Below are 255,593 nucleotides of genomic sequence, written 5' to 3' on the forward strand. Positions count from 1 at the left end.
TTCTCAGCACAACTACAAATACATTAAAAATGCACAATTCTATTCATAGAACATACAGACATTTCTGTAATGATGTTAATTGAAGACAAGCCAAGTATCTTATTTTGTACATCTTACTTGACTTTTTCAGTACTTGGGCAGGAAGAACGATACATTTTTTCATATGTCATTCTCTTTTCTCAATGTTCTTTTATTGCTATCGTTCCTCAATTATTATCTGCAGGTTTTAATTGGGGAGCAGGTGCTGGGCATAAAATAAATTAAAAATAGAAGTAAATGAACTCCAAGTAACAAGAATATCCAATTCACCAGTGCTTGAACAGCCTTTTATACGTACTATCTTACAACATATAGAATGCTGGTGTGTTAAAAAATTGATATGGGCTCTGCCTTAGGTCTCACTATAACTGAGAGAAACTTGAAACTCATTTCACAAGTAATGGCAGAAAAAATTGCAGAAACATCGGCTAAATGGTGATATGGAACAGCAGAAGAGCAGGCGGACTTAGTTTCTATTCTTTACTTTGCTGGCAAGTGTTTGTCTCAACAAAACTTCCTTTTGCTATTGCCCCAAGATTTTGCCTTCCCATAACTAACATTGTCATTTCAAGTTATATTCAAATACATGAAATCCATCTTCTTGATAAAAAATTACTATGACAAACTGAACATAGGTAAACATACAGCTGTGCTTCTTGAAATTTTATCACTTTAGTAGTGTTACTTACCACTCCAGAGGACTGATGTGTCTCCCTACAGAATGATACTTGCATACAAACCCCATAAAACAGGAGGAGAGCACAATTATGCTGCAAATTTGTTATTTTATTTGCATGCGGAGAACCCTCCCAAGGTATGGAATATGACTTCAAAATAGGACAGCGTACACAGTAGATACGTGAGAGGAAGTACCGGAGCAGACACAAATATAGAAGCTCCAAGCATTGCTGGCCTACTTTGGAGAAGTGTAAATCCCTTGGTAAATTCAAATGAAGCTATGTGGTTCCAGAGACCTTTTCAGGTGTCGAAACAGCTATGATGTATACAAGCAGACTGAAGTAATGAATGAAAATGTGTAACAAGCCAGATATTCAAAAATGGGTCTCCTGCTCCCTAGGCAGATGTGCCAATAGTACACCATCCTGGCTCAGTGGCTTTGCACAACTGCACGGACTACCCTAGCACACCTTCCTCCTCAATCCAAATTCTCAACGATGCCTCAACCCACTTGGTATTCTCCGAAAACTCAAACAGTGTTGCAGGGGCTCTCTAAGTGTATTGGAATAGGACCTCAGCATAAAAAAAGGGATACTGCTGGAAACACAGTCACTGGTGCTTTAGTCAAATGAAACTATATGGTTCCAGAAACCTATTCAAGTCTCAAATATATGCAGACTGAAGCGACGTATAAAATTTGTACCAAGGCTGGGATTTGAAACCTGGTCTCATGCTTACTAGACGCATGCAATAACCACTACACTGTCCTCACACAGTGGCACTGCACAATTGTGCCAGTGTAGCTTAGTGGTTAGTGCATCTGCCTAGTGATCAGAATACCTGGGTTTGAATCCCAGACTTGGCAGAAATATTCATGCATCACTTCAGTTTGCATATACAGGGTGGTCCATTGATTGTGACCGGGCCAAATATCTCATGAAATAAGCATCAAACGAAATAACTACAAAGAACGAAACTCGTCTAGCTTGAAGGGGGAAACCAGATGGCGCTATGGTTGTCCTGCTAGATGGCGCTGCCATAAGTCATGTGGATATCAACTCAATTTTTTTACATAGGAACCCCCATTTTTTATTACATATTCGTGAAGTACGTAAAGAAAAATGAATGTTTTATTTGGACAATTTTTTTTTTGCTTTGTAATAGATGGCGCTGTAATAGTCACAAATGTATAAGTACAATGGTATCACGTAACATTCCCCCAGTGCGGACGGTATTTGCTTTGTGATACAATGTTGTTGTTGTTGTTGTTGTGGTCTTCAGTCCTGAGACTGGTTTGATGCAGCTCTCCATGCTACTCTATCCTGTGCAAGCTTCTTCATCTCCCAGTACCTACTGCAGCCTACATCCTTCTGAATCTGCTTAGTGTATTAATCTCTTGGTCTCCCTCTATGATTTTTACCCTCCACGCTGCCCTCCAATACTAAATTGGTGATCCCTTGATGCCTCAGAACATGTCCTACCAACCGATCCCTTCTTCTTGTCAAGTTGTGCCACAAACTCCTCTTCTCCCCAATTCTATTCAATACCTCATCATTAGTTATGTGATCTACCCATCTAATGGTTCAAATGGCTCTGAGCACTATTGGACTTAATATCCGCGGTCATCAGTCCCCGAGAACTTAGAACTACTTAAACCTAACTAACCTAAGGACATCACACACATCCATGCCCGAGGCAGGATTCGAACCTGCGACCGTAGCGGTCGCGCGGTTGCAGACTGTAGCGCCTAGAACCGCTCGGCCACCTCGGCCGGCTACCCATCTAATCTTCAGCATTCTTCTGTAGCACCACATTTCGAAAGCTTCTATTCTCTTCTCGTCCAAACTATTTATCGTCCACGTTTCACTTCCATACATGGCTACACTCCATACAAATACTTTCAGAAACGACTTCCTGACATTTAAATCTATACTCGATGTTAACAAATTTCTCTTCTTCAGAAATGCTTTCCTTGCCATTGCTAGTTTACATTTGATGTCCTCTCTACTTTGACCATCACCAGTTATTTTGCTCCCCAAATAGCAAAACTCCTTTACTACTTTAAGTGTGTCATTTTCTAATCTAATTCCCTCAGCATCACCCGACTTAATTCGACTACATTCCATTATCCTCGTTTTGCTTTTGTTGATGTTCATCTTATATCCTCCTTTCAAGACACTGTCCATTCCATTCAACTGCTCTTCCAGGTCCTTCGCTGTGTCTGATAGAATTACAATGTCATCGGCGAACCTCAAAGTTTTTATTTCTTCTCCATGGATTTTAATACCTACTCCGAACTTTTCTTTTGTTTCCTTTATCGCTTGCTCAATATACAGATTGAATAACATTGGGGATAGGCTAAAACCCTGTCTCACTCCCTTCCCAACCACTGCTTCCCTTTCATACCCCTCGACTCTTATAACTGCCATCTGCTTTTTGTACAAATTGTAAATAGCCTTTCGCTCCATGTATTTTACCCCTGCCACCTTCAGAATTTGAAAGTGAGTATTCCAATCAACATTGTCAAAAGCTTTCTCTAAGTCTACAAATGCTAGAAACGTAGGTTTGCCTTTCCTTAACCTGTTTTCTAAGATTAGTCGTAGGGTCAGTATTGCCTCACGTGTTCCAATATTTCTACGGAATCCAAACTGATCTTCCACGAGGTCCGCTTCTATCAGTTTTTCCATTCGTCTGTAAAGAATTCGTGTTAGTATTTTGCAGCAGTGGCTTATTAAATTGATAGTTCGGTAATTTTCACATCTGTCAACACCTGCTTTCTTTGGGATTGGAATTATTATATTCTTCTTGAAGTCTGAGGGTATTTCGCCTGTCTCATAGATCTTGCTCACCAGATGGTAGAGTTTTGTCAGGACTGGCTCTCCCAAGGCTGTCAGTAGCTCTAATGGAATGTTGTCTACTCCGGGGGCCTTGTTTCGACTCAGGTCTTTCAGTGCTCTGTCAAACTCTTCACGCAGTATCATATCTCCCATTTCATCTTCATCTACATCCTCTTTCAATTCCATAATATTCTCCTCAAGGGATCTGACATTTCACATACCATACAATACCCATGTTAAAATGGACCATTTACCAATTGCGGAAAAGGTCGATATTGTGTTGATGTATAGCTGTTGTGAGCAAAATGCCCAACGGGCGTGTGCTATATATGCTACTCGGTATCCTGGATGACATCATCCAAGTGTCCGGACCGTTCGCCGGATAGTTACGTTATTTGAGGAAACAGGAAGTGTTAAGCCACATGTGAAACATCAATCACGACCTACAACAAATGATGATGCCCAAGTAGCCCATTAAGCTGCTGTTGCGGCTAATCCGCACATCAGTGGCAGACAAATTGCGCGAGAAACGGGAATCTCAAAAACATCGGTGCTGAGAATGCTACATCAACATCGATTGCACCCGTACCGTATTTCTATGCACCAGGAATTGCATGGCGACGACTTTGAATGTCATGTACAGTTCTGCCACTGGGCACAAGAGAAATTATGGGACGATGACAGATTTTTTGCACGCGTTCTATTTAGCGATGAAGCGTCATTCACCAACAGCGGTAACGTAAACCGGCATAATATACACTATTGGGCAATGGAAAATCCATGATGGCTGCAACAAGTGGAACATCAGCGACCTTGACGGGTTAATGTATGGTGCGGCATTATGGGAGGAAGAATTATTGGCCCCCATTTTATCAATGGCAATCTAAATGGTGCAATTTATGCTGATTTCCTACGTAATGTTCTACCGATGTTACTACAAGACGTTTCACTGCATGACAGAATGGTGATGTACTTCCAACATGATGGATATCCTGCACATAGCTTGCATGCGGTTGAAGCGGTACTGAATAGCATATTTCACGATAGTTGTATTAGTCGTCGAAGCACCATACCATGGCCCGCACGTTCACCAGATCTGACGTCCCCAGATTTCTTTCTGTGGGGAAAGTTGAAGGATATTTGCTATCGTGATCCACCGACAACGCCTGACAACATGCGTCAGCGCATTGTCAATGCATGTGCGAACATTACGGAAGGCGAACTACTCGCTGTTGAGAGGAATGTCGTTACACGTATTGCCAAATGCATTGAGGTTGATGGACATCATTTTGAGCATTTATTGCATTAATGTGGTATTTACAGGTAATCACGCTGTAACAGCATGCTTTCTCAGAAATGATAAGTTCACAAAGGTACATGTATCACATTGGAACAACCGAAATAAAATGTTCAAACGAACTTACGTTCTGTATTTTAATTTAAAAAAACCTACCTGTTACCAACTGTTTGTCTAAAATTGTGAGCCATATGTTTGTGACTATTACAGCGCCATCTATCACAAAGCGAAAAAAGTGGTCCAACTAAAACATTCATATTTCTTTAAGTACTACATGAATATGTAATAAAAAATGGGGGTCCCTATTTAAAAAACCGCAGTTGATATCCATTTGACCTATGGCAGTGCCATCTAGCGGGCCAACCATAGCGCCATCTGGTTCCCCCTTCAAGCTGGACAAGTTTCGTTCTTTGTAGTTTTTTCGTTTGACGCTTATTTCGTGAGATATTTGGCCTGGTCACGATCAATGGACCACCCTGTATATGTCATACATGCTTGAGACATGAAATGATCTCTGGAACCATATAGTAGTTTAGTTTGATTAAAGTACCTTTGCACGAGTTTCAGGCACAATCCCCCAATTCACTCTGTGCTGAGATGCTACTCCAATACAGTTGGAGAGCCTCTGCAGTGCTGTTTGTGTTTCAAGGGTATATCAAGTTGGTTGAGGTGTGAATGGGAATTTCAACTGAGGAGGGAGAATGCTAGGGTAGCTCATGCAGTTGTGCAAAGCGACTGTGCAGGTAGTTTAGTGGTCAGTTCTTCTGACTAGCAAGCAGGGGACCCGGTTTTCAATCTCATCCTTGGTACAAATTTTCATCCAGACCTTCAGTCTACATATATAGGAGAATTAATACAATCTTGACAATAGTTGTGATGTTTACTTGAACAAATAAAATGTTCAGATTCCTCCATTCATTGGATTGACTTGTAAGTAGAAGTTTCATGTTGGAGTTTCTGGTTTGACAGAAGTTTGAATTTTATGTTGATACACTACATGGATTATATACATGAACAGTGCTCGTACATTATTCAAGAAAAGTATAAATAAATTTACTGTATAGTAACAGCAATAATCAAAAGCAAAGAGGAGATGAAGTCTTTTATTGCCATATTCAAAGAAATTGTCAAGCAACTAAGAGAGAATGAAGAACAAAGTCATATCTTCATTGAATAAGTCAAAGGCCAACACAACTGAAATCCTATATTGTGAAGCAGTAACTTACAAGCAATAAATTTGACTAAAAACAGCTAATTTATTGATTCATGAATTTAGCATGCTGTGCAAAAGGAGCCTAGTTGGTTCATTGTGTTGCAACCATCACACAAAGTCATGAGATAAAATATGTGAATAAGGATGTTCTTCATATTCCTGTGTATTGGAATGATCAGAAACTGAAACTTCCTGGCAGATTAAAACTGTGTGCCGGAACGAGACTTGAACCCGGGACCTTTGCCTTTCGCGGGAAAGTGCTTTACCATCTAAGCTACCCAAGCACGACACACACCCCGTCCTCACAGCTTTATTTCCACCAGTACCTTGTCTCCTACTTTCCAAACTTCACAGAAGCTCTCCTGCGAACTTTGCAGAACTAGCAATCCTGGAAGAAAGGATATGGCAGAGACATGGCTTAACCACAGCCTGGGGGGATGTTTCCAGAATGAGGTTTTTCACTCTGCAGCGGAGTGTGCGCTGATATGAAACTTCCCGGCAGATTAAAACTGTGTGCTGGACTGAGACTCGAACTCGGGACCTTTGCCTTTCGCGGGCAAGTGCTCCACCATCTGAGCTACGCAAGCACAACTCGTCCTCACAGCTTTACTTCTGCCAGTACCTCATTTCCTACTTTCCAAACTTCACAAAAGCTCTCCTGGAAACCTTGTAGAACTAGCACTCCTGGAAGAAAGGATATTGCGGAGACATGGCTTAGCCACAGCCTTGGGGATGTTTCCAGAGTGAGATATCTCTGCAATATCCTTTCTTCCAGGAGTGCTAGTTCTACAAGGTTCGCAGGAGAGCTTCTGTAAAGTTTGGAAGGCAGGAGATGAGGTACTGGCAGAAGTAAACTGTGAGGACAGGGCGTGAGTCAAGCTTGGGTAGCTCAGATGGTAGAGCACTTGCCCGCGAAAGGCAAAGGTCCCGAGTTCGAGTCTTGGGCCAGCACACAGTTTTAATCTGCCACGAAGTTTCACATCAGCACACACTCCGCTGCAAAGTGAAAATCTCATTCTGATCAGAAACTGTTCACCCACAGACCAACTGTTAAACTGCCAATATGAGATACATTGTTGAAAACACTCAGGTTTTAAAACGTAAAACTTGACTGTACGTGAATAATACAACCAATTTGTAGCTGGTTGCATTATTTGCCAACAATCCTTAATGGACATGAAGTTCACGAGAGGATAAAATGACGAACTATAAACATGATGCTTTTAATATTAATCAAGTTACTTAGTACATCCTCTTGAGCCCCCACTATCATTGCTTAGTTTTGTGGCTGGGAAATGACTGTCCAAAATATATATAATAATTCTTAACATTCCTCTGGAAATATGCTTGTATTTATGCTTATACTTTACCTTGTGTTATTGTAGCATTACAGTAGTAGTCTGCTGAGATGTAACAAAGTTATTAAATATGGCGAATGGCCAATTGTTACTGTTGCTGTAAATTTTTTCGACTCTTCATCCAACATATATATAAAACCACAGAGTTTTCTTGTTTGTCTCTTAATGTATTATCAAAAATTAATATGTACCCAATGAAAGAAGTAATTTACAACAAGTAACAGGATCTCCACTCAATCATTAACATCAATGGTGTTTCACAATATCTTTAAACATGAGTAACAACTTTACTAGCATACATCACATGTACAAACACACTGATTTATGGGAGAATATAAAAATACGACTACACACAACCATAGCTCATCAGTGCATACGTCGGAACCAAAAGCGAGCACGGAAGTCATCAGAACAAGTGAGAAATGCTGGTGCTGTAGGGGAATGTGCTATTAACCGCACTGGCCCATTGTGACCTGTAACAAAGAATGACACTACAGGAGAAAAGCAATACATAAGAAACGCCAATTCACAGTTCACCACACAAAGCTGCATCAAAAATTACCTGCTCAAAATTACCATTCTGCCTCCTTTACATCCCACAAAACATCTCATTAAATCCAGAATAGTTTGAAAAGAACACTGAACATTTAATATGTGATGGCTTAAAACAGTAACCAATAAGCTTCAGTTTTTTAATTATTTATTTATTTTACTGTTCATATGGGGATTTCAAACTGATCAAGCTCATTTTCAGACCATGTGAGTCTTAGTAAACAAGATGCAGAGAACAAGATAAATGCTTTCAATAGTGTTGACAGATATACCTACAGTATATTTTTTACTATTCTTACCACTTTTTCCTGAAGGAGGTAAAATAATTGTATTTGTTGCCAATTACTGAGGTGCATTATTAAGATTATTTACCCACTGTTATGAGCTCTGTATCTCTTTATTCATAAAAAAAATAATAATTAGATAGCATGCCAGTAAAAATAGCATTTTTGGAATATGAAAAAGAGTTTATCATCATGTGAGATACTACTATAACAATGACTTGGGCTGCTCCGCTGGCATTTGCAAGATGGATCTATCTTGGCTCGATTTCGCATGACTATAAAAAGATGTTCAGTTATTTCGTGTTCCATAGATCATTTGCACAATAAAACATAATTATGTGAAACGATTCATTTTACACTCACACTCCAAATCAATTTGTAAATATTGCTACATGCTGAACATTTTTAAGTTTTTTTTTCTTTTCTTTTTCCTTTTTGTTTTTTAAATGTACACGAGTTATTGATTCCTACCCCAACCATGTTTTACGCATTATGATAACAGAAATTCTTCTATGGAATAAAAGAAGTAGTCAAGGAGAAACTTTCTCAGTTTGTTTTTCAAATTTTACTTTTGTGTCTGTCAGACATTTTACATCACTTGCCAAGTTACCTAGAATTTTAGTTGCAGCATTGTGCCCCCTCTTTTGTACTGAAGACAGCTTTAATATGGAGTAATGAATGTCATTTTTATACCATATTGAAATTATGTGCATCACTGTTCCTTTTGAACTGCAATGAATTATTTACAACAAACCACATGAGGGAATAAGTATGTTGTGAAGCAGTAGTTAGGAAGCCCAACGCCTTAAACAGACATTTACAAGATTATCGCGGGTGAGCACCACACATTTTTCTTACAGCTCATTTCCGAGCCATCAAGACTTTCTTTCTTAAGAATAATTTCCCAGAACATTATTCCATACAACATCACTGAATCAAAATATGCAAAATACGTCAACTTACTGTCTGCCTCTCCCCAAGATTTATAACGATTCTAACTGCAAATGTGGATGAACTAAGTTGTTTTAGGAGTTCCAAAATGTATGTTTTCTAGTTCAAATTATCATTAATATGGACACCTAAAAATTTTGTTGCCATTCTATTTATTATTTCCTCACCACGTTTTACACTTAGCAATGGTGTAGTATCCCTAGATGTCTAGATCTTAATGTAGAAAAGAGCCACTGCCCTTTTGAGTGTTTTTGAAGAAAGAAATTGGTTTATAGTCCCAAGAACAGCAAGGCTGCATCCTGATGACAATATAAGTACTTAATGTCTTGTACAAGAAAACATTAAGGATGTCAAGGAAAAATTTTGCAAACAAACCTGCATGTAACAACTGCAGAGATGGCAATGATGCTAACTACTGGAACAACAACAACCATGCACAAACATTCAGTGATTATCTGCATTCACTGACTGAGCTGCAAGAACTCACATTCAATGCAGGGCACTAATGGAACATACAAAAGGTGGCGACAAGACTTGAAACCAAAACAAATAAGAGTTATCTGTTGGATGTTACTGCAAACAAGGGTGAAAAAGACTTATAGCTGTGAGAAGGAAACAATCACTCATCTCAATGAGGACCAAACAACTGACTACCTTTCTTCTAAATACATTACATAACATGACTGCTGAATGGTATATAATATGCTGTGTACCTCAATGAAGAATGGAAAATTAGGTTTTGAAATTCCGACTGGCAAGAAGAAATTGGACAGGGATAAGCAAGGAAATTGGTTATATACTTTTCAAATAAACCATTCTGACATTTTGGGGAAAACACACAAAAATTGCCAAACAGGAATTCTAACACCACTCACACCAAATACAATTTCAGTGAAATAAAAAAAGGCTATAACATTCTAAATTATGATTCTCAAGCACAGCGGACAGAGCTTTTAACCTTTTTCAAGTATGTTCCAAAGAATAAAAAAGTGTGTGTGTGTGTGTGGGGGGGGGGGGGGGGTGCACATGCTTGTGCTTAGGTAATAGTTTTGGGGAAAAAGTGGCTCCAAACTGTTGAACATATTGACTGACTTTAAAGGATTCGTCATATTCTCTTATTTTTTTGTACCTCTGATAATACAGCATGCTCTCGTGCACTATGAATCAAGATAAATCCCAGCAGCTGAGTACATGGATGTGTGCGTTATATTTATTTACAACAATGAAAATCTCTAAGGACGCAAAAAATACCTACTTGAAGTCAACTGACACTGTGATTACAATTACAGTACAATGCACAACGTCTAAAATTTACATAGTCATGGAATGCTCACAATATTAACATTGTAACCAATCCTCGATTGTTTGATTTCACATTTCATACATACAGTTCTTTTACATCTAAGATATTTTCAGCTATTATGACAGATTCCAACCGATGCCACTAATATGAAAAGCTTTGTTGTATTTTAAATGAAGAAATGTACTGGAACTGAACTTTTCTGCAGATTACAAAAATGATCATCAAAATTTATGGTTGCCACTCACAGGAGATTAGTAAAAGACTTTTTAAAATGGGAAATGAGAGTTAAACAACTTAGGTGATACGTGAGGCTTTTAAACAAATGAGTTGTCAAAAAATAACTGTTAAGATGGAGGCTTGTGAAATGTAATTCTTTTTAGAAAAATCATATAAACATAGAGTACAGAGCATGAGACCATAAAGGAAGGTGCGTAATCTAGCAAGTCCTCTTGCATTGATGCATGCCTGCATTCGCCATGACACAGTATCCACAAGTCCATCAAAGCACTGTTGGTCCAGATTGTCCAAATCCTCAAAAGCAATTTGGCATAGATCCCACAAGACATGTTCAATAGTGTTCATGCCTGGCGAACATGCTCGCCACTCTAGCTGAACAATGCGTTATCCTGAAGGAAGTCATTCACAAGATGTGCACGATGGGGACGCGAATTGTCATCCATGAAGACAATATGCTGCCGATATGGTTGCAATATCGGTCGGAGGATGGCATTCACGTATTGTACAGCTGTTAGGCACCTTCCATGACTATCAGCAGCGTAATTCAGCCCAACATAATGCCACCCCAAAACGTAAGGGAACCTCCACCTTACTGCACTCGCTGGACAGTGTGCCTAAGGTGTTCAGCCTGACTGGGTTGCCTCCAAACACATCTCTGACAATTGTCTGGTTGAAGGCATATGCGACACTCATCAGTGAAGAGAATGTGATGCCGTTTCTGATTGGTCCATTTGGCATGTTGTTGGGTTCATTTGTACTGCGCTGCTTGGTGTTATGGTTGCAAAGATGGACCCGACCTTGGAAGTCTGGAGTGAAGTTGCACATCATGCACCCTATTGTGCACAGTTTGAGTCATAACATGACGTCCTGTAGCTATACGAAAAGCATTATTCAAGACGGTGGCGTTGCTGTCAGGGTTCCTCCAAGCCATAATCTGTAGGTAGTGGTCATCCACTGCAGTAGTATTCCTTGTGCGGCCTGAGCGAGGCATGTCATCGACAGTTCATGTCTCTCTGTATCTCCTCCTTGTCCAAACAACATAGCTTTGGTTCATTCCGAAACACCTGGACACTTCCTGGCACAAAGTAACAATGCGGACGCAATCGAACTGCGGCATTGAGTGTATAGGCACGGTTGAACTACAAACAACACGAGCCATGTACCTCCTTCTTGGTGCAATGACTGGAACTGGTCGGCTGTCGGACCCCCTGCGTCTAATAGGCACTGCTCATGCATGGTGCTTACATCTTTTGGCAGACTTAGTGACATCTCTGAACAGTCAAAGGGACTGTGTCTGTGATAAAATATTCACTGTCAATGTCTATCTTCAGGATTTCTGGGAACCGTGGTGATGCAAAACTTTTTTTGATGTATGTAGACAAAAAAGCAATGAGCAAGCGAGATGGCAAGAGGAGATACTGGTATTCTGTACAGTAATTGTTTATCTGTCTATATGTGATTGGTTGATGCAGAGAGGAATTATCATTACTAATAAGAGTGAGCAATAAAGTGGTCACATTGAAACCACAGAGTTGCAGATCACAGGTACCACACGTGATTTAGAAAATAAATTTTGTAAACTTTTCAATTTTTGTTTCCCTCACTGACAGATATAAGGTCATGAATTTTCAAAAGTGTAGCTTCTTCATACATCCACCTTTGCAGCAAAGTGGTCAGTATGTCTAACTGCTGTGTGGAGGACCCTGCTTTGATTCACAGGACTGTCAGTAAGTTTACCTTGGTGGGAGGACTGAAACAGGGTGCATTCAGCCCCAGGATGCTAAACAAGGAGCTACTCATTTCAGAAGTAGCAGCTCCAAAGGTCTGAGAAAATGACAATGGTAGGGAGGGCAGTGTGGTGACTGCCTCTCAAACCGCATCTGAATGACACCAATGGCAGAGGACGACAGGGCGGCCAGTCAGTAGTGAATAGCCTGACAGGGCCAGCAGACAAGGCTTTTGCTTTAACTTCTTCATATACAGAGTGGGAAAAAATATAACTCGCATGGAAAATATTTACAAGACTGATGCATAATTAATCCTTGTTAATGAACAGTGAGTTGCTCAACACAGAAAATGTTGGAAACCATGATTTCGACACTCCAAGTGGTTGCTGTCTCGTGTCTCTCCAAGTGGTTGCTGTCTTGTGTCTACATATGTGCATTTCCCACATGCTATGCCACAAATACTTCGCAATGTTATTACATTTGAGTGAGTGAGAGAAGTAGATGTGTTTAGTGAACAGTTGAACCAACTACAAAATTTTACTCACAATAAAACATGGTAAACAACCTGCAGACCTGTGTGTACATGAGTTTAAGACTGGAAGTGTCTTGGCAAAACCTCCAGAAAATTCTGCAACATAAAACTTAGCGGCAAAATAGTGCAAAATGGGCTCTGCAGTGAATAAAAATCATAACTACCTGAAAAGAATTCAAACACCAGAAAACATTGTTCGAGTGAAGGAAAGCCTGGAAAAAAGATTGACAAAATTTCAATGCTGTTTATCTGTACAAATGAGAATTAACAGAGTATCATAATGAAATGTTATCAAAACGGAAGTGGAATCAGGACTTTTGGACTCTTTTATTGATACGGATGAGGCCAGGTTCCGCATATCAGGGTACGTGAATTCACAGAACATGCACCATTACGCATAAGAAAAGCTCATCAATACTTTGAAGAGCTGTTGCATAATCCTAAGATTGGTGTTTGGTGCATGGTGACTGGTGTCTGCATCATAACATGATTCTTTAACCATACTAGTAATGCTACCTCATACATCCATAAGTTGCTTACTTCATATGTGGATCAACTCACAGAAGACGATCAACTGTATGGGTATTTTCAGCAAGATCAAGCAACATTGCTTTGACAACCTTGTCACGAGTGCATGAGGTGTTTGGTGAGGCAGTCAGCAGAGGCAGAGCAATATTCTGGGCACCTAAACTGCCTGGTCTCTCTCTCTCTCTCTCTCTCTGATTTTTGCCTGTGAGGCAAATTGAAGTGTCCGTTGTACTCACACACTGGATGAGCTACAGCAGAACACTTGAAATGAGATTGCAGCTAACCCCTCAGGCAAACCTGCTATGCCTGGCTCACAGTTTAACAAACCAAGCACAGTGCTGCATCGACATAAACAGTGACCATTTCCAGTGTCTTCTGTGATGTTCATTAACAAGGGTCAATCCAGCACCAGTCTTATTGTAAATATTTCCATGGCCAGTTTTATTTTTTCCACACTGTATTATCAACAGTCTGCAGCCTGCTTAACTGTTTAGACTTGTGGTTTAGCAATTTTCTGGAGAATATTGTTTTTTGCCCCTGCAGCTGCCTAGAAAAAGAGAATGCAGAACTCCACATCCATACTATAAAGAATTTGACAGACTACCCAAAGGCTTAAATCAAGAAACAGTTTCCTCAAAGAGCCTGTTCCTCCTGGAGAAGGAAACTTATTTCTCCTTAAAAGTAAGAGACTAAATGAACATTTCCTCTGTGTGTGTATGTGAGTCAGCTTTGCTGTAGTTGCTATTGCAATCCTGTCACAGCAACTTGTAGAAAGACTCAATACTTTTGTCTTTATCCTGAGAAACATTTGTGTTGTCACTCCTTGAAGGGTTGGAGTACTTATGCAATTGTTGACTGCATATTTACGGAAATCAAATGCTCCACTTGTCAATTGTGTAATAGTTTTATTGATATAACTAGATTCAAATCAATAATGTGTCATTCTGAAGTGTGTTAAGTGTTTATGTGCTGAGGAATGCTTGTTCGTATAACAAAGTGTATAAGTTTAGACAGTGTTTGTCATCATCAGCTGTAGCAAAAAACACTTAATACACTTGAGATTGACTCATAACTAAGTCAAAACCGGTTGTGTGAATAAAACTATAGCATAATTGGCAATTGGAGGCATTTGATTTCAATATACTTTTGCTTTTATCTCGTTGCTGTCAAAAAGAACTATGGTGAGTAGCAATCTATCCCTTTCATAATATTGTCATTACTCCATCCTGTATTTTCCATTGTTAGAATACCTTTCTCTGTCAATTTCATGTTCATGGCATCTGAGCATTCTCAAATCTATGTCACTGTGCCAAAGGACATCATGAAGTACAGGATCTTTTCATTTATTCGATGACCACATGCACGGCACAGTAGAAGATGGGCAGTAAGCATCAGTTGTAAAGTGAAGCAGATGCTGTGTCTCCTATCTACTACCACAGTAGTAGTGATAGTAGTGATGTAAAATGCCTGGGCATTTGTAAGTTGGGACAAATGTTCAATATAAATGCCTGGGCAAATGACCAAAATTCATAAATGCCTGGGCATTTATGCATTTCAAAGAGTAATTGACAAGCAGCACATACTACCACTTCTTGTGGTAGTATGTATTAAAAAAAGAAAACAAAACTGAAGTTTAAAAGTAATTCTTGAAATAAAGCATAGTTTATATTAAACACGGTGTATGGTTCACACAGATTTACATGTTTCCACGTCCAGCTACTTTGAACGAATCACGCAAATTTACATTTTTCGTTCCATGTGTGTTTTTTGAGACCCATTGCTCATGCCACTATTTCAATTTATCAAAAGGTTGTATATGAACTGGATGGTTAAGAGCAGTAAACAACAGTATGAACTTACTTTTATCTTTCATTTTACCGCCAACAATCAGTATTGTAAAATAGTCAGTACTGTAGTTGTTGCCTTGTGTGGTACGGCACGAAAATAGTTGACGGAAAGCAAGATTCTTGCTGAGCTGTTTACAGAGAATCATTTTCATGTTCCAAGTGATTCAAATGATGTAACTGATAGTAGTAGTGGAAGTGAAGAAGAAAACACCATGGCTATAATCAACTAAAGTGAGATAATAGTGAACAATTTAGATGACGAAGCTTCTGATAGTGAAAGTTGGCTGAAGGACAAGATCATTATTGTAGGAACATTTACAAGAATCCCAGGTGTAAAAATCCTTCCCAGTGAGATGAGCAGCATTATAAGCAATGTGGAATTATTTTTAGGGAACGAATTGTTCGATCAGATGTCGACACAATCAAACCTGTATTAGAAACAGAACAAAAACCATTACAAAGAATCTCCCAAGACTCCCAAATTTATGAATATCACTGCTGTTGAATTGAAGAAATTTCTAGGCATGATGATCTTGATAGGGTACATAAAAAAAGATTATTTGAAGGACTATTGGTCAACAGATTCTCTAACAGATACTCTGATTTTTGGCAAGCTAATGAGCAATATCTGATTTGAGCAGATATGGACCTCACGCCACATCAATGGCAATTCCTTACAGAGTGGTCAGAAAACAGATCTACAAAATTGAACTTGAGCTAAAGCACCTCCTACATAAATTTCAGACCATATACGAACCTGAACAGGAGCTTTCTCTTGATAAAGCAACGATACCATGGAGAAAGTGGCTTCATTTCCAGACATATAATCCTGGAAACTTATCAGATATGGTTTGCTTGTCTATATGGTTTGCAAAAGTGTAAGTGGATATATCTTCAATCTAGAAATATACACTGGGGAAGGAAAAGGCTTCAAGAAACTATTCTCTCTATACTTTCATCCCACCTTGGCATTTGGCGTCATGTTCATCAAGACATTTATTACAATAGTACAGCTATTGCCATATTTTAGAAAGGAAAACAAGGTTTCTGTGGTACAATAGGAATCGAAAGAGGTATCTCTCAGTGTCTACAAGGAAGCCAAATATCGAAGACAAAGTGACTTTTTGCTGCAGGTGTGGAAAGATAATTGCGACAGAAAAACAAAAAAACACAACAAGGGGAAACCAAACAGAAACCAAAAGGTATTGTGATGTACAATAAATTTATGAATCGCATAGAAAGAGCTGATTAATATCTTTCATATTCGGGGATAATGCCGGAAAACCAATAAATGGACAAAGAAAGTAGTTTTGTGTCTAATAAACTGTGCTTTTTTAATACATACAAATCCAGATATACAAAAAATACAAAATGTTCCTAAATGAAGTTGCAAGAGCCTGGAAAAGTACTCAACAAGTTGGCACAGCAACTGAGGGGGAAACTGAAGCAACCCAACCCACAAAAAGAGTACCTGCTAAGGATCCACCTGGCTGATTCTCAGGTAACATATTAAAGCGCATCATAAAAGAAGTGAAACAAGATACTACTGCCAGTTTTGTGAAGTTCTGTTCATAAAGACTTGTGTTTCCAGAGGTATCACAACCTTCAAGAATATTAGAACATCATACAAACATGTCTGCCAAGTTTCATCAGCACCAGACACTGATGCGTGGGCTGGGCGGTTTTTTAGGTTAGATGGCCTTGGGCAAGTACAGAAAGGGCTACAGCCTCAACGGGTGCGGGGCAAAGTCAGGACATGCGGGGACCAAGCAGCAATCGGTATTGTAATTGTAAACTGTCGAAGCTGCGTTGGTAAAGTACCGGAACTTCAAGCGTTGATAGAAAGCACCGAAGCTGAAATCGTTATAGGTACAGAAAGCTGGTTGAAGCCAGAGATAAATTCTGCTGAAATTTTTACAAAGGTACAGACGGTGTTTAGAAAGGATAGATTGCATGCAACCGGTGGTGGAGTGTTCGTCGCTGTTAGTAGTAGTTTATCCTGTAGTGAAGTAGAAGTGGATAGTTCCTGTGAATTATTATGGGTGGAGGTTACACTCAACAACCGAGCTAGGTTAATAATTGGCTCCTTTTACCGACCTCCCGACTCAGCAGCATTAGTGGCAGAACAACTGAGAGAAAATTTGGAATACATTTCACATAAATTTTCTCAGCATGTTATAGTCTTAGGTGGAGATTTCAATTTACCAGATATAGACTGGGACACTCCGATGTTTAGGACGGGTGGTAGGGACAGAGCATCGAGTGACATTATACTGAGTGCACTATCCGAAAATTACCTCGAGCAATTAAACAGAGAACCGACTCGTGGAGATAACATCTTGGACCTACTGATAACAAACAGACCCAAACTTTTCGACTCTGTATGTGCAGAACAGGGAATCAGTGATCATAAGGCCGTTGCAGCATCCCTGAATATGGAAGTTAATAGGAATATAAAAAAAGGGAGGAAGGTTTATCTGTTTAGCAAGAGTAATAGAAGGCAGATTTCAGACTACCTAACAGACCAAAACAAAAATTTCTGTTCCGACACTGACAATGTTGAGTGTTTATGGAAAAAGTTCAAGGCAATCGTAAAATGCATTTTAGACGGGTACGTGCCGAGTAAAACTGTGAGGGACGGGAAAAACCCACCGTGGTACAACAACAAAGTTAGGAAACTACTGCGAAATCAAAGAGAGCTTCACTCCAAGTTTAAACGCAGCCAAAACCTCTCAGACAAACAGAAGCTAAACGATGACAAAGTTAGCATAAGGAGGGCTATGCGTGAAACGTTCAGTGAATTCGAAAGTAAAATTCTATGTACCGACTAGACAGAAAATCCTAGGAAGTTCTGGTCTTACATTAAATCAGTAAGTGGCTCGAAACAGCATATCCAGACACTCCGGGATGATGATGGCATTGAAACAGAGGATGACACGTGTAAAGCTGAAATACTAAACACCTTTTTCCAAAGCTGTTTCACAGAGAAAGACCGCACTGCAGTTCCTTCTCTAAATCCTCACACAAACGAAAAAATGGCTGACATCGAAATAAGTGTCCAAGGAATAGAAAAGCAACTGGAATCACTCAACAGAGGAAAGTCCACTGGACCTGACGGGATACCAATTCGATTCTACACAGAGTACGCGAAAGAACTTGCCCCCCTTCTAACAGCCGTGTACCGCAAGTCTCTAGAGGAACGGAAGGTTCCAAATGATTGGAAAAGAGCACAGGTAGTCCCAGTCTTCAAGAAGGGTCGTCGAACATATGCGCAAAACTATAGACCTATATCTCTGACGTTGATGTTGTAGAATTTTAGAACACATTTTTTGCTCGAGTATCATGTCGTTTTTGGAAACCCAGAATCTACTATGTAGGAATCAACATGGATTCCGGAAACAGCGATCGTGTGAGACCCAACTCGCTTTATTTGTTCATGAGACCCAGAAAATATTAGATACAGGCTCCCAGGTAGATGCTATTTTTCTTGACTTCCGGAAGGCGTTCGATACAGTTCCGCACTGTCGCCTGATAAACAAAGTAAGAGCCTACGGAATATCAGACCAGCTGTGTGGCTGGATTGAAGAGTTTTTAGCAAACAGAACACAGCATGTTGTTATCAATGGAGAGACGTCTACAGACGTTAAAGTAACCTCTGGCATGCCACAGGGGAGTGTTATGGGACCATTGCTTTTCACAATATATATAAATGACCTAGTAGATAGTGTCGGAAGTTCCATGCGGCTTTTCGCGGATGATGCTGTAGTATACAGAGAAGTTGCAGCATTAGAAAATTGTAGCGAAATGCAGGAAGATCTGCAGCGGATAGGCACTTGATGCAGGGAGTGGCAACTGACCCTTAACATAGACAAATGTAATGTATTGCGAATACATAGAAAGAAGGATCCTTTATTGTATGATTATACGATAGCGGAACAAACACTGGTAGCAGTTACTTCTGTAATATATCGGGGAGTATGTGTGCGGAACGATTTGAAGTGGAATGATCATATAAAATTAATTGTTGGTAAGGCGGGTACCAGGTTGAGATTCATTGGGAGAGTGCTTAGAAAATGTAGTCCATCAACAAAGGAGGTGGCTTACAAAACACTCGTTCGACCTATACTTGAGTATTGCTCATCAGTGTGGGATCTGTACCAGATCGGGTTGATGGAGGAGATAGAGAAGATCCAAAGAAGAGCGGCGCGTTTCGTCACAGGGTTATTTGGTAACCGTGATAGCGTTACGGAGATGTTTAACAAACTCAAGTGGCAGACTCTGCAAGAGAGGCGCTCTGCATCGCGGTGTAGCTTGCTCGCCAGGTTTCGAGAGGGTGCGTTTCTGGATGAGGTATCGAATATATTGCTTCCCCCTACTTATACCTCCCGAGGAGATCACGAATGTAAAATTAGAGAGATTAGAGCGCGCACGAAGGCTTTCAGACAGTCGTTCTTCCCGCGAACCATATGCGACTGGAACAGGAAAGGGAGGTAATGACAGTGGCACGTAAAGTGCCCTCCGCCACACACCGTTGGGTGGCTTGCGGAGTATAAATGTAGATGTAGATGTAGATAAGTGCAGCTACATTCAAATAAGGAAGGAGCGCTCATTTTGCACACGTCTTACAAAAATCGGCAGGAACTGCAACAATAATCATGGCACAGCAGCAGGTATGCAACATGTTAAGTAGGTAGCCAGTAGGTAGTATTTTTACTTATACTATACTACTGCAAAAATATTAGAGTTAACAAAGTTTATTCATAATGGTTTTAATTAGGAATGAATCACATTCCAGTTCGATTTCCATGAGCCCAAGAATTGCTGATCCTCTAGGAATTGACTAGTGACTAGTATCAGAACTGAATGATTTCAGTGTCTTTGGCATTGATTCTTTCGTTTTAAATCTTTTTGATGTTAATGTTCTCATTTTATCTTGACAGTAGTTCAGTCATATGAAAGCAGATAAAGAAAGAAGCAGAACAGAAAACTATAGTCTATCTCAAATATCACTACAACTGATAATAAAGTCTCCCCCCCCCCCGCGCACTGAAAACCGTTTAACATTGAATAATATATTTATTATCTAGACATATTTGCTAGCTGTTTACGAAATTCAGTAGTAATTTTGCTATCAATAACCATCCTTCAGTAATATTAAGAGATTTGACATGGATTATTAATTATATTACATTAGTGTGTGTATGTGTGTGTGTGTGTGTGTGTGTGTGTGTGTGTGTGTGTGAGAGAGAGAGAGAGAGAGAGAGAGAGGATGAGGATGATGATGATGATGATGATGATTGGTTTGTGGGGTGCTCAACTGCGCAGTCATCAGTCGCAATTTTTACACAGTTCAATTGTTTTCACACAGTCCAACCGAGCCACAGTCACGAATGATGATGATGATGATGATGATGAGGACAACACAAACACCCAGTCCGCGGGCAGAGAAAATCCCCAATCAAACCCGGGACCCCGTGATCCAGAGGCAGCAACACTAGCCACTAGACCACAAGCTGTGGACACACACACACACACACACACACACACACACACACACACACACACACAGAGAGAGAGAGAGAGAGAGAGAGAGAGAAGTGATAAAAAGGACATTGTAAATGACAAGCAGCTGTCAGTAACATGCGCTCTTCCTTGGTACAGGAATTTTGAACTAGTAAAAAAGAAACATGCTTTGCTCTTCTTTCCTATCTTTCTTAGTAATAATGGCAACGAATGAAATATGCAAGTTTAAATCTAAACATTTACTAACTTCTAATATCGGGAGTATCATCCCATTATATCTTATTTTAATTGATAAATTATACACTGTAGCAGTAAAAACTTTAAGAAGTACTTTTTTTTTTTTTATAAATGACCAGATTTTGGAAATTTAAAACTAGTTTGCACTGGACACTTGCTCGGTCTGTATCACTACACAGCAGTAAACTTACAATATACGCAAATAAATTGTGTATTCACACATGTCATGCAAGGAGATTCTGGAACAGAATGCCATTGTTTTCCACACATTTCTGACATCTACTCAAGAAATAATTCATGATGTGATATTATCCCCTTTGAGAAATTTGTTTAACTGACTTGTGGATATTACTCTTGAGATCCTATAACATGTGCAAATTTGCTGTGTACACTCCATCTTTTAGTGCTCCTCATAAATAGAAATCTCATGAGGTTAAATTGAGACTCCAATGGGGCCAGATATTGTTGCTAATGATTCTGTCATGGAATACACAGAGAATTGTGTACAAAGTAAGAATGGCTGTAAGAGCTCTTGCTGAACCCTGTTAAAAATATGCAAAGCTTCATTCTCTTTCACTCAATTCATTACAAAACAGTTGAAAATGTTGTGGATATATCTTTCACTGTTAAGTGTTTCTTTAAAAAAAATTGGGCCTATTGAACTGTTACCACTAACTGCACACCACACTCCTATTTTCTGATCATCAAGGGGTTCATCATGAAGCAGAATATGCCTGTCAGCACACCAATGTTGACAGTTTTCAGATTAACATACCCGTCTAAATGGGATCAAGGTCTGTCTGAAAACAGAATAGGTAAGGATCCATTTCACAATCCTGCACATGTTTAAAAACCCATTCACAAAACCAAAATCTGTGCATGGGATCACCATGTTTAAGTTCTTGCACTACTGTTTACAGAGCCTTAGCCCAAGTAATGTATCAGCTCTTTGTACACAAGTGCAAGAAATTGTTGCATTTGCTATGAGCGACATGTTCAGGGACTTTTAGGAGAATTTTCCAGGTGGTAAGAAATGTCCTCAGATGAGCTTCTGTGAGCACTGTATGTTGTCGTTGACACTTCTTGTCATGAACACTTCATGTTTCACGAAATTTATTCACCAATTTAACTGCATCACAAATTGGCAATGAAACTCCTGGAAATTTCTGTTCAAACAATCTCTAAACAATACGAGAGGACTCTGTATGCATGTATGGATCATTGTTGTATGGAATAATTTAGTCTTGCCATTGTTGCCTTCGCAGACTTCACTGTTACATTCGAGATGTTTGTTTCACTATTTGAATGACACTGGCCAAAAAGGTGCAAAGTGGGCGCAGCTCTGGTCATTAGATAAATAGAACACCCAGAATACGAATAAGCACATGCTTTGTGGGTCTATAAATCCAACCCTATTAATGCAAAAAATAAAAAATAAATAAATTAATAAATAAAATAAAATAAAAGAGAAAGAAACAGGGAAACTGACCTAATGAAAGTAGCTGCTTGCGAGAAGCATTACGAGAGTTCCATGCACATAATGATGTTGTGGCCTCATCAGGAAAGAGCACATAGTCTTCCGTGTGGTTGAAAACAGCCTGTGCACGATGTTCTTGCTTTCCTATAAAACAGATGAGAGGCAAATTAATTATCCTTGACAAGAATGTACAGAAACAAGAAGCAATATGTGAATAGGATAATTAATACCAACAATTTAAAAAAATATCAAGTCTATAATCTTATTAACATGTAAGAGAAAAACAAAAATGCTTGAAGCAACATTTCCAAATGAAAGAAATTATATTTACATAATATACAGTCTGCACACTATATAATTGTAATATACCTATGTACAGATTTATTTTGGACAACAATATCTGTACCTTGCATACAGTAACCCAATGTCACTTCTATCTTGGCCAAATCCCCATGTGACTGCCTCATTACTGACATTCATATTATTAATCAAATGGTGATTATATTTAATTTTGAAAGAGATTATTTAAATGGCAGACCCACAGTAAAATTTAAATTGAGGAGATGTATTTTAGTGTATTAACTGACCAACTTCCATTGTCCAACATGACAGGGCAGACCAAGTGAACAAAAGACCAAGACAGTGATTTGAAAGCAAATTTAGCATCCTGAAGTCTTTCCTGGAAACCCAAGTTATACAATCTGGAGAGGAAGACACTGCATAATTTCTCTGCCAGGACACAACCTGGGAACGACAAAGGCATCCTGTGTCGAGAAACATTTTTACTGCTGCATAATTCACTGTTGGCATCCTAGGTCTCCACCATCAGATGGGGCAAACATTGCACACAGGCTGATTCATTGTTTTAGAAATAGAGTCCATTGTTGTACTACATTTTTGTCTTATTTATTTATTTATTTATTTTTTCCTCTGCGACCAGTTTGGGGTCACAACCCCTTTCTCAAACAATCACTCCTACCACTACGCAAGCCTGAGTTTATCAAAGTCTGTTTCCAAAATTTATATTTTATCAGCTATGGGTTCACATCGTGACAGCTAGAGCATATCACAGTTACTGACTTCACTGTTACTGGGATAAAAAGCTACTTTCATGCTCGTATTCCCTACAGACCAAGCTTTCCACACTAGCTAGAAAGTCAACTGGCTAAAACTAAGGGCCTCAGCTGTCTGTGTAATTGGATACACAATGGCCAAAGCTAATACTTGTTATGTTTATTCTAACACAGCTTCCATCTAAATCTGTGTGGCAGAACCACACTGACATAAGCACTCTTCTCAGTAATCTTTGTATCATAAACTGACAGCTTACAGCTCACTTTTATGGTCATTGATCATACGAAATTTACTTAGTCACAACAAATAAAAGAGTGTTGACATAGTATAACAACTTCTACATTATTTAGCCTCTCTCTGTACTATTTATTTTGTCTGCTTTAAGAACTAGTAGACATGACTAATATTACAATCTTCTACAGTTGCCAGGTACGCCAAGAAGATTTAATTGACAGGGTCATCACCATGTAGCATATGTAACATTGCATCTCTTCCAGCTACTCGGTGATGCAGTATTGTCCTTACAGTGGCCAAGGCTTATCAGATATCAATAAACAGGTGAGTATGTTGCTACCCATTCTTGCAACTGATTAATGGATAGTGCCAGTAATGCAGTAGCAGCCTGTATCACACAAACTTAATGGACACAAGTTAAATTATTGTATTGTTTGCAGGAGGTGGTGAACATCTTTGAGAATGAACTGATAATGTGAGCATTAGAGAACAGTTAACATCAAACTGGAAGAGCAAATCCCCTGACACTGTAGGAATGGCAGCAAAATGAGCTGGATGATGTTTTGGATGTATGCCGCATTGTGATCTTGATGTGCACTGCAATATTTAGTGTTCGCACTAGAGGTGTGTCCTCATAGTTGACCATAATCCTCCCAGTGTGATGACTAAAGCCACTACTCTACCTTGGTACCTGAAATGATGCCTTGATTGACGTCACACTCACAAACGACTGACTCCTTGTCAAAGGAAATTGAACCTTCATCACTCAAAATCCATGGAGAAGAAACAAAAACTTTAAGGTTTGCTGACAACACTGTAATTCTGTCCGAAACAGCAAAGGGCTTGGAAGAGCAGTTGAACGGAATGGACAGAGTCTTGAAAGGAGGATATAAGATGAACATCAACAAAAGCAAAATGAGTATAATGGAATGTAGGCTAATTAAATCAGGTGATGCTGAGGGAATTAGATTAGGAGATTAGACACTTAAAGTAGTAGATGACTTTTGCTATGTGGGGAGCAAAATAACTGATGATGGTTGAAGTAGAGAAGACATAAAACATAGACTGGCAATGGCAAGGAAAGCATTTCTGAAGAAGAGAAATTTGTTAACATTGAGTATAGATTTAAGTGTCAGGAAGTCTTTTCTGAAAGAATTTGTATGGAGTGTAGCCCTGTATGGATGTGAAACATGCATGATAAATAGTTTACACAAGAAGAGACTGGAAGCTTTTGAAATGTGGTGCTACAGAAGAATGCTGAAGATTAGATGGGTAGACCACGTAACTAATGAGGAGGTACTAAATAAAACTGGGGAGAATAGGAATTTGTGGCACAACTTGACTAGAAGAAGGGATCGATTGGTAGGACATTTTCTGAGGCACCAAGGGATCACCAATTTAGTATTGGAGGAAAGTGCGGAGGGTAAAAATCGCAGACGGAGACCAAGGGATGAATACACTAAGCACATTCATAAGGATATATGTTGCAGTAGTTACTGGGAGATGAAGAAGGTTGCACAGGATGGAGTAGCACACACAGCTGCATAAAACCAGTCTCTGGACTGAAGACCACAACAACAACAACAACAACAACAACACATAAAACAATTTTGCTTCCACTTCACATCTGGAGGCAGGTGCATTCTGGCATGATGTGTCAAAATCCTGACAAATGTCACCCTTCTCATTGCCCAGCTTTCAGAAAAAGTCTTTCCTCATTGTCACACTTGGCATTCTGTGTGTTAAATTGGCCCAAATTTTTGTTGTTGACACACACAATCGAAAATGGCTACTCCTCTGATGCAGTGGACAACATATCACTCTTTATGTCTGTGTTGTCTAGAACCACGAAAATGAGCATGTGCACCCCCCAGGGCCAATGGCACAAACAATGATACACTTGAAATGGGATTGCAGCTAACCCCTCAGGCAAAACTGCTATGCCTGCCTCACAGTTTAACAAACCAAGCACAGTGCTGCATTGACATAAACAGTGACCATTTCCAGTGTCTTCTGTGATGTTCATTAACAAGGGTCAATCCAGCACCAGTCTTATTGTAAATATTTCCATGGCCAGTTTTATTTTTTCCACACTGTATTATCAACAGTCTGCAGCCTGCTTAACTGTTTAGACTTGTGGTTTAGCAATTTTCTGGAGAATATTGTTTTTTGCCACTGCAGTTGCCTAGAAAAAGAGCTCCACATCCATACTATAAAGAATTTGACAGACTACCCAAAGGCTTAAATCAAGAAACAGTTTCCTCAAAGAGCCTGTTCCTCCTGGAGAAGGAAACTTATTTCTCCTTAAAAGTAAGAGACTAAATGAACATTTCCTCTGTGTGTGTATGTGAGTCAGCTTTGCTGTAGTTGCTATTGCAATCCTGTCACAGCAACTTGTAGAAAGACTCAATACTTTTGTCTTTATCCTGAGAAACATTTGTGTTGTCACTCCTTGAAGGGTTGGAGTACTTATGCAATTGTTGACTGCATACTTACGGAAATCAAATACTCCACTTGTCAATTGTGTAATAGTTTTATTGATATAATTAGCTTCAAATCAATAATGTGTCATTCTGAAGTGTGTTAAGTGTTTATGTGCTGAGGAATGCTTGTTCGTATAACAAAGTGTATAAGTTTAGACAGTGTTTGTCATCATCAGCTGTAGCAAAAAACACTTAATACACTTGAGATTGACTCATAACTAAGTCAAAACCGGTTGTGTGAATAAAACTATAGCATAATTGGCAATTGGAGGCATTTGATTTCAATATACTTTTGCTTTTATCTCATTGCTGTCAAAAAGAACTATGGTGAGTAGCAATCTATCCCTTTCATAATATTGTCATTACTCCATCCTGTATTTTCCATTGTTAGAATAACTTTATCTGCACGTAGTGCCAAAAGGTGGGCTACTTCGCTCTTGGCCATAATTTGGCATTGATCATTTATACTGGTGGACAGCTGGTTGGTAGTCATATCAATATAAAAGCTGTGCAATGATTGTAGCAGAGCTTGTCATTTCTCCCACACCAAAAAACCCCTCCCACACAGTCTCGTCATTCGGGATGGTGTACCTGAAGTGACAAGAGCTGCCCTGTCCAGTATGCTGAGGATCTCACCAACACCTGCACAGGCAGGCACTATCACTCAGACCTAGTCTGCAAACAGATCATACCATTTCACCACACACACCCAGTCCTCACACCACTCCTAAGAAACAGTTACAAAGGAGTGCCCCTTTGCCAGCCAATAACACCCCAGACTGGATGAACTGAACCACATCCTTCATCAGAGTTTTGATTACCTACCATCATGCTCAGAAATGAAGGGCAGCCTACCCTAAATACTTCCCACCTCTCATAAAGTAGTGGTGTGTTGCCCACCCAACCTCCATAACATCCTATTCCATCCCTATGCCACTCCCAATCCTAACCCCTTGCCACAAGAATCGCATCCCTGTTGAAGTCCCAGGTGCAAGACCTGTCCAATCCACTTACCCAGCACTTCCTATTGCAGTTATGTCACAGGCTTACCCTACCCCATCAGGGGCTGGGCCACCTGTGAAAGCAGCCATGTCGTATAGCAACTCTGCTGCAATCATTTTACAGCTTTTTATATTGGTATGACTGCTATCCAGTTGTCTACCAGGATGAATGGCCACCGCCGAACTTTGGCCAAGAGCAAAGTAGACCACCCCGTGGCACTACATGAAGCTGAATATAACATGTTTGATTTCAATGGCTGCTTCACAATCTGGCCATCTGGATTCTCCCTCCACCATCAGCTTTTCTATGTGGAGATGGGAGCTATCCTTACAACACATTCTGTGCTCCCAAATTATCCTGGCCTCAACCTACAGTAACCCAACGTCACCATTTCCTTCACCCAACAGCTTCCATCCCCACTATCCTATCACCTACTTCTTATTCATGTCCCCTTAACCTCTTAATGTGCCACTCTCTGCCAATACACCTGTCTTTCCCCTTCCTTGTTCCTCTCCTTTTCCACTTCCCACTCCCCCTCTCCTCTGCACACCACAGCTACCAATGCTGCACCTGTTGGCAGTCTTGTCGGGCCTCCATCTAGACCTTCTAGTCCCTGCACACTCCACCTGAAGGCACTTTCATTTTCCCCCACCTGTGTTCTGCTATCGCTTTCCTTCTCTGCCCCCTCCAGACAGCTGCTTCTGTTCAACGTGAAAGTTGCATTCCGGTCTGAGCTACCAGAGATGACTGTCACGCATGCATAAGGTGTGCTTGCCAGTGTGAGTGAACGTTTGTGTGTTTCCTTTTACGAAGAAGGTTTTCGCCAAAAGCTAAATGTGTAACTGTCCTTTCATTGTGCCTGACTGCAACTTAACATGTCATCTTTACAGTGAGTAGCAATCTTTCATTCTTGTTATGAAAATGAAGAAATGGACAAGGATTGGCATGAATTTATAGAAAATGATTTCACCACAATATTTCCTATGAAAAAAAGGTTCAGGTTTTTGATTGGTAAAATTTAAAGCATCTCTAATGACACCTATGAAATGACATTTCTGAGGAAGAAACTTCTTGATGGTAATGTTTATTTTGTCTTTCCAGAACCTGATGATGCAACTGATGTAGAAATAGCCAAATCATTTAAAAAGTTATTCCAGAATGTAGAAGATGAGGTAAATTTATTTTTGAAGGGATAGATGAGTATGACGTTGAGTAAATACTTTTCACATTGATAATGACACATAATAACTAAAAATTAACATTTGTTTGTCAAATTTTGTGAATGCAAGTGTTTTTATAGCAAAAATCTCAAGATTAGTGTGCTTATAAAATTTGTTTAGTCTAGAAATTTGGAAAAAATTGTATTTTTTAAAAATCAAAATAGTGATCGGATTCACTTCACTAGAAGTCTGATACCATTCCTGCATACAAAATACAATGGTGATCAGATTCACCCCAAATGAGGAGATGAAACCGATCAACAGTTAACTGCAATTATAAACTGAAAATAACATAACACATGAAGATATCATTATCAAGGTTGTGAAACTACCATATTGAATTTTTATTCCGATATCCCAACAGTAAATGGACGAAAAAAAAAAAGCACCACCACACTGTCATTTTGGATCGGATTCACCTCATTTTACAGTATCTTGTGTGAATAATTTTGTAATTTGTTTTGATCTTCTGATAACCTCATGACCTCGCTACATGGTAAACAACGGCATCACCTGATAACATCGTTCGACAGGTGCTCAGATTATCTCCTAAATCAATGACAGCTCAAGAACATCAAAAGGTCTATTGATTTCTTGATGACTGCCTTATACATCATCTGTTTTTCTAAATGAGTTCCCATCAGTTACTGCCTACTGTGATCATTCTCACAGGAAATCACAAATCCAGTCTCAATGCTGAAATGGTATTCCATACACGTGAAACTGCTTTTGCGGAAAGGTGTCAATAGGGTCCTGGAAATCGGGAGTACGAAATCTACCTGAGATGCCCTATCGATGACACTCCTTACTGCATGTTATTAAAGGGCCAATTGTTTCACTAGAAAGATATTTTCTGAATACATGACGGTTATGTGTCAACCCTTTGCTACAGCCAGGCCACTTAAGTCACTAAATAAAGGAAACTCTTGTAGTGCAATCTGTATACCAGTTAGGTTCACTTCAGAATATGCTGACAAATCTGTATGCCTAACAGAAGGATCTTGTTATGAAGGAATGGTCCAATTCAACATTCGAAACCCATCTGATTTTTTTTATACAGGAAGAATATATTGAAAGAAATGCCAGTTCAAAATTTTAGCTGTCAAATCACACTACACATATTTTTAAAAAAATGTTCAAGTTCCTCATTTTTGCTGCACAAAGAACCGCTTATGACAGTGGTTTGTATAGCACTCCCTCCCTGATGCACAAATCAGTGAATACGCAAATGCAGCCATGACAAGACAATGTGGCGCCACTTACTCAAAGTCCAAAGAGCACACACGCGAATTTTAAGCACTTAAAATCATGCTAAAAATGTCTCAAATTATTAATGTTTTTAATAACTTACAGTTCATGTCCAGTTAAGCTGTTGCAGATGTAATTGCTATACAAGTGGTTAGCAGAGGAAAGAAAATCATGGCAGTATATGATGATATATTACCGATGACTTCCATCACTCAGGACTTTAATGTGTTGACATGAAATATTTTATAGCAATTTCTGTGGTACAGGTCTTATGATAATTTTTGAATAAGGTATATTGTACTAACAATGAAACAGTTCCTTGATTATTTCCAGTAGTCATCACAAAAATACAAATTATATTTTGGATCATGAAAACAAACATTTTCTTTACACCATGAACACATGAGGAAAGAAAAATCAATGCATTTAGGTATGCCACAGTAATTACTAGTTTTACTTAGACAGATGGAATAAGAAATGGCTGTGGCCATTGTTCTGCATATTGTGCTGCATACCAGGCATTCTTGATCAAATTTGTAAAACCTGATGACACAAACAGATAATTCACACGGTGCAGACAATGCAGACTGAATTTTAACAATACTAGTTGACCAATAAACCTGAAATGACAAAGAGCTATCAGAAATTATTATGTCCGACAATTTTCTAATAATGCTTTATAGTGTCGAAAAATTTCTTATCTATAGGCTGAAATCTTTTCATACTTCCTAAAGACAGATGAGATGTTATGTCCAAATCAAGAGTCCAACAAAAGCAATGAATTATTTGCTGCAAGTTGTATGAAGAAGTTTCAGATGTAATATTGAAAATTATTCTCTTCCATTTTTCCAGATTTTGCTACTACTAGAAACCAATTTTTTTAAAAATTTTTGGTCTTAATTTGCCTTTAAGTTCCTGAAGGCAGGTATAATGATGTGGGAAGATAATCCACTGCTACTTATTCACTGGCATTGTTGTATACAACTGCAAAAGAGACTTTGTCTTTATTTTGCTTGAAATATGGTTTGCACATAGTTCTTGCACAAAACCTGAATGACTGGCTTTATACACAGCATTTTAGGGGATAACAAGACGCTTCATCTTGACGTCAACTATGAATTTCTCTACAGTATTACAAAACAGAACTGGCTTTGTATACTGTTTAACTTAAAGTGTTTTCTCCATCCTTCATTAAACAAAAATTTGTAGACTTTTCTTTGACACTAGAAGTTATTACCAACAAGTTCTCTTTAGGGCAAGGATGATACTGTGTTTTCGTTCTCGACTTCGATCAGCAGAACAATCATTGTACGAACCACAATTCACAGAATCGTCAGTTATTTTGTTTCTTCTTCTGTTTCCATTAATTTTTCACGAAATGTCGATACCATTCAAATGAACAAACAACAAATTAACTAATAAGAAATAGGTCTTCAAGAGAAGTAGATTATTTCAACTGCATACCATGTCCTTCATATTTTATCTTTGCAATGTTGAAAACAACTGGATTTTACATTACTGCGAATATCTGGAAACTGCTCAAAGACAAATGCCATTATCTAGCATATATTAAGAAAAAACAAAGAAAATTAATTCAGCCATATCTCCACAGTTGACACACAACCACAAAGGCAAATGCTAATTGATTTGGATGTTAAACGAGTTGCAAATTCAAGTCAACAGTAACTGCGAACAATTGTGTCAGAGAAACTGTCAAGGGAAACTGAAATTCACTTTACAAATCATGATCACATTGTGCTGTGTTTATCATTGTGCCATCAAACAAGGCTTTGCACCTGCCATCTTGTGCATGCGATGTCTGCCAAGTTATGGCAGGGGTGTACATTCCTTCAGCCACCTGGCGAAACAAGAGTTTGACAGTTTTCAACTTCTTCTTCTTCTTCTTCTTCTTCTTCTTTAATACTGCAGTGAGTCTTAGAGGATAAAACTTTGATATTGTGTTTCTTTCAGTGTGTTCTTCCTGTAATAAAAATATCACGACAGTTTTCAATGCGTCTAATTGGACAGTTCCTTTGCTACATTACAGGGTCAAAGTAAGAATACAACACACTTTCTCCTGCTTAAGTAAATGGAGTAAGTCAGTTGGTTCTTTTTGCATTTGATGTGGTTTATGTTGGACCTTAGTGGGTTTATGGAGGCACTGTTAGTTAATGAGTTGTTCCCCAGAAAACCTGAGAAAAGTGTTTTTTATTATTTTTTCATGCCACAAGTTGGACCTTGCCGTTGGTGGGGAGGCTTGCGTGCCTCAGCGATACAGATGGCCGTACCGTAGGTGCAACCACAATGGAGGGGTATCAGTTGAGAGGCCAGACAAACATGTGGTTCCTGAAGAGGGGCAGCAGCCTTTTCAGTAGTTGCAGGGGCAACAGACTGGATAATTGACTGATCTGGCCCTGTAACAATAACCAAAACGGCCTTGCTGTTGTGGTACTGCGAACGGCTGAAAGCAAGGGGAAACTACAGCCGTATTTTTTCCCGAGGACATGCAGCTTTACTGTATGATTAAATGATGATGGCGTCCTCTTGGGTAAAATATTCCGGAGGTAAAATAGTCCCCCATTCGGATCTCCAGGCGGGGACTACTCAGGAGGACGTCGTTATCAGGAGAAAGAAAACTGGCGTTCGTTCTACGGATCGGAGCGTGGAATGTCAGATCCCTTAATCGGGCAGGTAGGTTAGAAAATTTAAAAAGGGAAATGGATAGGTTAAAGTTAGATATAGTGGGAATTAGTGAAGTTTGGTGGCAGGAGGAACAAGACTTTTGGTCAGGTGAATACAGGGTTATAAATACAAAATCAAATAGGGGTAATGCAGGAGTAGGTTTAATAATGAATAAAAAAATAGGAGTCCGGGTTAGCTACTACAAACAGCACAGTGAACGCATTATTGTGGCCAAGATAGACACAAAGCCGACGCCCACTACAGTAGTACAAGTTTATATGCCAACTAGCTCTGCAGATGATGAAGAAATAGATGAAATATATGACGAGATAAAAGAAATTATTCAGGTAGTGAAGGGAGACGAAAAATTAATAGTCATGGGTGACTGGAATTCGTCAGTAGGAAAAGGGAGAGAAGGAAACATAGTAGGTGAATATGGATTGCGGGGGAAGAAATGAAAGAGGAAGCCGCCTTGTAGAATTTTGCACAGAGCATAACTTAATCATAACTAACACTTGGTTCAAGAGTCATAAAAGAAGGTTGTATACCTGGAAGAATCCTGGAGGTACTAAAAGGTATCAGATAGATTATATAATGGTAAGACAGATATTTAGGAACCAGGTTTTAAATTGTAAGACATTTCCTGGGGCAGATGTGGATTCTGACCACAATCTATTGGTTATGAACTGCAGATTGAAACTGAAGAAACTGCAAAAAGGTGGGAATTTAAGGAGATGGGACCTGGATAAACTGAAAGTACCAGAGGTTGTAGAGAGTTTCAGGGAGAGCATAAGGGAACAATTGACAGGAATGGGGGAAAGAAATACAGTAGAAGAAGAATGGGTAGCTCTGAGGGATGAAGTAGTGAAGGCAGCAGACGATCAAGTAGGTAAAAAGACGAGGGCTAATAGAAATCCTTGGGTAACAGAAGAAATATTGAATTTAATTGATGAAAGGAGAAAATATAAAAATGCAGTAAATGAAGCAAACAAAAAGGAATACAAACGTCTCAAAAATGAGATCGACAGGAAGTGCAAAATGGCTAAGCAGGGATGGCTAGAGGACAAATGTAAGGATGTAGAGGCTTGTCTCACTAGGGGTAAGATAGATACTGCCTACAGGAAAATTAAAGAGACCTTTGGAGAGAAGAGAACCACTTGTATGAATATCAAGAGCTCAGATGGCAACCCAATTCTAAGCTAAGAAGGGAAGGCAGAAAGGTGGAAGGAGTATATAGAGGGTTTATACAAGGGCAATGTACTTGAGGACAATATTATGGAAATGGAAGAGGATGTAGATGAAGACAAAATGGGAGATAAGATACCGCGTGAAGAGTTTGACAGAGCACTGAAAGACCTGAGTCGAAACAAGGCCCCGGGAGTAGACAACATTCCATTAGAACTACTGATGGCCTTGGGAGAGCCAGTCATGACAAAACTCTACCATCTGGTGAGCAAGATGTATGAGACAGGCGAAATACCCTCAGACTTCAAGAAGAATATAATAATTCCAATCCCAAAGAAAGCAGGTGTTGACAGATGTGAAAATTACCAAACTATCAGTTTAATAAGTCACAGCTGCAAAATACTAACGCGAATTCTTTACAGACGAATGCAAAAACTGGTAGAAGTGGACCTCGGGGAAGATCAGTTTGGATTCCGTAGAAATATTGGAACACGTGAGGCAATACTAACCTTACGACTTATCTTAGAAGAAAGATTAAGAAAAGGCAAACCTACGTTTCTAGCATTTGTAGACTTAGAGAAAGCTTTTGACAATGTTAACTGGAATACTCTCTTTCAAATTCTGAAGGTGGCAGGGGTAAAATACAGGGAGCGAAAGGTTATTTACAATTTGTACAGAAACCAGATGGCAGTTATAAGAGTCGAGGGACATGAAAGGGAAGCAGTGGTTGGGAAAGGAGTGAGACAGGGTTGTAGCCTCTCCCCGATGTTATTCAATCTGTATATTGAGCAAGCAGTAAAGGAAACAAAAGAAAAATTCGAAGTAGGTATTAAAATTCATGGAGAAGAAGTAAAAACTTTGAGGTTCGCCAATGACATTGTAATTCTGTCAGAGACAGCAAAGGACTTGGAAGAGCTGTTGAACGGAATGGACAGTGTCTTGAAAGGAGGATATAAGATGAATATCAACAAAAGCAAAATGAGGATAATGGAATGTAGTCAAATTAAATCGGGTGATGCTGAGGGAATTAGATTAGGAAATGAGACACTTAAAGTAGTAAAGGAGTTTTGCTATTTAGGGAGTAAAATAACTGATGATGGTCGAAGTAGAGAGGATACAAAATGTAGACTGGCAATGGCAAGGAAATCGTTTCTGAAGAAGAAAAATTTGATAACATCGAGTATGGATTTAAGTGCCAGGAAGTCTTTTCAGAAAGTATTTGTATGGAGTGTAGCCATGTATGGAAGTGAAACATGGACGATAACTAGTTTGGACAAGAAGAGAATATAAGCTTTCGAAATGTGGTGCTACAGAAGAATGCTGAAGATAAGGTGGGTAGATCACGTAACTAATGAGGAGGTATTGAATAGGATTGGGGAGAAGAGAAGTTTGTGGCACAACTTGACTAGAAGAAGGGATCGGTTGGTAGGACATGTTTTGAGGCATCAAGGAATCACAAATTTAGCATTGGAGGGCAGCGTGGAGGGTAAAAATCGTAGAGGGAGACCAGAGATGAATACACTAAGCAGATTCAGAAGGATGTAGGTTGCAGTAAGTACTGGGAGATGAAGAAGCTTGCACAGGATAGAGTAGCATGGAGAGCTGCATCAAACCAGTCTCAGGACTGAAGACCACAACAACAAGTTGGTCACAGATTCCAAGACAGCTATGCATAGGAAATGGCTAAAATGTTTGTGATGTATTCCAAAGATCCTGATCTCGAGCAGTCTTGAAAATTTTCTTGATACCTTTATCTGCTTCCAAGATACAGAACTTAATAGTTACCTTACTATTAAACATAAAATACACATGTAAAATCTGGTGGGAGGTGAAAATACAGTTTATGAAGTGGTGTTTGGAATGTGCTGTAACATGTGTCTGTTACCGTCATTATGGTTCTGGGAACCCCATGTTGTAGTACTGAAGCACATGCAAAAATTTTTTACACGTAGGATCTGGTCTGGGGTGTAAAATTAGTGTTGCATTATTTTAAGTTCTGTATAAGTAATCTATCAAAATTTTGCTCACCAACACACTTCTTTTCATGTGATTGACATGCCCTGTTGCAGCAGGGAAAAGGGGGGAACCAGTGGAAAAATGCTTGTATTGGATCACAAAAAATGTGAATATGTTCCTATTTATTTAAAAGACTCTGACTGAAAAGTGGGGTAGCACCTTTAAAAATTTTCCCAATAATTTTGACATGGAAACATATTCACACTTCTTTATGCTTTGAGAGACAGAGACAGTGGCAGTGGGAAGGAGATGGAAAAGCAGTAAATACAGGACGATAGTAGACTGTGGTTGGTATAAAAAGAGCAAATGAGACAATGGCAGTGTGAGAGAAAGAGAGGGTCACAGTGGCAAGGGGACATAGTTAACAATGACAGAACAGTGCTACGGAAAGAGTGAAGGAGACTGCCAGTGAAAGAGCGACAAAGAGGAGGCGAAATTGATGTGACTGAGAGGCAGTGATAATGAGAGACAGAGTCTATGACAATGACAGTGAGAAAGAGAGAGATACTGACACTGAGAGTAGACAGAAGCACTGGGAAGGAATAAATAAGATAGTAGCACTAAGAGAGAGCAAGAGGGAGACAGTGACAGTGAGAGGAGGTTGTAGTGGTATGACAGAACAAAGGAGACTATGGCTGTGACACAGGAGGCAGTTACAGCTAGACACAAAGAGATAATGACAATGAGTTGGTCTGAATGAGTGAATGAGAATGAGCAGATGGGAGTGGATGGGGGTGAACAATTTAGAGTGATGAACTAATGGCTGTGAGAGAGTTATTGTTAGGGGAGCTCATGGAAGTTAGAGGTGAGCTGCATGTTAAAATCAGCATGTATTAGTTTGCTTAAAAATTTTTTGGGAATATTTTTAAAGATGATGAGGAAGGTAGCGTGAGGCAGCTGGTACCCTACTTTTCAGTCACAGTCTTTTAAATAAACAAGAACATTTTCACATTTTTGTGTGGCAATAGGAGCATTTTCCCACTAGTATTGGTGATTGCTGTAATTTATATGATGAAGACTACCAAGTATTTTAAGATTACTTTTATGAAGGAATATCAAGTAGTGACGAATCAAGTAATGACAAACTGGAACCTCAGGGTGGGGAGATGGTTAACCTCTCCAATATTTCTCTCATGCAAGACATACCAAAGTTTGATGAAGCCTTAGACAATAATGAGAATATTACAGATAATGTTATTATTGAAACAGAATGAAGTGGTAATAACAAGCAAATAGCAGAAGAGAATGACAGTGTAGAAGAATTTGGCCTGTTCATAATTGATATGACTGCATTGATTTAAATGACTCTTTTGATGCTAAAGGTTTATAATTTATAAAAAACAGCTACCAGCCACATGTATGGTTTAAAAAGGTTTATTATCTTCAGACCATGACCGGTTTCGGATTTTTCTTTACAAATCCATCTTCAGATGGCAGTTACAAGCATTCTAAGTTGGACCTAGTTTTGTTTTTGTTATTCGTTTGCTGCACTGGGAAAGGAAAGAAATATTTTTGTTGTCATATCGGTAATGGTATTTTTACAAAAGATTTACTTCTTTTACAAAATCTAATTGCTCATGACATAGTTTTTTGTTTTAAACTTAGTAAACGTGCAGGTTAGTGTACTTACGAGCTATGTAGTTCTGCCTGACAAAATATTCGTGCGTTTATGTTTTCGAACGCAAGCTTAATACACTTTTCAATATGCACTATGTGAGTGCTATTCCAGTCAATGGACGTCACTTTCAACCTCATCATCTTAATTACACACGCAGCACACACGAATAACGTTTACAAAACGTGGCCCAGCTTCATATTACAAACGAGAACAATATTTGCAAAGAGCTTACAGTCATAACGATGTTAACTTACAGATGCTGTATAGTCGATATGGGTACAGTAAAATATCTCTTTGCTATTGTATGAAATTAATCTAAAATGGAATAAATAAAATTACATACAAATAAGATTACAAACATTATATGTAGTACAGAAATACTGTGTGTTACTAATTAGTTGTTACAATTTTAGGAGATAAATTCTAATATATGACATGATAAGCAATGCACATGTTTTCCTTATGCAATGTTTCAATGGCATATAAGCAGTTTTTGGGGGCCTGTATATTGAATGTTTTAATGGAATATTAGGCTTAAGTTATTTTAAAAAAGTGAAAGCTTCTTCAAAGTTATTTAGGAAGGGGGTGTTAACTGACTCTGTCTGTTCATTCAGAATGAGATCAGGGAACCTGTTTTTATGTGTATGAATCTCAATCTCCTCTAAGAGATTCAATGTGAAACCCTTGTCTTTGAGGTGTAATATCTGCAGGTTGTTTTCTATATTCTCAACTGTATGATTGTTTTCTGCAAGATGGGTGGCAAAAGCAGATTTGCTTAGGTTTTTCAGACATAGGGCATCAAGGTGTTCCTTGAATCTTGTTTCAAAAGCTCTACCTGTTTGGCCAATGTAGAATTTAGGACAGTTGTTACACTTGAGTTTATAAATTCCAGATCTTTTATGGGGTATGCTATTGTGTGGGAGTGAGTGTATGACTCTTTGTTGGAGTTTGTAATTGGTAGAGAAACTGATTTTGACATTCTTCTTCTTGAATAGGTTGGAAATTTTGTATGAAAGTGGGCCTATATATGGTAGGGCTACATATTTTACTGATTTTTTGTCTTTCATAGTAATTGTGGCTGTTGCTTGTTGCAAAGACTTATTGCTAGCAATTTTTTCTTTTGTTTTTTGAGAGAGTGTGTCTATGATTGAAGCATCATAGCCATTATTTTGGGCAATTGATTTGATTATGCTGATTTCTTTGTTCTGTTCAGTGGGGGTGAGGGGGACTTTATGCATACGATGTAGCATTGACCGGAAATTAGCCATCTTATGTTGGTTCGGGTGGCAGGATGTGTTATTGATGGTAACATCTGTGGTTGTTGGCTTTCGAAAGATACCAAAATGGTGTTTGTTATTTATGTTTGATATTTTGAGATCCAGAAAATTGATGCTATTATTGATTTCATGCTCCACTGTGAATTTGATGTTGTTGTGTAATTTGCTCAGATCTTCAGCTAAGGTATCAATTTCGCTGCTGTTACCATCAAAAAGTAATAGAGTGTCATCTACGTATCTCTTGTAGTAAATTATTTTACTGTTCATTTGGTTATTGGATGAGAAGAACTTTTGTACAAGATGGTTAATGTAAATATCAGCTAATAATCCAGCAAGACTGCTACCCATTGCAAGGCCATCATTTTGTTTATAGACTTTATTATTGAAGGTGAAGTAATTATTAGACAAGACAAATGTGATGATCTCTATTAACTCATATATTTCTGGTAGATTGATCTTTTTGTGTTTTAAGAGGTTACTTTTTATTATGTTAATTGTTTCATCTACTGGGATGTTAGTGTATAGGTTTACAATATCTAGTGAGGCAAATCTAGCTGTTGTTGGTATGTGGATGTCTTTGATATGTTCTACAAGGTCCACTGTGTTTTTAACTGTATAACTATGTTCGAACATGTAGTAGGTGGTAAGGAGATCCTTCAATTTTCTGCTTATGTAGTATGCTGGGCTGTTTCTTGAGTTCACAACAGGGCGTATGGGGGAATTTTCTTTGTGGATCTTAGGCTGTGACCGAAGTTTCGGTGCAGTTGGATTCATGGTAATGCAGTCCCGAATTTCATATTTATTTAAGAGGGATTCAAAACTGTTGAGTAATTTACGAAGTTTAGCTTGAAATTTTGCTGTGGGGTCTGATTCTAGTTCTGTGAAATTATTGGACTGAAAAAATTCTAGAGTTTTTTCAATGTATTCTGATTCATACAAAACAACAACTGAATTTCCTTTATCAGCCTTTACCATGAGAGCTTTGTTAGCAGTAAGTTTATCATTGATATCTTCAAGAATTTTTTGTTCATTATTAATTATATTATTTTTTGAAAGCATGTGTTTAGTGATGAGTAAGATGATGTAAGATTGATGTAATGAAAACAATTAACATCATAAAATTCAACAAAAGATGTCTGTTAGAAAAAGTGACCCCAAATTATGTTAAAGTTAAGGTCAATAGTCAAACAAAAGCTGCTAAGCTTGCTAAAGCAAAATGTGAAACTACTTGGATAAAAACAGAAATCAAATTACAATATAAGAAGAATGATAAGCTGAATAAATCTGTGTACAAGTTGCATTTACAATTAGGAAACAGTCTCTCACCTCTACAGTTCACATATGTAATACACCTTTCAAAAAATAATATAATTAATAATGAACAAAAAATTCTTAAAGATATCAATGATAAACTTACTGCTAACAAAGCTCTCATGGTAAAGGCTGATAAAGGAAATTCAGTTGTTGTTTTGTATGAATCAGAATACATTGAAAAAACTCTAAAATTTTTTCAGTCCAATAATTTCACAGAACTAGAATCAGACCCCACAGCAAAATTTCAAGCTAAACTTCGTAAATTACTCAACAGTTTTGAATCCCTCTTAAATAAATATGAAATTCGGGACTGCATTACCATGAATCCAACTGCACCGAAACTTCGGTCACAGCCTAAGATCCACAAAGAAAATTCCCCCATACGCCCTGTTGTGAACTCAAGAAACAGCCCAGCATACTACATAAGCAGAAAATTGAAGGATCTCCTTACCACCTACTACATGTTCGAACATAGTTATACAGTTAAAAACACAGTGGACCTTGTAGATCATATCAAAGACATCCACATACCAACAACAGCTAGATTTGCCTCACTAGATATTGTAAACCTATACACTAACATCCCAGTAGATGAAACAATTAACATAATAAAAAGTAACCTCTTAAAACACAAAAAGATCAATCTACCAGAAATATATGAGTTAATAGAGATCATCACATTTGTCTTGTCTAATAATTACTTCACCTTCAATAATAAAGTCTATAAACAAAATGATGGCCTTGCAATGGGTAGCAGTCTTGCTGGATTATTAGCTGATATTTACATTAACCATCTTGTACAAAAGTTCTTCTCATCCAATAACCAAATGAACAGTAAAATAATTTACTACAAGAGATACGTAGATGACACTCTATTACTTTTTGATGGTAACAGCAGCGAAATTGATACCTTAGCTGAAGATCTGAGCAAATTACACAACAACATCAAATTCACAGTGGAGCATGAAATCAATAATAGCATCAATTTTCTGGATCTCAAAATATCAAACATAAATAACAAACACCATTTTGGTATCTTTCGAAAGCCAACAACCACAGATGTTACCATCAATAACACATCCTGCCACCCGAACCAACATAAGATGGCTAATTTCCGGTCAATGCTACATCGTATGCATAAAGTCCCCCTCACCCCCACTGAACAGAACAAAGAAATCAGCATAATCAAATCAATTGCCCAAAATAATGGCTATGATGCTTCAATCATAGACACACTCTCTCAAAAAACAAAAGAAAAAATTGCTAGCAATAAGTCTTTGCAACAAGCAACAGCCACAATTACTATGAAAGACAAAAAATCAGTAAAATATGTAGCCCTACCATATATAGGCCCACTTTCATACAAAATTTCCAACCTATTCAAGAAGAAGAATGTCAAAATCAGTTTCTCTACCAATTACAAACTCCAACAAAGAGTCATACACTCACTCCCACACAATAGCATACCCCATAAAAGATCTGGAATTTATAAACTCAAGTGTAACAACTGTCCTAAATTCTACATTGGCCAAACAGGTAGAGCTTTTGAAACAAGATTCAAGGAACACCTTGATGCCCTATGTCTGAAAAACCTAAGCAAATCTGCTTTTGCCACCCATCTTGCAGAAAACAATCATACAGTTGAGAATATAGAAAACAACCTGCAGATATTACACCTCAAAGACAAGGGTTTCACATTGAATCTCTTAGAGGAGATTGAGATTCATACACATAAAAACAGGTTCCCTGATCTCATTCTGAATGAACAGACAGAGTCAGTTAACACCCCCTTCCTAAATAACTTTGAAGAAGCTTTCACTTTTTTAAAATAACTTAAGCCTAATATTCCATTAAAACATTCAATATACAGGCCCCCAAAAACTGCTTATATGTCATTGAAACATTGCATAAGGAAAACATGTGCATTGCTTATCATGTCATATATTAGAATTTATCTCCTAAAATTGTAACAACTAATTAGCAACACACAGTATTTCTGTACTACATATAATGTTTGTAATCTTATTTGTATGTAATTTTATTTATTCCGTTTTAGAATAATTTCATACAATAGCAAAGAGATATTTTACTGTACCCATATCGACTATACAGCATCTGTAAGTTAACATCGTTATGACTGTAAGCTCTTTGCAAATATTGTTCTCGTTTGTAATATGAAGCTGGGCCACGTTTTGTAAACGTTATTCATGTGTGCTGCGTGTGTAATTAAGATGATGAGGTTGAAAGTGACGTCCATTGACTGGAATAGCACTCACATAGTGCATATTGAAAAGTGTATTAAGCTTGCGTTCGAAAACATAAACGCACGAATATTTTGTCAGGCAGAACTACATAGCTCGTAAGTACACTAACCTGCACGTTTACTAAGTTTAAAACAAAAAACTATGTCATGAGCAATTAGATTTTGTAAAAGAAGAAAATCTTTTGTAAAAATACCATTACCGATATGACAACAAAAATATTTCTTTTCTTCCCCAGTGCAGCAAACGAATAACAAAAACAAAACTAGGTCCAACTTAGAATGCTTGTAACTGCCATCTGAAGATGGATTTGTAAAGAAAAATCCGAAACCGGTCATGGTCTGAAGATAATAAACATTTTTAAACCATACATGTGGCTGGTAGCTGTTTTTTATAAATTATAAACCTTTAGTACAACAGCCACGTTTCTCAACATGTCGACTTTCGACAAAATAGCGTGTTTTGATGCTGACAGAGACCATGAATTCATTTCAGAATTGTTAAAAATGGGCTTCAGATGCAGTGAAGAATGTTGCAATAACTTTTCAGTTGGTGAATATTTAGAAAAGTGCTGCGAATGTGATGACACTGATCAGTAAGAAAACAACGTCAACACATTAGGTCAAGTAATTGTTGGCCAAATGCAGTGTGTACCTTCATATTCTTCTTTGCAGCTCATAAACATAAAGGTCAGACTAAGAGGAAACACCCGTGAGCTAAATACTTAGTAAAAGGTTGCCATGTTTGTGAAAATGCTTACATGTTTGTCCACAGTATTAAAACTAAAAGATTAAAATGCCTAACAAACTTGAAAATGATACAAGATTGATTTCCAGTGCACACGGTAATGCTGGCTGGTTTGTTGATTTGGGGGAGGGGACCAAACAGCAAGATTACGAGTCCCATAGGATTGGAGAAGGAAGTCAGACGTACTTTTTTCAAAGGAACCAACCCAGCATTTGCCTGAATCGATTGATGAACATGACGGAAGACCTAAATCGTGATGGCCAGACATGGGTTTGAACTATAATCCTCCTGAATGCGAGTCCATGTGCTAATCTCTGTGCCATCTCGCTTGGTCACAGTAATGCAAGGAAACTTTCTCAGAATGTGACTTCTTTTTCTGATTCAGGATTTGCTATTAGATTTTTACACAATTACACAGAATAAATGCCTTAAGTTTACCATGAAGAAATAGCACTGAGTAGTATAATGCCAATTTAAAACTTCTATCTTCAAATGATAGTAGGTCAAAATTTTTGAATCTTACATGGCTTCCTTTACAAATGATATGCCTAATATTTTGAAGGATATCTGCTCAGAAATAGTTGTCAGATCTTTGTGCATTTTTCCAGAGGCATTTCACATCTGCAACTGCAGTGGCTTTAGTGCCTGAAGATACTAAAATGGAAACTACTGAAAAAATGAGATTCCATCTTGTTACAAAAAAAAAGGGAGTTTCATAAGTGAACTGTTAAGAAGACTAAGAAAAATTCTGAAGATGGTGAATAAACTTGTGTACGACACTACAGTTTTGACGTGGCCCAACAGGCTTACATATCCAGGAACCCTTTACAGCCTGGGCCTATTTATTTATTGGTCCCATTAAGAACAGGAATATGCAGGAATATGTGAGAGACTGTAAATAAACAATCTACTGCCAGTAACTGTACGAATAACAAAGGGATACAACATTGTTGTTAGAACTTTCTACAATTATTTGGCGAGCTACAGTCATGGAGAAGACGAAATGTTCATTCATGTTAACAATTGTGTAGGGCAGAACAAGAACAACATCTTATTATGATGTCTCACTTGGAGAATCTGTAATAGAAAAAACAAGAGAATTGCTTTTCTCATTCAGACCAGTAGGCAACTTGAAATATGCATGTGACTGTGCATTTGGACTTTTAAAGAAACAATTTAGCATCAATTATGTGTCATCCATACAACAATTTGCTGATTGCATTGAGAAATCTACACCTGCAACACATGTAAGCTCTGCTGATGCTGTTGGAAACAAAAAAGGTGATGTTATTGTGAATACTTTTTTTTTAAGGGCTAACAGTTTTACCCTCAACATACCCCTTAATACCATGAAATTTATTCTCCGATGTCTTAATAGATGTCCTGTCTTCCTGTCCCTTCTTCTTGTAATTGTTTTCATGTATTCCTTTCCTCGCCAATTCTGTGAAGAACTTTCTCATTTCTTACCTTACCAGCCGAAGTAATTTTCAACATTTATCTGTAGCACCACATCTCAAAGGCTCCAGTTCTCTTCTGTGCCAGTTTTCCCACAGTCCACATTTAACTATGATACTAGCAGACTTCTCTGGGCCAGAAATGCCCTTTTATCAGTGCTAGTCTGCTTTTTAGGTCCTCCTTATTTTGCCCATCATATGTTATTTTGCTGCAAATATAGCAGAATTCCTTAACTTCGTGTAATTTGTGATCCTAAATTCTGATGTTAAGTTTTTTGCTTTTCTCATTTCTGCTACTTCTAATTACTTTCATCTTTCTTCAGTTTACTTTCAATATATATGAATGACTAAATTTCTGGAAGTATAGTAATGCTAACAAAATACCTCACATAACTAAATATAACCACTTTGAGTTCAATTTTAGCTACAAAGGTAGTGTACATAGCAAAATAGACACTGATGGAAATGAATTTGCATACTGCATATTTCATCATTGGGTTTTCTGGTGCAGTAATGCAGTGATAATTAATGGCGTGTGACGAGGGCCTCCCGTCGGGTAGACCGCTCGCCTGGTGCAAGTCTTTCGATTTGACGCCACTTCGGCGACTTGCGCGTCGATGGGGATGAAATGATGATGAAAACACACAACATCCAGTCATCACGAGGCAGAGAAAATCCCTGACCCCGCCGGGAATCGAACCCGGGACCCCGTGCGCGGGAAACGAGAACGCTACCGCAAGACCACGAGCTGCGGACAATGCAGTGATGACACGGCAACAAAGGATTTTCTTTTTAAAAAAATCAGGCAAAGAGGAATAAAAAGACATTCTGAGTCCTGAAGTACAACCATAACCTCAAGTCAACAACAGTGAGGATGCTGAGAAAGAACCTGACCAAATAATGCTGTTTGAAAATGATCTTGAACCACTTCAGGCATAAGTCTTTTAGTAGTAGAAAACCACATACTTAGGTCACTACAAGGTATGAAATTCCAGCAATCTATTTCGAAGGTTTTGTGAACTCAAATTTTTGGTGGTTCTGGGCCCATTAATGGCTCCAAAATTGAAATTTGGTCCAAAAGATGCCATAACATTGATTTTTTTCGATTTGGAGCCAATTTATTTAGTTTTAAATTTATGTTCACTGTAATGTTCAACAGGTCTGAAGGATTTAACCACTTAATGTGTAATGTTAAGTTAAAAAACTGTACAAAGAACATTTCAAATACACATACAGAATTTGTCTCTTAAGTATATAACTTTAAAATTCATTATCTCTAAACACCTCGTATCCATCACAATTAATTGACTTGTTATAACTCACTCAAAAAATAAATATATATAACAAAGATGCTGTAACTTACCAAACGAGAAAGTGTTGGTCTGTTGATAGACCCAATAAAAAACACACAAACACACACACAAATTTCAAGCTTTCGCAACCCAAGGTTGCTTCATTAAGAAAGAGGAAAGGAGAGGGAAAGACGAAAGGATGTGGGTAAGGAGTCATTCCAATCCCGGGAGCGGAAAGACTTACCTCAGGGGGAAAAAAGGACAGGTATACACTCGCACACAAACGCATATCCATCCGCACATATACAGACACAAGCAGACATATGTAAATGCAGAGAGGTTGGGCAGAGATGTCAGTCAAGGCGGAAGTATTGAGGTAAAGATGTTGTTGAATGACAGCTGAGGTATGAGGGGCGGCAACTTGAAATTAGTGGAGGTTGAGGCCTGGTGGGTAACAGAAAGAGAGAATATATTGAAGGGCAAGTTCCCATCTCTGGACTTCTGATAGGTTGGTGTCAGTGGGAAGTATCCAGATAACCCGGACAGTGTAACACTATGCCAAGATGTGCTGGCCGTGCACCAAGGCATGTTTAGCCACAGGGTGATCATCATTATCAACAAACACTGTCTGCCTGTGTCTGTTCATGCGAATGGACAGATTGTTGTTGATCATTCCCACATAGAAGGCTTCACAGTGTAGGCATGTCAGTTGGTAAATCATGTGGGTGCTTTCACACGGGGCTCTGCCTTTGATCGTGTACACCTTCCGGGTTACAGGACTGGAGTAGGTGGTGGTGGGAGGGTGCATGGGACAGGTTTTACACCGGGGCCAGTTACACGGGTACGAGCCAGACGGTAGGAACAGTGGTTTGGGGATTTCATAGGGATGAACCAAGAGGTTACGAAGGTTAGGTGCACGGCAGAAAGATAGTCTTGGTGGAGTGGGGAGGATTTCATGAAGGATGGATCTCATTTCAGGGCAGGATTTGAGAAAGTCGTATCCCTGCTGGAGAGCCACATTCAGTCTGATCCGGTCCCGGAAAGTATCCTGTCACAAGTGGGGCACTTTTGGGGTTTTTCTGTGGGAGGTTTTGGGTTTGAGGGGATGAGGAAGTGGCTCTAGCTATTTGTTTCTGTACCAGGTCAGGAGGGTAGTTGCGGGATGCGAAAGCTGTTTTCAGATTATTGGTGTAATGGTTCAGAGACTCAGGACTGGAGCAGATTCGTTTGCCACGAAGACCTAAGCTGTAGGGAAGGGACCGTTTGATATGGAATGGGTGGCAGCTGTCATAATGGAGGTACTGTTACTTGTTGGTGGGTTTGATGTGGATGGATGTGTGAAGCTGGCCATAGGACAGATGGAGGTCAACGTCGAGGAAAGTGGCATGGGATTTGGAGTAGGACCAGGTGAATCTGATGGAACCAAAGGAGTTGAGGTTGGAGAGGAAATTCTGGAGTTCTTCTTCACTGTGAGTCCAGATCATGAAGATGTCATCAATAAATTTGTACCAAACTTTGGGTTGGCAGGCTTGGGTAACCAAGAAGGCTTCCTCTAAGCGACCCATAAATAAGTTGGAGTACAAGGGGGCCATCCTGGTACCCATGGCCCTTTAATTGTTGGTATGTCTGGTCTTCAAAAGTGAAGAAGTTGTGGGTTAGGATGAAGCTGGCTAAGGTAATGAGGAAAGAGGTTTTAGGTAGGGTAGCAGGTGGTCGGCGTGAAAGGAAGTGCTTCATCGCAGCGAGGCCCTGGACGTACGGGATATTTGTGCATAAGGAAGTGGCATTAATGTTTACAAGGATGGCTTCCAGGGGTAACAGATTGGATAGGGATTCCAGGTGTTTGAGAAAGTGGTTGGTGTCTTTGATGAAGGATGGGAGACTGCATGTAATGGGTTGAAGGTTTTGATCTACGTAGGCAGAGATACGTTCTGTGGGGGCTTGGTAACCAGTTACAATGGGGCAGCCGGGATGATTAGGTTTGTGAATTTTAGGAAGTAGGTAGAGGGTAGGGATGCGGGGTGTCAATGGGGTCAGGAGGTTGATGGAGTCAGGTGAAAGGTTTTGTAGGGGGCCTAAGGTTCTGAGGATTCCTTGAAGGTCCTCCTGGACATCAGGAATGGGATTATCTTGGCAAACTTTGTATGCAGTGTTGTCTGAAAGCTGACGCAGTCCCACAGCCACATACTCCCGACAATCAAGTACCACGGTCGTGGAACCCTTGTCAGCTGGAAGAATGACGATGGATCGGTCAGCCTTCAGATCACGAATAGCCTGGGCTTCAGCTGTGGTGATGTTGGGAGTAGGATTAAGGTTTTTCAAGAAAAACTGAGAGGCAAGGCTGGAAGTGAGAAATTCCTGGAAGGTTTTGAGAGGGTGATTTTGAGGAAGAGGGGGTGGGTCTCGGAGGACGGAACTGTTCCAGGCAGGGTTCAATTCGGATAGTCTTTCGGGGAGTTGGATCATTAGGAGTAGGATTAGGATTATTTTACTTCGTGGCAAACTGATATTTCCAGCAGAGACTACATGTGTAGAACAGTAAATCTTTGACGAGGGCTGTTTGGTTGATTCTGGGAGTAGGGTTGAAGGTGAGGCCTTTGGATAGGACACATGTTTTGGATTGGGAGAGAGGTTTGGAGGAAAGGTTAACTACTAAATTGGGGTGTTGTGGTTCCAGATTGTGTTGATTAGAATTTTGAAGTTTTGGGGGGAGTGGAGCTGGAAGTGGGAGATTGAGTAGATGGGACAGACTGGGTCTGTGTGCAATGTCAACATCAAACCCACCAACAAGCAACAGTACCTCCATTATGACAGCTGCCACCCATTCCATATCAAACGGTCCCTTCCCTACATCTTAGGTCTTCTTGGCAAGCGAATCTACTCCAGTCCTGAATCCCTGAATCATTACACCAATAACCTGAAAATAGCTTTCGCATCCCGCAACTACACTCCCGACCTGGTACAGAAACAAATAGCTAGAGCCACTTCCTCATCCCCTCAAAAGAACAGAAGAACCCTAAAAGTGCCACACTTGTTACAGGATACTTTCCGGGACTGGATCAGACTCTGAATGTGGCTCTCCACCAGGGATACGACTTCCTCAAATCCTGCCCTGAAATGAGAGCCATCCTTCATGAAATCCTCCCCACTCCACCAAGAGTGTCTTTCCGCCGTCCACCTAACCTTTGTAACCTCTTGGTTCATCCCTATGAAATCCCCAAAGCACCTTCCCTACCCTCTAGCTCGTACTCATGTAACTGGCCCCGGTGTAAAACCTGTCCCATGCACCCTCCCACCACCACCTACTCCAGTCCTGTAACCCGGAAGGTGTACACGATCAAAGGCAGAGCCACGTGTGAAAGCACCCACGTGATTTACCAACTGACATGCCTATACTGTGAAACCTTCTATGTGGGAATGACCAGCAACAAACTGTCCATTCACATGAACAGACACAGGCAGACAGTGTTTGTTGGTAATGAGGATCACCCTGTGGCTAAACATGCCTTGGTGCACGACCAGCACATCTTGGCATAGTGTTACACTGTCCGGGTTATCTGGATACTTCCCACCGACACCAACCTATCGGAACTCCGGAGATGGGAACTTGCCCTTCAATATATTCTCTCTTCCCGTTACCCACCAGGCCTCAACCTCCGCTAACTTCAAGTTTCCGCCCCTCGTACCTCACCTGTCATTCAACAACATCTTTGCCTCTGTACATCCGCCTCGACTGACATCTCTACCCAACCTCTTTGCATTTACATGTCTGCCTGTGTCTGTATATGTGCGGATGGATGGATGTGTGTGTGTGTGTGTGTGTGTGTGTGTGTGTGTGTGTGTGTGTGTGTGCGCGAGTGTATACCTGTCTTTTTTTCCCCCTAAGGTAAGTCTTTCCGCTCCCGGGATTGGAATGACTCCTTACACTCACCCTTAAAACCCACATCCTTTCGTCTTTCCCTCTCATTCCCTCTTTCCTGATGAAGCAACCTTGGGTTGTGAAAGCTTGAAATTTGTGTGTGTGTTTGTGTGTTTTTTATTGGGTCTATCAGCAGACCAACGCTTTCTCGTTTGGTAAGTTACAGCATCTTTGTTTTTTATATATATTTTTCCCGTGTGGAATGTTTCCCTCTATTATATTCATATTCAAATATACATATTCGAAAGGGCACAGCTGATTTCATTTCTCATCCTTGATACAATCCGAGCTTGTGCTCCATCTCTAATGACCTCGATGTTGGGAGTGTTAAACCCAACCTACTTTCCTTCCTTTTTTCTTTATGTCACCAATAGGGCTAGCAACATGCTTTGCAAATCATTTCAATGGGCCCACTGGGGTAGGGTATACAGAAAACAGATCTGGAATCTAGCAGACGCAATAGCACAAAACGGTTCACATCCACAAAATGCAAAAGGCTACTTTAAAAGCTGACCAATGAAAACAACTGTACTTAATTGCAAATGGTTTGTAGAAGACCCACTGTAGTTGCTGTATAATGATTAAGACATCAGATAACGTAGCATGCAGACTATATTTAGCAAATAGAATCAAATAAGTCTTGACCCAGAATCGAATCTTGACCTCCTGCATGCTAACAAAACCACTACCCACTACACCAACTGCACAACACTACTACTATATGCTGACAGAGGTAGTTACCGTATATGTGATTACAGCGTTGCCAGACTGCCACCCTCTAACGTTCATTTACTGCCCGAAATATGCGCAGGATGGAATTTTGTGAGAGACAATCTTGTAATACTAGTATGTGAGGAATCATGCTGTGAAGTCTGTGTGCGGCAGTCTGTTACACATCTTGACTCCTTGGTAAAACACAAACGTTTGGGTCTTTGCTGTATTCATTCTACCCGGGTACAAGCAAGCACTGTTTGATGATCATGTATGAAGCTGTTTGCTACGGATTGCTCAATGTTTATATACTGTAGTTTGGAACACATATTCACTTGGAACTGTCAGAATAGCCCATTTTTTGAATAACTCAACACATTGGCTCTTTTGTGACTCTTGTTCATTATTCGGATGGCTCATTTTTGCAGTTCGAACACGTTTTCAACATTCTGAGCATTCGCACCCTAGAACAGCCTGTAGTGCCTGCAGTCGGCTCTGTAGTGATCGCAAAACAAAACTGACACATTTTTTGAGAGTGCTGAAATTCTTTCTATAACGTTAAAATAAAGTTACTTTTAGTTCTACTTCCACATGAAGTGGCTCGTTAGTTCTATGTAAGTCACTAAATTCCCAATCAACTCTTTTTTTTTTTTAAAAAAAAAAAAAAAACAGCCAAATTCAAATGGCTCCAAGCACTATGGGACTTAACATCTGAGGTCATCAGTCCCCTACACTCAGAACTACTTAAACCTAACTAACCTCACATACAACCATGCCCGAGGCAGGATTCAAACCTGCGACCTTAGCAGCAGCGTGGTTACGGACTGAAGTGCCTACATCCACTCGGCAACAGTAGCTGGCTTTTAAACAGCCAATTTGTTTGTCTTCACTCATGTACTGTGATAACTTTTTAATTTGTGCATCTAAGCACTAAAAAAGGAGACAGAATGTTGATAAAAATATACTTGACTTTTTCCAAAAATAGATGCTACATTTTCCCGTCCCTATGCATAGCATACAGAACCCAGAACTGGAACTTAATCTGTCCCCTGTGTTGCACTTCTATGAATGCTTGTTGATGTGTGAGCATGTCTGCCTTAGTGTGCCACTCTGTCATCCACAGCATCTCTTTAGATGCCATATGGAGTAGAATTAAACCCCATAATCTGACTAGATGTCAGGAAAAGAGTCAGTTAGTTGTCACATTAGGAAATCTTGATAAATCACAAGTTCTGTGTCACTTACCTGTAGTACCAGCACCTGTGTATGCAATTAGGCATCTACTTGTTGAAAGCTCCCACAACTTTATCAGTGAGTCTTTGCCTGAGGACAGAATATACTGAAAAAAAAAAAAGACACATTTTGTATTTGAGAGCCATTTAACAAGCTACAAAAAAGCTATAATAATTCAATAGAAATACTGTGAATCATCACGCACTTAAATCAGTATGTTCTATCACTAACCACTGTGCTTTCTCTTCCTTCTTTTTCCTTTTTTTAAAGGAAAAGAAGCAGAATAATAAACAAAATTGATCAAGTACTTCTTTTCATCAGAAATAAATGAAATGTAAAAGTTTCATAAATGTTAAAGTTCACTGAAAAAGACAAGATCAATCTATCACTATATAACGCTGAACATAAAACCTGGATGTGTAAGCCAACATTTGTAAATGTGAAGAACAGAGTACCTTCCTACAGCAAAACTGCAGTGAGAAAAGGATACAAAGCATCTATGTCAGGTGAGTTCAAAATGACAATATAAAAATAACACTGTAAATAAAGAGTAGGAATACCCACGAACAAGAATCACCAGTAAACTAAAAAATATTTATAGTATGCTCAACAGACAGCATTACATACAAACATGTAGAAAAATGTTAAATTGCTGTCTTTTGGCATCATGGGCTACTTTTTCGAACAGATGAGAATGATGGGCAGGAAGAAAAGGGGTGGTAAGAATATATGAAAGGCTACTCAGGATCCAGGGAAAGGAAATGTGGGTGGTCAAAAATAAACACCAAGTTTCCATCTATAACTGCTAACAGAAATGGGGTACTGTGAGTTGTCAATATACACTCTCCATCTATGCATATTTGTGCTTACTGATAATTTTGTGAGTGTCATATCAATACCAATGCCTGGATAGTGGTTTCATACAGGGTGGTATTTGATGTGAGTCACTGCTTCTGAAAGTTAGTAACTTTACATACTTCTTGAAAAAATTTTCTTTATCCATCTTAGAAATATTTTCATAAATAAATTTATAGGTTCCATAGGGTAGACAAACTCAGCTCTACATAAAGAGATGTACAATCAAGAAAAGTGTCAGTTCTGAAAGAAAAACAGGGGATATAAAACAGAAAGTATTAGCCAGAAGATGCAAAGTTCAGATAAAGTTTCAAAATGATGGTGGTCTGCAACAGATGACACAAGACAGAAAGCAACTCAGACCAGCACTAGAATTAGTTTTCGCTCCATTTTCCCCACCTCCCTGAATCACAACCTGCTGATACTGCACCTGAACCTCCTGATACTGCACCGGTTGGCAGTTTGGTCCCTGTACACTCTGCCAGACAGTGTTCCTGTCTCCCCTCACCAGGTATGCTATCCCTTTACCCAGTCCAGACTGCTGCTTCCATTCTACGTGACAGCAGCATTCTGGTCAGAGCTGCCAAAGTTGGAGTCATACGTGCATGAGGTGCGCTTGCTCGTGTAAATAAATGGTGTGTGTTTCTCTTTCTTTTTCTGACAAAGGCTGTGGCAAAAGCTCATGTGTAAGTGTCTTTTAATTCTGCCTCTCTGCAACTTAACATGCCATCTTTACAGTGAGTAGTGACCTATCTTTTGCTACATTGTTGATATTCCAACCTGGATTTTCCATTATTTTATTCTGTTAATAATGATGATATTTCTGACATCTTTCTTTTCAGCATTCTTTTTAATGACTAGTTTATAGAAGCCATAAAACACAGTGAACAATGTCGCTGTAATGCCAGTGGTAAAGTGAACTCCAGTAGCCTACCTGCAGTACACATTATAAAAGCCATAAAACACAATGAACAATGTCGCTGCAATGTCTATGGTAAAGCGAACTCCAGCAACCTACCTCCAGCATGCATTCAAGATATTCTGGAGCTGATCAACACCTTACGACATTGCAAGTTTGGATAAAGTCTCTCCATTTTTACTGAAGAAATTCAAATAGAAGTTAGACAAACCACCACTTCACTTAATAAGCAGTATTTAGATGATTTTCCCGGCAAGCTGAAACTGGTTGTAGTCAAAATTTTGTATAAAAGGATGTACAGAACTAGGGCCAATTGCTTTATTTTCAACTTTTAGCAAACTGATTGAAAAAGTAATGCTTAAAATTCTCCTCACACGCTGTCAAAGTGCTCACACATTAAGAGATTTGCACCGGGTTCAGAAATGATTGGGGTACTGTTAGCAGCAATGTATTTTGTTGATTATGCACTTGGTAGGATTAATGACAAGTACCAAATAGCAGGAGTGTTCTTATATTCCTCGAAAGTCACCTTGGTGTATGTTACCTGAACTTGTAAACAATGTTGCCAGTGGAAAAATCATGCTATTAATAAAAGTCACATCAGCAGATAGGAAACAATACTCAGAAATTAGATGTGATGGTTGAGAAGTAATACAATGGATATGATCCAGTATAAGAAACATAAGTTTGGGGGTTTCTCAGGGCTTCTTGATCATTCCATTCTTGGGATCATTCCTATTTACGAGGGCAAGTGAAATGAAAACCTTAAATTTGTAATAACAAATCGAAATTTCGCACCGTTATCCTGTAAGTTGGTAAGCGTGCTATAAACAGCATTTAGAATATCCTGTAGGTAGCAGCACAGTGCAGATGCAAACATACCATCGCAGTATCAGTATAAAGATGATCGCCCTACTTGTGACTTGCACCAGGGAAGAACAGCGTTCTGTTATTCAGTTTTTGTGTAGTGAAGGTGTGAAACCTATTGAAATTCATCGACGAATGAAGTTTCAGTATGCTGATGCATGTTTGTCACAGCAGCAAGTCTACGAATGGAGTAGGAAGTTCGCAAATGGTGTGACTTCAGTGGAAGACGCTCTTCGTCCAGGTCAGGCACAACGAGTTGTGAGTCCACAGAACATTGCAGCAGCTGAAGCCATAATGAAGGAAAACCATCGAGTGACACTTAATGACGTTGCAGCATGTTTACAGATTAGTCATGGGTCAGCACACCACACTGTGCATGATGTGCTCCAGTTTCACAAAGTGTCTGCAAGATGAGTGCCACGGCAGCTGACTCCTGAAATGAGAGTACGACGTGTTGATTCTAGTGAAGAACTTCTTCGGCGCTTTGTACGAGGTGATGGCTTCCTTGCAAGAATCGTTACTGAGAACGAAACCTGGGTTCACTTCCACCAACCGGAAATGAAGAGAGTGAGCAAGGAATTGTGCCATTCCTCATCACCAAAACCAAAGAAGTTTCGAACAGAACCATCAGCAGGAAAGGGACGAAAAAGGTGTCATTTTGGAGCATTACATGTCTAGAGGGACCACTGTCACCAGTGCATCATACACAGATCTCCTAAAAAATCATCTGTGGCCTGCAATCAAATCAAAGCGACGTGGATTGCTGTCAGCAGGTGTCCTTTTGCAACATGACAATGCAAGGCCCCACACTGCCCGTACAAAAGTTGCAACAATCACAGACCTGCATTTTGAGTGTCTTCCTCATCCACCATACTCACCAGACCTTGCCCCAAGTGATTTCCATATGTTTGGACCACTCAAAGACGCAATGGGAGGAAAGAAGTTCCGGTCTGATGAAGAGGTACGCCACGCGGTGCACGAGTGGTTGCGCGGACTACCAAAAGAATTTTTTTCTAAAGGAATTTATGCACTTTGTAAGCACTGGAGGACTTGCATTGAGCGTGGGGGAGATTATGTGGAAAAGTGATACAACTTTGTACCATTATTGCACAATAAATAATATTTAAAAAAATATTTAAGGTTTTCATTTGACTCGCCCTCGTATATGTTATATCAATGATTTCCCAAGTGTTCTAAGCAATTATCTCCTCTTTACACTGCTACCAATGATTCATTTGGTACCTTCTGGGCAGGCAGTATGGTCTAAGTAAAGAGGAGCAGAAACTCATAGAAAACACACAAATTCATTTTGAGGATTCTGGGCAACGCCAATGTCATATACTTTGAACCAGAAACACCAAACAAACAAACAAACTGTTGTGGATGAAGATATTGTTGTACCAATCCATTCAGTATGTAAACTTTGGGGTGCACACAAGGATGAGAGGTTCTCATGGAAAGGAGAAGTTGATCATGTATAAATCAATAAAATAATATGCAATCTACACTTATTAAAAAGATTAGCTTCATATTCAAACACTTGAACATCAACAATTTTGTGAATGTAGGCTAACTCGCCAAATTTCAGGGAGAAAATCTTCTTGGGATATCAGCAGAGTAAACTGGTCAATACATAGTAATGTTCTGGCAAATTTTTCACTTTTCATCCCATCGCAAAGTGTTGGGAGGTGATATTATGCCCATTTGGTACTGTGTTAATTGCAGGATGATGTATGTTTGTCAGAAGAGCTGAAGGTAATGGAGAGTTGATGCGACAGGTAAAGAACAGGACTGGGTTTCTGATCACAAACTTCTGCAGGCACATACAGGCTCAGAAAGCCCAGCTGCTGAGAGCAGGGAGGGTGTAGCATGCAGCCATCACATGATTTCCTTCCACTAACTATTGTGTGCATAGTGCAAAATATTGACTATGATATTAATATACATTTACTTGAACAAACACACACACCCATGTCCGAGGGAGGACTCGAACCTCCGCCAGAACCAGCCGCATAGTCCCGTACAGTTAAACAAGACTTACTGTAAGATGTAAATGGTGATCGGTAGCATAGTTGCAGCAGTCACAGGTAAAAGTCACTTATTTGTATCATGCATTGTTTTACCATGAAAGCCATTTTAATTTATACAGACTGAATTAATCAAGTCATAACACACATATGTAGTGATCAACACATATTATGAAAGCAGATTCGTAATGAGATATGGCTAACTTTATCCTCACACATCCAAATGGTAGTTCTAAGTTGGCTTTATTAATGAAACTGATGATTGATTAAACAGTCAATAGAAAAATTGGCCTTTATTAAAATTGGTGCCACTTAGAACAAATGTGATGGCATGAACAGATGTGGCTCAAAGAGACACACAAGTTGAGATGGCGACATATGTTGTAATAATTTTACTTGCCTTGTTATTTGTATTTTTGCATCTATCATAATGTCAAGAGACTTAGCTTTTTGTGTTCATTTAAATACTGTGTACTATATGTTCATTTGAAACTCGGAGAGCGATCAGCATCAAAAGCTGCAATTTTTGATCTACATTGCTCATAAATTTTGTGTATTATGTTCAAATGGTGTTCAAAAACATGTGCTTGTCAAATGGAGAGAATTTGTGGTCTATAAGGGGATAAAAGCCACAAAACATATGGTGCTTTACTTGGGAGCAGTTAACGGTAATCAGACAGTGAGACACACAAATAATGTACAACACAAGGCCACACGGTCTCAACTGGTGAAAGTTATTTTTGCGTGTTTTGGTCTTTGCCAAATTCTCAAAGGAGTTAGGTGACAGAAAATATGTGGGTGGCTTTTGGACTTAAAGACATAGTTAGAGCCAGTGTAACTGATTGAAATATTTTCAGATGATTAGGAGTATGCCAAATTTACTGCTTGTTTCAGTAATTATAATAATCCAGTGTTTTGGACTCTACTTTAGGACAATTGTTAGAAAGTTTCATAGTCATTTGGACTTAACAATATTTTTAACAGCTGACTGCAAAACTTGTACATATTTAGCAGCATTTCATAACATTTACTTCTTTTACATTATGATTCATCAGGACTTTGTATATGTGTTCCTATCATGTGAACTTAGGAGGATTCTGCATATGTTCAATAATATTAAACACTATCACATACTGATTCATTTCCAGAATTTGAAGCATGATTCCCATCCATACTTGTGATTTTGTAATAGGCATAATTAATTTATGTTGTTTACTGAGAAAACAGTGCATGTTATTCAATTTCAGATTACCTTGCATTAAACAAATCCTTCACATTCTTTATCAAAGGAAAATTAAATTTCACAAACTGGCTCTGAGACATTATCTGTTTTTAAACAATTATAGCAGTGCTAATGGCAAGAATGTCAATGCACCCCTCAGACATTGAATATGATACAGGTTTATTCACTCTTGACACTTTACTTTATTCATTATAAGAATACATCTGATGTAAACAAACATAAACACAATAACTGGTCAGCAGCCATAGCTCTCATACTATGGTGTTGTTGCGATCTTGAAAGTAGGTCAAACTTATGTATTAGACATCTTATTACTATGTCACTGTAAATGAAACTTTAAGACATTCTGATGTACTAACAGCCATCAATATTTTTCTTAATCATACTGGAACTAATGTACGAAGCTTTGCGACACGTCACTGTCAAATGATGGTGAAATGCAGAACAGTATGTTATAAAAGAGGAGAAGGAAATGTGGATTTTTTGGCAGCTTGGGATTCTGTTGCTGACCATGTCGTTATCAACATGGCATTACTGAAACGCTTTCCTCAGAGTCTGAGGTGGAAAGAGTTCAGAGACTGACTGTAATACCATGAGCGGCTTCAATATTTAACTACATGGTAAAACCCCAGCAGTGTGCTTTTACACCACACAAAGCTCACACAGAAAAATTACCCTTGTTAAAGTCAAGAACTTTAATCACTCCTGTTTTTAATTGCAGTAATATGTTAGCTAAGATCGAGATCATGACATGTTTTCTGTCCAGTCACCTCAGAAGCATATCGCCTGAGTTTTACCATATATCATTTCCTTCTGTCTAAAAATTAAATGACATTCAAAGCTATATTGTTCTCTGTTCAACTCTTTTTACATCTTTACTGCACCTGTTCACATCACTGCAAGTTAGCTGGATCACTTGCCTGGCCAGTGCACTACAAGTTAAATGTGCTGGTAAAACTGTTGCCCCGTATTATCGCTGAGTCGATGTACATGTAATGCACAGCATAAAATGTATCCTCATTATCATACTTGATTGTACTCGAGACAGCTTGGCTTCCACTCCACATGAAATGATATCCAATGAGGTTCCAGCAAAAGCGGAAGAATACATAGTGTAATGTTTACATGAGGTTTATTCTTATGATGAATGGAGTATAGTTGGTGTAATATCAGATAGAAATGACTAGTTTTTGTTCTTGTCTTCTGTCTTTTTCCTTCTTTCCTTAGACTTGAGGGTATGGTTATTTCCACTTCTGAATATCCATACCCACAGAATAATTTTCATGGCTGATGTAGCTCAGAAGGCAGGGCTCTCAGTGTCACATGCAGTTTGGGCTCTGTGCATGAGAGTGGTGATGCGCATGAGGCACTGCACTAGATAGTGCAGGCGACAGTTTTCTCACACTTCCACAGACAAACAATCAAGTTGTTGTTGTGGTCTTCAGTCCTGAGACTGGTTTCATGCAGCTCTCCATGCTACTCATCCTGTGCAAGCTTCTTCATCTCCCAGTACTTACTGCAGCCTTCATCCTTCCGAGTCTGCTTAGTATATTCATCTCTTGGTCTCCCTCTACGATTTTTACCCTCCAATGCTAAATTTGTGATCCCTTCATGCCTCAGAACATGTCCTACCAACAGGTCCCCTCTTCTTGTCAAGTTGTGCCACAAACTCCTCTTCTCCCCTATTCTATTCAATATCTCCTCATTAGTTTTGTGATCTACCTGTCTAATCTTCAGCATTCTTCTGTAGCACCACATTTCGAAAGCTTCTATTCTCTTCTTGTCAAAACTATTTATTGTCTATGTTTCGCTTCCATACATGGCTACACTTCATACAAATACTTTCAGAAAAGACTTCCTGACACTTAAATCTATACTTGATGTTAACAAATTTTTCTTCTTCGGAAACGCTTTCCTTTCCATTGCCAGTCTACATTTTATATCCTCTCTACTTTGACCATCATCAGTTATTTTGCTCCCCAAACAGCAAAACTCCTTTACTACTTTAAGTGTCTCATTTCCTAATCTAATTCCCTCAGCATCACCCGACTTAATTCGACAACATTCCATTATCCTCATTTTGCTTTTGTTGATGTTCATCTTATATCCTCCTTTCAAGATACTGTCCATTCCATTCAACTGCTCTTCCAAGTCCTTTGCTGTCTCTGACAATCAAGTATTCATAGAAATTCACAAGATATTCCTTCCTGTGTATCTATACAATAAAACTGCCATTAATGTAATGGTGGATGCACTTGAGCTTTCAGCTGGGCGACACCTAGCACTGTTTCTTCAACATGCTTCATGCAGAAATTGGTGGTTACTGGAGCCAGGGGAGACCCTATAGGTACCCCGTCTTATCTGTTCACTGAACTTGCCACCACACTGAAAGCCCATGGCAGTAAACATGTGTTGGAACAGTTTCACTGACAAAATTCCTTTCCAGCAGTTTCATAAAGTCTTCCATTGGCTCCTGTGTGAATAAAGACTTGACACTGCAGATGACAGCAAATCTTCTCCAATCATAATCATATCCCAGAGCACTGCTACAAACTATACTGACAAGGGGAGGCCGCCAATTGTGAAATTCATATCCGATTCATACTGCGCATAATAAAAGCTCATGGCCAGAGGCGTAATGTGGCAAAGCAACAAGATGCACTTCTCAGCCATTGTCGAGAAAATCGACAGTTAAAAGAAACCGTTGCGGTGAAATACTCTCTATGATTAATAGCTATCTACAGCGTCGTGGCGCAGCAGTAAGTGCTAGGGTTCGTAATCCGAAGGTCGCCGGATCGAATCTCGCACCATGCAATTTTTTTTTTTTTTAGTATTTGTTTTTTGTAATTGAAATGTGTACACACACACACACACACACACACACACACACACACACACACACACACACACACAGGAAAAATATATCTAAAAACAAAGATGATGTGACTTACCAAATGAAAGTGCTGGCAGGTCGACAGAAACACAAACATACACACAAAATTCAAGCTTTCGCAAGAAACTGTTGCCTCATCAGGAAAGAGGGAAGGAGAGGGAAAGACGAAAGGATGTGGGTTTTAAGGGAGAGGGTAAGGAGTCATTCCAATCCCGGGAGCGGAAAGACTTACCTTAGGGGGAAGGAAGGGCGGGTTACACTCGCACACACACACACATATCGATCCACACATATACAGACACAAGCAGACATCTCACAAGCAGACATATTTGAAGACAAAGAGTTTGGGCAGAGATGTCAGTCGAGGCAGAAGTGAAGAGGCAAAGATGATGTTGAATGACAGGTGAGGTATGAGTGGCGGCAACTTGAAATTAGCGGAGATTGAGGCCTGGTGGGTAACGGGAACAGAAGATATATTGAAGAGCAAGTTCCCATCTCCGGAGTTCGGATAGGTTAGTGTTGGTGCGAAGTATCCAGATAACCCGGACGGTGTAACACTGTGCCTAGATGTGCTGGCCGTGCACCAAGGCATGTGTAGCCACAGGGTGATCCTCATTACCAACAAACACTGTCTGCCTGTGTCCATTCATGCCAATGGACAGTTTGTTGCTGGTCATTCCCACATAGAATGCATCACAGTGTAGGCAGGTCAGTTGGTAAATCACGTGGGTGCTTTCACATGTGGCTCTGCCTTTGATCGTGTACACCTTCCGGGTTACAGGACTGGAGTAGGTGGTGGTGGGAGGGTGCATGGGACAGGTTTTACACCGGGGGCGGTTACAAGGATAGGAGCCAGAGGGCAGGGAAGGTGGTTTGGGGATTTCATAGGGATGAACTAACAGATTACGAAGGTTAGGTGGACGGCGGAAAGACATTCTTGGTGGAGTGGGGAGGATTTCATGAAGGATGGATCTCATTTCAGGGCAGGATTTGAGGAAGTCGTATCCCTGCTGGAGAGCCACATTCAGAGTCTGGTCCAGTCCCGGAAAGTATCCTGTCACAAGTGAGGCACTTTTGTGGTTCTACTGTGGGGGATTCTGGGTTCGAGGGGATGAGGAGGTGGCTCTGGTTATTTGCTTCAGTACCAGGTCGGGAGGGTAGTTGCGAGATGCGAAAGCTATTGTCAGGTTGTAGGTGTAATGGTTCAGGGATTCCGGACTGGAGCAAATTCGTTTGCCACGAAGACCTAGGATGTAGGGAAGGGACCGTTTGATGTGGAATGGGTGGCAGCTGTCATAATGGAGGTACTGTTGCTTGTTGGTGGGTTTGATGTGGACGGACATGTGAAGATGGCCATTGGACAGGTGGAGGTCAACGTCAAGGAAAGTGGCATGGGATTTGGAGTAGGACCGGGTGAATCTGATGGAACCAAAGGAGTTGAGGTTGGAGAGGAAATTCTGGAGTTCTTCTTCACTGTGAGTCCAGATCATGAAGATGTCATCAATAAATCTGTACCAAACTTTGGGTTGGCAGGCCTGGGTAACCAAGAAGGCTTCCTCTAAGCGACCCATGAATAGGTTGGCGTACGAAGGGGCCATCCTGGTACCCAGGGCTGTTCCCTTTAATTGTTGGTATGTCTGGCCTTCAAAAGTGAAGAAGTTGTGGGTCAGGATGAAGCTGGCTAAGGTGATGAGGAAAGAGGTTTTAGGTAAGGTGGCAGGTGATCGGCGTGAAAGAAAATGCTCCATCGCAGCGAGGCCCTGGACGTGCGGAATATTTGTGTATAAGGAAGTGGCATCAATGGTTACAAGGATGGTTTCCGGGGGTAACAGATTGGGTAAGGATTCCAGGCGTTTGAGAAAGTGGTTGGTGTCTTTGATGAAGGATGGGAGACTGCATGTAATGGGTTGAAGGTGTTGATCTACGTAGGCAGAGATACGTTCTGTGGGAGCTTGGTAACCAGCTCGGCCGCCCCATTGTAGCTGGTTACCAAGCCCCCACAGAACGTATCTCTGCCTACGTAGATCAAAACCTTCAACCCATTACATGCAGTCTCCCATCCTTCATCAAAGACACCAACCACTTTCTCAAACACCTGGAATCCTTACCCAATCTGTTACCCCTGGAAACCATCCTTGTAAACATTAATGCCACTTCCTTATGCACAAATATCCCGTACGTCCAGGGCCTCGCTGCGATGAAGCACTTCCTTTCACGCTGACTACCTGCTACCCTACCTAAAACCTCTTTCCTCATTACCTTAGCCAGCTTCATCCTAACCCACAACTTCTTCACTTTTGAAGACCAGACATACCAACAATTAAAGGGCCATGGGTACCAGGATGGGCCCCTTGTACTCCAACTTATTTATGGGTCGCTTAGAGGAAGCCTTCTTGGTTACCCAAGCCTGCCAACCCAAAGTTTGGTACAAATTTATTGATGACATCTTCATGATCTGGACTCACAGTGAAGAAGAACTCCAGAATTTCCTCTCCAACCTCAACTCCTTTGGTTCCATCAGATTCACCTGGTCCTACTCCAAATCCCATGCCACTTTCCTCGACGTTGACCTCCATCTGTCCTATGGCCAGCTTCACACATCCGTCCACATCAAACCCACCAACAAGTAACAGTACCTCCATTATGACAGCTGCCACCCATTCCATATCAAACGGTCCCTTCCCTACAGCTTAGGTCTTCGTGGCAAACGAATCTGCTCCAGTCCTGAGTCTCTGAACCATTACACCAATAATCTGAAAACAGCTTTCGCATCCCGCAACTACCCTCCTGACCTGGTACAGAAACAAATAGCTAGAGCCACTTCCTCATCCCCTCAAACCCAAAACCTCCCACAGAAAAACCCCAAAAGTGCCCCACTTGTGACAGCATACTTTCCGGGACCGGATCAGACTGAATGTGGCTCTCCAGCAGGGATACGACTTTCTCAAATCCTGCCCTGAAATGAGATCCATCCTTCATGAAATCCTCCCCACTCCACCAAGACTATCTTTCTGCCGTGCACCTAACCTTCGTAACCTCTTGGTTCATCCCTATGAAATCCCCAAACCACTGTTCCTACCGTCTGGCTCGTACCCGTGTAACTGGCCCCGGTGTAAAACCTGTCCCATGCACCCTCCCACCACCACCTACTCCAGTCCTGTAACCCGGAAGGTGTACACGATCAAAGGCAGAGCCCCGTGTGAAAGCACCCACATGATTTACCAACTGACATGCCTACACTGTGATGCATTCTATGTGGGAATGACCAACAACAAACTGTCCATTCGCATGAATGGACACAGGCAGACAGTGTTTGTTGGTAATGATGATCACCCTGTGGCTAAACATGCCTTGGTGCACGGCCAGCACATCTTGGCACATTGTTACACCGTCCGGGTTATCTGGATACTTCCCACCAACACCAACCTATCCGAACTCCGGAGATGGGAACTTGCTCTTCAATATATCCTCTCTTCCCGTTACCCACCAGGCCTCAATCTCCGTTAATTTCAAGTTGCCGCCACTCATACCTCACCTGTCATTCAACATCATCTTTGCCTCTTCACTTCTGCCTCGACTGACATCTCTGCCCAAACTCTTTGTCTTCAAATTGTGAGATGTCTGCTTGTGTCTGTATATGTGTGGATGGATATGTGTGGGTGTGCGAGTGTAACCCGTCCTTCCTTCCCCCTCAGGTAAGTCTTTCCGCTCCCGGGATTGGAATGACTCCTTACCCTCTCCCTAAAACCCACATCCTTTCGTCTTTCCTTCTTTCCTGATGAGGCAACAGTTTGTTGCGAAAGCTTGAATTTTGTGTGTGCGTTTGTGTTTGTTTGTGTGTCTATCGACCTGCCAGCGCTTTCGTTCGGTAAGTCACATCATCTTTGTTTTTAGATATATTTTTGCCGCGTGGAATGTTTCCCTCTAATATATATATATATATATATATATATATATATATATATATATATATATATATACCCACCAGGCCTCAATCTCCGTTAATTTCAAGTTGCCGCCACTCATACCTCACCTGTCATTCAACATCATCTTTGCCTCTTCACTTCTGCCTCGACTGACATCTCTATATATATATATATATATATATATATATATATATAAAAAATTCCCGGCAATCAGTTGCAACAATTATGCATATAATAAGTTGTTGAAAGTCGTTTGTCTTGGAAAACCTGGCGACTTCGAACATCATTATGTTTTCCGCAAACAAAGTTCTATTTCACAAATGTTATTAAAATGTCTTCATAATGTTAACCATGTATAATTAACGGAAGACGTGTAGAAACGATATTCCGAAACGAATATAAGTATAGCGTAAGTCAAACGTTCGAATTAGAATAGAGACCTCCACGAACACAAATTTGCTGTGGCAGGTATGAAATATAAACTCGGTTACTCGCTCGTTACACTTTAAGGACAGATGCTGAATGGGCCGAAACGAGCCGCCTTATAACAGCGTAGTTGCCTGCTAACTTCGAAAGAAGGTAGATGCGGCCCCTAGCGCAACTTATAACATCGTCGAAAATCAGTGCAGACGTGAGAGCTTTGGTACAACCTGTTAAACAAACGGAAAAATGGAGGCGGTACAATTGGAGAGCGACCCGCCTTCACCAACATGCATAAGCAATTCATTAATAGTTTATATTTGAATTACAAAAAAATAATAATAAAAAAAATTGCTTGGCGCGAGATTAGATCCGGCAACCTTCGGATTATGAACCCGAGCGCTTACCGCTGTGTCACGACGCTGTAGAAAATTTTTAATCGTATTGAGTATTTCACAGCAACGGTTTCTTTTAACTGTCGATTTTCTCGACAACGGCTGAGCATGCATCTTGGTGCTTTGCCACATTACATCTCTGGCCATGGGTTTTTATTAGGCGCAGTATGAATCGGATCTGAATTTCACAATTGGCGGCCTCCCCTTGTGAGTTATTTATGCGGTGGGGAAACTGTCCTACCAACTGTTTCAGCTGCTTGGCCAGATATTTTGTCAGACCATACAAAGGGGAATTTATAGTTTCTGTTATTGGTTGTAGTGGCACTTCCTTTTATGTCTCATGTTTTTTCAGGAAACCGTAAAATGCAGCAGTTCCGGTAATCTTATGCACAGGAAATCTTAACATTCCCTCTTCCAGGCCGAAGTAACTACACAGCAAGCAGGTCATCCATGTCAATAGCAGTGTAGAATCTTTAGCCAGTATTATTTCACTTTTAGCAATAGAGTTGCATTACCATTGTCCACCAGCAAGACAACTGTGTCTTTATCATTTTGGACAGCTTACAATTTTAAACATGGCTGTAAGACAGCAACCATAGAAGAATATGGGTAAATATAAAAAAGCCAAATGGTTGCAACAAAATTTTACTTTTACCAGGTTTCAAAACCAACTGTGGGTGTCTTCATCAGAACATCCACAATTACCTAAAAATATTTTAAACAAACATGAACATGGAGTAAAACTAAGGACTACACAGTTTTTACTCCAAACGGATTTATAAGAAGACTGTACTCACATGTAGTAACTGACAAACAAATTTACAAAGCAATAATGCTCGCGTCACATAAAATACTTCCTTAAGAAGTTAATGTTACAATAACATAAATTTAAAGTCACTGAAACTAACATAAAGCTGGTAACTATAAGTAAAACTATAGCTACATGGTGTAGCACAGTACACACTGCAAGGGTTGCAAGAGGAAACAGTCACTGGATGTGGCATCGACTAAGAGGTTTACATGCCAAAGTTGTCACAAGGTGAACATGAAACAAGCAACACCAGCTAGTAACAGTCAAACAATGGAAAATCCAGGCTGGAATGTAACAATATTATGAAAAGGAAAGTTGCTACTCACCAAATAGCGGAGATGCTGAGTCACAAATAGGCACAACAAAAAGACTTTCACAATTAAAGCTTTTGGCCATTAAGGTCTTCATCAACAACAGACACCGCCCCCCACCACACACACACACACACACACACACACACACACACACACACACACACACACACGTACGTGTGTGTTTTCTGTTGTTGACAAAGGCCTTAATGGACGAAAGCTTTAATTGTGTGTCTTTCTGTGACTCAGCATCTCCACTACATAGTGAGTAGCAACTTTCCTTTTCATAATTTTGTTACATCTAGAACAGTCTTAGATATCAGCTGCTTAATTTGCAAAAAAATATTTTAAATAGCATTTAACGGTTAATCTTACAGTTTTTATTTATTACACTGTAGTTGTTTCATACAAAAATGTACCTAACATTTGCTGTTGCATTGTCTTATATAATTTTTCATTTTGCGTAATACCGTCTACTGATATGTGACGTGAACCCAAGCTATTTGAAGTATTATTTTGTACATTAAGCACTGGTAACTTTGACTCTTACTGGATGGTGCCACTTGTTTTGGGTTCACAATGTGGCAACTTCAGCATTTAAGCCTCTTGGTCTGATGCCTTCTCTTTTTCCTCTTGCAGCCCTTAGCGGCATGTACTGTGCTACACCATATAGCTCTAGTTTTACTGGCAGTTACCAGCTTTATATCAGATTCAATTACTTGAATTTTATGTGGTTCTCTAACATTAACTTCTCAAGGAACTATTTTATATGAGAAGAGCATTTTGCTCTTAAATTTATTCATCAGTTACTCCATGTGAGTACAGTCTTGTTATAAATCTGTTCGGAGTAAAAACTGTTTAGTCCTTAGTTTTTCTCTATGATAAGATTTATTTATAATCTTTTTACATAATTGTGGATTTTATGATGAAGACACCCATACTCAGTGTCTAAAGCTGTTCAAAGTCAAATTTTGTTGCAACCGGTTGGCTGTTTTATAGTTACCATACTTTGAAAGGCTTCTACTGCTCTGCATTTTGTTGTGGGTATGTTTTGCCACACCTGGCCTTCTCGAGCTCATGGCATATTTTGCTTCTGATGTTTTCTGAGGTGACACACTAGAATTTCTGATCGACAGCCCCAATTATTTCCTGTTTAAGCAGCTTTCTTGGAACCGGAATGAAGTTTGACCCTTCGGTGAATGCTGATGCAATCACCTCAACCAATTCTTTATCTACCTGGTTAATGACACTCTTTAAGTTTCGGTTGCTGTCCTCTTCTGGGTATGCCTGTAATAGTCACTGCAACTTGCTGCATTGTTTTTCTGTGGTCTTTTGCTTGCAGAAGTCCCAGATGCAAAAGTATTGCTATTGGTCTACTCTCAGACTTAGGCAAAATAGGCAGAAGCAAGCTGCTGGTGGTATATCATTAGAGCACACATATTTGTGTCAAACTCTTTTCTAGTGTCCTATATGTGCACTTTTACCAGGACTGTGCTGGCCTGTTGCAGGATTGGTCCCATCCTCACTGTGTTGACCGGCTGTTACAGTTCAGAGAAACACAGCTTGATGTCTTTACCCCAACATCTTTGTAAGCCACAGAGATGTGCTTATGCTGGATGAATGTTATTGGGAAGATCTATATTTGTGAATGCTACTTCATCTCTGTGTAAAATTAGTACAGATAATGTAGGAAAAGATAAGATTGCTACTAACTGTAAAGATGACACATTAAGTTTTAGACCGGCATAATTAAAAGACATTTAGCCACAGCCTTCACCATAAAAAGAGAAACACCCCATTCATTCACATAAGCCAGTACACCTCAAGCACACATGACCGCCAGCTACAGCTACTCAGTGGCCTAAGCTGCCAGAGGTGGCGGTCATGTACACACGAAGTGTGCTTGCTTATGTGAATGAATGGTGTATTTTTTCTGTTTTCTGACAAAGGCTGTGGCCAAAAGCTTTGTGTGAGTGTCTTTTAACTATGTCTGTCTGCAACGTAACATGTCATCTTTACAGTAAGTAGCAATCTATCTTTTCCTACATTGTTGATATTCCTGCCTGGGGTTTCCATTGTTAAAATTACTACAGTTATGTTTTGTCATCAATTACAATGCTGAATACCAATTCTCACCAGCAAGAGTTAAATCAATTAAGCATCTGTCTTCCTGTAAATGTTAGCTAGCAAATACAATGGGTGCAACAGCAGTTGTGCGTTTCGAGTGTTTGTGTCATGTTTTTGCAGTATACTCTTAATTAGATTTTGAAATGAGTGAAAAGGTGCATCACAGTGCTTGTCAACTCTACTCAGGGCTACAGGCACGTGCAATTGAGTGGTGTGTGTGTGAATGTGTGTATTTCTAACAGAGAAAGAGCAAGAGCTCAAAAGCTAGCATAAGTATTATTTTCTGCTGTGTTTTTGTATGCACCACACATCAGCGAGCTATAGATGAGTAGTTACCTTTCCTTTATTTTACATATTAAGAATATCAGAAGTAACAGATACACATACTAAGAATAACACTGAATCTCTAGCTTTCAGAAGTATTTTAGAAAATAGTTTCATTAAAAGAAGAGAAGATATGAAGTCATAAAGAGGCAGGTAAAATGTACATATGCTGGTTGGACACAAAAGACACTACAAATATGATTGGAAAACACTCAATATGTGGAAAATGATTCACTGTTACTACGATAATTATCAAAAATTGAAATTCTTGAGAATCAATTTCTTCAAAGAAATCTGTAAGTGTTGAAAAATGTTAAACTGTACTGGATGAACAAAGTTTATCTTGCTGTTGGGAACGTAGGTACAAGTTTGGGAATAAATAAAGGGCAACATCTGCCATAAATAAAATTAAGCAAAGAAAAATCATCATAAAAGTGCAAACAGATGTACATGTGAAGACTTAAGCTTATAATAAAATATTTCTTTAAAAAAGTATAATAAACATGTCACAATAGTGATAATTATACCTTTCCATTGCGAGTGAAGCAAACAGAACAGACCTCAGCCCCGTCATGAGCTTTCATGAAGGTATTTACACAACGATTTGAAACTCCGTCCCATACTTTGATGCTACCATCACGACCTGCAGATGTGTAGATCTTGCCGTCAGGTGAGTACCTACAATAGAGCCATTTATCAACAACAAAGAATTATCTACTAGTACAAGCAAATAACTAACTGAAACACATAAAAAGGTGATTTCTCACAAGAAAATTATCTGGAAGACTGAAGGCTTAATTACATAGCACAATGTGCAGACATAACACAACATGACAGAGTTAAAAGCTTACTTCCTGAATCCATTCCTTCATGAAGACAACATTAAAAAGTGAGAGAGGCTGTAACTATTTCCATTAACACTGCAGATTCTGCTACACGGTTACATGTCATCACTGCATTTGACTGTCAAGTTTGCATCAACCAATGATGCTAATGTGTTTAGTGGTGTAGCGTTGAGTGTGCGGTAACAAGTGAATCGCAGCTGTCAAGCAGCTTCTGCACCAGCCACTGGGGTTGGTTTTCTAATAAGTTTTTACGTTTCTGTATATTGTGAATTTTTATATGTTTCGTATATTCTGTGTTTTATGTTCTGTTCTCAATTCTCTCAATCCATGTTAGAGTAGTAATCGCTTACTAACTTACTCTCAAGTATCTGTACATTCCAGAATGATTTACCTCAGAGTTTACAATCGAATCAATACTTGATGAACAGTAATTATTACTTTGCTCCTTGTTCACCCTGTTCACTAAAATGCAGTTGCCGCAATAAAGTATTTTGTACCAGTAAACCTCCAGTCTCTGTGTGTTCACATTTTGCGAAGGTCAGACAGCCCGAATTGAGGTGTACTTGACAAGTGTTGAACCCAAAGTGATGCGAGTTAAAGAATGTTGAACAACCACCACTGGATTTTACTACTATGAAAGATGACCGACACACCTGCAGTGTCCAGAATAACAGTCCATGTGCCTCTGTTCTGGATGAACAACTCGATTCTATTGTTCGCACAGTTAGAAGGCAACTTTTGCTATGCAGGAATTACAGCCTACGCCAACAGATTTGCTCTCATCATGAGTCAACTGGATCACCACTAACTGCAGAAGTATAAGATGTGTTGACGCAAGAATGCATACGTGATCGCAAGCCATTGCAATATCTACATCATTTGCACAATCTACTATGCACACTGTGGAGCAGCAGACTACTGCCAAAGGTCAAAGCATTTGTGGCACCACAAATGGAAATGTCACTGCAAGCAGTGGTGGAGCTCATTGATCATATTCAAGAGGCCAGCGCACATGCCCAGGTTCGTGCAATGACAGTGGTACAAGGATGGCAGCAACAGTTACGTGCACAGAGTTTGACTCATTGGTGACAAATGCGGAGACATTTTGCATGCAGATTGGCATGCCGCTGTCTCAAGGTGGTGCTTGGAAATGTACAGGACTATGTTCGTACCCAAATTCCAGTGGCAGTTGGGTGCAACTGACTCCCCCCAAAATCATGGCAGCTATTCATTAGTAATAGAATATAAGATCAGAAGACTCTGACAGACACTTACTCAGATTTAAGCATCCTAACAAGAACTTCAAAGCACAGCTGTAGACAGCTGATGGCATCCCGTTAACTGCTGCTAGTAACTCATCCATCTCAATGTATGGAATGCAGCAGATCACGTTGAATTTGGGACTGCAGCATACACTCAAGTGGGACTTCACTATCACCAATGTTACGGAGCTTATCTCTTGGCACATTATTGTCTATTACTGGAAGTAGCCAATGCTTGTCTGGTCAATAGCATTACTGAACTGACGGCAGCAGGCTCTCACTGCAATATATCAGTGTACAGCACTAAGTTGATGCAGACATGTGGTGCAGAGTACGCCTCTCTGCTAAGACAGTTTCCAACTTTGAGCAGAACTCCAAGTGCACCTACCTAAGTGTCACACAATATGGTGCCTCATATGTAAACTACAGATGGTCCTCTGGTTTCTTACAGACCAAGGCATTTGGCACTTGATTGTTTGGCCATCAGTGAAGCAGCATTTGATGCGATGATTAAAGAATGAATACTCTGGTCATCACATAGCCTGTGTTCATCCGCACTACACCTCGTCCCGGAGAAAGGAGGAGCCTGGTATGCATGTGGTGATTATCATGCACTTAACTCCAGAACTGTACCTGACAGCTATCCTGTGCCTTTGCTGCATGACAACAATTAGGTGCTGTAGGCACAACAGTATTCAGCGTTTTGGACTGTGCCAAAGCACACACATGTAGACATATGTGATGGAGAAAGACATTACCAAGACGGCAAAAATTGCCTCATTTGGGCTTTTCGGAAACAGATTCATGGCATTTGAATTACGAAACACTGCCCAAACCTGGCAAAGATTTATCAATTACATTTTGTGAGGTCAGCCATTTTGCTTTGCCAACTTAGATGATGTATTTGTGTTTTTGGCCACCAGGGAGAAACACTGCCAGCACCTTCAAGAGGTATTTAAACATCTGGAGTAGTTTGATGTGGTATTAAATATGGCAAAGTGCATGTTTGGGCAAACTTAGGTCATTCCTAGGTGACCGAATATCACCTGCAGATTCCCTGCCACTAACTGAGAAGGTCAAAGCAGTTGTATAGATATTACAACTGACCACTATCAAAGATTTGTAGGAATGTTAAATTTCTACCACCAATACCCAACCCATGCAGTAGAACTGCAAGACCTGTTGAACGGAGCACTTACCACCCAAAGGTTCAAAGCAAGACTCCAGTGCAGTGGAATGAAGCAATGTGCTCTACTTTTAAGGCCGAAAAACAGAGTATGGCAAATGTAGCACTACTCACACACCCTAAGCTTGACACACTTTAGGCATTAGTGGTGGACCCGAGACACACTGCTGTCGGCGAGGTACAGTAACAATGGTCAAATGATTCTTGGCTTGTGTACTTCTCGCGCAAACTTTCACATATGACCGCAAGCTCCTGGCCATGTACAAGGCAGTTAAATATTTATGACTACAAACAGAAGCAATGGCATTCACAATCTACACAGATCACAAGCCACTAATCTATGCATCAATTACTCTCCCCACCAGTACCACCATCTGGAACTTATAAGCCGATTTAACACAGACAGAAAGCACATTTCCAGCATTGCAATGTGGTGACCAACTACTTCATGTGTCAGCAGTGTGTCACGACCAACAAACCTTTTAGAACTGGCCAAGGTTCCAGACCTTCATCAATAATATCTCTTTGGCAATGAGGTTACAACTAATCAATGTTCCTGGAGTAAGATGCTTAATTGCATTGTGACGTTTGACAGGGAAGATCATGACCATCCTTACTGACTGTATTTTGGTGGCAAGTCTTCGACAGTTTCCACAATCTGTGCCAGTTTCCACAATCTGGAGCCCACTCAACTTTTCACCTTGTGTAATAATGTTTCGTCTGGCCAGGGATGGAGAGAGATTTCTAAGAGTGGACATGGATATGAGTCCAATGTCAACAGTGTAGAGTGCCCCACCACATGCACCCACCAGTTGGTGGTTTTCCAGTTCAAATCGCATTTGTTCGCATAGCTGGTAAAGTTCTTCAGATATGTACATCACACGACTACCATCTACCACTCCACCGGTAGTAAAATATTTGAAAAATGGTACTGTTCCCTGAAGATGGCATTAATGTGCCATGGAATGTCCTGGACTTCTGCTCTTCTGGTAGTCTTCCTGGGCCTATGAACGACATATAAGCAGTACTTGGACACTCTGCTGTGGAACTGGTCTATGGTGAACCACTGCATCTTCCTGGAGAATTTGGCCAGATCTCTACCATCAACAATACAAGATCAACAGGTATTCCATCTGCAATTAAGATACCATGTCATTCAAATATCATCCTCCACAGCCTCCAGATATGGTATACTGACCACTTATGTGCCCCACAACTTAGGAAGCTGCTCACATGCGATGCTACAAACGGACACAACTATAACCTCCATACACTGGCTTATACTGTATTCTATGAAGAACCATGTAGATGCTGGACACTGTGTAAGCAGAAAGCCCACAACCATTGCCATAAACCATGTCGAGCCTGCATATATTTTCCAGGAAGACCTACCATCCACAGCACTACGACTTCGGCATCCTCCAGTATCAGCGCCACAATCTCCACCTCAGGGGCAACAACCTACCAACAACAGGAAATTTGGCATTGCTGGTTTGGGACTAAGTGGAATTTACCACATAGTTCAACAGCTGGAGCTATCAGCTGTGTAACACACTGACGAGCCTACCCCGAAGTGTAAGTATGTCTCCACTGGTTATATTCTTGTTGGGTATGCAGTTGGATCTTGTAATTATCTAGACGACATATTTCTGTGGTCCATCTGTCCACCATCAAGGGGAAACATTGTCAGCAAAAATCTCAAAAAGTTCTTGGACAATTTCCATAAAATTTTTACATGACCTGTAATAAACATCTGGATGCACAATAGCTACATATGTTTTTAATATATATAATATATAAATATACAGGGTGAGTAACATAAGACATAACACATCTTTCATTTTGTTAATAGTTCCAACATCAAACCGAGTTTTTCCGCAGATTATAGTACATACTTTTGTTATTTGATAAAGTATCTTAACTCCTGCACCAATCAAGTATGATTTTTTAGAGTGATATATTTTCTATACACCATCGAAAGTGCTTTAAAAGACAAGTTCAGTGACACAATGTTTATTAATTTTGAGGTTTTGCTTTGCAAAAGAATCTGAAAAACATTCTAAAATTAAAAGGCAAGTCGACCTGCATTGTCTGTTGCACTGAAAACACACTCATGTAAGGCTACATGTCACATAAAGCATTTCAACTGTTTACTTGTCTGCAAGGCAGAAGTAGCATGAACTATGTCATCTACTGGAAGGTCATTTCTGCTTCACCATTCCTTGCATGCAGATATGTACACCAATGAGGAGAAGTTATACATGCTACTTTTACACAGTGAATGTCAAATAAATGCAATTGAAATGGTATGGCAGTACAAGGATATTTATCCTGATCATCACTGTCAAATGCGCCAGGCCCCTGCACACGTTATTAGGTCACTAATGCATACAGATAGTAGCTTCAACATCAAGCAGAGGACAAGGAAGAAGACTGCAACTGACAGCACATGAAGAAGCTGTTCTGGCTACAACACTTATCAGTCTGCACAGTGGCACAAGACCTATTGTCAAGGAATGTGGATCAGCCAGACAAGTGTCATTCGCACCTTGCATCAACATAAATTTCACCCCTTGCCATTTGTCACTATATCAGGCATGCAAATGATGTGATTTCGAAAGTGATACAGAATTTTCTATTTACTCCGCAGCACCTGAGAGATGACACTGTACTTTTCCAATGTGCATTCTTTATGATGAAGCAATGTTTACAAACCACAATAATGTTAAATTTATGTAACATGCACTAATGGGCACCTGGAAATCGATGCTAGCTTCATCAGGTACAACACCAACAACTGTGGAGCATAGATGTATGGTGTGGCCTTATAGGAAACTTCATTGTGGGACCTTACTGCACCCCAGGGGTGTTAAATGGAAATATGTATGCACACTTTTTCATGAACATTCTACCTGTTGTTCTTGAAGAGGTATCACAGGACAAGAGATAGTGTTTGTGGTTCCAACATAACGGCTACCCAGCCAACTCTTCCTGTGTCGCAAAGCAAATACTGACTGAAAAGCTTCCTGAACATTGGATAGGACAAACTGCTGCAGTATACTGGCCAGTCAGGTCCCCTATTTGATTCCTACTGATTTCCTTCTATGGGGAGCACTAAAAGACACAGTCTATCCATGAAGCTCCCACTATGCCAGGCGATACGCGCCATTGAATAGCCACAGCGTACAATTGCATATCACCCAATGTAATTTTATCTGTTCACCTATCTCTCGTATTAAGAAAAGATTTTCTTTTGTTGGTGTCATGTCATCAGTTATTCTGAAGCAAATGTTTAGGTTATGTAAAGCATATTCCTTCTAATTATAGTTCTGAAAAGTATCTATAGATATATTTGTCTGACTGCAGGTGTTTTACTTTCAAGAAGCATTCAGTCATCTCCATGCACAGACAGATCAGTTGCTTATCTAAGAAAGTTAATTCAGTAGTATCACTATTTTTTCTGTGAAAGGGCTGTTTACCATTATGAAGTATGAACAACCAACATTACTGTGCTGCATTTGAAAAATTAGCAGCAACAAGGAGGATTTACATGGAAAACTGCCTGATGAAACTATAGTAGTTTCCACAAAACCATGGAACATACATACATTTGAAATAATTCTCCTAATCTCCATCTGATTGCCAGAAGTTAGCATATGCTGTAGTTCCATACACAAAAATCATACATGACCCCCTATCTATATCATATAGAAGATGAGTTTTTATTGTAGTAGTATAGGACCGTATTGCTGTGTATAACGATGGAGCCTGGCATGAGAGCTCTGCTTGGCAGTGTTTACACTGCAATAGCCGCCTCTGGCAATGTTGCTTTCCAATTTTCATACTTTTCTCTGATGCTTTTGCAAAGGTTTCAACGTCGATATTAACAAGTGCTATATCAGTCTAACTGTCTTCCCAAGAGCTACTGAATCCACTTATGAAAAGTATACGGTTTCATTAAAAAAAACCTACTTGCTTCAATATTTTGGCTGATACCGGAGTCCAGAGCATTATCCCTACAAAACATTATGCGTCTCTCAGCAAACTATCAGTTTCGGAAAACCTCGTTTTGATATCTGGAACCTTTTGTGAAATAAAAGGAGTGTTACATATCTTCACACACACACACAGTTAGTGAATACCTCGAAAAGTTCTTGACCAATTTACTTTAAATTTTTCCACATTATAAACATTCAGACTGACATTATTCATTTTTTAAACAATAATGTATAAGTTTTCTGTTAAAACTGACTCCGAGGAGAATGCTGTGCTGTGAAAATGTGTGCTTTTATTTTCTTTCTCACAGTTAGTTTTACCTATGATAGCAGCACATTTAAACCATTAGACAAATTGTTTCTCTCATATATATTATTTCTCTTTACAGATAATTTTAAATATAAATTGTATGCACAATAATTTGCTGTTTATTTTCTTTCACACAGCCAGTATTAACAGAAAACAGGAAAGATTTAGTTGTGGCTTATCTGATTTTGGTTAGAATACTACTATGGAATTTGAACTCTCTGAAACTTTATAATCCTACCCATTCGCAGATTAAAATTATGTGAAATACTGTCACTCAAGCTACAATCCTCACAGATACATCTGCTAGAGAGATCTCTCTCATACCCCATATATTAATAATCTCACTGGCTTCACCCATTTATTTTACACAACTTCAATTCTCAATCAAGGTTTATAGATATGTTAGACATTTCAGGATTTAAGCTAGCGTCCTACTTCTGCAGAGTAGATATGGATGGAGGAGGAGTTGCCACATTTATCAAAAACTGCCATAAAGTCAAGAACATTGACATTAATAAATTCTGTTTAGAGCAGCATCTAGAAGCATGTGCAACAGAAGTAGTGTTCCATAACAGATCCTATATAATAATAACTATTTACCGAGCACCTGCAGGAAATTATAATCTATTCTTAGATCATCTAGAAGCTCTTTTGGGTTATTTAACAGGAAGAAACAAAGAAATTTTGATTGCTGGTGACTTTAATACAGATTTTCTAATGCAATCTTCCAGTAAACATTCACTGCAGTTAGTAATGTTGTCTTTCAATCTGTAAACTTTCCAACTAGGATCACTAAATCCTCAAGGACAGCCACTGATAACATTTTTATAGACAAATCAAAGGAACAAAATCATATCATAAAACCTGTTATAAATGGACTATCAGATCATGACATGCAGCTCCTTGTTTTAGATGTAAATTCCAAGCAGATTATCAAGACTGCTAAATCTGAGTACAGGAGAGTAGTCAATCAACCAAAAATTGAGTGTTTTAGAAAACTGCTCAAAGATATGGTTGGTTGGTTGGTTGGTTTGGGGAGGAAGACCAGACAGCGAGGTCATCGGTCTCATCGGATTAGGGAAGGATGGGGAAGGAAGTCGGTCATGCCCTTTCAAAGGAACCATCCCGGCATTTGCCTGGAGCGATTTAGGGAAATCACGGAAAACCTAAATCAGGATGGCTGGACGCGGGATTGAACCGTCGTCCTCCCGAATGCGAGTCCAGTATTCAAATATATGAACTGGAAAGATGTTTATAGTGCTCATGACATGAAGGAAAAATATAACACATTCATGAACAATGTCAGTACCATGTTTGAAAACTGTTTTCCTCTAAAAGTTACTCAAATTAAACAGAAGTCTATAATAAAACCATGGATTACACAAGGAATAAAGATTTCCTGTAAGACAAAAAGGAAAATGTATCTGTCGACCAAGAATAGCTCCAATGCTGATGATTTAGCTAAATACAAGGAATACTGTCAAACATTAAAAAAAGTAATTCAGACGTCTAAACAAATGCACTACGAGAAGAAGATAGCAATGTCAGGGAACAAAATAATAACAATATGGGATATAGTGAAAGAGCAGACTGGTAGAACCAGAAAGGAACAGGAGCAAGTAGCACTAAGGGTAGATGACACATTAGTAACTGATGGGCATAGTGTGGCAAATCTATTTAACAAGTACTTTATATCCGTTACTGATAGAATGGGACTTTCAGGATCAGTAAATAATGCCCTTGAATATCTGAAACTAGCCTTCACAAACAGCTTCAAGTACATGAATATATCACTCACTTCACCAAAAGAAATAACTTCCATAATAAAATCTTTAAAAACAAAGCATTCTAGTGGGTACGATGAAATATCAACAAAGTTAATTAAGGCAAGTTCTTGTGAGTTTAGTACAATTCTAAGTTACTTGTCTAACCAGTCAATTATAACTGGGACATTTCCTGACTGGCTAAAATATGCAGATGTTAAGCCTCTATTCAAGAAAGGGGATAAAGAGATACCATCAAACTACAGACTGATTTCACTTTTGCCAGCATTCTAAAAAATTTTAGAAAAAGTAATGTACAGTAATGTAACCATCTGACCACAAATAACATATTATCAAGAACACAGTTTGGATTTCTGAAGGGTTCTGATATCGAGAAGGCTATTTACACCTACAGTGAAAATGTACTTAATTCATTAAATAACAAATTACAAGCAGCAGGTATTTTCTGTGATTTGTCAAAGGCATTTGATTGTGTGAACCACAACATCCTTTTAAGTAAATTAGAATTCTATGGTGTCACGGGCACTGCTGCAAAATGGTTCAAGTCATACCTCACTAACAGGAAACAAAGGGTGTCAGTGCAAGGGACTAATGAATTAAGTCATCAGTCATCATCAGAATGGGAAGAAATTACATGTGGTGTCCCGCAAGGATCCATCTTAGGGCCATTGCTTTTTCTTGTGTACATTAATGATCTCTCATCAGTTACACTGCCAGAAGCAGAGTTTGTTTTGTTTGCAGATGACACAAGTATTGCAATAAATAGTATGTCAAGTGTAGTTCTAGAAAGATCTGCTGATGATATTTTCATGGATATTAATAAATGGTTTAAAGCCAACTCACTGACATTAAACTTCGAAAAGACTCACTATATGCAATTCAGAACCTGTAAGAGGTTTCCACCCAGCATATGCATAAAATATGAAGAAGAGCGGATAGAAGAGGTTGACAGTCTTAAATTCCTGGGATTACAACTTGATAATAAATTCAGTTGGGAAGAGCGCACCACAGAACTGCAGAAACACCTTAACAAATCTGTATTTGCAATTCGAGTGTTAGCAGACATAGGCGACATAAAAATGAAAAAGCTTGCATACTTTGCCTACTTTCATTCCATAATGTCATATGGTATAATATTTTGGGGTAACTCTTCAAGTCAAACAAAAGCTTTCAGAGTCCAAAAGCGTGTAATACGTATTATTTGTGGAGTAAATTCACGGGCGTCCTGTAGAAATCTCTTCAAAGAACTGGGTATACTAACTACTGCCTCTCAGCATATTTACTCATTAATGAAATTTGTCCTAAATAATATATCTTTTTCCAACAAACAGCTCAGTTCATACATACAATACCAGGAACAAAAATGATCTGCACAATGACTTAAAAGCACTTACTTTAGTTCAAAAAGGGGTCCACTACTCAGGAACACTCATCTTCAATAATTTGCCAGTAAACATAAAAAATTTAGTTACAAATAAAGATCAGTTTAAAAGGAGCCTGAAAGACTTACTAGTGGCCAACTCCTTCTACTCCATTGACGAATTTTTTAATAGAAACAAATGATGTATTGTGTACATTCATACTATTAGTATTGTTATTTCAGCTTAAAAAAAATAATAATAATAATAAAAAATTGACATGTTCCACGTCCACGAGGATCTCCTCAGCACGGATCTATGGAACGAAAATCTAATCTAATCTAATCTAATCTTTGCAATAACAATCAACAAGGTTAAAGGTGTGAGAGATGGGGGAAGAGGAGGTGGTGGAGGAGGAAATGGACAGAGAGAGGGGGAAGGAGGCGATGGAAGACAAAATGGAGAGGGTAGGGTGAGAGGAAATTCAGAGCATGGTGGAAGTAGGAAATGGAAGGGGCAGGGGAGGCAGAGATGGACAGGGAGAGGGGGAGAAGGTGATGGACAGAGAGGGGGGGAGAGCGAGGAGTAGGAGATGGACACAGAGATAGGGGAAATGAAATGATCACATGAAATTTTTCGCCAGGAGAACTGGTCTTGGGTCGTTTGGCTGCTAGTGCAAGTCATTTTTATTTTATGCCACTCTGTTGACTTTCACTTCGATGATCATGAAATAATTATTAGGGCAACACAACAACACCCAATCTCTGAGCAGATAAAATCTCCAATCTGGCCGGGGACTGAGCCTGGTTCCTCCCTGCATGACAGTCAGTCGCACTGTTCACTCAGCTACAGAAGCAGACATAGAGGGGGCAGAATGAGATTAGGGTATGTATCAAATTCACATACATATTTAGCAACTGCAAAGCATTACTGGGTTTGCTAGTGTCAGATACACCAAGATTCCCAGTCTTTCCTAATGGATAAGCTTTGTCACTATTTATAATATTGTCTGTCAGTCTAATTTCAATGGATTCGACACATTTGTATCTTATCGTATAATATTCTATGTCCCTCAGAAAGGGAGTGCTCTGCCATTGCAAATTTATCAGACTGCAACCATCGTGCGTGACAACGGTGCCCAATGCATCTCTTGTTAATGGTACATATAGTTTGGCTAATATACATTTTCCCACACTGGCAAGGGATCTGGTAAATGTCAGACTTCCTCAATCCTACATCACTGGTTAGCAAGCCAGGATGCTCTAATCTTGGCTGGTGGATGAAATACATTTTTCATGCTATTTCATTTTAAAATCTGTCCTATTTCTGAAGACACGCCACCTGCATATGGTAGGAAGGTCACTGATCTACATGCATTTTCCGCTGGTTCTGGCTGAGGTCCAACTCAAAGGCATGATGGATATGTTTGTCTGTGTAGTCATTCTGCTTGAACATGAGCACAGGGTGTTCCAGCTCCAGTGTCAAGCTTTCTGTGTCTGAGACGTAATTCCTCTTTTCCAATGTACACAGGACCCCTTACATTGCCACAGTGGATGACAACTCGTACGGCACACGTGCATCATTTTCTGATAAACACTGTGTCCCACAGTCCCACTGGCCTTACATTTAGATACAGAAGTTTTCTACCTCATTTGACCTCCAGTGTGAAACTTAATGCTAGGATGAAGCCCATTAAAATGATTCAGGGTATGGTTTAGTGTCTATTCCATGACGGCACCCACAAAAGACAAGATTAGCAGACAGCGTTCTCACCTGAAGATGGTAACAAGATAGACTGCGGAAATATTGTGTCTAGATGATTCCATTATCCAGCTGCAGACCTGATGTGAATATAATCAGTTAATACACCAGGAAAGCCTAAATATGTCTCTGCTATCAACAGTGGGGATACTTTTCACAGCATGGGGGTGTCAAATGCATCACTCCAGCATCTGCTCTCTCACAATATGAAGAAGATTGGAGGCTTAAACTGGTTCTCTTGATTACAGAAGTAGGCCAGCTAGGTGTTATGGAGCTTCAGATGTTTGAACAGAGGACAAGCAATAAAATATGACAGATTACAGTTCTTGACTTTAACATGGTCAGCCCCATTAGAGCCTATTTACTGACACCTGCCCTGCAAGATATATTGTAGATGTATGGTAAGTGGCTTTACTCAGTGGAGCCCACTCTACAAGTGCCCCATGGTGTGTGGCACAGGCTGTGGTACGTATATGAATGATGCACTGTTACTCAATCTGCATGACCATTATAACAATGACAATTCAACTGAATATTTTTGAAATACACACTCTCAAGATGGAATGTTTATTTATAATAAGTAATGTACATATCTCTGTTAGTTTTAAGTTCAACCGATATTAAACATAATTTTATACCATTAAAACCATATTGTCAATCGTTGGCAATTTTTCCATCCCCTGCATTCTTCAAACAATTAGTCCACGAGAAAAAATGAACTTGATTTATTTTCTAAGAAATTTAATGCGGTTTAATTTTGTATTGGGATTTTTGTTTGCTAGAGGCCATGATTCTTGAGTTATTCCCGGAAAACATGTGAAAGTTATCTTTAATTCTTCCTCACACCCCATGCTCACCTCCACACCAGTCAGGATTTTTATTATGTTATTCATGGCACTCCCTCTTATCGTTGTATAAAAATTTGTAGCTGCGCGAATTATTTCCTCTATTTTTGCTTTGTTGACTGGACTAAAGCTTCATTTATGTAATCATGATTTTTTTAAATGGAATACAGGTCTACTGTTCACAATTCCTGAAAATTTCTTTAATTTTTGGCAAATAATTCCTGAGTTAGGGCACTTTAAATAACATGCTGCATTCCTGTACCAGATAGTCATATAAACTACCAGCTAGAAGGGCAAACATGAAATACCACTATAAAACTCCCTGACTGTTATGTCAACAATTTTTTCATTCAATGTGACACATTTTTCAGGATGGTATTTTTTTTCTTAATTTGAGTAATGTAGCCATGCCATCTAAGTGCACATACACTTAACTTTCAATCTGTCTCCATTTTTCTCTCCTTCACTTCAAGATACTGGCTCACTCTCAGTATAAATTAACATTCACTGAACCAATGGGGCAACATAATATACAAGATCTGTTCAAAAAATTCCAAAACTTTGTCCACAAAATTTTTCTATGCTTACCTTTTACTTATTGTGCATGGTATCCATCAAAATACTCTCCTCCACAATTGATACACCACTCCTAACACCATTTCCACATCCGGAAGCAGTCTTGGTACGCCTCTTGCTGGATGTCTGCAAATTTTCTTTTGTCTCATCTATCATTGCAAATCTTCATCTTTTCAATGGGGCTTTCAATGTTGGAATTTAAAAAAATGTTTGCAGGGACCAGGTCCGGAGAGTATGGAGGATGAGGCAACACAGAGATTTAGTTTTTAGTGCAATAGTCACGCACCAATAGGGATGCATGTGCGGGTGCGTTATTGAGTTGCAAGACCCGCGAGTTGTCTTGCCACATTTCAGGCCATTTCCTTCTCACATTTTCTCGCAGTTGTTACAACACGTCCCAATAGTACCATCGATTAACAGTTTGTCCCTGTGGCATAAATTCATGATGACTAATCCATCAAAGCCAAAGAAAACTACCAGCATGGCTTTGACATTTGACCTGACCTGATGAGCTTTTTATTGTCTTGGATAATGTTTCTGGACCCGTGAACCTTAGTCTCAACATCATAACCATAGAGTCATGTCTCACCACCAGTCATGATTCTCTTAAGGACCATCTCGTTCTCATTTGCATGATCCAAAAACTCTTCACAGACTGTGAGGCGAAGGTCTTTCTGGTCTTAACTCATGAGTCATGGGATGAACTTGACGGCAACACGATGCATTCCAAGATGCTGTGTCAGGATTTCATGACGTAATCCAACTGAAATGTTACATTCCTCCACAATCTCTCGGACAATTAGTCTTCAATTGGCAAGCACTATTTCACTAATGTTCCTGACATGAGCATCATTGGTAGACATGGAAAGGCACCCTGACCAAGGGTCATCTTTAACTTCCATTCAGCCATTTGTAAACCATGTGCAGCATTTGTAACACCGAGTACAGCTTGAACACTCATCGCCATAGAGTTTCTGCATCATTTGGTGCATCTGTGTACAGGTTTTCTCGAACTTCTTCCAAAATTTAACACAGAAATGTTGCTCCTCTAACTCTGAACAGACCTTGTACAAACTCAGTTTTTTCATGCCAGCCAACATGATTTAATTACTCGTTCATTTATTCTTCTGGCTTTTCAGGTTTAATCTATGATAAACCTACTTTTAATATCACCATCTTGTCCCTAGCCTGTCCACTGATCTCCTCCCTGAAGTTTATAATGTAAGGTTTGTACTGCAATTTGATCTTCACTGAGCACTGAGAAAATTCTTTCCATTTGTTTTTATTCTAGGCAACTTTCTATCATATTTCTGATATTTTCAATTTTCCAGGTCTTTCTTTCTCAGAGTACAACATTTTGCTCCATACAACAAGGTGTTAACTGCTACTACTTTATAAGGGACAATTCTCTTACGAAAACTATAGTACATGAGACTTGATTGCTGGCTAGTGCTTATGCCCAAGAGAAAATGTCAGCACTGCCAGCAGACACAAATAAAAGTACATACACTACATGCACTTTGGGAATTAATAGATCTTTTTTCAGGGAGGAGAGAGGTTGGGGTTGTTGGGTTGTTTTGGGAAGGAGACCAGACAGCTAGGTTATCGGTCTCATCGGATTAGGGAAGGACGGGAAAGGAAGTCAGCCGTGCCCTTTCAAAAGAACCATCCCGGTATTTACCTGGAGCGATTTAGGGAAATCACGGAAAACCTAAATCAGGATGGCTGGATGCGAGATTGAACCGTCGTCCACCCAAATACGAGTCCAGGGAGGAGAGAAAGGGAAGGTTAAAATGGTAGTGTGGGTCACTCAAACCCTAGGACGAAATGGATCCATTTGCTCTGAAATAAAAGATAGACAAATATGAAAAAGGAGGGAGGGGAGGTAGAGGTATCAGGGAGAGTAAGAGGTCAAAGTAGTAAATTTATTTTCATGGAAAATGACAAAGAGGGAGGTACTAGCCGGTATCTAATACCTGCAGTGTCATCCTTTTTTGAGAGACTCTTGACATTGGCATTCCTTAATACATCTACAAAATTACACAGAACTGATGCTGAAATAGACATGTGGCTCACTCAATGAGTCATCAAACGCAACAATTTTTACATTTTGTAAATTGCTTCTTCCTGGATTTACCATTAGTTAATCTTTTCATCCGCCTGAAATCTTCTAATCTCTATGCATGATGCAATTCCTCCTATTCACTGCATGTTCTCCAACTCTAAAATGTCCCTTCTCCAAAAGACAAGATGTTACAAACATATTCAATCTCTTTCATATGTACTCAATATCCCCATTACAGGCACATCACTATGTCACAGATGCATCTAAAATTGCAAAATACAGAAGACCAGCCACAAAAATTTAAATAAATGATCAACCCATAACTAACCTGATTGACGTGACGCCAGATCCAGTATGTTGATGTGATGGCACTGAACACACAAAGCACTGTGATGTGTGGACATCATACAGACGAACAACTGGATGGTTCGTTCCAACCAGAATGTAGTCACCTGTTGGGTGAAATGAAAGGCACCGCACCTGCTCAGCATCCTGCAGAAAATATACCAACAATCATGAAATCAAGATTGGGAGAATACTTTGAAAATGTGGTTTCCAATTTATACTGATCTCTCCAACAAAATTAAAATGTCTATTACATTGTTTGGAAGACAATCTAGGGCTTCAAAAATCGGCTGTAAACCACATACCATGCAAATGTGGTATAGTAGTAGCAGTAGAGGGGTTTTGTGGGCGCACGACAGCAAGGTCTTCAGCGCCCGTTCAGTATCCTAGTGAGACGGGTGTCAAGAAAAAAAACGGTCAGAACATTTACATAAAACGGAACAGAAAACACGGGGAACAGTCATTGGAAAATATGTGCTCACCCACACCGAAGCGTGGGATGAAGCAGGGCGTCAGCAGTAAAACATGGACAACACAGGAAGAAAATGAGAGAGGGAGCTAAAACAATGTAGCAGATGGAAGTGGCTGGCTGACCGCAAGGAAAAAAAAGGGAGGAGTCAGCCACTCTGCAATACACTAAAACCTCCAGCCTAAAAGTTTAGGCCAGAGTCCAGACACATCACAAAACTTAAAAACCCTAGACACACACGTCTCATCGTTAGCTAAAACACAAGGCAGATCCCCATCAACTTGTGCTGCTGCCCTTGCATCACGGTATAAAATGCAGTCTCTTAAAATGTGCCGGACAGAGATGTGCACACCACAGGCATCACAAAACGGAGGATCCTCCCGCCGTAATAAATAGCTATGCGTCACAGGACAGTGCCCGATCCGCAGACGTGTGAGGGCCACCTCTTCCCGCCTGAGCAACCGGCAGGAGGAACGCCACGGCCGAGTGGTTGACTTTACCGACCACAGTTTATTGGCCGTCACCGCCAGCCATTCGTCCTCCCACAACTCCATGCACTTCCTGTGGAGTGCAGCGATGACAGACTGCAAGGGGATAGGACACTGGACCACATCCTGCTCTCTGCAGGTCTCCTTGGCAGCCCGATCAGCCTGTTCATTGCCCCATATGCCGACATGACCAGGCACCCAGCAGAAGGATACCTCTTTACCCCGCTGTTGGAGCAAGTACAGTTGGTCATGTATCAGCTGGACCATCTCCTCAGTCGGGTATAGGTTCTGCAGTGATTGTAAGGCACTAAGAGAATCGGAGCAGAGAAGAAATCGATCGCCCCGAACACGATTCATCTGCTCCAGTGCCTTCAGGATCGCGTGGAGCTCCGCTGCGAAAACGGTATATTCAGCAGGGAGGCGAATCCGGGTAACATGATCAGGGAACACCACAGAACAGCCAAGGGAAGTCTCCTGTTTGGAGCCATCAGTATAAACGACAGTGAAACCGTGATTCACATCTAAAATGTTAAAAAACAGTGACTGGAATGTAAAATCTGGCGTGCCATCCTTCTTAAAACGAGTCAAATCTAAAATAAGTTTGGCTCTTCGGAGGAGCCAAGGTGGAGATCTGCTCCAACCGCGACGTAAAACACGAAGACCAGCCATAGACATTGCAGCGAGGCAATCCTGTGCGCGAATCCCATAGGGCTGCGTCGCACGTTGCCGGTTATGAAATAACCGTGCCAGAGGAGGCTGAGCAACGGTATGGTACGCAGGGGTGTATGGTGTGGACAAAGTTTTATACGCCTGGGGGACCGTAAGTAGCTGTCGCCGCATATGAAGTGGCGGTTCACCAGCCTCTGCACAGAGGCTTGGTATGGGGCTAGTTCGGAATGCCCCAGTCGCCAACCGAAGCCCTTCATGGTGCACAACGTCCAAAATCTTTAAGTAAGAAGGCCTCGCGGACCCATACACCGTGCACCCATAATCGAGCCGAGATCGCACAAACGCCCTGTAAAACTGGAGCAGACAAGTCCTGTCAGCTCCCCATGTACTGTGGCTAAGACATTTTAAAATACTTAAAGCCTGAAGCGACCGCCGTTTCAGGTCTTTAAGATGAGGTAACCACGTGAGCCTCGAGTCAAAAATGAGCCCCAGAAATCGCACCGTGTCTTTAAAAGACAGAATAGTGTCCCTCAAGCGCAACTCAGGAAAGGTGAAAATCGAACGAGAACGGTTAAAAAGAACACATACAGACTTCTCGGTGGAAAACTTAAAGCCACTCTTCAGCGCCCCGTCATCCAAACGCCTAATCGTAAGTTGCAACTGACGAGTTGTCGTTGCAAGGCTTGAAGAAGAGCAGAACAAAGAGAAATCATCCACAAACAAAGAACACTGGACAGGACTTTTCACTATGGACGTAATGCTATTAATAGCGATGGCAAAGAGAGTCACACTTAAAACGCTACCCTGAGGGACACCATTCTCCTGCTCAAAGCGATCAGACAGGACGTCACCGATTCGGTATCTAAAATATCGTGGCGAGAGGAAAGACTGAATAAAAAGAGGAAGACAACCACGAAAACCCCATTCGTGAAGCTGCTCCAGGATGAGACGCCGCCAAGTGGTATCGTAGGCCTTCTCGATGTCGAAAAATACACCTATAAGGTGATGACGGCGTAGGAAAGCTTGTTGTATAGCCGCCTCCAGGAGGGCAAGGTTATCGAAGGTGGAACGAAACCTCCTGAACCCACACTGAAAGCGACTAAGTAGTTGCCGGGATTCTAACATCCAGACAAGGCGGCGGTTGACCATCCGCTCCAAGGTCTTCCCTATGCAACTAGTGAGGGCAATACTACGGTAGCTACTTGGGCTCGTGCGGTCTTTCCCAGGTTTTAAAAAAGGGATTAAAACTGCCTCACGCCACGCATCAGGAAAGTGACCCGACGCCCAAATGGCATTAAAAAGTGCGAGGAGGATTTCTTTGTTGCGCATTGTGAGGTGCCATAGCATACTGTAATGGATCCTGTCGTGACCAGGGGAAGTGTCACGAGCTCCAGACAATGCAGAATCCAGTTCCCACATAGAAAAAGGGCAGTTGTAAACTTCATGAGAGGTGGGCTGGAAGTTCAGACTACACCTCTCAGCAACCGCTCTATGGCGCTGGAAACCTGGATCCTGACTGGTTGTGGCAGTAACTGTCGCAAAATATGCTGCCATAGTCTGGGCAATGTCTCGCGGATCTCTGTGGAGAGTGCCGTTATTCATTACAGCAGCACAAATGTGGTATGTCATATGTTAGATAGACTATAAGAATTGCTGAAAGAAGATGCAAAGAACACAAGTATTACACCCAAATGAAACAGCCAACTACATTAGTTGCCATCAAACATTGCTTCATCTGTAAGCATGAAATGAAATTGAAGATACGAGCAATGTGGTGCAGGTGAATCATTTCTGGGACAGTGTAATAATGAAAGCAACTGAGATTAGAGTTGTATAAAATTTAATAAACAAAGACAGACATTTCAGCTTATATTAAGCTTGGGATCCGACACTTAGTTTCTCAAATCACACAGAAATACATTGCAGTGCTCTCTCTCTGCCAGCAGAGAAGTGCATATTAAGACTTTTTTTCGTAAAGAGATTGCCTTATTTACAATTTTTTGTAGTGCTTTGAGAATTGATGTACAATCCATAGAGTTTCAGTGTATGTGTAGAGACGAACACGGTGTGTTTATTTATTATTCTGTGCTTTTAGTGACTGTGATGATTGTTAAGGACAAATGAAGAAATGAGATTAGACTTTTAAGTAATTCATGTGTTGGACTTGCTAGAAGCAAGACATGTTCATAAATTATGTGGTTGTTAAACCAACACTATTTTAAATGTGTTTAATCGAGTCTAGTGCCAGACGAATCGGTTGACTTGTAAATATTCGAATATTTATGTGACAAATGGTGAATTTGTTCTTCGTGGAAGTTGAAATAAACCACGGCTAAACTAAAAGTATTCTGCGAGTATCCACTTATTTCATGAGTAGAGAGAGAGAGAGAGAGAGAGAGAGAGAGAGAGAGAGAGAGAGAGTCTGATAAATTCCCTTAACCAGCAGTATTCTTCAGAGAAGAAGTTTTTGGAGATTGACGTAGCCAGAAATCCAGAGAAGAAAAATGATGTGAGTGTGGTGTGAATTTTGCAATCCAACTTCACATCGATTCTTGTTGCCTAAAGCGTTAGATTCTATTTACATTTTTGGTATAGCCTTTTGCTGGTTTTGAATTTCTGCTGATTGAGGCACAAGGAAGTACATGCAATGGTGGCATACAGTGTGTGCTGCTCACAGTTTGAATACCAATGCAAGTTACCAACTGACAAAGACGAAAAAGGAAGTTGTTGACATTTCCTGTAAAAGTAAAAGGATAATTTGGATACTCACTAAGCAGCAGGAGTGCACAAATACACACACACACACCCACACACACACACACACAATTATATACCAAATTATGCTATGATGAACTCCAGTACATATTACATCCATTCTTACATGTTTTTGCACTATCAAAACTAAGGTCCCACATTCTGTTTCTTGAAACCTGTTTGTCCCTTGGACTTACTCCCAAAGGCCTAACATCGAAAGGCCCTGTTTCTGTATGTAACCCTACTCTACACCAGACTCTTTTACAGTTTCAAATACAGCAATCTCTTGCAATTACCCGGCTTATCTGAGACTTCTATGCCAATTTCCACTCCACCCGACTTCTCTCCTTCCACAAAATCTTGCAGTTACCAACTGGATGGTATTATCTGCCAAGCCAACTTCAAACTGCAACAACGCGCCAGGCTTCACCTCAAAAAACTATCACAGCTTCTCCCTGTCCCTCTGCAGCTCCCTACACAGCCACACCAACAACCATCACTCCTCTCCAACAAACCGAGCTTGGCCAACCACCTTAACATCTCCCAGCCTTAATCATTGCCTTCCAGATCAGTAACAACTCATAATCACATATGAACCAGTCAAACAGTACAGTGTTCTCAACCTCTCATCTAGTGCACTCTCCCCTCCTGAATTATCCGTGAAAGCAAAGGAACTGAGACACTTGACCTTAAGCTGCCTAGTTTGACAAGAGCTGCTACAGATATTAACAGTACTACATAGTACAGATATGGTAGGGGGGAGAGGCACAAAAGGATAAAAAAGTGAGACAAGTTGGAAAGGCAGAAAGTGCAGTTTCATACACAATACAGTATTTGTGAGTTCACAATACAAGTACCATTTTGGGCACAATTGAATATGATAAAACTCTAACAAAATGACTACATAAATATTCCTTTTAGCTTGTAAAATAAAGGAAAGACAACCATTTAGCCATTACCACAAGTGTGAGCTTTTGGGTATCTCTGTAATTGTGTATGTGAAAGTGCATACTTTTGCTAGGGAAAGAACAAGAGCTCTGAAGCTCACCCATGGCCACACGTGGGAACATCTGGGTGTCTGTGTGGTTGCATATGTGAATGTGCATACTTTTGCGAGAGAAAGAGCAAGATCTCCAAAGCTAGTGTAAATAAGGCGTTTCTATAAATCCCACAGTAGTCATCTACAGCCGAGTAGTTGTCTTTCCTTTATTTTACATACTATTCCATCCAGGAATTTCATTCAAACTAACTGTTGTGGTTACTCGTAAATCAGTAAGTACCTTCTTGGACCAAGGTCTGAATTAAGATTAACCCAGTTCTATAACTTTCCTTCACATGGAGAAAAAAAGCTTTTGTCATCTATTTAATATACAGCATTTTCTTATCAGCCATGGTTTTCAATTAAGGTTGTGTGATCTGTCTTTAATCTCAAATATTTAACACTTACTGTGGTACATCCACAATTACCACTACCTTTTACTGTCTGCCATGCTCCAATCGGTACACCGGACCAGCTGAAGAGTAACTCATTCAGTCGGCACACCATACATGTTACTTCACGTGCTGAGCTTAGGTTCCGTAGCTGACGATTTAGGGACCAACACCAGAGGCTCCACTGTTGCCCTCTAGCACGAGATCACGACACCAGCTGAGTGTGCCGACTCAAAACTAATGCCGCCAACACAAGTGACGTCTATGCTTGCCTATATCTGGGCTTACATGAGCTCCTAGGATCAATCTGTACTGTTAACTGTCATTCAGCCTTCTAGATTTGGATATGTTGTTACGCTACAGACTTTGCATCACCTGCAGGTGTAGTTCCATGTTGTTGTAAGTAGTTCCATAACCTGCAGTATAAAATAGACAAATTCAAAAGCTAGTGTTTGTGTTGTGCACCACAAAACAAATGGTGACTGCAGACTAAATTTGCATGTGTTCTATCACTCAAACTGTGACAATAGAGTGCTAAAAATTTGTTCCTATGTAATAAGCCCAATCTTATCTGAAATACGTACTGCATCACTAAGTCAAGGCATTTTTCCAGAGAGAGACTGAAATATCTCATTGTTAGACTCATCTTTAAGAAAAGTGATAAGAGAACAACTACCAATCTGTTTTACTTCTGAGATCATTCTCCAAAATTTTTAAGATAATGATGTATTCCAAAATAGTATCTCACCTTAGCAACAACAGTATCCTTAGCAAATCACAGTTTGGGTTCCAGAAGTGCTGCTCTACTGAAAATGACATTTACAAGCATATTCACCACATTTTACAAACATTAAATAATAATATGGTGTCGGTTGGTATTTTCTGCGATCCCTCTAAGGCATTTGACCTAGTGAATCACAGTATTCTCCTATACAAACTGAGGTTTTATGGGATTAATGGTATAGCCAACCAATGTATAATGTCATATCTAACCCACAGAATGCAGAAAGTTGTACTTACTAAGTCAAGCAATATAGTCAGGGACATAATTCTGACTGAGGAGAAATCACATATGGCGTTTCCCAAGGTTCAATCTTAGGTCCACTACTGTTCCTCATATATGTAAACAATTTTTTGTCTAGTATACAACAAGCAGAATTAGTTCTTTTTTGCAGATTACACAAGTATCGTAATCAATCCAAACTTACATACAGCAACAAAAGATATGGTAAACAAAGTTATTAAAAGTATCATTGACTGGTTTTCTGCAAATGGTCTCACCCACAATTTTAGAAAGACAAAACATTCAGTTCTGCACATCTAGAGGCACCACACCAATGATAATCTAATAATAAGTGTAACCCATGGTGAGGAAACAATAAATAGGGTGGAAACTTCAAAATTCTTGGAGGTCCATACTGATAAGAATTTAAATGGGGGGGGGGGGGGGGGGAATACATTTTGGAACTCCTAAAACAACTTAGTTCAGCCACATTTTCACTTAGAAACATTGCATATCTTAGGAAGAGAGAAATGAGTAAGTTGGCATATTTTGTATACTTTCATTCAATGTCACATGGAATAAAGTTCTGCGGTAGCTTATCTTTTAGAAAGTAAATCTTCACTGTGCAAAAACGTGCTGTAACAGTAATATGTGGTGATCATCCTGTGACATCTGTATATGGAGTTGGGCATGCTGACTACTGCTTCACAGTATATTTATTCCCTCATGAAGTTTGTTATGAATAATCCACAACAGTTCAACAAGAACAGTTAGGCACAAAATTACAATGCCAGAAGGAAAAATGACATTCATTACTCCACATTAAGGTTGTCTTTAGCACAAAATGCACAATGCTTGAACAAAAATTTGATTACTTACCCAGTGATATAAAATCTGGTAACAAATTGAAAAAATTTTTTCCCGACAACTCATTCTATTCTGTATAAGAATTTCTATTATTCTAATGTGTAAAAGGTGGTGCGTAGGAAATACTAACTCAAATCTGTACATATTTTTTCTACATATATAAAAACTTAGAAATGTTCATTTCAGCACTTTGTTCATACTTTAGGATAGTGAAATTTTTGGTGAACTGCGGACTTGTGTGTTGAATGACCATAAGCATTTCCTTCTTTCCAGCCACCATGGCTGAACAATCTCTAGTCACTGTTAAGCAGCAGCTGATGGCTCAACAAGTGGAGAGTCAAAAGCATATGGAGGATCTCTGACTAGGGTACTGCTGCAGCAGACTGTTGATGCTTCTCCATTCCTGCCATACAAGAACAATTCAGAAGACCTGGACCCATATGAAAAACAGCTGAGGCAGCACTTTACAGTATTTAAAGTAAAAGATGATGATACTGTTAAATCTCTTTTCTTATCATGGATTCCACCAAAAACTTACTGGTTACTGTGCAAGCTGGCCCATCTGACAGAAACTGATAAACTGACTTTCAAAGCACTTTGCTCTTTATTAGGTGCTCCCTACCAAAGACATTGCCATTTGATTTCTGCTTGCCCTGAGTTTTATCAATGTCGCAAGCAACTGGGTCAATCACATTGAATTTGGGGCAGGTGAACTCCAGGGGCTAAGACACCGGTGCAAGGTTTTCATGCCAACCACCAAAGAATCTTATGCAGTGATCATGATCAGAAACATGATCATCAGCACCCAACAAAGAGTTTCAGGTGAAGGCTATAAATTTTGATGACCTTACTTTAAACAGTGTCTTGAAAGGAGGATATAAAGATGAACATCAACAAAAGCAAAACGAGGATAATGGAATGTAGTCGAATTAAATTGGGTGATGCTGGGGGAATTAGATTAGGAAATGAGACACTTAAAGTAATAAAGGAGTTTTGCTATTTGGGGAGCAAAATAACTGATGATGGCCAAAGAAGAGAAGATATAAAATGTAGACTGGCAATGGCAAGGAAAGCGATTCTGAAGGAGAGAAATTTGACATAGAGTATAGATTTCAGTGTCAGGAAGTCGTTTCTGAAAGTATTTGTGTGGAGTGTAGCCATGTATGGAAGTGAAACATGGACGATAAATAGTTTGGACAAGAAGAGAATAGAAGCTTTCGAAATGTGGTGCTTCAGGAGAATGCTGAAGATTAGATGGGTAAATCACATAACTAATGAGGAGGTATTGAACAGAATTGGGGAGAAGAGGAGTTTGTGGCACAACTTGATTAGAAAGAAGGGATCAGTTGGTAGGGCATATTCTGAAGCATCAAGGGAATAGCAATTTAGTATTGGAGGTCAGCACGGAGGGTAAAAGTCGTAGAGGGAGACCAAGAGATGAATACACTAAGCAGATTCAGAAGGATGTAGGTTGCAGTAGGTACTGGGAGATGAAGAAGCTTGCACAGGATAGAGTAGCAAGGAGAGCTGAAATCAAACCAGTCTCAGGACTGAAGACCACAAGAACAACAACAACAACAACAACTTTAGACAAGGTGTTGTGTTTATCACAGTCCTATGAAGTCCCACGACCGGTGCGCTGCCACTCACATTCATGGACATACATTGCCACAGTAAACAGTGAGTACAGAAACATCGAAAATCTGACAGCCAGCGATGACACTCGGACAATACACAAACAACAGCATGCACATTCCTCCATGTGTAAACAAAGAGTCTCACATCACTCAATTGTGACAGCTTATCCATCCCACCTGGACTGTTTTTCAGAAGCATGCTAGAGGTGACTGTCCATTCTGGCGGGTGTGTTGCACTAAATGCAATGGCCATTCCCATTTCACAATCACAAGATCAAATAGACATTACTGTTATATGTTCCAGACCATCCATTCATAAAAGATCGTATGATAAACTACTCATTTCACTATGGGTGATTGGCAAAACAGAAAATTTTCAAGTCGATATAGGTCCTGCCACAAATCTCATCAATTTTCAAACATATTTACAATTAGGGACAAGCAGGCTAACTCCATCAGTCTGATGGTTGGTTAGTTATAGCAAGCAAAGTATTCCATTGAAAGGTCAATTTAGCATGGAAGCCATTTACAAAAACGTGACAAGGGAAATAACTTTCTTAGTTGTACATCATGATGATGATACCAAGAATCTTTTCAGTCTGGACGCATTTGCAACTTCTGTATTTTCCATCAATGAACAGTCTCCAAGAATGCTCCTTATCAACAACTGGATGTGCTCTGCACTGAGTTACCCTACATTTTTTCTTTTGGTCTGGGAAAAGAGAAGAATTTTGAAGCTCACATTTTGCCGTAACCTATGGTATTGGCCTCAATTTTTCGATTTTATTGCCTCCAGTCAGTTCCATTGGTATTTCGTGGCCAGGTCAAGGCTGAATTAAGACAGGTTGCAAAGACTGAATGTGATAGAACCTACCTCACTGAGTCAGTGGGCAATTTCTTGAGCTATTGACAGGAAACCATCCAACAAACTCAGACTTTGTGGGGACTCTAAGGTCATGGTGAATGTTAAAGCCGAAGTGGCCTGAGAAACTATACACTAAGTTGGGCAGGTGGACACTTTCTCCAAAATTGACCTTGCCATGATGTACTTACAGTTCCCTTTAATGTATGTTCATAGAAGATTTTAGTGAACACACTACATTGTTATAAAAATATAAGTAAACAGCTCCCCATCAGACTTCACTCCACCACTCAATACCATGGTAAAGAACCAGTGAAACATCACCTGTAGTGACCATGACAGGACCCAGAACAAATACGGCTGTAAATATATAAAATTTACGAAGAGCAACAACAGTGACCAGAAATTTGAAATTTTAGAGAGAATTGGTGAATTTTGAGTATGTAGATTCATGAGAGATGATATCTGTTGCCAATAGTAATGGAGAGCAACAGCTAAAATGCATAAATCAATTGCTAGCACTGTGAAACAAGAATTTTGCAAAGGTTAAGGTAGTTGATAAACAATTATTAAATCTTTTGAGTACAATTATGATGGAGAAGAAATTAACTAGTCCACGAGTTGGAAGATTCAGCTTCAACCAAGGAGGGCTTCGATTGTAATAATCCCAAGTCAAGTAACCCACAGCAGTTGCAAATCACAACTAAGTCATGTCACTCTACAGGGGCAGCAGCATTTATGGCACAGTCACTTTTGATGGCACAGCATGACCTACCACATAGATTCAGCTTCTCATCAGCATCCACTCGCACCAAGATTCTTGCGAGCTGCATAAAATCCAGGTTGATTAGTTTCCAAAAAGTTTTTTTGTGTTGTTATTTGTGTTTTGCAGTAAACTTCAAGTGGTTTCACAATCAAGGGTCACGTGTGTGCTATAGCAGTGTAGATTCCCTTATTGCAATATTATGCTGAGACTAACTAAACGTGTGTTACTGTATATGCTGTATGTCTGTGGTCACAAGAAAAATGACTGCAGACATTTCTCCCTGGCTCAGGACATTTAGTGAGCAACTGACTAATAATATCAAAGTTGTGCCAAAGACTGAAATAAAATACAAGAAATGATTAAATCGTCTGTAGATACAACTTATTCTAATGCTCAAACAGGTAGAACAGAAAGGGAACTACAGGAAATTTGGGACGACTTAAACAAAACTAAGGACGTATATTTTGAGCAAATATTTATGTATCCGTTGGAGTCTACCAAAGTATACCACACTCAGAAATCCAGCTTTGGAAGGTACTTAAACTGTAACAATGCTGATGAGGATTTAACACTTGAGCACAGTCTGTATCAGGGAAGTTGGATCTGGGGGAATATACCAAAGTGTATCATAGTTTTTATTGCTATTGTGAGAAGTACTTGAACATGAATATGTATTTGAATGGAGCACTACTAGATGAAAGTAAACAATTATGCAATTTATTCTGTGTGGAACCAGTAAGATTTAAGATTAGTGTATGCTGCATAATTTTAGACACACTACTTTATGTGGATATTTGGTGCTGAATAGCAATAAAGGTGCTATTCAGTGAATGAGTCAAAAGTCTAGGTTTAAGATGTGTCTATTGCCCAAATCCCAGATTGCCCATACTCTGGAGAAGCTTTGGTTATTTTATGCTGAAGACACCATAGTGCATGTCTGATGTGATGTGCCTTTTGAAAACCGGTATCTGAACTGGAAGCAGTTTTAGTTTATGATGCTGGTTAAGATTTACAAGTTTATTTTCTTATTCTTATTTACTTATCTGAGGCAATGAAAATAACTATACAGTTATTTGTTTATTGATGGAGAAAAATATTAGTGTTAAGATGAATTTAGGGGCAGTGTATAATGCACGTTAATTCATATAATTACTAGACTTGGATTCAATTTTTAATGATAATTTATTATAGAAAATGAAGTTTTTCTAGTTTGTAGGCCACCTTACGTTAAGGATGCTTACATCATTATTGGTTACATAAATGAAAGTACATGTTATTTTGACCTAATTTTAAACTGAATGACATAGTGCTAGTGAAAGTCTTTCATCACAGCTCACAATTAAAGAAAGAAAAGTGCAAGTTTTCCATTATTATGAAATTATATAGATGCCACAACCAAAGACTGTTTCCTTAGTAGACCTAGACCCTTTTAATGGACAAGAAAACAATCTCTATAATATAGGCAAGTATGATCAAAAGATATAAGTTATAATAAACATCCTTACAACTAAACAATGGAAAATCCAGGATGGGGTATGGCCTTGTCAGCCAGAAGTTGTGATAATGAGTGTGTGAGCTGCATTTGCATGAGTATGTGTGTTTATGTTGCCTATTCTGATGAAGGCCTGTTTGGTTGAAAGCTTTGTTCAACGGTCTTTTTATTTTACCTATCTGCAACTCAGCATCTCCACTATATGGTGAGTAGCAATTATCCTTACAACTAACATAGTTTTACATGGGTATAGGGAACACAATAAAAAGTAACAAACATTAGACAGCAAATAGCCTGCAGAACCTAGAGAAGTTCTTGCAAGGAGTTGAAGTGGTGAGAAGAGAGATGAATTCAGGGCACACATCTACCTTTTATACGCTTCCTGAAGTCCATAAACCCAACCACCCGGGACGCCCCACTGTGGCCAGTTACTGTGCCCTCACTGAAAGAATCTCCGCTCTAGTAGATCAACACCTTCAGCCTATTACCCACAACCTACCCTCCTACATAAAAAATACCAACCATTTCCCCCACTGACTCCGCAGTTCTCGTTCCTTTACCACATGGTGCACTGCTCGTCACAATTAATGTCACCTCCCTTTACACTAACATTCCTAATGCCCTTGGCCTTACCGCCATTAAACACTTCCTTTCCCAATGCCTAATTTACACCTCCTTCCTAGTCACCATGACCAACTACCGTATTTACTTGAATCCAAGCCGCACCTGAAAAATGAGACTCGAAATCAAGGAAAAAAAAATTTTCCCGAATCTAAGCCGCACCTGAAATTTGAGACTCGAAATTCAAGGGGAGAGAAAAGTTTTAGGCTGCACCTCCAAATCGAAACACAGTTGGTCCATTGTAAGATGAGGCACAATTTAGGTCGAATGAATGACGATACAGCTACAGTAGTTTGGTTCGAGTCGTAAGCTTAGCAGTTAAGCTTTACCAGGTAGCCATTGCTATGTGTCAGGCGCTCCGTCCGTATTTACATGGGTACCCTTCCTTTTTCACGTGCTTCGTCTGGTTTGAATGGATTGCTTATTTTTCTTTGATCTGATAAGCACCGTTCTCTTTGTTATGGGTGTTTTTTACGTCACTCTGAGCTGAAAATGCATTACTGTACTGTGTCATGCACTGTTCGTCGCATTCTGATAATGAGTGTTTGTGGCCTGTCGCCGCTCGCGGCATGGCTTGCTTTTGTGCGCGCTACTGTGGCTTACAATAAAAAAAATAAATAAATAAATAAAAAGGGAGAGAGAGAGAGAGAGAGAGAGAAATCGTATCATTAGCGAAACAATGGCAAGAGACTGCTATTTGTTGTTACTTACACTGCTGCTTTCTGTGATAATGATCAACAAGAACCAAATAATATACTGTGCATGATAGAAGTTCTGAACGAGAATTTAGCAGAAATTTTTCTCCGTTTGAAAAACCTTGCAGACGCCTCTTTAGTACATGTCATTCTGCACAAAAATTAGAGTCATCTTAGATTTAAAAAGGTAGTCAATTGCCATGCTTCATTTCTGACTGCATCACTATTAGGCATAAGAATAATAAGAAAATAAACATGACATGATATGTATATTCTTCCGCGTTTGCTGTTGTCTCAATCTAGTTTCATAGTTTATTAGGCAGACAGGATTTAAATGAGATAGCAGCAAACACGAAACAATACATGGCTAAATGTTTATATTCATGTTATTCTTATGGTGAAGAGAATACTGAATGTGATTCACAGTTCATAAAAGTTCCTATTAGCAACCATCTCTTCTCACAGGAAGGCAAAAAATTCAGAACATAGAGTTGACCATATTGACAAACATCCCAAACAGTCTTGCCAGTCGGATTTTCGTAGTACATTGAAATGCTGCTACATTCGAAGATGAACAATACGGAATTTGTATTTACTTCGTTGGATAATGTATGAAAATGCAGTGGTCGAAACTCCGGGTGGAGAAAAAAGCTCGTCTTCCACCTTTTTTTTTAATTTATTTACTGACACAGAGGTTTTGGCGCCAGTATTTATCTTTGTGCCTGCAAAGCATGCCTGTGTAGCGCTACACAGTTAGTTGTGGAGGCACCCACCAACGTTTTTCAGAACTTCCGCTTACTTTGTACTCAATTCTAAGCCGCAGGCGGTTTTTTGGATTACAAAAAACCGGAAAAAAGTGCGGCTTAGATTCGAGTAAATACGGTATATTCTCACCCACAATTACCTACAACAAATCCACAGCACAGCAATGAGTATCCGCATGGCACCATCCTATGCTAATCAATTCACGGGCCATATAGAACAATCCTCCCTAACCTCCCAGAAACCCAAACCCCCACCTGATTCAGATTCATTGACATAATTTTTTATCTGGACCGAGGGTGAGGAAGTACTAACCACGCCTCTCCAGAACCTCAACATTTTCTCCTCTGTTCACTTCATCTGGTCTTCCTCAACGCAACAACCTTCCTTGATGTGGACATCCAACTCAAAGATGGCTTACATTACGAGGTGCATTCAAGTTCTAAGGCCTCCGATTTTTTTTCTCCAGACTGGAAAGAGATAGAAACATGCGCATTGTTTTAAAATGAGGCCGTGTTCATTGTCAATACGTCCCAGAGATAGCAGCACCGTACGGCAGATGGAATTTTACCGCCAGCGGCGAGAATGAGAACTGTTTTAAATACTTAAAATGGCGACGTTTTCCTTACTTGAACAGCGTGCAATCATTCGTTTTCTGAATTTGTGTGGTGTGAAACCAATTGAAATTCATCAACAGTTGAAGGAGACATGTGGTGATGGAGTTATGGATGTGTTGAAAGTGTGTTCGTGGGTGTGACAGTTTAATGAAGGCAGAACATCGTGTGACAACAAACCGAAACAACCTCGGGCTCGCACAAGCCGGTCTGACGACATGATCGAGAAAGTGGAGAGAATTGTTATGGGGGATCGCCGAATGACTGTTGAACAGATCGCCTCCAAAGTTGGCATTTCTGTGGGTTCTGTGCACACAATCCTGCATGACGACCTGAAAATGCGAAAAGTGTCATCCAGGTGGGTGCCACGAATGCTGACGGACGACCACGTGGCTGCCCGTGTGGCATGTTGCCAAGCAATGTTGACGCGCAACGACAGCATGACTGGGACTTTCTTTTCATCGGTTGTGACAATGGATGAGACGTGGATGCCATTTTTCAATCCAGAAACAAAGCGCCAGTCAGCTCAATGGAAGCACACAGATTCGCCGCCACCAAAAACATTTTGGGTAACCGCCAGTGCTGAAAAAATGATGGTGTCCATGTTCTGGGACAGCGAGGGCGTAATCCTTACCCATTGCGTTCCAAAGGGCACTAGGGTAACAGGTGCATCCTACGAAAATGTTTTGAAGAACAAATTCCTTCCTGCACTGCAACAAAAACGTCCGGGAAAGGCTGCACGTGTGCTGTTTCACCAAGACAATGCACCCGCACATCGAGCTAACGTTACGCAACAGTTTCTTCGTGATAACAACTTTGAAGTGATTCCTCATGCTTCCTACTCACCTGACCTGGCTCCTAGTGACTTTTGGCTTTTTCCAACAATGAAAGACACTCTCCGTGGCTGCACATTCACCAGCCGTGCTGCTATTGCCTCAGCGATTTTCCAGTGGTCAAAACAGACTCCTAAAGAAGCCTTCGCCACTGCCATGGAATCATGGCGTTAGCGTTGTGAAAAATGTGTACGTCTGCAGGGCGATTACGTCGAGAAGTAACGCCAGTTTCATCGATTTCGGGTGAGTAGTTAATTAGAAAAAAAATCGGAGGCCTTAGAACTTGAATGCACCTCGTAGTACATTCACCCTTATGAAACCTACCAACCACCAACAGTACCTCTCCTTCAACAGCTGCCACCAATTCCTTATCAAGAAGCCTCTTGAATACAGCCTAGCCACCTGGGGTTGACGAGGAGCCCCTCTCCTAACATATCAAGGGTCTCAATGAGGCCTTCACAGACCAAAATTATCCCCCTGACACCATGACTCAGTACCACCCAGGACTGGAGCAACTGAATCACGTTCTCTGACAGGGTTTCAACTAACTCCCATTGTGCCCTGAAACGAGAAATATCCTATCCAATTGCCTTCCCATCACTCCCACAGTGGCATTCTGTTGCCCATTAAACCTCCACAACATCCTTATCCACCCTTAATACATCCCAGTCCCCATTCCCTTGCCTCATGGCTCTCATCCCTGCAGTAGACCAAGATCCAAGGTCTGTCTCATACATCCTTCCACCACCACCCACTCAACAAGTTGTCTGTCTGCACAAATTGCTACCAACAACCTGTCACCAAAAGCTAGATGGACCAACCCGTTGCTCAAGATGCTGCACAACACAATGTGCTTCACTTGAAAGATTGCTTTACAGGTTGGGCCATCTGAATCCTTCCCACCAACATCAACTTCTCTGAACTACGCACGTGGGAGCTTTCCCTGCAGTCTATCCTGCATTCCTGTAACCCCATCTGGCCTCAACCTTTGCTAGTCCTTGTCCTCCACCTACCTATCCCCTTCCTGCTCCCACTCCAGCACGACTCAGCCTTCCATACCATCAATACACCCACTAGTCCTTTTCCTCTTCAATATCTCTCCTCCCCCTCCCCCAAACCTCCTAACTGCATTCAGCAACCCTACCCTGCCCCCACAACATCCCTGTAAGCTCCCACAAGCTTCACACATTCTCATACCTCAGACTACTATACCTCCCCCCTCCTCCCCATGCCACCTTCTTGCCCCCACCACCAGATTGTTGCTCCTACAACACACACAGTAACAATTCAGTCCAGCCACAATGCCCAGACACAGTGGTCGCACGTGTGTGTGTGTGTGTGTGTGTGTGTGTGTGTGTGTGTGTGGGTGGGTGTGTGGGTGGGTGGGTGGGTGGGTGGGTGGGTGGGTGGGTCGGTGGGTGAGTGCGCGCATGCACATGCTTTCTACTTCAGAAGAAGGCCTTTGGGCCGAAAGCTAAAATGTACAGCAGACTTTTTGTTGTGCCAGAATACAACTCAATGTCTCTTCTCTATAGTGAGCGACAAGATATCTTTTCATACTACTGGTGTTATTTCATCCTGGAGCTTCCGTTGTTTGAATTCTGGAATAGACAGACTCAATTACATGAAATATGAACCATTCGGCTAAATGGCTACTGGACTATAGGTCCAAGTAATGAGTAGTGAACATGAGAAAACGACAAATGTCAATAAAAAATGTATAATGATCATTATGGATAATAATATTTGTTATCTGAGATCCTATGTCCATAGTAGAGGTCATTAACTGATAGATGTTACGAAACTTAATCAAAGTGAAATATATATGTATGACTGATGGTTTACAATCTATTGTGGACCATTCCACAGTCAACAAATATGAACACACATATTAATTAAAAGTGGGATACACTTACAACTGTAATTTTACATTAAAGAGTCAAATGATGTTAATGCTTGTATTGAGAAGGTTAGAACAAGTCTGAACTTTAAATACTTGTTGTTTGGTTAGCATTTCACAGTAGTTACGACATGACGACATCATTCACCTAAGGGCAAAAGTCTGTAGTGTTACTGATCACTCTGATGAAGTGACGTGTTGAACAAGCATTTTTCGAACTAACGAATGATGATCTCCACTATAAAGAGTTTATTTTCATAATGTATTATATCATCTACTGTCTAGATGTATGTTTTATTTATGCATATGTATCATGGGATGGATGGCAGTGTATATACAAGTGGAAATAATGATAAAAATTACACCATGTTCGTGGTACCTGTAGGTCAGTTTATTCTGTGCCATCGTTTCCTGCCTTGGTGTGCGCCATAGAGGAAGAGAGGCTGTGACAATGTCTTTGACTTCACAGGGACAAGAGAAAACTTGTTGTATAAATACATTCAAATGAGATCTATTTAATATGACAGAATGTTTTTAGACTTTATCCTTATCAATATTTTTGCGATGTTCTGTACAATGTAACAACTATAATTTAAGGTCATTGTAATCAGAGTACAACAAACAAGTTAGTTAGTTAGTTGGTTCCATGTTCCACTGATCAATCACACGGTACAGTAACCCTTAAATGGCACAAAATGCATATACTATATTTATAGATTTATTTATTCCTATTTCCAAATTTATCTATGGTATAGAAGGAGTTGTCAAGCTATTACTGCTGTCTGTCAGACATTTTATTTTCTCTGGTAATTTGTCGAAAATTTTTATAGCAGCATATTTTACCCCTTTCTGTGCCAAAGATAGTTTGAGTAAAGGATAGTGCAAGTCTTTCTTTTTTCTGGTATTATAATCATGAATGTCATTGTTGTTTTTAAACTGGTCCATGTTGTTGAGAACAAATTTCATTAGTGAGTAAATGTACTGTGAGGCTGTTGTAAGAATTCCCAATCATTTAAAAAGATACCTACAAGATGTGTGGCTATGAACCCCACACATTTTCTAACCACTTTCTTTTGAGCAGTGAATACTTTTTGTCTAAATGTTGAGTTACCCCAAAATATTATTCAGTATGACATCAGAGAGGGAAAGTACGCAAAATATGTTAGCTTACTAATTTCTATATCCTCAAAATTGACAATTATTCTGATTGTAAAAGTTGCTGAACCTAGTCACTTTAGAAGATCCAAAATATGAATTTTCCAATTACGATTCTCATCTATGTGTACACCAAAAAACTTAGTATGCTCTACCCTGTCTACTGACTTCTGCTGATGTGTTATATTTATTGAACGAACTGTACTTTTTGCTGCAGAAAATTGGATGTTTGGTGTTTTTTCAAAGTTTAGCGCAAGCCCATTTGCAGAAACTCAATTAATGACTTTTTCAAAGACCTTATTTGTATCATTTTCAATTGGAGTTTCTTTTACTGGATTAATAATGATGCTTGTATCATCAGCAAACAGTGTCAGTTTAACTTCTGTTTCAGATAGGAAGGGAGGTCGTTCACATATATCAAGAACAGAAGGGGACCCATGATTGAACCCTGTGGAACACCTAATGTAATATCACCCCAGTTAGATGAAGTAGCAAACTTATTTAAATCACTTGACCCAAATAAGGAAACTTTTTGCTTCCTGTTCTGTAGGTACGAATTAAACCACTCATACGCTATTCCATTTATACCATAGAACTGTAATTTCTGTAACATAATGTCATGGTTCACACAATAAAATGCTTTGGAAAAGTCACAGAAAATTCCTATTGGTGACATTTTACTATTTAAAGACTCTATTATGTGGACAGTGAAATTGTATATTGCTGTCTCAGTGGAACAGCATTTTTGAAATCCGAACTGTTATTTACTACGTATCCCATTACTGTTGAGATGGCTCACCGCTCTTGAGTACATTACTTTCTCAAAGATTTTTGAAAATGCTGTAAGCAAGGATACTGGCTAATAATTATTGACATCTGTGGTGTCCCCCTTTTTGTAGAGCGGCCTGACAATGGCATATTTTAACTTCTCTGGGAAAATACCTTGAGTTAATGATGCATTAGATATGTGACTCTAAACATCAGCAATAATTGCTCCACATCGTTTTAATATCTTATTAGATATGTCATCCACTCCAACAGAACATTTATTTTTCAAAGATTTAATAATTTTACTTATTTCACAAGAGGTTGTTAGGTGAAACTTAATCTGACAAAATTTTTTCAAAACAGACTATTCCATGTACTGCCTGGCTTTTTCTTTTGAACTGTTCTCACCAATTTTTTTCCTACACTTAAGAAATGGTTGTTAAATACATTAGCTACTTGTGTACGTACTGTTGGTTAGGATGGTCTCATTCTCCTTAATAGTAATACTACCTACCCCAGAGGTTACTTTTCCTGTCTCCCTTCTAACAACATTCCACATTGATTTGATTTTATTGCTGGAGTTGTTAATTTCTTCTCTAACATACTTATTTCTTGATTTCCTTACAACTTTTCTCAGTATGTTACAATAATTTTTATAGTGTAAAACTACTTCTGGATCTTTACTAGTTCTTGCTGTCTCATAAAGTTTTCTTTTTCTTTCTGAAGACACTTTAATACCTGTAGCAATCCAAGGTTTTTTTGAAAAGTGTGTGGTGTTACATTTCGTAATTTTCTTTGGGAAACAATGTTCAAAACGGGATATAAATTTATCAAGAAATATGTTGCATTTATCATTAGGATCTGGATCATTATATACGAGGGCTATCCACAAAGTACATTACGTTTTGGAATTAAAAATAAATAAGTTATTGGAATTTTTTTTTATTATATACAGATGAAAGCCACACTTAAATACTACTTTTCTACATAGTTGCAATTAAATTAAGGCACTTATCGTAGCGATGGACGAGCTTGGAAATTCCTTCGTCGTAAAATTCGGCCACCTGCACCTTCAACCATGTGGTTACCTCTTCTTGAAGCTGTGCATCGTCATCAAAACGCTGCACAGCCAACCACTTCTTCATTGCTGGGAATAAGTGGATGTCGCTCGGTGCCAGGTCGGGACTGTACGGTGGATGAGGAAACAACTCCCACTTAAAAGATTCGAGAACTTCACAAGTGGCATTTGCCGTGTGGGCCCGGGCGTTGTCGTGAATCAGCAAGATCTTTGAGCCCAACTTTCCCCTGCGCTTGTTTTGTATTGCTCTTCTGAGGTTGTGAAGAGTTTGGCAATACCTTTGAGAGTTTATTGTAGTGCCTCTTTCCAGGAAATCCACAAAAATCACACCTTTTCTGTCCCAAAAGACAGTCGCAACGTGGTTGAAGGCGCAGGCGGCCGAATTTTACGATGAAGGAATTTCCAAGCTCGTCCATCGCTATGATAAGTGCCTTAATTTAAATGGCAACTATGTAGAAAAGTAGTATTCAAGTGTGGCTTTCATCTGTATATAAAAAAAATTTCCAATACTTTATTTATTTTCAATTCCAAAACGTAATGTACTTTGTGGATAGCCCTCGTACATCTCCCCAATTAACATTTCTTAATCTTTCTTTGAAGTGCTCTATAGATACCGGGTTGAGCGACCTTACACTTTTACTTAATGGCTTCCAAACTGTACATCCTGTGGGGTTTTGTAAGTTAATCAGTTGTCCATCATGGTACAACAATCCATTTACCACAGGAAAAGCATGTGTTTGTTTTACATCCTCTTTCTGTACAAATATATTATCTATTAGCGTGCTGCTGCCTTGAGCTATACATGTAGGGAAATTGATCACTGATTCTAAGTTATATGTTGTTAATAACACTTCTAATTCACTTTTCCTATCAGAATTGCTTAGAAATTTTACATTGAAATCACCACAGATTAATAACTTCTTCTTTTTGTCTGACAATGTGAATGAGAAGCTTCGCCTTTATTTTGAGAGTTGAATGCTGGATATGTACTCTTAACTTTCAACAGTAACTCCATAAATTCGAGAAAATAAGTTTGATTTGAAGAAGTTGGCGAATGTGCTAAAATAGTATGGTGAGCAGTCTTAACTCCAGATCATGCTTCACTTTGCCACCCGATACCACCATAAAGAACCAGTGGAGCACCACAGCAACAACCTAATTCTCTTTGGCATTGCTATGGGCTGGGACACCATCTGATTCTTATCGACTGCGTGGTCCTAATAAACACAGAGTACATTGGACCATGTGTAGTGATCCCAACACCAGTCTGACATCAGATTCTACAGTTGCTGCATCAGGGACATTGGGGCACTTCCAGAACCAAAATGCTCGGCCGGCACTATGTTTGCTGGACAGGCATCGAGCTGGAAGTAGAGAGCGTAGTCCGTCAATGTAACAGAGTTGTGGAACAGCAGGTGGCCCCATGTCAGGTTTATTTACCATGGCCAGCACCCACCAAACCATGGGAAAAATGCACCTCGATTTTCCAGGCCTGTTCCTGAATACCACATGACTCATCATCACAGATGCTCTTTCCTGATTCTCATACATTGTTAACTGCCATAAAACCATTGTGAGATATACAGTGAAGTCGCTGTCACAGGTTTTTGCCATTGTAGCCCTGCCACAGACATCAGTGATCAACAATGGTCCACAATTTCAGGCAGAGGTCTTTGAGAATACTGTATCTGTGTTATGAATAGAGCAAAGAACATCTGTTCGCCTCCTTTTCATCCCTAAATCAAATGGAGAGGCAGAGAGATTTGTTCGGTCATTCAAACCACACACGGCGAACTATGTCCAACATGCTCCAACGGAAGACACCCTGAGATTTCTTTTTAGTTTCATATAGAACAACACCGTTTGGCTAGAAGAGCCCATCAGAACTATTACATGGACATCAGCCCTGTTCTCTTCTGCATTTACTGCTGCCCACAGGCAGGAACCCCTCCCCCATCCCTTCTGGTTCCTCCACCCTCTTCGAAGTTCTGGCCTGACACGCAGGAGTGGGCCCAGGGGTTCAGCTGACAAAATCATTGGTTCCCAGCCACCATTTGGCATCAACAGGAACGAAGGGTTTTTGCACTTGATAATGGAGACCGGACTATCACCCAACATCAGAACCATGTCTGGTTATGCAGCTGCGCACCCCCAGTCTTTTTCTCCCCACTCCTTAAACCGATCCTGGTTTTCCCATCCCTTGGCAGATGAGGAGATTGCTCTTGTGTCACTCCCCACATCCTCCTCTACCCCCCCCCCCCCCAATTCCTCTGTTAGCTGTTCCAGAATACCACAGCAACAGGAAGAGAGTCCAGCCTCACCTCTGGCTTCCTCCCCATGGGGCTGGCCACTGCTTTGGGTCTAGGTATCGTAAACAGGGACACCATCACAGAATCCACTCGAGGAGCAGTTGCCATTCTGGAGCCCAGTCATCATCATGACACCACCTCTGGATTCTTCCACTTTCCCGTGTGGCTGCTGCTGCCCAAGTAATGCAGCCACCACCGGCCAGGCCGCTTTCAGCCTCACACTGAAGGGCCCACAGACTGGGAGCTCCTGGGAGCCTGAGCCATCAGCAGAGAGGGATGGGGAGGAAGGGGGGTGGGGGTGGGGAGGGGGAGGGTGGAAGAGGAGAAGGTTGCAAAACTCGCTCTCCATCTCCACTCGGCACAGGGCCAGGCCCAGCATGGCTGTTGTACCCCTCTGGAGGGAAGGCGGTATGCCCAAAGTTACCAATACCTTTCATCATCTGCCTTATCCTGCAATTTAAGCACAAAAAACTGAATTATCATACCACAATATTGAATAACTTTCACTGTTAATGCCTGGCTAGCAGCATTTAGAAGAATAATGGTCCGATGATGCCTCCAGCCCAAAGTCTGCACCAAACAGTGACACATTGTTTCTCAGTGAGCACTGTCGATTTCTCAAACCCCAAATGTGGCAATTTTGTTGATTAGACAAGTCATCAAGATGAAAATGAGCCTCATTGTTGAAGATGAATTTGTTCGCAAAATCTACAACCACTTGTTGTTTTTTCTGAACTCCATTCAATGAACTTTATTTGCTGTGCACAGTCATCTGGCTTCAGTTGTTGAGTCAACTGAACATTTTAAGCAACAATGTAGGAAAAAATAAATTGCTACTTATCGTGAAGTTGACACGTTAAGTTGCAGGCAGGCACAATTAAAGAACACCTACACATAAGCTTTCAGTCACAGATTTCATCTGAAAACGAAAGAGAAACATACACCATTCATTCACACAAGCAAGCACACCTCACCACACACAACTGCCAACACCGGCAGCTTGGACCAGAAGTTGGCATTCTGGTCCAAGCTGCCAGAGTTGGCGGCGGTCATGTGTGCATGAGGAGAGCTAGCTTGTGTTAATGACTGGTGTGTGTTTCTCTTCCTTTTTTTGATGAAAGCTGTGACCGAAAGCTTATGTGTAGGTGTCTTTTAATTGTACTTGTCTTCAACTTAACATGTCAACTTTATGGTAAGTAGCAATCTATGTTTTCCTACATCGTTGATATTCCAACCTGACATTTCCATTGTTTGAACTTCTTTAAGCATTAAGATACAAATCTTTTGTCTGAGTATAATATAAGGAGCTTTTCAAAATGTCCAATTCTTGACCATGGTGCCGAACTGATGCCCCTGAACTCTCCACAACACTCTCATGAACTGTTTCAATGTTTTATGATAAATGATGTGTTGAAAAATTGCCAGTGTGTTTTAATAACAGTAATGGAGCCAGTCTCACTAGATTTTTTTTTAATTAATTAAATGATGCTGAATCACTATTCTGACCAGATTTTGTACGAAAATTGAGTAATGTAGCTTCCAACATATTATTCTCTCATGTAGCGCTCCACTTTTAATAATGCACAAATTCAACACTTGCATGAATTTTGGGACATATTACATAAAAATTAAATAAACAGCGAACTCGGCAATATCCACAGCGGCATTAATTTCTAAAGTATCTTACACATTCCTGGCCTAGAAAGAGTGTAGCTGTATAGTCAATCATCTTTTTCGTGTGCATCCACAATAGTATTATTTATTTCAACACTCTGGCTGATAATGTTACAGCCATTTTCAAGGTAAGTCACTCGTTGAATACTGTTACCTTTATAGTCCTGTCCATAAGAAACATATTGTATGATGGTTCACTCAAGACTGTGGCAGTTGCTACGCAGGTAAAGAGGGTAGAGACTTTTTATTCTAATTTCATATGGCTCTCTACACTGTATATGATGGCCTTATTTCTGTATAAAAAAATTTCTTGCTATGAGAGTTAAAGTCAGAAGTAGATTTAAATGTCCTGTTCCACAAAGAAACCTTGGAGATCAAAGAACGAAAGCAATAGCAATGTTGCACACTGTATACATAAACTAAATGCCAATGTTCACATAAAACAACTCACCGTAATTGTACGAAATGCCTTCTTGACAGAAGTCTTGCTGTAATCAAATAGTTTGACAGTAAAATCTCGGGATCCGGATGCCAGAATTGGTTCACGGGGATGAAATTCAAGGCATGTTACTTCCTGTGTAACAGAAAATGAAAAATCAGTTTTACTCCAAAACATTGAAAATAATTTGCAACTTTATTTACATCAACTGTTTTAAACAAATGAAAGACATTGTGTCTGTATCGGAGAGGAATGTACCAATACTCAAACCTCCTTTCAACTGCTTCTACAGTCGTATAATACCTACAGTCTCCATAATAACAATATTATTTAGTAGCAAAAATAATTAATTTTTGACAATATAATGTAAATACATAGATTTAAAAAAATCTACCTTCTTTTATATGTGTGTTCTGCTACTGCTTGGTGAGAAGATTTTTTTTTAACTTTCCATATGTATTATAATCTGATTTAATAGGATAGATTGCTACTCATCACATGGAGGAGCCATTGAGCAGCAGACAGGTACACTGAGCGGCAGACAGGTACATTTAAAAGTAGACTGTTTGAAACTGCTAAGCTATTGGGTGAAGTCTTTCTCATCAGATAAATAAATACAAACAGATTCATACATGCACAACTCACACATGGCCACTGTCATCTCCAGTCAATGTGGTCCCACTGAAATGCATGGTGATCTTGGTTGGGGTGGGTAGTGGGAGTACAGAGGAGGCATGGGGTGCACAAGGATAGCAAGGAAGGGGTGGGAGAAGATGTTAGTGCTGCCTGTGCGAGTGTGCAGAGATACGGTGGGGACAGGATACTGAGCAGGGTGCATAAGCGGACAAGAAAAAAAAATTCCCCGGATTTTTCTGCTAAAAATACACTTTTTCTTGGGTGAAAATACACTATATCCTAGTGGAAGCACATTTTTTCCATGCTAAATGGCAATATATTTTTCCTTGGAGCTGTAAAACTTATCAATCCTTTAAATCGTAAAGGTTTCGTACACCAGCTTAGAACTTCTTGGCATGTGATCTCACCGGGCAATTACAGCAGATACTCAGGGGACTGGATGTGAAATGTAATCAACCAATAGCAGCATCATTGTTAAGTAGTGTGAACACACAAATAGGAAAAGTTAATGGTTTAAATAGATATAATGCAGCACAGCTACAAGAAAAGCACATATAATATTGCTTACCAAAAGTTTTTTGCTGTTTTTGTCTGAGGATGTGGTTAGTCAGTGTCCTAAGCACACAGCTTCAACTGCAGCAATTGAATATTTCCGACAAGCATGATTATACATTTCCCTGCTGTGCATCATACATTTTGTGTGTTATCTGACTGAATACATGATCTGGCGAGCACTTTGACTTTCTCGTAGAACCAAACATGTGAAATTGCTAAAGGACTCACTTCACACCCTTCTTGAAGGATAATTATACTTTTTGCCATCATTATTGCATAATTTGTTATTTATGAAAGAACTAAAATAATTATGAAAATCTAACCTTGGAACTTAATCTTTTCTACAGTGTGTTACCCTTTAAGATATCAAACATGTATGTGCTAGTAAAATTTTAAATAACATAATAAATAGCTGGTCTTCTCGACCCGAAACTTTTCTAAGTGGCTGGTCCTCAGTATTAACTTTTGAATGAGAGTCTAATGCTCCATGATTTGAGCAATTCATCGCACATTCTCACATGTAATATAATTTACTTTAAAAGTAACACTCCTCAAATCACCATTCACAGTATTTTCTGGGGACCTATTACAAATGTAAAAAGGTAGCAATGTCACACTCATTGAAATGAGGCCCACAAGAAAAATGCAGCAAAAGCAGATTGTTTTACAAAGTATTGCATAGTCTTTGACACATTTTGCTTTCGGCAGACACGTGTGTGCACTGTGTTTTGCTGTTGTAAATAGCACATTTTCTTTGCAACTAAAGTTTTATTTTGGTGTTGTACTCTCATTTATATTTTATTTCTGCAGTAGTGGACTAAAGTAAAATACTTTGTTAGAGTATCAGTTCTTCCCAGTCTATATCACAGATTTTTAACTGAAAACGGAAACAAGGAAAAACTCCTGGAACTCTAAAAAGTTTCCGGGTTTTTCCCAGATTTCTCCTGGATGAAAAAAATTACCACTTTTTCTCTGGGTTTCCCAGTTGTCCTGTGGAGTATACACCCTGATGAGTTACTATGTGTAGCTTCAGCAGTTTGTGCTTGCGTAAGGGAGCAGGCAGGGGGATGAGGAGGGGAGAGGAGTAGAGAGGGTAAAATGACTACAGAGTTGCACTGGTGGGGTAGAAAGCATGTGTAGGTCTGGACTGGGGGCAGGGAAGAGAATAGGCAGTTTGAGCCCGGGGACTAGCAAAGGTTCAGGCCAAGAGGTTTACCTTCATGTAAATCAACTATTCACTGACTTCAGTCAGAAACAGAATGATCAAATCCAAGATTTAGCAACAAGGTTAGAATTTGATATTGAGGAAAAATGTAATAAGATAGAAACTGAAATCAATGAAACATTAGGATCATTTGAAAATGTATGTAATGTTAAGTTCGAAGCTGTAAATCAGAGATTTCATACTGTAAGGGAGAGCGTTGATAAGCAAGAGAAGTTGATACCAATTATCCAATCGCAAATTACAGGCGTGAATACACAAGTAGATACTGTGGAAAGAAATTTCAGAGAGAAACGAGCAAACTCTGACATTATAAATATAAATAGTTTGGAGGAACAGGTGGAAGAACTTATATATTGAAAAGTTTCCGAGAAAGTAAAATCCGGGAACGGATCTACTATTTTATCTTCTGAACTTAGTGATACCAAGAGAGGTATGAATGACCTATGGAGAGAATTCAAATTTATCCAAGATAAAGTAGACAAGAGGATGACTTCTCCTAACATGGTATTGACTAGTGAAGTGATGACTGATCTACAATGGGGGGCCAATTCAGGATTATCCAGGCAATTCCCTATGTTTAAGCCAGACAGGGATGTACATCCAACAATTTTTTCAAAAGATTCAATCAAGCTTTGCCAAAGAACTGGGAAGATTCTAAGAAAATTGAATTTGCTGTGGGGTACCTTTTAGGGGAAGCCTCAGAATGGCGTACTGTAAGTATCGAGAACTTTTCTACTTGGGAAGACTTTCAAAGGAATTTTAAAGAGAAATACTGGTTGGCTAGTGCACAAGACAAGTTAATATCAGATTTGTGGGACCTGAAATATTACAATAATACATAGAGTACTATGAGAAAATATTTCGACTGGCATTTAACACAGGCGAAATATTTAGATAAACCCATGGAGGAAGAAGGATTGATTAGAATTTTAATTAGATGTTTACCCATCTATGCAAGGAAAGACATCTTGTGTAGTGGCTGGAAAATGGTTGAAGAATTGTTATCTTTCGTTGACACTCTAGATGCAATAAATAAAGAGTATAAAGAAACTCTACATCATGGGGAAAATCTGAACTACAAAAGGAATAGTAGTAATAATTTTAGAAAACAAGAGGCTAACCTAGATAGGGTACACCAATGCAACAGCCAAAATGGTAATGACAATTATCAAAAGAAACATCCACCTTCGAATTTAGGTCCCGTAACTTCGCAGGAATTTGTACCAAGTACTAGTAAAACACAGTGGTAATGTAGTATCTCGATTCGGTAATCAACCTGTGATTACTGATAGTGAGGAAAACGTAGTGCGATCTGGACCCAGGGCCAGGGCCCAGGTCGTAGAGATACACTAGGAGGCCTGGTTCATAATAAGTATGTTAATTTTATGCACAAAATACCGACAAAGGAATGGTTGTTGCTGGAAGAACCAAGCTTGACTAACAACAATCCACAACCTATAATAGCAGGGACCATGGAAAATTCCAAGATTAAGGTATTTATAGACTCAGGGAATGAAGTATCACTCATATCCAGTGCATTCTATAACTCATTACAGACTAAACAACACTTACCACTGTTACCAGTAACTGCAGTTTACATAGTCGATATAACAGGAACGAAAAGTAAGGTGGTGAAACACAAAACACAAGTGAATTGCAGCACTGGAAATGAATTATTTCGTCAAACGCTGTTGACAGTAAAAAATACAAACAGAGATGTTTTATTTGGTTTAGATTGGTTATTAGAATTTAAAGTCATCTTAAACTTTGAGGAAAATCTTCTTTGTTTTGGTAACGGGAACAGGAGATGATGAATACCATTCATGACAGATAACCACATTGCAAAACAAACAACTGAGTGTCAATGTTTAAAATTAACTGCTACAGCACAAATGTCACCAGAGATCGATAGTGTCGATCATGTATCAGATTGAGCTGACATACACAACAAAGTAAATGAGTCCGTGATACTGACCGATCAACAGAGACAAGATTTATATAAAATTCTAATGGAATATGAAGTAGTGTTTAATCAAAGATGACACTCCATTTTTCTGTAGGCCGTATCCAATACCTGTGAATTTGAAAGAAGCAGTTAGGGAGGAAATCAACAAGATGACTTATAACAATATTAGAACGTAGTTCTAGCTTAATGAATAAGCCATTGGTAGTGGTGAAAAAAGCGACAGGTGGGGTATGATTAGTGTTAGATGCGCAGACATTGAATAAGCATACAGAGACAGAAAGAGACAGACCATTTAACATCGATGAATTGTTATCCAAATTTGAGAAAACACGGTTTTTTAGCACAATGGACCTGACTGCAGGATATTGGCAAATTTGGTTACATCCAGAATCAAAAAAGTATACAGTGTTTCTGTTTGATGGTAAATCATATCATTTCACTGTATTGCCTTTTGGACTTAATATTTCTCTACCCGTATTTATGCATGCACTGGATGAAGCATTAGGTAGAAATCTATTGAAGGATTTAATAATACATGTAGATGATATCCTGATAATATCAGCTTCTTGGGAAGATAATCGTCTAACATTGCGGAATACCCAAAGAAAATTTAAAGACAAAGGTATTACGGTGAAGCTATCTAAATCATATTTTGCACGTCAAAAGCTTAATTTTTTAGGACATATTGTAGGGGTGCAGGGAATTAGATCGGACCCTGAATGCATCAAACCTATAAAGAATGTCCACGCCCTAGAAATGTAAGACAGCTGAAGGAATTTTTAGGAATGGCCGGATACTATCGATGGTACATACAAGGGCAAGAACTGAATGACTCAAAAATTTTACATTTATTAAGAAAGGGAGTACCGTGGATTTGGGATCAAGAGGTAAATGAAATGTTTGAAAACATCAAAAGAGCACTTGTTGAATCACCCATATTACATCATCCGGTTATGGGTGAACCATTTAAAATTTCAACAGATGCATCTGATTATGGTACTGTGGCAAAACTTTTCCAAGGAGAGTTGGATCTAAATCATGTAGAACACCGAACCATAGCTTTTGTTAGCCATAGTCTGAAAAAACATGAATTAAATTACACAGCTACCGAGAAAGAACTGTTAGCAATTGTACGGAGTATCCAAAAATTTCAAACACTAGTATGGGGGTCAGAAATCCATGTTTATACAGACCATAAAGCTTTATCTTTTCTAATGAATAGTTTATTACATAGTAGGTTAATGCGCTGGATGCTTTTCCTACAAGAATATGATATTAGGATACAATATGTAAAAGGTTCCGAGAATACTGTACCTGATGCTTTGTCTAGATTACCCATAGGCAAGGAAGATTTAAAACATACGGAAGGACCCGGTGTTATATTTGCAATTAATTTTATGTCATTACAATATACGAACATCAGAGTACAAGAGATTGCTCACGGAATAACAGAGAATATCCATCATGATTCCTATTTTACAAAAATGTTTTCTTTGTGTATCTAAAATTCTTTACCTCGTAATCAAGTGAGAAAATGGAAAATTATGGACCATAATTTGTTTTGGAGAGACAGTATAACATTGCAACGTCGGTGTTTATCATTCCAAAGGTAATGGAAGACACAGTAGTGTGGTATGTTCACGCAGGATATGGACACTTCGGAATTAAAAAAGTGTACAGCTTATGTGAATAAGTTTTACTATTTTAAGAAGGTAGGGCATAAAGCAGCATCTTTAATTAGAACCTAAAAGATCTGTCAGAAGGTGAAAGAGAGTGATACTCATGCGAAATACAAAATGTATCCAATTATTCCTAAGTCGTTACATGATCTCACTGCAGCAGATTTTTTTGGACCAGTTCCAAAAGGAAAAGGGAGGAGTGTCATACATTTTGGTCATCATTGAGTGCTGGTCAAAGTATGTTAAGCTATATTTCATCAAAAAAGGAAATACGCCAACAGTTATACACTGTTTACAACAATACTTTCTGGAGGTAGGTAAACCAAAACAGTTTCTCACCGATAATGGTCCACAGTTTGTGAGCAGCAAACTTAAAGAATTTCTAGCATGGGAAGGTATTCGTCAAGTGTTAATATCGAACTATAACCCGTCCTCAAATCCGTGTGAAAGAGTTATGAAAGAAATTGGGAAATTATGCCGTACTTACTGTTATGAAAAACATACTTCATGGGCAAGAAAAGTTAAGGACTTTGAACTTATTCTAAATGAATTACCAATTTGTCAACAGGGTTAACACCATTAGAAGTAATAGGCAAACCTTTTCTAGGAGAACGCCTCGTTAAATGTTTTAGTTGGCCTGAACAACCAAGTGTCAATTATGAAATGAACCAGGAAATAGTTTCGAAGAATGTAGTTGAAAAGGCCCAACAAAGGGTGAGTAAGCATAATTAGAAAGCTGTAGAAGCTCAGTACAAGGTCGATGACCTAGTTCTCGTAAAACAGCATCTTCAGAGCTCTGCCAGGATGAAAGAAACAATAAGTTTTTCCAAACGTATGAAGGACCATACCGAGTTCAAATGGTAATCCATCCCAAGATATTATTTTTAGTCGACCCTACAACTGGGTCAGAAAAAGGAAAGTCCAATGTAAAAGACATAAAGTTGTATATCTCCCAGGGACGTTAACGTTCTGTGCTAATGGGGGAAGTGACGACCATCGGAACCCGAGTTGTTTTTGGTGTTTCTTCCATAATAAAATTTTCCTGCACCATATTCCCCAAACTGATTACACTATTCTATCATCCCCCATTTAGAGGTTATTAGAGACATACCAGTGAAAAATTGTGATTATGTCACCCAAAATTGCTCCTGGCATGTGACTGTGTCATCCTCGGTTGTTAGAGAGTTGTGCACACTAGGAATCTTGATTGCGTCTTCCTCGGTTATCCCAGGGGTGCTCCTACCTGTACTCATGACTCGTCCCAGCTAGCCTCAACTTATCCTAACTTTAGTAGGCGGCGACATGAGGTGGGAATCGGTACACATATTATCCTTCAAATAAGATAGATTAAAACTTCCTGGTAGATTAAAACTGTGTGCCTGACCGAGACTCGATCTCGGGACCTTTGCCTTTCGCGGGCAAGTACTCTATCATCTGAGCTACCGAAGCATGACTCACGTCCGGTACTCACAGCTTTACTTCTGCCAGTATCTCGTCTCCTACATTCCAAAGTTTACAGAAGCTCTCCTGTGAACCATGCAGAACTAGCACTCCTGAAAGAAAGGATATTGCGGAGACATGGCTTAGCCACAGCCTGGGGGATGTTTCCAGAATGAGATTTTCACTCTGCAGCGGAGTGTACGCTGACATGAAACGTCTCGGTCGGGCACACAGTTTTAATCTGCCAGGAAGTTTCATATCAGCGCACACTCCGCTGCAGAGTGAAAATCTCATTCTGGAAACATCCCCCAGGCTGTGGCTAAGCCATGTCTCCGCAATATCCTTTCTTTCAGGAGTGCTAGTTCTGCATGGTTCACAGGAGAGCTTCTGTAAAGTTTGGAATGTAGGAGACGAGATACTGGCAGAAGTAAAGCTGCGAGTACCGGGCGTGAGTCGTGCTTCGGTAGCTCAGATGGTAGAGCACTTGCCCGCGAAAGGCAAAGGTCCCGAGTTCGAGTCTCCGTCGGGCACACAGTTTTAATCAGCCAGGAGGTTTCATATCAGCGCACACTCCGCTGCAGAGTGAAAATCTCATTCTGGAAACATCCCCCAGGCTGTGGCTAAGCCATGTCTCCGCAATATCCTTGCTTTCAGGAGTGCTAGTTCTGCATGGTTCGCAGGAGAGCTTCTGTAAAGTTTGGAATGTAGGAGACGAGATACTGGCAGAAGTAAAGCTGTGAGTACCGGGCGTGAGTCGTGCTTCGGTAGCTCAGATGGTAGAGCACTTGCCCGCGAAAGGCAAAGGTCCTGAGTTCGAGTCTCGGTCGGGCACACAGTTTTAATCTGCCAGTACGTTTCATATCAGCGCAGCCTAGCCAGCCATTCTCTCCTGTGGTTTCGATTGTAATGTCGACAGCAGCCAACGCGGTCTCCATGTATAGTTAGGTTTTATTTTTGCCTGAATTAGTCCTTGTAAGTTATCTCTTCACCAGTTTTCTGTGCAAATCTGGGGGCAGAAGTCTGGGTGAAATCAATTCCATTAAATTTGTATTTTCTATTAATATGAATCATAATAACAATGATTCCAAAAATGGTTTTCTTGAAAGCTGCCTGGTAATCCTTTTTTTGCCACATAGTTCTAAGTAAGTAGGGAAAACCATAACTGGCACATAACTTTCAAAATAATTTCTGAAATCGTGAGAACACCATTCTCACACTGAATAAAAGATAATCGATATAAAGTCATTGAAGCATATGTTTCTTAGTAAACTGAATGGAATATTAGATGTGCGGAAAACATAATACTGTGTGACTAATTAAATGATTGTGATAATGGAATATATAGTTTTATACTTGGTATAGAATATTTTACACCTTTTATGAAGTGTGACGTAGGCAGGAGGGTTTGTATCGATGTCGAAAGGGGTTGGGTAGTGTAGGTAAAAGCATAATTTACACTAACAGATAAATCATGACTAACACAAAACACACATCACACCTTTCAAACGACCCTCACAAACAAGTGTGCCTGATTCTTCACCATTTGCCATTTCCATAGCATTGCTAAGATTTTCTTCGGGGTCCTCAAGGGTGAAGGTGGGAATGTCCGCTCTGTAGGAGATAATTTAACACCATACCTCCTCCAACTTCTCACTCAAGTACCGGCGAGGTAGGGATCCTGGGGAAGGGGGGTGGGAAGGGTTTCCAGTCTTTAGGGCTGTCTTCTTTCTCTTCTTCTATCTTAGCAACCACATCTACCTTTTCTCCTTTCTTACTTCTCGTCTGGGGACCTATCTATTTTTCCCTCTTTCCATATTCATCTTCTTCTATCACAGAAGTCCTTCCTAGTTTCCGTGGTTTCCAATAACCTACAACTTATCTTCAGATAAGAAGGCCGAAGAATCAGACTACTCGAAAACACATCCACATACACACAAAGAAATGTGTGCTTGTGTCCGTAAATGTGCGGATGGATGTGTGTGTGTGCGCGAGAGTATACCTGTACTTTTTTCCCCTAAGGTAAGTCTTTCCGCTCCCGGGATTGGAAGGACTCCTTACCCTCTCCCTTAAAACCCACATCCCTTCGTCTTTCCCTCTCCTTCCCTCTTTCCTGATCAAGCAACCGCGGGTTGCGAAAGCTTAAAGATGATGTGACTTACCGAATGAAAGTGCTGGCAGGTCGATAGATACACAAACAAACACAAACATACACACGAAATTCAAGCTTTCGCAACAAACGGTTGCTTCATCAGGAAAGAGGGAAGGAGAGAGAAAGACGAAAGGATGTGGGTTTTAAGGGAGAGGGTAAGGAGTCATTCCAATCCCGGGAGCAGAAAGACTTACCTTAGGGGGAAAAAAGGACAGGTATACACTCACACACACACACATATCCATCCGCACATACACAGACACACGCAGACATTTGTAAAGGCAAAGAGTTTGGGCAGAGATGTCAGTCGAGGCGGAAGTACGGGGGCAAAGACAGGTGGGGTATGAGCAGCGGCAAATTGAAATTAGCGGATGCCATGAAGGGTACAGGGTGCACCCATCTGCAGGTGGTCGCTCATGTCGGCACCAATGATGTGTGTCGCTATGGATCGGAGGAAATCCTCTCTGGCTTCCGGCGGCTATCTGATTTGGTGAAGACTGCCAGTCTCACTAGCGGGATGAAAGCAGAGCTCACCATCTGCAGCATCGTCGACAGGACTGACTGCGGACCTTTGGTACAGAGCCGAGTGGAGGGTCTGAATCAGAGGCTGAGACGGTTCTGCGACCATGTGGGCTGCAGATTCCTCGACTTGCGCCATAGGGTGGTGGGGTTTCGGGTTCCGCTGGATAGGTCAGGAGTCCACTACACACAGCAAGCAGCTACACGGGTAGCAGGGGTTGTGTGGCGTGGACTGGGCGGTTTTTTAGGTTAGATGGCCTCGGGCAAGTACAGAAAGGGCAACAGCCTCAAAGGGTGCGGAGCAAAGTCAGGACATGCGGGGACCAAGCAGCAATCGGTATTGTAATTGTAAACTGTCGAAGCTGCGTTGGTAAAGTACCGGAACTTCAATCGCTGATAGAAAGCACCGAAGCTGAAATCGTTATAGGTACAGAGAGCTGGCTTAAGCCAGAGATAAATTCTGCCGAAATTTTAACAAAGGTACAGACGGTGTTTAGGAAGGATAGATTGCATGCAACCGGTGGTGGAGTGTTCGTCGCTGTTAGTAGTAGTTTATCCTGTAGTGAAGTAGAAGTGGATAGTTCCTGTGAATTATTATGGGTGGAGGTTACACTCAACAACCGAGCTGGGTTAATAATTGGCTCCTTTTACCGACCTCCCGACTCAGCAGCGTTAGTGGCAGAACAACTGAGAGAAAATTTGGAATACATTTCACATAAATTTCCTCAGCATGTTATAGTCTTAGGTGGAGATTTCAATTTACCAGATATAGACTGGGACACTCAGATGTTTAGGGCGGGTGGTAGGGACAGAGCATCGAGTGACATTTTACTGAGTGCACTATCCGAAAATTACCTCGAGCAATTAAACAGAGAACCGACTCGTGGAGATAACATCTTGGACCTACTGATAACAAATAGACCCGAACTTTTCGACTCCGTAAGTGCAGAACAGGGAATCAGTGATCATAAGGCCGTTGTAGCATCCCTGAATATGGAAGTTAATAGGAATATAAAAAAAGGGAGGAAGGTTTATCTGTTTAGCAAGAGTAATAGAAGGCAGATTTCAGACTACCTAACAGATCAAAACGAAAATTTCTGTTCCGACACTGACAATGTTGAGTGTTTATGGAAAAAGTTCAAGGCAATCGTAAAATGTGTTTTAGACAGGTACGTGCCGAGTAAAACTGTGAGGGACGGGAAAAACCCACCGTGGTACAACAACAAAGTTAGGAAACTACTGCGAAAGCAAAGAGAGCTTCACTCCAAGTTTAAACGCAGCCAAAACCTCTCAGACAAACAGAAGCTAAGCGATGTCAAAGTTAGCGTAAGGAGGGCTATGCGAGAAGCGTTCAGTGAATTTGAAAGTAAAATTCTATGTACAGACTTGACAGAAAATCCTAGGAAGTTCTGGTCTTACGTTAAATCAGTAAGTGGCTCGAAACAGCATATCCAGACACTCCGGGATGATGATGGCATTGAAACAGAGGACGACACGCGTAAAGCTGAAATACTAAACACCTTTTTCCAAAGCTGTTTCACAGAGGAAGACCGCACTGCAGTTCCTTCTCTAAATCCTCGCACAAACGAAAAAATGGCTGACATCGAAATAAGTGTCCAAGGAATAGAAAAGCAACTGAAATCACTCAACAGAGGAAAGTCCACTGGACCTGATGGGATACCAATTCGATTCTACACAGAGTACGCGAAAGAACTTGCCCCCCTTCTAACAGCCGTGTACCGCAAGTCTCTAGAGGAACGGAGGGTTCCAAATGATTGGAAAAGAGCACAGGTAGTCCCAGTCTTCAAGAAGGGTCGTCGAGCAGATGCGCAAAACTATAGACCTATATCTCTGACGTCGATCTGTTGTAGAATTTTAGAACATGTTTTTTGCTCGAGTATCATGTCGTTTTTGGAAACCCAGAATCTACTATGTAGGAATCAACATGGATTCCGGAAACAGCGATCGTGTGAGACCCAACTCGCGTTATTTGTTCATGAGACCCAGAAAATATTAGATACAGGCTCCCAGGTAGATGCTATTTTTCTTGACTTCCGGAAGGCGTTCGATACAGTTCCACACTGTCGCCTGATAAACAAAGTAAGAGCCTACGGAATATCAGACCAGCTGTGTGGCTGGATTGAAGAGTTTTTAGCAAACAGAACACAGCATGTTGTTATCAATGGAGAGACATCTACAGACGTTAAGGTAACCTCTGGCGTGCCACAGGGGAGTGTTATGGGACCATTGCTTTTCACAATATATATAAATGACCTAGTAGATAGTGTCGGAAGTTCCATGCGGCTTTTCGCGGATGATGCTGTAGTATACAGAGAAGTTGCAGCATTAGAAAATTGTAGCGAAATGCAGGAAGATCTGCAGCGGATAGGCACTTGGTGCAGGGAGTGGGAACTGTCCCTTAACATAGACAAATGTAATGTATTGCGAATACATAGAAAGAAGGATCCTTTACTGTATGATTATATGATAGCGGAACAAACACTGGTAGCAGTTACTTCTGTAAAATATCTGGGAGTATGCGTGCGGAACGATTTGAAGTGGAATGATCATATAAAATTAATTGTTGGCAAGGCAGGTGCCAGGTTGAGATTCATTGGGAGAGTGCTTAGAAAATGTAGTCCATCAACAAAGGAGGTGGCTTACAAAACACTCGTTCGACCTATACTTGAGTATTGCTCATCAGCGTGGGATCCATACCAGATCGGGTTGACGGAGGAGATAGAGAAGATCCAAAGAAGAGCGGCGCGTTTCGTCACAGGGTTATTTGGTAACCGTGATAGCGTTACGGAGATGTTTAGCAAACTCAAGTGGCAGACTCTGCAAGAGAGGCGCTCTGCATCGCGGTGTAGCTTGCTCGCCAGGTTTCGAGAGGGTGCGTTTCTGGATGAGGTATCGAGTATATTGCTTCCCCCTACTTATACCTCCCGAGGAGATCACGAATGTAAAATTAGAGAGATTAGAGCGCGCACGGAGGCTTTCAGACAGTCGTTCTTCCCGCGAACCATACGCGACTGGAACAGGAAAGGGAGGTAATGACAGTGGCACGTAAAGTGCCCTCCGCCACACACCGTTGGGTGGCTTGCGGAGTATGAATGTAGATGTAGATGTAGATTGAGGCCTGGCGGATAACGAGAAGAGAGGATATACTGAAGGGCAAGTTCCCATCTCCGGAGTTCTGACAGGTTGGTGTTAGTGGGAAGTATCCAGATAACCCGGACGGTGTAACACTGTGCCAAGATGTGCTGGCCGTGCACCAAGGCATGTTTAGCCACAGGGTGATCCTCATTACCAACAAACACTGTCTGCCTGTGTCCATTCATGCGAATGGACAGTTTGTTGCTGGTCATTCCCACATAGAATGCGTCACAGTGTAGGCAGGTCAGTTGGTAGATCACGTGGGTGCTTTCACACGTGGCTCTGCCTTTGATCGTGTACACCTTCCGGGTTACAGGACTGGAGTAGGTGGTGGTGGGAGGGTGCATGGGACAGGTTTTACACCGGGGGCGGTTACAAGGGTAGGAGCCAGAGGGTAGGGAAGGTGGTTTGGGGATTTCATAGGGATGAACTAAGAGGTTACGAAGGTTAGGTGGACGGCGGAAAGACACTCTTGGTGGAGTGGGGAGGATTTCATGAAGGATGGATCTCATTTCAGGGCAGGATTTGAGGAAGTTGTATCCCTGCTGGAGAGCCACATTCAGAATCTGATCCAGTCCCGGAAAGTATCCTGTCACAAGTGGGGCACTTTTGTGGTTCTTCTGTGGGAGGTTCTGGGTTTGAGAGGATGAGGAAGTGGCTCTGGTTATTTGCTTCTGTACCAGGTTGGGAGGGTAGTTGCGGGATGCGAAAGCTGTTGTCAGGTTGTTGGTGTAATGCTTCAGGGATTCCGGACTGGAGCAGATTCGTTTGCCACGAAGACCTAGGCTGTAGGGAAGGGACCGTTTGATGTGGAATGGGTGGCAGCTGTCGTAATGGAGGTACTGTTGCTTGTTGGTGGGTTTGATGTGGACGGACGTGTGAAGCTGGCCATTGGACAGGTGGAGGTCAACATCAAGGAAAGTGGCATGGGATTTGGAGTAGGACCAGGTGAATTATATATATATAATGGTGGGAAACACAGTGTTACACCGTCCGGGTTATCTGGACACTTCCCACTGACACCAACCCATCAGAAGTCCGGAGATGGGAACTTGCTCTTCAATATATCCTCTCTTCCCGTTACCCACCAGGCCTCAATCTCCGCTAATTTCAAGTTGCCGCCACTGAAACCTCACCTGTCACTGCTTGCTCAATATACCGACTATCAGGGATAGGCTATAACTCTGTCCACTCCCTTGTCAACCACTGCTTCCCTTTCATGGCATTTCCCACGTGGAATGTTTCCCTCTATATATATATATATATATATATATATATATATATATATATATATATATATATATATATATATATATATAGTGGGAAACATTCCATGTGGGAAAAATATATATAAAAACAAAGATGATGTGACTTACCAATCGAAAGCGCTGGCAGGTCGATAGACACACAAACAAACACAAACATACACACGAAATTCAAGCTTTCGCAACAAACTGTTGCCTCATCAGGAAAGAGGGAAGGAGAGGGAAAGAGGAAAGGATGTGGGTTTTAAGGGAGAGGGTAAGGAGTCATTCCAATCCCGGGAGCGGAAAGATTTACCTTAGGGGGAAAAAAGGACGGGTATACACTCGCACACACACACACACATATCCATCCACACATACACAGACACAAGCAGACATTTGTATACAAATACTTTCAGAAAACACTTCCCCGACACTTAAATCTAAACTTGATATTAATAAATTTCTCCTCTTCAGAAACACTTTTCTTGCCATTGCCAGTCTACATTTTATATCCTCTATACATCAACCATCATCAGTTGTTTTGCTGCACAAATAGCAAAACTCTTCTACTACCTTAAGTGTCTCATATCCCAATCTAATTCCTTCTGCATCACCTGATTTAATTACAGTAAATTCCATTATCCTCATTTTGCTCTGTCAATGTTCATCTTACATCCTCCTATGAAGACACTGTCCATTCTGTTCAACTGCTCTTCCAAGTCCTTTGTTGTCTCTGACCGAATTACAATGTCATCGGCAACCCTCCAGGTTTTTATTTCTTCTCCTTGGATTTTAATTCCTTGCCCAGATTTTTCTTTTGTTTCCTTTACTGCTTGCTCAAAATATCGACTATCAGGGATAGGCTACAACTCTGTCCACTCCCTTGTCAACCACTGCTTCCCTTTCATGCTCCTCGACTCTTATAACTGCCTTCTGATTATTGTACAATCTGCAAATAGTCTTTTGTTCCCTGTATTTTACTCCTGCCACCTTCAGAATTTGAAAGAGAGTATCCCAGTAAATATTGTCAAAATCTTTTTCTATGTCTACAAATACTATAAATGTAGGTTTGCATTTCCTTAACGTACCTTCTAAGATAAGTTGTAGGGTCCGTATTGCCTTAAGTGTTCTTACATTTCTATGGAATCCAAACTGGTTTTCTCCTAGGTTGGCTTCTACCAGTTTTTCCATCCATCTGTAAAGAATTCGTATTAGTATTTTGCAACCATGACTTATTAAACTGATAGTTCAGTAATTTTCACACCTCTCAGCGCCTTCTTTCTTTGGAATTGGAATTATTGTATTATTCTTGAAGTCTGATGGTATATCACCTGTCTCATACATCTTGCTCACCAGTTGGAAGAGTTTTGTCATGTCTGGCTCTCCCAAGGCTATCAGTAGTTATAATGGAATGTTGTCCACTTCCGGAGACTTGTTTCGATTTGAAACTTTCAGTGCTCTGTCAAATTCTTCACCCAGTAGCATATCCCACTTCTCATGTTCATCTACGCACTCTTCCATTTCCATAATATTGCCCTCAGGTACACTGCCCTTGTATAGACCCTCTATATACTCCTTCCACTTTTCTCTTTCCCTTCTTTGTTTAGGACTGCTTTTCCATCTGAGCTCTTTATATTCATATAGGTCGTCTTCTTTTCTCCAATGGTCCCTTTAATTTTCCTGTAGTCAATATCTATCATACCCCTAGTGATATATGTCTCTACATTCTCACATTTATCTCTAATCATCCCTCCTTAGCCATTTTGCACTTCCTGTCGATCTCATTTTTGAGATGTTTGTACTCCTTTTTGCCTGCTTCATTTACTCCATTTTTATATTTTCTCCTTCATCAATTATATTCAATACCTCAAACAATGGAAAATCCAGGATGGAATGTAACAATACAAGAGAAGGAAAGTTGCTACTCACCATATAGCAGAGATGCTGAGTCATGATAGGCACAATAAAAAGATTCACACAATCATAGCTTTCGGCCATTAAGGCCTTTGTCAGCAGTAGACACACACACGCACACGCACACACACACACACACACACACACACACACACACACACACACACACACACACAAGCACAACTTGCACACACGTCTGCAGTCTCGGAGAGCTGAAACTACACTGCGAGCAGCAACACCAGAACATGATGGGAGTGGCGACTGAGTGGGGGTAAGGAGGCGGCTGGGGCGGGGAGGGGGAGGGATAGTATGGTGGGAGTGGCGGACAGTGATGTATTGCAGTTTAGACGGAGGGTAGGAGAGAAGGCGTGGAGGGGCGAGGGGGTAAGTAGCGGAAAGGAGAGAAATAAAAATAAAAATAAATTAAAAGACTGGGTGTGGCGGTGAAATGATGGCTGTGTAGTGCTGGAATGGGAACAGGGAGGGGGCTGGATGGGTGAGGACAGTGACTAACGAAGGTTGAGGCCTGGGAAGGTTACAGGAATGTAGGATGTATTGCAGGGAAAGTTCCCACCTGCGCAATTCAGAAAAGCTGGTGTTGGTGAGAAGGATCCATATGGCACAGGCTGTGAAGCAGTCACTGAGATGAGGGGTATCATGTTTGGCAGAATGTTCAGCTACAGGGTGGTCCACTTGTTTTTTGGCCAAAGTTTGTCGGTGGCCGTTCATGCGGACAGACAGCTTGTTGGTTGTCAGCACAGTGGTTGAAGCTTAGCTTGTAAATCACATGACTGGTTTCACAGGTAGCCCTGCCTTTTATGGGATAGGTGATGTTAGTGACCAAACTGGAGTAGGTGGTGGTAGGAGAATTTATGGGACAGGTCTTGCATCTAGGTCTATTACAGGGGTATGAGCCATGAGGTAAGGGATTGGGAGCAGGTGTTGTGTAAGAATGGACAAGTATATTGTGTAGGTTCGGTGGACGGCGGAATACCACGGTAGGAGTGGTGGTAAGGATAGTGGGTAGAACATTTCTCATTTCAGGGCACGATGAGAACTAATCGAAACCCTGGCAGAGAATGTAATTCAATTGCTCCAGTCCCGGATGGTACTGAGTTACAAGGGGAATGCTCCTCTGTGGCTGGACTGTGGGACTTTGGGAGGTGGTGGGGGACTGGAAAGATAAGGCAAGGGAGATTTGTTTTTGTACGAGGATGGCAGGATAATTACAGTTAGTGAAGTCTTCAGTGAGACCCTCGGTATATTTAGAGAGGGACTGCTCGTCACTGCAGATGCGACGACCACGGGTGGCTAGGCTGTACGGATGGGACTTCTTGGTATGAAACAGGTGGCAGCTGTCGAAGTGGAGGTAGTGCTGGTGGTTAGTAGGTTTGATATGGACAGAGGTACTGATGTAGCCATCTCTGAGACGGAGGTCAACATCTAGGAAGGTGGCTTGTTGGGTTGAGTAGGACCAGGTGAAGAAAATGGGGGAGAAGTTGTTGAGGTTCTGGAGGAATGTGAATAAGGTGTCCTCACCTTCAATCCAGATACCTCTTGTGTTATACAAGGATTTCTTCTACCATTGCATTAGTTGGGTTGGGTTGTTTGGGGAAGGAGACCAGAGAGCGAGGTCATCAGTCTCATCGGATGGGGAAGGAAGGCGACCGTGCCCTTTCAGAGGAACCATCCCGGCATTTTGCCTGGAGTGATTTAGGGAAATCACAGAAAACCTAAATCAGGATGGCCGGACGCGGGATTGAACCGTCGCCCTCCCGAATGCGAGTCCAATGTCTAATCACTGCGCCACCTCGCTCGGTTTTCTTCTAGCTCTCATCCTTTTACCTACTTGATCCTCTGCTACCTTCACTATTTCAGCTCTTAACGCTACCCATTCTTCTTCTACTGTATTTCCCTTCCCAGTTCTTGTCAATTGTTCCCTAATGCTCTCTCTGAAACCCTCTACAACTCTGGTTCTTTCAGTTTATCGAGGTCCCATCTCCTTAAATTCCCACATTTCTGCAGTTTCTTCAGGTTTAATCTACAGTTCATAGCCAATAACTTGTGGTCAGAGTTCACATCTGCACCTGGAAATGTCTTACAATTTAAAACCTGGTTCCTAAATCTCTGTCTTACCATTATATAATCTATTTGAAACCTTCCAGTGTCTGCAGGACTCTTCCATGTATACAACCTTCATTCATGATTCTTAAACCAAGTGTTGGCTATGATTAAATTAGGCTCTGTGCAAAATTCTACCAGGCGACTTCCTCTTCCATTTCTTAGCCCCACTCCATATTCACCTACTTCTTTTCCTTCTCTTCCTTCTCCTACTATCAAATTCCAGTCTCCCGTGACTTAAATTTTCAGCTCCCTTAACTATCTGAATAATTTCTTTTATCTCATCATACATTTCTTCTATCTCTTCGTCATCTGAGAAACTAGTTGGCATATAAATTTGTACTACTGTGGTAGGTGTGGGCTTCATGTATATTTTCGCAACAATAATGCGTTCACTATGCTATTCGTAATAGTGTATCCATGTTCCTATTTTTTTTTAATCCAGTATTAAAGCTACTCCCACCTTACCCAAATTTGATTTTGCATCTGTAACCCTGTATTCACCTGACCAGAAGTCTTGTTCCTCCTGCCACGAAACTTCACTAATTCCACTTTATCTCACTTTAACCTATCCATTTCCCTTTCTGAATTTTCTAACCTACCTGCCCGATAAAGTGATCTGACATTCCACGCTCCAATCCACAGAATGCCAGTTTTCTTTCTCCTGATAACGATATCCTCCTGAGTAGTCCCTGCCCAGAGATCCTAATGGGGAACTATTTTACCTCCGGAATATGCCATGATCATTTAACCATACAGTAAAGCTGCATACCCTCAGGAAAAATTACAGCTGTAGTTTCCTCTTGCTTTCAGCCGTTCGCAGTACCAGCACAGCAATGTTATTTTGGTTGATGATGCAAGGCCAGTTCAATCAGTCACCCAGACTGTCACCCCTGCAACTACTGAAAAGGCTGCTGCCCCTCTTCAGGTACCACACATTTGTCTGGGCTCTCAACAGATGCCTCTCCCTTGTGTTTGCACCTATGGTACAGCTATCTGTATTGCTGAGGCATGCAAGCCCCCCTACCAATGGCAAGGTCCATGGTTAATTGATGGGGGAGGGGGCGACCTGTATAATGTACGCTATGTGATCAAAGTATCCGGACACCTCCAAAAACATACATTTTTCATATTAGGTGTATAGTGCTGCCACCTACTGCCAGGTACTGTATATCAGCAACCTCAGCAGTCATTAGACATAGTGAGAGAGCAGAATGGGACACTCCACGGAACTCACGGACTTCGAAGGTGGTCAGGTGATTGGGTGTCATTTGTGTCATACATTTTTATGCGAGATTTTCACACTACTAAACATCCCTAAGGCCACTGTTTCCAATGTGACAGTGAAGTGGAAACATGAAGAGACACGTACAGCACAAAAGTGTACAGGCCGACCTCGTCTGTTGATTGACAGAGACTGCCAGCAGTTGAAGAGGGTCATAATGTGTAATAAGTAGACATCTATCCAGACCATCACACAAGAATTTCAAACTGCATCATGATCCACTGCCAGTACTATGACAGTAGGGGTGGGGGGTGGGGGGGGTGAGAAAACTCAAATTTCATGATCGAGCAGCTTCTCATAAGCTGCACATCATGCCAGTAAATTCCAAACGACGCCTCGCTTGTTGTAAGGAGCACAAACATTGGACGATTGAACAGTGAAAACGTGTGGAGTGACGAATCACGGAACACAAAGTGGCGATCCGATGGCAGCATATGGATATGGCGAATGCCCGGTGAACGTCATCTGGCCAGCGTGTGTAGTAACAACAGTAAAATTTGGAGATGATGGTATTATGGCGTGGTCATGTTTTTCATAGAGGGAGCTTGCACCCCTTGTTGTTTTGCATGATACTATCACAGCACAAGCCTACATTGATGTTTTAAGCACCCTCTTACTTCCCACTGTTGAAGAGCAATTCGGGGATAGTGATTGCATCTTTCAACACGATCGAGCACCTGTTCATAATGCACGGCCTGTGGCGCAGTGGTTACATGACAATAACATCCCTGTATTGAACTGGCCTTCACAGAGTCCTGACCTGAATCCTATATAACACCCTCGGGATGTTTTGGAACGCTAACTTCATGCCAGGCCTCACAGACCGAGAGCGATACCTCTCCACAATGCAGCATTCCATGAAGAATGGGCGGCCATTCCCCGAGAAGCCTTCCAGCACCTGAATGAATGTATGCCTGTGAGAGTGGAAGCTGTCATCAAGGCTAAGGGTGGGCCAAACCATATTGAATTCTAGCACTACTGAAAGAGGATGCCACAAACTTGTAAGTTATTTTCAGCCAAGTGTCGAAATATTTTTGATCACATTGTGTATGATAGAGAAAATCTGGAAAAATTCAACATGAGATATGATGTGCATGTATACAATGCCAGAAATAGTCACTTGCTGGGCTTTCCTTCCTCACAACTTGCTACAGTCCGTAATAACTAAACATACATGAGTGTAAAATTTTTCAACAAGCATTCATACTCACTTCACACATACTACTTAATAAATATATGAGCATATTACAAACTTTGGTAAAATATAGTGAATTTCTAGAACCCAATCTTTATAATACATGTTTTTCCTGATTCTTAAATAAGCTATTTATTTTCTGTATGAAAAATACTGAAAGACGAATAAAATATTCTATTCTACAGCTCGTAAGGCAATTTTCGAAGAAAGAGGAACTGTGAGTGTGCTCATTAACATACTCTCAAAAAAGTTCATAAAGTATCTTTTTGTAAGAGCATTATGAACAAGCTCGTAAGCTACAGATACGCTTAGACTGCTAACTGAAACATTGATTTTAGTTACAATTTTAGAAATGACAATATTATCAGCTGTTGTCTAAATCATTCTTTAATGTGCAATTGATTTCAGTCAAAGACCATTATCCAGCAATTGTAAGAATGTCATGAACATAGAAAAAACTCAGGTGAAAAGGGCGTTCCAAAACTGTAGTAAAAATTAAACAATACTTACAGTTCAAGTTAGCAGTAAAATTTACATACATACATAAATTTTAAAAAATTTTTAAAAAAAATACACACACACACACACACACACACACACACACACACACACACACAACAGAATATCAAAATATACCATCCACAAAATAGTTTTTTTTAAATATGTGTAGGAATCATACCCAGGTACAAATCATAAAACTTACTAAACTTCCACACCAATGCTGTCCTACAACTACTTCAGTTTTAATGTAAAAATCTTCAAGCAAAATACAGGCTTAGCTATATGCTGGGGCCCAGAGGAAACAGCTTATTTTTCTTGATCATATAGAACACATGCTTTTTATAGAAAAACTCAATGCTAATTGACAAGACGGTGTGTAATCAGTAAAACGACACACCTGATTCTTCAAAGAATCAAACTCCTTTGTATAAAAACAGCTTGAAATGTCTGATTACCTCAGAAATGAGTTAATGTGTTGAACACCTCATGTAAAGAACTTATTATTTTAGAAAACATTTGAAATTATGTTTAAAGTTTGCTGGAAATCTTTAAGAGCTCCCATTATCAACCACTGGACGAGTACAACCTAGGTGTAATTTGCGCTTCACGCGTCTCAATGTTTACGACATCATAACTCTCAAACCATGTGTCAAATAATGATATAATTTTGCAGGTACACTGAGGGGTAAATGTGGATACTGTCTGCAAAATGTGTTGTGAATAGATTTAGTAGTAAAGCAGTAACAAATTAAAACACCATGCCAGATGCTGAATTTTGCTGCACAGACAGCGAAAGTGTTGCAAGCAATAAACTTTTATCCTTTCAACATTTTAAGGAATGTTTTAGTGAGAAAAAATTTGATAAAGGTTTTAAATTATGTGCAAAGTTTGTTGGAAGTCACTAACTGCTCTCAATCTCAAATAATGGATGAATGTAGTCTCTTGGTATGTTGGTCAGCCCTTTAAAATCTTCTTCACAACCCAGATTGTATGAGTGCCGTACAGCCATGGCCTATACATACGTTAATTTTTTTAACATCTGCACTGTCATATTTGGTTTATATCTGACTATGAAAACCTCACCCTACATTAGGTTTTACCATATGTGATTGACAGTTACCCACGCAGTATAACATATATGTTATACATTTTGATGCTAGCATATTTTACATATGACTAAACTCACTCAACCTTGCTCTAGGTTTTATAATCTGTTCGTGCATCCATCACATGCTTGTTAACAGAGCTAGCTTCTGATTTTGCCACTTGGTTTTTCAATAGATTTTTATCACACTTTTTCCTCCTAATATGCACTACAGACAGCTGTGCTATGTACAGCATGATTTCATCACTCCCTCACCCATTTTTATTGCCTACATATCACCTTTCTAATTTAAGTAAAAAGTTTTACTTGTACTACCACCATAATGTTTTGCATTACATCTACAGCTTGGCCTCATTTCTGTTGTCTGGGTTCTACATTAATGTGAGTTGACAGTCCTGTTAGTAGTGGACTTTTATAATTTCTACAGTTTTACTTTCCATCACAATCTGCAGAAATTCGTGTACCCGACATCCATAGAGCCACACCCCTAGCTGTTCAACAAAACAGACCTGCCATTTTGTTTCCTGTGTACCAGCAAGACAGCTGTTCCTCTGGCAGTCCTGACATATCACTGTGCACGTCCACATTTTTTCCTCAAAATCTGAATCATCTCCCTCCCTACAGTGTAGTGCTTTCTGCTGAAGACCTTAAAGTCACATATGCATAAGTTAAATGTGTTGCAATTACTGGCCGGTCCATCCCACACTCATGACTTGTAAACCGTATGAGTAAGTAGCTGATAACAAGGCTGTAACTGTCTTGTAACAGTAGCACTGCATTATATCACACCCTCCCATCCCTGTTACAGTATGTAGCACCCAATTATGGAGTCACCAAAACCAGTCATGCTAATACAATATCATTGATAACAGATGTGGATTTCTCAATCTTATCAACACTCCTCTCCCCACTGAGAAATGAGCTAACAGTTTGGAAAGCTAGGATGGTGTCATCACTTTTACTTTGATATGTGTTTATTGGCACTACTACACATATCATTTCCTGAAGGTAAGCATTGACCACCAATTCTGCCTCATATTTACACTGCTTGACATTGCTAAGGAACAGAGGCATTGTTGGACAGGAATAATCACAGGCAATGATGGACGACGTGAAACACAGTACATATGTAACAGAGGTGGAATGATATAATGGAAAAAACCACGACATAGGAGAGCAAGTTAACTGATGTAAGGAACAGTCATGCTTGACACGTCACACTCCCAACATAAATATTGTTATTGGACTCTCAGCAAGGAATATGCCCTCTTCAGGCACTAATACACATTTTGCAACTGTACCAAACTCTTTAAGGTATCATAGGGGGATACTGTCCTGTCCCCTCCTCTCTCAAGGCAGTTTTCAGTTCTTGCACGGTTTTGGGAGGAGTTGTTCACTGAGAAACACTTCTGCCAAAAGCATTCCAGATATACACTATACGATTTACGTCCATGGATTAAGACGTCCATTTCACCCATTCAAATATCTTCACTTTGCAGCGTGTCTGACACCTCAGCAGTCCTGTGTGGGTGGGAATTACCTTCCATAAACAGAAAGTCAGGACCTGCCGCACCCCAGAATAATCTCCATGCAATACAGCACAAAGATATGCAGCAGTGTTCAGCGTACCTAAGTCATACCGATGAAGTTTATGACATTCTGTGCTCTGTAACAAGTTCCCCCCCCCCTCCCCCCCCCCCCCCACACACACACTATCTGGTGGCCAGAATCAGTTGCCACAATATAGCAAGATTCGTCAGAGAACATGACTCTGGACCACTGTCACTGACCTAATTCTATATGCTCCCTACATGAATGACCTCTTCGTTGATCATGGCATGGCTGAAGTGGGATGTATTTAATAGGCTTTTGAGAATACAAACCAGCCTGATATAACTGCTGTGGAATGGTTCTGACAGACATACGTGTACCGCGTGTATCGATAGCAGTTGCAAGGTCTGCAGTCATCTGCCTAGGTGTGAGGTGTGTGTCCATTTTCACCACTAGGGCTATGTATCAATCCTCTCGTGGCATTTCCATCTTCAGAGGCCTTTTTTTAACCATGAGATGATACTTTTGGACACACTCATTACTGTGGTCACAGTCATGACACTTTGACCAACTTCGAGCTGTACAATTGCTCATCCACAATCGCAAGCACTCAAATGATATCTTGCAGACATGTTGCCATACCACACAGAATGTTGCACTAATCAGTTCCACAATAATCTTTGTCAAACACTGTAATGCACAAACTGTTGAATACTCACAGTGTGTTCATGCACAGGCTTCACTGCAGTTAACATGTCCTACCCTCTACAATTCCTTCCACAAATCCCTCTACTACCAAAACTGAGTATTCCTTGATTCCTCAGGGTGTGTCCTATCAGTTGATCCTTTCTTTTAGTCACGTTGTGGCATAAATTCCTTTTTCTTCCCTACTTGATTCAGTGCCTTCTCGATTGTTATTCAGTCTACCCGTCAAAGGTTCAGCATTCTTCTATAGCCTCACATTTGAAAAGCTTTTATTCTCTTCTTGTCTGATCCATTTACTGCCCACACTTCACTTGTGTACAAGGCTACACTCCACACAAATACCTTGAGAAAAGAACTTCCTAATAGTTAAATTTATATTAGATGTTAACAAATTTCCCTTTGTCACAAATGCTATTGCCAGACTGCATTTTATATCATCTCTACTTCGGCCATCATCAGTTGTTTTAGTGCACAAACAGCAAAACTCACTGACTACTTTCAGTTTCTCAGTTCCAAATCCAAGTCCCACAGCATCACCTGACTTAATCAGACAACGTTCCATTACCTTTGTTTTACTTTTGTTGATGTTCATCATATTATCTCTTTTCAAGACACTATCCATTCAACTCTACTGATCTTCGAAGGTCATTGCTGTCTCTGACAGAATTACAATGTCATCGGCAGTTTTGATTTCTTCTCCTTAAACTTTAATTTAATTCTGCTGACAAATGATCATGGTAGTTGGTATTTCATTCAAATGTTTTATTTTTTTTATGTTATACTTTCTAATATGTTCCGCACCCACGAGAATCATCTCATTTTTTGGGTCAATGGAATGAAAACTGAATCAAATCTAATCTAATCTTACCAAAAACTTTAGAGAAAACCTCAGTTCACTTGTACATATGTTCACCAATCATACTGTAATCATCAATGGATGACTTTAATTATCCAACAACCAATGCAGAAAATTATAGTTTTGTTAATGGTGGGCATGATAATACATTCTGTAAAACATTATTAAATACCTTCTCTGAAGACTGTCTAGAACAGAACTTCACTCATGATGGAAATATGTCAGATATAATGCAACAAACAGACCTGTCCTCTTTAGTGATTTCAGTGACCATGGCAAGGTTCTGGCAACAACGATTACCAACATACAAAGAACAACTAAAACAATCAGAAAGATGTGTGTTCAGTAAACTTGATAAGAAATGATTAGTGTCATATATCTCAATGAGAAACTTGAAACTTTCAGCACAGCACAGACCGGAAGTATGTAGAGGACCTACAGCTACAGTTTAGAACAACAGTTGACCATGCACTGCATAGATATTAACCAGTAGAGCAGTTCATAATGGGAGGGACTCTCCATGATACACAGTCACTGTTAAGAAACTTCTAAAAAAAACAGACACTGCATAATAGGTGTAAAAGAAAGCATGGGATTACACACAGAGAGATGATGAGTGCAACATATTTGGCTGTAATGAGGGAAATGCGTGAAACCTCCACTAATTACTGTAGCAAAATATTGTCAAATGATCTTTCACAAAACCCAAAGAAATTCTGGTCATATGTAAAGCCTGTTAGTGGCACCAAGGTTAGAGCAGTTTCAGCAACTGAGGTCTACTGACTGTTCTGGACACTTTCAACTTCAGCTGATGGTGCTATTCTGAAGATGGCCTAAGACTAGGTCAAAAACAATCATTGAAAAACAAATAACCATTGCGATCTGGATTGTTTTTCACTAATTTTATATACCAAAGTTAGTGTCCAGTCCGTAGCGAACGAGACTGGGACTGAAATGGACGGTAGCAAAGCAAAAGCTGGTTTTCAAATGTCCCTTTACAAAGGAAAACCGAGGATAATCGCCCCAATTTAATCCTCATTCCACTGAAAACATGAGTGAAATAAGTGCTAGTGTCAGTAGTGACAGCTGGAAACATTAAAACTAAACAAAGATGCAGGGGCTGATGAAATCCCTTATCAGATTCTATACTGAATTTAGGGCTGAGTTAGCCCATCTTGTAACTATGATCTATAGTAGATCCCTTGAAAAAAAAACCGTGCCTAGTAGTTGGAAGAAAGCACAAGTCACTCCCATCTACAAGAAGGATAGTAGAAGTGATCCACAAAACTACCATCCAATATCCTTGGACATCGATTTGTCCTAGAATCTGAGAACGTATTCTGAGCTCTAACATAATGAGGTAGCTTAAAAAAAGACCTTCTCTATGTCAAATAGCATGGATTCTGAAAACATCAATCATGTGGAATCCAACTCACAGATTTCTCACATGACGTACTGAATGTTTTGGATCAAGGAAGTCAGGCAAATGCAGTATTTCCTGATTTCTGAAAAGCATTTGACTCAATACCACACCTAAGTTTATCGTAAAAAGTATGAATAGTGGTATTAAGTGAAATTTGTGAGTGGATTGAGGACTTTTTGGCATGACGCAGCATCTCAAATGGAGAGTCAGTGTCAGACATAGATGTAACTTCAGGCATACCCCAGGAGAATGTTTGGAAAGTCTAAGTGTTAATGTTTTATATTAATGGCTTTGCGGAAAATATTAACAGCAATCTCAGACTTTTTGCAGATGATGGAGTTATCTATAATGAAGTACTATCTGAAAGAAGCTGCATAAATATTTAGTTAGATCTTGAGAAGATTTCAAAGTGGTGCAAAGATTGGCAACTTGCTTTAAATGTGCCAAATGTAAAATTTTACACTTCAAAAAACAAAAAAACTTAGTATCCTACGAGTATAGTATCAATGAGCCACACTTGGAATTGGCCAACTCACAAATAGCTGGGTGTAGCACTTTGTAGGGATATTGAATGGAATATCACATGGGCTCAGTCATGTGTAAAGCAGGTGGTAGATTTCGGTTTATTAGTTTATTAGTAGAACACAGGTGGAGTGCAATCAGTCTACAAAGAAGATTGCTTACAAATCAGTCATACGACCCATTCTGGAATATCGTTCAAGTGGGTGGGACCTGTATCAAATAGGACTAACAGGAAACATTGACAGTATACAGAGATGGGCAGCACAAATGATCACAGGCTTGTTTAACCTTTGGGAGTGTCGAAAGGAATATACTACAACACTCAACATATTGCTGACATAGGATCATGAGGACAAGATTAGAATAATTACAGTGCGCACAGAGGCATTCAAACAATCATTTTCCCTACACTCCATACATGAATGGAATGGTAAAAAACCCCTAAAAACTGGTAAAATTGGACGTACCCTCAGTAATGGACTTCATCATGGTCTGCAGCATGTAGATGTACAGGTAGATGTATTAAAGAGATGGCTTGATAATGTTCACACCTGTCTCTCAGAGCTCTGTCAAATTCTCCTCGCAGTATTATATGTCCTATCTCATCTTCACCTGTTTCTTCTTCTACTTCTCTTTCTATAATATTGTCCTCAAATTTGTTTCCCCTATACAGACCCTCTATATATTTTTTCCATCTTTCTGCCTTCCTTTCTTTGTTTAGATGTGTCTGTCAACTGAGCTCTTTGTATTCATGCAGCCGATTCTCTTTTCTCTCTAATTTTCCTGTATGTGGCATCTATCTTACCCTAGTTGGATGTACTTCTCCAGCCTTACATTTGTCCTCTAGCCATTCCTGCTCAGCCAGTTCGCATTTCCTGGCAATACAATTTTTTAGACGCCTGTATTCCCTTTCATGTGCTTCATTTGCTGTATTTTTATATTTTCTCCTTTCATTGATTAAATTCAATATCTCCAGTTATTTCTACTAGACTCTGTCTTTTTATGTATGTGATCATCTGCTGCCTTCATTATTTTGTCCCTCCAAACTAGCAATTTGTCTTCTGTTGTATGCTGCTTAACAACCTCTGGTTCATTCCGTTTACCCAGATACCACCAGCTTAAAGTCCTACCTGTTTTTTGCAATTACTTCAGTTTTAATCTGCAGTTCAAAACCAACAAATTATGACCAGAGTCCAAATCTGCCCCTGGAAATGCTATGCAGTTTAAAATCTGGTTTTGAAATTTTTGTCTCACCATTACATAGCCTATTTGAAACCTTCTGGTGTCTCTGGGTCTTTCCATGAATGCAACATTCTTTCAAGATTTTCAAGTCAAGTATTAGCAGTAATTAAATTCTGCTCTCTGCAATAGTCTACTAGATGGCTTATCCTTTCATTCCTCTCCCCGATTCCATGTTCTCCTACTATTTTTCCTTCTCATCCTTTTCCTACTATTGAATTCCAGTTTCCCATCACAACTAAATTTTTGTCTCTCTTAACTATTTGTATTTTTATTTCATCATACCTCTGTCAGTCCCTTCTTCATCAGTGGAGTTAGCAGGCATATAAACTTCCACTACTATGGTGGGTGTTGGTTTTGTGTCTATATTGGCTACAATAACACAGGCCAACGATGGAAAAACTTTTTTGCTGAAAATACCTTATTCTTATGTTTTTTAGTGTGGGAAATCCAAATATGATACTTAAAAAACTGTATCACCCTCCATTTCTTCACATTTTACAGGTAAATGTATTAAACTAAGCAATTTTTTAAAGACTTTAAGAGCTTTTATATAGTTAAAATAATTTAAAAAGGAGGTAAAATGAATGTAGACGACGTTGGTAGCACTGCTGAAAAAACATTTGCTGGCAAAAAAAAAGGGTTGATTGTATTTTTGTGTTAACAGGTGGTGTTTTGTTTACTGTCAACATAACCTCACTTTCTAAAAACAAAGATGATGTGACTTACCAAATGAAAGTGCTGGCAGGTCGACAGACACACAAACAAACACAAACATACACACAAAATTCAAGACTTTGGTCTTTAAATATGTCTGCTTGTGTCTGTATATGTGTGGATGGATATGTGTGTGTGTGTGCGAGTGTATACCCGTCCTTTTTTCCCCCTAAGGTAAGTCTTTCCGCTCCCGGGATTGGAATGACTCCTTACCCTCTCCCTTAAAACCCACATCGTTTCGTCTTTCCCTCTCCTTCCCTCTTTCCTGATGAGGCAACAGTTTGTTGCGAAAGCTTGAATTTTGTGTGTATGTTTGTGTTTGTTTGTGTGTGTGTCGACCTGCCAGCACTTTCATTTGGTAAGTCACATCATCTTTGTTTTTGGATGTATTTTTCCTACGTGGAGTGTTTCCCTCTATTATAACCATATCATTAATTTGAACCCAACAATTACGTTTGTTATTGTCGCTGTTGCATTTCGAAATCTTTCCTGTCGTCTTATTTTCTCCTTATTTTCTCTTTCTGTTTTTGCCAGTAGTCTCACTTTGTATTCACCTTCCCTTTTTACCGTAATACAATTTTATCCCGCCTATATATACACTCAATAATACGTAACCCACTTCCAAACCATAACCAAAAAAATTTTTATTTTCCGCTTTCAACACTGCCGCTGCTATAAAATCCACCGTTTCTAGTTCGATAACAGCTGCTTTCACGTATTAAACAACCATTTCGGCTAGTTCTAATAACTTTCACTTTATTTCCACTTCCGTTTTTCGCACATCACTGATCATTTTTAGCCGCTCCCCACAGGTTTTAACGTCATTATTTCTTCGTCAGTCAATTGCTAGCCCCATTTTCGTAATCTTTCACCACAACACCTCTCCTTTTAATACATTTACACGTTTTTTCGAAATTTTCCCAAATTTCTCCGTCCTTTAACGTGTTTTAGCGGCAACACAACCACCTAACCTTTATGCACATCGCTGTCTACCAACCCAAGTTCACCACAGGATCAACTTAACCAACACTTTTTCGCCTTTTGTCACACCAGATCAGTTACTTCCAGTTCACCCTTATCTCTCCCCATATATTTTTATCTTTCATTTTCATTTCAACCTCATGTTACACTTTCCACCTTCTAATACCATGTCACCCTCACAACACCCCCACAATGACCCCATTAAGTTTTATTTACATTCCCTCCGCAAACATGCCTTCACCCTAGCCAGATTACGCTCGCATATTTTATTTTCTCAGGCTTGTCTGACATTTGGCATAACCCCCAAAGGCCTCACACTTAAAGTTCCCATCTCTGGCTGTAATTAAAAAAAAAAAAAAAATTGGTCTTTAAATATGTCTGCTTGTGTCTGTATATGTGTGGATGGATATGTGTGTGTGTGTGCGAGTGTATACCCGTCCTTTTTTCCCCCTAAGGTAAGTCTTTCCGCTCCCGGGATTGGAATGACTCCTTACCCTCTCCCTTAAAACCCACATCGTTTCGTCTTTCCCTCTCCTTCCCTCTTTCCTGATGAGGCAACAGTTTGTTGCGAAAGCTTGAATTTTGTGTGTATGTTTGTGTTTGTTTGTGTGTGTGTCGACCTGCCAGCACTTTCATTTGGTAAGTCACATCATCTTTGTTTTTGGATGTATTTTTCCTACGTGGAGTGTTTCCCTCTATTATAACCATATCATTAATTTGAACCCAACAATTACGTTTGTTATTGTCGCTGTTGCATTTCGAAATCTTTCCTGTCGTCTTATTTTCTCCTTATTTTCTCTTTCTGTTGTTACCAGTAGTCTCACTTTGTATTCACCTTCCCTTTTTACCGTAATACAATTTTATCCCGCCTATATATACTCAATAATACGTAACCCACTTCCAAACCATAACCAAAAAAATTTTTATTTTCCGCTTTCAACACTGCCGCTGCTATAAAATCCACCGTTTCTAGTTCGATAACAGCTGCTTTCACGTATTAAACAACCATTTCGGCTAGTTCTAATAACTTTCACTTTATTTCCACTTCCGTTTTTCGCACATCACTGATCATTTTTAGCCGCTCCCCACAGGTTTTAACGTCATTATTTCTTCGTCAGTCAATTGCTAGCCCCATTTTCGTAATCTTTCACCACAACACCTCTCCTTTTAATACATTTACACGTTTTTTCGAAATTTTCCCAAATTTCTCCGTCCTTTAACGTGTTTTAGCGGCAACACAACCACCTAACCTTTATGCACATCGCTGTCTACCAACCCAAGTTCACCACAGGATCAACTTAACCAACACTTTTTCGCCTTTGTCACACCAGATCTCCAGTTACTTCCAGTTCACCCTTATCTCTCCCCATATATTTTTATCTTTCATTTTCATTTCAACCTCATGTTACACTTTCCACCTTCTAATACCATGTCACCCTCACAACACCCCCACAATGACCCCATTAAGTTTTATTTACATTCCCTCCGCAAACATGCCTTCACCCTAGCCAGATTACGCTCGCATATTTTATTTTCTCAGGCTTGTCTGACATTTGGCATAACCCCCAAAGGCCTCACACTTAAAGTTCCCATCTCTGGCTGTAATTAAAAAAAAAAAAAAAAAAAATTGGTCTTTAAATATGTCTGCTTGTGTCTGTATATGTGTGGATGGATATGTGTGTGTGTGTGCGAGTGTATACCCGTCCTTTTTTCCCCCTAAGGTAAGTCTTTCCGCTCCCGGGATTGGAATGACTCCTTACCCTCTCCCTTAAAACCCACATCGTTTCGTCTTTCCCTCTCCTTCCCTCTTTCCTGATGAGGCAACAGTTTGTTGCGAAAGCTTGAATTTTGTGTGTATGTTTGTGTTTGTTTGTGTGTGTGTCGACCTGCCAGCACTTTCATTTGGTAAGTCACATCATCTTTGTTTTTGGATGTATTTTTCCTACGTGGAGTGTTTCCCTCTATTATAACCATATCATTAATTTGAACCCAACAATTACGTTTGTTATTGTCGCTGTTGCATTTCGAAATCTTTCCTGTCGTCTTATTTTCTCCTTATTTTCTCTTTCTGTTGTTACCAGTAGTCTCACTTTGTATTCACCTTCCCTTTTTACCGTAATACAATTTTATCCCGCCTATATATACTCAATAATACGTAACCCACTTCCAAACCATAACCAAAAAAATTTTTATTTTCCGCTTTCAACACTGCCGCTGCTATAAAATCCACCGTTTCTAGTTCGATAACAGCTGCTTTCACGTATTAAACAACCATTTCGGCTAGTTCTATTAACTTTCACTTTATTTCCACTTCCGTTTTTCGCACATCACTGATCATTTTTAGCCGCTCCCCACAGGTTTTAACGTCATTATTTCTTCGTCAGTCAATTGCTAGCCCCATTTTCGTAATCTTTCACCACAACACCTCTCCTTTTAATACATTTACACGTTTTTTCGAAATTTTCCCAAATTTCTCCGTCCTTTAACGTGTTTTAGCGGCAACACAACCACCTAACCTTTATGCACATCGCTGTCTACCAACCCAAGTTCACCACAGGATCAACTTAACCAACACTTTGTCGCCTTTTGTCACACCAGATCTCCAGTTACTTCCAGTTCACCCTTATCTCTCCCCATATATTTTTATCTTTCATTTTCATTTCAACCTCATGTTACACTTTCCACCTTCTAATACCATGTCACCCTCACAACACCCCCACAACGACCCCATTAAGTTTTATTTACATTCCCTCCGCAAACATGCCTTCACCCTAGCCAGATTACGCTCGCATATTTTATTTTCTCAGGCTTGTCTGACATTTGGCATAACCCCCAAAGGCCTCACACTTAAAGTTCCCATCTCTGGCTGTAATTAAAAAAAAAAAAAAATTGGTCTTTAAATATGTCTGCTTGTGTCTGTATATGTGTGGATGGATATGTGTGTGTGTGTGCGCGAGTGTATACCCGTCCTTTTTTCCCCCTAAGGTAAGTCTTTCCGCTCCCGGGATTGGAATGACTCCTTACCCTCTCCCTTAAAACCCACATCGTTTCGTCTTTCCCTCTCCTTCCCTCTTTCCTGATGAGGCAACAGTTTGTTGCGAAAGCTTGAATTTTGTGTGTATGTTTGTGTTTGTTTGTGTGTGTGTCGACCTGCCAGCACTTTCATTTGGTAAGTCACATCATCTTTGTTTTTGGATGTATTTTTCCTACGTGGAGTGTTTCCCTCTATTATAACCTCACTTTCTCGTACATGTGCTTAGTACAATGTCTAATCATGGTTGTAAAAACTCTGCTGACAGTTTTTGTTATATTTGTGGTGAATTTGTGATTAAAAAACACCAAAGAAACATTACAGGCTTTGTGAAAAAGGTTTATCTATCATATTTTGATCTGAACTTGGTGATCAAGATAAATCTTGGGCACCACATAGGGTATGTTATGTGTGTGTTGAAGATCTGAGAAAATGGTCCAAAAAGGAGGAAAAAGCCCTTATATTTGCTGTTCCTGACACGGAGGAAGCCAAGAAATCATTCTGATGATTGCTACTTTTGCAGTGATGATATTATTGGTCATAATTCGAAAAACAAGAAGGTAATAAGCTACCCTAAGCTTCCGTCCGCCATCTGACCAGTAGGGCATGGTGTAGACTTGCCGGTTCCTGAACCATCATCAGATGATTTAAATTCTATTCCAACAGAAGTATTTTCTTATGTACAATCTGGTTTACATGAACCAGATGATGAATTCCATTGTAATACAGAAAGTCTAGGGCCCAAATTGTTTACTCAGACCGAGCTAAACAATTTGGTTAGGGATCTGGGCTTAATGAAAGAAAAAGCTGAATTGTTGCTTGGCTCTAGATTAAAAGAAAAGAACTTACTGACAGTTGGAACCAGCATATACAAGTACAGAAAGAGAGAGCAGCAATTTTCCAAGTTTTTTCAACAAGAAGGTGATTTAGTGTACTGCTCAGAGATTCCCGGTATGATGAACAAGTTTGGTATTGAATGCAAAAAGGAAGACTGGAGGCTGTTTACTGATTTATCCAAAACTAGTTTAAAGGCAGTTTTATTACACAATGGTAACAAGTATGCATCTATACCTGTTGGACATTCTGTACATACGAAAGAAAGCTAAGAAAACCTAGAAATAGTGCTAAATAAAATAGGCTATTCTGCTCATGACTGGATGATATGTGGCGATGTAAAAGTAACATGCATGCTGCTTGGTCAGCAAGGTGGCTTTACCAAATTTCATGTTTCTTGTGTGAATGGGACAGTAGGGCTAGGGATCAACACTGGTGCAGGAAGAACTGGCCTGTGGGAGAGTCCTTAAAACCTGGTGAGAAGAACGTTTTACGCAAAAACCTTGTTGTTGTTGTTGTTGTGGTCTTCAGTCCTGAGACTGGTTTGATTCAGCTCTCCATGCTACTCTATCCTGTGCAAGCTTCTTCATCTCCCACTACCTACTGCAACCTACATCCTTCTGAATCTGCTTAGTGTATTGATCTCTTGGTCTCCCTCTATGATTTTTACCCTCCACGCTGCCCTCCAATGCTAAATTTGTGATCCCTTGATTCCTCAAAACATGTCCTACCAACCGATCCCTTCTTCTAGTCAAGTTGTGCCACAAACTTCTCTTCTCCCCAATCCTATTCAATACCTCCTCATTAATTATGTGATCTACCCACCTTATCTTCAGCATTCTTCTGTAGCACCACATTTCGAAAGCTTCTATTCTCTTCTTGTCCAAACTGGTTATCGTCCATGTTTCACTTCCATACATGGCTACACTCCATACAAATACTTTCAGAAACGACTTCCTGACACTTAAATCTATACTCGATGTTAACAAATTTCTCTTCTTCAGAAACGATTTCCTTGCCATTGCCAGTCTACATTTTATATCCTCTCTACTTCGACCATCATCAGTTATTTTACTCCCTAAATAGCAAAACTCCTTTACTACTTTAAGTGTCTCATTTCCTAATCTAATCCCCTCAGCATCACCCGATTTAATTTGACTACATTCCATTATCCTCGTTTTGCTTATGTTGATGTTCATCTTATATCCTTCTTTCAAGACACTATCCATTCCGTTCAACTGCTCTTCCAAGTCCTTTGCTGTCTCTGACAGAATTACAATGTCATCGGCGAATCTCAAAGTTTTTACTTCTTCTCCATGGATTTTAATACCTACTCCGAATTTTTCTTTTGTTTCCTTTACTGCTTGCTCAATATACAGATTGAATAACATCGGGGAGAGGCTACAACCCTGTCTCACTCCTTTCCCAACCACTGCTTCCCTTTCATGCCCCTCGACTCTTATAACTGCCATCTGCTTTCTTTACAAATTGTAAATAGCCTTTCGCTCCCTGTATTTTACCCCTGCCATCTTCAGAATTTGAAAGAGAGTATTCCAGTCAACATTGCCAAAAGCTTTCTCTAAGTCTACAAATGCTAGATACGTAGGTTTGCCTTTCCTTAATCTTTCTTCTAAGATAAGTCGTAGGATCAGTATTGCCTCACGTGTTCCAACATTTCTACGGAATCCAAACTGATCTTCCCCGAGGTCGGCTTCTATCAGTTTTTCCATTCGTCTGTAAAGAATTCGCTTTAGTATTTTGCAGCTGTGACTTATTAAACTGATAGTTCGGTAATTTTCACATCTGTCAACACCTGCTTTCTTTGGGATTGGAATTATTATATTCTTCTTGAAGTCTGTGGGTATTTCGCCTGTCTCATACATCTTGCTCACCAGATGGTAGAGTTTTGTCACGACTGGCTCTCCCAAGGCCATCAGTAGTTCTAATGGAATGTTGTCTACTCCCGGGGCCTTGTTTCGACTCAGGTCTTTCAGTGCTCTGTCAAACTCTTCACGCAGTATCTTATCTCCCATTTCGTCTTCATCTACATCCTCTTCCATTTCCATAATATTGTCCTCAAGTACATCGCCCTCGTATAAACCCTCTATATTATACTTCCACCTTTCTGCCTTCCCTTCTTTGCTTAGAACTGGGTTGCCATCTGAGCTCTTGATATTCATACAAGTGGTTCTCTTCTCTCCAAAGGTCTCTTTAATTTTCCTGTAGGCAGTATCTATCTTACCCCTAGTGAGACAAGCCTCTACATCCTTACATTTGTCCTCTAGCCATCCCTGCTTAGCCATTTTGCACTTCCTGTCGATCCCATTTTTGAGACGTTTGTATTCTCTTTTGCCTGCTTCATTTACTGCATTTTTATTTTTTCTCCTTTCATCAATTAAATTCAATATTTCTTCTGTTACCCAAGGATTTCTACTAGCCCTTGTCTTTTTACCTACTTGATCGTCTGCTGCCTTCACTACTTCATCCCTCAGAGCTACCCATTCTTCTTCTACTGTATTTCTTTCCCCCATTCCTGTCAATTGTTCCCTTATGCTCTCCCTGAAACTCTCTACAACCTCTGGTTCTTTCATCTTCAACTTTTGTGGTCCTGTCCTCCTCAGTTGCGCGTATATCAATATACCGTAGTCTGGTTCTTTCAGTTTATCCAGGTCCCATCTCATTACATTCCCACCTTTTTGCAGTTTCTTCAGTTTCAATCTGCAGTTCATAACCAATAGATTGTGGTCAGAATCCACATCTGCCCCTGGAAATGTCTTACAATTTAAAACCTGGTTCCTAAATCTCTGTCTTACCATTATATAATCTATCTGATACCTATTAGTATCTCCAGGATTCTTCCAGGTATACAACCTTCTTTTATGATTCTTGAACCAAGTGTTAGCTATGATTAAGTTATGCTCTGTGCAAAATTCTACAAGGCGGCTTCCTCTTTCATTTCTTCCCCCCCCAATCCATATTCACCTACTATGTTTCCTTCTCTCCCTTTTCCTACTGACGAATTCCAGTCACCCATGACTATTAAATTTTCGTCTCCCTTCACTACCTGAATAATTTCTTTTATCTCGTCATACATTTCATCAATTTCTTCATCATCTGCAGAGCTAGTTGGCATATAAACTTGTACTACTGTAGTAGGCATGGGCTTTGTGTCTATCTTGGCCACAATAATGCGTTCACTATGCTGTTTGTAGTAGCTAACCCGCACTCCTATTTTTTTATTCATTATTAAACCTACTCCTGCATTACCCCTATTTGATTTTGTATTTATAACCCTGTAATCACCTGACCAAAAGTCTTGTTCCTCCTGCCACCGAACTTCACTAATTTCCACTATATCTAACTTTAACCTACCTTCCCGATTAAGGGATCTGACATTCCACGCTCCGATCCGTACAATGCCAGTTTTCTTTCTCCTGATAACAACGTCCTCTTGAGTAGTCCCCGCCCGGAGATCCGAATGGGGGACTATTTTACCTCCGGAATATTTCACCCAAGAGGACGCCATCATCATTTAATCATACAGTAAAGCTGCATGTCCTCGGGAAAAATTACAGCTGTAGTTTCCCCTTGCTTTCAGCCGTTCACAGTACCAGCACAGCAAGGCCGTTTTGGTTAATGTTACAAGGCCGGATCAGTCAATCATCCAGACTGTTGCCCCTGCAACTACTGAAAAGGCTGCTGCCCCTCTTCAGGAACCCCATGTTTGTCTGGCCTCTCAACAGATACCCCTCCATTGTGGTTGCACCTACGGTACGGCCATCTGTATTGCTGAGGCACGCAAGCCTCCCCACCAACAGCAAGGTCCATGGTTCATGGGGGAAGGCAAAAACCTTGTAGATCCAAAAAACGTAATCCTGCAACCTCTACATATAAAGTCAGGCCTAATGAAACAGTTTGTAAAGGCTTTGCCTAACGATGTGCGGCGGCGCGGTTCTTTCCGTCCATATATGACGAACCTGCACCTACCTGTTAAGATTGTCTCAGCATAACATCAGTAGTAAAGCCGAGTGAAACCTACTATACTTCGACATGAACCAGGCAGCAATTAAAGTCACAATCTACGTTTTGGGAGAAAGTTTTCACACGAAATGAAAGGTTGGAAGTTTTGTCCTTAATTAATATATTCTGAAACTTAGGTGAACAAGTATCACTGCCAAGCCCATGCTACTCTTAACACAGTCACTCACAATCCCTTTCACTCAAATTAGCAAGTTTAAGGTGATATATTTCCCGAAAACGCAATAGCTACAAAAATACTGATTGTTTTTTATTAATAAGTCTGTCGGTACCAAATGCAGTCACAGTTTTTAGCTACCGACCTGCTCAATACACCAAGTGGAATATATGCCTTTTCTCGTCCCAAAATTCACTTAAAAATTCCGACATTTCTACACACACATCGGAATAATTATGGCGTCACTTTACCACCCTTTTGATGTGTGAAACACTGCTAGATCGAGCAACTTATCGTTTCCATCGGAACTACTACTACACACGTCCGAACTGTTTCATGGCTAGGCTCCAACTCTTCTCTAGAATACTCTAAGTCTTCTCTACCAGCAGAGAAAAGCGCGCGAAGAATATTGCTTTACCATTGGTCAGTTTACTCAACAGCCAATAGCAAAACAATATTCTCCCACGTCAGTCCACGCTTTTCATCAATAACCAATCGCAAAATAGTAAACCTAACGACTGCACTTTTTACCGATGTAATTATCTAATATGCTGAAGTTTTGTTTATGCATAAAGTTAGTTACTACTGTTATTTATACCTGAATTAACTTTCCCTTTGCCATAAACTTACTTTACAAATATATTCTATAAAAATCCCCTTTGTCCACATCCATACTTCTTCGAAATGTTTCCACACTAAATCCCACTACATAACTCGTTAAATAATTATCTTCATATTAACCTTAAACCACACATACACATCATTCATACTGCTAAAACACATTTATAAGATTTTACATACACAAAAAGACATAGTAACACTTTATGAAAATACTAGAACAGTTTATGAAAAACATTCTATTACTTTAGTGCACTCTAGTGGGCACAATCGAAACTAAAATCACAGTCCCCCTATCCAATATTGTCCTCTATCGGCTGATACATAAACTATGTGCGCGTCCAGTCTCGCGTCACCATCTGTCACTATCCAGCTCTGAGACACATATCCCACTTAACCGCCTCCAAGGCAGGATCGTTATACGGCGCTACGCCTCAGATGGACGATGTTTTAAGTATCTCTGCCAAAATTTTCCACACCTTTCAGAAGCTAAACTAAAAGAAGGCGTCTTTGTTGGACCTGACATTAGAAAATTGATGTTTGATGTTAACTTTGAATCCACAATGATCTTAAATGAGAAATAAGCATGGGTATCATTCAAGCAAGTCATGAAAAAGACCCAGAAGATGTTTCTATTATAGCAACAGTGTTAAAGGAGTTTAAAAAACTCTAGGATGTTTAATGAGCCTGAAAGTTCACTTTTTGAACAGTCATCTTGATTACTTCCCGGACAACATGGGAGATGTTAGTGAGGAACAAGGAGAGCATTTTTACCAGGACATTAAAGTGATAGAAAAACGCTACCAAGGCCGCTGGGCCACCAAAATGATGGGAGACTACTGTTGGTCACTTCACTAAGAAGTTCAGCAAGCGACTCATTGTAGAAAAAGCTACACAAGAAGCTTCAAAGAAATAAGAGAAAGGAAATACAAACCAGCTGACAAGTGAAACCTCTATTAACACATATGATCGTTTTAAGTAGCTTACTGTAAACACAAACAATGCTTATGTTGTAACAAAGTGTTTCATTAATTTTCCTGTTTACCGAATAGCATAGGATTTTTATACTATATAATAAAAAGCATATTGCTTCAAAACTATGGGTGAAACAAAAAAACTAAGGCTAGATTTGGATTCAGCTCACAAAAATCTATAAAGATCCGCTATCAAAGTTTTTTTAAAAAAATTTTCGTTGGCCTGTGTAATCCATTCACTAAGCTGTTCATAGTAGTTTACCCACTTTCCTATTTCCTTATTCGCTATTAGGCTTAGTCCTGTGTTACCCATATTTAATTTTATTTTGATAAATCCTGGACTCATCTAATCAAAAGTCATGTTCTTCCTGCCGAGCACTTCTCTAATTCCCACTGTATCTAAACTGAAACTATCCATTTTCTTTTCTAAATTATCTAGCCCACCTAACCTGATTAATGGATCTGACATTCCACACTCCAGTTCGCAGAATGCCAGTTTTGTTTTTCCTTATTAATCCTGGATAGTTCCTGTATGGAGATCCAAATGGAAGACTGCTTTATCTATTTTATTTGTGGGATATATTATCCAACACAATGCCGTCATCATTAAGCTATATAATGAGCTGCATGTACTTGGAAAATATAATGACTGAAACTTTCCCTTGTTTTCAGCTGTCCACCTCAGCAATGTCTATGGTTCATGGGGAGATTTAGAGTTATAAACTTATATAAATGTATTAGTATTATAAACTTACAAAGTTTAGACCACAGGAAACAACAAAATTTCATAATCCACCCCGTAGGACTATTTCACAAAGAAAACAGTCGCAACATACCAATTGGCTGCATGCAATCTATGTTGGGCTCAATGGCGGAAGCGAGAGATATAATACTGCAACATTCAGTGGGGGAGAATGAAGACACTGGCATATCTAAATAGATTAAAAATTAAAGGATGTGCGAAAACTATACAGAGATGACTTCAAACATTCTACACGAACATATACCGTAATGGCATATTGTGACTGATTTTAAAATTATTGACAGAAATATAAAAAAAGGAACACAAAAACAGCACTAAGTGAGACAGACTATCAGCAACCTTAATTAATGAAAATAAAAAGTTGTCATATCTGGAGAGTTTTCTATTTTTCGGCAAGCTTTGTTAACAATGTAAAGCAAACAACCTATGCCAACAATTTTGTACAGAAGTTTTATAATACGTACAACAGACCTCGCAATGTGTAAATAAAACACTTGTGGCAACTTGTAATAATTATGTAAAATATTCTTTAATACAGGAGAATTAAGATGAACATACATTTCAAATGTACAAAAGGAAAAACAATTTTATGTTAATGATCTATTATTTCTAACAATAATTAAAGTTCCTTGATGGAAATATATCTAAAATAAGAGAAAGGCAATCACTTACCAATAGAGGACTGTGTGTGGTGCAGAGAAACACAACAGAAAACAGCTGACATTAGCTTTTGAGCTATTACTCTTTTTCTAGTAAGAATGTACGCAATCACTCACACAAGCACACAGACACACAAAATCAAGAGCTTGAAAGCTAGAGTTAACTGTTTTCTATTACGTGTTTCTGTGCACCACACACCGTCCTCTATAGGTAAGTGGTTGCCTTTCCCTTATTTTATGGATCTATTATTTCTGGTGCTTTAAAAATACTGAATAATCATTAGCAAATAATCTTAAATGATTTTATTATTTTAAGTTCCAAGACACTAACGGCAGTGTGGCTGTGGGTCCCCTGACAATTTGGGGCCCATAGCACGTGTCACACCGATATTTGTGCTGTGTAGGTAAATCACTTAGAGTATGTTGTATTTAGAATCTTCTGTTAACACTGAGGAGAATCCTTATTAATCTGAGATTTCAGCAGCTTGAAAAATAAGTTTGAATCTGTATTTCTACAGCAACAATTTTCTTTAACGTTTTATGCACACCATTAGGAAATTAAGCTGTGGGGGCAACACCTGTCAGACGTTTTTATGTCCCATCGGGAAAGCCTGTGACAAGTACAACTAATAAATCGTAACATCCAAAAGATTATCTTTCTATTTAGCCGCTTAATGTGAACTGTCAAGCATTCGCGTCACACCAATGCAACACAAATAAATGGAAGTCAACTGTTTTTGATTGCCAGTGCCAAAAGGTGCAGATCTCGCACGAAGCTACCAATGCTTCTGATCTATGCTGCCATTTCCTGAGTACTTCCAGAGCAACATTTTCTTATATTTTTTATTATTTTTTTTTTTTTTTATTTTTTCCTTCCAGGTAGAAATTTATTCAGGTGTTTAGGGGTTAACAGAACAGAGCATTATTATTTTAAAATATTCCATATATGTGTTGAATAACAAAGAGAAATTGCGCAATGTTCCCCACAACACATTTAATGAAACTGATGTGGAATGCGTAGCAGGCTCTTACCTCCAGGTGATCATAGAGTGTGCGAATGACAGGATGACCCTGTGAATCGCTCGCTGAGCCTCCACCCCCACGATCACCTCCTGGACCTGTGTCACCACCAGCAACATCTGGCGCTGATTTTGCTAGCATACGATCCACGTCCAAAATCTGTAGGTGTGCAAGGCAAAAATTTGAAATTATAAGGTATCAAAACTCGTAGTCAACAAATGATGAAGATACATAAGTAAGTCTGCAATCCACATTATTTTGTCTATTGCTGAATTCTTCCTCTCTCATTACTAAGTTCCATTCCATTTATTCTCCACAAATCAATATGTAATATGTAACTGGGCATTCCTAATACAAAAATAATTTTCCTTTTTTCCCTAAAATGGAGCACCAACAAATGAGACTAACAAAACAGGCTCAGATAAATTAGAAGAATTTCAGGAAGACTTGGAGGAGACACTATCAAAGATTCCTACCAAGAATATTATCATAGTTTTGCTCAACTCGGGAAAGTAATAAAATTCATAAAGATCATTGTGGCACTACAGCTCACAACAACACTAACTGGAAACATGAATGACTGGTGAAAATGTGTAAGAAATATGATCCAATAACGAATCTAACAGTATTTAAACAGCGTCAAAGAAAACAAAAAACATAGGTATCACCCGATGTTCTACTAGGAGAGTTTCAAAGTGATCATGCAGCAATCTTGTGATCCATCAACAAGGAGATACAAAACTTCAAAGTCCTCAGAGGTTCAAATTTAGATTCAGATCACTTACTTCCAAAACGGAAGTCAAAATCCTACCAAGAGCCTAACAAATTAGGAATATTACCCTATAACGAATTAGAGACAGAGAAGCTTGTAATTGCCAAAAATTTTACAATGACCTTGAATCAGAAGAATTATCATGGATGGCAACACTTAAAAGAAGCAATGACTGATAGTGCAAAAGAAATGGTTCACATCAAGAAAATTAGGGAACCCTTCTGGTGGTCTGCAGAAAGAGGTAAGACAATCAAAAGGCATCAAAAAGCATGGGCTGAATGGTGTTTTCATGAAACACCAGAAAATCTAAAGAACAAGTACTAAAAAGAAACACAGCTGAAACTATCAGGAATCCGCAGAGGAAATATGAGAAAGAACACATGACTCAGCAGAAGAGGACTTCCGAAAGAACAATATGTGAGACTTTTATAGAATAGTTAAGACTAACTTAAGTAGATACAACTCCCCAAACTTTAGCTTCAAGAATACAGAAGGAAAGGTAATAAATTATGATGCAAAAAAAAAAAAAAAAAAAAAAAAGTCAGAGATTAACCAAATACTTTGAAGAACTACAACTGTGAAGTGCCTGCTCAGAACCAGAAAAAACCAAATCCAAACTCAGAAGCACCAACTGCAGAATAGACTAGGGGCATTGTAAACATCTCTAAGAGCAATAATTCTCCTGAGAAAGATGGGATTATTGCAGAAATTGCAAAATTGTGAGCTTTTATGAATTGTCACAAAATTTTTCTCTGAACACTGAGAATTGTATATAATCAAACTAGCAGATGATTTCCTGCATAAAGAACAGTGGCTATACATTCCCGTAATAGTTTTAGTCACCAATGTGATATATCCCAGCACTTTTGCACACCTTACTGCAGGGACGGCCACGGCGTGCCAAACTGCACGCGTGTACAGATGTGCTGCATGCGTGCCGTCCAGGGCTCGGTCCGCCTCGCCACTACTCAGCTTTCCTCAGTCTTTCGCGGCACTGCTCGGCACGGCACGACATTAAACTAGCTGTGCGATGCGACATCTTTACATCCAGCATAGGGTGCATTAGTTGATTCGTAGTGGCAGCCATGTTTATTCCTCGCTATTTGTTAGCGATTCGTAGGAAGTTTATAAGTAGTGTACAGTGGTTGTTGCAATGGAACACACGCTCACAAAGAGGCGGGGTAGTGACAAAACGTCACGAGCCTTCAGAGCTGAATGGGAATTGCAATATTTGTTTGAAGAGAAGGATGAAAATTCTCAGTGTCTATTATGCAGTCGCATACTCGCCGGGCACCGCAAATTTGCAATAGATATTAATGATTTAGTTGGGTTGATAGATCAAACAAGTTGGCGGAATTAAGAAGACATAGTGTTATGCAGCGAGACGGACCGAATGCGAGTACCACTTACAAATCTTTGTGATTCTGATGTTTGTATTTGTATATATTTGTCGTTAGAATTCGAATTTAGAGTTCACTCAATTTTTGTTTCCTTTTTTTAGCCTGCAACCGAACGTAGCGACCTGTCTTTAAGAGCAAGCTACAAAATAGCGCTCAAAGTTGCAAGAGCGAATAAGCCTTTCAGTGATGGGGATTTCAAGGAGTGTACTGTTGAGGTGGCGGAACTCTTGACGCCACTGGATGTAAAGAAATTTAGTGAAATTAGTCTTTCCAGACATACAATAGCTCGCCGCATAGCTGGTACCTTTCCAGACATACAATAGCTCGCCGCATAGCTGGTATGACAGTGGATGTCTACAGGCAGTTAATAGATAGTGCCTGCAAGTTTATTGCATTCTCGATTGCTTTGGACCAGTCGACCGACATTTCGGACACAGCACAACTAGCGATTTATGTTGGTGGAGTCGACACAAATTTGCACGTGACTGAAGAACTGTTGGATTTAGTACCAATGAAACACACAACGAGGGGTACTGACTTGCTAAAAGCAGTTGAAGAGGCAGTTGAAGCTGTTGGCCTGAATTGAAAAATGTTAGTTTCAGTCAACACGGATGGAGCGCCAGCAATTCGAGGTGCTCAAAATGGGCTTGTAGCATTGTTGCGTAAAAAACTAGGACAATCGACAGAAGATTTGTACGGAATTCATTGTTTTGTACACCAAGAAGCTCTTTGTGCTAAGTATGCAAATTTGGAGCACGTGATAAAGTTGGTAGTCACCATAGCACATTTTTTGAAGTCGCATGGCTTAGTACACAGTCAGTTTCAACAGTTTCTCATGGAACTGAACGAAGAGTACGGAGATGTTATTTACCACTGGGAAATACGTTGGTTAAGTCGAGGATCATGCCTAGAAAGATTTTTCAATTTAAAACTCGCTATTGTTGAGTTCCTGAAGGAAAGAGGAAAGGCAGAGCCAAAATTAGAAAATCCAAAATGGATTGCAAACCTCGCCTTTTTAGTTGATCTGACTGCACACTTGAACGCTCTCAATAAGACTTTGCAAGGTGAGTAGCAGCTTATTTCTGATCTGATGAAAAAAGTGGATGCATTTAATACGAAACTCGCATTGTGAAAGGAACAACTCATGAAAGTGAATACCGCCCATTGCCCTATGCTCTCTAAAGTCAGAGAGAACGCAACTTCTGACAAATTTGTTTCTGAGTTGGAGGAACTACAGGCACAATTTTCTAAACGTTTTCAGGACACTGCCAGTTTGACATCTGTTTTTGAACTATTTTCTAGACCCTTTGCCGTTTCAGCTGAAAGTACTACAGTGCATTTGCAAATGGAATTGATTGATCTGCAGTGTAATTCCCGTTTAAAGGACAAATTTTTTTACGTAAAAACTGTCCAGGAATTTTACAAAGGTCTTCCTCGGGAAGAGTTTCCCCATCTCCACAATGAAGCTGCAAAAGTTATATCAGTGTTTGGATTGACATATGTGTGCGCAGGGTGCGATTTGTGCTTTTACCAGTGGGGGGGATGTCTTCGGGGGTTATTAGAATTATTTATGTTACTAGCTTGGACCGTGGCGTTACGCATGGTTAAACAGCTATTTATAAATAGATGTTAATGCCGAAACTCACTATTCACGCATATGCACTATCAGAAAAGCCATCCCTTGTTATATCTTTAAAAGTACATTATAGGTAAAGCTTATTTACAAAATCCTCTACATACAGGTATACAAGGGGAATTCAAAAAGTAAAGGCACATTTGTGAAAAGCTGTACTTATTCTGATGATAGAAAACTGAAACATATTAATAGTATTAATAGTAAGACTTATTAAAAACTTTCAGTATTCGGCTCCACAAATTTAAATTATATGTAAAGTTTTACTCCAGTGCTTGGGAAATAAACATCCCAGGTTGGGACGCATAAACTAAAACCAGAGGAGGGGACGGTCTGATGCAGGGGGGGGGGGGGGGGGGAATCCCCCTATCCCCCCCTGCAAATCGCACACTACGTGTGCGAAAGGTTTATTTCGATTATGAAACTAAATAAGTCAGGATTACGTGGCAATCTGAGAGACGAAAATATGAGAAACTGTCTGCGTTTGTCCATGTACGGTCAGTTTGTACTGGATATGTACTTTATTATGTCTACAGTGAACCAAAAATAATTAAATTAATGGTGATAATTTTGTTGTATTTGTCATATGTTTTGTTGAGAATTGTAGTTATTGCAAATTTTGCACAGTAGTTCCAGAATATAAAATTTGCTTGGTTTACATGTAGTTGGAATCACTTATTCCACATCATACTGCATGCTGTAGACTACTTTCAAGTCTGTTTCTATATCTCAGCTTAAATGTTGTAAGAATTTTACGAGTGACGATGTGAGAAGCACGATATTGTTGGTGTAATGCAGTTTCAAACCCAGTGTTATTGTTATTTTTCTGTAGGTGTAGGAATATCCAACAAAGATTCAGTATTGCTCAACATTATGTGTTGTACAGAGCTTAATATTATCAAATGTTGTAATATGAAACTAAGTCACATGCTAGCAGGGCGGTGTTCCTTACGCGAATGCACTGTCGCGTGCGGCGTGTTCGTAGTTCCGCGCATGAGGGCGCAGTCACCTGGTGTGGTAGTGGGGGACATATGATGTCAGAAGGGAGCGATCCGCACACGTGTGAAAGCTCGGCATGCGTGCATGCACACGTGCCGCGTTCTTGGCCATCCCTGCCTTACTGTACAAAAAAATGGCGCGTTTTTGAGAGATCTTTAATGTAGTGCATCAATTAACATATTTTTGTAGTACGTATGTATAAATATGAAAAACATCTCATACAGCAGTTTAGTTTTGCAAACATGCAGATCAACATGGCATCTGATATCATCCAAACCAACCTAGGTCCTATCCTATGCAACATTTCATGTTGTGACCACATTCTTTATTTACAAAATAGTAAAATTAATATTGAATAAATGTTTAAATAAATGTGTTTTATCACCACAAACATATCTAGATGACATCACATCTCCTTTGCTGCCAATGGCTGAAAGAATCAAACCAAGCGGGCATGATGTTTACGTGTCTGTGAATCTTAAGTGCCATATTTGGTAATCTTCATATTTATACTTGTGTCTACAAAAATATGCAGTCTGACTGACGCAGAACATTAAAGATTTCTTCAACCCATGTCATTTTTGGAATGATATGCTGTGCAAAATATCTGAAAATTTACACTGTTCGGTAAAACATTACATACATTTCAAGCTAAAACTAAAAATTCCTTCATTATTGTTGGAAAAAGAATTTTTGGCAATTAATCGAGACAGTTGTTGAGAAATACATAGGGACAATTACTTCAGGCAGAGGTAAAGGAAGCACCGAAATGTACTGGGTTGCAACTTCAGTTTAGGCTAACAACCCTTATGGTTACACATCCATATATTAAGTCTGTGTTTACAGCTCTAGGCTCTTGTTTCAAGCATGGGGGTGATAATGAATTTCATTAATTTTGATGCGACAATGAGTCTATTGTGTGTATCTAGAATGAAAACCACCTCAGCTGCGTTATTGCACATCAATTGTGTTACAACTGGTTTCAGTCCTTGAACATCTTCATGTTGCCAGTTTTACAGAGTGCGTTCCATAAGTAACGCGACCAATTTTTTTCTGATGCAACGGTACACCACAGCATGTTGTAACTGGCTGGGCTAAGTGGAGGGGGGTGTTAGCTTCAAAACGCTCTTTGTCTCGTTCGGATGCGAGCTGCTGGAGAGTCAGGGCATGCGTTTCCGTCAACCCCGTTTTGAGTTTATGTAACATGGCACAATGGATCATTCTGTAGAGCAATGGTATGCTATCAAATTTTGCGTTAAAGTTGGGAAGTCTGCCACCGAAACATTTCCATTACTTCAGCATGCCTTTGGGACTGATTGCTTGTCTAAATCACAAGTTTTCCAATGGCACAAGTCATTCATGGAGGGCCGAGAGGAGATCACCGATGAACCTCGCAGTGGACGGCCATCAATTGCACGAGTTGACGAAAATGTGACGCTTGTGTGCGATTGTTTGAACTCTGTGAGATGGCTGAGCCTTCAATTGATAGCACAAACTCTAAACATGTCAAAAACAACCATTTCCCACATTGTGACTGAAGATTTGAACATGAGAAAGGTGTGTGCCAAACTCGTCCCAAAAGTGTTGACCGACGAACACAAGCACTTGCGAGTGCTTCGGTGCCAAGAAATGTTGGAAATGTGTGAAAATGATCCTCATTTTTTTAAACTCAGTTATCACTGATGATGAGTCGAGAATTTTTGAGTTGACCTTGAGACAAAAAGGCAGAGTTCAGAGTGGCACACCCCATCGTCGCCCCGTCCCAAGAAGGCACGCATGAGCAAGTCCAGCATCAAAACCATGCTCATTGTCTTCTTTGACATCAGAGGCATTGTCCACCACGAATTCGTACCTACCGGGACTACAGTGAACTCAGCTTTCTACTTGGAAGTGCTCAAAAGACTGAAAAGGAGGGTCTTGCACTGCCGAAGCGACATCATGGACACGTGGAAAGTTCACCATGACAATGCGCCGACTCACAGCGCCTTCATTGTCAACGACTTCCTGGCCAGAACCAAGACCCCATTGGTTCCCCAGCCTCCCTACACTTCTGACCTTGCTCCCATTGAGTTTTTTTGTTTCCTCGGTTAAAAGGAGTCATGAAAGGAAAACATTGGGACACATTTGAAACCATCCAGGCGCATGTTACATTAGCTCTAAAGGTCATTCCGGAAAAGGCTTTCCACAATGCCTTCCAGGCATGGAAACACCGCCTCCAGAAGGGTGCTATTTTGAAAATTTTTGATTATTTGTACGAATATACTCAATAAATGATTTTTTATGAATTTGGTCGCATTACTTATGGAACGCACCTTGCAGTCTTGTCCATTGAACCGCCAGGGATGCTTGTTTTTGCTTTGTCAAACAGACAGGAAAGAATCTTGATCATGTTGAAAACTGCGGTTGATAGTAATGTTAAAAATTAATGAAAACCAAGCAAAAATGAGCAGCCTTTGCCGTTCAATGGAAAAGTCTAAAATTGGCAATCTGAAGATGTTCAACAAATGAAACCAGTTGTAACACAATTAATGTGCAATAATATAGCTGAGATTTCAGTGCGCTAGGTTCAGACAGTCATCCACCCATGTGCTGATAACTGAACAAACGTGAGTAAAACACGAAGGTAGAAGAACACTGAGTTTCATTATGCATCAAAAATCTTATCGTGAACTGCAAAATTTACTGAAACAATGAAATTACAGCATGAATTGAGCAGTGACATTGAGACATTATGAGCTCAGGACATTAAAAGCGGCATGTAACAGGCCTGTAGCAAAATACTCATTTGTTCAGACATGTTCATTGAAAGCAGCACATATAAAAAAAGGCATTTCAAGGTAAAACTACAATAATTCAAATTCAGCAACACAGACAAAGAAATACTAAAGATTCTTTCAGCAGTGTGCAGAGTTTAGTGAAACATCTTTACAAACAGATTAGTACTAACAGAATGTTAAGCAATACGTATTAAGGTATAAAAAGAACAGCAATAGGGAGTCTCTGAGTGTATCAAATGCAAAAGTCCTTCATTAGTTCTGTACTCAGGAACATGCTTCAACAACATGAAATGTTTTGCATTGCTTGTGGATAATCCTTCTTCAAGAAAACAAGAAAGTATCAGTCGCTCCCTTTGCCTGTACAGGAGTTGTTATAAATTCAAACAAGGCACTAATGGAAAGAACTGCAGCCGACATTGTGATGGAAAACATAAAACTATTTCTCCAGATGGACTTCAAAAAGTAAGGAGAAAATAAGAGAGATTAAGGCTATTATGGAGGCATACAGGCAATCACTTTTCCCTCACTCCATCTGCAAGTGGAAGAGGAAATGAATGATTATCCATGTTACAAAGTAACATCCGGCATGAACTGTACAATAGCTGGCAGTGTATTTATATACGTGTAGATGTGAAAAATATTAGTGAAAGTCCAGAGCATAATATCTTCAATAAATGAAAAGCACAAGTTTGCTTTTGTTCTACAGTATTAATTTTTATTGTGTTAACTGGTTTTTGGCTTACAAGGCCATCTTCTGACATTTACTGAGTATCGTCACCAAAGAAGTTACAATGTTTGCAAACAACATTGGAAAAGAAGTAACACGTCTAGACTGAAGCAGAAACATACAGTAAGTAACATCTTTGACAGTGTGGTGGTAATGCAATCAAAAAGTAAAAAATTGAACTGTAAATAAATAAAGTGGAGTACACAGGAAAACTTTAACACAAAATAGGGTCAGCATGCCTACTTAAAAGTTTCTATTAATAAACAAAACTAATAAAATAAAATAAAATTAGTACTTGACAAGGCTACATTAGGAGGCATAAAACATGGAGAGTGATACACAAACCAATTAAAAGAAGAAATAATTATAAATGTAACTACAGAATACATAACGAACTTAAGCAATATCAGTAAGACAAACAGAAATAAACAAATGCAGGAAAATGGAGGAGTTTGAGGGAACATAATGCAATCTTTGAGAATGTGGTGGTACTGCATTTTAACATTAACATTATATTCAAAACTGTGGCTATGTAACAGTTTGCATTAAATAAATGAACCAAGTAAAATATAAACAATATTTGATGAGACAACTACAAGAGGGGTTAAACATGGACAATAATACAAGTACCAGTTAAAAGAAAGGCTTAACAATTGAAACTACAGCCTATATGAAACACATAGACAATAGACAATAAAACAAAAGATCTCAATGAATACAGGAAAATGGGAATACGTACGAACTGGCAGTGTGGGAATAATGAACAACAGAGATGAATATATGAAGTTTAGGAGAAGGGAAGTATTGAGCTGTGTCTGGTCATTTACAATTAGATCTGGACTGTGAGTTAGATGTTTGTTAATTTCCAGGACTTCCAGCAGGTTGAGTTTATGGCCTTTGTTTGCTAAGTGCAGTACGTGGGACACTGGCTGGTAGTTGTGACCCTCACTCAGTACATGCTCAGCAAATGCGGAGTCAGAATTTTGCAACCTCCAGCTGCATTCATGTTCAGCCAGTCTAGTTGCTATGTCTCTGCCAGACTGACCAATGTAAAATTTGTCACAATCAGAACAGGTGACTTTGTATACCCCACTGCTGCCTAATAACTGGATCTTATCTTCGCTATTAAAAATACACTGGGCTGTCGTGTTCTTAACATAGTAGGAAAGACTATACTTGCAGGCTTTCAGTGCTTTGGCTACAATCCGTTATACCTCACCTAGATATGGTAGTGTACACCATTTGTTGCAGACAGTGGATGGGGAAGCAGGTGGGGCATAGAAGAGGGGTACAATTTTCCGTTATTGTTTCCTGTGCAAGATGTGGTCAATAAGAATGGACTGTAGCAATTGGTGGTGGCAATAAATTTTATTGTATCTAACTCTGCTTTAAAATCATCTCTGGACAGGGGGATGGATATGAGACGGTGTACCACTGAGTGCAAAGCTGCATGTTTGTAAGCTATAGGGTGTTGTGAGCAAGAAGGTATTACTGTATGTGTAAATTTTGAAATAATGTGTGCGTGTACTAAAGTCAATGGTGAGATCTACGAATTTTATGGATTTGTTACCCATCTCCATTGAGAATGAATATTTTTATGTTGATTGTTTAGGTTTTTCAAGAATGTGTTGAGTTGTCTTGTAGTACCAGCCCACATACACAGCACATCATCTACATATCTAAACCAGTATTTGATATTTGCACTCAAACGTTCTATTTTTAGAAGATTTTGTTCAAAATGGTCCATAAATATTTCAGGCAACAGTGGACTAAGAGGGGAACCCATAGCTAAGCCATCTAATTGTTTATAAAGAGTCCCTTGAAAGGAAATAGTTCTGTGCCAAGCATGTCTGAGTAGCCATTCTCAAGTCATTCAATTTCACAGGATTGACATTAGACTTGTGCATCAGCTCTGTCAGAATATCAATGCATTCCACCACTGGTATGAAGGAAAACGAACTGCAGACATCAAAGGATACTAATTTATCACTGTGTGAGACGGATATACCTTTTAACTTATTTACTAGGTCCACGGAGTTTGAAATACCATGCTTTGGTTTGAATTTAGTTTTGCTCTTAATTAGGACATCCAGTTTACTAGCTAGTTTGTAAGATGGAGCAGTGAATGATGATATAACTGGACAAATAGGAACATTTTGTTTATGCAGTTTAGAAAACCCACACATTCTAGGAGGCACCGGGTTCATATCACTTAACAGTTTTGCTTCAAACTCGGAGAATATGCTTTTGCATGAATCGATTGAATATTTAACATCCTCTTTGAATAATTTAGTAGGATCTTTAGGAAGGACTTGGAATCCTGTGGTATTCAGGAAATCATTAACTTTATCCACATAATCACGTTTGTTCAAAAGTACAATACTGTTGCCTTTATCAGATTTTGTGACAATGATATCTTGGTGTTGTAATTTCTGTTTTAAGGACTTTAGGGTGTGAAAGTCAATAGACCATGGGATGTTACACATGAATCTGGTTTCATTCTTTAGTGCACTGGCAACTAAATATATTTCAGTGGTGTCTTTCGTTAGAGCATATTCAATCCCTACTTTCATAACATCCAGTTGTTTTTCTGATGGAGGGTGGGGAGGAGCATATTTAAAACCTTTCTCAAGCACTTTTTGTTCAGTTGGAGACAGAACCAAGTTCGATAGGTTAATTATACATTGGGAATACTTTTGTTTGCAATTTGAGGTTAGAGGTGCACTCACTTTCCTAATCATAGATAATTTCCTGTTCTGCCACAAAAATATATCCTGAATAAGATCACTTACACTTTGACAAACTTCGCAATCGAAAACGTCAAAGTCACAGGGGTGTAACTTCGATGTAATTGCCATACGCACCACATTTAGATGTGTACACATGTTGTTACGAACAAGATACCATTTCTTCATTTCCTCCTTTATCTACGTGTATTTTGTGACGTGAGTGGCTTTATTTGCAGTGGCAGAGGTTCCTCTAGACTTTATAGAGATATATTTTGGTGTAATTTTGTGTTGCAAACACTGTTTGTTAAACGAAATGTGTTGTGTTGACTTTGCTTTTTGTCCCAGTAATACTGTAGAACAAAAGCAAACTGGTGCTTTTCATTTATTATAATGTTGTTCTACCAAGAACCAACAGAAGATTCTGTTAAAATACCTGCAAACTGATAAAGACTGGTAATCTCTAAATTTAAAGATTTCAAATAAATATGAAAGGGAAGCTGGTGAATTATTAGAATTCCAGAATTCAGACACACAACAGCCACTAAGCTTCCAGCACTTCAGAGTCAAAACTGTTTTTCACAAAATTATGAACATTCACTGAAAAACTACAGGATAACAATTTGGAAGACCCAAACAATTGTACCTCACAGTTACCGTAATATGAAGTACCATATGTCCTAAACTCATAGAAACAAAAGTAGATTAGGATCTAATACCCGATCGACAAAGAGGCCATGAGAGACAGTGCATAAGCTCAGGTTGGAGAAAGATAGGGAAGGGAATCAGTCAAGTCTTTTTCAAAGGAACCATATTGATATTTGCCTTACGCAATTTACGGAAATCACAGGAAACTTAAATCTAGAAGTCCAAGTGGGGATTTGAAGTGGTGTCCTCCCAGATGCGAATCCAATGTCTTACCAAGGCACCACCTCACTCATTTCAACCTTTACAGTCAAAATTTTATAGATTGCATAGAGTCCTAAACTGAGTGCTCGAGATGATGAACCAGGGATGACAACTGAATAGTGACATAAGCAACTTACTGTACACATTATAAGAATAACTCATGCTCATAAATAATGATAAAATCTGAAATAATAATAAAAATTGTCACTGAAACTTGGTATTAAATGTTACGTGAAACATCAGAACTATTTTTGGAATCAGTTAAAATTGGATGAGGTAGAAGCTACAGCAAAATTATAAAATCAAAGATGAAATCAAGTTTTGAAGAACAATGCGATGGGAAATTTTAATTACACCAAGTGATTTAGTACCTCAACAATAAGCAAACTGAAGGTTTCTCTTATTTTCAGAGAACACATCTGGCTAAATTTTTCAAATTTCTCTCTTTTATTATCTTTCTCTGAGTATTTAATAAACACAAACTTGAAATATGCTCTCGACTAACTGCACTCCACAGCTATATTTCTAGTTGCTTTCCAGCAGTTAAAAATCCTTCCAGCAGTTCACGTTGTATGGGGAGTTGTATAATTCCGAAATATCCTGTTAATATAGGGGAAAAAATGTTATTTGCCACAGCTTCAAGAACTCAAATGGGAATCCCTGGAAGGAAGACAATGTTCTTTTTGAGGAACAATTTGAGAAAATTTAGAGAACTGACATGATGCTGACTGCAGACTAATTCTACTTCTGCTAAAGTATATTTCGCATAAGGACCACAAAGTTAAGATAAGAGAAATTTGGGCTCAAACAGAGACATATAGACAGTTGTTTTCCCTCATTCAATTTGCGAGTGGGACAGGATCACTAGTAGTGGTACAAGGCACCCTCTGCCAGTCACTGTATGGCAGCTTGTGGTGTATAAATGTAGAAGTATATCATGACCACTGTTCACGATGATGTCTGCCAAGTTCGCAGGTGCTTAACGAAGAATATTCTCCCACCAATCTAACATCACGTCCTGTAATACACAACTCTTCTGTAGAGAGCTCTCTCTGATTTGAACCTATTCCTCATAGGCTTCTATTCAAATCAATAAATTTAATAAATTTCTTCCATTGTTTCCTTTATAGTTGTGTTCACAACTCCAAACATCAATAAAATAAGTCATGGTTCCACTGAAGCAGTCTTACTTGCATAAAATATTTTGTTTGTCACTATAACTCCATTTCAGCCACACAGTTATTATAAAGTATCATATATATGTATAACAACACAGTCACAGTCACAGTGAAACTGTAGAATCTTTCAAAAGTTTTAGCTAATACAACAAGGTACATTGCAAAACTTTCTGTGCACATTTGTTTGGATTTCTGAGCACTACCTCCCGCTACACTATACATTCAATGTGTGTCTACAAGTTCCTTAACAACTAACAATCCACCTTCAACAACAAGTCATGAATTGCAAACAGTGGCAAACTTCACCAAGAACATATCCACAATGTGGATGAACACCTGAAAGTACACCATTAGTCCCACTAATTATGGCACAGCCACCAACAATTTTTTATGAAACATTAGTACTTTATGAATACATGCAACATACCAATTACGACATTACCTTAATAGAAGCATCGACACTACCCGTGGCAATCAACTGACCATCAGCACTGAAAGCACCCGCTCGACAGTTGCCTTTGTGTGAAGTTACATAAGCTGTTTCATACAGTGCAGGCTCCGGTGCTGAGGACTGAACATCTGTTTCAAACTCCAAGTCTGGAAACAAACCATGACACCATTTTTTATAAACATTAAACCATCTTCTGTGACATATAAAAGCCAATATGTGGCTCTATTCTCTCATAAAGAGTGATATTTGATATATAAGATGATTCCATTAATCTTGCTGTCGAATTCTGGAACATTATGAATTATTATTATTATTATTATTATTAAGCATTACAATCCATGAAGGCTTTTTGCTGCAGAATGGACAATGTTGAACCACTTTGCTCTGTCTTTACAAGTAATTTGCCACTGTCTGTCATGTCCTAGTTTTCTGAGATCGTCTTGAATATTGTCCAAGTATCTCATGCGTGGGCGTCCAAGAGGTCGTCTTCCGGTGGGAATCTCTTCAGTCACTTTCTTGATGGTCCTGTTTGGTGGTGCTCTGATGACATGCCCTATCCATTTCAGTCTTTTGGCTTTAATTTTGGTCACTATATCGGAGTCTTTATATAATTTGTAAATTTCATTGTTATTTAGCAATCTCCATTCATCACTGATCCTATCTCTTATGGGTCCAAATATTTTTCTCAAAATTTTTCGTTCAAATACTCTTAATCTGTTTTCCTCTTTTTTTGTGAGAGTCCAGGTTTCAGATCCATAGGTGAGTACTGGTATAATCAATGATTTGTATACTTGTAGTTTGGTGTTCCTAGAGATTAACTTGCTTTTGAAAACTGTCAAGAGACTATAGTAGCATTTGTTAGCCTTCTGAATTCGTGATTCTATTTCAATTTTTATGGAGTTGTCAGAGGTTACTATTGTACCAAGGTAATTAAATTCATTTGTCTTTGTGAAAGCTGTGTTATTAATTTGCAGTACATTATTATTTGATGGATAGCGGGATAAGATAAAGTACATTGTTTTGTCTGTATTCAGCTGGAGGCCTGTGCCATTTGTGGCTTTAATTAATTGTGCTGTAAGAAGCTTCAAATCATTCTCACTGTCAGATAATAATGCAATGTCATCAGCGTATGCTACAATATTAATTTTGCTTTCCAGTTATGAATTACCTCAAAGAAAACAATTTATTGATAAACAGCCAATATGAATCCAGAAAATATCGTTCTTGTGAAACACAATTAGCTCTTCATTCTCAGAAAGTAATGAGTGTTATTGATGATGGATGCCAAATTGATTCCACATTTTTTATTTTCAGAAGGCTTCTGACACTGTTCCTCCCCTACTTGCACTCAAACTGCATGCTTATAGAGTACCATCTCAGTTGTTAGGCTGTCACAGTTTACAGAAATTCATCAAGTGAAACAGATGTAATAGCTGGTGTTCCTCAAGGAAGAGTTAGAGGTCCCCTGCTGTTCCTAATTTATAGAAATGATTTGGGAGACAATGTGAGCAGTCCTCTCTGTTTGCAGATGATGCTGTCATTTACCATATTGTAAAGTCATCAGAGGATTGCAAAATGATTTAGACAAGATATCTTTATGGTGTGAAAAGAGGCAGTTGACTCTAAATAACAAAAAGTGTGAGGTCATCCACATGAGTACTAAAATGAATCTACTAAATTTTAGTTACACAATAAATCACATAACCTAAAGGCTGTCAATTCAATTAAATACCTAGGAAAAGGCAAACCAAAGACTGCATTTCACTGGCAGAACACTCTGAAGTTGCAACAGAGATTGCTTATACTATGCTTGGCCAACATCTTCTGAAGTATTGCTATGGGATGTGAGATCTGCATCATATAGGGTTGGCAGAGCACATCAAAAAAGTTCACAGAAGGGCAGCTCATTTTGTATTACTGCAACATAGGAGAGAGAGTGCCACATATATATGCAAATTGGGGTGGCTATCATTAAAATAATGGCATTTTTCATTGTGACAGGATCTTCTCATGAAATTTCAATCACTAACTTTCTCCTCGAGTATGACAATATTTCGTTGGCATCCGCCTACATAGAGGATCACAATAAAATAAGAGAATCACAGCTTGCATGGAAAGACTTGAGCATTTATTTTTCCCACGCAGTGTTTGAGAGTCCTGGGCAGCAGAGAAAAGTGGGCCCCCATTATTAACTCATTAGCACCTAACTTATTTTTAAACAATGGAAAATCCAGGATGGAATAATAACAATATTATGAAAAGGAAAGACTGCTGCTACTCACTATGTTGAGGAGATGTTGAGTCGCAGACAGGCACAACACAAAGACTGCCAAACATGTTGAGCTTTCGGCCACAAGGCCTTTTTCTGAAGTAGACAACACACACAAGCACAACACACACAATGTCCATTGTCATATGACCGCTGTAGACAGTGGTCAGGTGTGTGTTGAGCTTGCGTGATTGTGTGCATGTTGTCTGCTTTAGAAAAAGGCCTTTTGGTCAAAAGCTCAACTTGTTTGGCAATCTTTTTGTTGTGTCTGTTTGCAACTCAACATCTCCTCTACATGGTGAGTAACAATCTTTCCTTTCTGTAGTACTGTTGTCAATTTACTTTTAATTGGCATATATTCTTTATTCTTGGACAAAAAGTATTCTGGCAATTCAGTTTATGGAAATTTTGTTCACTTCAAGCTTAACATGAAATTTTGGACCGTCCTCATTTGAGGACACTGTGTGCTTTGCTTAGCAGGTGTTTGATCTTTACACTGCTTACTAGAAAGATGGCAAGAGATAAGGAAATTGGTAATAACAAACTCATAATAACATTTCAAAATTATTATTTATTTTACAATAACTCACATTTACAAAACTTTTTAACACAAAAACTTTCCAAAACCAAAATTTAGTTAAGGCCTAATATGATATTTGGGAAAGCATTCCATGAAGAGTGTAATATTACACTTCCCACAGTATAATCTAGGCTTTCCTTTACAGTTCTCAGATTGGCATCATGGCATCATCTTTGCTTTCACACTTCTGGGTGATGTGCAGTTTCCGGTCATATCATATGTCTGGTACATTAGTCCTGGGAGATGAGACAAGTTTGGTTGGTCTTCCTTTAATTGACATCATTTCGAGACTTTTCTTCAGGTATGTTCTGGCAATCTGTCTTCTGATTTATTTCACTGAAAGAAAAGTTCCTTCATTGCACCTCTTGAAACAGAATCATGACTACCAATGCCTGCCACGAAATTCTTCCATTTTTTCAATTCATGTTGCTGTGGAACACTGGGCTTTTTTTTCTGTGATGAATTTCAATGTTGTGCTTCAATGGTAGGAAGCACAGTGTCAAAATTAGTTACTAGTGCAACACACTTGTTATCATTCCATTTTGTGGCCAAAATTTCCTTCTCTTCTATCAAATCTGACTCAGACTATCCCCTTCATTTCTTTTTCATTACATTATCCCTTCATTTCCTTTTCATTACACTATCTAGTGACAGGAGGCACATTCTTGTTCTGTTTTCTGTTACCATTCTACTTGCAGAAGAATCGTAGTTCCTTCAGTCAGATGAGCAAGTTGTGACAAGTAAAGTAATTGTCAAAAACTACTTGGTACCTGTTTGGCTCATCAGTAAAGAACAATATTTTCAAAACTACTTTGGGAACCAGTGTTAAATCCTCACTGTCATTGTTCAGGTTCTTCCCACAACATAGTAACAATTTGTAAAAGTAGCCATCAGTTCCCCCCATGAACCATGGACCTTGCCGTTGGTGGGGAGGCTTGTGTGCCTCAGCGATACAGATAGCCGTACCGTAGGTGCAACCACAACAACCACAACGGAGGGGTATCTGTTGAGAGGCCAGACAAACATGTGGTTCCTGAAGAGGGGCAGCAGCCTTTTCAGTAGTTGCAGGGGGCAACAGTCTGGATGATTGACTGATCTGGCCTTGTAACATTAACCAAAACGGCCTTGCTGTGCTGGTACTGCGAACGGCTGAAAGCAAGGGGAAACTACAGCCGTAATTTTTCCCGAGGACATGCAGCTTTACTGTATGAATAAATGATGATGGCGTCCTCTTCGGTAAAATATTCCGGAAGTAAAATAGTCCCCCATTCGAATCTCTGGGTGGGGACTACTCAGGAGGACGTCGTTATCAGGAGAAAGAAAACTGGCGTTCTACGGATCGGAGCGTGGAATGTCAGATCCCTTAATCGGGCAGGTAGGTTAGAAAATTTAAAAAGGGAAATGGATAGGTTAAAGTTAGATATAGTGGGAATTAGTGAAGTTCGGTGGCAGGAGGAACAAGACTTTTGGTCAGGTGATTACAGGGTTATAAATACAAAATCAAATAGGGGTAATGCAGGAGTAGGTTTAATAATGAATAAAAAAATAGGAGTGCGGGTTAGCTACTACAAACAGCATAGTGAACGCATTATTGTGGCCAAGATAGACACAAAGCCCATGCCTACTACAGTAGTACAAGTTTATATGCCAACTAGCTCTGCAGATGATGAAGAAATTGATGAAATGTATGATGAGATAAAAGAAATTATTCAGGTAGTGAAGGGAGACAAAAATTTAATAGTCATGGGTGACTGGAATTCGTCAGTAGGAAAATGGAGAGAAGGAAACATAATACACTCCCGGAAATGGGAAAAAGAACACATTGACACCGGTGTGTCAGACCCACCATACTTGCTCCGGACACTGCAAGAGGGCTGTACAAGCAATGATCACACGCACGGCACAGCGGACACACCAGGAACCGCGGTGTTGGCCGTCGAATGGCGCTAGCTGCGCAGCATTTGTGCACCGCCGCCGTCAGTGTCAGCCAGTTTGCCGTGGCATACGGAGCTCCATTGCAGTCTTTAACACTGGTAGCATGCCACGACAGCGTGGACGTGAACCGTATGTGCAGTTGATGGACTTTGAGTGAGGGCGTATAGTGGGCATGCGGGAGGCCGGGTGGACGTACCGCCGAATTGCTCAACACGTGGGGCGTGAGGTCTCCACAGTACATCGATGTTGTCGCCAGTGGTCGGCGGAAGGTGCACGTGCCCATCGACCTGGGACCGGACCGCAGCGACGCACGGATGCACGCCAAGACCGTAGGATCCTACGCAGTGCCGTAGGGGACCGCACCGCCACTTCCCAGCAAATTAGGGACACTGTTGCTCCTGGGGTATCGGCGAGGACCATTCGCAACCGTCTCCATGAAGCTGGGCTACGGTCCCGCACACCGTTAGGCCGTCTTCCGCTCACGCCCCAACATCGTGCAGCCCGCCTCCAGTGGTGTCGCAACAGGCGTGAATGGAGGGACGAATGGAGACGTGTCGTCTTCAGCGATGAGAGTCGCTTCTGCCTTGGTGCCAATGATGGCCGTATGCGTGTTTGGCGCCATGCAGGTGAGCGCCACAATCAGGACTGCATACGACCGAGGCACACAGGGCCAACACCCGGCATCATGGTGTGGGGAGCGATCTCCTACACTGGCCGTACACCACTGGTGATCGTCGAGGGGACACTGAATAGTGCACGGTACATCCAAACCGTCATCGAACCCATCGTTCTACCATTCCTAGACCGGCAAGGGAACTTGCTGTTCCAACAGGACAATGCACGTCCGCATGTATCCCGTGCCACCCAACGTGCTCCAGAAGGTGTAAGTCAACTACCCTGGCCAGCAAGATCTCCGGGTCTGTCCCCCATTGAGCATGTTTGGGACTGGATGAAGCGTCGTCTCACGCGGTCTGCACGTCCAGCATGAACGCTGGTCCAACTGAGGCGCCAGGTGGAAATGGCATGGCAAACCGTTCCACAGGACTACATCCAGCATCTCTACGATCGTCTCCATGGGAGAATAGCAGCCTGCATTGCTGTGAAAGGTGAATATACTAGTGCCGACATTGTGCATGCTCTGTTGCCTGTGTCTATGTGCCTGTGGTTCTGTCAGTGTGATCATGTGATGTATCTGACCCCAGGAATGTGTCAATAAAGTTTCCCCTTCCTGGGACAATGAATTCACGGTGTTCTTATTTCAATTTCCAAGAGTGTAGGTGAATATGGATTGGGGGGGGAGGAATGTAACAGGAAGCCGCCTTGTAGAATTTTGCACAGAGCATAACTTAATCATAGCTAACACTTGGTTCAAGAATCATAGAAGAAGGTTGTATATCTGGAAGAATCCTGGAGATACTAAAAGGTATCGGATAGATTATATAATGGTAAGACAGAGATTTAGGAACCAGGTTTTAAATTGTAAGACATTTCCTGGGGCAGATGTGGATTCTGACCACAATCTATTGGTTATGAACTGCACATTGAAACTGAAGAAACTGCAAAAAGGTGGGAATTTAAGGAGATGGGACCTGGATAAACTGAAAGAACCTGAGGTTGTAGAGTGTTTCAGGGAGAGCATAAGGGAACAATTGACAGGAATGGGGGAAAGAAATACAGTAGTAGAAGAATGGGTAGCTCTGAGGGATGAAGTAGTGAAGGCAGCAGACGATCAAGTAGGTAAAAAGACAAGGGCTAATAAAAATCCTTGGGTAACAGAAGAAATATTGAATTTAATTGATGAAAGGAGAAAATATAAAAATGCAGTAAATGAAGCAGGCAAAAAGGAATACAAACGTCTCAAACATGATATCGACAGGAAGTGCAAAATGGCTAAGCAGGGATGGCTAGAGGACAAATGTAAGGATGTAGAGGCTTGTCTCACTAGGGGTAAGATAGATACTGCCTACAGGAAAATTAAAGAGACCTTTGGAGAGAAGAGAACCACTTGTATGAATATCAAGAGCTCAGATGGCAACCCAGTTCTAAGCAAAGAAGGGAAGGCAGAAAGGTGGAAGGAGTATATAGAGGGTTTATACAAGGGTGATGTACTTGAGGAAAATATTATGGAAATGGAAGAGGATATAGATGAAGACGAAATGGGAGATATGATACTGCGTGAAGAGTTTGACAGAGCACTGAAAGACCTGAGTCGAAACAAGGCCCCGGGAGTAGACAACATTCCATTAGAACTACTGATGGCCTTGGGAGAGCCAGTCATGACAAAACTCTACCACCTGGTGAGCACGATGTATGAGACAGGTGAAATACCATCATACTTCAAGAAGAATATAATAATTCCAATCCCAAAGAAAGCAGGTGTTGACAGATGTGAAAATTACCGAACTATCAGTTTAATAAGTCACAGCTGCAAAATACTAACGCGAATTCTTTACAGACGAATGGAAAAACTGGTAGAAGCCGACCTTGTGGAAGATCAGTTTGGATTCCGTAGAAATGTTGGAACACGTGAGGCAATACTGACCTTACGACTTATCTTAGAAGAAAGATTAAGAAAAGGCAAACCTACATTTCTAGCATTTGTAGACTTAGAGAAAGCTTTTGACAATGTTAACTGGAATACTCTCTTTCAAATTCTGAAGGTGGCAGGGGTAAAATACAGGGAGCGAAAGGCTATTTACAATTTGTACAGAAACCAGATGGCAGTTATAAGAGTCGAGGGGCATGAAAGGGAAGCAGTGGTTGGGAAAGGAGTGAGACAGGGTTGTAGCCTCTCCCCGATGTTATTCAATCTGTATATTGAGCAAGCAGTAAAGGAAACTAAAGAAAAATTCGGAGTAGGTATTAAAATTCATGGAGAAGAAGTAAAAACTTTGAGGTTCGCCGATGACATTGTAATTCTGTCAGAGACAGCAAAGGACTTGGAAGAGCAGTTTAACAGAATGGACAGTGTCTTGAAAGAAGGATATAAGATGAACATCAACAAAAGCAAAAAGAGGATAATGGAATGTAGTCAAATTAGATCGGGTGATGCTGAGGGAATTAGATTAGGGAGTAAAATAACCGATGATGGTCGAAGTAGAGAGGATATAAAATGTAGACTGGCAATGGCAAGGAAAGCGTTTCTCAAAAAGAGAAATTTGTTAACATCGAGTATAGATTTAAGTGTCAGGAACTCGTTTCTGAAAGTATTTGTATGGAGTGTAGCCATGTATGGAAGTGAAACATGGACGATAACTAGTTTGGACAAGAAGAGAATAGAAGCTTTCGAAATGTGGTGCTACAGAAGAATGCTGAAGATAAGATGGGTAAATCACGTAACTAATGAGGAGGTATTGAATAGGATTGAGGAGAAGAGAAGTTTCTGGCACAACTTGACTAGAAGAAGGGATCGGTTGGTAGGACATGTTTTGAGGCATCAAGGGATCACAAATTTAGCATTGGAGGGCACTGTGGAGGGTAAAAATCGTAGAGGGAGACCAAGAGATGAATACACTAAGCAGATTCAGAAGGATGTAGGTTGCAGTAGGTACTGGGAGATGAAGAAGCTTGCACAGGATAGAGTAGCATGGAGAGCTGCATCAAACCAGTCTCAGGACTGAAGACCACAACAACAAACAGCCATCAGTAGCATGTAAGGTACATAATTTATATCCAAAGCATTGAACTTGAGTCTGGTAAAGTGCTTATAAGGTGATGTCAATAGTATGTCATAATCGTTTCATCAACTGCTACATTTTCCAGAAAGGCTCCTCATCTTTGATAATTTTGTACCACAGCCTCTGCTAATGGTTTTATTTTGAAAGATTTGTTACTATTGTTTTCATTGGCCTTTTTATTATCCTTGAAATGTAGTACAGATTTTAATTCACTATTTGAACATCATTATCATCATCATCGGACCAATAATCTCTTTCACTGGACAATTTATGATAACCTGTAAAGAACCCAAGAAATACATGAATTTCATCAGGTACAACTGAAAAACATATTTTATTTTTACATGCCTTAGTGTATATTTCAGTTTCCCATAAAATCATGTTTGCAGCTTTTTGTGGAAAGTGTTCTTCAAAAACCTGTACAGGAATGGGGCCATACAACTTGTCTTTCAGTTCATCTGAGAAACAAGAAGCTTTCTTCCCTAAGCCAGGAAATAGAAATTTCAGAACCTGATAACACCATTTAACTTCCTCTTTACAGGTTCTTTTAGAAGAAGCATGAGGAATGTCTTTGTTGTATCTTTCATGTAGCATTTCACTAGCACTTGCAATATCACTTACATAGGTATTTCCTAACAAGTCATCTTCAACATTTTTTTCATGTGTCTGTTCATCTACATCCGGAGGTAGAGCTACCATGCCTGCTTATATTTCTTCAGAAAATAAGTATTCTCCTGCCTCTTCAACAGTTTTAAAAAAATGTAGAGCGCCATAAAAAAGAAAGCCAAAAAGCCCAAAACACATATCGTTTGCCATAGAACTGGCCAGTGTCCTCAAATGAGGGCAGCAAGTTACACTGGGGCACACAATGCAATAAAGTATATTAGCCTTCACTAGTACCAAACACTATTACAGTATTACATTAGGCAGCAGCCAGAAAATGACTGGTCTTACCTTAGATACAGCTCACTAATAAAAACAGAAATAAGCACCAGGCTCCACAGAACACTCCACTATTTTTAACAGTCTTGAACTGAATAACTGTAGCACAGAGATAATGACAGTACCCATTGTTGAAAGAAACCTTACTTCACCACAACATAAGTCAAGAACTGAGTGTCCTCAGTTGTGAACAATGGGTGCTAATGAGTTAATGGCTGTATACAAATGGAAGCCTCCAGCTTGCATACCAACCTCAGCCCCTAGTTCAGCAAATTATTTGAAGCTACCATGACTCGCTCCATTGTTAAGAGACATCACATTTCAACTATGACTCAGAAGCAATTGCGACGAATTACTGCTATATCAATTCATTACTACAGGTTCACAAATTAAATTTTGCAAAATAGGTCAATATTACCACAGCATCCAACTATTACTATTCCCACATGATTCTGAATCAAGGGTGCCAAAGTGGTTATGAAAAGTTTCAGTATCATTTCTCACAAGAGAAACTCACAGTCTGTAACTACAGAGTTTGATCCAAAAGCAAGAAATGCCCCTGTAGTTTTAATTTATTTTAGTCCATAAGTTAGGCACCAGTTTCCCAGTGTCACAAAATGTCTATTATCTTCAGCTATTTCAACGGCGCTAACAGCTGCAACAGCAGTACACAATTCTAGACTATTCAAGACGGTGCATTTATGGCTTTCTGGCAGTGTGTATTAACTCTTTCAGTAGTTGAGTAACAAGCTCCACACTAAACTGCTTTGTCATCATGGTGATAAAGCAGCTGAAATCATCATATATATGAACCTGCATTATCAGCTTCCCATATCAGTTATTCTGATTGGGTGTTCAAATTTTGCTCTTATGATTAAATGAATATGGGCGTGGATAACATGCTTTCATGCTTCCAACCCTATCATTAATAAATTGTGAAAATAGGCAATAGAAAAGCTGTTATAAACAAATAATTGAGTAGCATAATTTACAGCTATAACTCATTTCAAGTGAAACTTCAACTAATATCCATCATAGTGCACCGTTTTTAAAAACTTTAACTGCTAGGCATCACAAATGATCATTATATGGTTAGTTTCTCCACAGCACCAACTGCCCATCTGCACTGTCCCCCGTATGTTCATCACATAGCGGGATCTCATTCCATGTAGCACCAGGACTGCATTACTGGTTGCAACAAAGACCTCGAACTATCACAGTAAGCAACACGCATTTGCCATGGCCATCTCCTTCGCTTCAGTACTAATATTTTGACTGCCGTTCCTTTTAAGGACATTTTAACACAATTAGACTGAGAGTGATGGCGGTGTCCAATAATTTTCTGCTGTAAATGATTTGAAAATACATCTGATGATGCAACTTTAAGTTGTGAAACTGGTTGCACTAACAAAGGAGTATGTAACTGTTGTTGTGGTTTTTTTAACAAGTACTGTATGTAATACAGGACGTCTCAAAGAGAATGTCAGTGACATGTTTTATAGATAATTTTGACATTTAGTGGCAAATCAATAAGGAAAAGCTTATGGATGTAATGTATTCTGTTTTGGTACCAAAATATATTTAATTTGTTCCACTCTCATTTCATCTAAATACATTTATTTGGCATTTTCCAAACAAATTTTCAGGTTTTAAGTGGTGTCAACTGTGAGATCAGTATTCTTCACACTTACTTGCCCTTCTGGTTTTGCTCTTTTTATGCAATCATAATATTTGTCATTTGAATGAGAGCTTGTGAGCAACAATAATTGGAGAAAAGTGAATATGTCCAAGAGCAACCTGGAGGCATTTTGACTGGTCTGGGTCATGATGAACACTTCACAGGTTGGGATCCAACATTTTCGATTATTAAGACTTTTAGCAATCTCTCTTCATCAAAGGGGTTTAACTGAAATTGAGAATTATATTCAACTAACAGAATATTATATTGTGACCATGATCATAATTTATGAGAAATGACCGTTCTTGGGGGGGGGGGGGGAGCGGGGGGGGGGGGGGGGGAGTTGGTATGTAAGGTGATGTGATAATCTGTTACCCTTGTTTATCGCCTTTACAAGGTGACCATCTGCTGCAGAAGATACTAAATTGTCTACACGAAGGTGCAGCATAGTTTATGTTTGCTGCAAATAACTTGTCTGTGTTGCGTACAGAAGAGCAGATGTTCTTCACACACTATTGAGCCATTCTTTCCTGCTTATATGGACTTTGTTATGGAATGACGGTAGTTTGGCATAATGAACAAACATTAACTGAATAGTTACCATACATTCCAGCACAGACTCCAATCTGAATTTTCCCTTTCATAGTCCATAATGCAGCTGGGTGGCATTGGCTGTAAATGACACTCCAAGTGAAAACTTACTTTTATTATTATTTTTTTTTTTAATTTAAGAACTTGCCATCATTGAGCCCTTCAACAGAATTGAGTGTCCACAATATTTCATTACCATACAGCAGTCTGTTCTGGCAATTACTCCTTGATGATTCTAGTATAAATATTCTGAGGGCTAGAGGTGTCATTAATATGAAACAATTAGTCACTAAATTAAGGAAAACGAGCAATGGCTGCAAGGCATTGCACTGCAAATGTGCCCCTTCCTCAGCTAGGTGAACCTTTTACTGCTAGTGCACACTGAGCAGCTGGTTCTACAAAAGGTTTTCACTTTCACTGACAAAGCACAGTAGTGACTGTTCTGTTAATCATCATAGGTTCTTGCAATTGACATAGACTGAATGAAAGTTTAACTTAAGAATGATGTATTAAACATTTTACTTTTTGCATATTGTTTTCATTTTTACACTTCCTGCTTTCATCTCTTCATGTCTTTGCAGTGCACTTTTACAGCAATTGCACATTGTCTCTTTGTGCAGATCACTTGAATTATTTGTGGATTTATATCACTTGTAGTTCACAGAATTTCTCTGTGGATGTTCGCATTTGGCAATCAATGTTCTTTTGTTGTCATCTTTGCATTTCTCAGTTTTGGGGGTGGAAATAATGACAGGGTTCTCGAGAAAAACATTTTTTAAGTCTATAACAATCAAAAGCTGTGTTACCTAAACATAGTGCTTACACTATGATCATAGCAGATGCGCCAACAAAGTGAATCGCATCTGCTGAATTAGCTTACCAGTTTGCAGCACACTTAAGAAAGAAATTCAAAAATGATACTAAGAGCTATTGATTTCTAGTGTTCAGCTTGTAGTCGGTGCATCTGCATATTATTAGTATCTTCACTGTAGTCCCTAAGCCTAGTTACGGAAATGAGAAAAAAAGTCATTGGCTTATACTTTTGGTACTTCAGTCCTGGGTCAACTCAGTGGTTACATCTTTGAGACATGAGCTGTGTGTTCCTCACTTCCAAGCTCGTTCAAGAAAACCATCAGCTGTGGAAACAGATTCTTCCAGTGGCTAGTATAAATGGCAACATAATAGAATATGTATAGCAACTCTGTGATAGTCCAGTGACTTTCTGAAGTGGCACTGAATTATCCTGCTAAATTCACTTCTTATTTTCTTGTCATTTCTATTAAATAATCTCCGTGATTTTCATGTTAAGTGTGATACTGGGTTATCAAATTAATGGCTTTGAGTCCAGGAAGGTCATTCAATGCAGAAAATATTTTTATGTCTTTAATTACCTATCTTAGCCATCACTATGGTAACGACAGGACAGAGATCATAGTAGTACCACGCTAGCTCCGTGGTAATGTGACTGCTGTATGAAACAACAGCCATGTTAGGTGCAGTTTCCAATCTGGCTGTAGGACTAGTATATTTTGTCGGCATTTTTGCTCTTCTGAACACAACACTGCCAGACCGAAAATCAACACAGAATTCTCAAGAAAATCCCTACAGTGTACGTCATCTCATAACCCTGATTCAGTACCTCATACATCGGAAGATGAAAGACTGAATCACTGTGCTTCACAGTTGCCATCTCACTCTTAACTGACAGTGAAATGGCGTGACAGCCCTATTGTCACGCAAACTTTACCGGCCCCTTCTGAAACAATTCATTGCCTGCCCATTTCCTCTTTTCATTAGTATAAAGCTTGTTCATTTTGCATTTGTACTTGAATACATACAAATTTTTGAAAATGGGTCCATCATTTAGAATAATCCTGTACATACTAACACCCCTCCCCCCATGAACCATGGATCTTGCCGTTGGTGGGGAGGCTTGTGTGCCTCAACGATACAGATAGCCGTACCGTAGGTGCAACCACAACGGAGGGGTATCTGTTGAGAGGCCAGACAAACGTGTGGTTCCTGAAGAGGGGCAGCGGCCTTTTCAGTAGTTGCAAGGGCAACAGTCTGGATGATTGACTGATCTGGCCTTGTAACATTAACCAAAACGGCCTTGCTGTTCTGGTACTGCGAACAGCTGAAAGCAAGGGGAAACTACAGCCGTAATTTTTCACAAGGGCATGCAGCTTTACTGTATCATTAAATGATGATGGTGTCCTCTTGGGTAAAATATTCCGGAGGTAAAATAGTCCCCCATTCGGATCTCCGGGAGGGGACTACTCAAGAGGACATCGTTATCAGGAGAAAGAAAACTGGCGTTCTACGGATCGGAGCGTAGAATGTCAGATCCCTTAATCGGGCAGGTAGGTTAGAAAATTTAAAACAGGGAAATGGATAGGTTAAAGTTAGATATAGTGGGAATTAGTGAAGTTCGGTGGCAGGAGGAACAAGACTTTTGGTCAGGTGATTACAGGGTTATAAATACAAAATCAAATAGGGGTAATGCAGGAGTAAGTTTAATAATGAATAAAAAAATAGGAGTGCGGGTTAGCTACTACAGACAGCATAGTGAACGCATTATTGTGGCCAAGATAGACACAAAGCCCATGCCTACTACAGTAGTACAAGTTTATATGCCAACTAGCTCTGCAGATGATGAAGAAATTGATGAAATGTATGACGAGATAAAAGAAATTATTCAGGTAGTGAAGGGAGACGAAAATTTAATAGTCATGGGTGACTGGAATTCGTCAGTAGGAAAAGGGAGAGAAGGAAACATAGTAGGTGAATATGGATTGGGGGGGAAGGAATGAAACAGGAAGCCGCCTTGTAGAATTTTGCACAGAGCATAACTTAATCATAGCTAACACTTGGTTCAAGAATCATGAAAGAAGGTTGTATACATGGAAGAACCCTGGAGATACTAAAAGGTCTCAGATAGATTATATAATGGTAAGACAGAGATTTAGGAACCAGGTTTTAAATTGTACGACATTTCCAGGGGCAGATGTGGACTCTGACCACAATCTATTGGTTCTGAACTGTAGATTAAAACTGAAGAAACTGCAAAAAGGTGAGAATTTAAGGAGATGGGACCTAGATAAACTGAAAGAACCAGAGGTTGTACAGAGTTTCAGGGAGAGCATAAGGGAACAATTGACTGGAATGGGGGAAAGAAATACAGTAGAAGAAGAATGGGTAGCATTGAGGGATGAAATAGTGAAGGCAGCAGAGGATCAAATAGGTAAAAAGACGAGGGCTAGTAGAAACCCTTGGGTAACAGAAGAAATATTGAATTTAATTGATGAAAGGAGAAAATACAAAAATGCAGTAAATGAAGCAGACAAAAAGGAATACAAACGTCTCAAAAATGAGATCGACAGAAAGTGCAAAATGGCTACGCAGGGATGGCTAGAGGACAAATGTAAGGATGTAGAGGCTTGTCTCACTAGGGGTAAGCAGAAAGGTGGAGGAATATATAGAGGGTCTATACAAGGGCGATGTACTTGAGGACAATATTATGAAATGCAAGAGCATGTAGATGAAGATGAAATGGGAGATATGATACTACGTGAAGAGTTTGACAGAGCACTGAAAGACCTGAGTCGAAACAAGGCCCCCGGAGTAGACAACATTCCATTAGAACTACTGACAGCCTTGGGAGAGCCAGTCCTGACAAAACTCTACCATCTGGTGAGCAAGACGTATGAGACAGGCGAAATACCATCACACTTCAAGAAGAATATAATAATTCCAATCCCAAAGAAAGCAGGTGTTGACAGATGTTAAAATTACCGAACTATCAGTTTAATAAGTCACAGCTGCAAAATACTAATGCGAATTCTTTAGAGACGAATGGAAAAACTGATAGAAGCCGCCCTCGGGGAAGATCAGTTTGGATTCCGTAGAAATGTTGGAACACGTGAGGCAATACTGATCCTACGACTTATCTTAGAAGAAAGATTAAGGAAAGGCAAACCTATGTTTCTAGCATTTGTAGACTTAGAGAAAGTTTTTGACAATGTTGATTGGAATACTCTCTTTCAAATTCTGAAGGTGGCAGGGGTAAAATACAGGGAGCGAAAGGCTATTTACAATTTGTACAGAAACCAGATGGCAATTATAAGAGTCGAGGGGTATGAAAGGGAAGCAGTGGTTGGGAAGGGAGAGAGACAGGGTTGCAGCCTATCCCCGATGTTATTCAATCTGTATATTGAGCAAGCAATTAAGGAAACAAAAGAAAAGTTCGGAGTAGGTATTAAAATCCATGGAGAAGAAATAAAAACTTTGAGGTTCGCCGGTGACATCGTAATTCTGTCAGAGACAGCAAAGGACTTGGAAGAGCAGCTGAACGGAATGGACAGTGTCTTGAAAGGAGGATATAAGATGAACATCAACAAAAGCAAAAAGAGGATAATGGAATGTAGTCGAATTAAGTCAGGTGATGCTGAGGGAATTAGATTAGGAAATGAGACACTTAAAGTAGTAAAGGAGTTTTGCTATTTGGGGAGCAAAATAACTGACGATGGTCGAAGTAGAGAGGATATAAAATGTAGACTGGCAATGGCAAGGAAAGCGTTTCTGAAGAAGAAAAATTTGATAACATCAAGAATAGATTTAAATGTCAGGAAGTCATTTCTGAAAGTATTTGTATGGAGTGTAGCCATGTATGGAAGTGAAACATGGGCGATAAATAGTTTAGACAAGAAGAGAATAGAAGCTTTCGAAATGTGGTGCTACAGAAGAATGCTGAAGATTAGATGGGTAGATCACATAACCAATGAGGAGGTATTGAATAGAATTGGAGAGAAGAGGAGCTTGTGGCACAACTTGACTAGAAGAAGGGATCAGTTGGTAGGACATGTTCTGAGGCATCAAGGGATCACCAATTTAGTATTGGAGGGCAGTGTGGAGGGTAAAAATCGTAGAGGGAGACCAAGAGATGAATACACTAAACAGATTCAGAAGAATGTAGGCTGCAGTAGGTACTGGGAGATGAAGAAGCTTGCACAGGATAGAATAGCATGGAGAGCTGCATCAAACCAGTCTCAGGACTGAAGGCCACAACAACAACAACAACATACTAACACCAGCAACCTCACAACTGAATCATTAGGAAGTTGAATTCTAAAGCAACAGTTTTAGAGAATGTGACAGTGGAACAGACTGAAGATTTAGGCACTACAACAAGTCCACTGCATCTGTTAGTTTTACTATGTTTATTTCTACATAAATGATCATTAATCCCCTAATAACTGAGAAAGCCATATTCTCTGTTTCGCAGTTCGTGATGCGATAAGGGGTGCAAGTCCCACTATGTGAGGCAATTACATTGTTCTGGCATAACCACAAGTGCCAGAACAAAGATGAAGAGTGCAAGAGAAGAGAAGGCTGTGAAACGTCGGCCAATGGTGCGCTGATTAGGACCGCACCACAGCAGGAGCAGCCTCTATAAAAGAATATAAACTCCACTCTTGCCAGCCTCGGCCACTCAGTATCGGCTCAGTATTCAGACAGTATTCGCAGAGTTGTAGACGGGCACTCGCAGATCAGTTATTAGGCTACCTATCGATTGCTTGTTGGGACATTGTCTATAGCGAAGAACTTTACTGTTTGCATTTCATGCATCATTTGCGACACTTGTTGTTCATTCAAGTTAAGTATTGTCAAATCTGCTTTACTGAAATAAAACTATTAATGTTAATTGCTTGAATTGTTGTATAGCATTCGGAGAATGCAGCACCCTTTTGGCACTCCATAGGAGATAAGTGGGAAAGATCCTACATATACCACTAAACGAAAAATTTATTGGCGACCCTACAAAAACTCAACACTTGGCTATTAAAAAAGTAATTTAGAGAAAAGTCACCAGACCTACAAGACAAAGATAACAAAACATTACCACCAACATACTTGCATCAGCTCTGTACCAAACTATTTACATTCCGCTAAGTTTCACATTTGTACCACTAAACTGGAAACATTCATCACTACCACGCTCCACTTGGGTCTCAAATATATCTCAGTAAAGAAAAATTCTCAGTACTAAAGTTCAAAATGAGAAAGTTGAATAGTTGCCAAAAAAATCAAACACTTCAGTTCTCACAGAAACAATATAGTTCATTTTCTTTTAAGGTCTTCTGACTCCTTGTTATCTACATGATAAGGTATCCTGTTAATAACATCAGTTTCTTCTAAGTCTCTCAACTTCAAAGTACAAAATTACTGATCAGTCATCACTATCAGTAGCTGCCACCAAAATGTCTCGCATCTCTGAACTAAATAACAACACTCACCTTCAAAAATGGGAAGCTGCTGTTGAGTTCCACATTGATGCAGAGAAAACACAACTTACAGTTTCACTGCACCCAAAACATAATTTCTTGTTCAATTCCCCAGAATCACAAATTAGTCTTGAGAAACAGATGTACTTCCAAAATTAAAAATTGTGTTGTGCATCTCTGGAGGTGTGTGTGTGTGTGTGTGTGTGTGTGTGTGTGTGTGTGTGTGTCTGTGTGTGCACGCGCGCACGTGTGTCCTTGTAGTATGTCCTCTACTGTGTGCATTTGAGACACAGATTGAAGGAGAGATGGGAGAAGGAGAAGGGGGAGGAAGAGGGGGAAGGGGAGGAGGGGGGAGAGGGATAGGGGGAAGGGAAGGAGGGGTGAGAGGGAGAGGGGAAAGGGGAGGAGGGGGGAGGAGGGGGGAGAGGGGAAAGGGGAGGAGGGGGTGAGGGAGAGGGGAAAGGGGAGGAGGGGGAGAGTGTGCGGTGAGGGGGGCAGAGGGGTGAGGGGGAGAGGGGTGAGGGGGTGAGAGAGGCGGGGGGAGAGAGGGGTGAGGGGGAGAGGTGGGGGGAGAGGTAGAGGTGGGGGAGAGGAGGTGATGGGGAGAGGTGGGGGAGAGGTGGGGGGAGAGGGGGTGAGGGGGAGAGACGGGGTGAGGGGGAGACGGGGTGAGGGGGGAGACGGGTTGAGGGGGGGAGAGAGGAGGGCAGGGGGGATGAGAGAGTGGTACAAACAGAGAGAGGTATTAAGGCTTTGACTGCTGGAGATGTGTTAGCTCGTGATGCCTCACCGTTCCCTGGTGCGCCCGACGTGGTTAAGTGCGGCCCTTGGGTTTCGCCTACAGTGCTAAGGACGTGTTGACTCGTACCGTGCCACCGGCCTTTTCACCACTAGGGATGAGTTTAGGCACACTGAATCACAGCTACCTGAGTGTGACAGTTGTGTAAACACGCAGCGTTGTCTTTCCGCCCTGCTCTTCCAGTAGCTGTTCAGTAGTCTGACTATAGTTTGAGAGTGCATATATGTTTGTTGATGTGTTCCCTTTTTGCAGAATTCGACTATGCTTCCTGTGTTTTCGTCAGTTTTCTTGTTTGCTACAGGAGAAATGTCATATCACCGTGGTTGCACAGATAGAGAGATCTTGGATATGCTCACAAGTAGCGACAGTAAGTGTGAATTATCTGATATTGCTAGCAGTGATGAGTCCTCCACAGAATCTCAAAGCTGTAGTCCTCAGCCCTTTACATCAGAGAGGAGAGCAAGAATTACAGACAGCATTTCTCTGAATCCGTGGAATCAGAAAGTGACAGTGAAAAAGTTCAGAAAAGAGCACACTTAAGTGACACGTTTGACAGGAAAGAAACTGATTTCCAGCCATTAAACCATTACTTTGATGACTCGAGTTCAGGACACAAATATCATCTAGATGCTGAGCCAAGCATTCTTTCATTTTTTTTGTGATATTTATGTATGAAGAACTGTTGCAATTTATTGCAGACGAAACAAATTATATTTACATTTACACCAGAGAAAATGCTACAGAATCTGTGAATTCTCGACTGCCAAAGTGGAAATACACCGGATTTGAGGAAATGTATTGTTTTATTGTTATTTGCCTTCTAATGGCGCAAGTTAAGAAGTTAAAATTAAGTGATTACTAGTCCAGAGATATACTTTTGAACACACCAGTTTTCAGTGAAATCATGTCTCGAGACCATTTTGGTCAAGTCTGAGAATGCTACACTTCAGTGATATCTCTGCGAGTACAGGAGGTGACAGTCTAAAATTAGGACGATTGTTGACAAAGTTTGTAACATGTTTCGTAATTCATTTCGTCCACATCACAAGCTTCGTATAGAGAAAAGTCTCTTGCTGTTCAAAGGACAATTATCTGTTAAGTAATTTATTCCAACCAAGCAAAGAAGATTCGGAATAAAGACATTTGTACTGTGTGACTGTCAAGAGTGGGTATTTTTGGATTTTATTGTATATACAGGTGCAACAAAAGAAATTGGGTTCCACAGTTTAGGGAAAAGTGGCGACGTAGTGGCAACTCTTATGGGACTGTATTTGGAACAGGGTCATATTCTATCTGTCGATAATTGGTACTCCAGCCTGGACCTGTTCCTGTGGCTGGCTTCACAACCAGAACAGCTGCATGTGGCACTGCTCATAAGAATAGGCACAACATGCCAAAACTGCAGAAGAAATTAAAATGAGGAGAGACTGAGTTTAAGTGCACTGACAGGATCCTTGTTATCAAATCGTGTGATAAGAGAGAGGTGTGCATGTTGACCACAAGTCATGTAACACAAATGGTTAAAACAGAGAAGACTGACATAAATACTGGCGAAAAAATAAAGAAACCGCAATGTATTGTAGATTACAATTCGAGTATGGGTGCAATTGGCCGTTGTGACATGTTACTGAGCTCAGTGGGATCAATGCGTAAGACTGTGAAATGGTACAAGAAATATTTTTTTTCGCAGTTTGGATTTGTGCATTCTAAATGTTCATGCTCTCCACTGGTCGGTAACAGGGCGAAAAATGGCACTCGCAGAGTTTCACCTTCCTCTCGCAAGGGAGAGTGTAGAAAAATATGCTACAGAATGGAAAAAAGCTGGTAGGGGAAGGCACAACAGGGTGTATACGTGGACAAGGAAAAAAAATTCCCGGATTTCTCCCAGATTTCCCGGTTAAAAATACACTTTCTCCCGGGTGAAAACATAATTTTTCCAAGTTAACTGACAGTATATTTTCTCTCAGAACTGTATAAGTTATCATTCCTTTGAATGGTTATGGTTTTATACACGGGCGTAGAATTTCCGGGGGCTTTAGAAAACTAAACACAGGGGGAAAAAATATGTTTTGGAAAGATTTGTGATGTGCAGCAACAGGTAGGCTGCACATTTTCGTATTACGAAAATATAAATTCGAATTCCACCAAACACCGCAACTTACTTTCCAAAGCATTGCAATCGAGATAGCGATGCGCTTTTATAAGCCAGTCATAGCTCATGTCATGTGATCTCGCCAGCCGATGGCAGCGGGTATTCAGAGCTTAGGATACGTGATGTAGTCAGCCAATAGCAACATCGCTGTTAAGTAGTGCGAACACACAAACACAAAACGTTAATGGTTTAAATTAATATACATAGTGTTGCTACACGAAAAGCAAAGCTTTCACATATAATATTGGTCTAGAAGATTAACACGCTGCAAGAGAAGCTAAGCTTTCACAAATAATGTTGATCTTTTATGCATGTATTACAATTTAAGACATATCACACACATGTGCCAGTAAAATTTTTAATAACAACATAAATGTCTGATCTTCTGGGCTCGAAATTCATCTAATGGCTCGTCACCAAAAAGTTGATTTTTAAATGAAAATCAAATGCTCTGTGATTTAAGAAACTCATCATACATAGTTTAACTTGTGTAAAAGGAAATCTACTTTGATGGTAAAGCTTTTCAAACCACCATTCGGAATATTTTCCCACGACCTGTTAGAAGTAGGTTCATTTCTGCAGTTGCCAGAGAGCGCCACCACGCTTGCGCACCTACGATGTCGTAGGGAGGCCATGTGTTCGTACGTGTGAAACATTAAAGGATCTTATATTATGTCATAAAAGAAACAAGACGTCAGAGGATACTCCAAGAGCATCGGAATTTCATGATACATACTAAAATGTGCACATTTAAAGTGCACATTCGTATGACCACATTCCCAGTAAAGTAGGCCACGACCTGATATTAAGCTTTTCAATGTGGTTTTCGGGATGTAAATTTTCTTGGAGTACCAGTGCTGTGTTATCTCATGTGTGGTCCTTTATTATGATATAACGCTATACGTGCTAGAAGATAAAAACGTGCACTTGTAATGTAGCAAACAGTGTGTGGAATTAAACACTTCGTTTAGAATATATTGTCTGCCTCTGCGGAAAAGATTAAAAAATGAAAGTTTCTTTAGCAAACCGACAAAAATAACTTCATTGTTCTGCAAGGTAATTAATGCTTGACTGTCAGAAAGGTGGAAATAAAATAAAATCTGCAACAACACATTTTAGCCTTCCGTAATTATATGCATGTATTTTAATTCACTTGATAGCTCCTAGCCACAGAAATCTGTTTTGTATTCACGTGGAGACTACCCACTTCCCCACTATAACTCAGACCGCTCTGCGCATCAGCCCCAGACCTACGGTATTTCCGAACCGGGGCAATAACCCACCACTCCCTTGAGCGTTTGAGATACGACGCCAAAAATAAAAATAAAAAATCGAATTTTCAAAAATATGTTCATTTTCTAGCACACATCTTCCTGAAGAGTCTGATGCATAAAACACATGTGTTCGAGGAAATATAAGACATGTTATTTGGTCGTAAGTGTGCCAAAGTGCAGTGCCACACTTCTTCACACAGTATTCTTCTATCGCACGTCACTGTATTTCGCTCTGTGGAATTGAAACGTGTATATTTTGTAATGGATGCCATCAAACCATATTCCGGACAGTGGAAATTAAGATGTCCTGTGGTGCCTCTCCTGCTTCCAGTCAGCAGGTTTGACATTCTGTCCCTCTTTAAAAAAAACACACATTCAGAAAATTTGCACACTTTATTCCCTATCAGTTAACAACTTGCTGCTTGGTGTGACAATAAATTAAATATGGGATGCATAAGCCCAGTTAAGACACGAGACAATCAAGACAACACACATTTCTTCGATCCTTAGCAACTAGAATTTTTTTCTCTCTAATCAGCTTTACATGGCATGCTTTCCTTTCTGTGAAAGAATCTATAACCTCATCAAAGTTCGTCAAATGTTTTGCTACACGAAAAATCGAAATGTTGTCTAATACTGAAAAAGCTGTTAATACAAATAGGACCCAAGACTGGTGTGGTTTCCCGATCTGATTACATCTATTTTGTCACTGTCTGATAGATAAAAAAAAAATAGGCCTTTCTAATACTGCCAACAATTGTAACACACACCAAATAAACGAGACTGTTTGGGCACAAACGGTCTTTCTCGTAACGACAGAATATAATTCACAAAGTACCAATATCAAGCTGTGCGGGATTAGCCGAGCAGTCTAAGGTGCTGCAGTCATGGACAGTGCGGCTGATACCGGTGGAGGTTTGAGTCCTCCCTCGGGTGTGTGTGTGTGTGTGTGTGTGTGTTTTTGTCCTTAGGATAATTTAGGTTAAGTAGTGTGTAAGCTTAGGGACTGATGACCTTAGCAGTTAGGTCCCATAAGATTTCACACACATTTGAACATTTGAACCAATATCAAATGCCTATTAGGTCTACTTACTACAAGCAAAAAGCTTTATGTTAGGAAATAGTTCCACACTTCATTCATAAGCTCCAGTTTCTCAAGCATGAGATCGAAAAGTAGTAGTACAAAATTTTTATACAAACTTGGAATCGTCATATTGTTTCATAATTTGTGTGATGTCCCCGTTTCTTCTCCACCCTCATTCTAACAAACAGTCTTGTTACCACTAATTCTGTAACTATTCCTGCCAATGTCAAAGCTTATTTGCAGTTTAATTTCACTAACTCTGCCAGAAACACCAGTTTCCTTGTCCCACGATTATTCTCCGGTTAGGCGTTGTTAGATGTTCGTACAACGCGTTTTCTGCGCTTCTTCCAGAAGAGAACTTAAAGCGGCTGCTAGCCGAGGACCGTACAACTGGCCCTTGCTAGTATAGCGACCTGACCAAAAATTTTCTGTCAAAGTTTCATTTTCTTGGATACACCGAGGACGTAATACGTAATCTATCTTACCTGTTATTCGTTCATTTCCACTCCTGTAGTCTGAACCTATGGATTTCGCTAGTAACTATAAAAACACTCATCATTCACAAACCCAGTCAACCACACAATCAGACAGCGGTTGGCATTCGTCCGTTCGACCTTACTCCACTCTGGTCATATAGCTCCTTATGTCTGCAGGAAAGTTTGTTTCTACATGCGATGAGCATTCCCCTGACAGAGACATCATTTATACTATGCACGCATTCAAAAATTAACTTACAATTCATTCAGAAATGAACTTAGAATGTGTTCAAAAATCGACAGGGATGCATTTTAAAGTCATATGAATAATCGATAGGCTAACGTGCGCTAGATGCTAGGCGCTTTGTGAAACAAGGTTTTCTCCCTCAAGAATATGAATTTGCCCCCCCCCCCCCCCCACCAGATCGGGGCCTGTTGCGCACACATGAATCTGGCAGCTTGGGCGCTCCAGTAAAATTTTTCCCGGTAACATCTAGCTACTTGCTGCGACTGCTTAGACAGCCAACAGCCACATTTCTGTACCCAGAAGCGGGAGAAGGTACTACTCAACTGCACATGCGCATGATCCCGCTCGTAACTGCTAAAACGAATCTAATGTAAAAAGTTGTGACGTTACACTCATCGGAGGCCATTTGTTGTTACAGAGCATTGCATAGTCTTCTTAAAGCCTTGATGTTGGGAGGCACTTGTATGAGCACTGTTTTGTTGCTGTATATGGCGCATTTCCTTTGCAATTTAAGTTTTATTTTCTTTTTTCTCTCATTCATGTTTTATTGCTGCAGGATTATTCTGCAGTAGCTGGATACAGTAACATCCTTTGTTAGAGTATCAGTTCTTAGCAGTCAAAATATCTAAAATTTAACTGAAAACAAAAACAATGAAAAATTCCCGGAATTCTAAAAAATTCCCGCATTTTTCACGGATGAAAAAATTCCCGGGTTTTTCCCGGATCTCCCGGGTCGTATACACCCTGTACAATGATGAGAATCCTCTCCAATTCACAGGGAGACATTTTCCGGCTGTTATTGTGAGTGAACATTTGCAGAAAACTACACTAAGGCGCAGATGCGTGGATTGCATGAAACAGAAAGTGCACCAGCAAACTAGATACCAATGCAAAACTTGCAACGTTCCATTATGTGTTGTGCCCTGCTTTAAGACTTATCATACAAAGAAGTACTACTAATCATTGGGAACTAAATCTGAAAAAATTTATTGACACTTCTGAATGAATTACTAAAAAAAAGGCAAAAAACTGTAAAAAATATATATAAATCTATTTTTAACTTCGCCAGTGCCGGTCCCTGGCCTGGATCGAAAACAAGGATGGGAAATAGAAGCAACAGTGTAAAATTATTCAAACGATGCCCGACTTCTTCATATGTAGAAATTTGCTGGCAAATGAATGGACTAGGTGATTGAGATGGCATAATATCTGTACTTTAGCAAATGTAATTGTGCCAGTATAACAAAACCCATATATGAATCTACATACAATACATTTAAATTATTAATGAGTAACATACACAGTTATATTCTTTTATCCTTAGTAGTTCAAATATAGATCACATTCGGCCTACTTGTACAAAACCTGTTTTCCATAACTGATACAAACGCCTTTGACCAACGAGAAATAACATCCTAATGATAAAACTCTGTTCTCAGTGTGATTTTTCTTGCTACTTTGCCTCCGTTGTTAGCCAATATTGGAAATTCAACATACTATTCTGGGGAGGGTGGGGGGCTTAAAGTTGGTTGTTCGAATGAGACTGGCTTTGAAGCATTAATAGAAGATGGTATTTGTAAAAGAAGTGTCAAAAATACCTTGCTTTTTGTCTTTTCATAAAAATCAACATCTTTTCAACTAATTTGTAGATTATTGGAAAATAGTAGGGGAATAAAAATGTTTATTCCATATCTTTGTGCTGTCAATCTATTGCACTCTAAAATTCATTTTCATCATGTGTTCACTCTACTATATATGCAAATCTGAAGTTTACACTGTTTTCAGGCCTGATTTTTGCGTTCACCTGTCATTCCAATTATACAGCTTGGAATATTTTATAGAACATAGTTTTCTAGCAAAATCAGAATGAAAAAAACACATTTTCGATGTTTTTACAATATCCTCACTTCATTCAGTACTGGAAAGTGCTATGCAAATGAAACTTTATATTTGACAACCATGTGTTGCTAGGTTACTACATGCCAAGTTTCACGTTTGTCACAGCATTAGTCCAGGAGATGCAAAAAGCTACACTTCGAAATATTTTTTGGTGCCTATTTTTTTGGCCATCAATATGGCTCTTAAAATTCTTTTCATTATTATTAAGAGAATGCATAAAGTTGTACAAGATGGCCAAATTTTATTTCTTTACAAAAACTATTGCCAGAGGTATTACAGTTCAAAGTTGCCGAAAATTCAGACTGGCTCTGCATTAGTCGTAATCAATCCAGAATTATTCAGCACAGGGAATGTTGGGCAGTACGGGCCGTGCCGGTCCCGACGGCAGCTCCGAGGGACAGGCACTTAGCACAGGTAGCTGGATTGCACTGCAGGCCGTAGCGCCTCGGTGTGCCAAGCAGATGGTGCGCCTCCAGCAGTCAAAGGGTTAAAAGAACAAGTATAATTTAAATGAAACTCACTTCGTATTTTTTATTATTTTTGTGAGCCATGTTTAGAAAATTCAGTCAGTTCCATAGTCTGTCCCTGAGCCAGCACACATTCTGGTGTGCCCTCATCCAGCCAGTCAAGTAAGAAATCCTTACACACAGGGCATAGGCACTTACAGAGTCAGTTTCATATACCTCACATTTTTTTCAGCTATTGCCAAAGTTCCAAATTGTTTGCTCTTCTGTCTGCAGTGGCTCAAGTTTCTTGCTATCGAGTGTACATTGCAAATGTCTGATGTTGAAAGGTGTCGTTGGTCTTCGCTCTGCACAGTTAAACATTAATTTTCACGTAAGTCCATTGCTACTCTGGCAATGTTTACATCAGATGATCCTTTGAGTCTGTTATAATAATATGATTGAGATTTTGCAATGTAATAGTGTGAAACATTTTTTCTACTTCAGATGAAAGACACTCAGTAAAGTTGGCAATTTTTGCAAAACATGTGATTTTTTGGTATTCCGTCTTCATCACAGTTTCCAATCCACACTTTTTTATATAAAAAACTTGTTACTTTTTCTTTCAGGAGTTCTTCAATACAGTGCTGCAGCATACACACACAGGCTGAGGTTTCACAAAGCAGCATTTTTATATCTTCATAGTTGCCTTCACATGGAACTGCATTAATTACAGATATGTACTGAGTGTGTTCCATTAGCTCCCTTAAATTGGACGATTTGAGGCAGAATGGGCAGAATTTAGTAAAACCTATTTTAGTTTCAGTATATTCACTTTTAAAATCTGAATACTTCTTCTGCATTTCAAGTATTGGGCCTTTGCCTGTTACAGTGCCCATCTCAAAATCTGAACACATTTCATGCAAGCTAAATAAAAATCAGCTGGTTTTTTTTCTGTTTTTCTTCTTCTATGTTACCACATTTATCACACCTTGTAAAATTCCAGACTGTTTATTACCCTGATAAAAATTCAGTACCAAACCAGTTACTTGCTGCACTAAATTATAAGAAAATCCAATTACTTTTTTTCTGAGATTAATTTAGTGAAGTTGGTATGGTTATATAGTCAGCAACTGACTTTTGTTTCTTATTTGTAGCTTGATGTAAATTGTTCCTTATGTTATCAAGTAGCAAGACAATATCAGAAGCTTTTTTAAAGTTTCATTTCTGCAAATATCTTTTTTCCATCAAGTGTACGTAATTTCAAAGGTGAGCATCCACTTCTACGAAGGTGATATTTGTAGAATTCATAGATCAGACTATATGATTATTAAAATACAAATATTTGCACTTTTTTGCTGGGATTATATAGCTTATGCTGCCACTTTTTCCTTGGTGAAAAAATATTGTTAATTAAATAGGATAGTAACACTGGAAACAAAGTACTAAATAATTAGTCATACAAATATTTTAACAATATTTATGAGATGAAGCAATAAAACACTGAGCTAAAATTTCCAATATAGTGAGAAAAATACCAAACGGAAAAATTCTCTAATTTTACTTTTTCATGTGATGGCCTAAGATTTAAGAACTATTTTGGAAAAAAAGTAGGTGTTACTCCATTCCCTTGATTTCATATTCAATGTAATGCTGAACCATACTTAATACAAAATAAAACTTATACACTTTTTTTTCCTCCTTTGGCAAATTTATTTAATGATATTAAGTAATTTTGTTTACAATCCCTATGGTGTAGAGTTTAGAACACCAAACTTCATATAGAGTGTATGAAAAATTAAAAACTTTTAATTTATTTTCAAAATATTAGCAAATATCGTCATGGCACTGAAATAATCAAAAGCTTCCAAATTTTGAAAAGCCATTATATGAAAAAAGAGAGAGATAAAATTTTAAAATTTGGTATGATTACTTTTCTCTGTAAACAGAAAAAATACGTCAGGTTTCACTAAAATCTAAGATGATAGGTAATAAACTGCCTTATTTTTGGTGGAACTGACATAGAATGATCCATCAAGTACATAAACTCTTTCTAACAAAACAAAAGACGAGCTGTAATAGCTATCATCACTGTTTATCTGCTGCTGCTTCTCAAGAACCTCACCAAGACCAGGTCCGAGTACATTCTCTGGTGCAACTCCTGCTGCTATAGCTGCTGCTGCACCTCCACCTTTGGAACGTTCTGGCTCATGACGAAGACCGGCCATAACAATATGGAGCAGACGATCTGAAGGCGGACAAGGTGGGTCTGCCTGAGCAACTGCTGATAGACCCACAGCCAGACTCTGATGCCCATCATAGAAAAGTTGACTGTACAAGAGAAATAAGTTAAAACACATTAACACATGTTATCATTAAACATGTATGTGGGATATTAACTAAGTAAATAACAAAGTAGAGACATTCACAGTGAATGCCTTTTATATTACATACCAAGTGAAAACCCCCTTATAAACATTCTTAATCTAGTAAGTACTATTACCGTACCACACTGTTTAATACACTACATGAATATAGCACAGATAACAAAACTACCAACTCAATATAACAGGGCTTAACACACACAATTACTAAAGTAAACTTAATGGGTGAAATCTACATCTACGTCAACACTCAACAAGTCACCAGACAGTGTGTGGCAGAATGTATTTCTGGTACCACTATCCAATCTCCCTTCCCTGTTCCATTTGCAAATGGCATGAGGGAAGAATGAAAGTTGGAAAACCACTGTGTTAGCTCTAGTCTAGTTTCTCAAACTTGCTTGTTGCAGTCGTTTTGTGAGATGTACTTGAGAGGAAATACCATGTAATCCAACTCTTCCTAGAGTATTCGCTCCCAAAATTTCAACAGTAAACCACTCCATGGTGTACAATCCCTCTCTTATAACATCTGCAACTGGAGCTTGTTGAGCATCTCTGTGATGCTCTCGCACCAAATAAATGATCCAGTGGTGAAATGCACTCATCTTCATTGGATCTTCTCTATCTCTTCTATTAGTCCCACCTGGGAAGGGTCCCAGAGTGATGAACAATACTCAGTACTCAAGAATAAGTCGAATGAATGTTTGTGAGTCACTCCTTTCTTGTATTACTTACATTTCCTTAGGATTCTTCCTATGAATCTCAGTCTAGCATCTATTTTTCCTATTAGCTGCTTTATGTGGTCATTCCACTTAAGATTGTTCCAGGTGGATACTCTTAGATATTTTACGGTAGATGCTGTTCCCAGCAATTTGTCATAAATAGTGGAGTTGTAAAGTAGTGGATTTCTTTTCCTACGTATCTGAAATGTGTTACATTTACTTACATTCAGGGTCGACTGGCGGTTCCTGTACCGCTCATCAACCCTCTGCACGTCCTCCCCCCAAATCACTACAGTCTTCTGGTAGTGCTTCCTTCTTGTAGACAACCATATCACCTATGAATTGCCTTATGGACCTTGTGACATTTTTATCTGGATCATTTACACATAGTGTAAATAGTAACAGTCCTATCACACTTCCTTAGGGTACTCCTGAAATTACCTTTACACATGTCGATTTGGTTCCATTATGTGTGACGTGTTGAGTTCTCTCTGCAAAGAAGTCCTGAATCCGGTTGCAAATCTGGTCTGATACTCAATGAGATCCTATTTTTTTCACTGTTTAGTGTAAAATGCCTTCCTGAAATGTTGGAATATGGCATCAATCTGAGCGCTGATGTCTACAGCAGTGTGGATCTCATGGAGTAACAGAATGAGCCGAGTTTGGAAACATCTCGTTTACAGAATCCATATTGAGTTTTTTGGAGGAGATCGTTGTTTTCCAAAAATGTCATAACACATAAGCATAAAACATGTTCCTTAATTCAACAACATATTGATGTCAGCGATATAGGCCTACAGTTATATGCATCTGTCCTAGATTCTTCTTGAAAACAGGAATGAACTGCACTTTTATCCAGTAGCTAGGTATTCTTCATTGCTCCAGTGACCTATGAGAAACTGCTGTTAGTAGGCACGCAAGTTCCTTCACATAATCTCTGTAGAATCTTTCATTTATGTCATCTGGTCCTGAAGCCTTTCCACTACTAAGTGATGTTGTTGTTGTTGTGGTCTTCAGTCCTGAGACTGGTTTGATGCACCTCTCCATGCTACTCTATCCTGTGCAAGCTTCTTCATCTCCCAGTACCTACTGCAACCTACATCCTTCTGAATCTGCTAAGTGTATTGATCTCTTGGTCTCCCTTCACGATTTTTACCCTCCACGCTGCCCTCCAATGCTAAATTTGTGATCCCTTGATGCCTCAAAACATGTCCTACCAACTGATCCCTTCTTCTAGTCAAGTTGTGCCACAAACTTCTCTTCTCCCCAATCCTATTCAATACCTCCTCATTAGTTACGTGATCTACCCACCTTATCTTCAGCATTCTTCTGTAGCACCACATTTCGAAAGATTCCACTCTCTTCTTGTCCAAACTGGTTATCGTCCATGTTTCACTTCCATACATGGCTACACTCCATACAAATACTTTCAGAAACGACTTCCTGACACTTAAATCTATACTCGATGTTAACAAATTTCTCTTCTTCAGAAGCGATTTCCTTGCCATTGCCAGTCTACATTTTATATCCTCTCTACTTCGACCATCATCAGTTATTTTACTCCCTAAATAGCAAAACTCCTTTACTACTTTAAGTGTCTCATTTCCCAATCTAATCCCCTCAGCATCACCCGATTTAATTTGACTACATTCCATTATCCTCGTTTTGCTTTTGTTGATGTTCATCTTATATCCTCCTTTCAAGACACTGTCCATTCCGTTCCACTGCTCTTCCAAGTCCTTTGCTGTCTCTGACAGAATTACAATGTCATCGGCGAACCTCAAAGTTTTTACTTCTTCTCCATGAATTTTAATACCTACTCCGAATTTTTCTTTTGTTTCCTTTACTGCTTGCTCAATATACAGATTGAATAACATCGGGGAGAGGCTACAACCCTGTCTCACTCCTTTCCCAACCACTGCTTCCCTTTCATGCCCCTCGACTCTTATAACTGCCATCTGGTTTCTGTACAAATTGTAAATAGCCTTTCGCTCCCTGTATTTTACCCCTGCCACCTTCAGAATTTGAAAGAGAGTATTCCAGTTAACGTTGTCAAAAGCTTTCTCTAAGTCTACAAATGCTAGAAACGTAGGTTTGCCTTTTCTTAATCTTTCTTCCAAGATAAGTCGTAAGGTTAGTATTGCCTCATGTGTTCCAACACTTCCACGGAATTCAAACTGATCTTCCCCGAGGTCCGCTTCTACTAGTTTTTCCATTCGTCTGTAAAGAATTCGCGTTGGTATTTTGTAGCTGTGACTTATTAAACTGATAATTCGGTAATTTTCACATCTGTCAACACCTGCTTTCTTTGAGATTGGAATTATTATATTCTTCTTGAAGTCTGTGGGTATTTCACCTGTCTCATACATCTTGCTCACCAGATGGTAGTTTTGTCATGACTGGCTCTCCCAAGGCCATCAGTAGTTCTAATGGAATGTTGTCTACTCCCGGGGCCTTGTTTCGACTCAGGTCTTTCAGTGCTCTGTCAAACTCTTCACGCAGTATCTTATCTCCCATTTCATCTTCATCCTCATCCATTTCCATAATATTGTCCTCAAGTACATTGCCCTTGTATAAACCCTCTATATACTCCTTCCACCTTTCTGCCTTCCCTTCATTGCTTAGAACTGGGTTGCCATCTGAGCTCTTGATATTCATACAAGTGGTTCTCTTCTCTCCAAAGGTCTCTTTAATTTTCCTGTAGGCAGTATCTATCTTACCCCTAGTGACACAAGCCTCTACAACCTTACATTTGTCCTCTAGCCATCCCTGCTTAGCCATTTTGCACTTCCTGTCAATATCATTTTTGAGACGTTTGTATTCCTTTTTGCCTGCTTCATTTACTGCAATTTCATATTTTCTCCTTTCATCAATTAAATTCAATATTTCTTCTGTTACCCAAGGATTTCTATTAGCCCTTGTCTTTTTACCTACTTGATCCTCTGCTGCCTTCACTACTTCATCCCTCAGAGCTACCCATTCTTCTTCTACTGTATTTATTTCCCCCATTCCTGTCAATTGTTCCCTTATGCTCTCCCTGAAACTCTGTACAACCTCTGGTTCTTTCAGTTTATCCAGGTCCCATCTCCTTAAATTCCCACCTTTATGCAGTTTCTTCAGTTTTAAACCAATAGATTGTGGTCAGAGTCCACATCTGCCCCTGGAAATGTCTTACAATTTAAAACCTGGTTCCTAAATCTCTGTCTTACCATTATATAATCTATCTGAAACCTGTCAGTATCTCCAGGATTCTTCCAGGTATACAACCTTCTTTTATGATTCTTGAACCAAGTGTTAGCTATGATTAAGTTATGCTCTGTGCATAATTCTACAAGGCGGCTTCCTCTTTCATTTCTTCCCCCCTATCCATATTCACCTACTATGTTTCCTTCTCTCCCTTTTCCTACTGACGAATTCCAGTCACCCATGACTATTAAATTTTCGTCTCCCTTCACTACCTGAATAATTTCTTTTATCTCATCATACATTTCATCTATTTCTTCATCATCTGCAGAGCTAGTTGGCATATAAACTTGTACTACTGTAGTAGGCATGGGCTTTGTGTCTATCTTGGCCACAATAATGCATTCACTATGCTGTTTGTAGTAGCTAACCCGCACTCCTATTTTTTTATTCATTATTAAACCTACTCCTGCATTACCCCTATTTGATTTTGTATTTATAACCCTGTAATCACCTGACCAAAAGTCTTGTTCCTCCTGCCACCGAACTTCACTAATTCCCACTATATCTAACTCTAACCTATCCATTTGCCTTTTTAAATTTTCTAACCTACCTGCCCGATTAAAGGATCTGACATTCCACGCTCTGATCCGTAGAACGCCAGTTTTCTTTCTCCTGATAACAGCGTCCTCTTGAGTAGTCCCCGCTCGGAGATCCAAATGGGGGACTATTTTACTTCCGGAATATTTTACCCAAGAGGACGCCATCATCATTTAATCATACAGTAAAGCTAAGTGATAGTAGTTGCCTTTCTGTTAAGTGATCACTTATCTCAGTGTCTGCCATTTTGATGTTCATATGATGAGAGAAAGGAAGGACCGTATTACAATCTTCCACGGCGAAACAATTTCAGAAGACCAAATTCAGTATGTCAGCCTTCTCTCTGTCATCTTCCATTTCGGTACCAGTATTGTCCCTGAGTGGTGGAACGGAGGATTTCAATACACTTACTGAATTTACATAACACAAGACACCTCTTCGGCTTTTACTTGGCTCAGTTGGCAAACTTTCACTTTCAAAGTCGCTTAAAGCCTGTCTCATTCCTCTCCTTACACTTATTTTCACTTTATTCAGCTTTTGTTTGTCTGGTAGGTTTTGACTTCTCTTGAATCTGTGATTAAGCTCCCTTTTTTATGTAGCAATTTTCTAACATGGGTGTTAAACCATAATAGGTCTTTCCTATCCCTTCAGACCTTGCTCGGAACATACATGTGTAAGACATACTGAATGATGCTTTAATTTTTTTTCCATTTGAGTTCTACATCTTTATCCTCAACACTGAATATCTGATGTTGACTACTCAAATACTCAGCAATGTGTATCCTGTCACTCTTGCTAAGAAACAAACATTTTCTTACCTTCCTTAACATTCCTTGTAATACCCACAGTCATAGTTGCTATCAATGCTTTATAGTAAGTGATGCTCTCGTTTACGCTAACTGATTCAAAAAGATCAGATCTGTTTGTTTCTAGAAGGTCTACGACATTACCTTCACAAGTTAGCTCTCTAACTATCTGCTCAAAGTAATTTTTGGACACAATATTCAATAACATCACACAAACCGTTTCTCTGGCGCCAGATTTGACAGATTGACTCTCCCATTCTATACCTGACAACTTGAAGTCATGCCATATTACAATAGCATGACCAGGAAACTTATTCATGAAATTCTGCAAGTTCTCTTTGAAGTGTCCTATTACTACAGTTCTTTTTATCTAAAAACAAACATTAGGCAAGATGTTAGGTTATCTCCACTCTTACTCAATCTGATACTATATAAAATCATCAAAACATAATAGAAAAAAATAGCTGGAAGAAATATGGAAACAAAAAGTAAAAGAATCAATGTGAAATGCCTTGCCTTTGCTGATGACAAACCAATGAAGTTAGGTAACACAGGTGTGTCACAGCCTCTCTCATCAACAATGGTAAAATATATTAGGTTGTGGCGTAAGTTCATAGTGTTTGTGTTTCACATGTTGGTGTTCCGGTTGCTATTGGTTTATTTATCAAGTGTCTTTTTTATTTGTAATTCTTTGAGATAATGAGTGGAGCTGTGGACACTACAAAACAGAGTTCCAAGTGGATAAATTGGGACATTTTTGACATATTCTTAAGTCTGAGTTCAACAGAAGGGTGACAGCGCCAGATGCAGCCAGAAACATTTGTGCCATGTGTGAGTATAATGTAAGTGGATGGAGCATGGCAAGAAAATGGTTTTATCCTTTTAGGGAGGATCATTCTGCAATCAGTGACCCTCCACAATCGGAAAAACCTTTGGGATCTGATGAAGATCATTTACATGCATCAAGCCACAATGATCCACATCAGTGTACTTGAGAACTGGCAAATGTAATGAACTGTGATCATTTCACCATCATGAAACATTTGCATGGAATGGAAAAGGTTCAAAAATCGGGTATAAGGGTACCACATGCTCTAAGCCAAATCACAAAAATTAGTGGGTGACCAGATGTGCATCTGTCCTTGCTTGTCATCAATTGACTCATGAACAACACCGACCATTCCTATCTTGTGTTGTTAATGATGATGAGAAATGGTGTCTTTATGCAAACATATGAAAAAGCCTATCCCCAACATTATTCAATCTGTACATTGAGTGAGCAGTAAATGAAACGAAAGAAAATTTGGATTAGGAATTAAAGTCCAGGGAGAAGAAATAAAAACTTTAATGTTTGCCGATGACATCGTAATTTTGGCAGGGACAGCGAAGGAGTTGGACGAGCAGATGAATGGAATGGACAATGTCTTGAAAGACGGATATATAGTGAACATCAAAAAAAGCAAAACAAGAATAAAGGAATGAAGTCAAATTAAATCAGGTGATGCTGAGGGAATTAGATTAGGAAATAAGACACTTAAGGTAGTAGAGGAGCTTTGTTATTTGGGCAGTAAAATAACTGATGATGGCCAAAATAGAGAGGATATAAAATGCAGACTGGCAATGGCAAGAAAAGTGTTTCTGAAGAAGAGAAATTTGTTAACTTTAAGTATAAATTTGTGTAAGCAAGTGAAACATGGATGATAAACAGTTTAGACAATAAGAGAATGGGAGTTTTTCAAATGTGGTGCTACAGAAGAATGCTGAAGATTAGATGTGTAGATCATGTAACTAACACGCAGGTACTGAATAGAAACAGAGACAAGAAATTTGTAGCATAGCTTGATCAAATGAAGGGATTGGTTAATAGGATACATTCTGAGACATCAAGGGATCGCCAATTCAGTATTGGAGGGAAATGTGTGTGTGTGTGTGTGTGTGTGTGTGTGTGTGTGTGTGTTTGTATCAAGGATGCAGCATATTATCTTAACTGGAGATTCAGTGACAAAATCGGGGTAAATGCAGATGCGGTCCATGGAAGTATGTTTCAACCCTTTCTGTTCGTGTCATATTTATGACCCTGCAGGCAATATTAATACTAGCCTCAGACTTTTAGAAGATGATGCAGTTATCTATAATGAAGCACCGTCTGCAAAAAGCTACATATATATTCTGATCTTAATAAGATTTTGAAATGTGCAGAGATTAACAACTTGTTTTAAATTCAGAAATGTAAAACTGTGCACACCACAAAAAGAAAAAATGTAGAAACTTATGTTTACAAAATCAGCGAGCCATAATTTTAATTAGCCTACTCAAATCATGCAAGTACCTGGTTGTAAGTTGCAAAAGGTGTTTGAAATGCAGTGAATACACAGACCCAATCATATGTGAAACAGGTTGCAGACTTTGGTTTTTTGGTAGGGCATTGGGAAAATACAGTCTACAAAGGATGTCGCCTGCATGACCAGAGCCGGGTTAAGGCCAAAGTGACCCAAACTGAGAGGGGCACCACACATGTGAGGACATATCACAATTAGCAGTGGCCATACGTGAAAACTTATTGAGACAGGTATCTGAGCCACCCAGGTGCAAGAATTGTCTACAGTGTGCATCACAATTCGTACCAAAAACTGACACAGGTGAAAGTGTTCGAAGGAAAACGGGTGCCAAATGATAAGTTGCTTACGTGGAAAAATGTTCTCGGACCAGCCGTGTGAATAACAATTGTGAGTCCAATCCCAGAATACTGCCCAAATGGAACTACAACTATCCACCAGAAGTGTACTTACAATGTATCAGTAAACAGTATTATGTGAATAATATAGGAATTTACTACATGCCTCTACCCATCACTCCCACAGCGACTAAAATATAACTAATTACAGTTTGCACAGAGACATTTAAGCAGTCATTCTTCCCAAACTCTATTTGTGAATGGAATTCAAAGAAACCTGTATATATGGTATGAGGAAAGTAACCTATCCTTCACTATGCACTTCTCAGTAGTTTGCAGTGTATGAATTTCTATGTAGTGTCAAAGCTACAAAAGCTATTAATGAAAAATCTTCAGAATAATGAGCTGGATTTATCTGCTGTCAGCACCAAACAATTTACATAGCTTGCAGGTCTCTCTTCCTTCTGTTTCTAATGGTGAAGTTAAATTGTATGTTGTAACTGGATACTCTGCAAATCAGTAGGCTATAAAAAGCATAGCTCAGGGCTATTTTTATCATTCACACATTATTCTTCATTTCAATTTTATTCGTATATGAGGTGCAGGACAAATGACTACTTATCTTCTGTCCGCTGTCATTATCGCATTATTATAACTGGTTACCTTTGCAGGAGTGAAACTAATGGACCATAGAAAACTGTATGTTCTGTCCTGACAATAAGATTTTCAAATTTACCAAGTCACAAACCCAATAGGATGACAAATCCTAACACGTATCTACTGGGTGTCAGTGTGGCATATGAACAAAATTTTGCTTCCATAGTCTCTTTGGTAGCAAGTAAGTTTCAATTAACGTATGGTTAATTGTACTTCTCAAATACACTTGGTACAAAGTGTGCATCTGACGATTTTTCCTAGGGAGTTGTCTGATATTGTTTATGTTGCAGATGGATTTGTAAGAGCTTTCATAATTCTGTTACGTGATTAAATTTATAGAGCTCGATCAACTGCTAACTTGAACTAGGCCGCAATTTAATTGCGTGTTCATTGCCGAAACTACATAATTTTTGATAATGAATGACAGCATTATTTAAATGTCACTGCTTGTTCTGGACTGTGAACTTCAAGAATTGCTGTTGTATTCTGAAATAAAACGTGCAGTAAATTTCTCATTTTAGGTATAAACATGTAACATTATAAGATAGCGATGTTAATAACAACTCGTATGTGTACATCAAATATCTAAAACGATAGCCAGAAATGTTTCCGTAAGATTGGACAACAAACATAACAAATATCACAACTTCTCTGAGCAAAATACCCCTTATCACAAGATACCATGTACAACATAATTCTATATCTGTTTATTTTTGAAATATTACGCTAAAATGTTATAATGAACTACTTGATGCAACATTCCATATACATCAAATACCATCATCAACAAACCTTATCATCAAGCGATACAGAAGATCGCGAGTTTTTATAATATTTTTCGGATCAATAGTTTCGCTCATTTCTGTTTGTATTTCGAACGCCAACACGCGGTAACAATGCACACAAATGACAACAACGAAGATATACTACTGCATCAGTCTGCTGTACATATAATACGACAAGCGAGCTATCGTTACATGTTGCACCCAAAACCATAAAGCCCAAAACCGACTTCGTAATACTATTTCACAATACCTATTTTGGCTGCACTTGTAAACACTCCAAAATCGACTCTGGAAATTCTTTTCTAGCAGCCAGTTTTCCACTTCCACAGTCAATTTTCGCTTCCATTATTGAAAGGTGCTTCGGTTGTCAAGTTAAATCTTGTTCTCAAAATATTCGGTTAATTTGCATAGGGTGACTCACTGTTCTCAGCAGGAGACGCAGAAAAATTAGACTGAGCATGAAACTGTCTACCTTTATCATTCAAGTGGAGATAAATAGCGATAATGCTGACTAAATCAGAAACAGGAACAGCTGTTAGTCAGTTACATGTTCCATTGATCATTGCACGATAGATCGGAATGGTATGGAATGAGGCACCCTAAATTAACTTGTACATATGGTTACATCCTTTATAATTCTAAGGAAGTTTTTCCTGAAGGAAAAGGATATACAGATGTGAATTAGTAATTCCTACCAACCTCCTTGAATCCATTGGAGTAAAAAAATTCTTCTTCGGTATAGAAGGAGTTGTGAAGGACAAACTTTCTTGGTTTGTTTTCAGGTTTTACTTTGCTGCCTAGCAGACATTTCATACCACTGGGTAAGCGTTCAAAAATCTCTGAACTTCTGTGCTAAAGACAACATTAATGTCTAGTAATGAATGTTATTTCTCCTTCTGGTATTGTGATTATGTGCATCTGTGTTACTTTTGGACTGTTGTGGATTATTTGCAACAAATTGAATGAGGGAACAAACATACTGTGAAGTAGTAGTCAGAATGCCCAGCTCTTTAAACTGATTTCTACAAGGGACCACCACATATTATGCTTATAGTACATTTTTGTGCAATGAAGACTTTCTTTCTCAAAGATGATTTACTTCAGAACGTTATTCCATATAGCATTATTGAATACATTTTGCAAAATAAGTCAACTTACTAATTTTTCTATCTTGAGACTTGCGACAACTCTAAGTGCAAATATGGGTGAACTAAGTAGTTTTTTCCAATTTAAATTTTCATCAGTATGGAGACCTAAAACTTTTGAAGTTTCCACCCTATTTATTATTTTCTTATCATGTTCTACACTTATCATTAGTGTAGTACCTGAACATGTGCAGAACAGATTATTTTGCGTCTTTTTAAAATTGAGGGTGAGACCATTCGCAGAAAACCAGTCAATAATACTTTTAAGAAGTTTGTTTACGATTTCTTCTGTTTCTGTGTGTATGCTTGGACTGATTGCAATACTAGTGTCCTTTGCAAAAAGAAATACTTCAGCTTGTTGTACAGTATGTTATATAGAAAATCGTTTACATTTATGAAGAAAAGTAATGGAGCTAAGACTGAGCCTTGGGGAATCTCAGATGTGATTTCTTCTCAGCCAAAATTATGTCCAAAGACTTTATTGGCTGCAAAACAAAGTACAGCTTCCTGTATTTTTTGTCTGGATACGACATTATCTATTGATTGGCTATATCATCAAGCCCATAAAACTTTAATTTATCTAGGAGAATACTGTGAGTCACACAGTCAAATGCCTTAGATATGTCGCAGAAAATATCAACCAGGGCTGTTTTATCATATAATACTTGTAAAATATGGTAATTGAACATGCAAATGGCATTGTTAGTAGAACCCTTTTGATACCAGAACTGTGATTTACTGAAATATTGTTGTTGCTAAGATGAGATACTATCCTAGAATACATCACCTTCTCAAAATTGTTGGAAAATGGTGTCAGCAGTGAAACAGGTAGGTAGTTATTGACATCTCCCATATAACCTTTCTTACAGAGGGGTTAACAACAGCATATTTATGTCTCTCTGGAAAAAACCTCGAGTTAGTGATGCATTACATATATTGACTAAGACTGGGCTTATTATATGGGAACAAATCTCTAAATATTCTATTGGAAACACCATCAAAACCAGGTGAGCCTTTATTTTTGAGAGAATGTATAATTTTCTTAATTTCGGGAGGAGAAGTTGGTGATACATTCATATGATTGAACTTTATGGAGTTACTTTTTCAACATGCTGTGATTTTTGCCTGTAACTGCTTGTCCCTATGTTTTCTACTATATTTAAGATATGATTGTTGAACACATTTGCTACCTATGACTCATCTTTTATAGCCCTTCAGTTCAGTAGTGATATTAACTTGTTCAATGGCTGATTGTTCTCTCTCTCATTTCAATACGTTCCATTCCATATTTTATATATACCTTTGAGGCGTAGCTCAGTATACCGATCCAGCCTTGGAGGCGGTTAAGTGGGAGATGTGTCTCAGAGCTGGATAGTGACAGTTGGTGTTACAAGACTGGACACACACGTAGTTTATGTATCAGCCGATAGAGGACAGTATTGGATAAGGGACTGTGATTTACTTTCGATTGTGCCCACTAGAGTGCACTAAAGTAATAGAATGTTTTTCATAAACTGTTCTAGTATTTTCATAAAGTGTTACTATGTCTTTTTCTGTATGTAAAATCTTATAAATGTGTTTTGGCAGTATGAATGATGCCAGAGTGTGGTTTAAGGTTAATATGAAGATAATTGTTTAACGAGTTATGTAGTGGGATTTAGTGTGGGAACATTTCGAAGAAGTATGGATGTGGACAAAGGGGATTTTTGGAGAATAGATTTGTAAATAAGTTTATGGTAAAGGGAAAGTTAATTCAGGTATAAATAACAACAGTAACTAACTTTATGCATAAACAAAACTTCAGCATATTAGATAATTACGTCAGTAGAGGGTGCAGTCGTTAGGTTTACTATTTTGCGATTGTTTATTGATGAGAAGCACGGACTGACGCGGGAGAATGTTGTTCTGCTGTTGGCTGTTGAGTAAACTGACCAATGGTGAAGCAATATTCTTCACGCGCCTTTCTCTGCTGGTAGAGAAGACTTAGAGTATTCTAGAGAGGAGTCGGAGCCTAGCCATGGTTCAGTTCGGACGTGTGTAGTAGTAGTTCCAATGGAAATGATAAGTTGCCGGATCTAGCAGTGTTTCATACATCAAAAATGTTATAAAGTGACGGCATAATTATTCCAATGGGTGTGTAGAAATTTTGGAAGTTTTAAGTGAATTTTGGGACGAGAAAAGACATAAATTCCGCGTAGCGTATTGAGCAGGTTGGTGGCTAAAAACTTGGCGTATTGAGCAGATTGGTGGCTAAAAACTGTGACTGCATTAGGTACCGACAGGCTTAATATTTGTCGAGCAAAACAATTCGTATTTTTGTCGTTATTACGCTTTCGGGAAATGCAACACCATAAACTTGCTAACGTGAGTGAAAGGGATTATGAGTGACTGTGATAAGACTAGCACGGGCTTGGCAGTGATACTTCTTCTCCTAAGTTTCAGAATATATTAATTAAGGACAAAATTTCCAACCTTTCATTTCGTGTAAAAACGTGCTCCCGAAAAGTAGATTAGTGACTTTAATTGCAGCTTGGTTCACGTCGAAGTAAAGTAATTTTCGCTCGACTTCGCTATTGATGATCTACTGAGACAATGTTCATAGGTAGGTGCAGGTTCGTCGTAAAGGGACGGCAGGAACCGCGCCGCCGCACCTTCTTAGTGATTTTGAGTAGTTTTTGCAGTGTAGAAGTACTACAGGATTCCTACTTCTTCTCGCCAAAAACTAAATCTCCCTTTCCGTTTTACAAGATACTTTATTCTCACCGGAGAACCAGTTCTGATTAGCTTCTGCGGAAAGCTATTTTCAAATAATGATATGAATTTATCATAGAATAGATTAAATTCTATGTTAGCATTTGTTTCATTATAGATTTCATCCCACGTCATCTCCTGTAAGCAATATTTGTTCTGGAGTCATTAATTATTCGTGTTGATTTCCACTGAGGAGTAGCCATACTGTAAGGCAATATGTTATTTATCCTAACTAATTATGGATCATGGTCAGAGAGCGCATTTGTTACTGGGTTATCACAGCTATCAGTTTCAGATTTCAACCAGCTTTCTGTAACTAGTATTATGTTAGCTTCATTGCTTTTTATGAGCACTTCAACCTCTGGCCTTGTGCTGCAAATGCTTTGGCAGTATATCATTACGATTCTAATACTATCATACATGAGAGGCATTACTTTCGATCTTAGACCGATACGTCTTGGTTTCATACAGCTATGGTTATCTGGATTGGATGGAGAGTCGCCTAATCTAAAAGACCCTTGTGTGCTCCCAACACAGTCAGCTACTTGAGTAGCAGCCTTTGATGTCCTATTCAGGGGAACCCACAGTTCTCAATGTCATGGCGCAAGTCCATGAAGTCGCACCCTACAGTCGTGTCACATAATCTATCACGCCTTTTTGCCATAATCTGTCTGCCAGTAGTGGGATTCCAGTGTCTTCAGGCAGCTGACGCATAGAGTACAGCCAAGGCTAGTGCTAGATACAGCATGGTGCCATGGCGTGAAGGTAGCATCATCGATGGGTTGAGCAGAGGTTGCAGGGCGCAGAGGCGCCTGACTTCTCGCTTCTAGTGTCACTAATGTACAGCACCGAGATGTACCACTAGACCAAGGTGACCCCAAGGTATATTATGGCTATTCAGGTCTTCAGTTATAGTATGAGCATGAAGGTTATACCTCCATGCTTGCACCGCTGTTAGGCGATAGGTATCTGCTTCAAGAAGGATAACACTCGCAAAGAAGCAAAGTGACTACGAAATCAACTTTCCCCCTTTAATAAAATAGGTTTGAAGCGTTAACTGAACCTGTAAACAATTAATCATAAATGTCAAATTCAGATACTAATGAATACACCTTATCAAACACTAAAGAAAAGAATGTAATTCTTGGAATTCCCCCCCCCCCTGGAAAAATAGATTTGAAGCATTAACTAAACCGGAAAATAACGAATCAAAAATGTGAAATAGTAATGAAAAAACCTTGTTAACAAACCAAAGGAAAGAATCTGATATTTGGAATTTAGCAAATCTTGTGTGAAAATCAGCAATGAAATACAAAATAGGCAGACTTTCAGACATCTGTACTGCTGGTATGTCTAATACATTAAGTTCAGTGCTGAATGACATCGTGTTCGAGGTAGATGCGTCTACAAAACCTGGAGACAGTGAAAGTAATGTTGTAGGTAAAAGTAAGTTTCATGAGTGATCAGCTAAAGATTTTGTTGTATTAACTGGAGGATCAAATGACGTTGAGTAAAAACCAAGTATTTGACGTAATTTAAGCTCTCAAAAGAACACTAGCTAGTCTCAAGCATACAAATATCATAAAAGTGAACATACTACATCGACATGACTCGATGCAAACCTCTTGTGTGAACAAAGAAATATCGAAAACTAGTATTACATAGTAAGTAATTTATGGTCATTTCAGTGATGTGATACTAGTACTTACAAGCTGTTCTAAAAGGAACCATTATACAAAACTCTGGAAACTAGTCTTTTCGCAAAGTACAGCCACACAGATTATCTGTGTAGTCTGAAGCACCTTGTCAACGTTCGCGCGGTTCCCCCAGCAGAGGAGGTTCGAGTCCTCACTCAGGCATGGGTGTGAATGTTGTCCTTAGCGTAAATTAGGTTAAGTAGTGTGTAAGCTTAGGGACCAATGACCTCAGCAGTTTGGTCCCATAGAACTTACCACAAAGTTCCAATTTCTTCAAATTAATTGAAAAGGTTGCAAGGAGAAATTAAAATATAAGCACCCCATCCACAGACTTGTACATATGCATCTCCTCTAGGGAGACTTGCAGCAAGGACCAATCTTGATCTTATGAGTTCTGGTCTATTAAACTATGTAATGAGAAGTCTCTGCTACAATTACAAGTCAGAGATTGAATCTCTGTCTTTGTTCCATATAAGTATACAATTAGTAAGAAATAACGTTCCCAAACTTGAACTACGTTTTTAAGTATTGCAATGGGTCATACTGTGCCTGGCTGAGCACCGGCTCAAAGAACATGACTACAAGATGTATATTCCCATTGGCTTTAAATTTTTAACTGCTTACTTTAGATCAAATATAAACAAAATATTGGATATAAATTGATATCAAAAGTGATTTTAAACATACAGATCGATAATAGTTATTGAAACTCTTACAAAATACCAATTAAATGATTTTTTTAGTGTAAAACCTACTGGGCAAGGCTCAATGTCGAATCCAAAGCAAGCAGTTCGTAGAGCTGTACGAGGTGCATTCAAGTTCTAAGGCCTCCGATTTTTTTTCTAATTAACTACTCACCCGAAATCGATGAAACTGGCGTTACTTCTCGACGTAATCGCCCTGCAGACGTACCCATTTTTCACAACGCTGACGCCATGATTCCATGGCAGCGGCGAAGGCTTCTTTAGGAGTCTGTTTTGACCACTGAAAAATCGCTGAGGCAATAGCAGCACGGCTGGTGAATGTGCAGCCACGGAGAGTGTCTTTCATTGTTGGAGAAAGCCAAAATTCACTAGGAGCCAGGTCAGGTGAGTAGGGAGCATGAGGAATCACTTCAAAGTTGTTATCACGAAGAAATTGTTGCATAATGTTAGCTCGATGTGTGGGTGCGTTGTCTTGGTGAAACAGCACACGCGCAGCACTTTCCGGACGTTTTTGTTGCAGTGCAGGAAGGAATTTGTTCTTCAAAACATTTTCCTAGGATGCACCTGTTACCCTAGTGCCCTTTGGAACGCAATGGGTAAGGATTACGCCCTCGCTGTCCCAGAACATGGACACCATCATTTTTTCAGCACTGGCGGTTACCCGAAATTTGTTTGGTGGCGGTGAATCTGTGTGCTTCTATTGAGCTGACTGGCGGTTTGTTTCTGGATTGAAAAATGGCATCCACGTCACATCCATTGTCACAACCGACGAAAAGAAAGTCCCATTCATACTGTCGTTGCGCGTCAACATTGCTTGGCAACATGCCACATGGGCAGCCATGTGGTCGTCCGTCAGCATTCGTAGCACCCACCTGAATGACACTTTTCGCATTTTCAGGTCGTCATGCAGGATTGTGTGCACTGAACCCACAGAAATGCCAACTCTGGAGGCGATCTGTTCAACAGTCATTCGGCGATCCCCCAAAACAATTCTCTCCACTTTCTCGATCATGTCGTCAGACCGGCTTGTGCAAGCGCGAGGTTGTTTCGGTTTGTTGTCACACGATGTTCTGCCTTCATTATACTGTCGCACCCACGAACACACTTTCGACACATCCATAACTCCATCACCACATGTCTCCTTCAACTGTCGAGGAATTTCAATTGGTTTCACACCACGCAAATTCAGAAAACGAATGATTGCACGCTGTTCAAGTAAGGAAAGCGTCGCCATTTTAAGTGTTTAAAACAGTTCTCATTCTCGCCGCTGGCGGTAAAATTCCATCTGCCATACAGTGCTGCCATCTCTGGGACATATTGACAATGAACGCGGCCTCATTTTAAAACAATGCGCATATTTCTATCTCTTTACAGTCCGGAGAAAAAAAAATCGGAGGCCTTAGAACTTGAATGCACCTCGTACTATTAGTACTACACAGTTTTGAAAACAGACAGTATACCTACACCACTCTGTTAGATTTTAACCAGTGCAGTGTCTCTCACAGCACTTCAGTTACGAAACTTGAAATGTGTGGAATAACAAAAACAGAACTAACACTACTGAAATCGTATTTGATAAATAGAAACCAAATGGTTCTTGAAAATTCAAATGGAAATCTTGTTCTTCTCAACGTAAAAATATGGAGTCCCACAAGGTTCTGTGCTGATATTTTTCTTATTTATTGTCTCCATTACTGCCCAACTTATTAAGTTATAAATCCATGATGAATGCTGATAACACAACAACTTCACATTTAATGCCTTACATACATATTGAAAATGTTACCACCAAATTCCCTGAGAACAAGATTGTTGTAGTCTCTATGTTCTGTGCTCCCAAAACTGTTACTAAAGTACTGGTCCAACATAGAGATATTCTGTTAATTTAAGGCATAAGAGCCATAAAATCTTAATATTTAGTGACATTAATATTAACATGATAATGAATAGTTCTAAAAGAAACTTTCTGCTGGATACTGCAAAATCCCATTGCTTTGCTAAACCGAAATAAAAGTTTCTCCGTTTTTCCTGAAATTCAGTAGAAAGTGGCGTAGATGACATATAGTATAACTGTTCAAGCATTGCTACCTTACACTGCACTAATTAAGATAACACTTTCCTGGATTAGCTTAATGAAATGGTGCATAAAATTTCTTCATCCCTCTTTTCTGCAGTTCCTGTAATGCATTCCATTCTTCAGAATATGTATGCAGGCTACCTGTGATTGTAAGTGGACATGTGAAATCCCTTTATGACGGTTTATTAGCACTCTAAAACAGTAATAATTTGGTAGTCTGAAACGATTCATTGTCTATTGGTTTATCTGGTTTACTGCATGGCGACAATATGATATTTCATGCCAGAACACTTGTAGTTCCCTATGTATTGACAGCTAAGCAAAATTATCTCTCAAGGATCACATTATTCTCCCCATACCCATGACTCACTACTGTGCCATATGGTCGAATCATCAACACGACCATTGTGGAAAACAGCTGCCTACTCGCTATCATCATATTCTACAGCTCTGTTTTTGTTCCAAGCTTTTGGTATTGGAGCGAATTACTTGTGCTATCTTGCCAAGTTCTAGTAAACTTGTTGTTGTTGTTGTGGTGTTCACCTGAGAGACTAGTTTGATGCAGCTCTCCATGCTACTCTATCCTGTGCAGGCTTCTTCATCTCACAGTACCTACTGCAACCTAAATCCTTCTGAATCTGTTTAGTGTATTCATCTCTTGGTCTCCCTCTACGATTTTTACCCTCCACGCTGCCCTCCAATACCAAATTGGTGATCCCTCGATGTCTCAGAACATGTCCTACCAACCGATCCCTTCTTCTAGTCAAGTTGTGCCACAAGCTGCTCTTCTCTCCAATTCTATTCAATACCTCCTCATTGGTTATGTGATCTACCCATCTAATCTTCAGCATTCTTCTGTAGCACCACATTTCAAAAGCTTCTATTCTCTTCTTGTCCAAACTATTTATCATCCAAGTGTCACTTCCATACATGGCTACATTCCATACAAATACTTTCAGAAAAGACTTCCTGACACTTAAATCCATACTCGATATTAACAAATTTCTCTTCTTCAGAAACGCTTTCCTTGCCATTGCCAGTCTACATTTTATATCACCACTACTTTGACCATCATCAGTTATTTTGTTCCCCAAATCACAAAACTCATTACCTACTTTAAGCATCTCATTTCCTAATCTAGTTCTCGCAGCATCACCCGACTTAACCTGACTACATTCCATTATCCTTGTTTTGCTTTTTTTATGTTCATCTTATATCCTCCTTTCAAGACACTGCCCATTCCGTTCAATTGCTCTTCCAAGTCCTTTGCTGTCTCTGACAGAATTACAATCCATCGGCAAACCTCAAAGTTTTTATTTCTTCTACATGGATTTTAATTCCTACTTTGAATTTTTCTTTTGTTTCCTTTACTGCTTGCTCAATATACAGACTGAATAACATCAGGGATAGGCTACAACCCTGTCTCACTCCCGTCCCAACCACTGCTTCCCTTTCATGCTCCTCGACTCTTACAACTGCCTTCTGGTTTCTGTACAAATTGTAAATAGCTTTTCTCTCTCTGTATTTTACCCCTGCCACCTTTAGAATTTGAAAGAGAGTATTCCAGTCAACAATGTCAAAAGCTTTCTCTAAGTCTAAAAATGCTAGAAACGTAGGTTTGCCTTTCCTTAATCTATTTTCTAAGATAAGTCGTAGGATCAGTACGGCCTCATATGTTCCAACATTTCTATGGAATCCAAACTCATCTTCCCCAAGGTCGGCTTCTACTAGTTTTTCCTTTCGTCTGTAAAGAATTCGTGTTAGTATTTTGCAACCGTGACTTATTAAACTGATAGTTCGGTAATTTTCACATCTGTCAACACCTGCTTTCTTTGGGATTGGAATTGTTATATTCTTCTTGAAGTCTGAGGGTATTTCACCTATCTTACACATCTTGTTCACTAGATGGTAGAGTTTTGTTAGGCCTGGCTCTCCCAAGGCTGTCAGTAGTTCTAATGAAATTTTGTCTACTCCTGGGGCCTTGTTTCGACTCAGGTCTTTCAGTGCCCTGTCAAACTCTTCACACAGTAGCATATCTCCTATTTCATCTTCATCTACGTTTTCTTCCATTTCCATAATATTGTGCTCAAGAACATTGCCCTTGTATAGACCCTCTATAAACTTCTTCCACCTTTCTGATTTCCCTTCTTTGCTTAGAACTGGGTTTCCATCTGAGCTCTTGATATTCATGCAAGTGGTTCTCTTTTCTCCAAAGGTGTCTTAAATTTCCCTGTAGGCAGTATCTATCATACCCCTAGCGATATGCGCCTCTACATCCTTACATTTGTCTTCTAGCCATCCCTGCTTAGCCGTTTTGCACTTCCTGTCGATCTCATATTTGTGACATTTGTATTCCTTTTTGCCTGCTTCATTTTCTGCATTTTTGTATTTTCTCCTACCATCAATTAAATTCAATATCTCTTCTGTTACCCAAGGATTTCTATTAGCTCTCGTCTTTTTACCTACGTGATCCTCTGCTGCCTTCACTATTTCATCTCTCAAAGCTACCCATTCTTCTTCTACTGTATTTATTTTCCCCATTCTTGTCAATCGTTCCCTAATGCTCTCCCTGAAACTCCCTACAACCTCTGGTTCTTTCAGATTATCCAGGTTCCATCTCCTCAAATTCCCACCTTTTTGCAGTTTCTTCGCACAGACGTAGGTCAATGGCTGGGTAGCCTTTAACTATATAGGAAGACAGTAACTTGTTCTCGAAAGAACAGTTACTGTTGATGACTGTGCAGCTTTTCCCTGGAATAAATGATGACTAACTGAAAACCTCAGCTGAGGTTATTAGTTAGTCATCATTTATTCCAGGGAAAGACTGCACGGTCATCAACAGTAACTGTTCTTTCGAGAACAAGTTACCGTCTTCGTATATATTGAAAAGACATCAGATGAGTTATATAATTGTATTAAATCAGAAAATTTTAAAAAACATGTTAAATTTCGGAAAAACATTACTTTAGTACTCATATCAGTAATATACACGAAATCAATTCCAATGTAAAATAATGATAAGGAGACTAGAACGAAGCACTTTTTAATTATGCCATATATTAAAATATGAAGTTGGTAAATAAATATGTTAATTGCTAAAGTCAGCAGTAGAAAACAATTTTGCACTGACTTCAAGCAATTTCTCAACCATTGATTGGCCCAGCACGCAACTGAACCCAGAAGGAGCAATATATGTAATGTGGCAGACTAAATGAAGGTGCTAATGCAGACAGGCAGCTTGAATGCTAAAAACAGGACAAGAAGGAAGACTGTAAATGACAGAGAACACGAAGAAGCTGCTCTGGCTACAACTCTAATAAATCCGCACAGTGGTATGACATATTGCCATGGGTTTGGAATCACCCAGACAAGTGTCATTCGCATCCTGCATCGACAGAATTTCCATCAATAATATCATATGTCCCCCCCCCCCCATGAACTATGGACTTTGTCATTGGAGGGGAGGCTTGCGTGCCTCAGCAATAAATATAGCCATACTGTAGGTACAACTGTAATGCAGGAATATTTATTGAGAGGCCAGACAAAGGTATGGTTCCTGAAGAGGAGCAGCAGCCTTTTCTGTACTTGTAGGGTCAACATTTTGGCTGACTGACTCAACTCACGCTGCAACATTAACCAAAAAAGCATTGCAGTGCTGGTTCTATGAATGGCTAAAAGCAAGGGGAAACTACAGCTGAAATTTTTCCCAAGAGCATCAGCTTTACCGTATGGTTAAACGATGATGACTTCCTCTTGGGTAACATTTTCCGGAGGTAAAATAGTCCCTCATTCGTATCTCCCAGCGAGAACTACTCAGGAGGACGTCGTTATCAGGAGAAACAAGACTGGCGTTCTACGGATCAGAGCATGGAATGTCAGATCACTTAATCAGGCAGGGCTGTAAGGTGGCAGATTAAATGAAGGTAAATTTCGCTCCTTACATGAGAGTTTTTATACATTGTATCAGGAAGTGAATATGTCACCTGACATACTTCGGCGAAAATGGACAGATTTGCCTTCAAAAATGTACAGTATGCAATGCCAAAGGATGATACTCAATTGACAGTATTAACACACCAAACCTACTTTCTGCATGTCAATGTGCAAGAGGTGAAACAAGCTGCTGGAGGAAATGTTTCGTTTGGGAAGCAAATGCAAGGGGCGACGTCCCAGGTGCGTCCCGGGTGGAGTCCAATGGAAAGCTCTTAAAAGCAAGCCACGGTGAGAAATAATGAACAGGACAGCTGACTCATCCAGGAGGTCTATTAGTGAGCCACCGGAGTTGTACGGAAAGAAGCTTTAGAAAACTGTGTTGGGGAATTTCCAAATGGATATCAAAAACCAGTGATGCAGTCGATCGCGTGAACTGCACTTGGTATGCTTGTGATATACGCATGTAACTTTCAGGCATCTGGAGCGGGCACGTCCGATTGGCTGACAGGAACTAGGAAGGAGTAAAGTGCCGAAATTTCGATGCAGTTTAATAGTAGGGCCTTTGCGATTGGCATAGAGACTTTCCACAAAATAAGAGGAATGCTCCTATTGGTCAGAAAAAGCTGTGATGTGGAGCACAAAAGGACCCACGTGTTGGACAGTTTTGCTACGAGAGGGAAAAAGACTGAAAATTTCATGGTCTCTCCTCTGAACTGGCGTCAAGTGCAGAACGGGGCACATAATGCTCTGTAAGACGCGGAGGAGGAGTTTTGCGTGAACAGTGCGTTCACTGCAGCTGAAATTCAGCTAGATATTAGCTGTAGCATCATTGAGCTCCTACAGTGGAGAAACGGACCAGCCACATACCTAATTGTTTTTGTGAGAACTGAGAGGGCAATGTAATATGCACGCTGCTCCAGTCATGTACGTGCATGTTCCCCCGCCTAACGAGAAACAAAGGAGAACATCTGCTGATAAAATCAGCAAAGGTTTTGATTAACTTTTATAGGAATTTCAGAGTACGAGAGTAGACGTGCAACCGACAGCTCATCGCAGCTAAGGTAAATACCGCGAGCAGAAGCGTAAACTTGTTGGTTCACCAGATTGTGCCCAATGTGAACTCGTAATCTTTTGCTCAGCTTGTCACAAAAAACTAACCATCCTCCATAGTCTTGTCTGTCATCCTAAATAGTACCGAGCTTAGAACCAACATTGTATGATCTGTCGTAATATTGTCAAACTTCACAACATAGTAGGAAGAATAATTTTGTAAAGAAACTTTGGGTAAGAAATTTGATGTTGTTGTGTTCAGAGTTATTTCGATTACTCAGGCCGAAATGCGTTATCTTAACAACTGTCCTAACATTTGCACATTACAACCTATGTAACTTCGTGTATTTCATTGACAATAATTCTGCATTAAAACCAGTTTGTTTACAGCTTAAACACCCTTATGCTCTGTTAGAGAATAAGGATCCACTCCTTACCCCAATCATTCATTCTATAGACGCTTACGCAGTCACAGGCGTTTCTGCTGATGTCTGACGAAAGAGAAAAGAGGTGGAGTGTCAGAAGGTATATTAGAAAATTTAAAAAAGGAAATGGATAGGTTGAAGTTAGATATAGTGGGAATTGGGGAAGTCCGGTGGCAAGAGGAAGAATACTTCTGGTCAGGTGAATACAGGGTTGTTAATAGAAAATCAAATAGGGGTAACTCAGGAGTAGGTTTAATGATGAATAAAAAATTAGGAACATGGATAAGCGACTGTGAAGGGCATAATGAACACTTTATTGTAGCCAAGATAGACACAAAGCCCACGCCTACCACCGTAGTACACGTTTATATGCCAACTAGCTCCACAGATGATGAAGAGATTCAAGAAATGTATGATAGGATAAAAGAAATATTTCATATATTTAAGGGAGATGAAAATTTAATAGTCATGGGGCACTGGAATTTGAGAATAGGGAAAGGAAGAGAAGGAAAAGTAGTAGGTAGGTAGAATTTTACACAGAGCATATCTTAATCATAGCTAATACTTGGTTTAAGAATCAAGAAAGAAGGTTGTTTACGTGGATGAGACCAGCAGACACTGGAAGGTTTTAGAGCGGTTGCATAATTGTAAGACAGAGATTTAGGAACCAGATTTTAAATTGTAAGACATTTCCAGGACCAGATGTGGACTGTGATCACAATTTATTGGTTGTGAACTGTAGATTAAAACTGAAGACACTGCAATAATTTTCTCATATAAGGAGATGGACCCTGGATAAACTGAAAGAACCGAAGTTGTAGGGAGTTTCAGAGGAAGCAGTAGGGAACAACTGAAGGGAATTGGATCAAGGAATACAATAGAAAAAGAGTGGATAGCTTTGAGAGATGAAAAACTGATGGCAGCAGAGGATCAAGATGGCAAAAAGCCGAGGGCTAGTAGAAATCCTTGGGTAACACTAAAGATATTGAATTTAATTGATGGTAGGAGAAAATACAAAAATGCAGTAAATGAAGCAGGTCAAAAGCAATACAAACGCCTCAAAAATGAGATTGACAGGAAGTGCAAAGTGACTAAGCAGAAATGGCTAGAGGACAAATGTAAGGTGTAGAAGCATACATCATTAGGGGTAAGATAGATGCCACCTACAGGAAAATTAAACAGACCTTTGGAGAAAAGTGAACCACCTGTATGAATATCAAGAGCGCATACAGAAAACCAGTCCTAAGCAGAAATGTGGAAGGGAAAGCAGAAAAGTGGAAGGAGTATATAGAGAGTCATACAAGGTTGATATACTAGAGGACGAAGATGAAGATCCCGGCCGCTATGGCCGAGTGGTTCTAGGCGCTACAGTCTGGAACGGAGCGACCGCTATGGTCGCAGGTTCGAATACTGCCTCGGGCATGGATTTGTGTGATGTCCTTAGGTTAGTCAGGTTTTAGTAGTTCTAAGTTCTAGGGGACTGATGACCTCAGAAGTTAAGCCCCATAGTGCTCAGAGCCATTTGAACCATTTTGAAGATGAAGATGAGATGGGAGATATGATAGTGTGTGAAGAATTTGACAGAGCACTGAAAGACCTAAGTCAAAATAAGGCCCTGGGAGTAGACAACATTCCTTTAAAACTACTGATAGCCTTGGGAGAGTCAGCTGTGGCAAAACTCCTCCATCAGCTGAGCAAGATGTACGAGAGAGGCGAAGTACCCTCAGACTTCAAGAAGAATATAATAATTCCAGTTCCAAAGAAAGAAGGTGTTGACAGCTGTGAAAATTACCAAACTATTAATTTAATAAGTCATGGTTCAAAATACTAACACGATTCCTTACAGACGAATGGAAAAACCGGTAAAAGCCGACCTAAGGGAGATCGGTTTGAATTCTGTAGAAATTTAAGAACATGCAGGGCAATACTGACCCTACGACTTATCTCAGAACATAGGTTACAGAAAGGTAAACCTACATTTCTAGCATTTGTAGACTTAGAGAAAGATTTTGAAATTTTTAGCTGGAATACTCTCTTTCAAATTCTAAAGGTGGCTGGGGTAAAACACAGGGAGCTAAAGGCTGTTTGCAATTTTCACAGAAACCAGATGGCCATTATAAGAGTCAAGGGGCAGGAAAGGGAAGCAATGGTTGAGAAGGGAGTGAGACAGTGTTGTAGCCTATTCCTGATGTTATTCAATCTGTATGTTGAGCAAGCAGTAAAGAAAAAAATGGAGTAACTATTAAAATCTGGGGAGAAGAAATAAAAACCTGGAGGTTCACCAATGACATTGTAATTCTGTCAGAGACAGCAAAGGACTTGGAAAAGCAGCCAAACGGAATAGAAAGTGTCTTGAAAGTAAGATATAAGATGAACTTCAAAAAAAGTACAACATGTATAATGGAATATAGTCAAATTAAATCAGGTTATGGTGAGGGGATTAGATTAGGAAATGAGACAGTTAAAGTAATAGAAGACTTTTACTACTTGAGCAGCAAAATAAATGGTAATGGTTGAAGCATAGAGGATATAAAACGTAGATTTGCTATTGCAAGGAAAGCGTTGCTGAAGCACGGAAATTTGTTAATATCGAGTATAGATTTAAGTGTTGGGAAGTCTTTTCTGAAAGTATTTGTGTGGAGTGTAGCCATGTATGGAAGAGAAAAAAGATGATGAACAGTTTAGACAAGAAGAGAAAAGAAGTTTTTGAAATGTGGTGCAACAGAAAAATGCTGAAAATTAGATGGGTAGATCAGGCAACTAATGAGGAAGTACTGAACAGAGTTGGGGAGAAGAGGAATTTGTAGAACAACTTGATCAACAGTTTAGTACTGGAGGGAATCATCGGAGGTAAAAAGCGTAGAGGGAGACCAAAGGACGAATAGAGTAAGCAGGTTCAGAGGGATGTAGGTTGCAGTAGTTACTCGGAGATGAAGAGACTTGCACAGGACAGAGTAGCATGGAGAGTTGCATCAAACCAGTCTTTGGACTGAAGACCACAACAACAACAATACCATATGTCACTGCATCAGGCACTCGAACATTATATTTTCTTGGTTTGTCCTTTAGGAACTGAGAGATGATCCTACATATTACTGTTTCCTCTTTACCAATGAAGGAAAGTTTACTAACCACACTAATGTGAATTTGCAGCCGAAAATCCACATTGGCTTTGTCAGGTACAACATCAACGGCTGTGGAGCGTAAACGTATAGTGCATCACAGGAAATTACATTAAGGAACTTTACTTCATCTCAGGCGTTCTAAATGGACATTCATACGCACACTTTCTGACGAACAATCTGCTCGGTGTTCTAGAACAGGTCCTACTCGACAGTGTATGTCGCTGCAACACAACGGTTGTCCAGCTCATTCTTCCCGTGTTGCAACGCAAATACTGAATGACATCTTTCCCGGACGTTGCATAGGACCAAATTCTTTTATCAAATGGCTTGCGATGTCCTCCAATTTGACTCCTCTTGACTTCTTCCTTTGTTGAGCACTCAAAGATGCAATCTATGACGAAGCCCCAACTAAGCCAGACGATATGTGTCGTCGAATGGCCTGTGCATGCTCTACGATATCATTCACTGTAATTACACCTGTTCATCGTTCTTTTGAACATGCTTAAATAAAGGATAAAGTTACTTTTTTTAAAGACAAAATTTATGTTATGTGGTTTGCGTGGTTACCAAATCATTGTTATTAAATTGTTTATTTCATTTACGTGTGTGCAAAATTGCACTGAAATGTCAAATACGTCTACAGCATGTACTGCACGTAGCTGGGAAAACTGTCATTACCCACTTACATTGAACTTGAAACGATGTTTCGCTAAGAAGAATTACTTATTTTTCGGTGTACCGGTGGTAACCAAAGCATTTTTAATAAAATATAATATGCGATATAATTTAGAGCAGTGTAGGTATAGGTAGAGACAGTTGACTGGCAGCATGTATTTTACCGCTAAGAAACACACAGCCACGTACAGGGAAACATATGCCGAGCGAGGTGGCGCAGTGGTTAGCACACTGGACTCGCATTCAGGAGGACGACGGTTCAATCCCGCGTCCGGCCATCCTGATTTAGGTTTTCCGTGATTTCCCTAAATCGCTCCAATGGTTCCTTTGAAAGGGCACGGCCGACTTCCTTCCCCGTTCTTCCGCAATCCGATGACACCGATGACCTCGCAGTTTGGTCTCTTCCCCCCCCCCCCCCCCCCCCAAACAATCAAAAACCAAAACCAGGGAAACATACGTCAAATCTTCCATCTAACATTTATATTTATAATACAGTAGCTGCTTTTTGCAGCCTGTGAGATCCCTTTTATGAAGAATGAACAGTTGATTTCTCTGTTTCAGCTCACGTAAATAATGGGGAATGCAAAAATGTGGTACAGTTTTCTTAAGCCGTTTCTGACACGCTAGATTCTAGCCTTTGTCATATTTCTATATAAAACACTCGTAGGTGAACCTGCGTCTAGGCCGTAAGCTGCTTCAAAGCGAAATTAAGCTTTATTCTCATAATGCAGGGCTATCTTACGGTAAGCAATTACGCAACATGGTCCGAGACGACTGCCTGGCAGTGTTTGCACTGCAATACCGTTTCCGGCCACCATGCTCTCACATTCTAGGACATTTCTCGATTTTTATACGACAGGTTTCAACATAAAAATTAACAAACGCTCTAACACTGTTATTGCCTTCTCAAGACAATTTCATATGTATATACAGGGTGTTTTAGAAATGATGGTCAATATTGAGGGACACGACAGGAATGATCATTCGAAACTAAAAAATTAAATAAACATGGACTCTAAAACACATACCTTAAGAGCTATGAAAAATTCTTGATCTTTGATGCTGTGAAGCAAAACTCTTCTACTGCAGGCTCTTTGCTTTCCACTTTTGGGAAGTGGTACTATGGACCAAAACAAAAACTTTCTGGCAAACATGTGCATTAAAATGCATACCATACGAGCTGTGAGCACTTCATTTTCACTAGTTTGAAATACAACTCTTCTAATTAACTTTTAGGTGTTCATTTTAAAGTACATGTTTACTGGACATTATTTTCTTGTTTTGGTCCGTACAGGGTGGTCCATTGATCGTGTCGGGGCCAAATATCTCACGAAATAAGCGTCAAACGAACAAACTACAAAGAACAAAACTCGTCTAGCTTGAAGGGGGAAAGCAGATGGCCCGCTAGATGGCGTTGCCATAGGTCGAACGGATATCAACTGCGTTTTTTTTAAAAATAGGAACCCACATATTTTATTACATATTTGTGTAGTACGTAAAGAAATATGAATGTTTTAGTTGGACCACTTTTTTCGCTTTGTGACGGATGGCGCTGTAATGGTCACAAACATATGGGTCACAATTTTAGACGAACAGTTGGTAACAGGCCTTCCGTAATGTTCGCACATGCATTGACAATGTGCTGGAGCATGTTGTCAGTCGTTGTCGGTGGAACACGATAGCATATATCCTTTACTAATGACAATAGTTTTCGAAACACTAATTTACATGAGCACTAAAACAGAACAGAATAAATAATGTCCAAACATCTTTACAAAGTACATAACATCAGAAAAATTCTACAACATAAATCTTATTAGCTAAACACATAAAGACAGGAAAAACACAAATAAAGAAGGGTACACAAACTCATAGCAGAATAACATAAGAGGAAAGTGCAGGGTTTGTTTTCAGTGTAACATTTGGTACTGCAGTCCAACCCAAAACTTCATTCCATAGATCTTTTGTCTTATTTCAACATTTGTTTCCACCAAAAAAATCCTATCCAAGCATGCTTTCTGTATTTATATGTTCATATATTTCTTACCTCTTTATTTTCCATTATCTTACCTCATCATTTATTTCCAAGAAAATCCTACCTAAACTTTTTGTCTCTAAACCCTACTTTTTTGTTCATATCCTCTTTCAAAGTACTTTTTTGGCCAAACCATATTCTTATAGCTTCTCAATGCATTTCTTTCCATTCATCACAACCTTTTCTCTTATATAGCCTACCCCATCTTAAGCTAACTTAAATCTACTGAGCTCAGATGTGGCAATGCAGCACAAAACAATTAATACAAACAGCAATAAAAAATGGAAATTGTCAAAGCAAGCAGCAATATTACAACTAATATAAGGCAATGAGCAGCAAACAAGAAAAATAAATCAGTAGTAAAACTGGCTTAACAGAGTAATGCAAAGTGAAATTTAATAGCACTATGCCTGGCAAACAGCAGCAGCAAATGCAATAACTTATATCTAATCATGACAAAGCTCAAGCAGAAAATATATTACACTAAAGACAACAATGCAGATATGGGAAATGTCTATTCCCATCTTAATATCTATGTCATTAAAGTGGTGCACTACAAAAACTAATTCTACAAAAAATTACCAAGTACTTGAAAAGAAAATTATATATGCAGTTACTGTTATTAGTCCCTTCTTATTGTTCTTTCCATTCCAAGAGCTCCTTTTTCGAAGAATGTGGATCATAAAGTAATTATTTAATAGATCTGTTGACAGAAAGTGTTCACATTAGCAGATGCATTTAATTTTATTTTATAAAACCAATGCTGCAACACAGCTGGAAAACAGATATCAAATGAAATAAGCAACTATGTACAAAGCATAAAAATATCATTCAATAGTAATGTGACATTTCATAAGTTAGTAGAAATTCTCTCAACTCTCGTAGAAAGACACTTGTCATAATCACGTGTGCAGATGTACGAATATTTCCCATCAATTCATAAGCATTTCAGTAAGTAACACAAAGTATGAGTAGTCATGTTTCCAAGTAATGAGCATGTCGTATTTGCGATGCTTTCTACAAAGAAATGTCAATAGCGAGGATAATGGCCTCTTTTTTTTTACCTAATGGCTTTTTCTCCAGGCGACTCGCACAGCTGGTCGCCCATAACGCATTACATCAAGGTCACTTAGCTTTCTTACCGAAATATTTACGACACCAGTTTGCACTACAGTGACAGTCTCATATAAAAAATTTCACAGGTCGAGAATCTGCGTTGCAAATGTGTAGAAACAAAATCCTATGAATATAACAGTGTTCAAAAAGTTTTCGTCGGCATTGTGATACATTCACGCATTTACACACATTTCATAACTCTTAAAGTACGATTCTTGGTTTCCAACATTCTTTTCCACAAATCAGAATCCCTAACCACTACTCATTATTCATATACGTATTTGTCGACACTTCTTCAATATTTCATCATAATAAATACGTAGCATAATCAAATTCCTCGTATATGGTAGCATCATCTTATTGATTATAAACATACCTCAACAGCATAATACACATCGTTGTCGTAATAATAACATCATAACACCTCAGTCAAATTTCAAAATCGTCGTAGCTTTCTGCAATAATGTCAAAACCTAAAAAAATTCTCTGCTCATTTCAATAGTGTCATCTACCTCAAACGTACTTTAAAAATCATGATCTCATACCAAACACATCATTCAAAGCTCTCATAGTATCACAATGGTTCCGAAAAAATACGTGAACAGTTCACAAAGTACAGACAAAATACAATTTCATAAGTGTGAAGTTATCCACCTGTGTAATTGCGTAAACATCTGTCACTGACATAGAAAAAACATGTTTGTTTCTCTGTTAAACAACCAGGAAGCTGTGTATTTTGTGTTGGAGAAATATGGTACCGATGTGTAAAGTTGTATAAGCAAATACCATATTAGCTAGGGCTCCTTGTGCTTGCCACACACATGGTACACAAAGTAAGCGTGTACCCCCCTGAGGATTAATGTAATTATACCCTCAGGTGTTACAGATTATTGCAATGGAATGAAATGTATCACAGAAAAACTTTGTATCATTGTACTTCAAATATCTTTAAAAATAAATGTTTTAAGTACAAAATTAATCACTCAAATACGTGTACTGTAGCGCTAAACTGTGCGTCTTGTTGTAAGATAATCTCTGTGGAAGTGTCGTAGTTATCGTCCTCCGAAAGCTAAGTTCTGCAGAAGTCAATGTACTTACCTCATCATAAACGAAAGTGAAATTCTTTGCGTATAGGTATCATAGTTATTACGTAACTTACCGTGATCAAGAAAGTACTATAAGGTAACGAATTGTTGTGCTACGGAAAAGGCTGTCTCATTGTAGCTATACCACAAAAGTTACTACTAAAACATGTTTTACTTTCCAGAATAATAGAGAAAAGCTGTGCAGATATAAAACAGAAACACTAAAAAAGCAACATTGTAAACTGTCACTCATTAGTAGCGTCGTGATAAAATCGTGTAGCTGTCACATAAACTAACCACTGTGTCATCTGGTATCTCACAGAAAGTACTTTAAATCCAGAATGTATTTTCAAGTAAACCAAAATGTTGGATTAAAATCTCATTAGCAGTACTGGTAAATGTTCTAAGTATGTGAGCCTTATAGTCGTTACGTAATCGTGCAACTAACAAGCAAGAATGTACACACACAATAACACTGTGTCGTCTGTTCACAATAACAATGATTTCGTAATTTCTGTTTAAATAAGCTCTCTTGGTTCTTGACTGGATATTTAACTTCAAACATTGTTGCATATTAACAGATTCTAAGTCTTACAAAGCATACTAGTAATGTAAAGTGAAAAGTTATATGGCAAAGACGAAGTTAAAAAGCAGATTATCTTTCAATAAACGGTTTTACAGGTGAAATGTGGTGTAAACCTTTACTCTTCCTAGTACGCAGAGTTTCAACTTCAACGCAATTATCATGTGGTATACGTCGGATTCTGTAAGGTCCATTGTAAACTAGAAAGAATTTGTGACTCAAGTGTTTCTTCTTATGTGACAATGAATGAGCTTTAATGAGAACTTTCTGACCAATATATAATTTCTTTGCATTTGCTTTACTGTGTAGTTTTCTCCTTTTGTCTGCTGCAGATTTTACATTTATAATAGCCAAATCAATTATGTCTTTGTGTCGAAGTTGACGTGTATTCGGGAAAGGTACAAGCTCTCTGATTCTGTTCGGTGGTTCTTCATTCTTCAGTACAAGAGTAGGTGGTAAAGCAGTGGAGTAATGAGGCATTTCATTCAGCACGTTTTGAAATAAGTGTAAATATCTGTCCCAATGCTGATGCTTTCTGTGACAATAAAGTCTGCAAAGCTTATTGATTTCTTTCATAATCCGTTCGGAGGGGTTACAATGTGGTGAGTACAATGAAATAAAAACAGATTTGATTTTATGATTCCGAAGCATGCGTGACCTAAAAGCAGATCTGAATTGCGGTCCATTATCTGAAATGACTTTACTAACGTGTCCAACTTAGTAAAATTTTTTTAAGAAAGGCGTTGGATACAGACCGTCCAGTGGCTTTACGTAACAGTGTGAAAGAAACAAATTTTGAAGTGAGTTCAACGGCGACTAGAACGTACGAAAATCCATTAGATGTTCTGACAAGCGGTCCCAAGAGATCAACAGCAGCAAATTCTTTTAATTTAGAAGGAATGATAGGAAACAGCGGAGCACGAAGGGAGATAGTAGATGGTTTCGCCTTTTGACAAAGTTTATAAATAGACAAGATTCTTCGAATTCTCTTTTCCATATTGTTAAAATAACAAGTCGTTCGAAGAATATGATAACATTTTCGTGGGCCAAAATGTGCATAGCTGAAATGAATGTACCAAATGAGCTTATTAACAAAATCGTCAGGAATGCAAAGTACCCATAGCTTGTCATCAACAGTGCAGCGTTTGAACAGTATGTTGTTTCTAACCAGATAACAATGCCGAATCTGTGTGTGTGTCTTTTCATGCCATTTGCTTTTGATGTCTTTCCAAATCGGATCTTTATCTTGTTCATGAGCAATGTCCTTTAAAGATGTGGTGATGAAGTTTTCAAAGGCGACTTTCTGAATGTAAAGAATACTGAAATTTTTTTCGAGGTTGCCTTCTGTGTTACTTTTCTCAAGCCCAGCCGGTGCGCGTGACAGTGCGTCCGCAACAATGTTCTCCTTGCCGGGAATGTAGACTATTGTGAAGTGGAATTCTTGCAGAAACAATGCCCAACGTTTTAACCTGTCATGATTTAATTTTGAAGACATAAGAAATTGTAATGCACGATGATCACTGTATACTTTTACGTGCTTACCAGAAAGAAAGAAACGGAATTTGTTAAATGCCCAAACGATAGCTAAAGCTTCTAATTCAGTAACGGAATAATTTTTTTCAGATTTTGTTAGCACTCGGCTAGCAAAAGCAATGGTTTTCTGAACGGTAGTGTCCTTTTCTATGGCTTCTTGAAATAAATGGGCACCAAGACCGACTTTAGAAGAATCCGTGCTAAGGCAGAAATCTTGTGACAGATCTGGATGAGCTAGAATTGGCGTGTTAAGTAGCGATTCTTTCAAAGAATTGAATTCCAACTGTGCTTGTTCGTCCCAGTTCCAAATAGTATTTTTTCCAGTGAGAGAACAAAGTTTTGGTGTAACAAGAATTTGCATATTCAGAAAACGACGGTAAAAATTTACGAGACCTAGAAAACTGCGGACTTGTTTTTTTGTGGATGGAACTGGAATGGCTCTGATTGCTTCTAACTTTTCAGGATCCGGCTGAATGCCTTCAGAAGAAATAATATGTCCCAAAAACCTCACCTTTGACCTACCGAATTCAGACTTTTCCAAGTTAACTGTAATTCCAGATTCTGCAAAAATACGTAACAAACTGTTGAGGATGCGATTATGTTGTTCCCATGAAGCTTCTGCTATTAGAATATCGTCCGCATATAATGTGATGTGACGTTTTAAGAACTCAGGTAATATGGAATTTAGCCCGCGAATGAATGCTGCCGAAGAAATGTTCAAACCAAAAGAAGTTTCCGAAACTGATAACAAACGCCGAAACAAAGGAAAGCTGTGTATTTTCTACATTCTGGATGAAGTTCGATCTGATAAAAGCTGGATCTGAGATCAATGGAAGACTACACTTTTACACCATTAAAATTTTGAAGAAGTTCTTCCAACGTTTGCGGCCTGTCTGTTTCAGGAATAATGATAGTATTGATTTGTCTCGAATCTAAGACAAACCTGATCGATCCATTTTTCTTCTCAACAACATGTAATGGAGTGTGTATCTTGAAGTTTTCCCGGCGTATTGACTGGTCCATCATATTTCGGGCTTGCAGCCGGATCACGTTGACATCTTGGCACGATATTTCGGCTAACAAACATGCAGCCATCTTCAGGTGAGTAATGGATTGTTGTATGAGCTTACTGCAGGCTCAATAATGCCCTCGTCAAGCATAGATTGTATTTCTGTTCTAACACGGCCCCTATAATGTGCTGGAATTACGTATGGTCTAACACAAAATTTAGTAAGCTCACGAACACGAAATTGGTATTGAAATCCCTTGATTGTTCCTGTTTTGTGAGTAAAAACTGTGGAATGTGCTTGTAAAATCTCAGAAAGGTCCTGCCTATCACTGTCATTACAATTGTCAATTGTTTGAATTTTATTCTGAATTAACTCATTAGTTTCAAATATGCCGTCGATATCATCCCTGTCAGTACTTGCAGAGTGATTGTTAGTGTCTAGTTCCGTAGAAAATTCCGAACTGTTGTCTAACAGAAGGTAAAGCCGATTAATTTCCTCGTCATGGTTTGAGAGCCAATCTTCAAATTTCAAAGCTATTGACTTACCTTCTTTCTCTAAACTTATTTCAGCATCGTGAAAGTTTAAGATTGCTTTGTATTCTTTCAAATAGTCTACTCCCAGTATAATTTCCGTCGACAATAATGCAAGAATAAGAAAGTTCATAGAGAAGCTGTGGCTTTGACAAAAGAATTCTAAGATGGTTTGTTGGCGTACATCTACACTTTTTCCAAAGATTGCACCTTGTAATTTAATCTTACATAACGGAAGTGTGGGGCAATCGTTCGATTTGTTACATTTGCTAAAGGCTGTTTCACTAATTTCTGAAATGGGAGTGCCAGAGTCAAGTACTGCCGTAAATTTTACGTCATTTACTGTAATGTGAATCACAGGATGTGCAATGTTGTTATGTTTTACGTCGTGTTCCTGGAGTAAGATGTCACTAATGTCTTCCATTTTTACGTAATTACTAGCTACGGCAGCTGCGTCGTCAGTTTCATACGTACGTCTCGTGGCTGCCAGCGGTATGAGTCATTGCCTATTGTCTCTTTGTTGGCGCGCGTCGTTATTGGGATTTGGAGACCTAACTTCTACAAATTCACTTTGTCGAGAGGCCCTGCTCTGTTTGAATCCCGCCAGTTCTGATGCAATTCAGGTCTGTCGTTACGATCATATCGTCTGTCGTCATGTCGGTAGATTCCATAGTTACTTTCTTGTCTGTCACGTGGTGGAGAACTTCTCCCTGAATCGTAACTGCGGGCTGGTCCGTTGCGTCTAAAGTTATTCTGTCTCCCTTGATAATATTTATTTTGGTTACCATATTGTCTGTTTCTCTGATTGTCTCTGTGATAGTCATTACTGCGGACAGGTGATCTTTCCCTGTAGTTATTACTACTCTGTCAACGGTTGTCATACGGGTGGTGTCTGTTTTGGTAACGATTTGTGTTGTGAGAATAGCCTTGTCGTGTCCAGTTATTATTTCTTTCATCGCGGAATTGCGACAGATGTGACCTGTAATTGTTGTGTTCCTGTTTTCGCGTTCCGCGATTATCAGTGCCAATTTCTAATTCTTGTAAGAGTCCCTGAAAAGCTTCAATGTAGTCTTTGCAACGTCCTGCCAAAATAATATGTCGTAAATGTTCAGGTAATTTGATTAAGCAAATGCGGATGAGTTCTGAGGGGCTGTATGGGTTTGACAGGTACTGATTCTTGTGCAACATGTCATCAAAATAATTCACAAGACTGGAGAATTCAGATTGTTCGAAATGTTTCATCATTATAATGCTATGTTTTACTCGGTCTTGTGTAGCTTGAGACCAATATGCTGAGAGGAAGGCATGATTAAATTCTCCTTCACTGTGACAATCGTGAATGACCGATCGCATTCTTACAGCTGGTTCATTCTCTAAGTAGCCACACATAAATTCTAATCTGTACTGCAATGAACAGTTGGGAGGAAAACAATGAGAGAATTGATGAAGCCATGCTCGTGGATGAATGTCGTTGCCAGAATTCTTAAATGTTTTGAATTTACGTGTAGTAATGAACAGATTACAGTCAAAATCATCATGTCGGCGAGTCGCACATCGCTCATTGTTACTTCGTTTCGGCGGTTCCATCTCAAAATTCAATGCGCCTTGCCAATTTCTTTCATAATTTCCGAAGTGTCATGTGTTATTATTTTGTGGTTGCTCCGTATTTCTATGTCACTCTTCCCGTACTGGAGCGCGAGTGTCCTCTGAAATATGTAATTCTTGTATTACTTGTGCCAACTGATCTTGTACTTCCCGGATTTCTCTTTTGTACTGTGTATTGATTTGATTTCGATTTTGTTTGAATTTTCTAATTTGTTCATACTCTTCAGTGTCAGTGAAAGCTACAGGTCTTGTGTCATTCAGATCATCATCTACCTTTGTAGATAAGTTAGTGAACTGATCTGAAAGTTCGGCTACTTTATCCGATAGTGAAATTATTTCCTCTGTGTGTTTTTCTGAACCAAGTTTCAGAGTGTCCATTTGTGTTGAAATCGTATCTACTGTGTCCTTTAAGTTTTCCTGAGTTTTTGCAAGTTGCGTAACCGAATCGGTATATGCAACTGAGTCATTTTTAGCTTACAAGTTTTCATGATTTTCATGAACAATAATTTGCAGTTCTTTTATGTCTGCTTCGTGATTCTGTAATGCATTTTCATGCCGCGAAAAAATAGGTTGAAAATGCTCACAAATTTGTGTTTTTACATCATTACAGGCTTTTTGACATTTCGATTCAATGTTATGTAACTCAGTAGTTAAATCTTCACGTGTTTGTTCAAGTGTGATGTCTAACTTTTGAAGCTTTTGCTGTGTTTGTCTCTGATTTTGTTCCATTTGTTGCATTAATTGCAATAATAATGTATTAGTGGCTAGAATGTGTTTCTCTATGCTTTTTGGCAGTGCATTTGCACCGGCAACATTCACGTTTTGACAAGCAGAAAATGTGTCTTGACTCATTTGAGAAAACGGTGAGGACCCAAAACCTGAGTCTACAGTATTTGCAATATTGTGTTCTGTTGCTGTTGCCGACCGATCGATCGACAATGCTTCCCTGTTCACTAATTGTTTCACTGCCTACACCATTATTTGCAGCACGCTCCATTTCGCTACGCACAATTACCAAATTACTACTTTGATTATTAGTTAATTCATTACTCTGCGGCGCTAACACACTGCTTTCGTCTTCACTGTCTTTTCTCAGTTTACTTTGAAGCCTAGTATTACGTTTTTCACACGCCATTATTGTCACAATATTTCACACGACAACACAGAAAAGCACAATCTGAAGAGCAAAATAACAAAACACATTAACATAGCATTAAAAGTAATATCTAGTTAATTGCAAGCGCAGCTGCGAAATCTACATGCATGCCACAACTCTGTACGACAATGAAAAACTGCAACTACAAAGGAAATTCTCTCTATAATTACGCACTAGCAATAAACAAAAGCTACACTAATTACACAAACTACAAGAAAAAATCAGAAGATTCCAGTGAGGTATCCTGGCAGGGTGTATCCTCGGCTAAGGGTCGACATATGAAACGTCCCCTTAGAAAAATTATACAGGACTGCGCTTAAACTGACACAATATTTTTAGCGCAACACAATCTGACTTTCAAAAATCCCAACAAAAGAATGGCCCTGACTAACATTAACCTATACCTTTCACAAATCACTTACCTCACAAAAATCTTCGTTACTCGAATTACTGCAATACAGCGAGCGCCACTACTGGCAGCTAAATAAAAGATTCAAACTACGGAAGGCACTACCTACTGATAGGCATAGTTAGTAAATGAAAGATTTTAATAGAGAACAAACAATGTATTTACCTTAATAGTGTTGAAAAATCATAATATACATAGCAGTTCATGACATCCAGTCTTACAAATTTCCAAACTCCGCCATTTCTCTCCCCACATCCACCACTGCTGGCGGCTCACCTCCAACTGCGCAACGCTACGCGCTGTTCACATCCAGCTGCCCAACACTACAATGGCAGACAACAATGCAAACTAGCCACAGACCGCACACAGCACAGCCAGTGATTTTCATACAGAGCGCTATGTAACGTTGCCAATAAGAAAACATAAACAGCCTACTTACACAACTGCAAATTCCTAAAGGTATTCAATAAGGAGTGTCACTACAGAATAACCTCACATCCCTAAAAAAAGTACACGAGAACCCAGTGAAGCTGATGGATCTAAGCAGCTACAGTATTGCACACACACACACACACACACACACACACACACACACACATACACAAGCGCGCGCGCACCCGCGCAAATAAAACAATACAGTGAGTTCACTTGTGTATATACTTTACTATAAGCTACAGTAGTTCATAAATTACACTTATACCTGTATAATTACCATATTAACTACTTTTCGAGTGTGATTTAAGCAGTGTGACATAAATAAAGGCAATATGACAAACGCTTGAGAACAGTTCTGCCATAAATTTTATTGACCTTTGTATCTGAGACCCACCAACGAAAGTGAGGACGAGCTACCATTGCTAGTCGGAGTTCTGAGTGGCCAATGATGCTGATGTCTAGTATTAAATTATACGCTTAATACTTTAGAAACATTACATAGAAGAATTTTACAAAAAAATTATGAAATGTCCTCTGAAAAATGCAGTATTTTGTAAACTAAGAAGTAACAGTGAAATTTATCAGAACAGAGAAACACTAAAGTAGATGAGATTACTATTTTATGGACATATTTACAAAATTGTTGACAACAGATTCATCCAGAAGAACTTCATACATCTTAGTCAAAAGAAATTAAAAATCACTTGAATTCGAGAGATTAGGAAAGATTTTGAAATGAATAACATGAGAGAAGAAGAAGTACTTGAAAGAGAGGTTGTTAAGGGAAAAAGTTTTAAGAGTACAAGTCTTACAAGACAGAAGGGAAAAGAAAAACTGTGTAAAGTAGTCTAATCAGAAAAAAGAATCTTAATGAAACAATGATGGAGTATGGGTAGCTAAGGAAAGAACCTCTGGGGATCAAAAACTGACATTTGAACGAGGCAGATAGAAGGACTTATCTTAAGAAGGAGAAAATAAACGATACTTTACACAATTTTACAACTAAACTTTGGTCTAGCCTGCACAACCAGTCATCATTTAATGACTGTCTTATAAGAACACTATTGCCCTAGATTTGGATTTTATTTGAGATCAATTATAGGTCATTCAGTGTTCAAAGGGAACTGCTTAGGGCTACAATGAGAATCCTGTCATGAAGTTTAAGAACATTTTATCACTTTACATTACATTTATTTATGTAGTTAAAGACAAAACTCTTTTTTTGGCCATAAGACCACAAAGACCATAAGACAATAAACAAACGATTTAATACATGAGCTGTTAACAGACGAATGCAGAATAAGAGCCTTCCCACATAACGACAGTTGTTGAAACTCTTGGATGGAGGGGGAGGGGGGATATGCATAAGATTAGCAAGTTATATAGATTTTAGCTTTTCTGATTGTTATGTCAGCTGGCATCACAGTAAGAGAGTAGGCTGTTTCCAAAGACCACTTAACTGGCCAATGTGATGATAGAGGGCTGTATGTGCACGTGTAAGATGGCACGCTTTCTGGCCCTCCCACACATTGTAGTAGACCCATCAGACCAGCCCATCTTCTCTTATAAAGTTTCACTTCACATATATACAAATTGCCGTTAATATGCGGTAGACATACTTCATTATGCAAATCAGTGATCGAATGCTCTGTACTGATTTGTAAGGGAAATAATTTGGATGGGTGATGAATACAATTTTTGTTATTCATTTCTCCTTCCGCCATGCAACTGCTGTGGAGGTCTTAGTTGCCAGCTTTGAGCGTGGCTGGTGAGGGGAGAAAGCTGACGAATTCCCAGACATGCAGCAAGCCTATGCAACCTTGTGGCTGGATAGACTAGGAGAGGGTGAAGTCACCACCCATAGGACAGCCACCTAAGAAGTCCCCTGCAGCTCGTCTACTGACGTTAACAAGCGGCAGCTAGTGGAAAGCGGAGTATTTTGAGAGAGAGGACAGAACACAGATGCTACGGCCTATGGCATTGTAACCTGGGGCTTCGCGGAAGGGAGCATCCATCTCGACGGGGGATGCGCCACGGCGGCGTCTCATTTAGACCATGCAATTCGAATAGTCCGTCACTATCCCACGCCCGAGAATTCCACCCGCAGACTACTCGCGAAAACTGTGATGGGAGGTTGACGCTTACGTCAGCTCGTGGTTACGGCTGACACGGAGATTGGTGGGAAGAGCCTGCCGGCCACGGTGGTCTAGCGGTTCTAGGCGCTCAGTCCGGAACCGCGGGACTGCTACGGTCGCAGGTTCGAATCCTGCCTCGGGCATGGATGCGTGTGATTTCCTTAGGTTAGTTAGGTTTAAGTAGTTCTAGGTTCTAGGGGACTGATGACCACAAATGTTAAGTCCCATAGTGCTCAGAGCCATTTGAACCATTTTGGGAAGAGCTGTCACTGGCGGCCACAGTGACATAATTTTGTAGTGGTAGATTTGCGATTTTTGTTTAATAGCCACGATTGGGCCGCGATAGGCTGGTCTCAAGCGCAACGGTGCAGAAGCTCTGGTGGAATCGTAGTGAAGATAATGCAGAGGAGAGCAATCGTGATCATCGCTGGACTCGGATGTCATTCACTCTTCTGTACTTGGTCGGAGAGTAGTTCGTGATAGTCTTACTGTCCAGCCACCCAGACAGAATAGAGTTTCGCGGTCGAGTTTGGAGCCCTCTACCTCGAACACCATCAGTCTCATTGTAGTGCACCTGACTATGAATCGCTGCAGTCGCCTACACGCTGAAATTTGCTGTTTGCGGTAATATACTTCTCTGGCTAACAGGGAATCTGCAAGTCGATTTCACGTTCCGACGCAGCAGCCTGTTCTTCACAGTGGATGCACTTTGCACCACTTTTTTTTCATTAGCAATAATGTGGCAAAGCGTACGATCACTGACACATTAGCTACCATTACAATTAATTTGCATCTCACTGCAGCCCCACTCACATACAGATGCCTCACAACAATTTGCTCAGATAGGTCATCCATTGGGTTTTGGCAGTGCCTCTATCTATTTTTGTTCGCAAATTTGTCAACAAGTCAGGGCGCTTATGATTCTCATACTGCTCGTATTAAAATTTAATGCTCATGTTTGTCTTTGAGTCAATAAATCTCATTGTAATACTCCAGATCAAAATTTTCTCTGTTGAATTACACAAATCCCCTACATTCCTACTTGTCATTATTTTGGAGGGGAAATAATAATGAGTCTCTTAATTAAATTTATGTGAAGCTAAGCTGGCTCAAAATGGGAGGCACTGGAGCCAAATTAATCCAGCATCTTTCCATGTGTATAATTAATGTGCACTCTCATGAGCGTGGTAAGCATCAGACTTCACTCTGGTCCTAATTTGCATGTCCGTTATGGACATCCACACGCAACCACAGGATAACTTCAATAACTGGCGACCCATGCCCTACGATCAATCCTCCCAGCACCTTCCGATTAAAATATAGAATTTCTTTTTTCCTCATCGCTCACCATATTTCTTTGTCATTTCAACATTAGTCCGCGGTAGCTTTTAAGTGCTGGCGCGTATAAACCAATCTTTGTGTTTTTTTTTTTTTTTTTATTTGGCGGGATATCTTCAGTGAGAATTTGTGTTTCTGTGGGTTCTGTCTCATATGTACTCAGAGTGTTGAATATAGTTGTTGTCACCGGCATCAACAATCTGTTTAATTTTTGCGTGTCGTAATTTTTTTGGAGGGATATTTCTCTTTGTTTAAACTCTGGATGCAAAAAGGGATAGATGTTTAAGTCTGTTGTCGCGTTAAAGGGTTTTCTTTGGGGTTATGTCATTGTTTGCACGCTTGCTGACGTGGGGCAAGGCACTGTTATTGGGAGGGGAAGATCACGCAGAATCTTGTATCGTAATGGATTACGGCAGGCACGAGGATTTAGTGGGGGACGAAATGACTTATGGTGTCATGGAGCAGTCAGGATCGCATGCAGGTGATTACCACCCATCGGAGGTAGATAATAGACAGAAATTGCGGCGGATACTTGAAACTAATGAGGTATTGGACGTGACAGACGGTAGACGACATATGGAAGAGAGGTCGCTCAGTCGTTGCCACTTCAATAGCGCTCCGGAATCACGAGTCACATCATTGGTTATCAGTATGAGTGACGAACTACCAGAAGATCCGGTGATTACAGATAAAAAGAGGGAAGGGACTATGGAAAAATTAGAAAGTAAATTCTGGACGCTGAGAACAGAAGGGAGGAGCTTTCGAAAGAACTGCAGAAACAAATTACCAACCACAGTGACGAGTTCGGGAGCAGAGTAACGGAGGTGGCACATGTGAGTGCTGAAGCGAGACAAAGGGCGGCTACCGCTAAAAGAGACGCGCATTTAGTTGGGATTGAAGCAGCTGTAGCAAGGAAAATAGCTCTTGTTGCAGACGTCCGAGCAAAACTCGCAAAATACAAAAATTTTAAGACCTTGACCACACTTCTGGGACAGGGACAGAAATCGGTTGAGTTGAACTAAAAGAAAGAAAGAAACAAAATTGGACGATTGAGCAAACGCTCAGATCTGGTGGTTCAGGGAAAAATGTATTCGATCTGGCACAAAAATGTGGTTTCCCGACAGTGTGACTGATGTCGACGGGTTCCACATCGAGTAGCACCACGCAAAATAAGTTCAGGGACATTACAAGTGCTCACTCGAGGGTTAACTTAGAACGGATGAGAGAAGCGATGGTTCAGGCCGTTATGACAGTAGCAGACGGTATGGACAAACGCAACATATCGAACAAATTAAAGTATCTGATCCAATGAGAGGCTCAGGTGCGGGAAACGAGGACACGTTCGCCCATAAGCACTTCTTGTCAGTACTATAGTTCCAAAATTTCAAGGAAACAGGGAATATATTCCATCCCAAAATTTGGATCAGGAAGTTTAGTAGGTCGCTTCCAACGTCAGGGCCCTTCAGAGCAAAATTAGTTTTTATTTGTGCAAACATGGAGGGAACAGCCAATGGAAAGATGCCCAGTATTGCTGCAGTCTATCAACCCTATGATGTGTTCAAGGAAGCATTTCTCGCCACGTGTTGGTCGCGAGAAATGCAAGATAGAATAAAACAGGAGATAATGATGTTGCCGTACTTTGAATCGTCGAACTACAAGAGTCCCGTCGAGATGTTTGAGGCTTTATTCCAGAAGAATTAATTCCTAATCACTTCCTGCGGCGCATCAGAAATAATTCGGCAGTGTGTTACAAAGCTTCCGACACAGTATTAACAAACATTAGTAGGGAAATGCAGAGACAGAGTAGAAACATTCAAGACCTTACTGTGTCGGTTGGAGCTGATAAACGAAAAACAGAACGCCAGGGACAAGAAAAGAGTTAATGAAGCGGACAACCAGCAACCTCGCCAGAACAACGATGTTGTTGTTGTTGTTGTGGTCTTCAGTCCTGAGACTGGTTAGATGCAGCTCTCCATGCGACTCTATCCTGTGCAAGCTTCTTCATCTCCCAGTACCTACTGCAACCTACATCCTTCTGACTCTGCTTAGTGTATTGATCTCTTGGTCTCCCTCTACGATTTTTACCCTCCACGGTGCCCTCCAATGCTAAATTTGTGATCCCTTGATGCCTCAAAACAAGTCCTACCAACCGATCCCTTCTTCTAGTCAAGTTGTGCCACAAACTTCTCTTCTCCCCAATCCTATTCAATACCTCCTCATTAGTTACGTGATCTACCCACCTTATCTTCAGCATTCTTCTGTAGCACCACATTTCGAAAGCTTCTATTCTCTTCTTGTCCAAACTGGTTATCGTCCATGTTTCACTTCCACACATGGCTACACTCCATACAAATACTTTCAGAAACGACTTCCGGGCACTTAAATCTATACTCGATGTTAACAAATTTCTCTCTCTTCAGAAACGATTTCTTTGCCATTGCCAGTCTACATTTTATATCCTCTCTACTTCGACCATCATCAGTTATTTTACTCCCTAAATAGCAAAACTCCTTTACTACTTTAAGTGTCTCATTTCCTAATCTAATCCCCTCAGCATCACCCGATTTAATTTGACTACATTCCATTATCCTCGTTTTGCTTTTGTTGATGTTCATCTTATATCCTCCTTTCAAGACACTGTCCATTCCGTTCAACTCCTCTTCCAAGTCCTTTGCTGTCTCTGACAGAATTACAATGTCATCGGCGAACCTCAAAGTTTTTACTTCTTCTCCATGAATTTTAATACCTACTCCGAATTTTTCTTTTGTTTCCTTTACTGCTTGCTCAATATACAGATTGAATAACATCGGGGAGAGGCTACAACCCTGTCTCACTCCTTTCCCAACCACTGCTTCCCTTTCATGCCCCTCGACTCTTATAACCGCCATCTGGTTTCTGTATAAATTGTAAATAGCCTTTCGCTCCCTGTATTTTACCCCTGCCACCTTCAGAATTTGAAAGAGAGTATTCCAGTTAACGTTGTCAAAAGCTTTCTCTAAGTCTACAAATGCTAAAAACGTAGGTTTGCCTTTCCTTAATCTTCCTTCTAAGGTAAGTCGTAAGGTTAGTATTGCCTCACGTGTTCCAACATTTCTACGGAATCCAAACTGATCTTCCCCGAGGTCTGCTTCTACCAGTTTTTCCATTCGTCTGTAAAGAATTCGCGTTAGTATTTTGCAGCTGTGACTTATTAAACTGATAGTTCGGTAATTTTCACATCTGTCAACACCTGCTTTCTTTGGTATTGGAATTATTATATTCTTCTTGAAGCCTGATGGTATTTCGCCTGTCTCATACATCTTGCTCACCAGATGGTAGAGTTTTGTCATGACTGGCTCTCCCAAGGCCATCAGTAGTTCTAATGGAATGTTGTCTACTCCCGGAGCCTTGTTTCGACTCAGGTCTTTCAGTGCTCTGTCAAACTCTTCACGCAGTATCTTATCTCCCATTTCATCTTCATCTACATCCTCTTCCATTTCCACAATACTGTCCTCAAGCACATCGCCCTTGTATAAACCCTCTATATACTCCTTCCACCTTTCTGCCTTCCCTTCTTTGCTTAGAACTGGGTTGCCATCTGAGCTCTTGATATTCATACAAGTGGTTCTCTTCTCTCCAAAGGTCTCTTTAATTTTCCTGTAGGCAGTATCTATCTTACCCCTAGTGAGACAAGCCTCTACATCCTTACATTTGTCCTCTAGCCATCCCTGCTTAGCCATTTTGCACTTTCTGTCGATCTCATTTTTGAGATGTTTGTATTCCTTTTTGCCTGCTTCATTTACTGCATTTTTATATTTTCTCCTTTCATCAATTAAATTCAATATTTCTTCTGTTACCCAAGGATTTCTATTAGCCCTCGTCTTTTTACCTACTTGATCGTCTGCTGCCTTCACTACTTCATCCCTCAGAGCTACCCATTCTTCTTCTACTGTATTTCTTTCCCCCTTTCCTGTCAATTGTTCCCTTATGCTCTCCCTGAAACTCTATACAACCTCTGGTTCTTTCAGTTTATCCATGTCCCATCTCCTTAAATTCCCACCTTTTTGCAGTTTCTTCAGTTTTAATCTACATAGATTGTGGTCAGAGTCCACATCTGCCTCTGGAAATGTCTTACAATTTAAAACCTGGTTCCTAAATCTCTGTCTTACCATTATATAATCTATCTGAGACCTTTTAGTATCTCCAGGGTTCTTCCAGGTATACAACCTTCCTTTATGATTCTTGAACCAAGTGTTAGTTATGATTAAGTTATGCTCTGTGCAAAATTCTACAAGGCGGCTTCCTCTTTCATTTCTTCCCCCCAATCCATATTCACCTACTATGTTTCCTTCTCTCCCTTTTCCTACTGACGAATTCCAGTCACCCATGACTATTAAATTTTCGTCTCCCTTCACTACCTGAATAATTTCTTTTATCTCGTCATACATTTCATCAATTTCTTCATCATCTGCAGAGCTAGTTGGCATATAAACTTGTACTACTGTAGTAGGCATGGACTTTGTGTCTATCTTGGCCACAATAATGCATTCACTATGCTGTTTGTAGTAGCTAACCCGCACTCCTATTTTTTTATTCATTATTAAACCTACTCCTGCATTACCCCTATTTGATTTTGTATTTATAACCCTGTAATCACGTGACCAAAAGTCTTGTTCCTCCTGCCCACTTCACTAATTCCCACTATATCTAACTTTAACCTATCCATTTGCCTTTTTAAATTTTCTAACCTACCTGCCCGATTAAGGGATCTGACATTCCACGCTCCGATCCGTAGAATGCCAGTTTTCTTTCTCCTGATAACGACGTCCTCTTGAGTAGTCCCCACCCGGAGATCTGAATGGGGGACTATTTTACCTCTGGAATAATTTACCCAAGAGAACGCCATCATCATTTAATCATTCAGTAAAGCTGCATGTCCTCGGGAAAAATTACAGCTGTAGTTTCCCCTTGCTTTCAGCCGTTCGCAGTACCAGCACAGCAAGGCCGTTTTGGTTATTGTTACAAGGCCAGATCAGTCAATCATCCAGACTGTTGCCCCTGCAACTACTGAAAAGGCTGCTGCCCCTCTTCAGGAACCACATGTTTGTCTGGCCTCTCAACAGATACCCCTCCGTTGTGGTTGCACCTACGGTACGGCCATCTGTATCGCTGAGGCACGCAAGCCTCCCCACCAACGGCAAGGTCCATGGTTCATGGGGGAAGAGAACAACGATAGGAGAAGCGAAAGGAACGGACCTCCTGGATCTCCAGGAGGAACTGTGAGGTAACGAGACCATAGAAACTATGGAAACCAACGGAACGAACAGAATAACTCTCAGAGATTTGACCTAAATTGGCGAGATCAGGGGGACAATCAATAGGAGGCGAGCGATTGGTGTGAACCTAATCAAACTCAACATGCGGGCAAGAGAATGGAGATCCGAGGTCCCAGCACGTCTCAAGGAATGTGAAACCAAAGCCCTAGCAGAGCCAGAGGCGAGCGGAGATGGTCACAATCACTCTGCTACCAATTTTCGAAAGGACCAGATTCCTGTAATTGGGTATGAGGATATCCGTGACACATTAAGAGAAGAAAAAGAAGAAGCTGGCAGTGAGGACCTACGTCCTGTAATTTCGGTTACTGTAGGTGAGGTTGCATTGCGTGGCATTATGGACAGCGGTAGCCACATAACAGCCGTTTCCGAACGGGCATTCTGTCGTTGTACAGAAAATAGGAACTGGCCAACATTCACTGCGAAAAAGACGAAGATCAGAGGTGAAACTGCAAGAAAGGGCACAAAGGTCAACCTGCAGACGAAACTCAAGATTTTGTGTGAAGGGAACCTTCTAGAAACAAATTTTCTGCTGGTGCCGAACTTAGGAATCGATCTGGCATGAATTTCTTGACGGAATATTACGCGGTATTTGACCTGAATAGAGGAGTGGTCACATTAAACAACGGGACCGAAATTGTAATAAAGTTTGATGAACAAATAACACAGGCACAGTTGTTGGCTATCAGTCACGCTTTGCTGCACTCAGGAACAATGTAAAGGGGCTAAGCAGTCGATCGGTAATGGTGATCATCGTCATAAGAAGGAACAGAAGATGATAAAGATGCCTGTAGAGTTGAGCTTGAATATTGGAAAAGAGGAAGGGACCATATTGTGAAAGTGTGCTGTCGGCAGATTTGCACAGGAAGAACTCTGCAGACAGGTTCCAACCACACACGGTGAATAACAAGAAAACAATTGGAATATTTAATGAATCTCAGGTTGCTCCAAAGGAAATGAGTACAAAGAAAAGTGGAGATCAGACTGGAAACACAGAAGAAATTATTTTAATGGAAAACTAAAGAATCAAAACAGTGTAACAGGAAGAAAACCTGAGGAAGCAAACGGGAAGTACATCTCTAATGTCACCTCTGCAACAGACCATCAGACTCTCGAAGAGCAGAGGTCAGGATCAAAACCTAGGAATCGCCACGGTCGTTTACAAACCTCAGAGGACGACAATCTGCAAAACTTAGAGAAGGACATTGAAGCGGTTATTTGCAGTGATACCAGCACCAAAAAGTTCATGAATGTATATAGTATTTACTTCAGAAACAATACTCCTTTATAACAGCAAATACCGGGTGATCAAAAAGTCAGTATAAATTTGAAAACTTAATAAATTACGGAATAATGTAGATAGAGAGGTAAAAATTGACACACATGCTTGGAATGACATGGGGTTTTATTAGAACAAAAAAAAAATACAAAGTTCACAAAATGTCCGACAGATGGCGCTGGACAGCAAAACGTTATGGCAACTTTAAAAGAACAAAGAGTGTGTGTGAAATTTTATTTCCTGCTTACAGAAACTGCACAGGAGACACACCAAATGCTTCAGGAAACTTTCCAGGAGGACGCTATGAGCTGCACACAGGTTTTGGAGTGGTTTGGCCTCTTTAAACGTGGTGAGATGCGTGTTGAAGACCAAGCTCGTTCTGGACGCCCTTCAACATCGCGAAATGAGGAGAACATTGAAAAGGTCCGCCAAAAGATCAACGAGGATGTCGCCAAACGATCGACCAAATTTCAGCAGAGACAGGAATCAGTTGGAGCTCGTGCCAGCGGATTTTGGGTGAGGATTTGCCCATGAGACGTGTTGCTGCCAAATTTGCTCCGCACCTTCTCACATAGGAGCAAAAAACCATCCGCATGAATGTGTGTCAGGACTTGAAAACAGAGATTGCACATGATCCAAACTTCTTGAACAAAGTCATTACAGGGGATGAGAGTTGGTGTTACGGGTATGACCCAGAAACCAAGCAAGCGTCAAGCCAGTGGAGGACTCCCGACTCTCCCAGACCAAAAAAAGCGAGGCAAGTGAGGTCAAATGTGAAGACGATGATCATTGTCTTTCTTGATATTTGTGGAATTGTGCATCGGGAATTCGTACCCCCTGGCCAGACTGTTAACCAGCACTTTTACTTGGATGTTTTAAGGCGTCTGCGAGAGGATGTGAGGAGGAAACGCACGGAACTTTGGCGATCAGGTGCCTGGTTTCTGCATCACGACAACGCTCCAGCACACACAGCCTTACGAGTGACCCACTATTTGGCATCTCAGAGGAGGTCTGTCGTTCCCCACGCTCCGTATTCGCCGGACCTAGACATGAGCGACTTTTTCCTATTTCCACGAATGAAAAAAACGCTAAAAGGGGAGCGTTATGACGATGTGGAGGCGGTGAAAACAATTTCGCAAAGGGCACTGGACAATATCAAATTTGAAGAGTTCCAAACATGCTTCCAACAGTGGGAAAATGGAGAGTATATTGAAGGTGACTGAAGTAATTTTGTAAAAAGGTTCATCAATAAAATTTTTATCACAACAATCCGGTTTCTTTTGAGTCCCCCCTCGTACTTGCACTTGTGCACGGGACCATTTGTGTGGTAATCGTTTGCATATGGTGCTATGGTGGGCAGAGCACCTGCCCTCACCACTGTCGTGTAGTGTCAGCCGCTTGGGATTCCCTTTTAGGATTTACAGCACACCAGCCTTGGGTGTGCTGAGTTTCATTATCAAGTGTACAAGGTGTTGCGTTGGCCACCTAGCCCGCCCTTGCCAATGCTATGTAAGGTCTTCGGCACTTATCTGAGAATCTCACGGTACGATCACGTCTTTGCGTGTGTGGCCCCACTACCGAGATATGAAGAGGCGGATTGTTGCAGGAATAGGAAGCACCATATCCTAAACAGAAATATGGCCAAGTGCAGTAAATGTTAAGTTGGCTATCTGATGATTTCGCAGGGCTTACTTTCATGCTGTAATTGTTTCTGAGTGGAATTACACTCTTAAGGGGACCACACCCAGCCTATCTAACCCACGTTAATTTAGACAAGTATTCGACCCATTTCTGAAAAAAATTATTTGATGCAGGACCTTAATATTTTTACTGTATGTTAGATGACGCTAATAGTCAACTGACTAAAATCTACTTTATCCATTTTATAGTTTTTAAAAAATGCTTTTTTTAAGTTTATTAACAAAAAATATTAAGTTTTTGCTGCAGAAAATATTTGTTTGTGAACTTCCTAATGGGGGAATAATAATGAATGTAGTACCAGAGGTGGCTTTTTATGTTATGCAGAGTCTGTGAAAATTTCATTCATTTATCTATGATAGTTTCTGATATAATGGGGCACATGTACTGAAAATTTTACTTTGTGGGAAATTGAATTTAAAGAAAAAAACTTTTGAAATTTGTTACTTACAGTTAATTGAAACTGTCCTGCTGCATATGATGGCCCTTCTTTGGCCTCTAGCAGCTCTTCCAGCTTCTTTTTCACCTTCCTGGATGTTTGTCTTGCTTTCTTGACGATATTAGATGCAGACCTGCCTGCATCGGCTATCCTCATTTTATAGCAATGTTGCAGCCCAGTGATCATATTTTCACCAGGATTAATTCCCAGCTTTTTCAGTACCCAACACTTTCTAATATTAGCACAATTTAATGTAATAACAGCATCATGAACTCCAAGTATCATTGTATGCATGCCTACAAATATAGTTTTAGGAAGGCGGTTGAAACATTCATTTGGGTTCTGTGCCTGACCACGCAGACATTTCCTTAGAAGGTCAGGATGAGCCAAGTCTCTGAAAATAGGTTCAATTGCTGTAATAACAGCAGCTGGAAGAAAATGCTGGTGAGAATAAGATTCTCCGGTTGCCTGAGCCCTATTATATTTGCACCACGAATTTTCTCCTGATGGACACAATCAATGACATGACTTATCATCAGTAGAGGACTTATGGAAGAATATGGCCCAAACGTCTCTCTTCATTGCCTTGAGATTTTCTTTATTTCTCCTAATTGCCTGCCCATAGTATACCTACAGGTTTTCTATTTCAGTTTTAGTTAACCGACCCTGTCCAGTCAATAATTTTCCATCTTCTAATTTTTTTCCTCTCATATCAACTGTTAGTTTTCTCAGCCTTGTTCTCAAACGTTTTTGAACATGGCCTACAGATTCTATTTCGCTAATAATGGCATCTTCATATGGCTTAGAGTTCACAACATTGTTGTATGCCTTACTGTCACCATCGCCCAAATATTTGGTGTACCATACACCTCTTGTTTCTATGGAGCGATGAAATATTTGTTGTACTCCATGAACTTCCATACCACTACTCGTTCCTCTAAAATTAACCACACAGTTGTGTTCTTTATGTTCATTGACTTTACAGCATTTGCTATATTTAGACATTATCTCCACATCTAACACTTTACTGGTGTCTACACTCGTGGCAGTCACTACTCCATTCAGAGAAGTGTGTCCTCTTTTGTGCCAACTTCCATCAAGTGCAACTGCAATATCCGAACATGCATCATTTTCTTCCACTGCTTCCCTAGCAGCCAGTTTCATGCTTGCCTCAGTGACCTCACATACAGATTTCTCTAATATTGCAGTCAGTTTTTCAAATTTATATGCTGGTTTATGTAAGTTCATCACTGAACAAAATATTCTCCCTGCAGCCATGCCCTTTCCGATGGATCGTAAGGCATATAGTAATCTAGTATTAATTTCATAAGGGCCAATTGCATCTGGTTTTGAAGAACTCATAAATGAAATCACAGCTGGGCATTTAGTGCAAATTAAATCCAAAGCAATTGCTAGGCCTTTTCTCCCACTGGCACTCTCACAAATTTACACACTCTGTGACTCACCACACTGCCTACATTGTAAAAATTTAGAAATTACATCTGATAATATTATCAAATTTATATTAATGTTACTGCACACCTTGGCACATACAGTGAATTGGTTGTAACTCTCTTGAAATTGTGAGAGCTTCTTTGCTGATGCATGTGTTGCAGAATTACAATTAAGGACATCGTTGCCAGGTGACATAACCTCTTGTACAGAAAGCTTTCTGAACTTGTTTCCTATAAATTGTCGTTTCTTGAAAATGCCTTTACGTTTCGTCATCTTCAATAAACACAACAAAACACACATCAACAAGCACTGTAAACGTAAGTATAACAACTACTCGCAATCACACAAACAAAACTAACTGCGTGTTTGAAAGTGTGTTGTTTACGAACAGCAGAAACAAAAGAATACTGACAATTGCATTCCAACGATAGCCAACACACTCGGGAGTGAAAAAGGAAATCCCTAACGTGCAATGTAGGGGATATAAAGATCTAAAATATATGCAGAAAAGTGGGTGACAGAAAAGAGGGCATGGCACATAAACACACGTGGTAGGAAAATGCTCTTTAAATGCTCAAAAAAATTTTTTTTCAGTGAAATACTTTTCAGCAGACTTAAATAATACCTTAATCTATCGAAATATGATGAAAACCGATCTTTTTCGACCTGAACAACAGTGTGGTCCCCTTAATACTTCTGCAGTGACGCAGTCAATCTGGAGCAACTGTATACATGCACTGACAAGTTTCAGAAGAAAGCTTACTGATTAACGACGAACAGACAACAAGATCAGCACAAAAAGCAACGGACTCTGTTGGTGGTGCATCATCACGAGGTGCAATGCCTCACCACAGCACTAGCTCTGTGGTGTCACCAAGCATGATAATGTGGATGCTAGAGAGGTATAATGTGTTCTGCCATCCCATTCTTTTAGCTCTCAATAAGTTTTACAATAAATTAATTCATAATCCTGTAGAAGTCATACCACATCTTTTTTCTGATGTGACTACTGGGGAATAATCTCGTCAATGTTATCTGAAAATTTGTTTTCTTAAGTGTGGTTATGTTCTCAATATGTTGACAGGCGATGCACTGACAAAATACATTGGGGAGAGTGTGGATGTGCCTGAACAGGGCGCCAATACATAAAAAAATAACTAAAAAAGATCAAACTACGTAACAGTATTTTGGTCTCAAATACTATAGTTATACATATTCTACTTTCCTTTCTAGTTTTACCACAATGAGCGCTTGTTTTATTGATTTCTTTGTCTTGCACCCTAGCTCAAGATTATAATATGAAGAAGTAGATAGTGGAGGATAGTCTTATGTATCAGTTCACATTAGTAACAATCAGCAGTCTTAAAATAGTCAGTAAGGTGGTATCCTACACAAACAGGCCATTTTAGTTGCACAACATAAGTACCCTTAAGAAAGACGATAAGAAGTTTCTTTTCTACTTTTCATGTTATGTTTGAATGTTTCTTTATAATTGTTGTGTAAACACATTACCATTATAAGCTTTGTCAAATGATTATATTTATATGTTCATTTTGGATCATATCACAAGAATGAAAAACGTTAGTAAATTTTACAATCCTTAAAATTATTTTCTTAAATAAATGTTTTTTATTCCAGTCTTTGATCACAATAACAATTCTTTAGACGATGACCATCCTCAGATCTTTTTTACACCATTTTCTTAACTGATTCACCTAGAAATGGTTGCTACAGGTAACACATTGGTTAAACATTTTGTAAGGGTTGTGGTCAGTGCATAGACGAATTTGAGTCCTAGTATTGTGCAGGAGACAACTAAGGTGGAGAGGCAGAATCATTTTCAAATGAGCACCATGAGCGGCACTCGGGTGGCGCTAACCGGAACGTGGGGGCACTGATCTTTTCCTGGCAGTGGGGAGTGTCAAGCAGTGTGTTGCCCACTATGTGCCTCACCAGGCAGCATGGAGCTGTGGCAAATGGGCAGTGCCAGCTCCCAGCGACAATGTGCCTTCTGTAGGGAAGAAGCCAAGAGGAACCAACCAGAGACACTGTGGGCAGAGATGCCTGTAACATGTTGAGATTCCAGGGCTGCACACAAACATGCCAGCCTTAGCGTCCAACTCATATAGGTCACTTCCTACAAGTGAGGCCAGAGGGAAAACTGGGCTTCTACAATTACACCGCTCCATGGGATGCCTTACCTACCTCAATGTGCACATTACTGCTGGGGGCCATCGTGCCCCAGCCCTCTCCACTTATTGTGCAGGTGTCAATTAGCTTCAAACAGTGTGCCATCTGGCTCCCACACTAATCTCCTCCAAAGGTCTGCTGTGTAATAGTCCACACGCACAATGGCTGCAACACAATCACTTGCTCCCTTGTGGGCAGGGTCCGTATGACAACCCTCCCTCCACACCATCTCATCTTTCACAACGTCATCATCACATCTCTTGAACTTGCATCACAAAAGGAAGTCACTGGGTGTGATGACCATGTGTACTGTTAGGACAGTGCGCGCAGATTAATTTTTTGTAACAAACGTAAGGTTAGGAACATAAAGGTACATATCTGTCAAACAGATTTCATACATGTTTAAAATGTTTTAGCAATTTCCTTTGTTACATTTGCAGCAAAGTATTATATGTGGTGTGAAATTTGTGTTTTGACATGTCACTACCCAGTTTCCTGTATTTTATTTATTTTCGATATCTGATTCGTAATTATTTATTGGGAACTCATTAGTATCTAAATATCGATTTTCTTTTACACCAAGTTTATTTATAAGTATAATTCTTATAACGTTTCAAATACGTTCAAGTAAACACCAATGTAAGATCACAATATTAACCTGATGGAGTCGTTATTGCATTTATTTTCACGTTTTTGACGAATATCGTATTTATTCTTCATTTATTACCTTCATTCAATTGTTCTAGTATTTATTGATATTTTCTGCACTGCAATTTCGTATTCACATCCATCAGGACAGTCACCTTCCATCACTATTGGAAAATGTGTTATCTTAATTCTTGATCCTCACAATAGCTACCATTAAAATAATTGTGTACTGTCGATATTATTTAAAATGTTGATTATTGATTACAATTTTTACGTTGACTTGTCTTGTTTTCCACATATCTGTATTTGATAATTATTGTTTTGTCCTTAATGTGTATGTGAGTCCAGAATAAGAATTGCTTACTACTGTGTCATAGAATGAGTGTGGTAAATTCATTCAACTGGTGGTACGATCTTGATGAGAGACGCCATTCTTTGCATTGTAAGCATTTGGGGTTGCACTGGGCATACATTGAAATTTCTTCATTGTTTTATTCTTTTGTGTGAGACATTGTAAGGATTGCAAGATCCAATGATACACACATTCAGCATACAACTGATCCTCAGCCTGGTGCCCAGTGTTTGTGTATAAGTGTGAGAGAGTGTGTGGATGTCTGTGGGATGGATCTTTGTTGTCAGTAAAGCTAGATATAATGACAGAGAGCTGACAAAATTAAAATTAATTTTTGGCCCTTCTGTTTCATCAGATTTGCCTTGGCATGTTAAGTTATGCAGATGTCTCCTTTAGTTGTGCCACAGTACCATTCTTTTTCTAAGTGAAGTACATACAGTATAAATATCTAATGTGCATGTGGCGGATGGCAGAAAATGTAAGATGGCAATCCTTCTGCCCTACCACTCATGGTAGTAGACCCATCATCCCAGTACGTCTTCCATTATTATGTTTTATTCTGCATATATGCAAATTGCCTTTAATATACAATGGATACATTTTGTCACATAAATCAGTGATTGGATGCTCTGTACTGACATCTAAGAGAAATAATTTGCATGGATAATGGGTATAATTTTTTCAGTCATTTCTCCTTCCACCTTGCAATTGCTGTGGAGGTTTCAGCTTCCAGCTTTGAGTATGGCCAGTGATGGGAAAAAGCTGATGGGTTCCCAGAAATTAGGCTGCCGTACACAATAGCCATACTGATACACCAATGAATAGACTGGGTTCAAATGGCTCTGAGCACTATGGGACTTAACATCTATGGTCATCAGTCCCCTAGAACTTAGAACTACTTAAACCTAACTAACCCAAAGACAGCACACAACACCCAGCCATCACGAGGCAGAGAAAATCCCTGACGCCGCCGGGAATCGAACCCGGGAACCCGGGCGTGGGAAGCGAGAACGCTAGCGCACGACCACGAGATGCGGGCAATAGACTGGGGTCAGACAAGGTTACCAGTCACAGTACTGGCCCCTAAGACGTTTCTAGTGGCTCACCTTCTGATGTTTGCAATCGGCGCATAGTGGACGACCCAGACACCATTTTCTGAGACAAACACTGTTGTCTAAAGTGACGTGTTTTGAGAGAGAGGACAGAGAACAAACGCTACAGCATATGGCCTTGTCTGCTGGGGCTTCATGGAAGCAGGCATCCAGCTCGATGGGGGATGTGCCGCAGTGGCATCTCTTTTAGACCATGTAATTAGCTTAGTTCATTGATGTCCCAAGCTGAGAACTTGCTGCACAGATATCTTAAAGAGGCTGTGTTTGGAAGGTTGACTCTTATGTCAGCTCACGAGTTTGGCTGCCTTGGAGATTGACGGGAAGAGCTGTCATTGGCAGCTATGCCGACGTAATTTTGTAGTGGAATACTTTCCATTTTTGTTTAATAGTCGTTATTGACGGAAAAAACAGTTATTGGGTTCTGACTGACTCGTCACTAGCGCAGTGCAGCACAAGCTCTGGTGGAACCACAGCAAAGAAAGCACAGAGAAGAGCCGTCCTGATCGTCGCAGGTGCCTGAGGTTGCTTACTATCTAGTACTTTGTTGGGTAGCAGTTTGTTAGAGTCTTACCAGATCGGTCACCTGGACAAAATAGAGTTTTCCTCTCGAGTATGGATCCCTCTACCTCGGACACTATTAGCCTCATTGCAGCGCACCTTACCTTGAATCGCAGCAGTAGTCTACGAGCCCAAATTTGCTATTTGTGGTAATACATGTAGCTCTGGCTAACAGGGAACCTGTCAGTCTATTTCACACCCCAATGCAGTAGCCTTGTCTTCATAGTGGATGCACTTTGAACCACTTTTCTTTCATTAGCAATAGTGTAGTGAAGTGTTCAGTCATTGACGCATTAGCTGTAATTACCATCAACTTGCGTCTCATTGTGGCCCCAGTCACATATAGTTGCCTGATAGCAATTTGCTCAGATAGGTCCCATACAGGATTCTGTCAGTGCCTCTAGCTATTTTTGTTCGTAAATTTGTCTATAAGTCATGGCGCTTATGTTTCTCATACTGCTTATATTAGAATTTCATGCTTCTGTTTGTCTTTGAGTCAATAAATCTTACTGTGATACTCTAGGTCAAAATTTTCTATGTTGAACTGCACAATTCACCTGCATTCCTACCCATCATTGTTTTGGAGAGGAAATAATAGTCAGTCTGTTAATTAAATTTATGTGAACTTTATTCAGTTCAAGATGGGCTGCATTGGGACCTAATAAATCCAACATGTTTCCTTGTACATAATTAATCTACACCCCCATGAGTGTAATATTTATCATGGCTTCACTCTGGTCCTAATTTGCATGTCAGTTATGAACATTCACAGGCTGACTTCCACATGTTATCGTTGAACATAGAGACTTGACTTTATCAAATTTTCCTGAAATTTTAATAGATGAATTATGACATATTTACACTGGTCATGATATCATGTCACATCACGTCCCTTCGAAATGTTCTGCAACGCATTTCAAATGGTGGCACCCACAACAGCCATCCAGTCATGTCATGTCACATCATGGAATTGTCAATGTTTCTCAGAAAGGAAGTTTTGGTAGCTTATATCATCTGTCTGTTGTTGATCATGTGATCCACAAGCTCCTTTCCTCCTGATACAAAGCCATGCTCACATCTCCAAATTTTATTTCATTGTTGTTTTTGAGGTTGATATCAACTGTTAGTTGTTTGTTATTTGTTGAAATTATTTAGTTTTGTTATTGCTTTTGTTAACTTTTTGATTTTATATTAAATCTGAAGCAGTTATACAGCAGTCCGAATTGTGTGATATAAGTGTACAATATTACTTGCCCTCTATTACATTTCTAAAGTAGATTTGTACATATACTGATACCATATTAATATTTTACAGTGAAATGGAGTGAAATTTGACTGCAACTTTAAGTGAAAAAAGTAATATGATTAGAATCAGATTGATTAGCAAATGTAATTTACTTGTATGTTGTCAAGCATTTGTAATATTTCATTAAGAAATGGGCTGAAACCTTCAGACACTACAACAGTGGCAAAATGCTTTTGTGTCAAGTACACATCAAGTAATGTATTAGAGTTGTTTCTTTAAATTGTTTGTTTAAATATGTGTTTGTGGCAGGTTTATTTATTACTAAACAGCTATGTGGATTTTGTGTGAAACAGTTTTGCAATTATCAGTGATCAATATTTACACGGTTTCACTAGCTAACCCAAGTACAACTAAGCCACTTTAACTATTAAAAGCCAAATACGAGATGTAAAGAAAACCTATAAATCTTGAAGAGAATGGTATTGAGGGAGATATGACTGTCACATAAAAATTGGCATGGGACTGGCAACTAAACTTAATCAAACCAATTTTTCACAGGATGTGATGGCAGCTCATAACACTGTGTTGATTTTAGTAATTCAGGTTGCAGTTTAATGTAAAAAAAGGAAAAAACTATTGCTTCGAGTTTCTAAAATACAGATTTCTCTTCCTCTAGCCCCTTGTATGATGTGTGAAATTTACCATCTGTACCATGTAATGACGATTTTCAGACCCACACTTTTTGCATTGTTTTTGTACTTCTGTCTTCCTACTCTAATGTACAAGCTATCCTTGTAAGCTGCAAACCATTTCAGTCGAATAAATGTTTTTTTTATACAAATGTGGACTCCAGCACCCATGTATATAATCGACCCTATTGTGTAAGTGCACTTCATACATAACAACAATTGCAAAGAATGCAGTTTCAGCGAAAAAACTGATTGAGGATCGTCATGCAAGATCAGATCTTGTGACCTGAGTTGACCTGATGTCATGAGTAATGTGAATAGTGGTAGTAGTAGCTTGATTCATCCATAGATCTCTTTTTACAAGGATATAGGACATGTCAAAGTATTTACAAATTTAGATCAATTTAAAATAAGCTAATTCGTGTACACATATACACCCCTGGAAATGGAAAAAAGAACACATTGACACCGGTGTGTCAGACCCACCATACTTGCTCCGGACACTGCGAGAGGGCTGTACAAGCAATGATCACACGCACGGCACAGCGGACACACCAGGAACCGCGGTATGGCCGTCGAATGGCGCTAGCTGCGCAGCATTTGTGCACCGCCGCCGTCAGTGTCAGCCAGTTTGCTGTGGCATACGGAGCTCCATCGCAGTCTTTAACACTGGTAGCATGCCGCGACAGCGTGGACGTGAACCGTATGTGCAGTTGACGGACTTTGAGCGAGGGCGTATAGTGGGCATGCGGGAGGCCGGGTGGATGTACCGCCGAATTGCTCAACACGTGGGGCGTGAGGTCTCCACAGTACATCGATGTTGTCGCCAGTGGTCGGCGGAAGGTGCACGTGCCCGTCGACCTGGGACCGGACCGCAGCGACGCACGCCAAGACCGTAGGATCCTACGCAGTGCCGTAGGGGACCGCACCGCCACTTCCCAGCAAATTAAGGACACTGTTGCTCCTGGGGTATCGGCGAGGACCATTCGCAACCGTCTCCATGAAGCTGGGCTACGGTCCCGCACACCGTTAGGCCGTCTTCCGCTCACGCCCCAACATCGTGCAGCCCGCCTCCAGTGGTGTTGCGACAGGCATGAATGGAGGGACGAATGGAGACGTGTCGTCTTCAGCGATGAGAGTCGCTTCTGCCTTGGTGCCAATGATGGTCGTATGCGTGTTTGGCGCCGTGCAGGTGAGCGCCACAATCAGGACTGCATACGACCGAGGCACACAGGGCCAACACCCG

At 39.7% G+C, this 255,593-nt stretch overlaps 1 protein-coding gene across 1 annotated transcript; it reads right to left on the minus strand.

Annotated features, from left to right (window-relative positions):
- Nucleotides 1-7,689: 7,689 nt before the first annotated feature.
- LOC126262459 (cleavage stimulation factor subunit 1) lies at nucleotides 7,690-204,966 on the minus strand. The gene is made up of 10 exons (XM_049959115.1): nucleotides 204,825-204,966; nucleotides 195,135-195,340; nucleotides 166,671-166,825; nucleotides 153,120-153,266; nucleotides 110,339-110,461; nucleotides 85,024-85,187; nucleotides 69,236-69,386; nucleotides 51,603-51,696; nucleotides 22,633-22,764; nucleotides 7,690-7,895 (listed from the first exon to the last, which is right to left on the minus strand). Exons 1-10 carry the CDS (start codon nucleotides 204,890-204,892, stop codon nucleotides 7,789-7,791), a joined length of 1,347 nt encoding a protein of 448 aa, XP_049815072.1. The 5' UTR covers nucleotides 204,893-204,966; the 3' UTR covers nucleotides 7,690-7,788.
- Between the last annotated feature and the right edge of the window lie 50,627 nt (nucleotides 204,967-255,593).

Source organism: Schistocerca nitens, chromosome 6 (assembly GCF_023898315.1).
Source record: "Schistocerca nitens isolate TAMUIC-IGC-003100 chromosome 6, iqSchNite1.1, whole genome shotgun sequence".
In the NCBI taxonomy this organism is placed as follows: Eukaryota; Metazoa; Arthropoda; class Insecta; order Orthoptera; family Acrididae; genus Schistocerca; species Schistocerca nitens.

Bases quoted from the DNA above. Each gene is read 5' to 3' on its own strand.
- LOC126262459 (XM_049959115.1), bottom strand. From the start codon at position 204,892: ATGAGCGAAACTATTGATCCGAAAAATATTATAAAAACTCGCGATCTT. The intron at 166,826-195,134 runs GTGAGGTTCTTG...GTTTGTTTCCAG, and splicing joins TGTACTCGGACCTGGTCTTG to ACTTGGAGTTTGAAACAGAT. The intron at 69,387-85,023 runs GTTAGTTATGGG...GCTCTATTGTAG, and splicing joins TCTGGCGTCACGTCAATCAG to GTACTCACCTGACGGCAAGA.